Genomic DNA, 243,793 nt, shown 5'->3' with positions numbered 1-243,793 from the left:
CAGCCCAGCTCCGCCCCCAGCCCCAGGTCCAGCCCCGCCCCCAGCCCCAGGTCCAGCCCCGCCCCAGCCCCAGGTCCAGCCCCGTCCCCAGCCCCAGGTCCAGCTCCGCCCCCAGCCCCAGGTCCAGCCCCGCCCCCAGCCCCAGGTCCAGCCCCGCCCCCAGCCCCAGGTCCAGCCCCGCCCCAGCCCCAGGTCCAGCCCGGTCCCCAGCCCCAGGTCCAGCCCCGCCCCCAGCCCCAGGTCCAGCCCCGTCCCCAGCCCCAGGTCCAGCCCTGCCCCCAACCCCAGGTCCACCGCCCTGCCCTCCGGCAGCTCTCAGGCTCCTTTGTGCCCTGTGTTTGGCATCGGTGGGTTTCGCCCCAGTTGGTGTCTGAATGTGGCCCAGCTCAGGTGAACGAACACCCATCCTCCTCCTGCTGCTGCTCTGGGCCTGGCCGGCCAGCGGGAGCCCCCTTGGTGGAAGCCTGTGGTAAAGGGTCATAAAACGGGGCGGTGCTTGGCAGGGACGAAGGTCGCTGAGGCAGGAACTGTACCAGCCTGGACGCCAGACAGCTGGACCCTCCCGCCAGATGACAGCCGCCAAGATGGGGGCTTGGGCCCTGCTGTGGCCTCCCCTGCTGCTGGCACTGCTCACGGTGCTGCCTGGCCAGTCCCCAGGAGCCACAGCCCAGGTCCAGGGTACATGCTGGTTGGTGGGTGTTGGGGGGAGGGCCTGGGGCCCGAGGCACTGACCCGTCCTCTCCAACCTCCCAGTCTGCTCTGTGGACAAGACTTTCCTCCAAGTGGAGGAGAACTCGAATATCACAGAGCCCCTGGTGAACATCTCCATCCCGGAGGGCCAGCAGGTGACCCTCGGACCTTCATCCACACCATCTGCATTTCGGATCCTGGGAAACCAGCTCTTCCTCAACGTGATTCCTGATTATGAGGTGCAGGCAGCAGCCTGGGGTGGGGTGTATTTTCAGGTTCCCCCACACGGGAGCCCACAGCCCTTGCTGGAGATTTGGGGGTGGTCAGGGCTCTGCATCCCCCAGGCATTGACTGACCCTCCAGGCCGATCCTTGGCTGGGCCTTGTCCGTCGGGGTGGGGCTGCCTAGTGCCCCTTCCCCTCAGACTCGGCACCAGTGCCAGGGATCCTGGTGAGTGTGGGCTGCCAGCCTGCACGGGGAGGTGAGCCAGCACCTTGCAGTGTTCACAAGACAGCTGCCTCCACAGGAGGACTCGATGCTGGAGGCTCACCTGGAGTGCAGGAGGGGGGACACGGTGGTGAGTGCGCCGCCCGCTGGCCCCGCTGGCCCCGGGCCCTTTCTGACTTCACTCGGGGTGTTTCCAAGCCAGCCCTCCCGGCTCCACCCTAGCTGCCTCCCTCTCAGACTCTGCCCCGACTCAGACTCACAACCCAGCTGTGGACGCCGTGGACTCCCCTGCCCCTGCCCCAGCACCTGGAGGCACCCTGGCCTGCTGATGGCTCTGTGGGGCTTGGTTCTGGCTGGCCCGCCCTCTGTGGGCACATCTGGCAGCTCTGCCTCAGACCAGTGTCTCCTTTCTGGAAACTTCCTACTGATCCACTTGGTCCTCTTGTCCCTGGCCCATCCACTCCCCTGTACCCGGCCAGCACCTGGGCACTTCAGTGGAAGCTTCTCAGTGTGTGCCTCTAGCAGGCAGGCGCCCTCCATCTTAAACACAGCACAGTGGCAGAGAACTCGCCCCTTGCCTCCTGTGTGAGGGGACCCTGGGTCCTACCCACCTCCTGTGTGAGGGGACCCTGGGTCCTACCCACCTCCTGTGTGAGGGGACCCTGGGTCCTACCCACCTCCTGTGTGAGGGGACCCTGGGTCCTACCCCAGCAGCACAAGGAAAACCACAGCCTCCTGCGCCGTCCACCTGAGAAGGGCGGTTCCTCTGGCCAAGTCTGGAACCCTGCTGTGGCCGCCTCTCTGGGGGCTGTGAGGGTCTGCCTCAGCTTGTTTGAATTGGACTTGAGCAAAGTCCAACTGGGCAGCTGGCCGATCTCCCTGCAGGTCACTGCTTCTTTGTGTCCTCTTGGAGGCTCTGTTGGTGGGCCCGAGGGAGGGGTCCTCAGAGTGCTCGCCACCTCCCACCACACTCGGTAACCTGCCCGCCTGGCCTGTAAGCCCAGGGAGGATGGGAGCCCTGTGGCACAGGCTGGGTCCCTGTGATGGCCCCTGCCCTGCGGGGTCACCATTACTGTCAAGCTGACAGGCAGAAGGGCCTGCGGTTGAATGGATGACCACATGGTGGATGGACAGGAATGAGACTTGGGTGAAGGAAGGCAGGGTGGGGCTCTGGGGCCTAGCCGGGGGCTGTGGGCCAAGGCTGGTGACCCCTGCAGGTGACGCAGCTGAGGGTGTTTGTGGTGGTGCTGGACATCAATGACAATGCCCCAGAGTTCCCCTTCACCACCAAGGAGCAGCAGGTGGAGGAGGTGAGCTGGCGGGAGCCAGAGCTGGTGCCACCAGGCTGGGCGCAGGACGGGTGAGAGGAAGGAGGGTTAGTGGTGTGGTGTTCCTCCATGGGCCACAAAGGCCCTGCATGTGTCCACGTCAGCCTCCTCTCTGCTCCCAGGACACCAGAGTGAACTCTACAGTCATCCCCGAGGCAGAACTACAGGCCACCGACCGTGACAAAGACAGCATCTTATTCTACACGCTGCAGGAAGTGACCCCGGTCAGTGGCACCCCAGCCCTGCCCAACACTGGCCCTTGGCTTCTGAGCCCCTGCCTCTTGACCCCCAGGGGCTCAGCTGTGGCTCCCCTCCCCAGGGTGCTGGCAGCTTCTTCTCCCTATTGGGAGTAAACCGACCTGCCCTGAGGCTGGACCGCGCCCTGGACTTCTACAAGTGGCAGAACATGACCTTCCAGCTGCTGGTGCGGGTGAGTGGTCTGCCCCACTGAGTATTGGACGCTCAGGCCCTGTCCAAGGTCCCCCTACCTGACACACAGGGGCTGTTACAGGACACAAGGGAAGAACATGTGACACCCAGCCACACGGCCACTGCCACCCTGGTCCTGAAGGTGCTGCCGGCTGACCTGCGGCCACCCTGGTTCCTGCCCTGCTCCTACTCAGATGGCTATGTCTGCATCCAGGCCCAGTACCAGGGGGCCATCCCCACAGGACACAGACTGGTAATGGGGGTCCCGGAGGGCAGGGACAAGCTTGAGTGCAGAGTGGGTGTCTGGGACCAGGGCTAGGGCCTGGTTTCTGGGGGGGCAGTGGACCAAGTCCAGCTGTGATTTTGGAAGAGCTGAGAATGTGTGTTTTCTCACAAACCACCCGCCCAGCCCAGCTGACCTAGACACATGCCCACCCCACTGTGCTCCAAGTCTGTTCAGACCCTTGAGGAGCAGGGGAAGGGCCGACGGGGGCATCCGCACCAGCCCCACGATGACCTCCCCCCACAGCCATCCCCCCTCACTCTGCGTCCTGGACCCATCTATGCTGTGGATGGAGACCAAGGCATCAACCAGCGCGTGATCTACAGTATCATAGGGGGTGAGAGAAGACCTCCCTGCCCCGTGGTACCATAGACCCTACCCCATGCCTGCTTCGGACGCAGCCTCAGAACCAGGCTCAGAACCAGCCAGGACCCTGGACCTCACGTGGGGGACCAGGTCTGAACTCTACCACACGTCCTCTCAGGAAACGAGGACAACACGTTCGCCATTGGCCCAGATTCTGGCAACCTCACCATGACCAAGAGCGTCCCCAGCCCCACAACCTTCCTCTTGGTGGTCAAGGTGGGTGCAGCAAGGGGTGGCAGGACATCAGCTGCCGCCCGCTGTGGCCTGTTGACCACCACTGCCTCTCCTTTCCCAGGGTGAACAGGCTGATCTGGCCCGCTACTCAGTGACCCAGGTCACTGTGGATGCCCACCAGGCCACTGGGAGCCAGCTCTACTTCCCCCAGAGCCTGTACCGTGGCACGGTGGCCCCTGGCTCTGGGGCTGGTGTGGCCGTCAAGGACACTGCCTCCCCCTCTCAGCCTCTGAGGATCTGGGCTCAGGACCCTGAGTTCCCGGTATGCAGCCCCCTCCTGGCCTCTGAGGACCCCACAACCTTCCGGTCCCGGGGTCTGCTCAGCCTCTGAGTGGGTGGGCTTGGGATGAAGAGGGGCGGCCATGCCCTGAGTGGGTGGGCTTGGGATGAAGAGGGGCGGCCATGCCCTGAGTGGGTGGGCTTGGGATGAAGAGGGGCGGCCATGCCCTGAGTGGGTGGGCTTGGGATGAAGAGGGGCGGCCATGCCCAGGACTCACTACCACCTCATCCAGAACCTCAACTCGGCCATCACCTATCGAATCACCAACTGCTCGGAGTTCCAGATGTCTGGGGAGACCGTGCTGACCACCACGGCAATACAGCAAGCGGGGGTCTTCTACGCAGAGGTAGGGAGGCGTTCTGAGGGCGGGGGGCTGCCCAGGGGCTCTGGAGGGACAAGCTCCCCTTCCCACCCCAGGTGGAGGCCAAGAACACCGTGACCGCGGGCGTAGCCACCACTGTTGTTGAGATTCGTGTTTCGGGGCAAGAGCCCCCCTCCACAGGTAAGCCTCTGGGGGCCCCATGCAGGATGGCTTCTCCCCTGGGCAGGTATGCTGGGCAGCAGCACCAAGTGCAGCACTGCCCTGACTCCCCGGCTCCCCAGAGCCCCCCACATCCCCAGAGACTGGAAGAACAACTGGGCCCTGGATCAGCACCACGTCGGAAGCCCCCAGCCTCCCTGGGATGTCTCAGGGACCCTCAACAACCAGCTCTGCAGGTGGGAGTGGCCCTCGTCCACCCTCAGGCACGACTCTGAGGCCACCCACCTCATCCACACCCGGGGGGCCCCCCAGTCCGGGAGTGGTCCCCTCCCCCACACCCTGGACGCCCAGTGGGGACTCAGCACAGACCCAGAAGCCAGGGACCTCCCAGCCCACAGCCCCCAGTACCGGAGTGGTCACCTCCCCTGGACCAGCCACGCCCGGTGGGGGCTCAGCACAGACCTCAACACCAGGGACTTCTTCAACGACCACCCCCAGTGTGGGAACAGGCACGTCCAGACCAGCCACGCCCGGTGGGGGCTCAGCACAGACCCAGAGGCCAGGGACCTCCGGGCCCACAGCCCCTGGGCCCAGCAGCAGCCCCCCGCCCTCAGGTAGTCCCCGCTCCACTTGCCCTGCTCAGGACCTGGGGTGGTCTGCGGATGCCTTTAGGACAGGCCCAGGCTGGCCTGGCCTAACCAGGCTGGCTTGAAACCCTGAGCAGGGGTCTGCTCTAGTGAGCACAGGAAGCCCAGGGTTCCATGAAGTAGAACTGAGGAAGGCCTGGGGTGCAGGGCAGAGGCCAGATGGAGAAATTCAGTGAACCTGAGTGGCCAAGGCCATTTGTACTTTAGGATCTTAGGACAGAGAGCACTCCTTCAATGACTAGGAGAGCTCTAGGACTGAAGTCAAGACTGAACAGCTGGGCCATGGCTGAGTACATGGCCCTGGCTATGCTGGACGCTGAGGCAGGATGGCTTGGGCCCCAGATTTTGAGGCCAACTTGGGCAACATAGTGAGACCCTGCCCTTAAACAAAACGAACAACAAATCCACACTGGATTACAGGGCTGGGGTACTGACACGCCTGAGACCTCACAGGACCGTGTGGGGCAGGGACCTGTGTGCTAGCCTCCCTGTTAGGGAGTCTTGGTGGGTTTAGAGCAAGCAGACTCAAGTCCTAGAGGTCTCCAGGGGCCACCGATACTTGTCTGCGCAGTAAGCAGGGTGCAGCCTCAGGGATCCAGTCTCCTCCCGGAGTCCCCAGAGGCAGAGAGAGGCACGAGGTGGATTCCTGGGGGCTGTGGAACTGGAAACCCAGTCAAGGGTGGCTGAACACTGCTTCAGGTCTACGCCCAAAGTATGTTCAAAGTGGATGCAGAGGCTACCCGGGATTGAATTCCCTAAGCCGTCCACCCTGTGTCCTCCAGGCTGCCCTTGGGGTCTTCCTGTTGTTTCACAAGTTGGTTCCTGCCTGGAGCACCCTGTCCTTAGGGGGACCCTGGGTCTTGGTGTCCCCACAACATCTCCCTGGTGGGGGTCAGCAGAGCACCTGCCCCTCAAAACCACAGCTCTGGTGGGGAGCAGTCAAGGTCTGGCTTGTTTTCAGGGTGCTTGGGCCTGGCACAGGCTGGCCAGGCCTGCTAAGAGTAGACATTCACGTCTTCCGCAGGGATACCAGGAAGCAGCACTGCAGATGTCGCAGCAGAGGGTGGCCCTAAGGATGACCAGCGCTTCTCCACAGTGGACATGGCGGTGCTGGGAGGGGTCCTGGGTGCGCTGCTGTTGCTGGCCCTCATGGGCCTGGTTGTCCTCATCCACAAGCACTATGGTCACCGACTGAATTGCTGCTCTGGGAAAGTTTCGGTGAGATCCTTTTGGGAATAGCCCCAAAAGGATGCCCCTCTATCCTTTTGGGGGCCAGGGGCCTAGCAGGGTAGAAAGGAACAGGAGAAAGACAGGGGTAGAGGAGGAGAGGTGGAGAGAGATGGAGAAATGGAGACAGGATCGTAACTTCAAAGGGGGGGTGGCTGGGTATTTGTCTCAGTGAACCCTTGGGTTCAATCCAAGGTACCAAAAGACAACAAGGTGGGGAGGGGAGATAGTGGAAGGACGCAGAGACGGAGATGGGAGGTGGTGGTGAGAGATGCACAGAGGTGGAGGAGACGGGTGTGCAGAGCTGGAAGGGGACTGGCAGGGGCAAGGATCCAGGAGGCAGCAGCAAGTGCGCATGCCAGGGTCACAAAAGTGGGCAAGGGCAGAGAGCCTGCAGAAGCGGAGAGACCAGGGGCCCACTGATGCCCTTGCTGTGCCCGCAGGAGCCCCAGCCCCGTGGCTTTGACAATCGGGCCTTCCTGGGGGATCACGAGGCTAACTGGGCACCAGCCCCAAGCTCTGGGACGGGCTCCAAGTCTGTGGAGGTGCCACCTGAGTCGCCCAGCCCCGTGTCCCCTGGCCCTGAGTCCCCTAGCTCGGAGTCCCCAGGCCCTGCCCCCCTCGCCAGTGCCCACGAGTCCCCTGCGGCCGCCAGGGCTGGGGACAGCCCCTCGGCTGTGAGATCCATCCTGACCAAGGAGCGGCGACCCGAGGGCGGCTACAAGGCCGTGTGGTTCGGCGAGGACATCGGGGCTGAGGCCGACGTGGTGGTCCTTAACGCACCCTCCGTGGACGCGGACGGCGCGGGCGACTCGGGCAGCGAGGGCAGCAGCGACCAGGTCGCTGTCCGGGACTGGGGTCCCCGCAGCGCGCCCGACGACGACGACGATGACTCCACCTACATCTAGCGAGGCCCCTCCGCTCGCCCCCAGCAGGTCTGGACCCGGGGGTCTGCTCTGCCCCCCACGTCTTTCCGCAGAATAAAATTTCATTTTCCAATCCCGAAATCGGAGGCGACAGGCGGGTGCGCGCGAATCGGTGCAGGGAGGGCGGTCGCCCTCCCAAGAGCTTCGTCCCCACTCTGAGGAAGCCGGCGAGGCTTCTCGTAAACCAGCTGCGCCGCGCCCTCGCCGCTGGGCTTTCCGAGGCCTCGGGACAGCTGGTAGTCAAGTTCCTCTCCCGGTCTAACCACGGTGGGTCGAGGAGGGCTGCCGCACCAGAGACGCCCGCCTCGCGCTCACACCCCAGCGCAGCCCCGGGGGAGGCCCGAAGGAGCCAGCGCGAATTCCCGGGAAGACCTCGGTGCAGCCCCTCAGAATCTGAGGCCGGAGGGGATGGGGGCGGACACACTGCGCCGCGCGGAGGGACCGGCCCCGCGCCCGCACCGGCACGTTTGGCGCTGCCGTGGGCACGTCCCGAGGTGACGGTCGCTGGAAGCCGGGGTCTGCGGCCACAGTCCTCTGGGTGGGGAAGCCAGCGTCGAGGGAGGGCAGAGTTGCTTTTCTTTTTAAATCACACACACACATATTTATTTAGTTGTTGATGAACCTTTATCTTATTCATTTATATGCGGTGCTGAGAATCGAACCCAGAGCCTCACACGTGCTAGGCAAGCGCTCCCCTCCCAGCCACAACTCTAGCACCCCCGCTGACTTGGGGTCCACCCCAGGCCGGACTTCTCCCAGACTGCCCGTCAAGCTGACCCTCTGGGTCACTGGCATTTTTCCTTATGAAAAGTCACCGTGAAATCCTTTCCGAAAGGTTTGATTTCAAGAGTATTTGTCGGAATAGCCACTGTCAATCCAAACGGAACCGCAGCCGCTCCCAAGACTCCATTACTTTACGCAAAAACTAAACCACACGAAGCCTCACTTCTGCCAGGGCTGATTTTGTGTCTAGGTTCGGGAATCCTTGGTTTACCCCCTCTACCCGCGCGCTCCGCGCTTCGGGTTGCTTCCCGGAGAATCCGCGGCTGGACGGCGGGCAGAGACGAGCAGACACCCGCGCCACCCTTCGCCACTCCCGCGGGGCGCCCGGAGCGAGATCGGCCTCCCGCACCTGCGCAGGGGCTGGGGAGCAGGCCGCGCGCCCCCCGGAACCTCCCGCGGGAGCGCGTGACGCCCGGGCTGCACCTGCCCGCCCCCGGCCCGCCCCCGGCCCGCCCCCGGCCCGCCCCCGGCCCGCCCCCGGCCCGGACACCATAAAAGCACCACTGCGGCCTCGCTGCGAGAGAAACTTCCCGTCCCGGCGGCTCCGGCATCCAGGTACGCGCGACCCCTGGCCCACGCGGGAGTCCTTGTTCTCAACGAGCAGCGGCCGGGAAGGGGCGGCCCAAAGGGTCGGGGAGTCCGAGGGAGGGTCCGTGAGACCTGGGGGCAGGGCCGGGATGGGCGGGCGGCCGCGGGAGGGCGCCGGCCGGCAACCCCGCCCTTTAGGTTTCGGTTTCCCGCGGCGCGCAGTTTCGCTTTCCTGGACGCTGGTCCTCCCCTTCCACCCGGCCTTTCCCATCGTGTCTCCGCAGGGTCCAGCCTGTGAACGTCTGTCCAGGCCTGGACGCTGGTTTAACATCTGTGACTTCACGTGTGTGCCCTCGCCACATCTGTCGTCACACCTATCACCACCTTGACCCAGAAATCCACACTTAGGCAGCGTAGGTGGTTGGAAGCCCTCAGTCCACATCTGTGACTCTCAACACCTGGGTCACACTTGTGACACGTTGGCCACACTGTGGCCACAACCTGACACCTGAAGGGGCACATAAGGAAAACCTACCTCACCTGTGATAATACCCGCCATTGCCCCTGCCCAGAATCTCCGTGACGGGGCACTGACTCCCAGACTGTCCTTGCGTAAAGAACAATGGCTGTAGCTACTCAGAGGTGAGAACTGCTAGCCTGCCTCCCTCCCCATGTGACCCCTGGACCTTGCATTGGACCCTGACCAAGCCTGCGTCCCACCCACAGGGGGGTCCAGCGTGTTCTGTTTGCAGAGTGGCTTCTGGGAGAGGTCAGCAGCGGCTGCTATGAGGGGCTGCGGTGGCTGGACGCCACCCACACGGTCTTCCGCGTGCCCTGGAAGCACTTCGCTCGCAAGGACCTAGCAGAGGCAGATGCTCGCATCTTCAAGGTGGGACCCCGCCCCACTCCACCAAGGATCTGGCCAGGACCCAGCAGCCCCAGGCTCAGCCTGTGTGCTCCGTCCTTTTTCCCAGGCCTGGGCGGTGGCCCGAGGCAGGTGGCCACCCAACAACAGCGGAGGCAACCAGCCGTCCCCAGAGGCTGAGGCCGCAGAGCGTGCAGGCTGGAAAACCAACTTCCGCTGCGCGCTGCGCAGCACGCGTCTCTTCCTGATGCTGCAGGACAACTCAGGGGACCCTGTGGACCCACACAAGGTGTATGCGCTCAACCCTGAGCTGGGGTGGAGAGGTGAGGACAGCACCAGGGCTGGACAGGGAGGAAGGTGGATGGGTAGAGGCTCTGCCTTGTGCGGCCTCCAGGACAGGTGTTCAGATCCACCTTCAGGCGTTCAGCGTTAGAGCCCTGGCCCTCCTCACCAAGTGCTAGGAGGGCACTTCGGGGAAGAGACCAACAGCAAGGAAGCAGCAGGGTGCCGGGAACTGGGGGCCACTCAAGACATTCACAACCAGGTCTTCTGCCAGCCTCAGGTCCAACTGGCCCCCTTCCCTCAGAAGGTCCAGCTATCTACCAGGGGGAAGAAGAGGCTCTCGAAGGTGCCCTGCCCAGACAGGTACAGGCTCTGCCCGGCTCTGCCCCTGGTTGTTGGGGTAGGGAGCTGCTTATGCTGGATTATCTTTCCTTTGCAGGGTGGGCCCCTAGGACCATTCCTGGCAGGAGACACTAAGCTGCAAGCCCCAAGCCCTCTACCCACCCTGGCAGGTGACACAGGGGACCCCTTGCTCCAGGTTCTTCAGCAGAGCTTCCTGGGGGACCACCTGTTGGAGGATACCTGGCCGGTAGATCCAGCCCCTCTGGAGTCTCCTGGTGAGGGACAGCAGGGTGGTACCAAGGGGAGAGGCAGTCAGGACAGCAGAGTCCCTGGGGAGAGGGAAAGGGGCCCTGTGTCCTGGGATGGGCCCTTGAGGAGGATATGGGGTGCTGGGGCAGTATGAGGGGCAAGTCCAAGAGAAACAGCCACCACAGCTGGGCAACTTGGGCGTTCCATTGTCACTTTCAGGACCAGAGCACGTTTCAGAGGAGCCTTCCTCAGCATGGGCTGTGGAAGCTGTCCCCAGCCCCAGGCCTCAATGTCCAGGCCTTATGACAGGTGAGGGGCTTGAGGACCTGGGGTAGGGTGGGGGAGGGGCCTGGACACAGAAGCCAACTCAGGCCTTCCTTCCCAGATGCAGGCCAGGGTAGGGCCCCGACGCCTCTGCATGAGGAAGAGCCTGGAACAGCACCCTTCCCTAGCACCTGCACCCCAATGGGAGGTGAGTGGACCCCAGTGGTGGGCACCGCCTGCTCCACACACGCCTGCTACTCACAGCTTGGTCTGTGCAGATCCCATCCAAGGTGCCCTGGACGTGACCATCATGTATAAGGGCCGCACAGTGCTGCAGGCGGTGGTGGGGCACCCCAGCTGCGTCTTCCTGTATGGACCCCCTGGCCCAGCCATCAGGGCCTCAGAGCCCCAGCAGGTGGTCTTCCCCAGCCCTGCTGAGCTCCCTGATCAGAAGCAGCTGCACTATACAGAGAAGCTGTTGCAGCACGTGACCCCTGGCCTACAGCTGGAGCTTCGGGGACTGGCACTGTGGGCTCGGCGCATGGGCAAGTGCAAAGTGTACTGGGAGGTGGGCAGTCCCCTGGGCTCGGCCAACCCCTCCAGCCCAGCCCAGCTGCTGGAACGCAACTGCAATACCCCCATCTTCGACTTCAACACCTTCTTCCGAGGTCAGTAGGCACCTGCCTGGGAAGTGGGCTGGGTCTCGGTGGTTCCCTGGGAGCCTTGCCCACGGTGCTTACCAGAGCCACATCTGGCAGAGCTGGGGGAGTTCCGGACACGAAGGCGCCAAGGCTCCCCACATTACACCATCTACCTGGGCTTTGGGCAGGACCTGTCAGCAGGGAGGCCTAAGGAAAAGAGCCTGGTCCTGGTGAAGGTGAGGCCCAGGGCCAGAAGGGTGAGGAGGAACTGCCTGGCCCTTAGGGTAGCCAGGCCCCTGACAGATGCCCCCCTGCAGCTGGAGCCATGGCTGTGCCGGGTGTACCTGGAGGGTGTGCAACGTGAGGGTGTGTCCTCCCTGGACAGCGGCAGTCTCAGCCTGTCCCTGTCGAGCACCAGCAGCCTCTACGATGACATTGAACACTTCCTCATGGAGCTTCAACAGCCAGCCTAGCCCCCACCCCCAGCTGCGCCAAACAAAGTGCCAAGAACCAGTGCTGCCCTGTCCTGGCTGGTAGCACTGAGTGGACATGCTGGGCCTGGGCTGCATGCCACCTCCCTGAAGGATCTGCTGGGGCTGCTGGAAGGGAGATGATGCCCACTAAGCACAGTGCAGTCCTCCCCTGCCTCCCTACTCTCCTGTCTACAGTGCACTCAAGCCATACACTGAAGTGCCAATAAACCACGCGCTGACACAAATGCCCGTAAGATCAGTGTCGGGGAAGTTGTTCCACCAGGAGAGGTGGGGAGGGTGCGTCACGTGCCCAGCGGGGCTTGTCCCAGTCTCGAGGTCCGCGGCGCTGTGCAACCACCACCAACACTTGGTGCTCTGCCTCCTGAGAAGCAGCTTGTTGAAACATTGAAACAATTATCTGAAGGGGAACAAGGAAATTTTAAAACTGAAAATGGGGAAACTGCTAAACCAGAGACACAGGGGCCACCTGGAGAAGGGTCCAGGAGCCCCTCCCTGCCCCAGACTCCTGATCATCAAAGGCTTCCCCTTCCAAGTACTGAGGCCACAAGAAAGTTTCTAAAGATAAGCCATTTTTGATAAATTAGAACACAATGGAAACAGTATATCTATAATATACATATAAAAAAGTCCAGTTTTCAACTGTGAACAAGACAGGTGCAGACAGGTATCATTGAGGGAGCACAAAGGCAGGAGTGCTGGTGGACCCAGGCCTTGGTTACAAAGGCCCACAGCCTCAGGCCTCAGCCCCCTGGGCGGGTGGCTCCTCCCCAGCCTCGGCCTTCCTGTGCTTACGCATGTGCCTGTACTTGTCCACGTAGGCCTTCACCAAATTGGCCACCTTCACGGGGTTGATTTCGCCACTCTTGCTGTGGCAGATCTGGAGAGTGAGATCTGGTTACCCAGCATCCTTCAGGCTAGACGCTGCACCAACAGGGCCTGAGCCCAAACAGCCAGGCCTTAAAGTCCACCCTCCCCCAGAACAGGGCCCAGGGTTCTGCCACCTGCCCACATGTCTGCCACCTCACAGGGCCACTGAGGGTGCCCCCAGGTGTCGAGGGTTTGGAGGTAGATCTCACAGGCGTACTTGTCCTCTCAGGGCCAGTTTTACCACCTGTGAGCTGGGCATGGACTGGGCCATTTTAAGCATCACCTATGATGGTAGCTTTTTCAAACACAACGGAAAGCATGAATGTGCATGGGCGTCCATGAATGTCCATAAGCTGTGCTTATGGGCCCCTGGAAGTCTGCACTGGCAAGAAAAGGCAGTGACTTGGGTCTGGCAGGACCACTGACCGTGCTGTGCAGCAACACGCTGCCCACGACCTCAGGGTTCCCCAGCATGGGCACAGGTGCCCACAGCCCACCTTCTGCACGGCTTTGCGTAGGATGTCCTTGTATTCCTCCTTGGTCACCTCCCTCTTCTGGTAGAAGGGTTTGATGGCCAACTTCACCTCCTCCACAGCTCGCTCCTGCATGTGCAGCTTCTTCATGTACTAGGAGGGAGGACACCTGTGACCCCGCTGGCAGGACAGAGGTGCTGGGAGCTGCTTCAACCCAGGAGCAGAGGCAACACCAGCAGCGCCCACCATCCTGCCCAAGCCCCCCGGGCTGGCTCCTCTCCTAAAACCAGCCCCAAGCCCCCCGTGAAGGGCCAGCGGCACTCACCTCCTCCTTCCTGGTCTTTTCTGCAGCTGGCCTGGGAGTGGCCATCCTCTCCTCCAAGTCAGTGGTACTGGCTTGACCAGCTGGCTCTGAGGCTGTAGCCAGCGCCGAGGACACCGGGGCCACACTCTGGGCCACCCCACAGCCCACGAGGGGAAGGCTCCCTTGCAGGACAAACTGGACTGAGGGCTGGCTGACCAGCGTGCAGGGTGGGATGCTTGAGGGCTGAGCCAGGCTGGGAGGCACGCTGGGGCTGTGAACCTGGACGAGAACCCTCACTGAGTGCAGAGCCCCAACAGCAGGCAGTCCCTTCCTCCGCAGCCCACTCCCAAAACACGGGGCGGGGCAGGAAAGAAACGGCACCATGAGGCCTCGGTCCCACCGGGTGTGACCGAGTGGCCCTCGTCCTCGAGCTGGTCGCCTACCTGAGAGAGGTTCATGTCGGGGAACCCAGGCTCTAGGAGCACGTGGCTGGGAGGTGGCAGCTCAGAGATGGGTGCCTGCGTGTCCCCCACGGGGATCCCGTCCTCAGCGACCCAAGCTTCTTCCCGGGGTTTCTGTGGCCTGTGAAGTGGCGTCCCTGAGGGTCCAACAAACGGGAGGTGAGTGCCCTGGGAGCAGTCTGGACACAGCGTACTGGCTGGAAAGTCCTGGAGGAGCCCCGGCAGTGGGGACCACAGGCCACAGGATCCTACCCTGGCTGAGCTCACCGCAGAGCCAGGGAGGTGGGAGCCCTGGGGCGGCTGCCCTGCCCCACCACAGCCCACCCGGCAGGCAGATGCATACTCACTCGAGCCTCTGTCCAGGGCCAGGGCGCCCCCCTCGGACTCCTCGAGGTTCCAGGTGACTCGCTTCACTAGCGCTCGGGAGCGCAGCAGTGGGGGCTGCGCTGCGGCTTGGTCAGGCCTGGCTACCTGGCACGCTCGCCCACTGCCCGAGGGGCTGTCCTCCACGGGCGCCACACCCAGGGTGCTGGGAGCCATGAGAGCGTTCTCTGCCAAGTCCTGCCTGAGCACCTGCTGCTCTGGGGGTCCCCCTGCCTGGGGCAGGGGGTGCGAAACGTCTTCACTGTGGATCAGGGACACCTCCCTCTGGATGGCAGCCAGGGTGGGGTCTTGTGCCTGGCCGGCTGGGGGCAACACAGGGTTGGGCAGGAAGCCCCGTTCTGGGGAGGAGTCTGTGCTTTCAGGGGAGGGGGGTGAGCTCATGTCATCAAGCTGGATGAAGATGGCTTCACTTGAGAAGTCCTCAAAGACGTGGCCCGCCTCGACAGAGGCCCCATAGTCCAGGTCCTCGGGCGCACACTCTGCTGGCTCCTCCAGGGTGGGGGGTGCCTGGGGGGGAACCTGGCTGGATGTGACCACCTCTGTGGCGAAGCCTGCCTCTGCTGGGACTGGGGTGCCCGGCTGGTTCCCACCCTGCCTCGGCTCCCCCTGAGGAGCGGGCACAGGGGGAGTCTCCCTGGCAGTCCCCTTCCTCTCCTGGGAGCGGGGTCGCTTCTCTCGGGAACGTGGCTGCCAGGGCTCCCGCGCCCTGTGCTCTGAGCTGGGAGAACGGGACCTCCACTTCCTTCTCTCCCGGGGCCGGGCTGTGCTCTCCTTCTTGTCTGGCCGCTCTCGGCTCCTCTCCCGCTGGTGCTTGCGCCTCCGGGCCCTCTCCAGGCTGCTGGGTGGAGAGCAGTCCCTCCCTCGGGACCTGGACCCCGACTGCCGCCTCTTCTTTCTCCTGCTCCCATGGCGCTCACAGGACGAGCTGCCGGGGCTTCCCGAGCGGGACCGGGACCTCCTCCGGCCTCGGCCCCTGGAGTCCCGCCTCCGCTCCTGACCCCTCTCCTGGGCCTTCCTCCTCTTGGCCCTCTCCTGACTGCTGGCGCGGTCACTGGAAGGTCTCTGGTGCTTGGCCTTGGCCTTGGCCTGGCGCCCCCTGGAGTGCTCCTCAACGAGGGGCGAAGCCGAGCGTGAGGTCCTGTCTCTGGAGCCAGAGTGGGTCCTGGAGCGTGTCCTCCGGTGCTCCCTGGCCACCCTTTTCCTCTTGGCTTTCTTCCTGCTGCTGGAGGTGGAGCGGGAGCGGGAGTGGGAGCGGGACGGGGCCCGCAGTTCCACGATCCTGTGGGTGGTTGCCTGCGGTGCGTCTGGGCTGGGTGAGGCCTCGGGCTCCAGGACAGTCACACAGGTTACTGTCCGCTCCTCGGAGCCAAAGAAGGTACCGTGGGTAGCTCCATCTTCCTCATCCCAGGGGTCCTGTGGGGACAGTCTCTGCGCCCGGGCAGCAGGGCCCCGGCTCTCTGCAGGCTCCTCACCCAGCTCTTCCTGCTCCACGTCAGAGGCCCTCGCAGCAGCACCCTCACCCCGGAGTTTGAGCGCACTGGACCCGGTTTCACCAGGGGGCTCGGGCTCGGTCCCAAAGACACTTTCCACAGTGTAGGAGGTGACACAGCGCACAGCCTGAAATGCAGGGGCCTTGGGGCTGTTGATGGAGATGGTTCTCGTAATCTCCGAAGGGAGGAGGCTGGGGCCAAGGCTCTCAGGACTGCTGCTGGGAGGGCTTGAGTCGGAACCCGTGGGGTCAAAGGGGTCATATATCTCACTCTTAAGCTGCTTCGTCTTCTTGATGGAGAAGAGAGGGGAAGGGTTCTCCTTCCTCTGCACCTTGCTGTCCACAGGCCGGAACGTGTTGCAGAAGCCAGGGCTGGACAGCCGGCTGCAATGTGCCGTGTTTCCAGGGATGTTGATCCTGAAGCTCTCAAAGGTGGACCCGAGACCTTTTCCTCTTGAGGGCCCCAGGGAGGTCAGGCTGCCATGGGAGCTGGGAGCCGGGGGCCGGGAGCTGCCTGTCTGTGAGCTGGGGTCCTGGGGGCCCCTGCTGCTGGGCTCATTCTCTGCCCGGCCTTGCGCTGGCTGCCCAGGACCCTCCCTGCCTGTCAGGCGACTGATGCAGGTGCTGGGGATTTCAACACTCTGCCCTTGGGGTGGGACTGAGTCTTGCCTGCTGCCAGTGCTGTCCCTCTGGATCTTTGGAATCCTGGGCAGTTCAGAGATGGCGGCTCTCCGGGGAGGTGGCTTTGGGGTGTGTGCCAGGGCTGCACTTCTTGATGGAGAGTTGGAACAGCTGCTGGAGGTCTTCGATGAGGCAGAACTGAGAGGTAAGGACGGCTTGCTGGTGCCATCAAACCAGGGGCTGTCGCTCTGTCGCAAGCCAGGCCCACTCCCGTTTGACAGGTTCTGGGTCTGGCCTGATCCAGGAGCTGGGGAGGCACCCAGCCTCATGGGCACCCCTGCTGAGTAGGCAGGGGTGTGATGTGGGGCCGACCTGACCTGGCTGTTCAGTCCCGAGCTCTGTGGCCTGTCTCCCACGAGTCTGTTAGACGGGCTCCCTGAGGGTGGTGCTCCAGTCTGCAGGCCGTCCCTGGGCCTGGGCCTTTCTTCACCTCTGGACGCACCCACTGAGTTCCGCTGAAGAGAAACTGGAGCTAAAAACAAGAAGGCCAGTTGCAGTGTGTCTGACCACTACTCTAAGGAGCCTGATGACTGGTTAACTGTCTCAGAGCCGATGCTGGGCCACAGGGAAGGGCAGCCCGAGGGGCAGACCCCCTGAGTCCTGTGCCACCTCCTGCCTCACCGGGCCTGAGGAGCGTCAGGGGCAGGGACTGGTTTCGTAAATGTGAAGCCTGCTGGTGTGTTCTCTCTCTTCTGCTCTGTGGTGACACCACTGTGGGTCAGAAAGTGCCCCATGCAGGCTGATAGGAGACGGGGTGGGTGGGATGCAGGTGCTGCCCGTCCTCGACCACACTGGCCTGTGGGGCAGGAGGGCCTGTGAGCTGCTCTGCAAAGGCCACTGTCCCCTACATAGGAAGGGACAGGACCTTGCACCCTCTACTCACATTTGGGCCTCTGGTACCTCAATGCTCTCCCTCCACCCAGAGCACAGCCTGAGGACGGGGTGACAGGTCAGTGCTGGCAAAGTGGGGCTCCCCTGCCACGGCTGCCGAGGAAGGGGCCTCTCACCTGCCCTCTTGGCGCTGAGGGAGCCGTCCCGGTGGATGACCACGTCTGCGCTGCTCATCATCAGCAGGCTCTGGCCTGACAGGATGCTCCCCAGCAGGTCTGGGACAGGGGCCTCCTCCACGCCCTCCTCCTGGGCAGCAGGGAGCTGCCTCCTGTGGGTAGAGACGAGAGGCAGGCCCTGCCATCTAGTCTGCCTCCTCCCCACCCAGCAGCTCTGACTACTGCAAAAATCTCCTGACACTAGTGCCCTGCCCCACTGCCAGGAAGAAGTGCCTCTGCCTGCTTTGTTGGTTCCGTTGATTCTGTTATTTATGTTTATTTTTGTGTTGGGATAGGACCCAGGGGGGCTCTGTCACCAAGCTACATCCCCAGTCCTTTCTTTTATTTTGAGACAGGGTCTAAGTTGCTAAGTCTGGCCTTAAACTTGGATTCTCCTGTCTCCGCCTCCCAAGTAGTTGGATTACAGGTGTGGCCACTGTGTCCAGTTTTTTTAAAGGAGTCACACAGAATAGATTTGGCCAGGGGGTGATCATGGACCAGGGCTACTGTCTCTGCCTGAGGCTCCTACCTTCTGCCAGGCAAATCACTAGAGGCAAGGCTACAGCCAAGGCCGGGGTCTGTCCCTCCCAGAAGCCCCTGCTGCCACATACCTGGAGAGCCCCACGGAGACGGGCCTGGCCACGGGCTGGTGAGACTGCAGAGCTGAGCGGGACAGGACCCTCCTCTTGGCACTCAGAGGAGAGGCAGGGTCTGCAGACAGCTCCTCACTGCTGGAGGAGGACACACCAAGGGAAGGGGAGCCTGTGTGGGTTCAGCCCAGGTGCACAGACCCCTGAAGTCTGTCACCTTGCTGAACCTGAGAGGGCTGGGGCAGGGGCTGTGACCCTCACTTTATGAATGGGAAACTTGAGGTTTACCCATGCCCAAGGCCCCAGGGGGAAGGGGAGTGGGCACCCAAACTGGTGGCTGCCCTGAGTAGTCACCTGTCGAAGGGGTCCAGTTCGTAGGGGTCCCCAAACAGCGACAAGGAAGCTGCTCCAATATCTGCCCGCATCAGCCCCAGTGAGGGGTCCACCGGCTTGTACACCGATGGCATACAGGTGCCTCGGACAGGCCTACAGAGGCCCAGCGTCCGAGCAATTCGAGAACGAGCTGTGACGTCATTCTGAAGCAAAGTAACAAAAGAGAACAACTGATCACCGACAGTGCAACCTGAAGAACAGAGCAAGACGGAGATGCACCCATCAGCAGGACCCACCCCAGGCCGCGTGGACGCCACCCAGAGCCATGGGCTGTGTCTGCACCCATGACGAGCCTTAGAGGTTGACCTAAGTACACCCAATGTCCACGGTATAGGACAAACTCAGTCAAGTGGGTGGCACTGAAGTGTCACTGTCATCTCTTTCTTTTCTTTATTTTTTTGGGTAGCAGAAATTGAACCCAGGGGCACTTAACCACTGAGCCACAGGGTCTCACTAAGCTGCACAGGGCCTTGCTAGGTTGCTGTGGCTGGCCTTGAACTTGCAATCCTCCTTCCTGCCTCAGCCTCCTGAGCCTTTGGGATTACAGGTGTGCACCACCATGCCCAGCGATTGCTATCCTTTCAACCAAGGACTGACAGCTGCCTGTTGACAACCCTGCGGAGGGAGCAGATGTGCACTCGAAACATTACTTTCACTGTACTTATTCCTAAATTGCTTAAATCAAGAGGGCCACACGCTCCTTCCACTAGATTCTAGGCAGAGGAGACAGAGCAGCCCTGAGGACCGCTGTCATGTGTGCTGCTCAGGTGGCAGCCCCAGAGGACGAAAGGAACTGTAGAAACAGGCAGATGAAGAAGGAAAGTCAGGATGGAGCCCAGGAGCCTCTGGAGCATTCTGGGCTTAGGAGATGGGGGCACCGACATGGTCAGGCCCCAGAGGCTGAGGGCAACATGAGCCTGGGTAACCAGAGCTGGGGACAGGATACACCAGACATCCCTCCCCTCTGTCACAGCATCAGTGGTTCCTAACTCCAGAATTTGGTCTCAGTGAATTACCAGACCAGATGTTCAAACTCCATCTAAAACTAAAATGTGCTTATATAAATGTATACCACAGACTGGTTAGGAAATGGCAGCCATCTTGAGAGTGAGTCCACAGAGGGGCAGCACACACTGGGTCAGGGGCTGCAGCTGAGCTCTTTCTGACATCAAAGTGCTGAACGCCAGCCTCACACTGAGTCTAGGCACCTGAGGGCCCACTGGACACAGGCTGCTCACACTCCAAGGAGGGGCTCCTGAGGTCAGCAAGGGTGAGTATGTCCCTGCCCATTCCACTGGCTCCCGGCTGTCCACCTACTGCCCCGGTCAGCTGGCAATCCCAGACGGTGATCTCTGCCCCGAGGATGGGCTCCAAGGGCTGTCAAATAGCCAGCTGGAGGGCCTGGAACTTCTCTGTATCTTCCACCTGCACCAGAGGCCCTGGCTGTTCTCAGCGGGTTACTGAGGAGCTAAGCACCCTCCTGAGCCCACAGGGCAGCCCCGGCCGGCAGAACAGGACGCCACCTTCACCTGGGCCTTCGCGACTCTCCCTTTTCTCCTCTTCACATGGCGTTGGCGCTTCTTAGATCTTGCACTGGCACCTTTACTTTTTACAGACAACCTGGACTGGGTTTTCCTTCTCCCTGGCACTTTCTTCCGTCTCCCTAGAAAGCAAATGAGGACACCTGAGCCCTGCGCCTTGTGCCAGGCCCTCCCTGCCCGGCAGCACTCTGCATGCTGGCTGGAACGGATGCCCACTCTCTCCTTTTTCTTCACAGTGCCATCAAATGAACTCAGGGCCTCTCACCCGTTAGGCAAATGCTCTACCACTGAGCTACACCCCAGCCCTGGCTTGGACTTTTAAAATGGAGAAATAAGCCATAAACATTTAAAAATAATGTGTCCCTAAGGGGAGCGGGAGTGGGAGGAAGGGAGAAAAACAGGATGGACCTCGACTTCCCTGAGTCATCTCAATCTGACTTTTAGACTCCTTCAATATTTTACATGATTATGAAACAAGAATGGATTAAAAGAAACAAACACTGATAACCAAGAGTCAAAGGCAACAATGACCCCCATGGTCCCTGGTGGCTCGGTGAGAGTGCTCTGGAGACTGGAGAACACTACACCCTCTGCAGAAGTGTACCCTTGACAATAAAACCAACACCAAGGACCCCTCTGTTCCGCCATGGACCCATGCTTCAGGGCTCCACCAGATCAGCAGGGGAGGGGAGCCAGTCAGACAGAGGAGCCCTGCAAGCACGTTTGGCCCCTGAGTCTGCCAAGGCCAGAAACCCTTACTGACCTGGTGAAGGAAGAAGGAAGATTGGTCTCGAGGTTGCCCCGAAGGCTGTGGGTGGTGCAGGAGGGTGTGTCTCCCTCAGGGCCTCTCCATAGTAACCAAGTGAGGAGTGTGGCTGCACCCACCCTTCCACGGCCTCAGTTACATGCAACCAACCATGGTCTGAAGAGATCGCATGGAACATTCCAGAAAAAAGTACCTCTAAGTTTTAAACCGGCATCGTTCTGGGCAGCATGGTGAAATCTCAAGCCCTCCCCTCCACTTGGACACAACCAGGCACCAGGCAGCTGTTCTGGCAATCAGATTCCCGCCTGGGCTGTTACAACCCTTGTGCCCCTTGGGCAGCACAGGGGAGCAGACACAGTGCACGGGCTACATGAGAGCCCACTCACATTACTTCCATCATAGTGTGCTGTTAGACCTGCTGTGTTCTGTTTCGACTTACAGCTGCCATCTCTGACTGTACCTAATCTGTAAGTCAAACTCTACATATGGGCTGGGGTTGTGGTTCAGTGGCAGAGCACTCGCCTAGCACACGTGAGGTCCTGGGTTTGATCCTCAGCACCACATAAAAATAAAATAAAAGTATTGTGTCCACCTACAACTGAAAAATACATATATATAAAAATTTTTAAAAATGATACAAATAATGTTTTTAAAAATTATCATAGGTATGCATGCACAGAAAAAGCATGGTATCTACAGAGTTTGGTGCCATTAATGGGGTGTCTTGGAACATGTTCCCTGGGTAATCCAGAATGGTGTCCCCTTAAAACACCACTAGCCACACACCTGAGCCGTGACACCAGCAGCTGCTGCCCAGCTCATGAGGCAGTGCAGCTTTCTGACAGTGCACCACCCCAGGGCACCCTCACGGACAAGATCTAACTGCCAGAACTCACACCTGGGCAGGCCTCTAAGCTCCACCCACAGAGAGACTTGAGGCAGGAGGGCTCCAGTGATGATGGGCATGTCCCCACAAGACAGAACAGAGGGACAAACACACACAGTCAACAGGCCCAGCATGAATCTGATGCAAATACACACTTGCCTTTTTGAAACAAGGCCATGGCTAAATTGTCCAGGCTGGCCTCAAACTTGAGAGCCTCCTGCTTCAGCCTCAAACAACTGGGAATACAGGCATGTGCTATCATGTCCTAACCCTAATTTATAAAAAAAGTAATCACATTCATGACATGTTAGAACTTTCAACTCTGGTTATCTCCAGGTATCAGAGTTACTGCTCATTTTATCAGAATGAACACTGAACTGTGGTTGTTTTAAAAAGGACCCCCTCTTTTAGGAATATACTCCAAAGTGTTTACAGACAAATGATGAAGGTATGAAGGATATGCTTCACATAAATGGGAAGGCAGGTGTGGATGGAGTGGTGGTGAAGGAACGGGCTGTGAGCCCACGCAGCCCGATGGAGGTGGGGTTGGGGCTCACTGCTGCATCTTCCCACTCATGTGACGGAGGTTCATCAAAGGCATCAAGCACCAGGAGCAAGCAACACAGGCAAAGCAAGACACGGCACATAAAGGTGCCAGACAACTCGCCAGGCTGTCCCACCAGGACCTCGATGTCCTTGGTGGGTGAGTCAGCACAAGAGCAACATGGTCAAACTTGCATTTTTTAAAAATATATATTTTCAGATGTTGATAGACCTTTATTTTATTCACTTATCTATATGTGGTACTGAGAATCAAACCCAGTGTCTCACATGCTAGGTGAGTGCTCTACCACTGAGCCCCAGCCCCAGCCCCCAACCTTGCATTTCTAACTAGAATGCAGGCAGGCCAGTGCCGTCGCCCTGAGCCAGGCCACGTGTAACAGAGAAGACAGGTCGTTACGCGCTGGTGCCCAGACGCAGGCTCTGACACAGAAAGAGGGAACGTGGGTGTGCGACACTATCACTATTCTGCACCACCCTGGAGTGTGGCTGGGTGCACAGTTTAGCTCTGGTCTCCCAGGCACTTCCCACTGCAGGAAGGAGCCTCAGGGGAACCCTGGCCAGAGACACCCTCCAGGCAGAGTGCACCAGGAGATTCCAACCCGCCTGCCCATGGACACGCTGTGGGTGTGAGGACAAGCAGCTCAGGTGAGCATAAAACAAGCTTCTGCAGTTTCAACCTCTCCGCTCTGCACTGCTGAAGGATGGGAAACTTCCGCTCACAGGACCTATGTATGTTTGCCAAGGAAACTTCACTCTTCTTTCCTTCTGGTACTGGGGATTGTCCTGGGCACTCCACCACTGAGTCACAAGCCCAGCACCCCCCTTTGAAAACACTTTTAGTTATAGATGAACAAAATACCCTTATTTTATTTATTTATTTTTATGTGGTGCTGAGGATTGGACCCAGCTTGCTAGGCAAGCACTACACCACTGAGCCACAACCCCAGCCCCATTCCAGTCCTTTTTACTTTTTATTTTGAGACCGGGTCTCACTAAAATTGCCCAGGCTGGCCTTGAACTTGCAAGCCTCCTGCCTCAGCCTCCTGAGGGCTGGGATGACAGGCATGATCACTGCACCCACTTATCTTTGGCTGAGAAATTAAGTTGCAGCAAGAAGAAAGAGATGATCACATCCCTGGGCTCTGCCGGGGCAGGGCTGCTGGTGGGAGGCATGCCCATTCTGCCACTCACCTGTCTTCCTCTTTCGTCTGATGGGGGCTCTAGGGGTCAGGGGGCGCTGGTACACTGCTGTGCTCAGGCCAGTTGCAACAGCCTCGATGGTCTCATCCAGCAGGGCAGACATGAGGTACCTTGGCACGTGCTGCAGCAAGAGACAACATGGTCAGCGGGCACATGCACTGAAGACCACCTTTCCGAGGAAGGGCCATGCCACTGCAGACCCTGCACAGAGCCCTGAACAAAGCCCATTAGAGTCAGAGAAGTCGGACATCCTTAGGCCGCAGCACCTCCCAACACTCCCACAGAGCCCAGGGCCAAAACAGCCATAGGGACAGTGGTTCCTGGCAGGGCTTCTGGGAAGCAAGCTTTGGGCAGGACAGATTGGAAAGACTGGGCAAGTACCAAGGAACAAATGGAATTCCAAACAGGGAGAAGGAAGGGGGTAGTGGGAACACCAAGCAGAGCCACAGGCAAGCACTGGTGGAGCGAGGCATATACAGGGTGCCCCACAGCAAGGAGCTAGTGGGGGCCAGGAGGGGCAGGTGAATGGGAGAGAAGAGGTTCAAGAGGTGAGAGGGACAGCACCCAAGACGCAGTGGACACCAGAAGGAGCAAAGAGACAGAGGGATGGACTTGTGGGCTGCAGATGAGGCACAGGATAGGGACAGATCACAGCTTTTCCAAAACATCTGTAATTCAGGTCATGCAGCTCCAGCCCAGGGCAGAGGCATCTCTAACCAGAGAGTGTCCGATAGAGCACCGGGAGCTGTGTCTGCCAGGAAGCACACTCAGCTCCCCAGCAGGGTCCTGGGGTGTGGGAGGCAGTCTCCTGAGGTCGGTGGACTGCTCAACTGCCTGCCAGGTCCTGGTCCACTTCTGAAACCACAGCACACTGGCCTACTGGGATGACCCAGCCTACAGGCACACGCTCCCTTGCCGGGCTGACTGCCTGCAGGCCTGCAGTATGGGCATCTCTGTCCAGACCAGCGCTGCCAACGTGTTCACTTGCCTTGTAGCCCAGCCCGCAGCACTGGGACCACTCTGGGCAGGACAACCTGGCATTGGTCCACCCACCTGGACCCTCCTGGCTGTGGAGATCCGGTTCCGGTTCACAGTTGCCCTCACTCTCTCACTCTGACGTGTCCTGGCAATGGCCCGGGTCCGGCCTGCACGAGGGCGCAGCCTGCTGGTGGTGGGCACCACATCGGCCAGGAGCTGGGAGACCTCCTCCTCACTCACAGGACCCGCATCTTGGAAGAAGAGGACCCTGGGCTGCTGGGCCAGGTGCACCGCACAACACACCCAGGGAGCTGCCCTGCCGAAGCAGGCCAAGACACAGGACAGGGCTCTTCCCAAGCTGGGTCCTCCCGACCTCCAAATCAACAAGCCCACCACCACCTGCAAACACCATACTCCTCCAGGTCCTACCAAGAGTGTATCAAAAAAGTCATTCTCCTCGACAGAAGCCCTGGGGTCCTTCCCACACCCCAAACCAACCCAACCCTGCGGCTCTTCTCCAGGACTGCAGGCCCCACCGGGAAGTACCCAAGCATTCCATGGGACAGGGACAGCGCGTTACCAGTGGCAGTAGCAGTGGAAGGCACCGCACACTCTGGACAGAACCATTCGTCCACGGGCACCTCCCGAAGAGGGGGCTCCAAACACTCCATGTGATACCTACAGGGTGAGAGGGTACAGGGGCTGTCAGCCTCAGTCCCTGAGCCCCACGGGCAAGTGAGCTGCAAAGACAGCATCCACATGTGCCCAGTTGCAGTGCACTTTGGTAGGGCTGAGCTGTGTCCCTGTGGGACAGGAGGGAACATCTATTTTGGTTGATGCCCACAGTTCCTGGCTCATAAATCCTTTCCCAGGGCAAGTCACAGAATGATGTTCCCTGCTGGTCTCTGACAGCAGATGACCCACTTCAGAGGGGACTTGCCCATGCTGGCAGGGGTCCCTGAGGAATCCCACAGGGACCTTGCTCTCTGTCAGCCCTTCATCCAATGCAGTCAACGCGGGCGTCCACACTTCAACCAAACCTATGCAGTGAAGTCTCCCTGAAGACCCAAAAGGACAGGGTTCAGAGAACTTCTGACAATTCACACAGGGAGGTGCCTGCAGGCAGTACCAGGTGAGGACAAGGAAGCTCCGCATCCTGCCCCATATCTTGCCCCACAGCAAATTGTGTGCATCCTGTCGTGCCAACAGTGAATTGCTCCCCTGAGCTCTGGGAGCTGCTGGAGCTGATCAACCGAACACATCATGTGTTGGTGAGACCTGAGTATAGCTGGTGCATCAAACACATGGGAGACAGCCTGGGTTGGGACTGGCACTTAAAGCAGGGGACAGTCTTGGGTGCCAGGAAGAACCCTGGGTAGATTCCGTCCCAAAATCTTCCCTATGTATTCTCTGGGGAAAAAGTCAAGAACCACCTGTAACTTCTTTCAAAGGACGCCAAGGACCCAGAAATTTCAACTGGTGTTCTCCCAGCTGAGCTCCAGCTGCTGTCAAAGGGCTGATGCTCCATCGCAGCAACCCCAGCAAGTGGAAGTCACTTTTGCAAGCAACAGATGCCCACCAATGGCCAGGTCAAGCCTGCATTTATTGCAACTGACTCTAGATAAAAGGACATGAACTACAGGTTCAAATCTGGACATAGACAAGGAGGAGGCTGCAAGGTCCGTTCAGTCACAGTGTAGGAACCCGTGGCTCAGCCCACACCAGGAGCTCCAGGCTCCCAGGAGCATGATGGGCTGGCAGATTTGGCTGAAAGCAGACAGGATCTTTACGGTGGGCAGGGGAGGGGGCATGATGATAGGTATCCCAGAAAGCCTGTCTCCCTGTGAATAAACTGAGTTGCAATTTTTTTTTTAATTCACAGATGGGGTTGGGGTTGTGGTTCAGTGGTATAGCGCTCGCCTAGCATGTGTAAGGCACTGGGTTCAATCCTCAGAACCACATAAAAATAAATAAAAAGGTATTGAGTCCATCTACAAGTAAGAAAAAAACAACAAAAAAACTTTCACAGATAATCTGCATCTTAATTCATAAAATAAAAGGGACATCTACACGTAGCCTTGACTCCTTTTCAAAATGAATAGCTGAATACCTTCCGAGTTGCAAGTTAAAAGACTTAACTAAAATATAGCTCACTGGAAACGTCAACAGTACATGGATGTGTAACGTACAAGAATCAACGTATCTATTAGTTTTCCTGTTTCAGATTCATCAAGATTTTTATGTACTTGAATCACTTTATCTGCTAAATAATCCAATGACATAAAAACAATACACACTGTATTCACAAATGTAATGTATGTTTACAATAAAAAACTTTAAAAAGTTGCAAAAATCCCCAGGAATCACTGTTAAGGTTACCATAATCAAAACCAACTGCTGATTTAAATGAACAGAACTAAAAACTATAGGCTTTCTGGGCACAGTGGCACACCCGTAGTTCTAGCACTTGGGAGGCTGAGGCAGAAGGATTGCAAGTTAGTTTGAGGCCAGCCTGGCAACAGAGTAAGACCCTGTTTCAAAAACATAAAAAATAAAAAAGGGTTGGGGGTGTGGCTCAGTACTTACCTAGCATGTGCAAGAGCCTGGGTTCCATACCCAGCACCAATTTAAAAGCTTAAGGAAAAATCAGCTTGTGGTCAAACTCCTCAGCACCTCACCAGCAGGCACAGGGACCTCCGCCCTGTAGCTAGGGCCAGGTCTCAGGGGCAGCCAGCTGGCCTAGGCCTGGGCAGGCCCCTCTTCCACGTAATGCAGCAGCAGTGGCAGTGGTGTGTGGAGGTCTGAGTGCTGAGCGATGCTGCAGCCATCTCCACACAGCCCCATTTCTTGAGCTTTCTGCTGATGCTCACAGTGTAAGTCAGTGATCAAGTCACCACAGCGTGTCCAGGGTGGTGCACTAACAGGGTCTTGGGGACATCTGATGTGGCTGCATCCCAAACCCTCCTGACTCACATCAACAGATTCAGCGCATGACAGGGCTGGTGGCAGTGTGACACACACCTGTGGTCCCAACTACACATGAGACTGAAGTGGGAGGATCACTCAAGCCCAGGAGCCCCAGGCCAGTTTAGTTTCAAAACACAAAACCCTTAAAACAAAACCAAAAACAGAATCAGCACATACTACCCTTAACACTACCCTCAGCAGTGAACACCTGCAGAAATCCTGAAAAGCCAATGATCAACAGGGTCAAGGCTTCAGTGAATTGTGGGAAAACGTGGATTCGAGCTGAGGCTCTAAGGAAGGAGGGAGACAACATAGTGCAGGTTTGAGGCTGAGGTGCTGCATAGCACTGAGCTCCCACAGGCCATGGCGAGGATGCAGGTGACCCAGGTGTCTCAGGAAGAGGCACTGGGGCTCATGAACAAATGCAGGTGTGAGTGGAGTTGGGGGTGGGCAGCTGTGTCAGTCAAGTTGAGGTGACCAGGACCATCAGTCACAGGTCAACCTCAAGCCTTAAGTCTGAGACTATTACAGGTCTGCTAGTGCCCGGCTCGTTCCACACCTCTGAGGTACATGCCCAAGAACAGGTTTTCCATAATCCCGTCACCACAATTTTATAGTAGAAAAACTTTATAAATCAATAGGCAAACCCCCGGCAGGAGACACGGGATCTAGACCCAAGAGATTAAACAGTGAGGGACACCAGGGGTTCCTATAGGCAGGGCACATGAGTGCAGAGCAGGAGTCCCCGGCTCTGTTGCAGTGCCAGGGATGGCAACAGGGGAATCAGACGCATGTCTGGGGGCAGGGCAGACAGTGGTCAGAAAGGCAAAGGGATTCAGGTGGCCAGGGGAGTGAGGCCAATCCCACCCTGCTGCAGGCTAGCCACAGCGTCCTTCCCATATCCTTCTTGCCCTCTTTCCTGTCTTGGCATGATATGTGCATCTGAGTGGCCTAGGCATGCTTTTGGGAAAGTGGAGGTGCAGACACCAGGAGAGTCTGCAGCGCCTGCTGTCTGCAGGTGAGCCCCAGTGCCTGAGGTAGGAGCTGTCACGCTCCTCATCCTACAGTCTACAGTCTGCAGCAGGCACATGGATAGGCCCATCACCCTTACCCAGCATCACAGCCATCGCACAGCAAGAGCCGGTCCTCACGGTCACTCCTGCCACACACCTCACAGAAGGTCGGGTCCTCCTCTTCCTCGTGGGCTCTGGTGCTCTCCACTGGAATCTGAAGTGAGAACTGTCAGTCACACTGGTGGGACCCCAGAATCCAGGTCAGCTTGCCAGATGATGTGTAGCTAATCCAGAGTGGCTCTGTGGACCTAAGATCTACCAGGGCCCCACAGGCCTGAAGTCCTGAATTAACTTGTACACAGTGATCTCCACATTCTCTAAAGACCAGTAAATACAAGGAGAAGTGGCTCAACACGTGGGGAGGGGCCAGTGTCCTACAGTCCAGAGTGGCCAGGAAGGACTCTGCTGGAGGGCGCTCACACATGCTTCAGGAGATTCGCAGATGCAAAAGGCAGAAGGCAGTTTTAAAGTAGCGTGCCTCGACAGCGGAACTGGGCTGGAGTGAGGCTCAGTGGCAGAGCACACATGCAAGGCGCTGGTTCCAGCCCAGCACCAAACACACAGCTCAGAAACCACTGACAAATAAGCAGACTCAGAAACATGACTGCCAAAACATGCCGTCTTGATGCACGGCTCCCCGTGGTGGTAGCAGTCACGCACTGAGAGCACATGTCCCTACTCTACCCCCTGAGAACCATGGTCTTCAGACACTCAGGCGTCTGTGAACATGCTTTCTCCAAAGGGATGCCTGTGTCAGGATAAAGGGGTCAAGGACACCCACCAACCCTGCACCTGCGCTGCAGAGCTGGAATCAGTCTCAGACCTCTCTCTAATAGGATGCCCACATGCTACTGGCACCTCCTTCAGGTACAAGAAACAACCTACGTAACACATGTGTAAACTGACATGGCCAGAGACCTCAAGCCACCCTCAAGGAGGGTCATGTGATGGGCTGAGACACTGAGCCAGCAAAACAAAATAGCCACTTGCAGTCCAAATCCAAGAGGCCAGTGCAGGCACAATGCCACCTGTATCAGAAAAATGTGCACACAAGACAGCCAGACTTCTACACCTATGGTTTCTTTGACTTTGTAAATGAAAAGAGTAGGTGTATAGCTACAAAAACATACCAGGGCTTTTCTAGTATTCAGAGGCTCTCTGGGAAATCCCACAGGCCTTTAACACTGCTTATCACCAACAGCATGCTCAGTGGCAGGGCACTTGCCTAGCATGCAGGAGGCCCTGGGTTCCATCCCCAATACCACACACACCACAAAAGAGCAGATAAGCAGAGGCAAGTACAGGACAGCAGAGGCACAGACTGCCTCCCTCCAGTGCCAACAGGAAGTAATTAGTCTGGTACATTCTGAAATCTGGCCCCTCCTGCCCCAGCATCTCCCTCTCCACTGTAGCTGCTGAAGACCTGTGATGAGGAGGTTGCAGAGTAGTGGCCCAGCAGTCCAGCATCCCAGCCACTGCCCCACCCACAGCCTGTGGTTCACAGGCTCCAGCTCTGGGCTTTGTGCTTGGGCCACCAAGGGCACTTCAGTGCATTTCTGAAAAGTATGTAGCCAACACCCCTCACTTCAGGAAAGCAAAGCACCTTTTAAAAGCACGCTCCCTCCCACAAGACAGGGACACAAGTGGGGGACAGGCAGCACCTACACTCACCTTCTTTAAGATTTTGCCACCAAACTGAGCTCGAATACAAATACATTTGAATACTGTTCGATCAACTGGACAGGAGTTGGCATTCTGTAAGGAAGAAAAACTGCATCAGAATCCTGCAGAATCACCATCGCTGTCAATACTATCTTGGAGAGTCACTCTGAAGTCACAGTTCTTTTTACACCAAAATCATTCAACTGAACCGCTCCATGTGCCAGGCCCTGTGCTGAGAGGAGGGACGCTGCACAGGAGACAGATGCCCGCACTGCCACCCAGGAGGGAGAAGAAAGCCTAGCGCATGTGAGATGTCAGACGCAGACGCGCGGAAAGCAGCAGGATGGGCTTTGGGGCTTCCCCGCAGCCTCTGCTCACAGCTGCCAGTGCACAGGCCTACTGCACAGGCTTCCCAGAGCTTCTTCAGCATTTGTTTTCCTAGTGTGGATGCTGCACACGTTTTTTCCTTGCCTTTCCTAAGTGTTTCGAGTGGCCGCTACTGAGGTACACTGTATACAGTAAACCCTGCTCATTTTGGCTGCACATTTCGGGGAGCTCTGACAAATGCATACCTCCCAGAGTCACCACCCCAGGTCTCCCATCTCACCCCCACCCTGCATTCTGTTCCTACAGATAGTGTAGGAATCTTCCCTGAAGTTTCTTACAAATGGAGTCACAATGTGAGCTGCTCCCACAAGGTTCTCCCCCCTTTCAACAGGCAGGAGTGGTCATGGCCACATACTGTATGGTCACTTGCTGAGCCCATCTGTGTGCCAGTCTCTGTGGACCTGGTGTGCACACCAGAGGCTATATATATGACATTCCCCGTGAGTCTATGTAAGCTGGGGCCAGCAGGAGGCAGGGCCAGTGTTGCTGAGCACCCTCCTGCTGGCCTTCATGCCTTACCCTCTGCTGACTGTGACAGAAACCACTGCATTTTCTTCCCAGAAAGCCCCAGAGTTTTGCTTTCAACTCCAGGTTGTGGGTCCACATGGCAGTGTGGGGTGAGCTAGCCCGACACACCAATCACTGTGGACTTTGCTTTCTCTAACCCCAGAGGCTGCCTGGCGCTCCAGTGCTTCTATGTCTCCTCAGAACCCTGCAAGCTCTCTGGGTCTGGTTCACATTCTGACCCAATCTCAGTCAAATTACTAGAGTTTTATATATCCTGACACCCAGGAAGTCATGTCTCCCTTTTCAGAGCTATCTTGGCAGCTCTTGCTTTCTTAGCCTCCTTGAGGAGCTTCACAGTCCACCAAGTGCCATGGGTCTCCCAGCAGGACTCACAGAACCTGCATCACTATGGCCACCTCTGTGAACAGACTTCCCTTCTGGAAAGTGGTCTTTCTTTATTCAGTTGCAATTGTTTTAGAAAAGTTGTTTATGTATCTTATGCATCTGCTTTATTTGTTTTTTTTCCTTTCATTTTTTTTTTTTTGGGGGGGGGGTGGGCAGTACTGGGGATTGAACTCATGATCTTCCTGCCTCAGCTTCCTGAGCTGCTGGGATTACAGGTGTGTGGCACTGTGGCTGCCTATTTCTATGTCCAGCTTATATCTTCATGAACCTTATTTCCAACAATCTGGCTAAACACAACATTTCCACAATTCATTTATAATTTTTACTGATAAGCTTATTACTTGCCCACACCTTCTACTGATACGTGAACCTTTATTTTTTATTATTTTTCAATAAATATCATATAACTGATTATGACATAGCAAACATGTTGCCTCGTTCCCCAATTTAAACAAAGGTTTTGCTTGCCCAAAGGAAAACCTAACCTTGAATCTAAACTGGGCGGCATCCACCCACAGAACAGGAAGTAAGATCAACAGAAGGCTCAACCCCACAGAAACCACCCTGTACACAGGCCACATACATGGTACAATGCTATCTACTTCCTCCCTGGACCAACCACAGATGTTCCTAAGCTGCTGGGGACACAGGACAGCAGAGCAGGGGCACTGGTAAGATCCTGTTGACACTGCAGCTAGTAGCTAGAGTGGGAGCATCCCAAGGGGAAAGTAGCCCCATGAGAGGGTGACTCACCCTGGACCACTCGACAATGCAGTCCAGGCAGAAGTAGTGGGCACAGGTCTCTGGTGTGCCCACAGCCTGGTCTCTGAATGCATTGAGGCAGATTGGGCAGCTCTCCACATCCTCATCAGAACTGAGGGTCCCTCTGGCTTCCAGCTTCCCCTGAGTATCTGCTGCCACCACCGATGTTTCCACTTCATCTTCAGAATCTTCAGAACCTTGAAAAAGTGGAAATGTTCCAACATCAGCAAAAGACAGGAGTGGCTGTGTGAACAGGAACACTGGCCACAAGTGGGCCCAACCTGTACTCAGGACAGGGGCCTCCATTCAGTCTTAGTTCCTGGCAGGTCACACAGCCCTGTCCACCTGTGAGGTCACACTCCTGGGGCACCTATGACCCTGAGGAGCCTGCCCTGCAGCCCTGTCAGCTGTGTATGCCACCACTCCTTTCCTGAAGCGTCTTCAACCACAGCTGCTTCTGAGCCAAGGGTACAGGCAGGCTGGCTAAGCAGCCATACCAGCTCCTTCCACCAGAGCCCCATGGTGCAAGGTGGTCCCCAGGGGCCAGCACAGGACTCAGAGAAGACAGGACTCACTGTGGGCCTCTGAACATGCTGCACCTGCACAGCTGCGTGTGTGTCCCAACAGTTCTTTCTCAAAACACCTTGACAACAGGACAACAGGACGATCTGCCTTCAGATAAAACCTCCTTCCAGGACCCCTTCTTCCTCTTCCTTGTGGGATGCAGAGGGCACAGATTTCTAATTGGGCCACTGGTTACATCAGACATGGACTATTTCTAGAGGTCTGGTGCAAGGGCCTGATCAGCATGTAAGTAAGATGCTTTCAATTAAACCCAGCAGCCAACACACTCAACACGTTTGTCTTCTCTTCCTCTTGCACTCCACCAAAGCAACACCAAACACAAAGGACTAAAGTTCCCATGTACTACAAAGGCAGCTCCCACTGGCTCTAAGACTCTGCCCCTATAGTCAGAGCCAGCAGAGGTGCTGGCATGCCCTCTCCAAGGCCCTTTCCATACCTAGCAAAAGGGGAATCATCCCCAGTTGCCCAACCTCCCCAGGTGAGCTCTTTTTGTTTTTTGCCCTGGGAATGAACCCAGGAACTCTACAACTGAGTTACATCACTAGTCCTTTTGGTTTTTCTTTTGAGACATTCTCGCTAAGTTGTTTAAGGCTGGACTCAAACTTGTGATCCTCCTGCCTCCAAATTATTAGGATTATAGGCAAGAGCCACCACACCCCAGCAGGTGAGCTATTCAAAGCAGAGTGTCTCCAGATCCTCGCACGGACAGCAATCAGAGAAGAATGCTCCTGTTGGGCTAGAAAGACTGAAATAGCCAACACATGTAGCCAGGGCAATGGCTGGCTCCCAGAAGCAGAGCAGGGGCCTACCAACAGCAGTCAGAAGAACAGCACCTCAGTCTTTCAACCCTAGAGATTATGCCAACAGGCAGAGACTAGAAGAGAAACTGAGCCTGAAGGGAAGTGTGGCCCACCAAATGCCTTGAAGTCAGCTGGTGGGACCTAAGCAGAGGACCCTGCCGATGGGCACTCAAGACTCTGACCAGCAGAAGCACCGAGATAATGAATGTACTGCCCTCAGCTGCTCAATCTGTGATACGCTGTCACACAGCACTGAAAAACTAATAAAGGGATATGCACAACATTTTGGAAGATGATAAATGGGCAGCAGGGTGACAAATGCCCTCAGCTTTCCTGCTTGGTTTAGTACCCACGGCAGAAGTAAGCAGACACCAGACGATCCAATTCTTCCTGTGAATCCCAAAGGCAAGGAACTGGCAATCTTAGGGCTGCCTGAGCACCACCACATAGTGCCACAGCCCACAGAGCAGAGCCTTTGGGTGTTGGACAATGACTCCTAGCAGCATGCAGGTGGACAAAGAGGTGCAAATGGGCAAGGTCCTGAGCAGTCCTCCTCGCTGGGGCTGCTGGAGAACACCTTGGACAAACAAAGGACCACAGGGTATAGATGAGCCCAGCTCCAGCAGGACAGCCAGTGGCTGGCCTGAGAACACCAGAACAGGAAGGCAATGTCTTCAGGAAGCAGAACTGTATGGAGACAGATCTGAAAGAAGACGGGGCACATGCCAGGAAGAGGAGGGCTGCCTTGCAGCAAGTGGCTGTGAATGACACTGCATGATCACAGTTATTATAAACAGAGTGATGATTTGTACTGTCTGGAGAGCTGGAAAAACAGACACTGGGAGTGCAGCGGCAGACCAGAATTCAGTTCTCAACTCTCAAGGAAAGATTTGAAGAGATACCATCCCAGGCTGGGAATGCAACAAACAGCAGGAAAAGCAACTGCTCTTCAGGAGTTGCAGGAAAACCAACAGGCAGAGCAGAAGCAGGCTGCTGGTGGGAAGGGGCGCTGGTGTGCAGAAGCCCTTGAGGGACTCCCTCCTCAGCCTCTAGTGCACCTCCTGCCAGCTGACAAGATGCTGGCACAGCAGGAACACAGTGGGGAGCCCTCCCACGCTCATGAGGCTCGGGTCTCTACCTATCATCCCTCAGTAATAAACACTCCATCCCTGGCCCATGTCCATCACTGCCCAGCCAGCTCCTGTCCTGCAGACTGTGTCTCAGCTGTTTCTCCGGAAGTTTTTCCTCTCCTACCAGGCCTGGAGTATTCCCGTCCAAGGCCTACCAGCTCTGGGTCAGCAGGGACCCTGGGTGAACTAACGCCTACCTTCACTCCAGCCCCAGACAAGAACGTCTGGCATCAAAGCCTCCTGGAATGCTCAATAGGGAGTGACCTGATAGCACCCACTGTCTGTGCCCTCAGCTCAGGCAATGCCAACACCCATGCCAAGACCTGCTACAGGTGGGACAAGCTCAACTCTACACAAGGAAATAGGTACAAAAGCCCCATCAGTGACCTTTACACAGGACAGAATCTGCAGTCCTTGCTCAGAATTGGAAGTCCAACCTTGGGAAAGTGGGTGGTGAACACACAAAGCAGCTGACTCGTAATGTGTGAGTCCTATCCCACAAAAAAGAGTCACTTTTCTGGAACATTCTAACACTAACAGCCATCTTGAAGGACTGAAGCACACTTCTGGACCATGACTTTCCACAGCAGAGGAAGGCAGAGCTGAGTCCAACTTCCAAGAGCACTGAGCCCCTCCTCTGGGGAGGGTGGCACCTGTTTGACCTGGCAGGTGAGCACAGGCCAGCGAAACACAAAGAACAGGGAGAAGCCCCCACCACCGTGCCCAGAGTACACATGCCCTGCAAGCATGGTCCTGCAGACCACTGTATGTGGGCCAGAAACCTCAATAAAACCCTGCGATGTGCTTGCCGGCTCCGTCAGACAGAAGAGAACGAGTCACTGGATGGAGTCACTGCTGAACCCGCGTCGAGGTCAGGGGGTCCTGGGCACGCAAGCCCAGGGCATGTTACTATCCTGTACCTGAATGGCAAGGGTGCCTTGCCTTCGCGGGCGGCGGTGGGCGAGGGCTGCCAGGAGTTTCTTGTGGCCCGTGCTCTGGTCTGGTGCTGTGTGCCTGCAGTGTGTGCCCCTTGATGTTCTTAGACATTGCAGTTCCCACCCTAACAGAAGAGAAGCCCGTGGAACCGTGCAACTAAAGTGAGCCCCTGTCCGAGGGCAGACACCAGGAGTGGAGAGCAAAGGCTTGTCCCACACCTCTGTCAGGCCAGCTACCCGTGTTTTGCCAAATGCTGTCCCCACTCAGGCCACACTCAGATGCCAGCAAGCTCACCTGATCTGTCTTCAGGGTCTTCCTCCTCAGAGGCTGCCTCCTCGTCCTCTCTGTCTGTGCAGTCACCATGCTCACTGCCTGTGTCGTCCTCAGAGTCCCCACTGTGACCATCGCTGCTTTCTTCTAGACCTAGGTCACCAGGGGAAAGCACAGACCATGGGGCAGTGTCACAGGGAGGCAGCACACAGCCTGGGATGCTCTGCGCACGCAAAGGAGTGCAGAAGGATACCTGCCAAGGGGCAACTGGAGGGCAGATAGAGATGGATGAAGGGAAGAGGGGACTACCTGGAGTCCTTTTACTCTGCATGTGTTGCCTGCATTAAAACTAAGACAAAAGGCTGGGTGAAGGAGACTAAGGCAGGAGGATGCTCAAGCCCAGGAGTGGTCAGCCTGGGCAACACAGCAAGACCCCATCCCCCAAAACCAAAACCAAAACAAACAAAATGACAAAAACAATAAATGTGCCACACACAATTTAAGCTCAAAGAATAACTTTTTTAAAGGGTTAAAAGCTGAAAACCAACACATACAGACATCCTCCTGGGGCAATGATACCCGGAAAACACTCTAGGCACCAGAATCCATCAGGGACACCCTCCCAGCGGGGGCTCACCAGCACTGCTGGTCAGGTCTGCAGGGCCCACTCGGGGGCCTCCATCCGGACCCGAACTGTGCGCCACAGGCTTGTCCAGGCTGTCGTCATCCATTGTTGCACATTGGAGCTCAGTTCTGGAAGAAACAAGAGCCAGGGGATTCCCCCAAGTGCCAGGGTTGCAGAGACCCAGAAAGAATAAGTCACTCCCTCCCGTCACATTCCTGGTGCTGGAACATTTCTGTGAATGTTGTGGCTGAGGCACGAGACAACACATGTAGCAACTCAACCACATAGACATACACTACAGAGCCAGGTGGTAACACCACCCATCATCCCAGCAACTCTGGAGGCTGAGGCAGGAGGATCGCAAGTTTGAGGCCAACCTCAGCAACTTAGAGATACCCTGTCTCAAAAAAAAGGCTGGGGCTGGGGGTATAGCTCAGTGGTAGAGCGCTCCTGGGTTCAATCCCCAGTACCAAAAAACAAAACAAAACAAAAAGGACAATGGCTCCTACAGAGTCACATGCAAAGTCAGGTCCCAACTCCTGACGGCTTGCCACACATTGGTACAAGCACCCTGAGAAGTCCCAAGGCCAGAAATGAATAAAATGTACCTATCCTGAGCTGAGGCAAGTTGACAAGTAGCACTTGTCAACTGAGGGTTAGTCACCAGGAATCTGTTTGCCCACCACTCCCTGGGCACATCACTCTTGGCCAAGGCTGGGCCACAAGCCTCTACTCCACTGACCACTGTAAGGAGCAGTGGGGCTCAACAAAGGCACATGGAACTTTGACCACAAGTCTGTATGTGGAGTCCTTGTAATACCCAGGCTGGGAGGCAAAACAGACCTGGACCACATCTCCTGACCTGCCAAGAGACACCTGCTAGGCCCAGTCTGCAGGCCACTGTAAGTACAGTGCAGAAATTTGTATAAACAACTTCAAACATCATTCAACATAACCTTCCTTCTACACCAGGGACTCAAACTTGGGTCCCCGAAGCAGCAGCAGTCCACACGAGGGCCCTGCTTCGTCACTGCTGCTCACTTCACTTCCAGGTGGCCTTAAAGGAGACACCTCTCATATGGAGGTCATCCAGAAATCTAGCAGGGCACAGTGAAGTCCACTGCAGCACGATGCCCTTCCCATTAGGCCACATCTCTGAGGCAGGAGAATGGGGATGGGCTTGACTCCATAGGCAGACTTCCTTCCCTCCCTAGGCTGCAGAGAACCCATGTCCACTGCAGTGGCTACCACTCTCGAGTCACCATCTCACCAGGCCCATATTACCTTCCCACATGATGGGCACCACAGAGCTCCAGGTCCCCAGTGTCTGCTCATAAGTGAGAGTGTGCTCCTTTGAGGAAAACATCGATGGACAAGTGTCCCAGAGATGGTGAACCGAGACATGGTTTTGCCAAATTATTAACTTTTCCTCTCCCTGCTGCCCCAAGGTTAAGATAATTAGCCAAATCCTCACTCAGAGAAGGGTCTGCGCCCTGCTGCTGGTGAGTTCAGCAACCTGGCAGGGAGCACTGGCCAGATTCCTGCTGGAAAACTGACCCTGGAGGACTCACAGGCAGGCAGGCAGGCAGGAAGGCAGACAAGACCATACCATGGCCCACCCAGGATGACAACTCTCTGCACTGAGACCCAGCAGTGGCCACAGATATCAAATAAGAGGACCTACAAAACTTTGGTGACCCTTCCCATAAATGAAGCCCAGTCCTCCTGCACCAATGCCTACCCCGCCCTGACTACATGCAGCACAAGGGTAACAGTCCCTGATCTGGATAAACAGTGAGGAAGGGAGAGAGGCACACACACCAATGTACCAGGAACACTTCAAAGAGACCAGGAAATGGGACCCCAATACTACCTAGGTAACAGCAGTTACCTGTCCAACTGATGGACAGCAGATCCCTCACTTCAATGATGTGTTACATACTACATCACACATATGAACACAAAACTCCTGGCTTCTCCCCGACGGACTATGACCAAGAGCCACAGGAAGGGGCAGTGGCAGGACCTGTCAGGAGAGATTAGTGAGGCGGCAGCAGCAGCGGAGCTCAAACACGGGAGTTTGCCAGAAATACCAGCTCAGGAATGAGGCTGAGCTCCAGCAATGCACGCACCTGAGGGCTATGTTCTGAGGGGTCTGCACCCTCCAAACAGCTGAGGCCCACAGCCACAGGCCCCTATGGCCCTCTACTGCAGTCACTGGAAGCTCAGGTTGAGGAAGTTGAGCAACATTCCTCCTGGACTAAAACAAAACCCAAGTGGAAGCAGCAACTGGGGCCTGCACCCAGGACAACAGCAGCCAGGCATCCAGAGCAAGCAGTAGGGGCAGGGGCAAAACCACAATCTGGGGCCACTAGTCTCCCCTTCCCCAACAGAAAACCCAGTAAGAACACTGTGCAGTGAGGACCTCTAGCTTAGCTCCTTCTGGTCCCCCAGCAGCTCCAGCTGGGGCAGACCCACAGTGGTTCATCATCCTCACCTCTAACCACCACAGGCCAGAGTCCAGAGCCACTCCTGCAGAAGAGCCCACAGTCCTTCCTGACTGCCCTTGGGAATGGTGGTAGAACTCCCTCAGAGAGCCGCTGTGACTCTTGCTCAGCCTCCAGGTTTCTGGGAGGTCAAGAGGGAAAAAAGAAAACCAGAAAGGCTATTTCCCTCTTCAAACTCAGAGGAACCAATAAACTTGCAGTTCCAACGGTTATTAAGGAACCAAAAGAGATGCACTGGTGCCAGACCAGAGCCTGGGTGCCCACTCTGGGCACTGTGCAAGCCTGCAGCAAGTCCAGCTTCTCCACTCAGGCTGTGTTCCTCCCCATTCACCTCCTACCGGAGGAGCCCCAATGAGATCTCAGGTTTGTAAACTGTCATGAAACTCAACCACCTGGGGACTACAAAGGACTCCATGGGGTTGAGATGGACTCGTGGTATAGTGTAGAAGGGTGCCACGTGCTTATTTGACTCAATCTTTTTTCCTAAAGAAAAAAAATCAAGAGGTCCATGAGAGAGGGAAGGTATGTCAGATCCTAAGACAAACCCACCTCAGTCTCAAACCCTATCCAGGCCACCACTGGCCAACGCGGCTCCCCAGACAAATTACTATTATTTATTGCAGAAACAAGAAGAGAAAATAAGCTCGAGAGAAGCTTCTGAAAAGAGCAGGGCAGAAGGTGAGAGAAGGGATGAGGAAGCAGCGCCGGTCCTGCCTCTCTGTACCTGTGTGACGCTGGCAAGTTACTCGGCCTCTCTGGGCTCTGAGCTACTCATCTGTAAAGCACGGACGACACCCACTCCCGAGAGGCTACTGCTGAGGACGACCGAGGCTAAGAAACACGCAACTATGCCGTCAACCACAGGCCGGGCCAGTGCGGCCAAGCTGGCCAAGGCCACACCGGCCGCACTGGCCCGGCGCCGCCCCGCCTGGGCGTCCCGCCGCGCGGAGCTCCCGGGCTGGGGCCAGGCCTCCGGGCCCGCCCGCCCGCGCGCAGGCCTCCCCGCCCCGCAGGCCGCAGACAAAGCGCGCGGCGCCCGCGGGCGGCCCGCACAGCCGAGCGCCGCAGGGACGCCGGGCCGGCTCGGCCCCGCACGTACCCGGAAACCTCGCGCCTCCGGGGCGCGCCGGACGCACCCGCCGCCGCCCCGCGAGCGACTCCGCGACTAGGCCGGGTCGCCGCCGCCGCTGCCGCCGCCGCTGCCGCCGCAGCCGCCGCGCGCTCCCCGACCCGGAAGTGCACGGGCCGGTTTCCGGGGCCCTCCGCCCCGCTCATTGGCGGGAACCACTGGGACCAAGACGGGGAAGAACCCGCGGTCGGGACGTGGAGGCGTCGGCCCGGCATTTCCTCCCTAAAAAACACTGGTTAGTGTAGTGGAAGACCGAAGTCCCGAAATTCGTGCTGCCTAGCCCCCACGGGCGCGCGGGTGTGGGCCGCGCCCCCCGCCGCCGCAGGTGGTGCAGTCCGACAGCCCAGAGCGAATGGGCGGGACGCCCGCGGCCCAGAGCCCCGCCCTGGCCCCGCCCCCTGACGGCCTCGCCTGCCGTGCGCCCCTGGGCGGGGCCTTCCGCCGGCCCCTGCGGCGAGCAGCTTTGCTCCATCCCCTGCTGCTAGGAGCTTGCATGGGCTCGGGGTGGGCACTGTGTGCGAGTTCTTGGGCAGCTGGATCGCAGCAGAGAACGAGCCCCCAGCCCCAGTTCCCTCCAGCCCAGCTCAGGGAGACACAGTAAACCATGACCACTGTAGAGAACTCAGCTGTGTGGTATGGGAGGAGATGATTCGTGCTCTGACAAAAAGACTGCGAGCTGGGTGTGGTGGCTCTCCCAGCGGCTCAGAAGGCTGAAGCAGGAGGATTGCAAGTTCAAAGCCAGCCTCAGCAATTTAGCAAGGTCCTAAACAACTTAGTGAGACCCTGTCTCTAAATCAGAAAAAGGCTTGTGGCTCAGTAGTTAAGCACCCCTGAGTTCAATTCCTGGTACAAAAAAAAAAAAAAAAAAAAAAATCCAGATAAGATAGATGGAAAGAAAAGAAAGGAGAAAAGAAAAAGAGTGCGGGGTAGGTCAGGGTCAGGAGGCCTGGGAGGACGGGCCAGCGTTAATGAGGTACTGAGAAGAGCATGGAGGGGTGGAAAGACCTCTTGGCACCACTAAAGGAGGGAAGGGCCCTATGGCTGGATTCCATCTGGCCCTGCGCAGGTGCTGGTCCTGGCTCATGAAGCCCTCAGGACTCTGCATGAGAACAAGGTGCAGATTAGCCAGGGCGACCTAGCCATCTAGGATAGGGCTGTGCGTTTGGAAGGAATGGATCCTGGTAGATTTAGAAGACAGCCAGTTTGCTGAGGTGTTGGCTGTGAATACCATGGAAGGGAAAGGGAAAGGAAGGATGTGAGGGCAGTGTGGTGGGAATCTGTTCAGGGGAGGGAGGAAGCTGGGAGAGCCCTGGGGAACCAGACAGCCCAGACGTGTTGAGAGGGCCAAGGCTGCACTGGAGGTAAAACAGGGTGCTGGGTGACTAGAGCCAGAACCCCAGGCTTCCAGTGTGAAGAGGTCAGAGTCCTCAAGAGATCAGAACATAAATAAATAAATAAATAAATTCAGGGGTGGTGGGAATGGGGGGCTGACAGAAGCAGGAGAGGGCCTGCGACCCCAGGAGGCAGGCACACACATCAAGGAAAGAGACCTTGTTGGAGTGAGCTGGGGGTTGCCGGCCCCCTACCCCAGAATAGCAGCACGCTGGGGGCAGAGGCTGACCAGAGGGTAGAGGGGATGAGACAAAGCATGCTCAGTGAGCAGCAACCAGGTTGCAGCCACTTAGCTGTGAAGGAGGTGAAAGTGGAAGCAGTGCAGCGGGATCAAGTCGAGAGGGTTTTCTTCTGTTTGCAATGAGAGCAACATCAGGCTGAATGGGAAGAACGAGGACTGGTGCCAGCGAAGGGTTCTCAGGAACAGGCTCTCTGCTCTCCATGGGCCAGAGGCCCGGATCTGGATGGGGCGGTTCCTCCAGAGTCACCCGGACCAGGGACCTGCACTCAGGCACTTTGAGTGTCAGTCTGTGGCCTCAGCAAGTCCCTCTCTGCTCTCTTAGTGTCCTTGGCTGTAAAGTGATGTTGATGGTTCTACCCACCCCACGGGTCATTGTGAGGATTCAGTGGGTGAGCACTGGAGAGAGTTTCAGATGAGTCCAGCATGGCAAAGAGGGGATGGCCCTCCAGCCCCCCTTGCGGGAATGTTACCTGATCATCCCTCCTAGTTTGGACTTTAGATGTGCCAGCCCTCCTGTGTGAGTGTGCCTGCCTGCTGAAGTCAGTTAGATTTAGGGGTGCCCTCACACACTGAGGCTCCTGGGAAGGAGGAAGACAGGTCAACCCAAAAGCCCCTTAGACAGGAGCCAACCGCTCCCACCTTCATCCACATCCTGTCCTAGGGGCAGGACACAACTGGAAAAACTGTCATAATAAATACATTCACATATAATGAAATGTGAAGAGCAACTCAGAGAGCATTTTTGGGCAGTTCACAACCTACCCAGCTGTGCCAATCCATGCTCAGTAGTAAAGGTAACCCCAAAGAGCATCCCAGGGCCATACTGGGCCCCAACTAAGCATAGACATATCTGTTGATGCCCTCCCTAAGGTGTAAAATGATACCTTACCTGCTCACACACAAGTAGGTGCCTCACACCCTGGCAAGCACACACACCTCCCATATACAACCCCTCTCACGTTAGTACTGTCACCCCCATGCACACCCTACCTGCCACCTTTCACGTGCTACTGCCCGTGTGCGCACACACACAACCTACCCACACAGACCTGCCCCCGAGGCCCCTGCTGACATGCCGCTTCTGCCTCAGGCAGGCACAGACAGGCACGGATGTGGCATGCATATCTGGGGCACAGGAGGACGGAGCCAGGCTGGGAGCTCCCTCAGTTCTGTCCAGCCAGGTCAGCCTCTCCCAGAGTCCTCTCCAGCCCTTTCCCTCTGCCATTAGGCCTGTGCACACACACTAGGCCCAGGCATCACTTTCTGCCCCACCCCAGAAGAGGGAAGCCCTCCAGAGGCAGTGGATCAGGTGGATATCCAAGAGAGGCGGAAGCAGGGGCAGGTGGAAGAAGGGAGTGGGGGAGAGAACAAGGAGTTGAAACTCCCAGGGCCAGGAAGGAACAGGCAGCACTGTGTGCTTGGACCAGGGAAGGCCAGTATGAGTGCCCTCTGACCATAGCCCAGTGGCTTAAGACAACAGAAATTTATTCTCTCACAGTCCTGGAGGCCAGAGTCCCTCACCACGGCGGTAGGACAGGCTCCCTGCAGAGGTTCCGGAGGAGCTCTCCTGCCTTTCCAGGTGGGGGGTGCAATCCAGGCAAGCTTGGATTGTGGCCACTTTACTTCAGTCTCTGCCCCTGTCTTCTCACAGCCTTCTCTGCGTGTCCTCTCCTCTGCCACTTATAAAGACACTATCGTTGGATTTAGTGCTACACAGGTAATTAAGATCCCATTTCAAGATCCTCACTGAAATCATCTGCAAAGACCCTTTTTCCAAATAAGCACAAATACATAGGCCCTGGATATCAGGATATAGACATAACTCTTGGGAGTGCACCCTCCAGCCCACTATAGAGGGTGAAAGGAGGTGCGTTTCAGATCGGCAGGACTGGGGCAAGGTGAAGGAGCAAGACAGGCACTCAGTTTCTCCCTGTCCTCCAGTTCCTGACTTCTTCCCTCAGCTGTGTTCTGTTCTGGAGGTATGGGTTTCCTGACCTTAGAAGAGGGAAAGGTCTCCTGTGTTCTTGGACAGGCAGAATTAATATTATCAAAATGGCCATACTTCCAAAGGTGCTATACAGATTTAACACAATTCCAATTAGAATTCCAATGACATTTCTCATAGAAATAGAGAAAGCAATCATGAAATTCATCTGGAACAACAGAAAACCCAGAATCGCCAAAGCAATCCTGGGCAGGAAGAGTGATGCAGGAGGTATCACAATACCAGACCTTAAAGTCTACAGTAGATCTATAGTAACAAAAACAGCATGGTATTGGCACCAAAACAGACAGGTAGACCAATGGCACAGGATAGAAGACATGGAGACATACCCACATAAGTACAGTAACCTCATACTAGACAAAGATGCCAAAAACTTACAATGGAGAAAAAATAGCCTCTTCAACAAATGGTGCTCACAAAAGTAGAAATCCATATGCAGTAAAATAAAATTAAACCCCTGTCTTGGTTTCATTTGTTTGTTATTTCCACAATCGCAGAGTGCTGGGGAAAACCCCTGTCTTGGGCTGGGGATATAGCTCAGTTGGTAGTGTTTGCCTTGCAAGCACAAAGTCCTGGGTTCAATCCCCAGCACTGCAAAACAAAAAACAAAAAACAAAAGCCCTATCTCTTACCTTGTATAATACTCAACTCAAAATGCATTAAGGATCAAGGAATTAGTCCTGAGACCTTTCACTAAATAGAAGAAAAAGTAGGCCTGCATCTCCATCACATTGGCTTAGGACCAGACTTCCTTAACAAGACCCCCTATAGTACAAGAAATAAAAGCAAGAATCAATAAATGGGATAGATTCAAACTAAAAAGCTTTTTCTCAGCAAAGGAAACAATCAATAATGTGAAAAGAGAGCCTATAGAGTGGGAGAAAATCTTTTCCACACACACTTCAGACAGAGCACTAATCTCCAAAGTTTATAAAAGAACATTAAAAACTTTATAACAAAAATACAAGGAACCCAATCAATAAATGGGCTAAGGAACTGGGCAGACACTTTACAGAAGATATACAGGTGATCAACAAATACATGAAAAAATGCTCATCTCTAGTAATTAGCTCATCGTCTCTAGTAACTAGAGAAATGGAAATTAAAAACCACCCTAAGATTTAATCTATCTCCAATTAGAATGGCTATTATCAAGAATACAAGCAATAATAAGTGTTGGTGTGGATGTGGGGAAAAAGGCACACTCATACATTGCTGGTGGAGTTGCAAATTGGTGCAGCCACTCTGGAAAGCAGTATGGAGATTCCTCAGAAAACTTGGAATGGAACCACCATTTGACCCAGCTATCCCACTCCTCGGTTTATACCCAAAGGACTTAAAATCAGCATACTACAGTGATGCAATCACATCAATGTTCATAGCTGCTCAATTCACAATAACTAGATTGTGGAACCAACCTAGCTGTCCTTCAATTGATGAATGGATAAAGAAACTGTGGAATATATACACAATGGAATATAGCTCAGCCATAAAGAAGAATAAAATTATGGCATTTGCTGGTAAATGGATGAAGTTGGAAAATATCACGCTAAGTGAAATAGGCCAAGCCCCCAAAACCAAAGGCTGAATGTTTTCTCTGATAAGTGGATAATGATACATAAGGGGGGGGGGGCGGTGACGAGGGTGGGAGAGAAGAATGAAGGAACTTTGGATGGTGTGGAGGAAAATGGGGCAGGAGGGGTGGGGGAAGGAAAGATAAAATGAGACAGACAGTATTACCCTAGGTATATGTAAGATTACATGAATGGTGTGAATCTACATTGTGTACAACCACAGAAATGAAAAGTTGTACCCCATTTGTGTACAATGAATCAAAATGCAGTCTATAAAAATAAAAAAAAATTAAATTAAAAAAAAAAAGATATGGGCTTCCTCAGGGATCCCAGTGGTTACTACAAGTTCATTCAAGACCCATGTAATCCAGGCCTTGTGGACCCCTCAATTTTTTTTGTAACTGCGATTGAACCCAGGGGCATTCAACCACTAAGCCACATCCCTACCCTTTTTCATATTTTATTTAGAGACAGAGTCTCACTTGAGTTGCTTAGGGCCTTACTAAATTGCTGAGGCTGGCTTTGAACTTGCAATCCTTCTGCCTCAGCCTCCCAAGCCACTGGAATTACAGGTGTCCAGTTATGATTTCTCAAATTTTTTTAGGTTAAAAAAAGGGTGTATTTAGAATTAGACAGCTGGACTCTGTTCAGATCATCCCAATTTTGTTGGCAACATCCAGAGCATCACAGTCAGGAGCCAGTCAAGCGTACGCCTTCTTCTCTCCATCAGGCCTGATCAGGGTGTTAGCCTTGGCCACATCAATGTCATCGAGCTTCCTTCCAGTTTGTTTGATCTGGTGTTTGTCGGCCTTGACATCCAAAATGAACACAAGTGTGTGGTTGTCTTTAATCTTCTTCATGGCTGACTCAGTGGTCGGGGGACCTTGATGATGACACAGTGGTCAAGCTTGTTTCTCCTGGGAGCGCTCTTCCCTGGATATTTGGGCTGCCTTTGGAGCCGTTGGAAGGTAGGTGATGTGTGGATCTTCTTTTTATGGTGGTGGACATCCTTCAACACTGTCTTCTTGGTCTTCAGAGCTTTTGCTTTGGCTTCAGCTTTGGGGAGGGACAGGAACTTCCTTCTTAGCTTTTGGTGCCATCTTGGTGAAAAGGCCATCTCTCAATTTTGACCCCAAGTGCAACGCGTTGACTCCTGACTCCTCCCATCCATGAATGATCACACCTCCACCACACTGTGTTTGAATTTGTCCCCACTATCCAGGTTTCCAGGTCTGGGCTGGGTCAGATGACAGGATCCAGCCCAGCCTGTGCAGGATGGAAGGTCAGATGCAGGGAGGCCATGGAGGGAAGGGGAAGAAGAGCAGGGCAGAGAGTTTAGGGGCAGGAGTGCACCAAGAACAGGTGGCTGAGGCAGTGGGAAGGTCTCTGGGCCAAGGACCTGAGTGCTGTGGGTGTAGAGGGGCTTTAGCTGAGCCTGGAGCAGGGACAGCCCAGCCTGAGATATGTGTGGGAGATGCTGTCTGGTTGAGGGAGATGGGAAAACAAAGAGCTTATGAGAACCCCTGCCTCAGGAGCAAAACAGAGCAGGTACCCGCCTACTCCTCCGGGGTTCTGGAGCCAAGATTTCACCTCAGGAACCACCTTGGCCATGGTGGGAAGTGGAGTGAGCAGAGAAGAGCAAAGTTCTCTTGGCCACTACCTTGGCGTTTCGCTGTAGCTGGCCCTGTGTGTCCTTCAGTAGGTGACAGTCTGCTCCTCTAGACCTTTTCAGTGCCCACCAAGTACTCTTGCTGTGTCCCTGCAAAAGACAGGGACAAGTCCGCTGAGAGCCCAACCCCCCAGAGACGTCCCCTCCAGGCTAGGACTCCGAAGGTTTCCTTGGCGTAGATCCCACAGGGGGGACCCGGAGTTCCCAGGGTTGCCTGCAGGGGTCATCTGATAAACCAAACCAGACAGAGCTGGCGCTCCCTTGTCGAAGCCCGACTAACTCGCTTTTCCGTGGGGACCCCCAGGCATCCCAGCAGTTGGTGAAGTGCGGTGCAGGCAGGACGTTGTCCGAGGGCTCAGAGTCAGGGCGCGTCCAGGCGCCTCCTGGGTCACAGCCCAGGGCTACGTGCGCGGTTCTCCGGGAGGGGCGGACTTCGGGCGGGGAAAGCCCAGAGTCCGCCAGGCAGTAATACTGCACTGGGGAGGGGGCGGGGGCAGCTTCTTGCTTGCAGGCGGTCGGGCCACAAGGGGCCCTCCTCGCCCAGCTGTCTGCCGCACGGAACAGGCAGAAGACAGGACGACCAGGCAGCACCCCCCGCCCTGGGCCCAAGCGCCTGGCGAGTCAGGGCCGTACCAACGCGTGCCGAGGGGACCGCCTGGGCCGTACCACCCGCCAGGCCGGAGGGGACTACCTCACATCGAGGACAGCCCGCGACGCCCCGCCCGGCAGGTGGCAGCCCCTCCCCAGGCCGACGTGCAGAAAGGAACGCGCCGGCCTCGCCCGCGGAGGACCGCGCGGCGGTGGGCGGGGCGCGCTGCGCCCCCCTGGCGCCCACTGGCTGTGGCTGGGCAGGGCGGGCCTGGCTCCACCGACCATTGGCTGTGGGACAGTTCATTTACATACGGGGCGGGGCGGCGGGCCGGACCGGGGCCCCGCCGCAGGGCGCGAGGGTGGCCGTGGCTGCTGCCGAAGTTGGTCCGAGAGCCCGCGACAGCCCTGTGCTGGGGTCTCAGGTGACGCACGAGGGGTCCCAGGGTGGCGGGCGGGGTGCACCTCAGAGGCTACTCTCCCCTGGGGAATGCGGGGATCGGGTAAGGCAGGGACGGCGTGGTTTGGATGCCCAAGTTGGAGGGAACCGGGGCGGGGGGCGACCCCTCCACTCGCCCGCCCGCTGGACCGTCCCTCCAGGCGCAGGGCAGCCACTGCCCACCGCACACTGCGCTGCTCCGGACCCACTGTGCGTGTGACAGCGGCTGATCTGTCTCTGGGCAGCGCGAACCCCTGGCCCCTCAGTGACCTGGGTCTAGCGGGCAGGCGGGTGGCCACACGGGTCGGAGGATCCGCACCTACGGCCTGGGAGGAAAGGGCAGCTGACCTCTGGGTGAGGGTCGCTTCTACACGCCTTTCTGTCATAGCCCAGCAAAGACCGGTGGGGGAGGGAAGGGGGACACAGGGGATTCTCTTCCCTCCATGTGTGGGAGACTTGAGATTGGGCCAGATACCCTCTTGGAGGGAACTTTTTTCTCCTTGTATCCCAGGGTACGAGGCTTGCTGAATTCCCAAGAGCCTTCACCAAGGGGTCCAAGCTCAGGACAGCCCTGGGCAGCAGGGGTGTTGTGATCTTCAGCCAACAGGACCCGGGCCTACAGGACCTGCCTCTGGGGACTTCCTATTGGAAGGGAGTGCAGCTTTGATTCTTCTGCAAGTTTTTGCCACTTCATTGAGGGAATCAGGACTGTGGGCCTCTTTGTGGGGCCCAGGGACAGGCCCCTCACTGAGTTCCTCACTGAGGAATCCACCCTGAAAGTCTGGCTGAGGAGTGTCTAGAGCAGCTGGGTCCAGACACCTGCAGCAGGCCCTGTCCTCTCCTCTGGGGGCTGTGAAGGTTGATGGCTGTAGCCGGGTCACCAGAGAGGGAGAGGCAGGCTTGGTCCAGGTCTCGCAAGGACTGTGACTGGCTTTGGAGGGGCCTCTGTGCTGCTCCCAGTGTGGTGCCATGCCTTGAAGCCTCTGGAAGTGAGAGGAGGCGGTGTGGCCTTGAGGCCAGGAACCTGCAGAACTGACTTATTACCAAGCAGCCACTTACCTCTTTACTGAGCCAGGGTCAATACTACTGTGACCCTCAGTAGCCTCTCAGCTGCGGTGAGCAGGAGCTCTGAGGCCAGCAAGGCCTGGCTCTGCCGTTCTGCTGGACTGCCCAGGCAGGAGAGTGGCCTTGACTGTCTATCCTACAGAGACACCTGGTGGGTGCCTCCCTCTGCTGGGTCTGGGTCCTGCCCTGCCAGGAATGGACGTCTGAGGGGAGCTTGACCATTCTTCACTTCAGCACAGCTCACACCACTGTCTTCAAAGAAAAGTTTAAAACGCAAAAGTAAACTTTTCAGCAACACAAAAAGTCTGCTTAGTGATCTGAAGCACTCTGACAACTTTTTTGGAGTGTGGGATTTGATCTACCTGGAACAGCCACCAAGGAAGAGGGCTCTACCCATTTCCCCATCCCAGAGCACAGCACCTGTCTGGTAGAGAAGAGGACTTGGGAGCTTTTTTAGGGCCAGCAGTTGCAGGCCATGGACAGGGCCTGGGAAGTGGCTTCAGAAGAAACAGGTGTCCTTAGAAGGGCACTGGAAACTCATGGAGTGCACCAGCTTTGTGCCACTTCCCCTCAGGGCTAGGGAAAAGGGACTCAAACATGGGCGAACGTGGCCTACCCCTCCCTCCCCCAGCTCCCTGTGTGTAGGGTAGTCTCTGGATGACACCTGGCCTTGTCTCCTGCTGGTCTGTGGGATTAGCTTGGGAGATGGACCATGATGGCTTAGAACTGATGCCCAGAAGTGCATCCAACCCTCCTGAGTGTATGCTGGGGTTTGCACGGGGTTGGGTGGGGGGACAGGTCCCAGGCTGCAGCTAGAGTGTCCTTTGCACTCTGGGTGTCACCCCATGTGATCCTGTGTTTGGCCCCCCCAGGTCAGGCAGCAGCAGACTCAGGTGAGAGAACAAATAGGAGCAGTAGGCTGGGGGTTCTGGCCTGTTGACACCAGGTTGGGAGGCTTTGTCTGCTGCCCAGCCTTCCCAAGTCCTTGCTCCCTGCTTCTGGCAGGAAATGCCCAGTCCCACTTGCAGCTGAGGGTTCTGGGTGGCCCTGACCTCTGTAGGGCCCTGAGTGCCTTCCTTGTCCCTCCAGCTCAGGGCTTCACATCCCCTGCAGTACACCTTAGAGGAAGTGGGGAGCCCTGGACCCAGCTCAGAAGCCACCCCAGGAGAAAGCTGAGTCCACCCCCCAAACATGCCCTTCCATCAGATCCAGCACAGACTCCTGTCATCCAGAGTGTCCCCATCCCACTCCCCAGTACCACCCATGAAACCCCCAAGTTCTGCTTATCACAAATATCTCCAACCCCAAACACAGCTCTTGGAACTGGGAATGTGCAGCCCTCCTGAGGACCAGGACTGTGGGAGAGGCCACAGCCAGCCCAAGGGCCTAGGCAGCAGCTGGGCTATGGAATCTGCCCTGCCTCCAATTTCAAAGCTGCAGATCACAGCAGAATCTTCAAGCCCACCCTTGTCCACTCAATGCCCACACCCTCCCTGGAGCTGGCCAAGCTCCTCTGGGAGGAGCTTCTGGCCAACCCGAGTCCTGGACCTTCCCCTACGGGTTCTCTGGTGGCAGCCAGGTGAAAGAGGGATCCAGACAGAAACCCAGGACAGGGCTGAGCCAGCAAGCTCCACCAGGCATAGAATCACAAAGGAAAGCTCTCAGGGGCAGGCAGTGCAGAGCGGTCAGAATGCAGGGCCCCAGGAGCCCCAGCCTTGAAGCCTACTGAGCTGGGTCCTGAAGCACTTTCTCCAGGTAGTTTGGCATCCTCTGCAGTGGCTCCTGTGTGCACCCCAATTTCTAGACCCCACAGACATGGCCCAACACAGTTACAGGACACAATCAAGCCTCTTTGGACCGTTTATTAAGGTTTAAGTGTCAGGGCAGAGAGGCAGTGCACACACATGAAGGACACAGCCTTTGGCAGCATACATCGACAAGCTAAACACATTATCCACACATCACCATCTGCAACAAGTAGGAATGGCCTCTGGGGCCAGGCACACTTGGCAAAGACTAGGGTGACCCCTTCCCAGCACTCCCATCCCCATAGCAGAAACCCCAGGGCACTGGTGCTTCCCACTCTATGAGTAAAGAATCTTCTGTGACGATAGACTTTCTTGTTGTCCGGTGGCTTGTACTGGCTGACCTGGCTTGTCCTCAGCATTCACCACTCTGGGACAGGAGCTGCTACCTCCAGGAACTCTGCCTCATGGGGGCAACTGTGGGAAGGATAATGGCTGAGGCAGCTAAGACAGGGGAAAGCCCATCCTACAGGAGTGGGGGACAAACATACCCTCAGGACTCAGGCTGGGCACTAGGACAGGGTCCTGGGTTGCTCCCTGGAGGGGCTCTTCTCTGGCTGGGCACAGAAGGTCCTATGGAGAGATCAGGTCAGCTGGGAGGTGGGGTGGGCCCCACTGCCCAGCCTCGTCCTAGAATCACTCTGACCTGTGTGCCAGAGGGGGTTTTGTCTGGTTGTGGGGGTAGTGACAGTGCAGCCCCGGTCTGCTGGATGAACTGCTGCAGGTTGCACTGCCGGAGCTCCCGGTTCAGCTCCTCCAGCTCCTGGGCCTGGGCCTGGGGGGACAAGGATTCTCAGGGGGCATAGCTCTTGTGCCCACGTAGAGTACCCTTCCTGGTCTGACTGTGTGTCAGGCCCCCAAGTCCACTAGGTTGGGGGTGGGGAAGTGACAGGGGCTAGGGACTCCTGGGCTCACCTGCAGGGCATGCTCGGCAGCCTCCAGGGCCCGGCTCACCAAAGCCAGGCTGCCCTGCACCTCCGCACTCTGCCGTTCCTGAATGGCCAAGTCCTGGCGCAGGCGTTCAGTTGCAGATGCTGTGGCCAATGGGGGCCCAGGGGCCTCAGCAGCCAACCGCAGCTGGACCTCGAGGGCACGGGCCTGAGCATCCAGGGCCTGTAGCCGGGCAGCATGCTCAGCAGTGGCTGCACTCAGCGCCTGCAGGCGAGCCTGCCCCTCTCGTTCCCGGGCTTGTTCCCTCCGTAGCTCCTGCTCCCAGAAGGCCTCATGGCCCAGCTCCTCAGCATTCCTCTGCACCCTGAGCTCCAGGCCCTGAAGGTCTGTGAAGCAGCCTGGTGTGGGTGCTACAGGGGCTGCAGGCTCAGGGGATGAAGGGCTGGGGGCCAGCCTGGGACACCCCAGACTGAAGGTTAGTGCTTTGCGGGGTTCACGACCTGGTGCTGTCCGTGGCTTTGGGGGGAGGCTGGCACGAACTGGGCATCGCTCTGGGGGTGGACAGCTGTCTGAGGAGGGCCTCCCAGCCAGGCTGGGCCCTGTCCTCCTCAGAACAAACTGGACATCGCTGGCAAATTGTCCACAGGTGGCCTGGGCACCCACTGGACACTCCTGTGGCAGCAGCTGCCGTTCCTTCTCCCTAAGCCGCTGCACAAGCACAAAGCGGCCTGTCTGGCCTGGGGGGAAAGGGGAAGGTCAGTCTGTCTCCCCAGTCTCTGTCAACCTGGCTTGAGAAATTGGGGAAGGAAAAAAGGGATCAAGAGCCAACCCCACCCATCTTTGAGGGATAATGGGGCTGGACCACCAGGCTCCAGCCCAGTCCCAATTATTGGGTTGTCTGCCCCCAGAAGACTCACCTATTGCTTGGGCTAGGGCGATGACCACTTCCTGGCAAGTGGTCTGCTCTGAGACCCCACAGACCACTCGCTGGATGCCATCCACCCACACCTTCAGTTCCATGGCTGCCAGCCCCAAGAACATCCCTGTCCTGTAGGGAGGACACAGGGTCAGGTCCTGCTGGCCCCCTCTCCTCCTGGCCTGCCATTATAACTGGCTCAGGGCTGTGGCCCCTGGGTGTAGAGCCCTGCCTTCCTGTACCCAGCCGCAACCCAAGCCACGCATTCCTAGGGTGGCCAGAGGAACTAGTTTGCCTCTGGTGAGCACTTTAAGACGTCCCCCACTTCACCAGTCTCCTCGTGCCCCGCCCCCACTCCCGAACGAGGCGAATCATTAACCAGGTCCAGGATTTCCTGTCCCCCGTCACCTGCTTAGAGAGCACTGCCCCTTCCCGCCCGCGGTCGTCCCCAGGTACCCAAGCGGGCCCCCACACGAACGCAACGCCGTCAGCTGCCATGGGAACGCCTCCCCAAGGAAGGGGCCGTCTCGGGCCGCAGAGAGGCTGGGGATCATGACCCAGACTCGACCTTCGTCCCATCGCACCCCAAGACTCCCTCGGCCGCCCCTCCCGCCTAGTCGGTACGCGCTCCCGGAGGCCCCGCCCCTGCCGCAACACCGGCCGCGCTGGACCCCGTCGTCCCCGCTCCGCAGCGGGCTGGTGCAGGTGCGGCGCGGCTCCACAAGCCCTCTCTCCAAGCCCGCGGGAAACTCCTCGGCCAGGGCCGGCGCCCCGGCCGGCTCGGGGCGTGGGGAGGATCGGGAATTCGGCGCGGCTCACCTGGGCGCTCTCCAGCCTCCGGGACCCTGGCCTCCCGGACCCTGGCCTCCCGGACCCTGGCGCTCCGGTGCCGCCGTAACCTGCCGCCCAGCGCCGCGGCGCTCCCCGGCCCCACCGCCTCATTGGCCCGCGGCCCGCACGCCCCGCCCCGCCGCGTCCCCATTAGCTCCGCGGCGCGTGCCTCCCGCCCCGCGCCCATTCCCATTGGCTGTCTCCGCCCGTCCCGCCCCATTGGCTCACCGCCCCCTCCCCGCCCCAGCGGCGCCCAGGTGTGGGCGGGGCGAGGGGCGAGGGGCGAGGGGCGGGGACCCGGGCGTCGCCGCTCCCTGCTGGCGAACCACGCGGAAGCGCGTCTGCAACTGTGGTCCGTGGGCGGCGCGTCGGGGCAGGTGTGAGGCCCAGCTCCCCGACCGACTTCCTCCGCAGCCTCCTAGTGTGGCAGGTCCATTTCCAGGGAGAGGCGCCGGATCACACAGCTCTGGAATGCGCCCCAGGGCAGAAGGGCCGGAGCCGCTCCTTCCTTCCCTGAGCCACCGCAAGGGGTTGGGCTCCTCGGGGCCGGTAGCCCAAGACAGGGAGTTGGGGGAGTGTGAGCCCGCGCAGGAACCGAGGTGGAGCCCTGAGGGCAAGACAGAGCTGGTGGGCGCTTTAGCCCTGGAGGGGGAGGAGGCCCGCCCTGAGGCCGCCTGGGACAAAGGCTCGGGTCTCTTTGTGTGAGGCTCCTTTCCGGCAGGCCTTCCCACAGTTAAGCAGGCTTGAAGCCGCTCCTCATGCCAGCTGGGTGGTCAGGTCCCTTCAACCCCGTGGCCACCCACTCTGTCCAAGACGGTCACAGGGTGGGAACCCTACCTTCCACCTCCTATGCTCAGAAGGGGCGGGAACCAGAGGGAAGGTGGAACATGTGAGTGATAGATGCTCCACCTCTAGGACTAGCTTGTCCTGGGGCAGAAGGATGGACTCCCTGGGAGGTAGCCTCTGTGTGTGTGAGTAGATGCATGTAGATGAGGCTTAGCTTGTGGGTAAGGGAAGTGAGTGTCAGCCACCGAGGTCCGAGGCTGGAGGGAGGGTGTACCACTGCTGGTTAGAGTTCTGCACAGCCCCTCCTCTGCCTTTTCATCCCCCTCTTGACTCCTTCACCCACAAGTCAGCTCAGAGTCCCAGTGTCTTCCACATTCTTAGGACACACCCACACCCAGAATGGTCCAGTTTCCCCTCCCCCCACACCAGAGTCTCCAGTACTCACTAGTCACCGCTGCCAGCTAGGGAGGGACTGCAGAGAGCTATGTGGTTCCCCAGGCCTGCCCAGCTTAGCCTCTCACATTCCCCAGCTGGGTCAGTCCAGAACTCACTGGAGGCCTTGGGTCGGCTTCTCCCTGGAGGTTCCTGGTCATAGCCCCTCCCCTTCTGAGTTCCAGTGTCCATAGCAACAGTAGAGAACCCTCCTCCCCAGGCCTTCTAGGAGCTCAGGCCTCAGGTAAGTGTTGGGGATGAGACCCATGGTGGGGGGACACAACTGAGGGTCACAGGCAAAGAACCAGAACCTTTGACCCTTGCTCTAGGCAAGGGGGACAGGAGGCAGCAGGAAATGTGGAAACATACTGTCTGGGGAATGACCTGCTGCCTTGCCTGAAACACAGGCGAGGACACCCCCGTGACCAGCAGTTCCTCATCACACATAGGCCTCCTCAGAGTGTGAGCCCTGTGAACTAGCAGTGCTCCTTGGGCCAGGAGAGCCCTATAGGGTGCATACCTGGGACAGAGACCACATTCAGCCCTATTGCCTCTCCCAGCTCTTGAGCAACATCAAGCATGGCCCCAGAGTCTGAAGAAAAGCAGGTGCCACAAGCCCCAGCAGGTGGAGAGCCAGTCATCGGTGATTTGGGGCCTCCAACTGGTACACCTACAGACACAGTGGTTCCCTCATGCTCCCAGAACACCAAGACCCACTCACCACGGTTGGCCTCTGGTCACCTGCAGTAAGGAGGGAAGGGAGGGAAGGCCAGCCTCCTGGGCAGGACCAACGAGAGGGCCAGGCCTAATCAACAGGGTACTGGCATTACAGGTTGGCCCCTGAAGCACTGGACCCCCGCACCTTGAGACTGCTGTGGGGGCAGCGAGAACTGGAGATCCGAGCACTTCGGTGGGCCATCCGAAATGGTCCTCATGCCCGGCACTGTCACATCCTGCAGGAGGTGTCAGGGCTTCCATCTGAGAGGTCAGCAGCAAAGTTCCCAGCCCAACCCAGCTCCTGTCCTGACCTAACTCCTGGTTTCTGCCCTACACCAACTCCAACCACTGCTTGGACTCTTACCTGACCTTTGCCTCTGACCCTAGTCCTTACCTAGCTGAGCCTCCACCCAAACCCTGAACATTACTGTGCTAATCCTGAGCACCTACCCTGCTCTGGCTGGTTGCACTGTGTGCCTTTGGTATGATGGCAGTGGGACCCCTCATTTGCTGCTGACCTGACCTCAGAAACCCCAGCTGACCCAGAGGTGGGACTGCTGAGGTTGCCCCTCCTCCTAGGAGCTTCCACAGCCCAGACAAGTTTCTACAGGACGAGGTGGAGAAGCTGACCCTGGAGCTGAAAGCACAGAAGGAACAGGCCCAGCAGGTGAGGGGGTGGGGTCAGGAAGTGGGCAGAGCCCTGCTGGGGGGGAGAGTGGGCTGGGCTTGGCCTGGTGGGCGAGGCTGCAGGAGGCCCCTAACCCGGTCGCTCCTTGAGCAGGAGAAGGAGCACTTAGAGGAGCAGCTGATGCAGACTGTCAGCATGCTGCAGCAACTGGAAGCCCAGCTGCAGGCCTTCCAGAAGTCCTGTCTCCTGCAGTTGGCCTGCTCCTCCTGGGTGGGCCGTGTACTGCGGTCCCAAACTGGCAGTGTGGAGGTGAGCCAGTGCCCAAGGCCCACGAGCCCTCCTGCCTCCCAGGCACCCCTCCAAACCTTCCCTAGAACTTCCTAGGGCGGCCAGTATAGCTACTTCAGACAGGTGCTTCTGCTGGTGCTTCTGGCCTGCCTAGAAAGCCTGCCCCTCTCAGGCTACTTCTGCAGGGAAGAATCTGTGTGGTTTGCAGTTCCTCCTACCAAACCTACCCTGGTGAGGTCAAAGGGGGAGGAGTCTTTCTGGAAGGGTGCTCTCTCTCAGCTTCTCCATGTTGGGCCTTTCATTTGGGGGATGGGTGCTGGAAATTGAACCCAGAGCTTGGTGCATTCTAGGCAAGTGCTCTACCACTGAGCTGATCTCCAGTCTTGGTGGTCTCTTCCTGCAGGTGGTTACTGCAGAGACTTTAATGGATTCCAGTGACTTCTCTGAGAGTGAGCAGGCTCCCGCAGCTGGAGAGGTGAGCAAGGCCTCCCATATGAAGACTCTGCATGCCTGGCATGCTGAGCCTCCAGGATTCTGGAGCTCAGCAGGAGGGGAGAGCCACAAGCTATGTTGCTTTCTGGCCAGGGTATCCGACTGGAGGATGTGGACTGGAACAGCATCGCCCACCGGTACCCCAATCTCTTCACTGATTCCAGCTCAAGGCACAAGTAACTGCACTGGGCCCGACTCCCCAGGGCCAGGGGAAGTGGGGGGTTGCCATGGCAGAAATGGACCAGGTACCTGTTTTATACTTTGGTGTTTCCAGACAAATCATGTAATCCCTCCAAGCCTCAGCTCTGATCTTAGAGTCAATTAGGGACGCAGAGAAGGGGCTCCTGGGCCATCACTGCCCTGTCATGAGCTGGGTCTGGGTCCTGGGCACCCAGAGCACAAGCTGAATGACCTCCTGCTTTGGGAGGCCAAACGAGGGCAGAGCTGGGTCCTGGGAGCCGAGCATGCGCTGACTAGAGCATGGCCTCAGGCAGCCCCAGCAGTCCCCATCACTGGAAAAGGGGGGCTCAGACTCCCCTGTCAAGCACATGGAGAAACAGTCCAGGAGCCTGGAGTGGAGCTCCTTGCCCCGTGTGGGCACCAGCAGCTCCGGAGGTGCTGGCTCTGACTCTAGCAGCTGCCAGCTGGCCCTGCGTTCTGGAGTGCAGAAGGCAGCCGAGCACCCACCCCAGGCAGAAGGCTTGACATCTTCAGAGCAGATCCCCACAAGGGCCTGGAGCTTCAGCAGAGATTCTGAAGGTGGAGTGGGGCGCATCTCTTGGTCATCCTCCTGTACCCTCCAGCTTCCTCCAGAGCCCTAAGCCAGGTCCTTTAGCCCCTAGGGTCCAGCCACCCCTCCTGCCCGAGCTCTGGCTCCTGGCGCTGCTCCCCCCCACTTGGACCCCACCTGCTGCAGGCCGGGTCTGGCCTCACAGGGGACATCCCCATTGGACGATCCGCGTGAGGGCCTCCCTCCCCGAAAGAGCTCCTTTCCCTAGATCTGAAAACCCACTCACAACCGCTCAGCAAGCCCGCCTGGGAGCCCTGCACAGCCCCTGACCACCGGCGTGTCAGTCTCCAGTTGAGGTGAGGGGGCTGCCCGGGCAGGACCCCACAGGCAGCTGTCTGGGTGGGCGGAGCCCGAGTGTCAGGCACAGCACCCCCTCCGCCCCCAGCCCTGCTGGCTGCTGCCTGAAGATCGCGACCGTGAGCCGCCGCGAGAAGTTCATCCGCGTCCTCAACCAGTCGCTGGAGCAGACAGTCGACCTGACCGGGTTCGTGCTGCAGCAGCTGGCGGGCGACTTCCCGGTGTGCCTGTACCGCTTCCCTCCCGGCACCCTGTTGGCGCCGCAGCACCACATCACGGTGCGCCCTGCCCTCCGTGAGCCCATGTGACCAGACCAGTGTCTGCCCAGGCTGCCCCTCACCCAGTGCCCCTTGCCATTCCCAGGTGTGGGGGGAGGGGCCCAGAAGGACCACGAAGCAGCCGCCCTTGTCCTTGGGTCAGGATGCCTTCCAGTTCCACTGCAGCCTGGGCCGCACAACACTCCTCCTGAATCCCGAGGGCCAGGTTAGTGCTGCCCCAGCCCAGGGATGGGGTCAGGTAGGCCTCGCGGGGTGGGGGTGAGCAGAGCTGCCCCTTCTGGCCCTGTAGGTCCTCAGTGAGCACCAGACCCCACACCGTGTGACCTCGGGCTCGAGGATCTTCACCGACAACACTGACTGGTCCATTGACCGCTTCCCACTCTCGAAGTCTCAGCCTAGTGCTGACACAAGCGAATCCCAGCGCCGGCCTCGACCCCCCCGCAAAGGCCGGGTGCGGAACACCAGAGCCCGGCGCCAGAGACCCGGGTGGGCATCACAAATCCCTGTCCTGCCTCAGCAAAACCCATCCTGGATCCCCTTCATGTGACCACCACCACCCGCTGCCTTCTAGGCCCCGCCTCCAGAGAACCACTTCCCTGACACTGCTCTCCAGTGGCACTACCTACCTTGCCGCCCCGCCCAGGAGTTGTCCCGGACCCCTGCAGGCCCCTCCCCCTCCCCAGGCCTGGAACCCCTTCACTGCGTCTCTTCCTGGTGGGCTGTGGCCTCACAGCCCCCTTGCCTCCCAGGATGCGGGATATCTTGCCACTCCTAAGAACCTGCCAGCCTTTCCACCTGCCGGAAGTGCCAGTGAGGCCAGAGAACACCCAAGCTAAGACTCTCGAGCTCCTGCCTGCCATCCCTGGTGAGCAAGCTAGGTCCTAGAGGGAGGAGTGAGTGGGAAGCAAGAGGACTGGGCTGACCTCAGTCACTGCCCCAAACAGAGGCAGGGCTGTGCCCTGAGGATGGCCCCACCAGGAAGGAGCACAAGGTCCAGGTGAGTACATGCACGCCCTGCTCTTCCTGGTTCCCACTGGCAGGCCGGCCATTCCTCCCCACCCACACCCACACCCACACCCACACCCTGCAAGCACAGATCTCAGGCCCGGATGCTCCCCAGGTGTGCCGGAAAAACGTGGACCGAAGCTGTCCCATGGTGACCCTGTCAGTGCAGAGCACAGCTGAGAGTAGATATGGCTTCCGCTTCCTCAGCTGCCCCCCCATCACTGTGGACACAGGCCGGCGGGTGTAAGGCAGCGGGACCAGGCACAATGCCAGCTGCATAATTTATTGAACCAACATTGCCTACAAAGTAAACTGCATTTCTGTACACCTGAAAGTTGAAAATGATTCTCCTGTGTTTTGGGGCATCATGCCCCAAGAGGAGGGACCTGCACCTCCCAGCCTCTCAAGGGGAACCACACAAATCTGCCAGGGATGGGAGGCCTGGCTTTGCCCTGGGCAGCCTAGGGCCAGCAGTTAGGACTCTGGGCTGCATCCATGGAGAGAATGGCTTGGAGCCCTGAGACACCTGGAGAGCCCAACTCCAGGTCCCTCCACCTGTCTAGGCCTGCCCCTGACCCAGGCCTGCCCCTTTGTGCATTTCTCCTGGGAAGGCTAGGCCCTGTGGGAGGGTAGGCAGCTGAGGCGTGAGGGGGAGCTTGGGCTCTCCCTGTCCTGGGACCTAACCTGAGTCTGGCCTCTGCTGCCTGCTGGCTGGTCGCAACCCAGGATTCCCCTTCACCAGGGCCAGACCCACTCTCCACCCCCACACCTGTCGAGATGCTCCAGGGCCTATGAAGACGTAGCCCTCCTGGGGCTCCCATGACCTCACGGCACCCCTGGCCCCAGTGCAGGCAAGCCTGGCAGTGGGTGGGGGCTTACACTAAGGGTGGGAGTGGGTGGGGGCGACAGGGTTCAGGTGGGGCAGGGAGCAGAGGCCTGGATGTCTGGCTGCTGGATCTCACGTTGGCTTTGGGTCTGGGCGCCCCTGGGCTTGAGCACTGGGGCCTGAGGCCACCTCCAGGGCTCCCACCCGGGTTGCCCAGGGCTCTGAGCCTTCGTCCTCTGAGAGGCAGGTCTGCAGATCTCCTGGGGGAGCCACTGCCAGAATCAGGTGGCATTGGGTACTTGGGGGGAGATGGGATCAGGTGAAAGTCCAAGGTCCTGGAAAGCTCTGAAAGGCAGTGAGAGGCAGCAGCACGTCAGAGGCCCTGTAGATAAGCAGCTCACCTGTGGTCCTACAGGACAGAGGTGGGTGGTGGCCTGCAGGGGGAGGTGGCACTACAGGCTGCAGTGCCCACCATGGCCCTCACAGGTGGGAGCACCCTGCCTCCAGGCCACCCTTGCTGCCCCGCTTCCTGTGCTCCCCAGGGAAGCGATGGACCCAGTCCTCCTACCTCCTTATACCAGCCCTCTGGGGCAGGCAGAGAGGCCACGAGGCCTGGACTCTGACTTTGTGTCATCTGGGTCCAATCCCTGAGGCCCAGCTCATAGGCTGGTGACCTCAGGCCAGTTCCTAATCTTCTGTTGTAGTGTGAGGCAGGAGGCCAGGGTCACCCAGTGCCCACCTGGACCTGGCTCTGTCCCATAGTGCCCTTACCTCATCACTCCAGCTACCCCTCCTCCTGGCCACCCTGCTGCCCTCCTTCAACTGGGTTGTTAGCTGTGGTTCCCTCCAGCTGTCTTGGGCACCCTGCCCAGGTACCAGCCAGCCCATGGAGGACAGAGGTTTGATTGCCTTAGCGGCCCCCTACCTGGCCCCAAGAGTCGTTCTGCTGACCTTTAAGCCTCTGCTCCTAAGCCACTGCCTGTCCCTCCCTAGGCTTGTCTGCTGATCTGGGTTTGGGGCCTTTCTGCCTTGAAGCCTGGGTACTCTGAAGCCAACGTCCCTTAGGCAGAGCCCTGCCTGGCTTAATTCTGCACCTTTTCAGCCCAGCATAGGTCCTATCTGGGATGAGGTCCCTGCCATGGACTCCCAGGTACCCTGGTGGCCTCCCACCCACCCCTGGCCTTTTATCCACTCCCCTGAGACCTGGGCACATCCAGTGGGTACATTTGCTTGTAGATGACCCTGGCTCCTCTATGTCCCCCATGCTGGTATGCCTCATTTTTGATGTAGACTTCTCTGGACTTGGTCAACACCCCTTATGGAATGCCTTGCTCTCATCCAGCCCAGGCAGCCTTGAGGTTCAGTGACCTCCCACTCCAGGAGAGACCTTCCTGCACAGCCCCTCCCAGAATCCAAATGAGGAAGGGGGCACACTGGCACAGGCTGTTCTCAGGTTTGGGGCTCCTGTCCCCAAGTGGGCAATACCTGACAAACGGATCACCCACCTACAGGGAAAGTACCTGTGGCCAGGCTCATGGGACTGGGGAAAGTCTTGGGTCCAACCTGGTCCTCTTGCTCTTCAGGGGACCTCTGTGGGTCCTGGGGGGCTGCAGCCGCTTCCTGCTGGGATTCCATCTGCCTGTGGGGATGGGGACTGAGGTAGGGAGAGGGGGAAGCTGCAGTCTTGCCTGTCTTGGACCCAGTTCCAAATGGTGTGAGAGTGAGATGGTTCATCAGCCTCAGGGCTCTGTGACCAGCTTCTCAGATCATCTGGTGTCCAGTGGCTGTTCAGTCAAGGCATCCAGCCCGACCCCAACCCCCACAAGAGAGAGGACGCACAGTGGAAGGACTGGGCAGAGGAGGAACACCCACCACAGGCCATGCTCCCTCCAGGCCTGAAGCCCCACCAAGGGGCTGGTGGCCAGATGTGACTTGTGTGGAGGCAGCTGCTCCACGGGTGCCCAGTCCTGAGGAGGAAAAGGGCTGTTGTGGGAACCATGGCCTTGAACTGGCTGTAGGGAGAGGCATTGCAGCCAGAAGCCCTGGGCTCTGGTGCATGGTGGGGAAGGACTCTGGATGCTGGTACGCGGTGGGCCAGGTCCCCACCCACTCTGGGGTGGAAGGGTATACCTGGTTCTGACGCCTACGTTCCCTCAGGCCTTTGATGGGGTTCCCACAGAGGACTTGACCAGCACCTGGAGAAGGGGTGTGTGATGGGTCTGCTTTGGGGTCAAGGGGCTGCAGAGTCCGCTCCAGGCCGGGGCGGGTCAGTTACCATGGGTGAGGTTGCTGGTGTGGTCTTCTGGGGCCAGGTCCTTTGGAAGCAGGCATTCAGGCAGGGGGCCCCCAGGGACCCAGAGGGACAGGGCCCAGGGCTTGGTCTCAGGTAGGGAGAGTGCTGGATCAAGTTTCCGCATAGTGGCTCCAAAGGGAACATCTGCCCAAATTCAGAACCAGAGGTCACTTGGGCCCATGCCAGCTGGTCAGCCCCAGTCCACAGAACATAGCTCTCACGCCCGAGAATCTGTGAGCCCTAGGCTGGCCTCCCTAATGGCCCTTTTCTTTCCAGAGAGACCTTCCACTCAGCCCTTCTCCCTCTCTGCAGATGAATGGGGAAGCCCACTGGTGTTCATCACAGGGACAGCACCCTGACCTGGAGGCCAATGTGCATGTTCTGGGGCCAGGGGTCAAGGCTGGAGGAGGGTGTGAGACACAGCTATCCACCCTGGAGCAGCCTAGGATCTGGGGGGCCTCCCTGAAATAGGTGTTGCAGCCCAGGCAAGGTTTCCAGGGGTCTGCCTTACCCTGTGGGGGGAGGAGACTGTCGAGCACACGGCCTTCCTTGATGGCCTCCTTCACCATGAGCCAGTCCTGGCTCAGCTCCTGGGTGGCAGGCAGGTCAGTGTGCATGGTGGACACCTCATCCAGCACTTGCAGCTGGGGGATGAGCTTCCTCACCTCCACCCTGTAGTTATAATCCTGGGGTGCCTGCAGGATAGAGGGAGAGGGACAGCAGGCCTGTGTCCATGGGCCATTTAGGCCACTTGTGTTCTAGAGCTCCAGATCCCTGCGGGGCAGGCCAGAGAGGTCAGAGTGACCCTGCTGAACCCAAGGGACAACAGGGACTAGGTTCGTGCCCATCTAGGATGTGTGACTTCACTCTCCGGGCCCATGCCAGAGTCCAGTGGGAGCTGCCCTGGGCTCAGGTTTCTGGCTCAGTTGAGCAACCTCTGTGTACTGACGGGACCCTGGTCCTGCAAGTAGCACCACCAAGTGGCAGGGGTTGGGATGGGCAGGGTGGGGTCAGGACCTTCGGGTCCAGTGCTCGCCAGGCCTGGCGTGGGTGTGGCAGTCCTGTGCCCAGCACGCCCAGGCCTGTTACGTGAGTGTGCCCTCGTGGGGTGCAGTGGGCCGGTGGGGGTAGAGGTGGTCATGTGTGTGCATGTGCTTCTGTGTGGCTCTGTGTGGCCTGTGCGTGGATCCCACAGGGCTGGGCAGCGTGGGATGTGCATGTGTGATCCTGTGGGGTCTGGGGGGCTGGCTCAAGAGGGTGCCCTGGCTGCACTCAGGCCTCCAGTGACAGAGAGGTGGAGCTCACTGCAAAGAAGTCAGGGGCCGCAGTGGACACAGAGGCCCTTGACCTGTGGGCCCCTCCCAGCACGCACACCTTGTTGGAGTGGCCAGGGGCTGGCTGCAGGCACACCAGGTTGCCCTCCAGGGTGAGTGTGGTGAGCCTTGGGCACAGCCGTAGGCAGCCCACCTGCCCCAGGTCCTCCACGCTGTTGCCCTCCAGGTCCAGCACCTCCAGCTGCTCCAGCAGGCACAGTGGGCTCAGGTCCGAGATACTGTTGTAGGAGACGTAGAGTTCCTGGGGCAGCGTGGGGGCTTCAGCTGGGTCTGGCCTGGCTCCACCCCCACCCCAGCAGACACAGACCCACCTTTAGCACCGGGAAGGAGCCAATGCCGTCCAGGTCTGTCAGGCCACAGCGAGCCAGCCACAGCACCTGTAGGTGGCTCAGAGAGGTGCCCAGGTCTCTGCAGAAGGCAGGCAGGATGGTCAGTTTGTCCTGGGTGAAGGGCTCTGCCTTTGGCCAGTGAAGGCCTTGTGCCCCGCCCACCCCCAGTCTGGTTCCCTTTAGGCTCAGGCACAGTTTTGACCTGCACAGGGCAGCCTCCCGCTGAGGAGGGGCTCCAGAGCCCCCCTCCCTATCGGTCCTTCCTGGTCTCTGGCATGGTCAGAATGTCCCCCACCTGCTCTGATGCCTGGAGGGCCTGGACCTGGCCCAAGGGAGTTGCCTCCGCCCTGGACGGCTTAACCCAGCCCTACCTGCTACCCACTGCAGTCCCTTCCTGCCCAGCCTCTGCTGCAGTCCCAGGGCCTGCCTGTGTCCCTGCAACACACCACAGGGGTCCACGTGCCACTGAGAGCCGCTCTTGCCCCTCTCCCTGTGGGACATTCTTCCCTCAGCTCTGCAGTCCTGGTCTGCTCCCTTCCTCCCTGTGCAAAGCCTCAGTCTCAGGTTCTGTGGACAAGTGAAACTCCTCCACAGCTGGGCAGCATCTTTGGCTCTTCCTCCAGTGCCTGGCTCCCCTTCAGTTAAGCCTTACCCACCACGTGGCCTTTCCGGTGGGTCTTTACTTTTCCTGCAGTGTCCCATTCTCCACAACTGCTTTAGTCTCTGTCCTTCATTTACAAATTCACTGTTTATCCTGTCTATTGCTTTAAATGGTTTTCCAAAAACCTCTTCCCTAGCTGGAATTTGTGCCAAGTGCCTCCTTCAGGAAGGCTCAGACTCCATTCAGCTCTAACTGCTGGCAGGTTCCCTCCAGCGCCACGCCCTGCCACTTGCCTGGTGTGAGAGGCGTGGTCCTCCCCTCCTCTCACCCTCTTTGGCTTCAAGGGTGTTCATGGGGGAGTCTGAGGAAAGCCTCACTTATGTCCTTACAGGCAACCTTGACCTCTTTTTATCTTGTCTGCCCCAATTTTTGCCTTTACCTGGAAGTCCAGTGATTTCATTTATGGTGCATCTCAGAGCCAGCACCAGGCTTGGCCCTCCTTTCCATCTGCAGGTGAAAGACTACTTTTACTTCTGACAAGTGTCCTGTACTCCTGACCTGTTTTTCTGGTCTATTGTTTCAGTTCAGTTCTGCAAAGATTGGGTCCATCTCCCTCTCTGCCACCTCCTGAACTCCACTGGTGGACAATGGGTGTGCTCCTCATCCCTGTCTTCCAGGTAGCACTGCTTTTCCTGGGTGTCGCCTTCAGGCAATCAGTCAGGGGATCCCTGGGAGGTCTATTGCTTGGTCCGCCCCTTCAGAGCCTGCACCCTCTTTCCTTAGCAGCCTGTGGTTCAGAGCAGTCATGTGGCTGGGCTAGCTGCAAGGCAGTAGGTGGCTTTGGTTTCTTCTGGTGGCCACATGACTCCTCTTGTCATGGAGCACCAAGGAACAATGGAGCACCAAGGAACAACTTGGATCAAATAGGAAAATTACAAAAACCTCCAAACTAATAGCAAAGCACATGCCATTTGTGGGTCCTGCCCAAGGTAGCAAGTGAAGAGAAATCCAGGTCTTTGAATGGATTTATCAAAAAGCTAGGAGGGTTAGTAAAACTGAGTCAAGCATTCAGCTCAGGGCGCTAGAGAGAGAACTGCGTCAACAAAACCAAGGAGGGTCTGATGGAGTAAGGATAAGCCAGCTACAACCACAGGAACCACGGAGAAGATGGACATCTCCTAACAGACCCCTGCAGACTGACCAAGGATAAGAAAAGAGATGATGCAGATAGATTTATACAATTTAAAAAGGGGTACAATGATAGCCATAGCAGCAATGTAAGGTAGCAAAAGACCACTGTGAATAAAGTGTGCCCCAATAGCTTGGAAAACTAGAAAAGCAGTAATGACAGACACAGAGAAGGAGGTCAGACCAACAGTCATTTAGGAATCTCTGGCTCTGAACACATTTTAAAAGTATATTCTAACCATCCTGGAATAGATAATTTCCATATTTTAAGATAAATTTTCATATAAGAAATTTCAAAAAATAGAGCAATTGGCTGGGTGCAATGGTGCAGCCTGTGATCCCAGGGACTTAGAGGCTGAGGCAGAAGGATCACAAGTTTGAGGCCACCATCAACAACTTAGCAAGACCCTGCCTCAAACTAAAGGGAGACTGAGGGTATAGCTTAGTGTTAGAGCACTTGCCTAGCATGCATAGGCCCTGGGTTTACTCCCCAGTAATAAAAATAAAATAAAATAGAGTAATTTTTAAAAGAACAAAAAAAACAGAAGAGACACTTCATCAGTCAGTTCTTGATTCCAGAGCCAGAAAATTACAATACTAGGAAATAAAAGGACCATGCTTATGGAAATAGAAATGAAACTGCTAAGTCAATGTTATTTTACCATTATAGTGAATTCAAAACAAGTCAAGACAGTCCAGCAGTGTCCATGAGGGTGACAGGATGAATCACCACCACTACCTCTACCAAGGGGACTCCAGTCCCAGCTGCCTGCAGGGCAGCATCGCCTGTGCTCATGTGGACAGGTGTGGACCGCAGGGAGGAGGGGACCTGTGCCCCTGCCACCCTGAGCCAGCCAGGAGGCCCTCAGCCACCACGCTGCTGTCCACACAGTCCTGACGGCCCGGCTGGAGCTGAGAAGCCAGAGCCCCTGGGCTGGAGCAGAGAGCTGGTGCTGTCAGGATTTGCTGCACAGCCACAGTCACACAAGAGCCCCAGGTGAACTAGCCACACGTGGGAACGAGGACAGGAGCTCAGCAAAACCACCAGACACAACCGAGACACACAAACAGGACAACCAATCAACTTCTATTGATTTTTGGGGAGGGATTACAGGAACATGCACTGGGCTTGGGTGTTTCTCTTGATTTCTAAAAGCAATTCTAAGTCAATATGGCATTTCATTATATTTGCAATAAACAACTAAAAACACAACAGAGGGACTGGGGCTGGGGCTCAGTGGTAGAGCACTTGCCTAGCATGTGTGAGGCCCTGGGTTTGATTCTTAGCACCATAAATAAATAAATAAATGTCTATTGAAAATTTAAAAATATTTAAAAGTACAACATAAACAAACCTGTATTCAAGACCCAACGTACTGTGCCCTAGGGATTCATTCAGTCCTGCTTCAGGGAAGATACTGCTTCAGAGGAGCTAGTGCCCCCAAAAGCTGTCCCAATGTTGGGGTTCTGGTTGGTCCGATCACAGCCCTAACCTCTTGCCAGGGGTTGGAGTGGGACACTGTGCTGAGGATGTTCTGCTGCTCCTCCCAGGGGACAGGTGGGGCATGTTCCCTGCTCCCGGTGAATGTCCCCCAAAGTCCTGTGCTGGCAGAGACCAACAGAAGAGAAGACAGATACAAATCCATACAGCTACGATTATCTGATTCTCCACGAAGATGCCAAAAGCATACACTGGTGAAAAGACAGCCTCTTTCATAAAGGATGCAGAGAAGCCTGGTTATCCACATGTAGAAGAATGAGACTAGATCTTCATCTCTCTCCCTGCACAAAAGTCAACCCAAAGTGGATCAAAAGACCTCTGAATATACCAGAAACTATGCAACTCCTAGAAGGAAAGGCAGCTTTCAGACTCAGCAATGACTTTCTCATCAGGACCCCTAAAGCTCAGGAGTTAGTTACTGGGATGGCTGTTTCACAACAAAGGAAACATTAGGACTGTGAAGAGAGAACCTACCAAAGGGCAGAAAATCTTTGCCAGCTACTCTTCTGACAGAGGATTAATATCTGGAATATTAAAAAGAACTCAAGGGGCTGGGTTGTAGCTCAGTGGCAGAGCGCTTGTCTAGCATGTGTGAGGCACTGGGTTTGATTCTCAGCACTGCATATAAATAAATAAAAATAAAGGTCCACTGACAACTAAAAAATAAAAATAAAAAATAAATTTAAAAAAAGCAACAGCAAGGTTGCGTAAGAAATGCCTTTATCATCTCAACTGGAAATAACAGGATATGGCATATGGAGCTGATTCAGATGAGTGGAGAACTTTCCAGAATTTTGACCGAAACTCCCCTGCCTTAAGCTGCTGGGCTGGAGCACACAAGACTGGTAGCATTTTCATAAAACCTCCTTTGCTCAAATCCCCAAACAAAGTCAGATATTTCTTTAGTTTGTTCTTTCAGTTCAATGCGATAAAAACCGAAAGCTTGTCTCTTTTTGAATGCCATCCTTTGAGCTGACTGTTCCAAAGCTCTGATGTGTGCCAGGCCTGCTTCGGAAGAGGCCTGCTCTGTGTGGTCTGTGATCTGGCCCTTGGGGAGGGCGGTGCCCACCTGCTCTCCCTGCCAGGATCACCAGCCACCTGCCCTGCTCTTGGTCTCAGAGTGCAGCTGACACCCAGGGCTGCAGCGAGGCTGTGGGGCCCCAGCTCCCTCGAGGCTCGGTTGGCTTTGGGGTATCTGCTAGAACTCCCTCACCGGTTGATGTCTCTTGGTAGAGGTCAGTGAGGCAGAGGGCCCGTTGTCCTCGCCCAGTGTCCACAGGACCTAGACCTGGTGGCTCTGGGTTTGCTCCTCACTCCCACGTAGCAGCCAACGGGGGTGAGGAGAGTCACATGTGCTAGAGTCTGGCCCCACTGGGTGGATGTATTAGGGCCAGGAGCCAGAGGCCACAGGACCCCAGGGGAGGGCACCTGGGAACCGGGCTGAGGGTACAGGCTTCGTCTTCTCAACAGGGATCCTCAGGAAAGACCCTGCCCCTGGAGAGACACCCCCACCTGGGAGGGAGCCCACACCCAAAAGAATGTTCCCAGTGCCCTTCCTCCCACCGCAGGCATCAGCAGTGTAGAGCCCGTCTCCCTGGCAGCCAGCAACTTGAGACTGAGCTCTGGGCTGCATGTCTTTGTCCCAATCCAGCACCTGCAGACCATTGCCCCAGCCTTTGCTTCACCACCCCAAGCCCCACTGGCTTGGAAGGACCCCCATATAGGCCCTTCGCTCACCTGAGAGAGCCCAGGCGGCTGCCGTTCAACTTCAGCTGGTCCAGGTTGGGCAGGTGAACTCCTGTGGGTAACAGGAGGGAGCTGGGCCCGGCTCTCACCCTGCCAGCTTCACTCACATGTTCTCCCCAGGCACCAGCACCCCTCGGCCCTGCTGCTCCCCAGTGCTGTGGGACCAGCCTCTGGGCACAGCACCTCTCCAAACTGGAGATTGGGCTGTCCACCAGTTGTCCCCCTGCATCACGGCTGGGCAGGCAACACAGGGTGGCTCCTTGGGTCTGGAGGCTCCTCTAGCCATCAGTGGGCCAGAATGAAGCAGGTGCCTGTGGTCAGGGCAATGCAGGCTGTCTCTGCAAGACTGAGAGGCCAGTGGAGTCCGTTCCTGGACTCCATGCTGGTGTGGGTGGGGCTGGCCCGAGCTGCCTCTCCTTGCCTGCCCACAGCCACCCGAGCACCCACCACAGTCCATAAGCACACAGCCCCAGATGCCAACTCTCAGCAGGCACAGGAGAGTCCTGTGAAAGGGTCCATATTCTGATATGTCTCAGGACCAGACACTGGCCCTGCAAGATGGCCTCAGAACCATAGAAAGAAGTGGGGGCTGTGGGTGCAGCCCCTCCTGCTCCCTCAGGCTGCCCAGCAGAGTGCTGTACTGAGCAGACGAGGGTTTGACGGGGCCATCCAGGAAGAGGCACGTTTGACCTCATGTGTAATCAGAAAAATGCAAGCAAACCCACAGTGATCCTGGGCAGCAAGATTCTTTCGTTGGGAGGACTGATGAAATCTGAATAAAGTCTGGGGCTTTGGTAGGAGCGTGTCAGCACGGTTTCCTGACCCCTCACTGGCTGTGTGAGAGGAAGTGCCCCACCTCAGGAAACCCTGACAGACAAGCACCACTCCACCAGCCATGTGGTCCTGCCCAGCGCCGGGGTAGGAGTGATCCGCATGTGGAGCTCCGGTCCCTGGGGGCTTTGTACTGTTCCTGCAATGCTTCTGTAAATCCGGAATTATTATTATTTTGTTACTGTGCATTGAACCCAAGGGTGCTTAACCACTAAGCCACATCGCCAGCCCTTTTTATTTAGAGACAGGGTCTCACTATGTTGCTTAGGGGCTCAGTAAGTTGCTGAGGCTGGTCTTGAACTTGTGATCCTCCTGCCTCAACTCCGAGTCATTGGGATCACAGGTACGCACCACCTGACCCAGCATAAATCTGGAATTATCTCAAAATAAGTTTTGAGAGCACCTGCCACTGAGGTGTGGTTGCTTGTGGGCACTGTTTTGACCTTCACTACTGTGCAATGCTGGCAAGGGTGTTGGAGCATAGTCCTTCTGCAGGGTGGTTTGGAAGTATGAATCAGCCTAACCCTCTGCCCATGCCTGGGCGCCGGGGTCAATTCTGAGGAAGTGTGCAAGCCATCCAAGGTGTCTCCCAACATCGCCTGCACAGCCAGAAAGAGGTCTCATAGAGGGGCTGGCTTCAACCACAGAAGGGCAGGGCAGGGCAGGGCAGAGCAGGGCAGGCCCTGGACAGGCAGTGCTCACCGAAGTTTCCCAGGCTGTTCTCACGGGTGTCCACACACATCTCCAGCACCCGCACCAGCCGGAGGTCGTCCACCTGGGCCAGGACCTGCTGCAGATACCAACAGGGGCGTCACTACCCCTGTGTCCATCACACCTTTGGCTGTGTGCCCTGTGAGGCCAACTGGAGCAGGGGACGTGTACTGCCTGACTCACCACCTTGACTTGGGCCAACCAGCCTGGCTGGTAGAGTGCACATGGAAGTGACCTGAGCAGAGGTTGTGACTGGGCTTGGATGGAGGCCACTGCCACAGAAGGCCTTCCCTTAGGGTGCAAGCTCTAAAGGAGAACAGACCCCGAGTAGTGGGACCTGGGAGCGAGCTCTGCTGGGCAGCCGGCCACAGCCTGTGGCAGGCAAGCCTGAGGCCCAGCTGGACATCCTGCTGTGCTGGGTCTCCTCAGAAAGACTTCTTCCTGTGTTGCCATGCAAGTGTTGTCTCCCAGGATGCTGGGCCCCCACCTGTTGTGGAATTAGTGGGAACCTCTGAGCACTGACTCTTCTGGATGTGGGTCATTTTGAGGGATGGCCTAGATGATGGGTGATGCCTACACCTGATGGGGTCCTCTCCCCAGGACAGTCAGAGGTGGTGAGAGGTCCTGATGGGGTCCTCTCCCCCAGGACGGTCAGTGGTGGTGAGAGGTCCTGATGGGGTCCTCTCCCCAGGATGGTCAGTGGTGGTGAGAGGTCCTGATGGGGTCCTCTCCCCAGGACGGTCAGTGGTGGGTGAGACGTCCTGCATCCTGGGAGCTACAGGGTTTCCCAGGAGGACTCTGCAGACCTTCTGGAGCTCAGGGCTAGGGGTGCGACAGTAAGTCCTCACACCAGTTTTGGGAAAAGCCTTCATCTGATGCCCAGGCACAGTCAGTGCACTGAGCATGGCCCCCATCTCAGCCTAAAGCTCTGATGTTTGGGAGGGGGCATGAGAGCCCTAGCCCAGGAGAGCAGGCCACAGGCCATCTCCAAACTGCCCAGGGGAAGCACTCCAGTGGGGGTCCTCATGTCCAGCCGGTTGCCTACAGGCACAGCCTCCTTTTCTGCCTGATCCTCTGCACCTTGCTCTTCTGATGGCCTGCCTGCCTTGCCACCAGAGCACTCACTTCTTAGTGAGGGCCTCCTCTGATTCTAGGACAGTGGCCTCAGCAAGCACTTACAGAATCCTGGCCTGGGGTTGGGGTTGTGGCTCAGTGGTAGAGTGCTCACCTAGCATGTGTGAGGCACTGGGTTCAATCCTCAGCACCACACATAAATAAATAAATAAAGGTATTATGCCCACCTATTAAAAAAAAAAAAAAATCCTGGCCTGGCTCAGGCCTGGGGACACCTGTCATCCGAGGCTAGTGGTGCTCTGGAGCCTGGGCTGAGGGCAGGCTGGATGTCAGCAGAAGGGGGCCCAGGATGTCACCTCACAGGCCCCTGTGGCTAGAGCCCCTGGCCTCCAACACTTACCAGTCGAGCAGGGGACAGGTGCTCCACCAGTTGCTGCCTGTAGCTGTCTCCATGGCTGCCCAGGGCCTTGCTCTGTGGGCAGGGGTTGTGCAGGCCCTGCCAACTCAGCTCCCGTACATGGACACTGGCTGTATGTGGCCGAGGACCCTGGGATCCATTCCAGGCTGGGTCCATCCACATCCAACCTGCTGGGAGAGGCAGAAGAACCTCCAGCTTTCTGTTCCGTCCCCCATCTGAGGCCCAGCAGAGACCCCTGCATAGCCCTGACAGGGCCTGCACACAACCAGGGTCCTAGCCTGGCCTGGCCTAAGGGGCTTGGCTTAACTTTAGCCCATCTGGTAACCTCAACATCCCTCCCTTAGCTTTGACTGGCCCATTCCCAGGCCAGTGCCCTCAGGGTCCATGAAGGCTGTGAGCCAAGAGGAACTGGACTGGCTGCAGCAGTGACCAGCAGCACACTGTTGCTGACAGGCTCCCAGGCCACCCCAGGCCCGGGGCTGTGGATCCTTCATTTGATGGTTTCTGAGCCTGGGCCAGGACCAGTCTTAGGCATCCCCATTCCCCTGCACTGGCTGAGCCCCCGCCTACAGGTGGCTGCTTTCTGCTTGGGTCAGATAACTGGGTAAGGGGTGGTATATGTCCCAGGCAAAGCTTGTAAGAGAGCCAGGTCAGCCTCTTGTCCAAGTCACTGTGCCCTTCTGGACTGGCCAAAGTCAGAGAACCCAGAAACAAGCAGGGTCAAAGATGATTCAGTAGGGTCTGGCCCTGATGCCCCTGCTGAGGAGGGGTCTGGCCAGCTGACAAGGAGGAAGGAGGTGACCAGGGCCTTTTCTGGATCCCCCAAAGAAAATGAGGACTTGGTCTTCATCTAAATTCTGTTTTCATTCTGAATGGAGGTTCAAGAGGAATAGGTCCAAAAGGGCCACTCTCCAGGAAATGTTTCATAGAGAAACAGGTCCCTCGCCAGGCTCACCATGTGTTCTCCTTAAACTCCAGAAGCTATGCCTGGCCCCAGACCCCAGACTCAGGATCTCTGGGCTAGAGCCAGAACTCCACTCAGAATGTTCAGTGTCCTTCTCCCTAGCCATCTTCCTGTCCTGCCATCCAGGCTTGACTGAACCCTCTCTTGCACTCCCTAGCTGCCCTTCCTAAATTTATTTCTTTGATAAGATAACCCTTTCTGTGACCCTTCTGGTTTAATATTTATTCAGGTGAGTGCATGCCTCACCCACAAGATGTAGGCCCCATGTGGGCTAGACATTCTCTTGCTATGTCCACAGGGCACAGAAGAGGGCACTAAAATTTCTGTGGAAGGAATCAAACAAGGCTTAAAATCTTCTGGCCACAGCTTTTATCTATTAACTTTCTGTGGGCATTCAAGATTCATGCTCTCCTTTGTGTCTGCAAGTAGACCCTGAGCCAGGGGAGTAGTGGTCAGCTGGGTTTCAACAGCAGTAGTGGAAAGCAGTGTTGGCCACTGGGACAAGCTGCCCAGGCTTTGTGGGCAGCCCAGTCTGCAGAGACCATATACTCACAAAAGTGTCTCATGGCCTTTGCAGCCAGAGTCTCCCCTGTTGCCTCTCTCTAGCTTGAGCAAACCCCAGTCTGCAAGAAGAGCCCCTGTGACCCCTAGAAGGTGTTGTGGCCTCCATCCTGGGCTGCCAACTGTAGGCCTTGGAGGTAAGCACTGGCTGCCTCTAAGCCTCAGAGCATTTGGCCCAGGGTCCTGCCCAAAGCCAGGTCTGGAGGGCGGAGTGCAAGCACCTTGGAGTCCAAGGCCCTGCGTTGAAGGTTGTGATGCCAAAGCCTCCATTAGACTCCCAGTTCAGGCACTGTCCCCAAACTCAATGCACTGTCCTGAATCTGCCGCACTGAGCCTGCCTGGTGCCCAGTCTGCCCTGAACTCCATGCCCTGCAAGTTGGAAACCTGGGCTTCTCAGTCTTCACATCCCAGCCCAGTGCCAGATCCTGGCTCATCAGCAATGAGGTCTCTTCACCCCTCCATCTCTTACCCTGGGGGGTTCTGAAGGCAGAGCAGAGTAGGAGAGTAGGTCCCTGCCCCTGCAAAATTTCTGCCCAGGGGCAGCGATTATGGCCCCTCCTGTCCCTGACGAGGGGTCCTCTGTCCACGACTTGGGGTCGGTCCTAACAGGGCCAGGGGTGGTGGGCAGCATGGTCAGGAGGCCATATTTGATATTGGGGGCAGTGGCTGAGTCTCCCACTGGCTCAGCTACTTGGTCATTTTCCACCACCTGGCCCAGGTTCCCCGTGGCATGAGGAACATGGCGAGGCTGCGCCCAGCTCTCACCTTAAGGGTGGGCAGGGTGCCCGGCCCTGCGGGCGCGGCCCTGGGCCCCTCTGCCGCGGGCGCTCTCTTGACTTGGAGCTGTTCTTTTCGCCGCGTGGTTGCGAGCTCTGGAGTCATGGCAACGGGGCGGGGCCTCATTTGAATACCCAAATATTCACGAGCCAGGGCGTCTCGGTTCCGCGGCTGAGCCCCGCCCCCAAGCAACCGTTGCCAGGGTGGCCCACTTGGGCCTGCGTAGGGATCCGCGCGCCTGCCAGGTGGGACGCCTTGAGGCCGCCGGTGCTGATCTGGGGAAGTGCGGCCGGTCCGCGGCGGAGGGAGGGTGTCAGCGAGCCCGCCGGCGAGGGACGCCCGGCCCGCTGTCAGCCGCCTCCTAGCCGCATCTGCGTGAGCGGAGTTCGGACCTCCGACGGCAGCTGGGCGCAGAGGGGCCGCAGCAGCCAGAGGCACGGGGCAGCGCGGCGCTGCCGGACTGGCGCCGGCCTCCGAGTCACACCCTGTCGGTTTTCCGATGGGGAGCATGTGCTTATACACGTTTTGGAAATTTCAAAAAATATAAAAACGTCTTTTGCGTCTCGAGGAGACAAGTGCACCTCTGTGTGTGCGTTTTGGGGGTACGCCTCACTTCGCCTCCCCACGGTAACTTCAGGGCTGGGCTGCCAGGTCCGTTCGTCAAATGGGTCACACTGAGTTGCTGCACCGCGGAACCTGGAGCTCGGGGTGCTCTGCCTCCGCTTAACCTGCCGAGAGGGGTATAGCATGGCAGACCCGCGGCCACCGGGGGGCGCCTGGCAAACCCAGCCTTCCTCGAATTCAAGCCCCGAGCACCAGCGGTGCTGGTCCTTCCTGAGGCTCACCATCACCTCTCCCCAACTCGCGGACTATCCCTTCCGCCGTCGGGCCCTGGGGCCTCCGGGTCGCGAGCACGCCTGTGAGTGGAGGCTCCCGGGAGAGGTCTCCCCAACAAGTCCCTCCCGTTCCCGGAGGAGCCTCGCGCCGCACCGGCTCCCGGTTCTCTGCTCCCGGAACTCGCCTCCAGGAGCGCAGCCCCAGGGCCACTGCGAGACTCCTCCCTCCCCGACTCTCCCGGAAGCGCCGCAGGCCTCGGCTACTGACAGACGCGCGGCTCAGCCAACCGCAGCAGGGAGGGGCTGGGCGGCCCTGGGGCGGGGCGCGGCCAAGAGTGACCAATGGTCAGCCGCGTTAGGCTGACGGACGGGCGCGGGCGCTGGGGAGGGCGGGGCGAGCGCGGGCCCGTCTGAGTCCCGCGGCCCGCGCCCGGCGCCCGCAGCCCGAGCCGCACCCGCCGCGGACGGAGCCCATGCGCGGGCCCAGCAGGCGCCCGCCCGCGCCCCCGCCCCACCCCGGCCCCAGCCCCGGCCCCCGGGGCAGTCGCGCCAGTGAGCGGTGAGTGCGGGCGGCGACGCGGGTTCAGGTGGGCGCGGGTGGCGGGTGCGGACAGTGGGCGCCTAGGGTCCGCGGCCCTTTCTCGGCCCAGGCCGCCCTGGGGCCGCGCGCTGGGCCAGGCGCCGCCCCGGCCCGCGGGAACGCGGCGCCTGTAGCCATCTCGAGCCGGCCCCACGGCCGAAAGGACATCCCCGGGGCCTCGGCCCCAGGCCCTCCGTCCCGCTGTCCTGGTGCCTCCCCTGGCGCCTCCTCTGTTCCCGCAATCGCTTGCCTCCCAAAACCCCTGCCCTTTCTCTTGGGATCCTCCTGGCGGAAGGACCCCTGCTCTTGTCGTAGGACTGCGCCCAGTCCTGGTCGGCCCTTCCCCCGCCGCTGGGCAGCACCTGGCATGCAATAGGCGCTCAGTAAATACTTGTCGGATGCACCAACATGCCGGCGGGGAGCCCCTTGTCGACTGGCACTGGCCTGCCTGGGCACGCTGCGGCCAGCCGTGGCAGGACCTGTTCTGGTGGGTGGCCTCAGCCCTCAGGCGCCTCCAGTTTTGCTTTCTGCCTACCCAGCAAGTTCTAATTTGGGTGCGTGGTTGGGAGAATCTCTCAGCTGTCAGCCCTGCCTTGGGGACCTGCTCCCGTCTTCCTCACTCAGCCATTTAGGACCTTGGGGGAGAGGCAGGGGCTCTTTCATTCTGTAGGTGTTCTGTTGGAGGTGCCACACGTGAGGGGCTGGGCCACTGACCTGGCTGCCCCTGCCTGCTGGATACTGGGGGTTGTTTCCTTCAGATGCCCCTCCCAACAGCTTCAGGTAGCCTGGGCCTGGCTGAGCGTGGTCCTCCTTGGCAGGTGGGGCAGGAGCTCCTGCGGTGCCTGGAGTGGCAGCCCCTGAGGAGCAATGACGGAGTATAAGCTTGTGGTGGTGGGCGCTGGAGGCGTGGGGAAAAGCGCGCTGACCATCCAGCTGATCCAGAACCACTTTGTGGACGAGTACGACCCCACCATAGAGGTGAGCCCGGATCATTTGGCCTGGGCCTGGTGGCAGCCATGGGCAAACCCGGGACAGGCCCTGGGCAGCTGAGTTTGGACACAGCCAGGACTGGGCCAGCTCTAGGCCCCAGCCCTGCAGGTGGCATGGTCCTGTCTCCCAGCTGCTCCAGTCTTGGCACCAGGGGCACGAGAGGTGCAAAGGAGGGGCTGACCCTGCAAACTCCAGCCAGGAGGAGTGCGGGTCCCTGAGCCACATCCTCCCGCAGGACTCCTACCGGAAGCAGGTGGTCATTGATGGGGAGACATGCCTGTTGGACATCCTGGACACAGCGGGCCAGGAAGAGTACAGTGCCATGCGGGACCAGTACATGCGCACCGGGGAGGGCTTCCTCTGCGTGTTTGCCATCAACAACACCAAGTCCTTTGAGGACATCCATCAATATAGGTGAGCCAGCCCAGGAGCCCTGGCATGGGCAGGCAGGGAGGCTCTCTGCATCCAGACAGGGGTCTCTGCTCTCTGTCTGCATGTCCTGGGTGCAGCCACATTTGTAGTCCACCAGCTGGCTCACACCTAACCCCTCGCAGGGAGCAGATTAAGCGGGTGAAGGACTCCGATGATGTGCCCATGGTGCTGGTGGGGAACAAGTGTGACCTGGCTGCGCGCACTGTGGAGTCTCGGCAGGCCCAGGACCTTGCCCGCAGCTACGGCATCCCCTACATTGAGACGTCGGCCAAGACCCGGCAGGTGAGCAGCTTCCCCTTTCACAGCTAGCCAGGGACTTGCCCCACTCGGCCCCAGCCAGGGAACAGTGCTTACTGCCCCTCTCCCTCAACACAGGGCAGCCGCTCTGGCTCTGGCTCCAGCTCCGGGACCCTCTGGGACCCCTGTGACCCAGCGGCCCCCACGCTGTAAGTCTCCCCAGATGGCAGGGCAGTGAGGGAGGAGAGGGCCAGGGTCTGGGACTCATGCCCTGCAGTCCTGGGCTGACACAGCTTCAGGGGAGGTCCATGGAGAGAGCTGCCCTGAGCCAGGCCGGAGCGGTGACCCTGGGGCCCAGCCTCTTCTGTCCCAGGAGCACCCCATGGTCACCTGTTAGTCCTGAGCCCTTAGTGGGGCTACTGGGGACATCGGCCATAGCTCAGATAAGAATTGGGTTAGGGAATTCAAGCCTTCACCCACATGGGGATGTAGGAGGATCCTGGGCCGGTCTGACCTTTGGGGACTATTCAGAAGTGAAGCCCTATGGCTTCCAGATGAACAAGGCCTAACTGTGTGGCTTGGAGGCCTGAGGAAGTGGCTAGTGAGTCTTGGACTGGGAAGTCCCTCACCTAGGCAGGGATCTCCAGGTCTCCTCCCTGCCAGGGCCCCAGGCAGAGCCCCCACACAGCCCCTCTGTTTCCCAGGGTCTCGGGTCTTTTCCCGGCCAGATCCTCTTGACCCCTGATGCAGTCCCTCTGTTCCAGGGAGGTGGGTCACAGGTCTCTTCTGAGCCAGGCCCCTAGGCAGAGCCCCCACCCAGTCCCTCTGTTCCTGGGGTCTCAGGCTTCTCCCTGCCAGGCCCCCTGCCCCTGATGCAGTCCCTCTGTTCCTGGGGTCTCAGGCTTCTCCCTGCCAGGCCCCCCTGGCCCCTGATGCAGTCCCTCTGTTCCTGGGGTCTCAGGCTTCTCCCTGCCAGGCCCCCTGGCCCCTGATCCAGTCCCTCTGTTCCCAGGGCGTGGAGGATGCCTTCTACACACTGGTGCGAGAGATTCGGCAGCATAAACTGCGGAAGCTCAATCCACCCGATGAGAGCGGCCCAGGCTGCATGAGCTGCAAGTGTGTGCTGTCCTGAGGCCAGGTGAGGCAGGGCCCGGCAGCTCTCAGGGCACGGCATCATCCACTGTGACAGCCCTGGGCTCCCGATCCTGCCAGTCCCCCGCCTAGGGCGTCCTTTGTGCCCTGCCCGGCACAGGCTCAGGATGAGGAGGTGCCGGATGTGGGCAGGAGGTGCAGACGGAAGGAAGGAGGAAGGAAGGAAGGAAGGAAGGAAGGAAGGAAGGAAATGCTGCTGGCACCTAACCAGCCCAGGGACAGTGGACAGAGGTGACCGAAGACCCTCCCATGGACGTTTTGCAGACTGTCATGGACTGTCCTGAACGCCACTGGTACCCCAGTGTCCAACTCCCCTCTCAGTCTCCCTGGGCCCCCGCTGGGCACAGGTTGAATCACAGTAAATTATTTGGTGGTCTTGGCTCTGGTGTCTGGCTGAGGGCAGGAGGCTGCTGCGCTGTGACCTCACGTCAGGATGTGGGCACCTGGCTGTGTCCAGGTCAGCCTTGCTGAGGTCTTTGTGAGGGAGGCTGGTAGAGGCCACCAGCGGCCTGGGTTGGACTTCCTTTCCTCTGCCTGCCCACCATGTCTGCCTCCTGCAGAGAACTCTGGGTACCGTGCGGACTGGGAGGTCTTAACTATAGGCCCTCTATGGTCTTTTAACTAACCAAGGGTCCTTGAGCCAAGGGGGTGTCCCAATCCCTAGAACAAAGGCCTTTGTAGGGGATGCAGAGTCAGGTCTGGGGAACTTGCTCCAAGTGGAGCAAGTTTTTGGGTCCTTGAAACGTAGCTGCTGAGGACAGCGGCAGATGAAGGGACACCTGGCCTCCGCAGCCCACACCTGCCCAGTGTCCTACAGTCCTGTGACTTGGGGCAGTGGTTCTCAGATTCTGGAAACAGGGTCCCAGTACTGTCTGCCCAACCTCAGGCCTCTGCCTTCTTGTCTGAGGGTGGGAACTGCCCCATCTGTTCCTGCCCTCACTCTGGAGTGGACAGTTCTTCTCAAGCCACTTAGGGTCACATTGTGACCGTGAGGAACACCTGAAGACCCAGGTAGCCACAAGCTCTCCCGGCAGACTTGCTCTTCCTTGGACCATGTCCCAGCAATGGTCATAGTCACAGGGACTCTGTCCTCTGTCCCCATTCTGGCTGCTGGGGGCCCACAGTGGTCCTGGTGTCCCTCCCCTTCCAGGGCCTGGGTTGAGGCTGGTTGGGCCATTGTGGGTCTGAGGCTTGGGTGGTGGGAGGGTTTCTACCCAGGGGAGTGGGATGCAAAGCTTGCAGCTGGGCAGATGGGCGGTGGGACCCTACACTCATTGTCCCCACTGTCCAGCTTCCCTGTCCACATGGAGTGAGGCCTGAGCTGCTCTCTGGGCTGCAGGGCAGCTTGCCAGGTGCTGCCCTGGTTCCTTCACTGCCCTGGGGCAGATACAGGGACCCCTGTTGGGGGAGGTCTTTGCCCCCCTCTCTGGGTCCTCAGTGGGCAGGGCCTGCTTACAGGGCCCCGGTGGGGTTGTAGGGCCTATGTCGTGGTTCGGGTGGTGGACAGGGCAGATGTTAGAAGTAAGTAGTATGGGAAACATGAGCCCGAGATCAAGGTCTTTGGGGAAATTCTGGAGTAGCTGTCAGATGGCCCATTGCCTGTCCTGCCTGGGGTACCTGATGCTGAGCCCTGGGGCCCTCCAAGAGCCTCTGTGGAAGGCCCCTCATGCTGCTGGCCTCAGTTCAGGGACAGCTGTGCCAGGGGAGTCTGACGGAGGACCAGGGGCATGGGGACTGCCCATGGTTTTCTGTCACTGAGCTGGTGAGTGGGGAGGGTCTTAATGCTAGGGGACGACAGACCCCTTGGGCCTCCTGGGGTAGGGCCTCTAGCCTGGAGTCTCCCTGCTTGTCCTTACCCAGTTGCTGAAGCACTGAAGGACCCCCTTGACAGTGGGCGTCCCTCATTGTCCTGACAATTCCCCTGGGTTGACCTGAAAACCTCTACCTTTGGGTCATGGCCCTGGTCTCCACACCTCTGTCCCTCCAGGTACAGGAGAGGGAAACCAAGCTCCTGTGTCCCCACAGACTGATGCCCCAGGAGAGACCCTGGCTGGGACTGGCCCCTCACCAGACCCAGGGAGGCTGGCCTCCCCTCTCCCCCACCCCACAGGGCCCAGGGCCCTGGAGAGGAGGTGAGGGGTCTGTTCACTCACCATGTGCTGCTTCATCTTTGGGAGCCCCTTCCTTACATGTGCTGATGATGGGCTTGTGGCCTCAGCAGGGTTGGAAACCCTGAAGGTAGAATCCTGAAGCCCCCCTGCCCCCCGACCAGCAGCCTGCTCCCAGGGCTGGCACTGAGCTGCTGGAGGATTGTAGGGCAGGTGCGCCCAGGAGCCCAGGGCTTCCCCTGCTCCCACCTGGTGACCCACTGTGCACCCTTAGCCTCTGGGGAGATGAGGGGTGCTCACCGAGCCCTGGCTGGACTCACTGCCCAGCTACGTCCTGGGCCAGGTTCCAGAAGGGCAGGGCTACCTTCTAGGCAAGGACCATGAGAAAGGACCATGGTGCATGGGAGGACTTTGAGGAGATAATTTGGGGCCCATGTGGCTAGTGAGGGGTCAGTATGGTGATGGGGTGCACAATGGCTTCCTGGGCTCAGGGTCAGATACAGGGGTATGCATGGGGCCATTGTCACCTGGGCTGACTGTAGGTGGGAAGGGCAGCTGAGCAGAAGGACCAGCAGGAGGTGAGAACTGCCTCTGAGGATGAGCCCCAAGGGCCCTTCCTGATGTGGACATAAGGTGTCTGACTGAGGCATGGGGGAGTCCTTGGCCAACCCTGGCATCCTGTGGAACCCTCTGCAGGGGACAGTCCTGAGGTGCAGAGTGAGTCAAGAGAGAAGGGGCTGTGGCTTCACCAGCCATTGTGACCGTCACTGGCCTGGCCGTGCGAGGTCTTGTGGGCAGCTGTCCACTCACCATGCAAGGCATGCTATTTGTTGATCCACAACTGGCCCAGTGCCCAGAAGGCATCTTCCTCACTGAGGACCAGCCGTGGGCAGTGGTGACCTGGCCTATGCTGGGCAGTGATTCCCACTTGCAGCAGCCAGTCACCATGGAAGGAGGTTACTGAGGGGGCTGAGGTCCCCAGGAGTCTTGCCAGAGGCCCCAGGGGACTGCAGCACAGCCTCTGCTCCCTTCTCCGACACCTCCATGACTGTGTGGGCCAGTGGGCATCTGAGTTTTAAAGAGCTCCTGGAAAGATGGCTGCAGTGTCCATGCTTCTGAGACCGGCAGGGGTCTGGAAGGCGAGGAGTCTGGGGTGCCAGACTCAGGGTAGCACAGGGTCTGGGACTGGCTGCCTGGCTGAGACCCTGCTGGAGGGATGCTCTGAACAGGCACAGGGAGCAGCCAGCCTGGGAGTGGCCCCCAGGCTCCTGATCTCTGGGCACTTGGGTCCCTGCTGAGCTTCTGAGAGATAAGCACCTCCGGGGCCCAGACTTGCCTCAGTGCTGGCCACGTCGGTTAGGCACCTCAGCAGCCTGGCCACACCTCTGGAAGGCAAGTGCCCTGCAGCTCGATCCAGGGTGTGGGGTTCTGGGGCAGCCCCAGGAGGAAGCTGTCCGGGCCAGGGACGGAGACCCCTGCCCTTTTCTGCCCCTGTCCTAGATCGAAGCTGGTTCCTTGCTGGACTTCTGTGGCAGCAGAGAGCCTTGTCATAACTGGGTGTCCTGGTTGGTCATGAATGCTGACCTTTAAAGAAGCAGTGGCACTCAGCTGGACACCAGCACCCACGATCATGCAGTGAGGCCCCCGTAGTGGGGGCAGTGCTGCGGATGCCCAGGTGTGGCAAGAAGGTGCTGTGTGAACCCAGATGGCCTTTGACAGACTCTGATGGTGAAACGCAGGCTGGGCTAGGTGGTGAGAGTGAGCACCGAGTTCGGGAGGCACATGGGTTTCTTCCACATTTGGGGCATAATGCAGCCTTCCAGGTGTGCAGGTGGATGGGCTTTGATCTTCATTCTGGCTGAGTTGCTCTGGTTCGACACATGAAGTGCCAGCCTTTAGGACGCATGTCCATGGACTTAACCAACGTACAGTCCTTTCCATCACGTGGTAGGCGTATATATGTCTGGTATTGCCAGAAATCCCAAACAGCCTTCGAGGCGTCTGTGTGGCGATGGCCCGCCTTCCAGCTTAGATGGACTGAGCTCTGGCAGGCTGTCCCTCGGGTCCCACCCACTGAAGACCCACTTCCCAGGGGTCTGTTAAAGGCACAGGCATATGGGGTTCCTGATCAACCTGTCCTGTCCAGGCTGACGCCAAGGAGGGTGCAGGGCGGTGTGTGGCATTTCCCCTGGTTCTCAGCCTTTACCTTCGAGGTGTCCAGTCAGAGGGACCACAGCTGTGCACCCCTGGGGTGGGTTCCTTTGTAGACTGATGGAGATATCTATAGAGAGAATGACAATCTCTTGAGACAGGCCCAGGGTGACCCTGAGGAGGATGGGAACATGAGAACTTGGAAGATTCCAGCATTCGGATCCTCAGGAGGGGTTGGGTCCACCCAGAACTGGGCCTTGTCTCCCATAAGCACAGTGGACAAAGTCTCAGGGTCCTAAACAATGACTCCTTCCTTCAGGCAGCCAGGAGGCGTCCCCACCTCTGACCCGAGGTGGCCCAAGCTAACAGCTCCTTTCCCAGTAAGGAATGGCAGGCCTGTGTCCTGCAGGGTGGAGAGTGTGCTGCAGTCCTCTCAGGGAGTCAGTGCCCGGCACAGGACTGTGATCTGTGGTCGCCTCAGCTGCACCTCACCACCTCACAACCTGCCTTCACTCCACTCTTACCTTTTTTTTGAGATAGAGTCATTTCTATAAGTCTCCCTCAGAACCGTGATTCTCCTGATGCCTCAGCCTCCTGATTGGTGGGTATCAGAGGTATGGGCCACTGCATCTGGCTTGGTGGGTATCAGAGGTATGGGCCACTGCATCTGGCTTGGTGGGTATCAGAGGTATGGGCCACTGCATCTGGCTGCATTTAGGGAGATTCATGTTATTTTTCTGCAAGTGATTTCTGGCTTAATACTGTTATGTCATATGATATACTTAATATTTCTATTCTGTTGTATCTGTCAAGGTTAGACTTACGACCTAGATGTGGTCTATCCTGGTGAATGCTGCAGGTACTAAATGAAGGTGTATTCCACTGTGCCGGGTGAAGGGCTGACAAATGCCACTTAGCAGCTAGGTGAGGTGGCACATACCTGTACTTCTAGTGACTCAGGAGGCCATGGCAAGAGGATTGAAAGTTAGAGACCCACCTGGGTAACTGAGCAAGATCCTGTCTTAAAATAAAAAATAAAAAAGGCCAGGTGTGGTGGCACATGCCTGTAATTTCAGTGGCTCAGGAGGCTGAGGCAGAAGGATCTTCAGTTCAAAGCCAGCCTCAGCAACTTAGCAAGGTCCTAAGCAACTCAGTGGAGACCCTATTGCAAATAAAATACAAAAAGGGTCTGGGGATGTGGCTCAGTGGTTAAGTGCCCCTGGGTTCAATCCCTGGTACCCAAAATAAAATAGAATAAAATAAAAGGGCTTGGGGGTGGCCCAGTGGTACAGCACCCCTGGGTTCAATCTCAGTAGTGCAATAACAACAAAACAAAAACCCTCAAATCTATGTGAGTTAAAATCTTGACTACAAATCACATTTTAAAAACCAGTAGAGAAGAATTTCCTAAAGAAGCCAATGAAAATGAGCAAAGAATATGAACAGGCACCTCAAAAAAATAATGAATGGTTAACACACATGTGAAAATAGACTGCTCACTAGTACTGGGCAGAATGCCAGCTCGCACCATCATGAGACACCACTCTGTATTCCTAAGATTGAGCCAAGAGCTGCTGCTATGGAGAATCTCATGACTGCCGTTGGGAGGGCAGATCCTCATGCCGCTAGGAAGTAACTGGATGAAATTGTTCATGCCAGGACCCAACAAGGTCTTTCCCTGGTGTCCAGGTAGAAAGAGAAATGTGCATCTGCAGAAGTGCTATTTGCAGTTAAGTATCAAAAAAAAATCAGATTCATGGAGAGCATAAATCAGTGTTGGCACATTCACACAATGGAGTCTCTATATCAGTTAAAATGAACAAGTAACATTCTATCCATATGGACAAATCTGGCTCCGAATTTTGTTGACCAGAAGAAGCAACCAGCAGAACACACACAGTTCACCACTTATAAATCGTTTGAGCCAGGCCTATGATCCCAGAGGCTGAAGCAGGAGGATCCCAAGTTCCAGTCAGTCCAGCAAATTAATGAGACCTGTCTCAAAAAATAAAAAGGTCAGTAGTAGAGGGGCCTTGGGTTCATTCCAGTATCAAAACAAAAACAAAACTCCAAAACAACAAAACACAAAAAGAGTGTGCACTGTGCAACTTGCCTGTCTTGTTTGGGAATGCACACATACATAGTAGGATCTGAAGGGAAATACAGCAGTGGGCACGATTAAGATAGGTCAGCGCCCACCTCCAGGAGAGGACTTGGGGGAGAGGGCCTGCCTGAGGGCTCTGGACATGCTTTTAAGGTAGTGGGTCAGTCATGGCGCCGTTTTTTTTTTTTTTTTTTTTTAATTGTATGTTCGAATATTCAATAATAAAGCTCATTGTTCATGTGCCAACACCTGAAAATCTCAGGAACGTGTACTGTGATTACGGCTGAATCTTACTTTCTTGTACTAGGATTTTCTGGAATTTCTTCTAGACTGTGTATCATTCTTCAATGGCAAGATGCTATAAAAGGAGTTTCAATGGGAGGGATGTTTTATCTGTGCTGGAGACGTGCAAGGAGGACCGCCCCTCCGCGCCCAGGGCAGCTCTGAAAGCATTCCTCCCGCTGCGCTCGGCTGCCCCGCGGGTCCAGGAGGACGTCCTCCTCGAGCGCGGCCCGTGTCCAGCAGAGGGCGCCGGCGAGGCCTGCTCCACTGCCCGCCGGCCCCGTGGGCTCAGGCTCTCTCATCACTGCAGAGGAGCCTGTTCAATTTCGCCTCTGAATTCTACCTTCATCTCTGCTCACGAATGCCTGTTTTCCCCCAATTATGAGAATAGATTCACTAAATTAAAATAATAATTTCCAACGTGTACACACTCGCCAGGAAAAGTCCACAGCTGTGCGATCCCCACAAGGCTGCCGTCTGGCTTTGAGCTCTGGAAACAACTGGTCTGAACACCATCAACACCATCGGAGGCCTTAGAATAAAAACAGGCATGTGAAATGTCTTGTTAATAGTTTGAGAAACACTGATTACCTGTATTTTGGACATATTTGGCTTAAATATACACCATTGAGATTAACTTGTTTCTTTTAAAAACATTTCATCGTACATTTTTCCTATTGGAGACTATTACACCACATCCGTGGCCCACACTGCATTTCTACTGGGGAGCCCTGGTCTGGAAAGAGTGTTAGTAACTGCAAAATGCCTGCGAGGTTTCCCCATAAGGTGCAGAATCACAGCTTGTTTGGATATTAGTTTTACTTATCTGTATTTTCAATTGTTCTATTATAAATTTGTAATACTTGTAAAAGAGAATAATGAAAATGTTAAAGGAAACCACTTCCAGCCTTCTTGAAAGTGGGCTATTCGACTGTCACTGGTCTGGGTTCTGCTGCACTGGGACAGGTGCAAGGAGGTTCAGGGGTAGGTACCATGTCACAGGGGAGTGGGGAACTAAAGCTCCAAACCCCAGGTCTTCTGTTCCCATGAAAGAAAATTTAAAGTCAGGAGAAGCCACGCAAGAGAACTTCACATAAGTGAAGGCAAAGTAAGGCTCAAGCAGAACGTACTCTTAGGGGGAGAGTGGGCCACCTCTGAGCAGAGGACAACAAAGGAAAGTGCCACCTCCATATTTATTGCTCTTTGGTATCTGCCAGAACTGGGTCGTCTTTGCCAATCAGACACTTATATGCTCCTTTGGGTGGGGAGTTTTTGACCTTATTTTCTCTGGAACTATCATGGCGGCCATACTATTCAGGAAGCTTCATCTACTAGTCCATCTTGCATTAATATGTGCGCTGGGGTCGATGACTGGGCACACTTCATCTTGGTGCACCTGCACTACTAAAGACATTTCTGAAATACATTGAGAAACCCATGGCTGCTGGATGTGGTGGTGCACACCTGTGATTCCAGAGATGCGGAAGGCTGAGGCAGGAAGATCACAATTTGAGGCCAGCCTCAGCAATTTAGTGAGGTCCCAGGGAACTTAGCGAGATCCTCTCAAAACAAAAAGGACTGGAACTGGCTCAGTAGTTAGGGGCCCCTTGGTTTAATCCCTGGTACCAAACCAGACCAAGCCAACCAACCAACCTATGGCCATTAAGTCCTAACTGTACAATGACCTCAGTAGACCCTGCCAGAAGTTAGCTCCACTGATCCTTTTTTCTTGACGTATTTCTTAATTGACTCCCTTTATTTTCACATGCTTCTTTTCAGCGTTAGTATATCTGTTATTCTACAAGTTATCTGATCACTCATTTGCCTTAGAGCTGATCTAAACAATCCCATGACTGCAACATTACTGAATCGCATTCCACTGCCCATTACTCACTCCACCTCACCATGGAAACTCCAGGGCCTCTCCTCACTTTCCTCTGGCTTGGCTGATGTCATAAAATAAAAGGAAACAAAACCCTGAGAGTGTGGCGAGTTTCTCCTAGCTCCGTAAGCAGCTGCAATGGAGGTGAACCTCCAGGGCTGCGGGCCGTTTCAGTCTGTCAAAGTTCCTTTCTCTCCTGGAGCATTTCAGGTCTCCTTGCCCAGCCCAGCAGGTCACTGGGAGCCGTAGCTCCACTCCCACCTGCAAAACCCCCAGCCTCTGCAATCAGCTACGTGCTTCGATTAACAGATGTTTTTAAAGACATAATGACAAAAGTAGGACTAGAGAAGGACTCCTACCTTCGGCAGCCTCTGGCCCACTCTGACTGGAGCCTCACCTCCTCCGGTGTCTCGTGAATACTTACGGGGGTTTCTGCCCTTAGCTCTAACTCTATTCCCTGTTCCTGAGAGCTCCCCATGGCAGATGCCTAATGATATGGTCTTGGAGATCAGGAACAGGTCCTTGTTCTTGGTGTGGAAGATTAAACACCTGAGAAACACCAAGGTACGCTAGCAAGCAAGTTTTATTTAAGAAAGTGATAGTGACAGGCTTATCTGAAGAGAAGGGTCCCAGAACTGGGTGTCCGCAGGAGGGGATGGGTCTTGCTCTTTTATAGACCCCAGGACCCCTTTTAGTCATTATTACCTTCTCTTTCTTCTCCGAGTCTGTGCCTGGGAGCAGGGAGGATAGAGTTAATTGTCAGGAGCACAATCGCAGAGGTTAACAACCCAGTGTCCTCTCTGTTGATGACCAGTTCCATCCTCTCTGGAATCCTCCGTCCCCATCAACTCATCACTTACATTGACTGCCTGACTTTTGCTTCTCCCTCAGTTTGCTGAGGAATGTGACATATCCTGTTCACTCAGGCCAGGTGGGGCTGCAGGAGGACTGCTTTTTGTCAAAGAAAGCACGTGGGGGTCAGCATAGTGGACTCGTTTTACAGAATCATTCTCGTAGTCTCATGTTCCTACTGTCCTCATCTATCTGTCTCCTTAGAACAAGGGGAAGTGATGCCAAAGCAAAACAACCCAAAGCTCCCTATTTCAGGGAACGTGAAGCTTGAGGGGCTGGAGCACGGGGGAGGGGGAGGCGGAAGAATTACAATCTCTCAGCGGTCTGAGGCTGGAGCAGGAAGACTGAGCATGCGTGACTCGGTCAGGACTCACCAGAGGGGCCAGAGTGGTCCCCTCTGGGGAAATGAAAAAACGCGAGGTGGAACTGCTTCCGGGTATTCCAAATCCCACATGGGTGAGCCGGGTCAGCTAAACTTAGAGAACACACTTGCAGGGAACCCCTTGTGGTCCCTGTAGCTTGGGGTCCTGTGGCTTTAGACGCACCCTCCAGTTGGACTTCTCAGCAGGTCCTTCCCGTCCCCAGGGGTGTCGCCAAAAGAAGACAGACAGCTTCTGGCCGCTATTTTACATGGCTTTTTCACCTTATGAGAATCGCAACAAACAAATCTGAGACTCTGCGACATAAAACCAGGGCTGAGTTTGCTTACTTTAGGTGCTGGGGCTTGAAGCCAGGGGTGCGCTCCTGCAGAGCGTCATCCCCAGTCCTAACTTTTCTGAGACAGGGTCTAGCTACATTGCTGAGGCCGGTCCTCCCCAGTCGCTGGAATTACAGGCATGGGTGCCGGGGAAACTAGGACGTTTCTGCAGCTTTCCGGAAAACACCTTATGTGGAGGGCGAGTCCAGCGATCCCGCCTGCGGCATGCGTCCTGAGTCCACAGTGAATGCGGAACACCGCCCGCCACGTCTCCCTCAGGTTCAGTCTCCCACCCGGGCCTCCTCCGCGCTTCCCTCGGTGCATGAGCGCAGCACCAGAACCCCACAGCGCGCCGCCGTCACGCGGAGCGCGGGTATCGCCATCCGACGAGAGGCCGGGAGGCCCAGAGGGTAGCTAGGCGGGCCTCAGGGCCTCGCCCCCAAAGCGAGACCCCGCCCCGCGCCGTGGCCCGCCCCCGGAAAGCTTGGTCCCACTTTCACAGCGAGACCGACCGCAGACCTAAGCTGCTCAGCTCCGCCTCCTCGCCGTGGTCCCGCCCCCGGGGCTTGGCTCCACCCCTACAGCGAGGCCAGTCGCAGGCCTAAGCTGCTCAGCCCCGCCCCCGGAAGCCTAGCCCCGCCCCCGGAAGCCTGGCCCCGCCCCCGGAGGCTCGGCTCCGCCCCGTCAGCGAGGCTGCGGCTGCTGCCTCTGGAGACTTCGCCCCGATCGGCCGTCCAGCCCTTTCCAGCCAAAATCGGCAGTGTCGCTTCCAGCCCGTAGCAGCCCGCCGGTCGTCTCGAGGTCAGTCCCCACGCGCTACGTCACCTCATGGCCAGTTCGAGGCCCGGCTGGCTCGGGCAGCCCTTACCCGCGCCGGCCTCAGGCGGGCGTCCTGTGGATGCGTGCCGGGCGCCACTGCGGCCCTAGCGACCGGGCAAGACACGCACTCCCGGGGCGAGACACGCACTCCCCGGGCGGGGCCGGGTGGGGAGGCGGGGCCGGGCGAGGCAGTGTCAGGCGGATATCGGCGCGCCCCGAGGACGTCATCGCGCCGGGTGCGCCTCGCGGGACACGCTGGGGGTCACGGGCGGGGCTGGCAAGCGCGCATGCGTAGTCCGCCTCTTCGCGGCCAGGGACCCTGGTGACGGTTGGCGTCCAGCAAGCTACGCAAGCAGGGTTGGCTCAGCCTGGCTTTCTTCCTTAAATTAAGCAACCCTTGGTTTTATACCCCATAAGAATCGGCATTTCCGGTTTCTCGGCTCTCGGAGAATTGCAGGAATGTGACAGGGCTTGGGGTGGCGCCGCCTCGCACGGTGGGGAGGCCCCTCCGGGACCTGGCGGGCAGTTCGGGGGGGTGAGGAGAGGCAGGTGAATGAGACCTCACCTCGTGGCGCCGCGGGGCAGTGATGTTGCCTAAAGTTGTTGTGGCTCCAGGCACTTTGCACCAGCCAGGGTGTCCGCATACGTACCGGGACAGCTGGAAGGTTTCTGCAGCATTTCAGGAGGACCTTAGAACTGTGCAGGCCCCTTTCTAGAGTAGTAGAAAGCTTGAAAATCAGAAAATAGCCTGTCCACCTGTAGAATTTGGTTGAATCAATTGAATGCAAGCAGACTAATTGCACATAATGTGACCATTGTAAGTAGCATTGTATACACTTTAGTTTTTGGTGCTGTGGATTTAACCCAGGAGAGCTTACATCTGAGCTGCATCCCCAACCCTTTTCATTTTTTATTTTGCTACAGGCTGGCCTCAAACTTGTAGTCCTGCCTCAGCCACCCAAGTTGCTGGGATTATAGACCTGTGCCACCATGCTGAGCAATATATACACTTTTTTTTTTTTTTTTTTTGTACCTAGGATTAAGCCCAGGGGTTCTTACCCACTGAGCCACACTCAATCCTTTTTTTGTATTTTATGTAGAGACAGGTTCTTGCTGAGTTGCTGAGGCTGGCTTTGAATTGACCATTCTCCTGCCTCAGCTTCCCAGCCCCTGGGATTACAGGCCTGCTGCCACCACATTTAAATAGATTATTGTAGCAGTTGCAACAAGTGTTAGTTTTCTAGCTGCTATAATAAAGTTGCCATACATTTGTTATTTTATAGTTCTGGAGATCCGAAGTTCAAAATGTCCTAGGGGCTTAAAATCGAGGTGTGTGTGTGGGAGGGCAGTTCTGATTCCTTGTGTAAGCTTCAAATAAGAATCAGTTTGTTGACTTTAATCAATGTCTTAAGCATCTGCCTTCCTTCATTTTCGAAGCTCCAGTTTATAGTGCCCTTATGATCACTCTGGACCCACCCAGATAAACTAGGGCAATCTCCCCCTCTCAACATCAACCTTAAAATTGGTGCACCCCTCTCATCCCAGCATCTGTAGATGCTGCTGCAGAAGGATCACAAGTTCAAGGCCAGCGTGGTCAATTTAGCAAGAGCCTCTCTCAGAACAAGAAATAAAAAGGACTTCATGTGCTAAGTGGTTCAATTCCCATTCCTCTCCCCCACACACAAAAAATAGTTGGTTGAACACAGTACACCTAGAGGCCCCTCTGCATCCTTCGCTCACCCTTTTTTCCTCTGTTCTCACCCGCAGGCTGCAGTCGCCTCTGCTGGAAACAAGCTGTTCCTTGTTTTCCTGCATCAAGGGGGAGAGGTGCTCTCTGTCCCACTGCTTGCCCTGAGTGCATGGCAGGGTGCTGGATATACCCTGTACCTTTTCTCTGGGGGGATCCTGGAGGGGTTGTCTGTGTCTCTCTCTGCCCAGCTTCCTGGTTTGCCTGGAACCCAGTTGGTGATCTTTGTCTGTGGATACCCAGAACACTATGACTACAAGCAGTAACCTAGCCAAAAAATTTTTCCCCAAATTGAGTAACTTTTCACCTTATAACCTAAAAGAACTGGCCCCATAGTCTTCTGGTTAGTTCTTAGCTCCTGATTCCTGGGGCTCCGTGCTGCCCTAGAAACCATGAAGTCAGGTCAGGTCTGCCTTGAGCAGGGGGCTCATTGACTGGGAAACAGAACTCCAGTCCCCTCTTCTCCATCAGCTCCCTTGCCAGCTCCCTCCTGCTTTCAGATCTGCCTGTCCTAGGACCTGGGCTGGCCTTCTGGGGTTCCTCCCTGACCTTGCTATACCAGCATGTCTTATTAAACTTGAGGACTGAGAGACCTAGAACAGTGCCTGCCACACAGTAGGTGTTCAGTGAAGGGTTGGATGGATAAATTTCTCTGCTTTCTAAAGTGTGCAGCCATCTGTGCAGGAGAGTGGGCCATCCGAGCTGACCTGCTTTCCTAGCAGTAACGTAAAAGCTGTCCGTGCCTGCCTGAGTTTTTTCAAACATCACACTTGTTTGCGTGTTTGAAAAACTGGATGTGGTGTTACATGTCTGTGATCCCAGCAACTCACGAGGCCGAGATCCTCAGCAATTTAGCAAGACCCTCTCTCAAAATAACTAAAAAGGGATGGGAATGTACGTTTGTGGTAAAGGGCACTTGGGATCCATCCCCAGTACCCCCCAAAAGCAAAAACCAAGCCAGTGTACCCCTGTGGAGCTTCCCAGGCCAGTCAAAGTTGTTGTAACTGGTGAGAGTTAACTATTTTTCTCTGAGAGTCATTTAGATTGTCTGGGTTTGACTCCAATCCCCGCCCTTCCCCATGCTGAGGATGGAACCCAGGGTCTTTGAATGCTAGTGCTCTACCATTAAGCCCCACCCTTAGCATCAGTTCCTAAAAAATAGGTGTGTGTTTGGTACTAGGGATTGAATCCAGGGGCACTTTCCCGCTGTTTTATGTCCCAGGCCTTTTTATTTGTGGTTTTGAGACAAGTCTTGCCAGATTGCTCAGGACCTCACTGAATTTCTGAGGTTTGCCTTAAACTTGCAATCCTCCTGCCTCAGCTTCTGCAGTTGCTGAGATTTGCCACTGTGCCTGGCTTAAAACAGTTTGAGCATGGTTCTAAATCCAGACAGAAATGGAGGGTGTGTGTTGCTTCACATGCTTCCAAATTGTTTTCCAAAAAGCTGCCTCAAGGTGACTTCCCTCCACCAGAGCAAATGCTTGTCAATCATCTCCAACTTGCGGTCTAGCAAAAGGGCTGTGCAGGTCTTTCCTTACTGTGTTCTGGAAAGTACCTGGAGTCCTGCCACCTGTGCAGGGCTGAGGTCTGCAGCAGGCTGCTGTTCCAGCTGCCTTGGGCAGAAGAAGCTGTGGCTTGGGCCTCCTTTGGTGGCAGTGCCAGGTGAGCGTGGGTCTAGGACTGCTATCTGCCACCCAGGGCCAGCCCTGCAAGTTTTTTTCAGTCCCCTCCCAGGCTTTTAATAGTTGACAGAGCCTTCAGACCAGCAGGTTGGATTCCAGAAGGTGCTTGGGCAGTGGGAGGGCCTGCCCGAGGACCTCCAGCCCCAGGTATGTCCTGGCTCGGCCAGTTCCGAGCCTTCTCCATGACTTGTGACCTCCCTGGGTGCCTAGGTTTGTGCTCCACGTGGCTGGCGGTGGTCTCCCTATCCACGGAGCCAAGATCTGAAACCTGCTCCTGGTGGGGTTCAGACCCCCACCCTTAAGGTCTCCTGGGACCTCTTTTCACCTTTCAGAGGCCTGACAGGCCCCTTTTTAAGACCCCTAATTGACCAGACAGGGCTACAGGGAGCAGATGGCTGGCAGGATCCTCATTCCCAGCCAAGAACGGGGTTTGAAATGGACTTCTAAGGAGGGCTTGAGCCTCCTGGAATCCTAGAGAAGGTTGGTGACATGTATCTTGGGACCTGTTACAGGTTTTCAAAGGGTCAGTGACCTGTGGAGGTTAAGGAGCATCCTCCTGTCCCCAAGGCCCAGCCAAGCAGATACAGTGGAGCCTTCCCTGGAGGTGGGATCTCAGTTCTCCACTGTCCTTAACATCAATTTGTGGCAGGAGAGCTGGCAACTGTGAGCCCAGCCCCCTTGTTCTGTTCCAGGAGGAAGATACCATGGGGTCCCCTCATTTGAGGTGCAGAGGAGTATACAGCTGTCACCCTGCATAGGGAGAGTACATGGCTGGGGCTGGAGGTCCTCAGGCAGCCCCTCCCACCCCATGACTCAGGCCTTGACTGGCGGGTTTGGGTGACATACCCTGGGCTCCTTAGGAGGCACAGGCAGGGCTGGTTTTGCTCACAGGCTCTGAGGCAGGGTTCAGTCAGGCTTCCTCCCTGTGATAGCTGTGTGACCGAGGTATTCCCGTGCCCTAACCTCAGTTTCCCCTGTTCAAGCCTGTGTGTCCATAAGGGCACCCCCCCGCCATGGTGCCTCCTCCTTGCTCTGGCCTGATCTGGCCCTAGGGAGGGCTGAAGACAGGGCCAGCTGTGCCAGACCCTGGGCAGCAGATGGGAGGCCGGGAGGCTTCCACCAGGAACCTCACACCGGGCGCATCATCCGGTGTCACAGTCTTCGGGAAGGGTGCTGGGCTCTGCTGCTTCAGAGAGAGCCTCTGAATAGAGCCAGTTCTCTGCCCCACCCTTCCCCTCGCTGAAAGCACAGCATGAGTCACTTCTTCTGGGAGCCCTCTGGGTGTCCCTGCTGCTCCAGCTGGGCCTGCTTGGCAGATGTTTAGGGGACGTGTGGGATAGGGGCGACTGGTCCACTAGGTGACGTCCCTCTTCCCCCTTTCCCCTAGGCCTCAGGAGTACCCTTCAGTCGGTGACAGCCTTGTTTATTCAGGCCGGGTTTCAGGGTCTGTGACCTGCCTCTGTCCCAGTCTGGCTGACAACCTCACTTCTCCCTGGGCAGGGCCTGGGAGGGGCAGAGGAAGTGCCTTGGCCTGTTCTGGAGTCTCCAGCCCCAGGAGGGGGTCATGGGAGCTGTTGTCCTAGGACTGCCCATGGAGGCTTCACCACCCTGAGTACAGGCCCCACCCACTGCTGTGTGCAGGCAGCTTCCTTCCTGGATTCTGGCACCCTGCTGGTCTCTGGCACTGTGGCACTGCCTGCTAACCCTGCCTGTTCTGAGAGGTCAGGAAGCCAGCTGAGCCCCCTGCTGGGGTTCCAGAATCTCCCTCTCCCACCATCTTGCTCAGGTAAATAAGAGGCAGGGGCTCCCAGCCCATACTTGCTATCCTGCCTCTCTTGCACAGGAGGTGCCCGCTGTGGCGGTGGGCTGGGAAGTGAGACTGGGACTGGTGTCCCACAGCCACGTCCCCAAGCTCTGCTGCCTGTGGGGCCTTTGCCAGTGGACACACTCCTGGAGACGGAGCAGGTAGAAATTTTGAGGGAAGAAGGCAGAGAAAGCACTTGCCAGAGAGAGGCTGGGGCCCTTCCGGAAACGTCTGCCTTTCAGGTTCTGTGTGGCCTCTTCCTGTGAGCAGAACCTCTGGTCTACCAGCCTTGAGAATTTGCGAAGGGTTCTCTCTCCTCTGTCTTCTGTCCAGACAACACTGCGGCCCACCATGAGTCTTGACATCCACTGTGAGCAGCTGAGTGACGCCAGGTGGACGGAGCTCCTCCCCCTGATCCAGCAGTACCAAGTGGTCAGGTACGGCTTCTGTGATGGTGATGCACACGGCTTGCTGTGCTTGGGAGGCTGTCATTCGTGGCTGCGAAGGTGCTGGACGGTTCTACGTGGTGTGAGATGCTGTGCTGTGGGCTTTCCATCCACTGGGGTTGCAGCTCAGTGGTGCAGCATTTATCTACATGTGGCTTCTAGCCTGGCACCACACAAAAAAGGAAGAAGTCCCTACATGAGCCCTTGCAGGCTTAGGCGGGTGGCAGGTTTGGTGTGGAAGTTGAGGGTAGTGGCTGATGCACAGGCAGCCCGGCCCTGGTCTCTAGGCTCCTCCTTCCTCAGGATGGGGCAGAGGGAGACTGTTGGGTTGGTGGCTGGCTGCCCCTGCCTGCCCCTGCCACGCTCTGTCCTCCAGGCTTCCACTCACCCAGGTGCCTCAGGCTCACAGGTGCCTGCTGGGTCCTTGTCCTGTCCCTTTGTAGCTGCTATCTGAGATGGTTTTGAATGGCCCTCTTACTGCTTCCCCTGATGACCCTGTCTCGTGGAGACTCTCATGCTGCCCTGCCTGGCCCACCACAGACGATCCCAGGCGCCAGCTTTGCTCCTGCATGCTTTTCCTTTCTGGTTGCCCAGGACCCGGCTGGCCTTTGTCTCCTGAGGCCCTCCCTTGAAGCCCCTCTGTCCCCTTGTGCTAGCAACCTGACGGTGAGCCCCAGAGTCCTGCAGGCACCTTCTGGCTTGTCTGTGGGCTTCTCGTGGTGTTCACATATTTTTGGCAAGACACAGAAGCTGTGGGTCCTGCTGCATGTTGTCCTCGGTGTGCGGTGTACTATGTGGCCACTTGTTCCTGGCTGCTGTCCTCTGGTTGCCTGGAGCAGAGGTGTACCCGGACCTGCTTCTCTTGGGTCCTCAGGTGGCCCTGTTGGGTTGCTATAGCCCTTCACATCTGCCATCTGTTGTTCTCAGGGTGGACTTGGCACTGTCCCCAGTTGGCCACGCTGTCCCTCTGGCCTCTCACGTTAGCTCTGCACAGGTTGGATATTTTCCGAAGGTCTTGCCAAGCTGCTGAGGCTGGTCTCCAATTTGCATCTGCCAGCTTGGCCTTCTGAGTGGCCTGATGACCAGTGTGTGCCACCATGCCAGGGTGTTTCATGTTCAAACATCCTGGTCGTGACTCACTTGGTGTGAGATGGTCTTTGGGCCTGAGGCTGGCTCTGCCCCTATCGTGACCCAGGGGTCCCACCTGCAGGTTGGATGACTGCGGCCTCACTGAGGTGCGGTGCCAGGACATCAGCTCTGCGCTCCAGGTCAACCGTGCCCTGACAGAGCTCAGCCTGCGCACCAATGAGCTGGGTGATGCTGGGGTGCACCTGGTGCTTCAAGGCCTGCAGAGCCCTACCTGCAAGATCCAGAAGCTGAGGTGAGGCCAGGGCTCAGCCTAGCCTGCTCAGGGTGGAACTGGGGTGGCATGCAGGTACTGGGGCTCCCAGGCAGCAGCAGCAAGCACTCGCAGCTCTAGCCAGAGGCACACGAGAGGTGGCCGCCTGGTCCCGGGACAGGTCGCCCTGGGCTCATCCTGAGTGAGGTCCTGAGTGCAGTCTGGCACACCTGCATCAAAGCCCCCACAGGGTGGTGGCCCAGGGCTCATGGGCTCTGATGGTGGTGTGTCCAGCCTCCAGAACTGCTGTCTGACGGAGGCTGGCTGCGGGGTCCTGCCTGGGGTGCTGCGCTCAGTGCCCACCCTGCGCGAACTGCATCTCAGCGACAACCCTCTGGGGGATGCAGGCCTGCGGCTGCTCTGCGAAGGACTCCTGGACCCCCAGTGCCGCCTCGAGACGCTGCAGTGAGTGTGTGCCCTGCCAGGTCCCTGCACTCCCAGCCAGGCCTGTCCCCTGCCCCCCGCAGCCACCTGCATGGTGGCCTCAGGAGGCTTCAGGGCAGGACTGGAATTCCAGGGGCTCACAGTGCCCCTCCTCTGGGATGTCGGGGCTCTTCTCTGCAAGGGCTGGCAGATTCCTGCCTGCTAAATCTGGGGGGAATCTCCCAGTGTGACCGTGGCCAAGCACATGACCCTGTTGTTGGGGATGGCTGCTGCCTGAGTCTGAGCCTCTGAGCTTGCAGTGGGGCTCTTGGTCATGAGGATTTTTCTGAAGGAGTGCAGTGTGTGCACAGGTTGGAGGCCCTTGGCACCCACTGTCCCCGAACAGTAGCTAGGGACAAGTCCTCAGCACCCCAGCCCGATGCCAAGGTGGAGGGCTAAGCAAGGGACAGGAGACAAGACACCAGCACCCTTGTGCCTCCCCCACACGTCGCCCTTGGTTGTCTGTGGCCCTGTGGAGGGGGGACTGAGCCCTGCCTGTACCCAGGCTGGAGTACTGCAACCTGACGGCTGCCAGCTGCGAGCCCCTGGCCATGGTGCTCAGGGCCAAGCCTGACTTCAAGGAACTAGCGGTGAGCAACAATGACCTGCAGGAGGCTGGCGTCCAGACGCTGTGCCAGGGCCTGAAGGACTCTGCCTGCCAGCTGGAGACGCTCAAGTACGCAAGGCACTGGGCAGGGGCCAGGCTGATGGGGCAGGACTCCAGGGCTCCCCTCAGGCACATCCCCTGTCTCCAGGTTGGAGAACTGCGGCGTCACAGCGGCCAACTGCAAGGATCTCTGTGCCCTTGTGACCTCCAAGGCCTCACTGCAGGAGCTGGACCTGGGCTGCAACAAGCTGGGTGACGGGGGCATCGCAGATCTGTGCCCAGCGCTGCTGCGTGCCAGCAGCAGGCTTCGGACCCTGTGGTGAGCGGGCTGCCCCAGGCTCCTGAGGGGTGGTCTGGGTGCTCACTGGGGCCCCAAGCCATGTGGTGGTGGGTGAGGAACGTCCTCCACGGCATGGCTGCCCCCGCAGGCTCTGGGAGTGTGACATCACCGCAGAGGGCTGCAGGGACCTCTGCCGCGTCCTCAAGGCCAAGCAGAGCCTCAAGGAGCTCAGCCTGGCCGAGAACCGGCTGGGGGACGAGGGTGCCCGGCTGCTGTGCGAGAGCCTGCTGGAGCCTGGCTGCCAGTTGGAGTCGCTGTGGTGAGTGCCCGCCCGTGCAGGACACAGGACCGGAGGACCAGGGGCTCCTGAGCAGGCATGGGGAGAGGCCTGCAGCCCCATGGAGCAGGGCTGGCTGGGCCGGGGTGGGTGCACAGTGGGAGCACCAGGCAAGAGGGTGGGGGTGAGCCTCCCAGGACATGGGTGGTGGTTTGGGGACATTTCTACTGGAGTGCACATGGGTGGGACTTCCAGGGGGCTGGATGATAGTTTGTTTTTTTTTTTTAGGGGTGCTGGGGATCGAACCCAGGGCCTTGTGCTTACAAGGCAAGCACTCTAGTGACTGAGCTATCTCCCTAGCCCCGGGACTTCCAGGGGAAGGGGCCCTGGGCCAACCCAGGCCAGCCAGGCCCTGTCCCCCTCCATCTCCACAGGGTCAAGACCTGCAACCTCACGGCTGCCTGCTGCCCCTACTTCTGCTCAGTGCTGGCCCAAAACAAGTTTCTCCTGGAGCTGCAGATCAGCAGCAACCAGCTGGGCGACGCGGGTGTGCAGGAGCTCTGCCAGGGCCTGAGCCAGCCGGGCTCCGTGCTGCGGGTGCTCTGGTGAGTGTGTGCGTGTGCAGGGGCAGTGGGCACAGCTCCCTGCTGGCTTCTCTCATTCTGACCCTGACCCATCAGAGTCAGTGAAGCCCGTGGCGAGGCTCTGGCCACTCAGCTGGGATCAGGGGTCCAGGCCACTCTCTGGCTTCCAGGGGGTGCTGCTTGCTTCCACTTCCTGCAGATCTGCCTTTTCTTCATGGCAGCTCCTAGAGATCAGGGTGCTGGAGTGGACTGTCGGTGCCTGTGGGTCTGGTCCTGAGGGGCACTGTGTGTCTGCGACCTCTCCTCTCCATTCCTCCCTCTGGAGTGTCTGGCAGTCATCCCTTTGTCTCAGAGGCCGATGTTCCCATATCCTATTCTCACCATTTTCTTTTAGGTTTCTTATTTTTGGAGTTTTTTCTTTTTCCAGCTGGGGAGTCAAACCTAGTGCTTTACCACTAAGCTACACCCTTTGTATTGTATATTTTTGGGGTGGGGTACCAGGGATTGAACTCAGGGGTACTTGACCACTGAGCCACATCCCCAGCCTTATTTTGAATTTTATTTGGAGACAGGTCTCACTGAGTTGTTTAGCCCTCACTTTTGCTGAGGCTGGCTTTGAACTCATGATCCTCCTGCCTCAGTCTCCCGAGCCACTGGGATTACAGGCGTGTCCACCACGCCTGGCTGTATTATATTTTTAAGACAGGGCCTTGCTAAGTCATTGAGTCTGGTCTTGGACATGCCATCTTTCTGCCTCAGCCTCCAGAGTGGCTGGGATTGTGGGCATGTGCCATTGCACGTGGCTCTACTAAGACTTTGTTTTCTGCTCTTAGGTCTCTGTTCGTTGCTGATTTTCTGTTTGTGCTTCCTGTGGGCAGCTCTCCTTGGGTGCTGGTCATCCTGAACCAGTTACCAGCTGGAGGGTGGGTTGGGCAGCCTGGGCAGCAGCCCGGCAGTCTCCTGCCCAGGAGAGCCAGGTGGGAGAGGAGCTCAGGTCTTGTGCTGGGAGACGTGGACCTGCCTCATCCGTTGGCGGCAGGGTGGGGCGCTGCCGCTTTCCCACCCACCGCCTGGGGAGCAGGCCTAGCTGGTCCTTCGGTCTGACGGATCTGCTGGGTAGGACTGTGCCTTCACCTGCCTGCCCCAGGCGCCTGAGGTGGTGCTGGGCCTAGCCCACTGTGCCTCCTTTCTTGGCCCAGAAGCTTCTGTCCATCCCTTGCTGTGTCCTTGGCTCTCCTGTGCAGCCGCTGGCCTGGCGCTGAGGGCGTGAGGTCGGCACACCTGTGGTGGACTGCTTCTCCGGGTGCCTTCCTCTTGGTGTGCTGCCCTGCCCCTCCAGCTTGCTGGTCCCCTGCCTCTGCCAGCAGGAAGCTGAGGGAAGCTGTGCGCATCTCCTGGTTCTTGGTGGGGCACCCGCCAGGGACCAGCCTGTCTGGGCCGCGAGGCTGGTCGGGGTGTTGCGCACGCTCTCTCAGCTCCTGGCACGCCTGACCTGAACTCCGCCCGTGCCCTGCTCAGGCTCGGCGAGTGCAACCTGAGTGACAGTGGCTGTGGCGCCCTCGCCACGGCCCTGCTGGCCAACCGCAGCCTGCGGGAGCTGGACCTGAGCAACAATGGCGTGGGGGACCCGGGCCTCCAGCGGCTGGTGGAGAGTCTCCGGCAGCCTGGCTGTGTCCTGGAGCAGCTGGTGTAAGTGGCCAAGGCCAGGGCCGCCTGGCGGGGGGCAGAGTTGGTGGGTGCCCTGGTCCATGCCTCCATCCTGCCCATGTGCAGCCTCTACGACATCTACTGGACCGAGGAGATGGAGGACCAGCTGAGGACCCTGGAGGAGCACAAGCCGTCCCTGAGGGTCATCTCCTGAGGCCCCTGCTTGCAGTTTGAGAACTGCTCTCCCTGGACACGGCACCCCCAGTCCCTCCCGGGTGTCCGGGCTCCAACGGGAAAGAAACGCCCTAACCAACTTGAGCGAGAAGCTCGAGACGCTGCGTAGTTATTAAAGCACTTTGTTGGCAGGAGGGTCTTTGTCCTTCTTTGTGTCTGCTGGGCAGCCCACCTCTGAGAATGCCCCGTTCACCTTGGTGCCCTGTCCAGGGCTCAGGCTGCCAGAGTCGGGCCTGCGTGTCTGACTCACCTCTGCCGTGTTCATCGACAAGAAGCCCAAGTCCTGCCCGCACCGAGGGGCTCCAGCATGAGCCCTGCCCCGGCAGTGCCCAGTGTGACCCGGGAGGGCTGGGTGTGCTCGGCGGCAGAACAGGTGCCTGCCTAGGGTCAGCTCAGGGTCAGTCCTAGTACTGCAGAAGAGGAGAGAAAATAAGTCCAAGAGACCAAAGCCCCCGAAGTCACAGGCAGAGTGGCACAGGCCTCGAGGCTGCCTCCGCAACGTGGAGACCGTCTCGACGTGACGGCCTGGGGTGGGGCTCAGTGGCAGAGCAGCCCTGGCACCAGTGGCTAGAACGTCCCATCCTTCTAGCTGGTGAACTCCCAGGCTTCCGAGGCGTCAGTGCCGCGTTGTCTGAAGAGGCTGGTCAGACACAGGCACGTGCAGGGAGGGTGGTGGCACCAGCCCGTCGCTCTGCCGGGTCTGCGGCCGCGGGTGCTTCGGCGCCAGGCCAGTGTCCATCGGGTCGTGTGGCTTCACAAGAGCAGCACCCCACAGGAACAGGCGTGGCTGTCTCCACGGAGCCCGACGGGCAAGGCCGCCCCCCGGAGGGGGGCTTCACGTGCCTGACGCCCATGGCCACCCTGTGATGCACTTTTTCAATGTGCTGGTTTCTTTAGTTTTCCCCGCTATTTTAAACCCTCAGCATGGTCCACAACTTGGTGTGGTGGTTCACCCTCACGTCACTTCGACATACAGGCACAAGCAGTGCACCTGGTTAGGGGTTTCTGCACTTCCCCAGTTCAACTCCATGAAAATGCATTTCCACAATGTAACTTCGTAAGCATTGTGTTGCCACAATAAAAGTGAAGACATGTCCTTTCTGTACATCTGCATTTGTGAAAGATCAACTTCTAGGCTCTTTGGGCGACTGCATGTACAGTGGATTTCCACTATGGTTTGCGAATTATCAGGTCAACAGGAGGCTAAAGCAGGAGGATGGCAAATTTGAGGCCAAGCCTCAGCAATTTAGCAAGAACCTGCATCTAATTTTCGAAACATGAAATTTTCAAAAGCTGCAGTGTACCTCAGTGGTAGAGCATTCACATGTGTGCAAGACCCTGGGTTTAAGCTCCAGTACCAAAAAGAGGAAAAAAAAAAAAATCCCCTTTAAAATGTAAACAAAGACTAGGTGTGGTGGTGCATGCCTGTAATCCCAGCAACCGTAACTCAGAGGCAGGAGAATCTCAATTTGGAGGCCAGCCTCAGCAATTTAGTGAGACCCTGTCTTAAAATGAGAATATAAAGGGCTGGGAATGTAGCTTAGTGGTAGACTGTACTTGGGTTAAATCCCTAGTACTAGGGGGAAAAAGTATTTTACAGAATTTTTTTAAGATGATTTTTCTGGAATAATATTTTCAGGATTTTGATCTTTTGGGATCTCAACATTTGGGACTGTGCTCTTCAGGATTATGGTCCAAGTCTGCCCTCAGATGCTGGGGGTCCACTTGGCTGTTGCCTGACAAGCCCTGTGTGGGCTGGGAGTCCTTGCAGGATGCCTACAGGGAGCTGCCCCTGGGCGTGGCCAGTCCTGCAGCTGTAGGCCTCGGCACTGCTGCCCTGATGCTCCCTCCAAGTCTGACCCTGCTTGACCTGGTGCCCAGGATGTCAGTTCTTGCTGCTGCCTCCCAGGTAGGACAGTGGAGGCCACCCAATTCCAGCTAGCCTGGTCTTGCAGCTGGCCAAGGTGGCTGACCACAAGGGACCTGCCCTGACCCTGTGCTCAGGTGGTCTGTGGGGCACTTGACTGGGAAGCGATTTGGGATCATTGCTCTAAAACCGTGTAAGGTGCCCCAGGATCTGTGCGACTCCCCACTCAGGCCTCGGGGCTCCTGGGGAAATGTGACCCGAGCAGCCAGCAGTGCCATCGGTAAAGAGCTGCAGAGCCATGGGCGTGTCCAGGGCAGCCGCCAACACTGGGCAGGGGGCATGGAGTGGAGGCTGAGCACAGGTCCCCAGTGGGGGTCCTTGCAGGGGAGGGGGAGAGGTGACAGCCCTTAGGGGTCCTCAAACGACCCGCTCAAGCAGAAGGTGGCATGGTGGTGTCCCTAGGATGTGGCTGGGCATGCCTGAGGACACACAAGGGCCAGGGTGCTGCCCAGAGGGCCCGTCCCGTAGTGTCCAGGGTGGGGCCTGTGTGCACACCATTCTGCCCTCACAGCTTCTGGAGGGTTGAAATTTTTCCCAAAACAATGAGAAAAAGACTCAAAAGGCCTCAGAAGCCAGGCCCCTGGGTGGCGTGTGCACAGCTGGCGCCTGGTGCAGGCAGCGAGGTTCTGGGTCCCCGCCTGCTTCCGGCCCCAGCACAGCCTGGGATGCCCGCCCCACCTCCGGCAGCCACGCTCCAGCGGGCACCAGCCCTGGCCCCACCACGTGCATGTGACCACTGGACTCTGGAGCCCCAGGAGGGCTGTGCCCGTGCCCGCTGACCCTGTCCCCTCAGGTGGGCACGGAGGAGGCAGGGGCTGTCACCTCCATGTCACTTTATTTGTTCTGGCTGCTCGAGGAGACAACACCCCGTAGGCGCCTGGGGCCGTGGAGCCCCTGACTGGCGCGTGACACCCGAGGGGCCAGTCCCACGACCCCTGACCCTGTCCCACGACCCCTGACCCTGTCACATCCAGCTGAGAGTCGGGAAGCGCTTGGTGCTGCTGCCCCTCTGTCACTCAGTTGTCTGGTGTAGGTGGACCCTCTATCCCCTGGGCTGCCAGGAGTCCTGCCCATATTCAGTGAATGGACACAGGTCCCCAAGTGGCCTGTCCTTGGTTATGCAGCCGGGCACAAATGCACCTGGGCCCAGAGCACTTGCTGACAGGCAGAGAGGAAGGGCGGGGCTCTGCCCAGAGCAAACCTTGGGGACCCTGGGAACGCCTGGGCCCTTCACCCCGCCTTCCCGGGGGCACGGCCTGTGGGCAGGCGGGGGGCTCAGGAGGTGGCTGAGGCACCCCCCTTCCCAGCCAGCAGCCCCTGCTCGGCGGCCCCCTCCTTGGCAGATCCTGATCCAGGCAGGTCCTCGTCGGTCCCTGGGTGCCCGTCCCCGTTGCCAACAGCCCTGCCTTGGTCGTTCTGCTGCTTCTGTCGCCGGGTCTCCTTGTACCTCAAGGTGATGTCTCTAAGGGACAGCAGAGGCCAGGTCACCACCTGCTCACACACCAGCACCCAGCGCAGGCCCACAGAGTCCTGGGCAGCCTCGGGAGCAGTGATGGATCAGTGGGGGGCGAGGAGCCAGCTGGCTGCAGGAATGGGCAGGCACAGACCCTGGCCACCCTCCACAAACCAGGTGGTGGACACCACCCAGAGCCAACCCTGTGACCGTGGAGCGCGGCAGACAGCCCCCGCCTCCGCTCACCGCAGGAAGAAGCGCCAGACAGTCCAGGTGAGCACCAGCACGGAGCCGAGCGTCCAGCACTGGGAGATGTAGAAGGGCAGGGACAGGGTGAGGGTGTGCGGGTCGTACTTCACCACGATGAGCAGCTCGGTGGCCGTGATGGCCGCTGCCAACCAGGCCTGCTGGCCCAGCTTCTTATGGGGCTTCCTGTGGAGGAGGAGGCAGCTGGCCAGGCCTGCCCTCGCCTCGGGCCTCCCCCACCCGGCGCCCAGGGTCCTGCCCGGCAGGCAGGTGCCTCACAGGTCATCCATGAAGTCGTAGATCTCACGCATGGCCACGCCACCCACATTCACGAAGAAGACCAGCCGCAGCAGGACCAGGTAGTGCTCAGGGGGCAGCCACAGCACGAACTTCAAGTAGAAGGTGTTCAGCTCTGCCAGCAGGAACTGGGGGACAGAGAGGGTCAGCCTGTGCAGGACGACCGCGCGCGCCCCGCAGGCAGTCCGGCCTTACCACCAGGATGATGCCGCACACGGCCAGCCAGCGGCGCAGGCTGGACGCAGGCTTCCACTCGAAGCGGACCCAGCTGTAGGGTGTGAACTGGAAGGCAATCCTCTTCATTTTGCCCCTGGGGACCAGAGTGGCCCGCCTGAGGACGCGGTCCAGGCCACTGCCACCCCAGGCAGCTGCACGCCCTCTCTGCCCAACCCTGCTCCCAGAGGGGCTGTCCACCACGCCAGGCTCGCGGGCTGCAGGGCAGCCTCCACACCCTGCTGCCCCCAGGACGCTGTTTCCTTTCTGTTTCTGGAGTCAGGGTCTGGTTGTGTTGCCCAGGCTGGTGACTGGGCTCCAGTGGTCCTCCCCTCAGCTGCCGGGTGCTGGGGCTTTAGGTTCACCCCACACCTGCTCTGTTTCTTTTTGTAAACCTCAAAGTAAAAATGACAGAGCACAGCAACTGCCTCCTAGGACAGCAGCAGGCCGCTGCACAGGGAGAGTGGCTGACCTTCTAGCCAGAGGTGCAGCCCAGCCCCTTGGCACCCAGGAGGCGGACACCACCTCCCCACTCCTGAGATGCATGCAGACAGGCCTGGTACTCAGGCCCACTGACCCCCAGCCCCTCTGTGGTTCCCGAGATGTACTTATAGGTTGGAATGTTCCAGAGGCCCTGCCACTTGTATGTCTTCAGGGACAGCCACTCAAGGGTCTTCATACCGCAGTAGATGCCCAGCCCGTTACAGACAAGCACATCCATGATCCACTGCGCAGGAACCAGGAGAGAGGGGGTCCAGACTCGTCCAGATGAGCCGAAGCAACCTGGCCCCACCCCAGGACAGGCCCCACCTGGCCCCCACCTGTGGTCCACCCGCCCACCCCGGGGCAGACCCCACCTGGCCCCCCACCTGTGGTCCACCCGCCCACCCCGGGGCAGACCCCACCTGGCCCCCCACCTGTGGTCCACCCGCCCACCCCAGGACAGGCCCCACCTGGCCCCCCCACCTGTGGTCCACCCGCCCACCCCGGGGCAGACCCCACCTAGCCCCCACCTGTGGTCCACCCGCCCACCCCGGGGCAGACCCCACCTAGCCCCCACCTGTGGTCCACCCGCCCACCCCAGGACAGGCCCCACCTGGCCCCCCACCTGTGGTCCACCCGCCCACCCCGGGGCAGGCCCCACCTGGCCCCCCACCTGTGGTCCACCCGCCCACCCCGGGGCAGACCCCACCTGGCCCCCCACCTGTGGTCCACCCGCCCACCCCGGGGCAGACCCCACCTGGCCCCCCACCTGTGGTCCACCCACCCACCCCAGGACAGGCCCCACTTGGCCCCCACCTGTGGTCCACCTGCCCCCCAGGCCCCGCACCTACGTGGTCCCACCAGCACTCGCTGAAGTTGGGCAGCTGGTGCTCCAGGCTGTACTCCAGGAACTCGAACATCACGCTGATGATCATGCACATCCACCAGTCGCGGATCATGAGGGTCTGGGGAGGGGGCCTGCGCTGGTCAGCATGGTGACCGCCCACAGCCCGCTCCAGGCCCGGTGGGCGTGGCTGCTGGGCGGCTCCCTCAGCAGCCTCGGCCTGAAGAGTTCTAGCCCCCAGGGAGGCTCCCAGCCCCCAGGGAAGGCTGGCCCCCGGCAGGCGCAGCTGGCAGTCTCCAGGCTGCAGGCAGAGCAGGCCGTGCCTTGGAGCCAGCCTAGGGGGGTTTCCGGCTTTTGCTGTCTCTCTCTTCCCAGCTGGCCCCACATTGCTGGCCACAGAGTGGACCCAGGCACAGGCCAGGGCTCCCAGGTGTTTTGCAGACCCCTCTGATACTCTGTGGCCAGGGCTCGCCCACCTGCCACACCCCAGTGGTCCACCTGTGGCGAGAGGCTGCCCAAGCACAGTGCAGGCCTGGAAGCCAGAGTATGGGGTCTGACAGGAGGTCACCCACCTTCAGGTACCAGCCAATAAAGTGGGCAGGAACGAAGCCGTCCAGCTTGTCCTGTGGGCGACATGGGCAGTTGTCAGCACAGACCCCAAGAGCGGCAGGCTGTGGCCTGGGGCCAGCCCCTACCCGGCCCCGGGGCACAAGACCAGGCCTGCACATGACACAGCCCCGGCTGGTGGAGCCCAGACCCGGAGGGGACGCCCTACCCAGACGTTGTGGAAGGGGTCGGTCTTGTTGTCGGGGTCATAGATGAGGCAGTTCCCCCCGTAGTCCCTCTCTGGCAAGGGCACTCCCAGCCTGGGGTCAACATACTTCAGAAATTGCCGGCCATCCTGGACTGTCTGCAAGGTCAATGGGGAATTCATGGCATGCGACCCACGACTCGGTCAGCTTGCTGGGAGAGCAGTGTCTGTCCCGGCGGCCCTCCGGCACCAGCGTGGCTGCCTGTCTGGGGGCTCCCTCTCTGCACCTCACTCCCAGGCCCGGCGTGACAGGTGACACTGCCTGCAGCTCCCCCACTGTCCAGGGCCACACCCCTGCAGAAGCCACCCTGGCTGGGGACATTCTCTCCTCATGCAGCCTTGGGACAACAGCCTTCCCAGACACAGATGCCATGTTAGCCGGATACCACTGGCCTTGAAACAAAGCGCGCTCTGGGGACCAGACCCCAACAGAGCAGGCCCTGGCGCAGGCCGCCAGCCAAGGACAAAGAGGCGGTGAAGGTCTGAGACCTAAGGCCAACACGAAGCCCGAGGGAGGGTGGAGAGGTGGGGACACCGGTGCACAGTGACAGGCCTGGGCTGTGCCCGGGACAGGAGATGCACCGGAGGCGGCTGTCTGGCCGCGAGCTCGTGTGGCAGGCAACAGCGCTGTGGCAGCCTGCTGTGACAGAGGCCAACGGTGCTGGCACAGCTCTGCTGGCCTCTTCCTGCAGTGGGGTCCCCTGCCCCTGCTCAGGGCCATGTGTCCCTGTGCTGTCTCAGGAGACACTGTGCACAGCCATGGTCACATGCCCTGGGACCAGCAGGATCTGACGTGCTGAGGTGGGGATTCCTGAGACCAGAGGCCTGGCTTGAGGAAGACAGCTCCACGCCTGCTCAGTCTGGACTGACGGGTGCCTGCTCTGAGAGGCTGAAGGCAGATCACGGGCACTGTGCTCCTGCAGAGGCCAGAGACCCCTGACTCCATGGCCCTCCCTGGGAGGGCAGGGGTGGCAGGCAGGGCGGCTGGCGGTACTCACAGGTGTGTGTGCAGGCACAGCTGTACATGCGTGTCCTCTGCAGCAGAGGGCCTGGGCCATGACTGGCACACTAGAGCCCTGACCCATCTCCAGGAAAGGGACCGGACCCTGGGGATGGCAGCTCCAGGGCACTGAGGGTGCACCCAGGTGCACCAGGAGTTCACCCAGAGCCCCTGCAGTGACGGGAAAGTGCTCCAAAAAGCAAAGCCAAAACCCATGAACCCTTAAAGATGGGTGTCGAGCAACAGAGAAATCAAGTCTGGAGTGTGCACGACAAAACAAAGTAGTGTTGAACGAAACCCTGAGTCCACAGCAAGCTCCTTCAGCTCACGCTGACATAAGTGACTGAAGAGTCAACACAGGTGGAGAAGGGACAAGCCTCCCCACGCAGGGCTCCTCTGACTGAGAGGAGCCAGGTCCCCACTTCCCTCCAGATGGGGCAGTATGGCCAGGGGAGGGAGAAGAGCCACCGCCCAGGGGGAAGCCTGCAGTGCTGCCTCCTAGTGGTCAGGCAGCCTGTCCTGAGGGAATGATCAGATGCCCAGGAGCCCAGATGTAAGGTCAGAAGGTGCTCCAGGAAAGTGCAGCCCAGCTCCTCCTGCAAATGTGGGAGCAAAACCTTGATCCAACAGGGGGAGACCGAGTCCAGGCACAGAGACAGGGTCACACACCTCAGCCAGGTGGGTCAGAAATAAGACGGCATGATATGCTTGCGTCAGTAATGGGAACGCCGCACACCACGAGCTCGCTTGATGGAGAACACCTGACACGCTCTCCAGCGTTCATGGAGCTGCCTGTCGGGCAGCCAGGAGGAGCGGGAGCACAGGCCACACCACCAGAGGGCCGGGCTCCGGGGCCAGGAACAAGGCAAAGGTCCACCTGCCGCAGGGGGTTCTAGCCAGGGCAGTTGGCAAGGAACAGGAGTCTAAAGCACCGACCGGAAGAAAAAGGAGGCCATCTGTGTTTGGAAGACAGAGAATCCGAGGGACTGCTGGAGCTGACAGACAGCCCCGGCAGGTCGACACGCGTCCTGAGCAGTCCAATGTGAAACCGAGAAGTGAGTCTGCTTAATGTGGCATCGAAATGAACAAAATACCTGGGAATACATTTTTTTAAAAATTTCTATTTTAAAAAATGTATTATTATTATTTTCAATGCTGGGGATTGAACCAGGGACTCTATCGTAAGCACTCTGTCATTAAGCTACAACTCGAACCCTGCAATTTTTTCCCCCAATGGCACTAGGGATCGAACCTAGTGGCACTTAACCATTTAGCCACATTCCAAGAACATTTTTTATTTCTTATTTAGAGACAGGGTCTCGCTAAGTTGCTTAGGGCCTTGTTAAATTGCTGAGGCTGGCTGTGAACTTGCAACCCTCCTGCGCTGCTGGGGTTACAGCACTGCACTTGACCTGGGAATGTATTTAACAAAGACCACAAATTTACATTATGAAAATGACAAACATGGTTGAAAGACATTAAATGACTCAAATAAATGGAAAGATAGCCCATGTTTGTGGATGGAACGATCAACAATGCTAAGCTGATAATCTGCAACAGTGTGGCTCCAACGCACTCCCTGGCCGCGCCCCACCTGCCAGGGCAGGGGTGTGGCTCAGCGCTGCCTGGCATGGCTGAGACCCTGGACTGCATCTCGTCTGCGCTACAGAACTAGGGAGGTGGTCCTGGCCCTGGGAGGGAGGGGTGGCGCCCGTCCCCAGGCCCCTGCTGAGCACCGGCTGATGCTCGGCCCCCTTCTCAGAGCCACCAGGTCCTGAGGAGCGGGAACGTCTGAGAGGATGGGGTTGCCACCTGTGTGCCACGGTGTCCCGACTGGGGCCTGGAGCAGACGTTAGAAGACAACACGGGAGCCTGGACGAGGTGGCCCAGAGTCGCATCCAGTGAGGTACCACCGCACGCCGGCTAGTGGCTGCACAACCCTGCAGCTCCACTCTGCCCGCAGGATGTGACACTGGCAGCATGGCACTGTGCGCTGGAGGGCAGCTGGCACGCCCCAAAATGCCAAACCATGGGCCAGCCTGCGACCAGCAAATGCCCTGCTGTGTGTCTCTGGAGACGGGAACCTGCATCCCCACGAAGCCTGGACACCTGAGGAGCAGCCCGGGCCTGAGCCCCTTCGTGTGCACCGGTGGACAGGCTGCGCCCACTTGTGTGGAGGCACACCTCGGCCATGGACGGGCAGTGCTGCCGACACCCGGTGGACCTCATAGGCGTGGACGGGGGCAGTGGGGAGACTGTCACAGGGGCCTAAAGGGGACTTGGGGGACACAGGACTGCCTCCTGTCCCGAGGTGCACAACCTGACAGCTAAAACTCACAGTGCCACAGGCCTGCTCCAGGACACCCTGACCACATGTGGGTGGAGTCCTGACCCTGCCGGCAGGAAGTGCTCTGCAGAGGGAAGACTGCCACCAAACATGAGCTTGTCCCATGACGCTGAGCAGAGGCCTCGAGCACAGGCGTGGCCAACCACCTGCCACCACCCAGCCTCGGAATCAGAGGTGCTGTCCTCCCCTCGAGTCCAAGGCTGTGCCACACTGTGTCCCTCTGGATGTCCCCTGAAGCCTGTGCCCATTCTGTTGAGTCACCTACCTGCTTGCCAGTGCTCTGGGGGGCAGAGCCTCCTCTGTCATCTGTCCCCATAGCTTAGTCGACAAGAAAAGCCACTTACCTGGAAGAGGATGAAGATGAGAAACAGCTCATAGACCACACTAACGCAGAGCCAGAACCGCCAGTAGGCTGTGGAGACAAGACGGCAGGCCTGTCAGGGCCCGGCCCACAGGGTCTGTGAGCAGGGTCCTTCCCTGAAGGGCTTCATGAAGCAGGGTCCAGCCCCGGCCAAGCACACCATTTCTCTGCAGTGTGGCACTTCCTTCCCTCACTGTCTGCCTCCCCTGGTCTCAGCAGATGTCACAGCAGGCCCGCCTGCAGCTGCTTGTGCTGCATCTGCTCGGGACACTTCTGCCTGCATACTCAGTCTGCAGCAGGTTCCGGGGCACACCTAGCATCCCACTAAAAACATCTTTTAATTCCAACAGGCTGTTTGCTTGTGAATGTAAACTTTTATTTTGCATTTAAGGGGGCTCGTCCGTTCAACATGTTCTGGTGTCCAATCTGCCACCGTGCTGGGCAGCTCAGTGAGGCACACCCAAGGTTGTAGGCTGGCCTACAACTGCCCTGCTGCGGGACATGCGCCACAGCCTACGGGGCCAAACAGATGGCCCTGCATGGAAGAAGCACCAGGTGGATGCAGGCCAGCGGAGGGCCGAGGAGGACGAGCTCCTGGGAATAGATGGGCTGGGAGGTCTCGGGCCTGGCGGGTGGAGGGGCGCTGGGCTGCGGAGCTGCTGTGGGGACTGGGGTGCCAGCACTCAGCCCCGAAGGCCCAGGAGGACCACACCCTCAGAGCTGGTGCCAGGGGCTCACCCGAGAGGCCTGACCCTCAAGGCCACACACCAGGAGGTGCCTTATGTCACCAGGCAACCTCCTCTGCCACTGCGTCTCCGATTATCCATTTCTCCCTTCTCAGGAAGGTCCAAGTCAGAAGTCCAACTGTCCCTGACACCTGTAAGTCCACCTTTAAATCTGCACTAAACACTCAGCAGCCTTCCCGCACCCACTCCTCTCTCCCAGAACGACTCCTGGTGTCGGTGGGTCCCTGTCCCCGCCCACTAAGGAAGAGCAGGGGCCTGGAGGCATCTGAGCACCCCAGCTTCAGGAGGAGCCACGGGGGAATGCAGCAGGCAGGAGGGGCTGCACGCAGCTTGGGCAGAGATGCTCAGCACGCACGAGGCCCAGGTCCTACTCTAGCACCACAGAAACCACCACCCAAGAAGTGGGGTGGCTTCTCCAATGGGCCACGGCCTTGCCTCAAAGGGCCTCACTTGGAACTGCAGTCAATTAAAGTTTCCAAATAAAGCAGCTCCCCAGATGGGTGAGTTGGAACCTCGTTCTGCTGCTCTAATAAGGCCTGGTTGCTAAGGGACACAGAGACAGAGGCCTGACCAGGTGTCCCTGCACCAAGCCTGGTGGAGGACAGGCAGAGCACCACAGGGAGCATCTCCTGGCAGCTGGAAGACTTCCCGCGGGTCCTCCCACGCGGCTCCCAGGGACTCTCATCCGCTTTACAAGCGCTGTGACAGGCAGGCGGGGTCCCCATCCACCATCAGTAAGACCTGGGGAGGACCGTGGTTCCAGGGCAGGCCTCCCGTGTGAACAAAGCAAAGACCAACAAAGGAACATGGCGTTTAGAAGGGGTAACATGGCTCAGAATAAGGACTCAACCAAGCGCGGCCCCTGTGAGAGCGCGAAGGCAAACACCCCAGTGTGGGGCGGGCCCACTCGCTGCCCGAGGGAACTTCAGAACCTGCAGACAGGTGACCTGCACCTGGTGGGTGGCAGAAGCTGATGCCCTGGCTGAGCTGCTCCGGGTGCCAGGGCCACATGCGGGCAGGGTGCTGCCTCGCTGCCAGGTGCTGCGGCCTGCCTGCGGAGGGCGAGCACGCAGGCCTCTCGCAGCTTTGCATGCTGACCGGCAGGCCCTTGGCCACCCTGTTTCTCACCGCCACCCAGTAGCTGTGGGGCCATTACCTGGCGCTCGGTGGCTCTGGGCAGAAGTGCCCTCTGAGGAAGACTGGGCAGGTCAGACAGCTGCGCCGGTGGAGCCAGCAGACCTGGGGCAGCCTTCCCAGCCTCCCCCGGCCTGGTGGCACCCTCAGGACTCGCTGACCCTTTTGGAGGACACGCGTCCATCCGCTAGCCCTGCAGCTCCACCCCCAGGATGTCTATCGAGGAACAGTCCGGTAGGCACACACGGCACACGCAAAATCCACCACTAAGCTAGAAACCAGCCGGGCATGGAGGCGCAGCTACAGTCCCATCCACTCGAGAGGCTGAGGCAGGAGGATCTCTTGAGCCTGGGGTTTGAGAATAGTCTGGGCAACACAGGGAGACCCCATCTCGAAGACAGAACTGATCATCAAAACAAAACAGAAACTCCACATATAGTATGGTTCCTAAGTCTGAGGCTACTACATACACAAACATGTCAAAGTTTAATTGTGGCTATTTTTAGGAACACTTAAAAATATTTTTGTATTTTCCACAACTCACACCCCTGTTGAGGCAGAATCATGTGTCCAATTACTAAGCTGTGAGCCTTGAGGGAATGTGCCACCCCTGAGCGCTGAGCTGGCCTCCCCAGGCAGCGGGGCAGAGTCATGACTGCCCTCTAGCTCTCATCTGGGGCTGGGGGCACATGGTCCAGGAACCTGTTAGAACTCAGGGTGGAGGATGAGGGAGGCAGCGAGCCCCCAGCAACCACGCCAGGTCCCTTGCCTGAGTCACAGGCCTTCCCTGCAACCCTGGGCGCACCACCATCTGTAGGAAGGGGGTGGGAGAGCTGAGCAGAGTGAGAGGCCAGGAAGGTCTGGAGGCTGAAGAGGAGGAAGGAGGTGGACTCTGAGCCCCAGGCCTCTCCTGGCAGAGAGAGCAGTGGCTACAGGGTGGAACCAGGCAGAGGAGAGGACAGGACATTCACACCCAGCAGCACAGACACAGGCTGCTCAGGACAGGAGTGCCATGTGCACACACGGAGAAAGAAATGGCAGTTACCTGGATGAGGTCTGGAAAATGGCCCGTCTTTGGCTTGTGTGACTCCAAAACATAAGAAAACCAAAATACTGGCCACAATACCTCTGCAAACAAAGAACAAACAGCCCCTCAGTGTGTGCAGACTTCTCCCAGTGCAGGTGGAAGGTGGCTGGGACCCAGGGACACCCACGGGGCTGGGCTGGGCTGGGGCTGCACTATGTCCCCATCCAGCCGCTGCCTCTGCAGCCCTCTCTGGGACACCGTGCCTCAGGTGCTGTGCCACCACCGTGCACACTGCACAAGGAGTCCCAACTCCACACACCAGGATCAGGGCTCACTGGTGCTCCTAGGAGAGACCAGGAGGCAGAGGCTGGGGCTGCTGGCCAGAGGCCCAGCTCTTGCCCATTGGGGATGCTTCCTTCAACACCACAGGACTCACCAGCTGCCCATGGAAGTGCCACACCTGTGACTGCATCCAACTCTAAGCACAGGTGCATGGTGGTGGCACAGCCCACGGAGGAGCCAGGGGCCTCAGGACGGGTGCCCACCTCAGCAAGGCTCTCTGGGACAGGTCCCAGCTGAGGCCCACTGCCCCTTCCTGCCAACTGGCCCAGGTCAGAGGATGTGCAGACGGCCCATCTGCTCCCCACCAGGCCTGCCCTGACCAAGTGTCCCTCCCACTCCATCTCACCTGACATGGGGTCATGAGATCAAGCCCTGTCTGAGTGGCCAGTACAGGTCTGGAAAGACTGAGGCTTGCACACAGGTTACCTGCTGCCTGCTTGACAGACAGGACCCCTCCTGGCTGCTCAGGGACAGAAGTGGCTTTCGACTGAGGTTTGAGGGTCCTGGCCTTGGCAGGCCATCGGAGGCCCCCAGGGCACATATGAATTCCTGGACATCCTCACCCCAACCCTGCTCCCACACCACTGCTGCCAGGACAGGAGTCTTAGGCAGGGTGGGGACGTGCAGAGACCTTGCAGGGACACCTGAAAGGGTCAACCCCAGCAGGTACGGCTGCCCTGCCCTGCTGGGGAGAGGAACACTGACCAAGGGAGGTTGCTGAAGGGCACCCCAGACAAGCCCGTGGCATCTACCCAGAGCCAGGGGGTACCATACAGGGAGGCTCTATGTGGAAACTCCACTCAGGCCACATGTGTGAGGAGGACTTTGCAAGGTTCTTCTGTGGGAGTACTTAAGTGCTCTGGGAGTTCGTCAGTGGGCAAAGGAAGTAATTTAAAAGGAAAATAAATATTCTACATTTTTCAAATAATTCTTTTTTTTTTTTTTTTGGTACAAGGGGTTGAACCCAGGGGTGCTTAACCACCAAACCACATCTTCAGCCCCTCATATTTTATTAGAGACCGGGTCTCGCTAAATTGTTTAGGGCCTTGCTAAGTTGCTGAGGTTGGCCTTGAACTGAAATCCTCCAGCCTCAGCCTCCTGAGTTGCTGGGATTACAGGTGTGTGCCACTGTCAAATAAATTTTTAACCAAATAAAGTGCATACTCTGATTATGTTTCCTCAGTTTCCCCACTGTCCTTTCCTGCCTAGATTCCCATCCAGGTCCCCAGTGATGCCTAGACTCACATCTCTGCAGGCACCTTCCCCTCATTTATGATGATCCACATCTTTGAGGACCAGGCAGGTGTTTGCAGATCTGTCTGCTGTTTCCTCACAGGAGACGGGGGCTGCAAGGCATGGGGAGACCCCCGTGGGGAGGGCCCCACCGTCAGCATGGGTGTGGCTGGCGTCGGCCCTGTGCGCTGGCTGAGCTCCCTGTGCAGCACCTCCTTCCCTACCGACTGCTCTCAGGAGGAGGCCAGATACTACTCACCGGGGACCCCGCTGTGGGACATTTGTCCCCCTCCACCAATCATTCATTCAGGTCTCAGGACCCAGGGGTGCTCCACCACTGAGCAATATCCCCGGTCCTTTTCACTTTCTACTTTGAGACAGGATCTTGCTATATTGCCTAGGCTGGCCTTGAACTTGCCATCCTCCTGTCTCAGCCTCCTGGGTGGCTGGGATGACAGACGTGGCCACTGCACCTGGGGGCTTATTGATTTATTTAATCACACATCAGCATGGACCATAGACATTTATTTCATGTGTTAGATTACTTTCCAACATTGCTGAGTTTTTGCTCAAATTGTTCCTGTTTTGCACATGGGTCCTTTTCGCCAGGTTCCTGTGTGACTTCCACAGGACCCTCCACTGGGGTTTCACTTTCTTCTGTGCTTCTGCTTCCTGGCACTATGCGAAGTTCTGGGAGCATCTTGGGCACTCTCCGGAGCCTGGTCCTTTACTGGAGGGTGCCAGAAGGCGAGAGGCACAGTGCACTTGCTCTGCCAGGGGAGGCTGGCTCCAGGCCTCAGCTCACAGCCACACACCCGCCAGGATGCACCTGTGTCTGTACAAACAGTCATCCTGGTTGGGGGCAGTGTCAGGATCCCCAAGAGATACCAGAATCCATGGACACTGAAGTCCCTCATGTAAAAGGGCACAGTGTTGGCAGAGAACCCAGACATCCTCTGGTGCATGTGGAATCATCTGAGTGGGCCTACAGAGAGCTGTGTAAACAGTTGCTACACTGTATCATTCAGAGGTAAGAAAAGTCTGCACGTTCAGAACAGATGACAGCTTCCCCGAGCACTTTCAGTCAAGGGCTGGTTGAAACCTGATAAGGAACCCATGGAAACGTTTGGCCAAAATATCATTCCTATTTCTAAGTGTAACTATTGTCCCTGTTTCAAGTTAACCCTGAGCTCCTCCTACTGCACGATCACGCTGACCCCTGCCAGGGAAGCTGCCCTGGCTTCAGCACCCTGGGCACATTCCCCCCTGGGTGGTGGGGTCCCACTGACTGCTTCATGGCCATGCACCCATCCCACGCAGGTGTCTGCCTCTGCCTCAGCTCTCTGCGTCTGGGCCTCTCAGCACCTGCTCAGTCCTCCAGGAAAGTCTCCATGCCTCTGTGAGACTAAGATTCTCTTGCCACAGTCTGCCTGCCTTCCAGCGTCCCTGGCGGCTTAAGTTAATGTTTAGTTCGCACAATTAGAGTTCACCCTTTGTTCTACGGGTCTGACAGACACGTCACGTCACAGCACACGTCCACCAGGACAAACCAGAGGGAGCAGTCTCGCTGACATAGCAGTGCCCTATGGGTGTGGCCTAGTGCTTGCCTAGCATCTCCTGAACCTTGGGTTCATCCCCAGCACTGAAAAAGGTGACAATAAAGTCGCACGTGATTTCAATGTGGCTGACAAGGCTTAGCTAGGTTAGCCCAAGGTTCCTCTAAAAAGGAAAATGCCCCGTGCTCGGCCAGTCCTGAGAAGCACCGCTCCTTCACGCCTCCTGCAGGCTTCTCGCTCAGGGAGGGCTGAAACCTGCCTTCCCAGCCGATCGATAGCTGCCTCCTGGCTGCAGAGAGCAGGGTGCTATCCAGTGCTCATGCTTACTCCTCCATTCACTATTGAAGGGCATTGTGGTCACTTCCAGTTTTTGGAAATATAAATAACAATGCCATAAATATTCGCATGCAGGTTTCTGTGTGGATGTGAGTTTTCGGATGAATTGGACAAACAGGAGGGTGACTGTTGGCTGAGTTCTTTGGAGACTGCCCAGCTGTTGGCTGCCCTGCTGGGCAGAGGCTCGCAATGCCCAGGCCTCGCCAGCACGTGCTGTGGTCAGGTACGTCCAGCCCTTCTGATGGTGCAGTGCTGGGCTGTCTCATCATCGACGACTTGATGCCCTGTGGCGGACGTCGCAGGCCATTGTGCACATGTAGGTGCCTCACGTGTTACTGCCTCGGTGAGGCCTCTGTTCGGTATTTTGCCCGGCTTTTATATTTTATTTTGAAATAGGGGTTTCACGATGTTGCCCAGGCTGGCTGCAAAATCATGGGCTCAAACAATCCTGCCACAGCCTCCAGAGCAGCGAGGACTACAGGTGTGGGCACACGCCTGGCTGGCCCCATGTCTAACTATACTGCTTCTGTTCTTACTAGTCTGCTTTAGGAGTTTCCTGCCTGCTTTGAATACAAGCCTCTGTCAGGAGTATGCTTTGACAACTTTATGACAGTCTGCCTCCCCGCTCACTTAACAGTGTCTTGGCAAACGCTGATTTTTCACTTTAATGGAGTCCAACCTATCACCACATCTTTCACCAACAGTCCACTGATGGCTACTGATATCCACCATGGCCACTGATGTCCACTGGTGTCTACCGGGGTCCACCAACATCCATTGGTAATCATGATGCTTACTGATGTCCAAGGCCACTGTGTGGCCTACCTATACAGGCATCTCCAGACCTAAGGGCAAGCCTCCCTAAGGTGTCCTATGGACCAAGAGAGTCAGGGTGCTGTCTCCCTAGGACATCCCGTGGACCCAGGGGTCACTGTCTCCCTAGGATGTCCCATGGACCCAAGAGTCGCTGTTTCCCTAGGATGTCCCATGGACCTGGGGGTGCTGTCTCCATAGGATGTCCTTGGACCCAGAGGCCCTGTGTCTCCTTACAATGTCTCATATCTGTGCATCTTACACTGGGCTGACCTGTAACCCAAACTGAAAATGTCTGTAAAGAGTGCTGGTCAGCATCTATGCTGTCCTCTGCAGTGGACGTCAGCTGTGCAGCACCACTGTGTGAGACCATCCTCTGTGTGCACTGCCTCTGTGTGGGTCTGCTGCTGAGTCCTCTGCTGTAGGGACCTGTGTCCACTCTGCCAGCTCTGCCCTGTCTTGATCTGCCCTGGCTGAGCCATGTCAGTGCCTGGCTCTGCTGCCCTCAGGGCTGTGAGGTGCTGTGTTTATGTGCTGCACACGTGAAAAACAACGTACACTTCCAATGTGCTTATTTATGTACCTGCTGTTTATATGCACTTTGAACAGTTAAAATGTATAAAGAAGTTTAACTTACTGAATCTGTAGAAAATTAATTAAATGTGAGGGTGAGAAAACTTGGAATCTGCCCGTAGTCCCCAGGTAAGTGGGCCAAAGCCCATGAATGACTGAGCCACAGACACGACCTCACACTGTCACATGCCATCGTCCTCGGGAAGAAGACACAGGAGTACACGAAGCAACTCCATTTTTACCAAACCAGAACACAGTGAGAGACCAGGCCTCCTGTGCCGAGTGCAGTGCCCTGCTGTAGGATCAGAGGCCACTGAGCGGAGGAAGAGTTCCACGTCTCGAGTGGCAGAGGGCACGCAGTGAAGTGCCCAGAACCAAACTCATTGGCTGTCATTCAATTACACGTCAGTAAAGTCAATCTAAGAAGACTGACAGCTGTGTTCAACTGTACTACCAGCTGCTCAGGAGATATGGGAGGAGGACGGAGTCCAGGAGCTGGAGACCAGCCTAGAGAGCACAGTGAGACACCACCCCAAAAACAAAAAACACCAAAACCCAACCACCAACAGAAAAATGTGAGCCAGGTCCAGTGGTAGGAGGATCACAGGTTCAAGCCCAGCCTGGGCAACTTAGTGCACCCCTGTCTCAAAATCAAATCTAAAAAGGGGTGGGGAGCCAGAGGCAGGATCCCATTGGCTCAGGGAGCTGAGGCTGGAGGATCAGGAGTTCAAGGCCAGCCACAGCAACTCAGTGAGGCCCTAAGCAACTCAGTGAGACCCTGTCTCAAAATAAAAAATAAAAAAGGTTGGGGATGTGGCTCAGTGGTTAAGGCCTCTGGGTTCAATCCCTAGTACAAAAAAAAAACAAAACAAAACCAAAAAACAAAAAACGGCTGTGGGTGTGGCTCAGTGGTGGAGCACCTGGCCAGCAAGTGTGAGGTCCTGGGTTCAATTCCTAGGTATCACAAGCGAAAATGATAACAAAAACAAAACTCCAAGCTGGGCACAGTGGCCAGCTACTCAGGAGGTGAGGCAGGAGTACCCCAAGCTTGAGGCCAGCCTTGGCAATTTAGCAAGACCATGTCTCAAATCAAAATGTAAGAAAAGGGCTGGGGATGTGGTTCAGTGGTAAAATGTCCCTGGGTCCAATCCCCAGTACAACCAGAAACAAGAGGGGCTGGGGAGATAACTCAGTCGGTAGAGTGCTTGTCTTGTAAGCACAAGGCCCTGGGTTCGATCCCCTGCACCCAAAAAAAGAAAAAAAAAAAAAAAAAAGAAACAAGAGCAACAAAGAGTTTGCGTCCTGGGTTCCATCCCCAGTAGAGTACACATGAAGCTGTATTTGAAGACATCAAAAAATGCACAAGTGCCATGTGTGATGACACATGACTGTAATCCCAGCGACTGAGTTGGGATTCAGAGAGACACTGTCTCAAAATAAAAATAAAAAGGACTAAGGATGTGGCTCAGTGGTATAGTGCTCCTGAGTTTAATCCTGGGTCCCAAAAAAACAAAAACAAGAAACAACTCCCATATAATTAAAACAAGTGATTCCTAGCAGCCTCTAGGAGGCCCTGAAGGGCCTGGGCAGCAAGGCTGCACCAGTCCGGAGGACAAGGGGCTCCTGGTGTGAAGCATGGGGGTCCAGAGAGGGTGGTACGAGTGGACCAGGACAGCAGCCTCGCTGGAGGAGGCCACAGAGCCACAGACAACAAAGGCAACTGGGGAGCCTGGCGCGTCCCAGGCAGGAGCCAAGAGCAGGTCCAGGCAACACCTGCCAAATTATGGGCCAGGAGGGGCAGTCCCTTGGTGCCTGAGAGGGAGAAGGGGACAGAGTGTGACAGCTGTCCAGTGTTCCCCAACACAGACCTTCAGAGAAAAGCACCCAGGAGTCCCTGGAATGCACATGGTCTGCCCTCTCTCTCCGTAAACTACACAGGGCTCTACCGGGGAAGGGACAAGCACTGGGTGAAGAAGTCCCTGGAGTTTGCAGGTCTGAGCCTGGGTTGCCCGGTGTTCACAGCAGGAACCAGGCACTGCCAAGGCAGAGCCTGGGGGCAGTGCAGCTCTGTGACTCACCTGGCAGGTGTCTGGTGACACAGGTCTACGCTTCTCGGGAAGGGGAGCACACCTCCCTGTGACGATTCTTGCCCAGTGCCATCAGGACTGCTCATCTCTGGTTAATTTTACTTTATATATAGAGAAACCCCTTCTGTTTTCTTGGTGCTGGAGAATGAACCGGGTCTCTGAGCTCTTTGCCCCTGGGGAACACCTCTTGAGGTGTAGTCAAGTCCTGCTTCCTGAGGCTCCCTTCCCACTATGTCCAGCAGACAGCACAGACCCACCATGCCCAGGCACTGACAGATGAACCCACAGAAAAGACCCAGTTCCACCTGAAAATTCCCTCTGGGCAGCTGCAGGCTCCTGCTGACAGCCTCACAGACACAGGCCCAGCACCCACAGGCAACACCTCCCCAGGCACCAAAGCAGAGCCAGGCCCAGCCCAGAGACTCCTGGGCTCTCTACCTGCTGCTGCCTCAAACTTCCCAGGGCATACAAGCCTGCAGGCTCTGCCTACAAATGGGGCAGGGGTTCTGCTTGAGAAAGCAGAGGTCCAGGTGGGCCTGCAGATGAGGAAAGAGAGGCTCCAGCAAGGCAGACAGAGGGGCCAGAGGGGCCAGAGAGGCTGGTGAGCCTGGGAGGAAGCTGGCACTTAAGGTTTGGAGAACAGAGGCAGAGCCAGCCAAGCTGACTGGAAGGAAAACCCAGGGCGCGGGGCAGGAGTAGGCAGGACTCCAGGCAGGAGAGGCCAGGTGTGGGCTCTCCCAGGTCTAGCAGCCTGAAAGCAACTTCTTGCCAGAACGCCTGGCTGCATCCAAGGACATCCGCCCCATTATAGGTCCACTGTGGTTAGCTCCAGTGTCCTGGAGAGATAGGCCAAGTGCCCAGGTATTCTTAGAGCCTCCCACACTCATGGTGAGCAGCTTAGTGTGGACATGGTCGTCCTAGTGGGCTGGCAGTACTGGGGCTTACCATACCACCCCTCACCCTTTCTCACGGCAGACTCTAACACCCTCATTTCTCAAAAACAACAAAGCACTGGCCAAGAACTGTGACCATGAGACCCCACAAGCCCAGGGCCCACCAACCGGGGTAACTCATGGCTCTGGCTCAACCAGCCACAAGCACCTCCCTCTGCCTCTGTCCCCATCAGACCCATCTGGCTTCCTCTGGTTGTCATACTGCAGAAGTGGGGCCTGGGCCTTGAAGAGAGCGGCATCTGCACTCGGCCTGAGGCTTCCAGGAGCAAGAGAGAGGAGTACACCCAGTGCAAAGAGTGGACACCAGTGAATGCTCTCTGAGGCCAGCTCATCCCCATGCGCTGAGACTAAGGCAGTCTCAGAGTGCATGCACTGGAGGCAAAGACAGCCTTGTGACTAGTCTGCCTTGGAGAGTCCTCAGGAGTGAGGTCACGGGTGGCCACTGGGTACCTACCTGGTGTATCAAAGTCATTTAAACATTTAAAAAGTGTTAGTACCAACACTACTGGAGAACTGGGCCAGCCAGAGGGACCACCAGCCAGGGGGACCGCCAGCCAGGGGGACTGCCAGCCAGGCAGCCTACCCTGGAGGTTGTTGTAGTATAAGCTGCAGGTAACTTAAGATATGATACGTACCTGGGATCCTGGGGCCAGTCTCTAGGCAAGAAACGCCATAGAGCTCAAAGAGCGGCAGGCTGATACAGACATGCCTGAGGGGAGGTTGGGAGCCCCAGTCCCAGAATGGCAAGGACACCATGCCCTCCGTGCACACCCCTACCTCTTGGTGTTGTAGGCTGTGTCCTGAGGCGTTTCCTCCAGAAGAGTCACATAGCCCAGTGCACAGGTGAGGATGAACAGCACAGTCAAGGTGTGGGCTCGCCTGAAACCCAAACACAGGCAGTGTCAGAGCAAGGCCTGCACCAAGCGTCTTGCAGGGAGACCAGCTGGCGGCACCAGAGCACTCTGCCATGCTGGCCCCACACCTGCGGAGTGCTGAAGTGCACAGACACGTGGTCACGTTACTAACTCAAATTAAGATTAAAACCTGGAAGCTGTTTCCCCATGTCTTAAAGGGACGTCAGCCTCTGGCTTTTTTACCACGACTTTCCACTAACCCAACGATCTTCCTGTGGTCTTTAAGGGGATGTCAGCCCAAGGCAACCTGTTTATCAGGCTCCACAGGGAGCACTATCTTCCCATTCTCCTGAAGACACAAAGGTCACCTGAAAAATGTGACCCTTTGCCCCTTGAGGTAGGTGGCCACATTATCTTTCAAGCACCTCCCCCCTTGGCCTTGGGGGAAAAGGAGCAGGAATAAGGAGGACCCATCTCTGTCCTGTCCAAGGTAGGAAGGAAGGTCAGGGACCCGGAGGAAGGGCATCAGCCACAGGCGTGACTGAAGAGACTTCAGAACTGCTGAAGCCAAGGCTGCTGGAGAGTGAGACCCTGCTCTTCTCCCTCTGCCACCATGTTTTTAACTGGTGCACTACTTTTGTACACAATAAGGGACTTGTTGTTACATATTCCAACATGAACACAATGTAACAATATAAATTTGGTAACATCACTCCCCAGCACTTTCCCCCTCCCTCCGTCCCTTCCAGTCCCTTTCTTTTACCCATTTCTCTTTGATTTTCATGAGATCTGCCCCACCCTTCTTTTTTCCCTCTCTAACTTCTGCATATGAGAGAAAACACTGAACCCTAGACATGAGTTTCTCCTAACACAGTGTTCTCAAGTTTCATCCATTTTCCCAAAAATGCCATAATTTCATTCTTCTTTATGGCTGAATAAAACTTCATTGTATATATACACCTCACGGTCTTTATCCATTCATCTGTTGATAGACACTTAGGCTGGTTCCATACTTTGGTTGTCGTGAATTATGCTTCTATAAGCATGAGTACTCATATATCACTGGAGTATGCTGACTTTAACTCTTCAGGATAAACATAAGACCCATCTTTTTGTTGCCCGTCTTGCACACAGAATGTGTGCGTCCACAAACACATGGAGGTAACAGACTCCAGAGGCAGGCCTCCTTGCCCTCCCAGGACACCAGGTCTGCACAGTGGTGCCTCCCACCACCTTCCCTGTGTGGTGCCAGGGCAAACAGGGGAAGCTCTGGGTCCTGTGGTCCAGGCACAAGACAAGAGCTGCCATAAATCCTAGGATTTCTGTCACCGCCCCCCCCCCCCAAGGGGGAGGGCATGGGGACAGCTGACTCCCTGCCATGAGTAGAAAATGCCCAGCTGCCATTCAGCATGCTTGTTATGTGAATGGCTAGGAAGGCAGGCTTGCCAAGACCAATCAGGAGAACACGAGGTATCACCAAGAAAGGGCTGGGGCCACCGTGGCCTCTACAAGGCTCCCAGGCTATGACACTGCCCTCCTGGCCAGCAGGACCAAAGAGGCATCAACTGGCCAGTCACGCTTCCCAGACGTGGGCGACGCCAGGAAAGCCCTATCCAGCATGACTGAGAGGCATCTAAGATCAGCCACATGCTCTAGAAGTTGAAGGTTTGAAGGCTGCTTAAGATGTGTGGATCTGAGTCACAGAGGAGGTTTACTAGAGGCCCTGAGTTGTGAGATACATGCATGTAATAAAAATTTTCAAAAAGTCGCAGACCTCCTCCCTGGTGGGAGCTGGTCAGGAGGGGCAGAACTCCAGTGGGGTTTCACCATCAGTGTAAGGTGGCAAAGCTCACAGGAGCTGTTTCAGATGGTGGTCTGCAAGCCTTCCAATTCTCAGACACAAGCTGACCCACCTTCACACAGTGAGTCTGCAGTGCGGCCCTCAATGTTCCCCTAGAAGTTCTCTTTTGGAGGGAACCATGCATGGCAGAGGAGGCAGTGCCCTTGATACCTTGGACCCAAACTGCAGGCTCTGTGGTTCCCAAGTAGTCACCAAGACCCAAACCTTTGCACATGGCAGCCATTGCTGGCCCCAGAGAAGTACAAATGTCTTTGAAAATGAAAACCCTGAAAATAAGAAGTTCTTTTTGGTAATTTTGGAACCTAAACTCATTCTACAAATATATGCTTTTTAGATTAAACTTTATCTATGTCAACTTTTTGTGGCATTCATTATTAAAATTCTCTAAAACACGGGCTAGGGATATAGCACTTGCCTGGCATGGAGAGGCCTTGGGTTCAATCCCAGCAATGCAAAAAGAAATGAATATTCTCTAAAGGGTAAAGTCAGCCAGGTGCAGGGGCCCACACCTGTTATCCCAGAGACCTGGGAGGCTATGGCAGGAGGATATCAAGTTCAATGCCAGCCTGGGCAACTTAGAAAGATCCTCAGCAACTTAGTGAGAACTTGTCTCAAAATAAAAACTAAAAAGGACTGAAGATGTAGCTCAGTGGTAAAGCACCTTGGACTCAATCCCCACTATAAAACATTACAACAATGCACGCTGAGTTTTTAAAACCCTAGCACACCATCAGTGAGGAAGACTTAGAGGGCTTATGGCATGACCCTGCAGGCAACATCAATAATCCTCACCTTCATGAGGAAACAAGAAGTCCCTCCCCACCATGGTTTAGCAAGAACTTGCCCCCACTCCTCTGAGTGCACACAGGGTTGGGGGGCAAGAGAACACTGTCCAGGACACTGATGCATGTGGTATCTGAAGCCAGCCAGCCAGCCAGCCCTGCATCGCCTTTGTTTTTTTTTTTTTTTTTGTGGTGCTGGGGATTGAACCCAGGGACTTGTGCTTGCAACGCAAGCACTCTACCGACTGAGCTATCTCCCCAGGCCCTCTGCATCACCTTTGTAAAGCCTTCTGATCCCCAGTCTCCTCACAGGTGAGCTCTGCTTCCACTAGGTACTTACTTGCATCCCAAACACCCCTGCAGCCAAAGTCCCAAGTGCCTCTGTTTGTGCTTCCGAAGAGGCCAGCATCTGCCTTTCTGGGAGCTGCTACAGTTGCCGTGGCATTGGGAGAAGAGTATGCTCAGGATTCTGCTGATCCTGCACATTCAGTATTCCTCTGGCCAGTACCTCTGTGCCTTCTCAAGTTCCAGGACTGTGCCAGAAGCTAAGCTCACGTGTAGTTCTCTGCTGTATTCCCTACAACAGTAACGGCACCAGCAGGGATCCCCAAAATATGTGCTGGACGAACAGTCAAATGAACATGAGTGTAGAACAAGGAGAGCACACCCCCATCTCTTCCAGGACTCCATGGTCAGAGCCATTGCCAGCAGTGTGGTGGGCGGATAGTGCCTCCCTCCTGGCCAGGAGCACAAAGGAACCAATATAAAGGCCTGATGTCTAAAGGGCTTGGAGGTTGAAGCAGTCCATGTGGCACTAGCTTTAGGGCCACACCCCTAAGGACTTAAGGCAACCCCACACTTCTCTTCCCCCAGATGGGTCATGGTCACCAGACCATACCATTCTCAAAAGCAAGGTTGGTGGGCCAATCCCCTTGCAGAAGCTATCCATGCCCAGGAAAGATACTAACATAAGATCCAGATGCAAGGCCACTCCCCTACCCCAACCCTTCTTCCCGCCAATTTTGAAGGTTATCTCTCAGCTACCATGCCCACGTGCACGCTAGAGATAGAAGGCAGCACAGCACAGGGCCCTCGGAGGTCCCACCTGGTAGTGGCGCCAACCGTGAAAGGTCCAGGCACTCCCCGCCAGGCTCCTTTGACTCCCTGGCCAGATGTGCTCTCCAGCAAGGCCCAGCTCAGTTCTCCTGGAGCCGCCTATATACAGTGCCCTTTCCAAAGGGCCATGCATCTGTCTCTCTGTGGGCTTGTCCAGGGCCCACCCCAGACTCCCTCTTCTACTGCAGCAGAGAAGCCACACACTTGCTCTCATAAACATACACTCTGGTCTATGAATCTGTATTTCTCACAAATGAGGAAAGAAGGGTTAGCCCAAGGTCATGGAATCATGCCTGGTACCTGTCAGTCAGGGCTGCATTCTCAGCCCTGCCACAGAGCATGGGTAGCTCCAACTATACCTGGTCCCCCACCACAGTAAAGACCTAGGGCACAGCCTACCCCCAAGTCTTGGCTTGGCCCTTGCTTTACCAGCAGGAGCACTGAAGCGAGCACCACAGCCTTTGCTCCACATAGTTGAGCAAACCGTGGCACACAGAGACATGCCATGCCCCTTAAGCCAGTACACACTGCTGCCACAGGGAGAAGCAGGGTCACTCTTGCCACTGACTAGGACCTCCAAGCCTGCCCAGCAGAGTGGAAATGACAGAGGTGTGTATGTGTGAACTGAATTCAAGGCCAGGGAAAAGTCTCTGAGCTGGCTTGGAGCAGGCAGGGAACTCTGGGAAGCCTTTGCCAGTTCTGACAGTTTCAGACCCGATCTCACCTTATCTGTATCCACCGGGTGGGGTCCTCTCACCTATGACCTGCCCAGGCAAGAGTGCCTCCATCCTGGCCCGTGGTCCCACAACCTCAACCCCAACCTCGCCCGTGTCTCAAGTCTCGACCCACAAGGAGTGCACTCACCCCACCAATCCGGCCACCAATCTCAAACCCAGCTGGAGTGCACCCTCTCCGCTGACCCCGACCCTGTCTAACCAAGGAAAGGATGCACCCTCTCCTCCAACCCGGCACCGACCCCGACCCCGGCCGACCCGGGCAGGGTGCACCCTCCCCTCCAACCCGGCACCGACCCCGACCCCGGCCGACCCGGGCAGGGTGCACCCTCCCCTCCAACCCGGCACCGACCCGACCCCGGCCGACCGCGGCAGGGTGCACCCTCCCCGCCGCCCCAGCCCCGGCCCCGCCGCCCCGACCCTCACCAGAAGAAGGTGTTGGTGCCGTCGTCGTAGACCTCGGACTCGGTGCTACGGCGGCCCTCGGGCAGCGGGGAGCCGGGCCGCGAGCCCCCGGCGCCCCTGCGCTCCGCCCTCCGCATGGCGGAGCAGTCCAGGCCGCGGGCGCCGGGTAGGGGTCGCGGCTCCGCCCGGCGGGGTCTCCGCGGAGCGGGGCGGGACCGCGGAGCATTGTGGGACGCGTAGTGCGCGCGGGGCCGCGGGGCCTGCTGGGCGCCGGGCGCAGGGCCTGCTGGGAGGACGCCGCGGGTTGCTAGGCGACGGAGCCGGCCGCGCGCGCGGGGCTGGGTGCGGCGGGGTCCCCGCGGCGCCGACGCGCGGGCTTTGGCCCACGGCGCTGTTCACGCGGACGCGGGAACGGCCGGAGCCCGCCCGGAGGAGGTGCGCCCGCGACGGCGCGCGCGAGCCCGCGAGCCGGCCCGAGATGGCCGGTCGGAGGTGTGCCCTCCGCGCGGGTCGCCGGGCGCGGCCGCCGGGCTCGGTTCTGCCAGGGCGGTGGACGCGCTCCAGGGTCACTGCGGCCGTGGCTGGACGCCTCGACTTTGTATTACTAATTGTTATTATTATCGTCATTATTCTGAGGATGGACCCTGGGCGGCCTTGCCGCTGAGCCAAGCCCCAGCCCTTTTTATTTTTTAAGGCGGGGTCTCGCTAAGGTGCCACCTGGCGAGCCTCCTTCCCAGCCTCCCGAGTCTCTGGGATTACAGGTGTGCCCTCTGCGCCCGCTCTGGACAGGTCAACTTGAAAGTGAAACGCAAATCCATTTTGAAGAGAGTGGGATCGGGCTCGTCTGATCCTGGGCTCTCAGCCGAGGAGGGTTCTGTGGGGTGCGTGGGCGCAGGGCTGCTGGTAATTGGGCATCCTAATCCGACAATGCTGATGAAGACTATGGAAGCGATTGGGCCCTCCTGCTAAGAATTTCGTTGCTTTTATTTATTTTTCTAGGCTGGGAGTGGAACCCCGGCCTTCCTGCATGCTAAGCAAAGGCACTGGGCCACATCCCCAGTCCTCCTAAGAAAATTGGATCCTTTCTCCAGGAGTTAAAAATAAGAGGTGATCTGGCAGGAATTCCCAGGAAGATAGGATTCAGAGAGAAAAGATGTAAAGTCCAAGGAGGGCAATTCTGAGGGCAGTGAAGATGAAAAGAAGGTGATAAAAATGTGCATCAGCAAGGGCAGGCAGCTTCTAACAGATGCTCACGGAGCAAGTGGTCGGTGAGGCAGAGCCGAAAATGACAGCAGCCAGGAAAACACTTCCGGATGGAAGATGACCAGGAAAGCGACTTCCTTTCCAAAAAGGAAAACAAAGAGATGGTTAAGAAGTTCAGGTCAGAGAGAAGAGGAACTGGCTAAGCCCAGTAAGGGGAAGGAGAGTGGTGAGGGAGACTCAAAGGAAAGGACGCCATGTCCCAAAGAAGATATCTGCCAGCGCCCCACCACCACACAAAAATACCTGAGGAGGGTTAAAAGTAATGATGAATTTGTTAGCATTGAGTCAGACTGAGAAAGCAGGATGCAGGCTTCTTCCTTCCAGCAGCCAGGGGAAGGCAGGATGCAGACTGTCTCCCATTCTGTACCCTGAGCCCTAAAATAAGATTGTCAGAAATACGTTCCACAAATTAACTTTCACCATCCAATGCTGGTGAAATTTACTTCATTTTAATATCAAATTTGCACCCAGAGACAAACTGAAGCCTCATTTCCATGGGAAAAACACAGGAGCATGCTGTTAGACTGTCCAGGATCATTCCCAACTGAGCCTGTGAGAAGGCCTTTCCCCTCCTGGGTCTGCACTCCCTTCCCAAATGACCTGCAGCCAGCCCTGGCATCAGAGAGTCACAGCTTTGGGAGTGATTCTCCCACACCTTATGTGCAGCAAATAAATTTCACTGTGTGACAGTTATTCCCACTGCTCTGTTCTGATTCAGTTCCCACCTAGAGGAAACCCATTAAATCCAATGACAGTTTGGAAAGATTTTATTAAGAAAAAAGTGAAATAAAAAACCTTAATAACATGGTTTTGAGCCAGGCCTGGTAGCATATGCCTGTAATACCAGTGGCTCAGGAGGCTGAGACAGGAGGATGACAAGTTCAAAGCCAGCCTCAGAAACTTAGAGAAACTGTGAGCAACTTAGTGAGACTCTGTCTCAAAAAAAAAAAAAAAAAAAAGGGTTGGAATGTGACTCATGGTTGAGCACACTTGGGTTCAATTGCTGGTGCCAAAAACAAGAACAAAACATGGTTTTGGCTATGACTTGATTCAGGGATTTTAAGTGTTTTTTTTCTTGATTATTGAAGACAAAGTTCTCTCTCTGGAAAACATATATTCAAGGTTTAAAAAAATGTGGGTATATTGGTCTTTGCTACCCTCCCTGCCCATCATGAAAGCCATATCAGCTCAGTCACTGGATTTCCTGCCTCAATATTTTCTTTGGAAGGTATACCACAGTTGCAAAGCAATAAGATTTGAGATAAATACTTTGCTTTTTCCTACACGATAGCAAGTTGAACAATTAAAAAACAAAACAAAACAAAAGCAAACAAAAAAATCAGAACCATTTTCATTAAAAATCGAAGCCAGACATGGCAGTGCATGTCTTAGTCCCAGTTACTCAGGAAGCTGAGGCAGGAGGATCACTTGAATCCATGAGTTTGAGGCTGGGGTATAGCTAGGTGGTAGAGCACTTGCCTAGTATGCAAGAGGCCCTGTGTTTGATCACCAACATCAACCATACAAAAACACAAACCGTCATCTGAGTTTGTATGTCTGTATACACAAGTATTAATGTTTAAAAAGTTGCTACCTTAAACTTCTGGCAAGGCAAGTAGGAGAAACAGTTAATTCTGAATTGTTAAAAGTGTTAATGAAAGCTTGGTCCTTGTCCCTGATGTCAATCCAATAACTAGACAATTTTGAGAAAAAGGAAAAAGAAGTTTTATTACTTGGCTAGCAAAGGAGAATCTCAGAATCGAATCGGTGATTCTGCCCACCAGGGGGAAGGAGAGGTGTTAAAGAGGCGACTCAAAGGCTACTTTCCACATGTTCTCTGTTGGAGTTGTAATTCACTTGTTAATTTGGGAGATGGTCATTCCTGAGATGTTCTGATGCCATCCCCAAAGTCTGGATGACTTCCTTCCTGTGGTCCTGCTGAAGAACAGATATCTCTGCCTAGGATGAGCAAGAAAGGTAATCCAGTTTCCCCTGAGAGAATAGGGAGGAGGAGAGAAGAAAGAGAAAGAAACATGTCCTTTTAAAAATAAGTGGCAGTGGCAGAGCAGCCAGAGCTGCATTCAAAGCATAAAGGGGACCGTTCCTACAAAAGTACTCATTTTTGCTTTGGGGGATAGTGGGCAATGGGTTAGCTGACCTGGCTTGAGGGTGTGGATTTTCTTTTTCTATTTTATCACTTATAATCTCAAATAGACTGAGAGCCAGCTATCCCTTTATTCTGCTACAGTCTTTACGGAGTTGAGAAAGAAAAAAAAAAAAAATAGGAGCCATCAAAACTGAAACCAATGGTTCATGTTTTTAAAATGTATATGTGTTAGGGTAAACTGGCGCAAATATCCATGAGAGACAGCTCTGAGTTCATGCAAAGGTTTATTGACAGAGTCTGCCAGGCTGCCCCTCTGCAAGGAGCAGCAGCCTGCAGGAAAAACTTCTAAACTGTATAGTCATGTACAATGGAGTAGTTATAAAATAACCCATCTGGCCCTGTGACTGCTACTTGATGTCTTTGCTGTGGTTTTGTTAATTAGGGACTCTTTCAGGGTAGGCCTACCGGGACAGTTATGCTGGATGGTCAGGTGCTGTTTTTCAAAATGGAGTTCCTTTGGCCTAAAGACCTTACAATATGCATCCTGTTTTTTGGATAAAATGTTACCAAAACAAAACAAAAACCATATACCATCCTACAACTGACAACAAGACATTCATCTCAGACTAATTAGGATTGCAATCATGGCAAACACATTCTGGCAGTCTTGAAAATGCGCTCCTGCTACTGTAGGCATCTGTAGTCCAGAGACTGCCTGCCCTAAAGGCGCCCTGCTGGGCCTTCCCAGGCCACGCAGCTACCCTCAGCCAGCTCCCTGCCTCAGGCCCAGGCATCAAGCAGGGGCCTGGGTGGTCAGGGCAGCCAGTTGCACTGGGGTGGGAGTGCACGTGGGTGGAGACATGCCCTCCAGTGCAGGTGGGGAATGGGTTCTTGTTCCCTGTTGTTGAAGATGAAACACCAAGAGATGCTGAGGCACGTAATTTAAGAAAGTGACAGAGGATTCTCCAAAGAGAAGGGGACTCTAAGCTGAAGGCCAGTGGGAGAGGGTGCGACTAGCTTTCTATATAGGCCCCAGAAACCTTCTCTTTAATTACTGTCTTCTTTTTCTTCCCCATATAGGTGATCAAAGGCAGGAGCACCTCGGAAGCTAATTATTTGCAACCCAGAGTGCCCAGAGCAACCCAGAGTGCCCAGGGGCACAATTTCCGAGGAGGTTGCGGTAGTAAACTCCATCATCAAACTGACTGCCTGACCTTTGCCCCTGCCTCAGTTTGTTGGGCAATGCGACATATCCTGTCCACCCAGGCGAGGCAGGACTGCGAGCTTATTGCTTTTTGACAAAGGAAGCAATAGGGGGTCAGCACAGTGGGCCCATTTTATAGAATTATTCTCTTAACCTTGTGTTCCCACCGTTCGCACCTGTCTGTCCCCTAACAGAGATAGGACTGAAGCGGAGGACCAGGCTGGGCCTCGGTCTCCATCCTGCAGGAGCGCTGAAGCCAGAGGGCGCGCTGGGGCGGGCAGCATCCCCGCTGCTTTGTGCGGACAGGCGCCTGCAGTGCCCCAGCGCTGGTCTGCGCGAGCTGACGCTTGCGGGCACCTGACGCTGGACTGCGGGAGGAAGAACCCAGTAGGCCAGCTCCCGCCCACCCCAACCTGTGGCAACGTCCCACAGGTGGGGTTCCCCGCTCGCCACCCTGCAGGCGCGCTCACATCCCGAGCGCACCGTCGGTGGGGTGCGGACCGTCCACGGTATGGACGACTCTCCCGCTATCCTGATACTCTGGTTTTCTTCAGATCCTATAAATCTTTAGCCTTTTACCAAAATGCGCCTGAGCACTCCTCCCGAGGCAGACCGGGCCCCCACCATCCTTCCGAGAGCAGAGGGCGGGCGCGAAGGCACCTGCACTTGCGGTCCGCAGGGCGCCTGGGTCCAAGCGCAAGGCGCCGCGGGCGGGCGGGGCGGTGGGCCGGGCGAGCGACCGCGCTGCGGCCTGAGTGGGCGGGGCGCCGGGCGGGGCGGGGCCAGGCCTGGGGGGGCGGGAGGCCCAGCCTGCGCAGCCCGCTGCGAGCTGCCCACCTGTTAGTGAACGCTCGCTACGAGTCCAGGCCGCCTGCTAATAAAAATTCCGGTTGCTCTACGAAGTGGTATTCGCTTCTCCTTGAGTTATAGTTTTGTACCTCCGTAACCGAGGCACAGGAAGGTGGGTGATCGCGGAGCCCAACTCCTTCCCTCGCTGGAGTCCGGAGTCTTTCCTTTGCACCCTCCCTCTGCAGGAGCCCTCCGCATGGCTTTGCCCCTGCAGCCCGACCTCTGCGACATCTGTGTCTCGCCTCCACCCTGATCCTGTGACTTGCTGCTTCTCCCCTGGGCGTGTGGGGTCATTGGTTTGTGACTCAACTCTGTGGCAAGTAAGCAGAGGCTGCAGGCCCCGGGGGGCCATCTGGGGAAGGGGACACCAGGACAGCACCTTTCCTCAGATGCGTGACCGCCCACCAGAGCCCATGGTGCTAGAACAAGGCTGGGTTTAAAGGAAATGGCCAATTCCGGCTTCACCCGAGGACAGTTCAGGCCAAAGCTCACTGTGGGCGCGGCCTGGCCTCGGAGCCAGGTTCCCTTGAGCAGAGGACACTCACATCTCAGTGGTAAACAGTGGGAACCTTGAGGAAATGCTTTCTAAAAATACCCTTGCACAGAAAGCAGAGAAAGCCAGTGAATTTGTAAAAGAAGAAAGACTTGTTTTCACTTCTGTAGTAAATCTGTAAAGGTGACTGAATCCTGAAAACTCACTTGCCTAGGCATCCCTGCTGCCTGGATATTTTCTCAGGGAGCCTGCACAGCAGGGCTGTGAGCTCAGCAAGGAGTTCTGCTTCCTAGGACAGGAAGGGGGAACAAGACCAGACCCAGACCCACCCGAGGGGCAGAGGGCCTGGAGAGAACCAGCCTAGAGAGAAGACAGGAAGCAGGTTCTCCAGAGGCACTGACTCAACCTGCTCCTAGGAGCTGCCTCTGAGGAGAAAGGGCAAGGCCTCAGTGTCTTCAGCCAGAGCCAGGCCTTCTGGGTTGGTGAGGCAGACTCCTGGGGCTCGGAGGATTGGGCCAGAGGTAAGGTGACAGGGGCTCCCTCCTCTTTGCAGACCGAGCCTGGGCACCCTAGCTCTCCTTGACCTCACAGTGGCCCCGGGGCTGCCAACTAGATGGACAGCAGGAATGGGAGCTGCCTCTAGCTGCACTTTGGCCCTTGTGGGGAAGAAGACAAGTGGGCAAGGCTCTCTGTCTGGACTCAGGATGGTGGCAGGGTCCAGGGTCCACAGAGTCCATGTGACCTGGACCAAAGTTCTTTGCCAAGAAGGCAGGGCAGGTGGCCACAGTGCTGTCCCCTTTGCCCCAGGGGCAGTCCAGACACAGGCCCAGTTTGGGGGAAATAAGGTTTATAATGACAGACTGTAATATGATAATAAAGTAATTTTAAAATGAATTTTATAACAGTGATAAACATGTTAGCAGTAGAAATTTGAAAGGAGCAGACATGGGGAAGAAAACCGTCATAGTTCATATGGGTTAGCAAGTATATCAAACAGGAACCTGCTGTCCAGGACTTTAATGCATTTTAACTTAGTTGAAATGAAAAAAAAAAAATCACATGTTTGTAACCTATAGTATATTGTAAACATCTTTCTGTGCTTACAAAAACATAAACTCTTTGTTTTGTAATTTTTCTTTTTTTTTTTTTTTTTGCAGTGCTGGGAATTGAACCCAGGGGTGCTCTACCACTGTGCTACATCCCCAGCCTTTTTGTTTTGAGATAGAGTCTTGCTGAGTTGCCCAGTCTGGCCCTAAATTTATGATCCTTCTGCCTTATCTTCTTGTCTTCCCAAGTCTACCCTTGCCTTTTTTTTTTTTTTTTTTTTTTTGGTACTGGGGAATGAACCCAGAGGCACTTTACTATTGAGCTACATCCCAAGTTTTTTTTTTCAAAATATTGAAACATCTTGCTAAGTTGCTGAGGCTGGTCTCAAACTTTTAATCCTCCTGCTTCAGCCTCCCAAGTAGCTGGGATTAAAGGTTGTACCTCGGCACCAGACCTGAAATGTAACTTTTATTTTATTATTTTTTTCTTTTTTGTGGGTACTGGAGATTGAACTTAGGGACACTTACCCACTGAGCCACATCCCCAGCCCTATTTTATATTTTATTTAGAGACAGTTTCTCAATGAGTTCCTTAGCACCTCAGTTTTTTTTTTCTTTTTTGCCTTCCTCCAGGGACAAACAAACTGGTTTATTCATACAGTGGAATACTGTACAATAATTATAATAAATGGCTTGGAACCAAGCACCTCAGTTTTGCTGAGGTTGGCTTTGAATTTGGGATCCTCCTGCCTCAGCCTCCCGAGTTGCTGGGATTACAGGTGAGTGCCACTGTGCTCGGCTGAAATATAACTTTTTAAAAGATTTTTTTAGGGCTGGGGTTGCAGCTCAGTGGTAGAGCGCTTGCCTGGCATGTGTGAGACACTGGGTTCGATTCTCAGCACCACATATAAATAAATGAATAGGATAAATGTCCATTGACATCTAAAAAATATTAAAAAAAAGATTTTTTTAGTTGTAGATGGACACACACCTTTATTTAGTTTATTTATTTATTTTTATATGGTGCTGAGGATCGAACCCAGTGCTTCACATGTGCTAGGCAAGTGCTCTACCCCTGAGCCACAACCCCAGCCCTATAACTTTTTTTAATATATATTTTTTTAATTGTAGATGGACACAATACCTTTATTTTACGTATTTTTATATGAAGCTGAGACTTGAACCTAGTGCCTCACACATGCTAGGCAAGTACTCTACCATTGAGCCACAACCCCAGCCTGAAATTTAACTTTTTTTTTTTTTTTTTTTTTTTTTTTGGGTGCTGGGGATTGAACCCAGGACCTTGTGCTTACAAGGCAAGCACTCTACCAACTGAGCTATCTCCCCAGCCCCTGAAATTTAACTTTTAATGACTGGAATATAGACATTTTCCTATTGTTGAACATCTAGGTGGTTTACAATTTTGGATGCAAAGAACATTACTTTTACATATCTTCATCATTTTGAGTTTTTTCCCTTAGGACAATTTACAGAAGGTGAGGTTAATGGAATAAAAGGTCCATGATGTTGGCTTTGGCTGCTCCTTGCTGAATCGCATTGAAAGGGCTGTGCTGGTTTCTCTCCAGGGGAGATTTGCTCTGACCCCAGGAGTGTGGGGCGGCCTCCACCCTGCCGAGGCCTGCATCTGAACTCCCGGATTGCACGTCCCCGGGACTGAAAACACAGACTTGGCTCCCAGCAAGGGCTCTGGAGGTGACTTTCCTTCCCTCTGGTGATACCCTTGGCAAGTGGGAAGGGGAACCAGCAGGGTTTCTGCAGCAATAAAACTGGGAATGCCCAGTGAAGCCACCAGAAGACACATGAACTGACCCGGAAGGGTACATACCCCTCACGTTCTGTCCTGCTTCTTGCTACTCTCGACCCTGACATGGGGTGCCCACAATACCAGCGGGGGGATCTGGCACTGTAACAGTGGTCCACTTAATGCTTTGAATAGCCCTTGCTGCTCTGCCCCTGCAACTTAATTATATTTTATTTTTAAAAAAATATTTTTAGTTGTAGATGGACACAATACCTTTATTTTATTTATGTGGTGCTGAGAATTGAACCTGGTGCCTCACATGTGCCAGGCAAGTGCTCCACCACTGAGCCACAACCCCAGCCCTGCAACTTAATTTTAAAAGGACACACTTCTCTTCCTCTCCCCTGCTCCTCCCTAATCTCTCCCCTCCCTAGTCTCGGGGGAAACAGGATTGCTTTCCTCCCCATCCTAGGCAGAGCCATCTCTCCTGAGCACTCACCCCCGACAGGAAAGAAGTATCCAGACTTGGGGATGGCACCAGAAGTTCTGGGCAGTCACCATCTCCCAGATGAACAAGTGCATCGCAACTCCAGCAGAGAACACGAGGAATGTGGCCTTTGAGTCTCCCCTTTAAAAGGTCCCTGTTCCTGCTAATGGGCAGAATCACAGCCTCTGGGACGGGAGTCCTGTGCTTCTCCTTTGCTAGCAATAAGACTTCTTTCTCCTTTTTCTCAAAACCGTGCCCTTGTTTTTGGCTTGGCATTGGGTACAAGGATGGAACTTTCAGTAACAGTACTCCTCTGGGAAATCCAGACACACAACCCAAGGCCTGAACCAAAGGAGAGGGTTGTGAGGCCTCATGGTGCTGACCCATGACACTGTGGGCCGTCCCCACCAGGTGCCCCCCCAGTGTCCCTGCTGCTGGCTGCTTCCTGTGACCCGCTCCCACTCTCAGGCCTGTGTGCTCAGCCTCACTGCTGCTTTCAGAGAGGGCCTTGAAATGGAGAAGAACCAAAGTAACACCATTTTGTTCGCATGCCTGCGTGTGTTGTCTTTTCAGCCTCCTGGGAGCTGTATCTGTGTTGACAGTACAGTGGACCTTCCCGCAGCCCTGACTGTGGCCCTGATGCATAAATAACAAAATGACTCTGAAATGTGTAATCAAAACCATTCTCTGATGTCATCAAAGTATCTGTCTCAACAGGGTCTTTGTGACCTATGCGTGCCTCAACTGCTCTTTTGGTTTTCATGGTTTTTGCCTTTATAAACTCTGAACTTCCAAAATTCAGTGCTGGGAGTTCTTTGAGGGGCTAGCCTGCTCCCAGCGCTTGCCTGAGACGCGTGTGGAAGGACCTCTTTTCCCTCGCACTTCGCCTCAGTGTGCCTGGTGCTCTGTGATGCCGCACACCCGTAGCAGCCTCCTGGCGGCTGTGGTAGTGCTCATCCTCCGCAGCACCGGCCTCCGCAGCACGGCCTCGTGTGGCAGTGCACTCTCTCCCCACCTCTGTGAACCCCGGCCACTGCCCCAGGCTGGTCAGTCAGGCCACCGAGAACCTCTCCAGCGTCTGCTCTCAGCCAAGCTGTACAAAACAAGCTCATGAGCTCAGGGTGTGGCAAAGGCAGATCCTTCCCTCTTTGCCACCCCCAAGACCCCAAGCATCCGCCCCTAACCTTGGGGTCCAGAGCAGAGGCTCTGGTGGGAGAGGCTGTTTGCTTTGGGGGTATCTCCCTCTTGCCCAGTTTCCCTTCTAGGGGAACAAAGCCCAGATTTGGGGGGTCCAGCGTTGGACTGTGGAGGGAGCATGGGGACAATGTGTCCTGGGGTCTGGTTAGTGAACTGGTGCTCAAGGCTGGAAGGACCTCTGTGCCCACCCTGCTTCCCCCAGAAGGGGGTGGCGGGTGGTCCCATCTTAAGCCTTCTGCAGGGGAGGGCCATCAGGGGTCCAGAGGAGAGTTCTGACCTGAGGTTCCCCTCCTGCTTCTCCCACCCCATCCCCACCCATCCCAGGAAGATGTCCAAGGCTCCTGCGGGCTGGGAGGAGCTTTCCTGGAGGAGGCCACTGGCTCCTCCCCAGCGCACCTGGGCGCAGCAGCAGAGGAGAGAGGGAGGGTGCATCCCACACGGAAGTTGGGGAGGCCCGCCTGCCGCCTGGCAGCCACTCTCCTGCTCACACTGTGACCAGCAGCCCCAACGGGCCAGGACAGGGTGCACAGCCAGCATGCAGGTGAGCCCGGTGCTCTGCAGGTCTGCAGCCGCGGCCCTGTGGTCGCCCCCACCCTCCCCAGGAAGGTGACTGTAGAGGGGCCCGGCAGTCTGCCAGGCAGGGTGTGGGTGACCGGGGCCAGGCAGTCAGCTGCAGGACCCCTGGGACGGGTTGGGGTGGGGCGGGGCTCACGCGGGCAACTTCCCTTCCCCAGCCTGGGCTCTTGGCGCACGTGGCACCCCGACCTCGCTGCCAGGGTCCTCCGGGGCCTGGGGTGCTGGTGTGCACTCCAGATCTGCAGCTTTGCCCGGAGGTGGCACCTGGGGGAGGGGCTCGAGCTGGGTGGCCCTGGTGGGGAGGCCCAGGGGCTGGGAGCATGTGGCTGTGCTCCGGGAGGGTCCTGGCAAGGCAGAAGCCCACTGCGGCCGTCAGACCCTGATTCTGGGGCAAAGCAGAGTGGGATACAGACCTCCAGGAGACATCCTTTCTCCCTGCCGGCCCGTGTCACCTGGGCTGGAGCCAGCCTCTGGGCGGCCCCACGGCCGAGGTCTGAGAGGAGGCGGAGAGCGAAACCAGCCTCCCACTCCGGCCCCAGGCCTCCAGGTGTGGGTAGATCGGCAGCCGCTCCCACCCCCTCTACCCAGGGCTCTCACTGGCCCTTCCCTTCATCGGCTGCCCAGGCAAGAATGTGGATGCCCCTTGGCCTGGTCCCAGGCTCCCCCTGCCTGCCCTTCCTCCCATGTCAGCCCCAAGTTGGGGGTGGTGTGACTGGGCTGGGTAGGGATGGGTGGGGGAGCAGCCCCTGTTGGCTGAGGTGAGTGAATCAGTCCTTAGAAACTCAGAGGACTTGGTGGACCCAGCCAAGGTCTGAGCACACCCTCCCCTGCTCAGATTCCTTCCACGGCTTCATGCTGCTGCTGAAGTCCCAGCTCCCAGCTGCCTGAGCAGCTTTCCCTGATCTGGCTTGTGCCATCCTCAAGCCCCAGGGAGGGCTTACCTCCTGGTAGCTCCCTTCTTGCCCTTTATGCTTCTGCAAAGCTGAAGTACTAAGGACTGATTCACCAGGAGTAGTAACTACAAAGTCCCCAGAGGTGCTGAGGACTGAGTCCTTGGGTTTAGTAACTACCAATTCTTTAGTGAATTGCCAGGAGTACTAATTACCTTGTCCTCAGAGGTGCTAAGAACTGAGTCTCTTTGAGTATTAATTACCAAGTCTGTAGAGGTGCTGAGGATGGAGTCCCAGACACCAATTGCACCCTACCCCTCTGGGGTGGCCCATGCACATTTCTCTCTCTCAGGAATGCTGCCCCAATTTTTTGCCTCCCAACAACCTCTTGCCTTTTGAGGCCAGACTCTGGGCCACCTCCCTTCCAAGTGGACCCCTGCCCCTCCAGCCCCAGCGTCCACTCACACCATGCACTGCCCTCAAGGGCAGCACGCAGAGCCAGCTGCCACATCAGTATTTTGGAGATGGGTGGGTGGGCAGATGCAGGAAGGGATGGGGGTGCAGACAAATGACTTCAGTGGCTCAGAGGAGGCAGAGCCAGGCAGGTTCTCTAGGGAGGGAGGTCCGAAGGCATTGGCTGGCGCAGGTGGAGCCCTGGGCAGCGAGGGTGGATCCCTCAGGGGATGGTGCAGCTGCAACGTGATCAGGGGCCTCCGGTAACCCTCAGCCAGGTGGGTCTCGGGGAGGGAGGCCAGGCCCACGGCCCTCCCTGTGCAGCAAGGGTGGCGTCACATGTGTGCACACCTGGCCCGCCAGGCAGGCCTGTCTGGAGCTGGGCAGTGGTAATATCTGCACAGCTGCCTCCTCTGGTCACCCTGGCCTGTAGGCTGAACGGAGGCCACAGCTGGGAGAGGCTCCCCTGTGAGGCGCTTCCTTCCAGGCCCTGGGGATGGAGGCTGTCAGGTTTCCTCATGGGAACCAGTGGGCCGTCGTCCACAGGGGTCCCAAGGAGCTTTGAGGACAGCCCCATCCCTGCCCTGGGACCTGGAGCCCGGGCCTCTTGATCTTCTGGAGGGAGTCCAGCTGAGGGGGACACAGGTCCTGGGCATCTCAGTGTACGTCCTGAGCAGTCTGCAGCCTCAGGCAGGCCTGGCTCCCACTCATGAAGGCCCAGTGGTCACGCTGAGAAGCCATGGGTGTCTGACCTGCACCCTGGAGCACAGAAGGACAGAGGGGGTGCCTGATCCTGGAGGCCAGTGCTGTGGCCCTGGGCTGGAGCTGTGAGCCCAGTGCACAGGCAGCAGGGTATTGGACCTGGCGCCTCAGTGTGGGGTGGGGGGTGCTGGGCCAGGCCTGGTGGGTTGTCTGACCTGGCTGATGGAGTGGCTGCTGTCCAAAGCCGAGGTGGTGGCCGAGGGCAGCCAGGGCTGGTTGTGCCGCACCCTTGGGGCCCCCGGGTGCAGGGACCGCCTGGTGCGGTGGGCGCTCGGGCAGCCCTCTCCCCTGCGCAGTCTTTGGTGGGGGAGGGGTGCTGTGCCTGTTTCTGGGGTAAGGACAGCCTCTCACCCTGACCTTTGAGGGTGCCCTGTGGTGGGCCCTCTTCCCAGGCTCCTCCTGGTCTGGAGTACCAAGCTTGCCTTGCTTGTCTCAGTTTTTTTTTTTTTTTTTTTTTTTTTTTGGTACTGGGTTTGAACCCAGAGGTGTTTAACCACTGAACCTTTTAATATTTTTTACTTAGCGACAGGGTCTTGCTGAGTTGCTTAGGGCCTTGCTAAGTTGATGAGGCTGACTTTGAACTCTTGATCCTCCTGCCTCAGCCTGCCGAGTGGCTGGGATTATAGGCATGTGCCACTGCCCCCCGCTGCTTGTCTCACTTGTTCTGCAGCTTTGGGCCCATGCTGGTGTCAGGGGTCTTGGACACACTGGGACAGGGCAGGGACCTCCTCAGGGCCTGAGGTCAAGTGCATGAGGATTCATTTCACTTTCGTCCCACATGGTACCGTAGAGCTAGATGCCAGTGACCAGTGTCCCCTGGCAACCTGTCCCCTGGGGTTGAGGCCACACCCTCTTCCCTGGGCCGAGGTGCAGGTGCCTGCCCCGCCCTGCAGTTCTTCTGGGAATGCAGGTTCCTCCTGTGACCCAGGATGGGGAGACGTCCAGTCACCACTCGCCACACCTGGGCACGGTTGTCGTGGGCTGTTGGCAGAGGGCAGGGTGTGTCCAGGAGGCTGGAGCGGGGCACTGGGGTGCGGAGGTGGTGGTGGGGCCTGAGAGGATGTCTGCCTCAGCCCTGACCCCTGAGGACTGCAGTTGGGTTGGAGGCATTTCCTGTCTTTTTTGCGGGGGCAGCGGGGAGAGAGCCAGGAAGATTCAGCCCTGTCCTGCCCACGCTCCTGGTGTGTGCAGGGTGTGGGGTTGGGGTGGGGTTACAGATGCAGCCAGACCAAATCAAAAGCCGACACCGTGTTACACCGAATTTCAGAGAAGAATCTTTTTTCTAGTGTAAGTACCTCCCAGGCGATCACTGGGTATACTGATACTAAAAAGCATCTGCTGTTTATCTGAGCTTTGAATGAGACTGGTGGCCTGTTTGTTCCCTGGCAGCCTGTGAGGGCCGCCCGGCTGGAGCAGTCAGATGGGGATTTCTGGAGGAGGTGACGAGAATGTGGGCGGGGAAGGGGAGGGTGTGCAGGTAGGGTCGGCAGGTGCAAGGGCCAGCAGCAAGTGACCTTGGAGGGCCCCGTGCGGCTCGGGCAGAGGGGCGGGCAGGGGCCCGTGAGTCAGGCTTGGTGGGAGGCAGCTTCGCCTTAAGCCACACTGTCACCGCGCGAGAAGGTGTGTGGTGCTTGGAAGGACACCCTCAGGGCCCCTGCCCCTCGGACAGCGATGCTGCAGGGCCCATGCCTGCCCAGAAGCTGCCCGCTGGGACGTGAGCTGACCCCTCTCACCCACGCGTGGACTTAGTTTGAATCGTGTGTCACATAGAGCTCTGGTGTCGCTGGGCCCTGTCTCCTAAGCCAGCACCTCTGCCCAGGACCACCCTCTTGGCCCACCAGTAAGTCTGGCAGGCTGGACCTGCTCTGACCACCCTGGTTGCTCCTCCTCCCCACTGGCCCCAACTCTCCCCCACCACCCCACAAGGACCCCTGCAGCATTCAGCTTCAGTCTCAGGTGCCGTCTTGCTAGTTGGGAGTGAATGAGTCCCAGGAGCCCAGCACCCAGCACCCAGACGCCAGCCTCACTTGGACTCAGCGCAGCACCCTGCCTGCTCTCCACCTGCCGCATTGTGGCACAGCGTCTTGCCATCTGGAAGTGTCCCAGAAGCAGGGCCGTATTCGTTAGCTGCTTTCCACTGGGACAGGAGGGTCCCGTGCTGCAAGTCGGCGCCCAGGGCTTTCTTTGGTGTGCATGTGGTGCCGGGAACAAACGCGGCCTCGCACACGTGAGGCCTTTTTTTTAGCGTATCTGAGATGGTTTCAGATCTGCAGCGGGTGTGGGCCTCCCCCAGCACGCCCACTTCCTGCCTCCCCTGAGGACCCCGTCTCACCCGTGGAGGATCCCGGGTGCCCGCGTCGCCCTTCTCCTCTCTGGGTCCCCAGGGTGCTGCAGGCCTTTGTCTCCTGAGCCCCCGCCCCCGGGCCTCTCTGTCCCCTTGGGCTGGCGACCTGATGGTGAGCCCCGGAGTCCTGCGGGCACCCCGGCTTGTCTGTGGACTTCTCACTGTGAGATGAGTTGTCTCTGGGGGGACCCGGTCCTTGTCCACCGCTGGGCAGCCTGGGCCTTCCTCGCCTGGCCAGCCATCTGCCAAGTGTCCCTCTGTGTGGCCACCTCCCCGTTGCTCCCTCTTCTGCCATCACACACAGGAGGGAGAACCGGCTGGGCTGCCGGAGAGGCAGGAGGAGGGTGGGTGTCACTGCTGTGGCAGCAGCAGCCACTGCCGTCGGTGCTCGCACAGATCCAGCGCCTCTGTCCTTCAGAAGTGCTGGACCAAAGCCGCCCTACCGCCACCATGCCACCCCTGTCTGTCTTGAGGGCAGATGGCCAGGCTGGGGGGCCCAGGGGTGCTCAAGTCAGAGTGCAAAATGCCCCCCAATTTCCTGCACCAATACAAGCACCCAGAAGCACTCAGATGGGTCTGTGGCGGACCCTGGATGCCACACCTGCCTCCCCGGCCGACCTGCGTTTTCCCCCTGTCCTGAGGCTTCCATCCCTTCTCTGTCCCTGGCCCTTCGGGCTCCTGGTGTGCACCGCCTCGCCTTACGGCCCCGCGGCCGCTTCTGCTTCTCCACGGGGACCTGGCTGGTTACCTGGCTGCAGCCCTCACCTCTCACCAGACGCTGCTGGCTGCATCCTCAGCCTCACCTCCACTGGAAATCACCCGTTTCTGGCCTCTTGTCCCCGGTTTTGGGTGTGTGGGGTTTTGCCTCCAAGGTGCTGGGGCTCAGAGACCGTAGGAAGGAGCCAGCACGCGCCCGGCTATCTCCTGCTGGCATCTGCCCATCCCTCTGCTCGCCCCCAGGAGGAAGAGAGCCTCCGGATCCTGGTGGGGACAGAAGGGGGCAGCTTCCCTTTGGAGGAGAGGGGCACTTGTGAGGTGAGTCTGCTTGGGTCTGCCAGGCTGCCCCTCATCCTCTCCCCTGGCCCTTCGCTCTGCTGCCATGCCTTCTTCTCCAGGCCTCTGAGCAGTGGGACTTTGTGCTTGTGGCTGCTCACCACACCCAAAAGAACAAGGAGCAGAGGCAGCGGTTCCTGGAGGAGCTCAGGAGAAAGGGCTTCGAGTGGAAGGTGGGCTGGCGTCTGGCGAGGGCAGAGGTCTCGGGCCAGGAGAGTCCTGGGGACGGAACCAAGGCCTGTGCCCAGGTGCAGGGGACAGGTTTGTGGCTGTGGCGAAGGGAGGGCTCCAGGTGGAAGGGTCTGTGTGGCTGTTCCCCCAGGAGAGCAAGGGCCAGAAACAGGTGTTCTTTGGGATCCGAGCCGAAGACAAGATCTTTGAGCTATACCGCACCCTCCTCATGGAGCCGAAAGGCCCTGCCCCTGGAGTTGAGTCGGCCACGCCAGCCTCTGTCCCAGACACCACGAGGTGAGAGGCCGTGCACAGCACCAGACCAGAGGACCCCTTGTCTACCCCAGTGCCTGGTCCAGGCAGAACAGAGAGGCCCTCAAGGCTCTGGCCAGCCACATGAGGCAGGGCAACCTGGAACCACATGGTCTCAGCACAGGGCACAGGGGGTCAGACCCCATAGCTGTGCCTCAGTTCCATGCATGTGCCAAGGGGAGGTGACAGTTCCCACTCCTTGGAGCATGTGAGTAGCTCATGTGACTAGGCACATGTGACTAGCTCCTGGGGATGCAGAGTCAGAGCTGGCTGTGAAGGGTGGAGAGGCCCAGAGCCCCCCAGCTGCCCCTCATGGTGAGGGCATCATCTTTCCAGGCTCTTCTGTCCAGCCTGGACTCGCTGGACATGTAGACCCAAAGACCCAGCAGGAAGCCCCTCCCCTGTCCCCAGGAGCCTGCTTCTCCAAGTACATTGCTCACCCTCCCTCTCCCTCACCCACACCCCTCAGCCCTGACCAGGCCACCAGAGCTTGGTTGGCCTGTTCAGCTGATACCTGTTCAGTTGACACCGGCAAAGGAGTCTCTTGGAATTTGGTTACGAGGCAATGGAGGGGCATCTGTGAACACAGAGCTGGCCAGTCTCCGGGAGAAGTGAGGGGAAGTTGGAGGACTAGCAGCAACTCGGTGGGCTGAGAGGAGCTGAACTGGGGGCATGCATTCATGGGAGGGGTCATGTCTCAGGGAGGGGCTATGCCCGACTTTGCCTCTGCAGTCAAATGCCTAGCTGTGTGATCTCAGGCAAGTTACACAGCCTCTCTGAGCCTCTGTTTCTGTATAGGCAAAATGGATCCTAGGGATGTAAAGAGGGTTTCTGCACGTAAAGGCAGGGGACACCTGCAGCTCATGGGAAGTACTGTGCTAGGCTGAGCACAGGGGTGTGTGGAGGAGAGGGACCCCAGCAGATCCATCCTGGAGGACTTTTAGGAAGGTGGGATGGATCCCAAATCATCTCTGGAGGGCTGGGTCCACTGAGGTCTCCTGGGGCTGTCCTGACCCCGCTCTTGGGTTTCAGAATCAGAATCGTGAACTTTGTCCTGAACCAAACGAAGGTAGCTGGAGGTGAGGCGGCTTGGGCAGGTGGTGGGAGGACCCTGGGTGGGAGGGCCTTCCTAGTCCCGCCCTGATTGAGGCTCCCCATGACCCCAGACACCTTTGAGGATTTGAAGAAGGACCGGGTCTTTGAGGCCACATTCCCACTGCACAAGGTGAGGGGTGGTCTGCCCAGGGCTCCCAGGGCAGGACCCCGGCCAGAGGCACTCATGCCTGTCTCGCGGCAGGGGGAGGAGGAACTGGAGAAGACATGGGCCCGGTGGAGAAACCTGGTGCGCAGGCAGCCGATTGACGACATCAGGTAGCACTGCCCAGGGACGGTTCCGGGAGACGCTGGTGCCCAGCAGGCCTGCTGCCCGCCGGGCACCGCGCCTGACTCGACTTGCCTGCAGGAACTACTTCGGGGAGAAGGTGGCTCTGTACTTCGCCTGGCTGGGCTGGTACACCTACATGCTGGTGCCCGCCGCGCTGGTGGGCCTCCTTGTCTTTCTGAGCGGGTTTGCCCTGTTCGATGCCAGCCAGATCAGGTAGGCCGAGGAGGGGCTGGGCCTGGCGTGGCTGGGACTGGGCGTGGTGAGGCGTGGCCGGGTGGGGCGGGGCCTGACGGGGTGGGGCTGGGGCGTGGCCGGGCGGGCGGGGCTGGGGTGGGAGCAGGTGCCAGCCCTGTCCCTGCACCCAGCAAGGAGATCTGTGAGGCCCGGGACGTCCTCCTGTGTCCTCTGGGCCACCAAAGTCGCAGCTTCCAGCCGCTCTCCAGCACCTGCACATTCGCCAAGGTTTGCCACTGTGGGCACCAGGGCTGCTGGACTGTCCACCCAGGGCGGGAGCAGAGCGTGGGGCCCTGGGGCGCAGGCTCTCCCTTCCCTGGGACGCTGATGGGGGCCAGCCAAGCCCACCGGCCCCTCTCCTCAGCTCACCCACCTCTTCGACAACGAGGGTACCGTGCTGTTTGCCATCTTCATGGCTTTGTGGGGTGAGTGGCTGCAGGGTGGACCAGGGGCCTGGGGATGGCCCCCCTGTGCTGCCCCGAGGGTGACCATACTGCCCTCCGCAACCTACCGCAGCCACGGTGTTCCTGGAGCTCTGGAAGCGGAAGCGAGCCGAGGTGGTCCTACACTGGGATCTGTATGGGTGGGACGAGGACCAGGTGAGGCAGCCGGTGGCCAGGGCCCGTGTCGCCCATGCCTGTGTCTGTGCTGTGTTCATGTCTGAGGCACAGCCCCCTTGTGAGGCTTGGGACCCCAAGTCTGAATCACGACACGTATCTGAGGAGTGTCCCGTGTCTGCAGCGTGTCCTGTGTCTGAGCTGTGTCCCCTGTGGGGGCGTGTCCCATGTCTGAGCTGGTCCCTGTGGGGGCGTGTCCCGTGTCTGAGCTGGTCCCTGTGGGGGCGTGTCCCGTGTCTGAGCTGGTCCCTGTGGGGGCGTGTCCCGTGTCTGAGCTGGTCCCTGTGGGGGCGTGTCCCGTGTCTGAGCTGGTCCCTGTGGGGGCGTGTCCCGTGTCTGAGCTGGTCCCTGTGGGGGCGTGTCCCGTGTCTGAGCTGGTCCCTGTGGGGGCGTGTCCCGTGTCTGAGCTGGTCCCTGTGGGGGCGTGTCCCGTGTCTGAGCTGGTCCCCTGTGGGGGCGTGTCCCGTGTCTGAGCTGGTCCCCTGTGGGGACGTGTCCCGTGTCTGAGCTGGTCCCTGTGGGGGCGTGTCCCGTGTCTGAGCTGGTCCCTGTGGGGACGTGTCCCGTGTCTGAGCTGGTCCCTGTGGGGGCGTGTCCCGTGTCTGAGCTGGTCCCTGTGGGGGCGTGTCCCGTGTCTGAGCTGGTCCCTGTGGGGGCGTGTCCCGTGTCTGAGCTGGTCCCTGTGGGGGCGTGTCCCGTGTCTGAGCTGGTCCCTGTGGGGGCGTGTCCCGTGTCTGAGCTGGTCCCTGTGGGGGCGTGTCCCGTGTCTGAGCTGGTCCCTGTGGGGGCGTGTCCCGTGTCTGAGCTGGTCCCTGTGGGGGCGTGTCCCGTGTCTGAGCTGGTCCCTGTGGGGGCGTGTCCCGTGTCTGAGCTGGTCCCTGTGGGGGCGTGTCCCGTGTCTGAGCTGGTCCCTGTGGGGGCGTGTCCCGTGTCTGAGCTGGTCCCTGTGGGGGCGTGTCCCGTGTCTGAGCTGGTCCCTGTGGGGGCGTGTCCCGTGTCTGAGCTGGTCCCTGTGGGGGCGTGTCCCGTGTCTGAGCTGGTCCCTGTGGGGGCGTGTCCCGTGTCTGAGCTGGTCCCTGTGGGGACGTGTCCCGTGTCTGAGCTGGTACCTGTGGGGACGTGTCCCGCGTCTGAGCTGGTCCCCTGTGGGGGCGTGTCCCATGTCTGAGCTGGTCCCTGTGGGGGTGTGTCCCGTGTCTGAGCTGGTCCCTGTGGGGGCGTGTCCCGCGTCTGAGGCGTGTATCTGGCTCCTCCCCAGGAGGAGATGGCGCTGCAGCTCATCAACTGCCCTGACTACCAGCTCCAGCCTCACCAGCACTCCTACCTGCGCAGCACCATCATCCTGGTCCTGTCTGTGTTCATGGTACTCCTGGGAGTCCTGTGGGTGGAGACCCTGGCCCCTCCGAGCACCTGCCCACCGCCCCTGCGCCTCTGCAGATCTGCTTCATGATCGGCATGGCCCACTTACTGGTGGTCTACCGTGTGCTGGCCGCTGCCCTCTTGGGCACGTTGCCCTTCCTGGAGAAGCAGGTGACCACAGCTGTGGTGGTGACAGGGGCCCTGGTGCACTACGTGATCATCGTCATCATGACCAAGGTGGGGGACGGTGGGGAGGCAGGGGTTGGATGGCAGGGTGTGAGGTCACAGCGAGGTGTGGGGTGGGCTCAGGGAGGCCACAGGGGGACCTCAGGCACCCTCCTCCTCTAGGTCAACAAGTACGTGGCTCTGAAGCTGTGTGACTTTGGTGAGTGGAGGCCCTGCCCTCTCTGGGCCTGGGGGAGGATTCAGGGCGGGACTCGGGTGATGGAAGCCCAGCGGGAGCAGGGCCAGGAGCAGGGCCCCGAGCGGGCTGGGAGCAGGGCTGGGAGCAGGGCTGGGAGCAGGGCAGGGAGCAGGAAGCCGTTTCGTTGCAGAGAAGCCCAGGACCTTTTTGGAGCGGGAGAGGAAGTTCACTATCAGGTTGTTCACCCTGCAGTTCTTCGCCCACTTCTCCTCCCTGGTGTACATCGCCTTCATCCTGGGCAGGTGGGTGCCCACTGCTGGTACAGACTCAGGGAGCTCCCTGCTCCCCTCTGAGGCTCTCAGTTGGAGGCATCCAGGGCCTCAGTGGAGGCTGAGCTTCATACCAGCTGCCTGGGCAGCTCTTCTCCTTGGCTTCCTGGTTTTCAAACGAGCCCTCTCAGTTCAGTCGATTCCCTCCTGTCTGCTTCCTCTGAAGGAACTAGCTCTGCCCTGTGTCGTGTTTGCTTAGATCTTGCGAGGTATGTGCTCACTGCCAATTCCTCGCACATTTGCGGGGACCCCATGGACAGGGACCTCCACCTCGCCTGTCCTCCCGGGGAGACTTACTCCCTCTGTCTTTTGCCCCTCAGTTTTTTTTTTTTTTTAACTTTAACAAGTGGAGGCTTAGTTTCCACGAGGTCTTTGTTTTCTCTCTCCTTTGTGCTGCACCTCAGCCCTAGGCAGTGTATTTTCCCAAAGGTATCAACTGGTTCCTTTCCCCCTTAAATTCTCATCAACTCCTAGTAATCTCTGGCTTTCTAACGATCCATTTCCCATCCCTCACCCTCTCCGCCTTACCTGGTCTCCCTCTGGGCCGGAACATCCCAGGCTCTGCACTTCTGTGGAGGAACACAGATTTTCCTGGTTTTCCTGGCAGGTGGGTGGGGCCCCTCACCACGGCTGGTACTTGCACATCTGAGTTAGTGCTTTACAGGTGGCTTGTTGGTGCCCAGGGCAGCCCTGGGACCTGGTCTTTTGGTGAGATGACTGTCAGTCCCCCCTCCTCAGAGGCCCATGGTCACAGCCAGCTTGCCCGGGAGAATCTCCTGCAAGGCCATCTGCCAGGACAGGTTGGGCAGCACAGCCACAGGCTGTCTTTGGAGACCATTATCCTGCACGCCCAAACGCAGACCTCAGCCTCCTGTTGAAGAACGAGGCTCCTCTGCTTTCCTTCGTGCTCTCCAGGGGTCTCCATCCTCTTCATGGAGGTCCCTCAGATTTCTGTGAACTTCACAGTTCTTGCTGGTGTGTGACTGAGTTTTTCTCCAGCCCTTTCCCAGGCTTGTGCTGCACACAGGAAGGCCAAGGCAGCGTGACCCCATGTGCATCCTTTCTGGGTGCCCATCAGTTGATTTGCCACTCAGTCTTTCAGTGGTTTGTTTTGATGTTCCGGGCATATGATCACATTTCCTTGCAGATTCATACTAGTTACACTTCCTGCTTTCTTGCCCATTTGCAAGAGACTCCAGCGGGAGGTCTAGTGATCGCTCCGTGGACTAAAATGGGATCCTTCCCAAGTGCAACATGGGCCCTGAGCCCCTTTGGTTTAAGATAGCTTAACATGGTGTGCAGTTTGCGTGGGGGAGAAACTGAGGCCAGGCCCAGCAGACCTTGCCCGGAATGAGCATCTGGGTTGGTGGGGGCCACCACAGGCCTGTGCACCTGGGTGTGTGTCCCTGCCCCGCCCACTTCTCTCCTGTCCCCCTCCCCCATGGTGACTGCAGCCCACCCCATCAGAGGCAGGGCACTGTCCCCACACCCACAGGATCACTCTGCTCCCTAGGATCAATGGTCACCCCGGGAAGTCCACGCGCCTGGCTGGTCTGTGGAAGCTGGAGGAGGTCTGTTTGCCCTGAGCCCTGGCGCTCTGACCCTGTGCTCTTCCTCCCCTGAACCTGGCCCTCCCTGACCTGCTGCCTGACCCCACAGTGCCATCTCAGCGGCTGCATGATGGACCTGTTTGTGCAGATGGCCATCATCATGGGTCTGAAGCAAACACTGAGCAACTGCATAGAGTACCTGTGCCCGTGAGGACTGGCCCGCCCGCCTCCCTAGCACCTGTCCCCGTGCCCTCAGCCCCCAGGGCCACCTGTCCATCCCACACCCTCTCTCTGCCCACAGGTGGCTGACCCACAAGTTCCGCTTGATGACAGCCTGCACAGGCGGCCGCTGGCCCTGCGACCCCCAGCTCCAGGAATGGCAGCGCAACTACCTCTTGAACCCCGTCACCACCTTCAGCCTGTTCGACGAGTTCATGGAGATGAGTACGTGGGGGCAGGGCGGGGGGGGGTGCGCCCGGCCACCAGTGACGCCTCCTCCCCGCAGTGATCCAGTATGGCTTCACCACCGTCTTCGTGGCTGCCTTCCCCCTGGCCCCTCTGCTGGCACTTTTCAGCAACCTCGTGGAGATCCGCCTGGATGCCATCAAGATGGTCCGGCTGCAGAGGCGCCTGGTGCCACGCAAAGCCAAGGACATCGGTCAGGGCTGGTGGAGTGGGCAGCTGAAGGGGTGGCCGGGGTGGGGGGGGCAGCTTCGTGGACCATCCGTTGACCCACACCAGGCCACCTTGAAACAATCTCACCCAGCCCCCAGCCCTTCTTAGGGGTCTGCCAAGGATGGGTTGAGCCTGGTGGGCTCAGGAAAAGGCAGGGAGGGTGCACCTTGCAGGTGCCTCCCTGGATCCCCGCATCTGACTGAAGGACTCACAGGATGCTGGGGGGCCCAGGACGGTGAGATGGATGGTGTTGGAGGGGCTGGGGGACTGGAAGTGGGGAGAGGAAGAGAGAGGTGTTGGGGAGAACCCCAGCCTTGGGCTCAGGTGTGGAGGTCCTGCCTGGGTGGGGATGGACCCAGGGTTGGAGCAGCCTGGGGGTGCCTGAGGGACTCAGCAGGAAGATGGAGGGGGACAGTGGAGGCCTCCCGTCAGTGGGGTGCAGGAGAGTCAGGCTGCATTCTTGGCTGGGGTTTCCTGAGTGAACACCTTGGCCCCTGTGACTGCAGGGGGCTCCCTGGGCAGAGCCATGACAAGCCCCCATGGCACTCAGGCCCCCGCCGCTGGTGGAGGTGCCAGCAGCACAGAGCTTGGGAACCAGGCCACCTCACCCCCTTGCTCTGGCTCAGGAACCTGGCTGCACGTGCTGGAGACCATTGGTGTTCTGGCGGTCATTGCCAATGGGATGGTCATTGCCTTCACCTCTGAGTTCATCCCCCGAGTGGTCTACAAGTACCGCTATGGCCCGTGTCGACAGGGGAACCAGCCTGCGGAAGAGTAAGGCTGCAGATCATCTAGACATCCCCGAGAAAATGGCCCTATCACTGCTAAGCCCCAGGGGAGCCCAGGCCCTCTCTCCTGGGAATGGTTGGACGCTGTCAATGCCACCTAGGGCTTTGGTGAGGCTGAGCCCTGCCTTCACAGCCTGCATACCCTGCTGGAGCCCAGGAATAATTGACTAGGCCCTACTAGGGGTTGTTCTGATCCAGATGTTTTCTGAGCAGGCACTATCAGAATGGCCCCCTCCCAAAGTTAGGTCCCCCATGTCCTGCTTCCAGCATAGGAAGGCAGAACCGGGCCACATCCAGTTCCTCTGGCCCTCAAGAGGCCCTTGTACCAGCAGACTGGGCCTCCTGGGGCAGCCTCGGGCAGAGAAGGCAACTGATGGCATTTCTGAGTCCCCTCCACCTCCCCTGGACTCCTAGGCATGGACAGTGGGCCTCCTCCCACACAGGGAAGCAGAAGAGGCTGTGGTGGTGTACCCCCACCCCACGCCCCCCCACCAGACACAGGGCAGCCCCTGGGAAGCGCCCTTGGGGTGTGAGAGGCTACTTGGCTCCACCCTGGCCCCATGTCCCTCTCCTCTCCTCCCCAGCTGCCTCAAGGGCTATGTCAACCACAGCCTGTCCGTCTTCTACACCAAGGACTTCCAGGACCCTGTTGAGGGCTTTGAAAATGTGACCGAGTGCAGGTTTGGAGCTCCCCACCACCCACGGATGCCCTCTGAACTCCTGATCCCTGACCTTGGGGACTTCCCTACCCCAGGTACCGGGACTACCGCAACGCACATGACTACAACCTCTCAGAGCAGTTCTGGTTCCTCCTGGCCATCCGCCTGGCTTTCGTTATCCTCTTTGAGGTACGGAGCACGGGAGGGCCCTCCTCCCTGACCGCAACCCTCAAGGCCCTGTGTAGCCCCTGACCCTGCTGGGTCCCTGTGCTCCCATCCCTGCCCCCAGCACGTAGCCTTGTGCATCAAGCTCATTGCCGCGTGGTTCGTGCCTGACGTCCCCCAGTCGGTGAAGAACAAGGTTCTGGAGGAGAAGTACCGGATATTGTGTGATAAGATGCGGTAGGGCGGCAGAAGCTGGCTGGTGGGGGCAGGCCGAGGCCTGCAGGGCACCTGGCCTCTGGTCCCCACTGACCCCACCCTGCCTCCAGCTCCAGCTCCAAGAGCACAGATGTGTAGGCGACCTGGAGCGGGCGGAGAGGTGCTGGCGCCAGAGGCCCCGTCTTGCAGCTGTCTCCATCTCCACGTCCTGGCCCTGCCCATGGCTGTGTGTGTGTGTGTGTGTGTGTGTGTGTAGGTGCTCTAAGAAGGCCTTGTCTGTGTGGAGTCCTGGGAGATCTGTAATATGTGGGTGTCCTCGGGGTCCATGTTCATGATGTACATGTGGCTGCACGTGGGATATCTGAGGAAGCTGTATATCATGTACGGTCTTGGTAGGCCCTTGGGTAGGTGGGGGTCATCTCTGAACAGTACAGGTGTGCCTGTGGGGCCTGCGCCATCTCTGTTAGGGCTCAACTTGGCACAGCCCTGACCTGAATCCTGGGTGATCCTGGCATCCACAGAATTGGGAGGACTTCTCATGCAGCCCCAATGCATGAAAGTTGGCCCAAGTTTCCTGGGCCTCCCTCTGACATCTGGGCCCCAGATCCTGCTCTACCCCATCTGGAGGATGGGAAGCCCCATCACTGTTCTGGCTCCTCCCTGGATGGAACTGGTTCCCCTCAGCCAGTGGAACTTTTTATAATAAAATTTAACATGCAGTGTTGATTTCTGAGTTGTGTAGTGATCAGGTCTCTGGTGGATTATGACTGCCCTGGGCAGCCCAGAGTGTGGAAGGTCAGGTATGCAGTGGTCTCAGGCCCCCTGGCCTTCCTCTGGTTTGGGGTCCTCCCCTCCCAGCATTTGGGGTCTTGGGGCGGCAAGAAAGACATCAGGGTCAGTTGCAGGTGTGATGGGGGTTAAGACAGTCTTCCTGGAGGAAAGGTAAATGCAGGAGTGGTGAAAAGACCACAAAGAATCTCCAAGGATTCCCCGGGGCTCTGAGCCTCTCCGCGGGTTGGTTGGGCCGGTTTGACCCCGTTCCTATACCTGGGCTGCCGGCCCCAGGGCTGAGCCCAGGACAGTCTCCAGAGCCTGCCTCAGGTGTAAAGCGGGATACTTAGGTCCGCCCTCGCCCTGGCCGCGAGGTGGGGCTGCACCTGCCGCCGCCGCCAGGGCTGTCGCTGCTGCGCACCTGGGACAGGTGAGCTGCCCCGCCCCCGCGCAAGCCCCAGTTCGGGCAGCAGGTGAGTGGCACAACTCAGACCCGCGGAGGTGAGTGTAGGTCGCCGTCCTCCGGGGTTGTTCCAGGCCTATAGTTGAGGGTCCAGGGCATTCCTGGCTCAGAAGAGTCTCGGGGCCAGGGCGGGCGCGGCGCCGCAGGAAGTGGCTCTGAGCCAGGCCGGCTTCCCGCGTCGCCCGGAAGCCAGAGCGCGCCCGCGTCCCGGCCCCTTCGAGGCCTTGCAGGTGGGGGGCTGCTTTTTCCGCTCTGCCTGGCGTGGTCAGTGGCTTCCTCATTACCCTCAGTGCAAGAGAGCCGAGTGGGGCCAGGAGCCGAGGACCCCGCACCTGTCCCAAGCCTGGATCCCAAACCTGAGACTTCCTAAGGGCCCGGGGGCGGACTGGTAAACTGGCTGGGGCCTGGGGCTCGCGGGGTCCCTGGCAGAGCTTCCGCCACCTGCGCGCTGCGGACCTGGGTGCGCGCCCAGACGCGCCCCCGCTTTCGGTGCGCGTCCCCGATGGCCCTGCGCACCGCACCTTGGAGGGTGGCGGGTTCAAAGGCCTCTCCGGAAGGCCAAGCGCGCTGAGGCGTGGTGGCGGAGAGCTGAGTATCCTGGGCCCCGGGAGGGGCCTTTTACATGCCTTCCTTTCTTCAGGAAAGACTTCTGGGGTCTCTACGCTGTAGGAGCAGAGCGGCGCCTCGGAGATGAGCAGGAGCCGCTCCTAGACGCGGGTGCTGAGCAGCAAGCCAGACGGGGCGGGTGGGGCAGCCGTCCCTGACCAGTGGGGGCAGGCCGCCTCAGGCTGGGAGCTTCAGCCCCAGGGCGCGCAGCGCGCGCGCCAAGAAGCAGGGCGGGCAGGGCTCGGGGATCCGGTATGAGCACGAGAGGAGCCAGCGCTTTCCACGCGCTGCAGTGTGAGGGGCCAGGCTCGGACTTAGATTCTGGTGCCCTGGGGCACCTCAGAAAGGCTGTAGGGGTGAGCATGTGAGATGGCTTTTATGCTCACCCAGCAGGGTTGATTTGGAGGTGTGTGGTGGGGGTGGGGTGGAGGCGGACCTTAGCCGAGGAAGGGAAGTAGAGCGGTGTCCCTCACGGACATAGCAGGTGGCTTTGAAGAGATGGGGACAGAGACAAGGTGCAGAGCCTCAAAGTCTGGCAGGTGCTTCCAGATGTGGTGAGGCTGGCTGGGGCATGGGCTTCAGTGCTGGAGGGCCCCCCTCTTTGCTTCTGACCAGAGTGCTCCTCAGTGTCCTTGTGCCTTGGTTTCCTGACTTGCAGTGTGGGGAGCACAGCACCACCTCCACGAGGGGGCAACCAGTTACCGTGTATTTGATGCTTACAAGGGCCCGTTAGGCACCTGCAAATACCAGCTCAGGAGCACTGAGGAGCTGGGTGTGGTGGTGCAGCTCTCCGGTGATCCCAGTGCCTGGGGAGGCTGAGGCAGGAGGATTGCAAGTTCAAAGCCAGCCTCAGAAACTTAGTGAGGCCCTAAGCAACTTAGTGAGACCCTGCCTCAAAATAAAAAATAAAAAGGGTTGAGGATGTGGCTCAGTGGTTAAGCCCCTGGGTTTTATCCCTGGCACCTGAAACAAAACAAAACAAAACAAAACACTGAGGAAACCAAGACTGGAAGGGCATCTGTTCCCTCTAGCTCTTTCAGCCCAGAGCCCAGGATGCACCTGAGTCACCTGAGGGTCTTATGTCCCACGCCACCTGGGTTTGGGCAGGGCTGGGTACTGCCCTGTACTGAGGAGCTGCCCTAGTGGGCACAGCTGGGGACAGACAGTGCCCTCCAGGGTGCTCCTCTGCAGGTAAGGGCAGGGCCAGGCGGTGGAGGAGACCCCTTCCAAGTCCTTGGCAATGCCGCCACCTGTCACTGGCCCCAAGCCCAGGCCAGTCTGGGAGAGTCAGTGGTCCAGCAGGAGATAGCAGTTGCCCCCGCATATGCTCACAGCCAAGAGCCTGTGGCCTCCTGTTTTTGCCTCCTTACTTGGAAAACTGGGGGTGCTCCCTGACCCGCCTGAAGCTAAGGTCCTGGAGATGCCACGACCCTTTGCGGTGCTGGGAGGTGGTCAGGGAGAGGACCGAGAGCCTCTTCTAGGCCCGTTATTGGTTCAGAGTTTCTGAAGGACCCCTCACCCAGGAACATCACCCTGAGATGCCTGGGTGTGCAAGAGACAACCCTCTGCTCCTGAATGTGGTATCACAGGGTGGTCAGGAGACAGGCCGTCCTGCCGCACTGGCCCTCCTGTGTGTGCGCCATGGTTCTGGATGGGCGTCTCCTTGTCAGAACCCCAAGCCCCTGCTCTCTGAGAACCCCACATACACTCTGCACAGGCCCTCTGTGCAGTGCCTGGGGGACTGGGGCAGGCCCCAAAGGAAGGGGCTGTCTGACTCAGAGTTACAGGAAGAGCCAGGCAGGCGGGGCAGGAGCCACCAATTGCCCGCCCCGGGGAAGGGGTGGGTGCCTGGGTGGGGTTTAGGGTTAGGAGAGGATGTGACTGCAAGGCCAGGAAACTACGGGGAAAGTTCTGATTAAAATACACATCAACAAAAGCCGGGTCCTCACCAAGCTCGGTGATGCATCCTGGGCAGTTGCAGTACTGTGGACGTTTCCCGGGACCCAGCTGAGGGACAGTGTGCTCCCAGAGCACATCAATGACCTCAATGACTGACTCCCCCTGGGAGGAAAGAGCCAGAACCAGGTGACTGCCCTCCCTACTGCTTTAAGTGAGCCTGTGGCTTCGGGGCCTGTTCTTGGAGCTGGGCCTGGCTGAAGGAGGCCCACAGTGCTGGGGGTGCATGTGTGTGTGGGGGGGGATGCGCAGCAGGAGGTGCTATGTGTGCTGTGGGGTGCCCCTGGTCCTGAGTTCGTGGGAGTGTGGCAGGTGTGTGCCCCAGAGGTGTGGGAGGTGCATGTGGGAGCCCTGTGCAATAGTGGGAGGTGTGTGTGGTAGGAAGCATGCTGTGTGGAGGATGCATGTGTGCATGCCAGCCAAGGTGAGCAGTGGAGGTGTGGGGGGGGAGCAGGGTAAGAGGTGTGGGGGGTGCTGCCTGCTGCCTTGCTGTGTCATATGCTGGTGGTTTGGCCTTGACTTCTAGGAGGGTCTGAGACTGCCTTTGCAGGGGTTCAAGGTCTTTTGAACTTGAGGGGGTCAAGAGGCCATGAAAGGAGGTGCCCTGGGACCTGCTGGGCTGAGGGCACAATCTCTGACCTCAGGGTACAACCCGTTGCATGAGAGGGTATGTCTTCTGCAGACCCGCAGTGGGCAGTTCTTTGGTTTCAAGGGCTTTCCTAGGACTGACTTCCATTCCCAAGTGCCTATGGAAAGACCCTTGTCAGGTTGACAGGCATGTGCTCATGCTGCACCACTTCCCCAGGGAAACTGCCGCCCAGAGCAGCCTGGGGGTTCAGGCTGTGCATCATCCCACGCAGAAGGAATGGACAGGCTAAGAGGCTTGTCCTTACCAAAGCCTCCAGGGCCTTACAGGTAGAGGAGATATCCTGAGGCATCCGGGTGCAGGTCTTGGTCTTGACCCCATACCCCTGCTGCCACTCAGCTGGGAAGAAGTAGGTGCTCAATAAATGTCTTTTGGACAAATAGGGTGAAACTGGGGCACCCAGGGAGAAGGGATCCCTAGGCCCTGGGATGCTGAGGACGGTTTTGGGTCCCACCCAGAGCCTTTTGAGTCATGAGTTGTGTGGGCTGCTGTGGGCTGAGAAGAGTCCAGGACTCTGCATGGGAGAGCATGCTGGGGGCCAGGAGGCCTCTCAGTGTCTCCATCCCAGTCTGACCCTGCTGAGCCTCCACAGGTGTGAGGCTGACCATGGTGGCAGGCAGCTGCCTGGTACAGGGCCAGTGAGCCTGTGGCTGACAGTTACTGGTTAACTCATCTCATTCCTGTTTAACTTGTTCCCTGGGATGGCAGCAGCCTCTGACCTGTCCAGGAACTCTGTCCGACTGGTCACAAGGACAGAGAGGGGTCCTGCTTAGCCCTCAGTGGACCTGTTTTCTTGGTTAAGAAGTCCTGTGGAGCCAGCCTAACCTGAAGAGACCCAGGCCAGAACTATGGCAGGTAGGTGGGTCAGAGAGGGACAGGCATTGGGTCTTTATGCCCACCTCCTGCCCTCAGGCTGGCTCCAGGCCATGCCCTTTTCTCTCTACTGGGCTGCACACCAGGGGTACAAAGGCCTCTGCTCTCCCCTCCCTGCACCCCGGCCCCTGACAGGACAGGTAGTGAGGTTGAGCCTGAAGCCCTCTTCTGATCAAGGCCACAGGCCAGGTGCATAGGGGCAGGTGCATGGAGGACAGTAAAGTCCAGGAATATCCAACGTGGCGTGGTGCATGAGGGCTGGTGGGAGACCACACTACTGAGCTGATGGAGCCTGCTCTTCTGACCTCCTGCCAGAGCTCATTATCCTGATTCAAAGACCCTGAGAGGGTCCAGGCCTTAGGGAGGCAGGCAGGTCCCCAGTGCCCCTCCCCACTGGTACACACTCCCTGCCTCCTCCGGCAGGGCAGGCCAGGTGAGAGGGAGTGTCTGGGCCCTCCTCTAGGGTGGGCAATGGGGTTGGATTCATGTCTGTGTGAACAAGCAGCCAGATGGGTCCTGTGTTACTGCCCTCCCTTCTAGCATCCCCTCCAAGCAGAGGGTGGTCACATCCAGGGTAGGCAGACACAGGCCACTGTTGGGGGAAGAGTGGCACGTGCTAGGCCCTGTCCCCATGAGACTCATGGATGGACGTGATAGGAGCATGGAATATACCCCTCATCTGCCACCTTGTCTTCCTAGACCACAGCCTTCCTGTGGATGGACTGACCCACTGTGTCCTCTCTCTACAGGAGTCTGTGACAAGGCCCCTGACTTCCTCTCCCCATCTGAAGACCAGCTTCTAGGGCCTGTCCTGGGCAGTACAGTCACTCTGAACTGCACAGCTTGGGTGGTCTCTAGGCCTTCTTGCCCACAGCCTTCAGTTCAGTGGCTAAAAGATGGGCTTCCATTGGGCAATGGAAGTGACTACAGTCTCCAGCAGGACTTCTGGTAAGAGACTGGGGTGTCCAGGGTCAAAGCAACCACACCCTGGTCTGTAACCACCTGGATATGTGCTGGGTACTGGCTGGCCAGTCTGACATGGGCAGAGTGCCCCTGTGGATCCAGATGGAGGTCGGTGACTACAGGGACAGATCCTGGCATATTCATGACCCTGTAACATTCAGCTTGTAGACTGCCCAGGGCTGTGGAGACCAGCAGAGCCCTAGGGCTTGAGTGAGGCATTGATCATCCAATCAAACCTGAGATCAGAGGACCCTCCCAGGACCCAGACCCAGTTTTAGGATGACTGTCCTCGAATAGACACTTCCAGGTTCTGGCCACTTCTCTTAGCTTATGGCCCAAGAACTGCTCAGGAGGCCCAAATCTGCAGCCTTCCTGGATGAGTCCCAGGGAGAAGGGTCCCTGGGGCATCCAGCGATGGTCTCAGGCCCCAAGGGTTGAGCTTGGTTTCTCCAGGGTCAAGGCGAACTTCTCAAAGATGCTTGTGTCCAGTGTCCTGGGGGTCAACTTGACCAGTGCTGTGGACTATGGGGCCTTCACCTGCTCTGTCCGGAATGTCAGCTCCTTCTCCTTCACTCTCCGGAGAGTTGGTGAGGAGGGTACATGGGGGTGGGCGATAGAGGGTACCTAGGGACCTTGAGTTTTGGAGGGGCAGCTATTCAGGCCCACACTGTCTGCAGGCCCGGCAGGCCACGTGGCTGCAGTACTGGCCTCCCTCCTAGTCCTGCTGGCTCTGCTGTTGGCCGTGCTGCTCTATATTAAATGTCGCCTTAATGTGCTGCTTTGGTACCAAGACAATTACGGGGAGGTGGAGGTGAACGGTGAGTACAGGGAGGTGGAGGTGAATGGTGCCCAGGGGCCGTGTGTGCGCTGGGTTCCACGTGGACCTGGAAGCAGGGTCCGCGGGCTCAGCACTGGGTGGAGGAAGTTCTTGCAGGTAGGGGCAGGGAGGCGGTAGTCCTGGAGGGCCTGGGGTGCGCAAGCCCGGAAGGGGCGTGTGACTCTGTGTGGCCCTGGAGAGCAGACACAGCGCTTGGGTAGAAAGAAGGGGGAAAAGTCTAGGACCTGGTGTGTGTGTGGGCAGAGGCGCCTCGCCAGGGGGACCCTGGGGGGTGGGGAGGGGGAAACCCTAGGTCTTGGAAGTGGCCGCGGCTGACTGGCCGCCGTCCGCAGACGGGAAGCTCTACGACGCCTACGTCTCCTACAGCGACTGCCCTGAGGATCGCAAGTTCGTGAACTTCATCCTGAAGCCACAGCTGGAACGGCGTGGCGGCTACAAGCTCTTCCTGGATGACCGCGACCTCCTGCCGCACGCGGGTAGCGCCCCGGCCCCGCCCCGCGCCCCGCGCCCCGCCCACCTCTGGCCCCGCCCCAAGTCCGGAGGGCCCCGCCCCTCACTCCCCGCCCCCCCCCCCCGCCCCCGTCCCCTGCCGGGTTCGCAGAGCCCTCCGCAGACCTCCTGGTGAACCTGAGCCGCTGCCGCCGCCTCATCGTGGTGCTTTCAGACGCCTTCCTGGGCCGGGCCTGGTGCAGCCACAGCTTCCGGTGCGTCCCGCGGGGGATGGGGGGGCCCGCGCCGCGCCTCGCTTGATGGTCCCGCTCCCGCTCCCCCAGGGAGGGCCTGTGCCGACTGCTGGAGCTCACGCGCAGACCCATCTTCATCACCTTTGAGGGCCAGAGGCGCGACCCCGCGCACCCCGCGCTACATCTGCTGCGGCAGCACCGCCACCTGGTGACCCTGCTGCTCTGGAGGCCTGGCTCTGTGGTGCGCGCTGGTGGGCAGGAGGTGTGGGAAGCGTCGGGTGGGGTCTTGAATGGGACGTCTGGGGTCAGCGCTGGCATTGCTCTTTGGAACCAGGGTGGCCAGGGCTTCTGGTTTGCATGCATGTATGCACGCTGACACCTCCACCTGGCCCCCAGACACCTTCCTCTGATTTTTGGAAAGAGCTACAGCTTGCGCTGCCGCGGAAGGTGCGGTACAGGCCCGTGGAGGGAGACCCTCAGACCCAGCTGCAGGAGGATAAGGACCCCATGCTGATTGTGCGAGGCCCTGTGGAGGGCCGGACCCTGGAGCCTGAGCTGGACCCTGACCCTGAGGGAGACCTGGGTATGCTCATCCATCCCAACTCCTGACCTGAGGCACTCAGCTTGGGGTGAAGGGGCAGAGGCCTGGAAAAGACCCAGGGGTGGAGGGCTTCTGCATATGGAAGGCTCCTGCAACCCATGGAGGTTTGATCCCTCCACCCCAACCCCAGAAGTTTCTCACTGCCTCTCCTGGAAGTTACTCTAGCCCAAGGCCTCCCTGGGTGTCTGGTGCCACCATGCCTGGGGGTCCTGGTGGAAAGCAGGTTGTAGATAGCCCAACCTCATGCCTTGTGGTGCCCGGCAGGTGTACAAGGACCTGTCTTTGGGGAGCCACCAGCTCCAATGCGTGCAGGTGGCATCTCACTGGGAGAGGGCCACGGCAATGAGGTGGATGTCTCGGACCTCGGCTCCCGAAACTATAGTGCCCGCACAGACTTCTACTGCCTGGTGTCTGAGGACGATGTGTAGCACTTGCCCCAGCCTGGAGCACAGCTGGGGTGGGGGCAGGCAGGTTTCTGCTAGGCAGGACCACTACCTCAGCCTATATATAGCCCTGGGCCTCTCAATAAAGTCCTTTGGCTTTTGGCTGGGCCCTGTTCACCTCTTGTGGCTGGTGTTTTCTTACTTCCATTGCAGGCTCTCCAAGCTCTCCACCCCTCCCTTTGATCCTCCCCAACACCCTGTCTGCAATCTGGCCATCCATTCTCTCCAGCTTCCCCATCCTGGGTCAGCTCAGTAACCGCAGTCTCCCTGCCTGATCGCTGGCCGGAGGTGCAACTGCCCCAGACCTCCTGATTTGGACAGATTCTGGAAGGGACAGTCCCCTTAGAGTCCTTCGTTCTGGGCTTTGGGGGTGCTTTTCATTGTGCAATTATTGACAGTGCCTTCGGGACCAGGCGGGCTCTGGGTCAGATGGGTGGGAGTCCTTCGTCTCCTGGACTCCAGCCTTGACCGGCCAGTATGAGAACCCCTGGTTGGGGTATCCCCAGGCCTGCGGGCAGGGCTTAGCCACCCACCCGCCGCCAGCCTGGGCTGGGTGGAGGGTGATGGATGTTTGCTGTGGGAGTACTGCCTCCCACTCTGGTCCCTCCTTTGCTCCTGCTGCATGTGTACCTCAGGTGGCACAGAGTCCACTCCTCTGTTGCCTCTGACCTTGGAAGATCTGTGTGTGTGAGCCCAGGGGTTAGAGTCCTCAGGGGCAGGTGGGTGTGTTTGGGAACACTACCGGTCCTGGGTTGGCGGCCACCCATGGAAACTCATGGGCTCTGGCTGTGTTCATGGCCACCTTTATTCCCAGTGCTGCCAGGTGCTGCCAGGCCATGGCCAGCCCCATCTCTGCCATTGTGACCAGGTCACCACCCACATACCAGAGCAACCTCAACCCCTGCCCGATCCCCTGCCCTGCAGAAGCCAAATCCCATCAGCAAGCCCTTCCCCTCCTGGTGGTCCAGGTGCCTTGAAGGTGCATGTGGGGTTCTGTGGAGACGCCCCTGAGCCAGCAGCCTCCTCCTCCAGGCTGGATGGCAAGCGGCTAGAGCTGAGCCTGTTCTTTGGAGGCTGGGCCTCACCACCGTCTCCTCCAGGAGGCCTCGCCTATGGACCCAGGAAGTCCTCCTTCCGATAGCCCTTCTGCAGTGGAAAGGGGGTCTGGGTCAGGGCACACATCTGCTTGCCCTGCTGTCCCCAAGACCGCTGCCTCCCCACAGTGTTCTGGGCGTGGTCTGGACCCCTGATCCTGGGTCCCAGGTCTCCTACTCCATGTGGGCTCCTGTGTTTCTCCCCGCAACATCCCATACCCTGCACTTGGACTGTGCCCTGTGACCCTGCTGCCACACTTGGCAGAACATACCGCCCGGAAGTCACGGTGGAGCTTGCTGTACTGCCATAGGTTGGCCAGGAGGCTGGAGGCTGCCCGGGAGGACTTCTCACTGTCAGGGCTGGGGTATCAGAGGGTCAGAGTCAGGAGGCAGGGTGACTGGGTGTCCCGGCCAGGCTGCTCAGGGTCAGAGTGGTCTCACCTGTCTCGCTTCTTCTTGATGAAGACCAGCTTCCGGAGCCCATCAAAGTAGAGCAGGTCTCGGGCAGCGATGGGACTGGCCACCACCAGGTTATTGAGCACAGCTATGATGTTGACCAGCACCTCAGCTGGGGGGGACTTCTCGCCCACACTGCCAGGGAGCTTCTCAATCAGATGGCTTACCACCTTGGTGGCTGTGGGAGGCCACAGACTGGTTGGTGTCCTGCCCCAGCTGCCCACACCCTGGCTGCCTGCCCCCCAGGGAGCAGACCTGCCAGTTAGAAGCCACCAGAGAGGCTATGATGCAGGCTGGGCAGGGTGTGGGCAGAACCTAGGCTGGGGTGTCCCACTCACACATCTCGTCCTTGTTCCTGGCATTCCGAGACAGGTTTCGAATGAGGCCGGTCAGTGAGCGCAGCTGGTGGTGGTCAGCAGTCCGCACACGGTCTAGAAGCGGGTTCAGGATGCGCTCCTGCTCCAGGGCCAGGCGGCTCAGCACCCCTGCCCACTGCAGGGAAGGACAGGATGGGGAAGGCCGTGAGGGCGGCACAAGCCGGCCCTGTCCAGGGGAAGACGGCTGCTTCTATACCTCCTGCCGCCCTCCCCACCTGCCCTGCCTTCACCCCAGCCAGGGCCTGGCCAGGCGTCCCCTCTGCTCAGGCCTCCCAGAGCCTTGTCCCTCTGTGAGCCTGGCCATGGCTGCCGCTGTGTCCCTCCCCCAGCAGGGCTTGGATTCCTGAGGAGTAGCTCCTGTCCTGAGCCCAGCGTGCTGCGGGCAGACGGTCTTGGGGACGCAGGCCCACTGACCCTGCGGTCCCCGGCGGTGATGTTCTGCAGAGCCCCGGCAGCTGCCTCCGTCGTGTGCCGGTTCAGCTCGCAGCGCTGCAGCAGCCGGTTGTAGAGGCCCACGATCTGGGGGCTCCACAGCCACTCGAGGCCCTTGGGGTCCTTGGACACCTCTGCGAACGTGAGCGCGTCGGCCGCGAGAGGCAGCTGGGTGAGAGGGTGCGGTCAGGCGGGGCTGGAGCGTCAGGCTGGACTCCCTGCCCCCGAGCACCCAGGCTGTGCCCACCTCACGCAGCCGCCGGCTCTGTGGAGTGAAGCAGCCCACCACCTCGCCTGGTGGGGCCCCGCCCGGGTCCCTGCGTCCCCGGCCCTCCAGCCGCTGCAGGGCTGAGGGTGGCATCTCGTCGTACAGGCGGTAGGACAAGTTCCTCAGCACACACACGGCGTTCTCCACGCTCTGCAGAGGGCAGAAGGGCGTCAGAGCGGGCTGCGGCCTTGGCCCCCCCGGCCCAGCCGTCCCTCACCTTGTCCTCGCACTTTCCCACGTCCAGGGCGTGGTTGATGTAGGTCACCAGCGCGTCCACCAGCCCGTGGCACTCCCGCATCTTCTGGCGTGTGGCCTGTGAGGCTGAGCTGAGGTTCCTGGGGAGGGAGACATCAGAGCCCCCTGCTGAGGGTCCCAACCAAGCCACTGCCCTCCGAGTGGAATCCTGAGGCACTAATACCTTCCTATCCAGAGCTGGGCTGGCTTGTGGGACCTCCTAGTCCTAGTCCCCAGGGACACTGCTGGCCCTGTCCCTCCTCATGCCAGGCCCAGCCCCTCCTTGCAGTTTGGGAAGAAGAGGAATGTGGATCAGGAACCTAACTTAATGAAACCTGAGTCTGCAGCCAGGGCTGCTGACACCCACGCCTAGTGGCCACACCTGACCTGAGCCTTACCCAGATGTCCACTCTCTCCCAGCCCCTGGCCAGCTCCAGCTTGTCATTCGGGCCTCAGATGACAAGGCTGCCCCAGACGCGCTGCACCCCTCCACAGCACCTGGCCTGCCACGCCTCTCCCAGTCACCTGCCCACACACCTGAGGAAGCCCGTGGCATTGTAGAAGATCTCGGCCTCAGAGGCGTTTTGCTGGGTGAGGGGCGGGCCCCCTGCCCCCGATAGGGGGCTCAGCACCAGGTCTGTGAGCTGCTCCAGAGTGTCCCGGGCCAGGCGGTCCTTCAGGTGGTCGCTGGACGACAGGTTCCACAGGATGCCTGGGGAGGTGGTCAGAGGCCGTGGTCAGGATCGGTGGCCTGCTCCCCATCTGGCACTTCTGAGGATGGGCAGAGGACACTCCCTACTTCTAGGGTGTTTTGTGCCTAACGCAGAGTCCCGCTGGGGAGGCCCTCATGTGACTGTAGGAGTGACGGGGCTGGGGCTGAGCAGGAGAGGACGCGGGAAGGAGAGGGACGCGGGGGCAGGGGAGGGGAGAGTGTGGGGGACAGGTGCCTCGGGACACCATGGGGGCAGGTGTCACAGGGACTGTGCTGGGAGGCGACCGTGCAGAAGGCAGGTGGGACGAGGGACACCTGTGACGTTCTTGCGCAGCTCATCATCCTGCTCTCGCAGAGTTCGCAGCAGCTCGAAGATGCCATTCTCCTCCACCAGGGCCAGCTTGTTGTCTGCATTGTCATAGATGAGGTTGCGCATGGCGCCCGTGGCGTGGCGCTGCACCTCCTGGTTGGCGTGGTTGAAGAGCTTCACCAGCCTAGGCACGGCCTGAAGGCTGCGGGCCTGTGACACATGTATGTAGATGTGTGTGGATGTGTGCACTGTGCAGCTACATGCAGACACATCCAGGTGCGTGGGAATGAGTGTAGGTGTATGCAGGAGATCCAGGTATATGCAGGAGAAAGTGTGTGCAGGTATATGCAGATGATGCAGTGTATGTAAGTGACACAGGCATATGCAGGTGACAAGTTTGTGCAGATGCAGGAATGTGCAGGCGTATGCAGGTGACAGGTTTGTGCAGATGATGCAGGTATGTACAGGTGACAGGTTTGTGCAGATGCAGGTATGTGCAGGTGTATGCAGGTGACAGGTTTGTGCAGATGATGCAGGTATGTACAGGTGACAGGTTTGTGCAGATGCAGATATGTGCAGGTGTATGCAGGTGACAGGTTTGTGTAGATGATGCAGGTATGTGCAGGTGTATGCAGGTGACAGGTTTGTGTAGATGATGCAAGTATGTGCAGGTGTATGCAGGTGACAGGTTCATGCAGATGCAGGTATGTGCAGGTGTATGCAAGTGACAGGTTTGTGCAGATGCAGGTATGTGCAGGTATATGCAGGTGATAGGTTTGTGCAGATGATGCAGGTATGTACGGGTGACAGGTTTGTGCAGATGCAGGTATGTGCAGGTGTATGCAGGTGACAGGTTTGTGTAGATGATGCAGGTATGTGCAGGAGTATGCAGGTGACAGGTTTGTGCAGATGCAGGTGTATGCAGACATACACAAATGGCACATCCCTGCCGCCCCTGCTGAGAAGGTTCTAAGTAGGTTGGGGTCTGCCCAGTCAGGTTGGAGAGCAGTGAGGGGTGGTCAGAGACTAGAGCTCAGGAAGAGGTGGGAGCTAATGAGGGTGGTCACCAGGGGCACCCAGGGCAAGAAATACAATCACCAAAGGGCAGTAAGGGGTGGCCAGTGGGGTGGTCACCTGCTTCTTGGCTGCAGCGTCGCTGTAGCACCTGTGCTGGATGTAGGCTGCTCCTAGCACCTGCAGGTTGGGGTCTGAGGCCATGAGGTACTTGACCGCTGAGGGCAGGTCAATGTCATCAAAGCTGCAGAGCCAGGGACAGGGTCAGGTTGACCTTGGGCTTGGACCAGGCTGTGTGGAGAAGTCCCCTCCCTTCCCAGGTCCACTGGCTCACCCACTGCTGAGCCTTTGCAGGGTACGGTGGCCAACATAGCTGTCCAGCCCACGCATGTCGGGCAGGTGGCCTGAGTCCACCAGGCTGAGGCTGAGGCTGCGCACCGATGGAGCTCGGGCGACGGGCTCCAGGCCAGCCCCTGGCCCTGCCCCAGTGCCCCCACGACTTCGGTGGCTGCTCTGGAATCTCTGCAGGGTCCGCATGGCAGGGGCACGAATGGTTCTGCTGGGGGGCCCCTCGCTGGCCTCTGGCCAGTCCAGCCCTCCTGCCCGGCTGGAGCTGGAGCTGGCCTGGCGCTCATAGGCAAAGGCCCTGTAGGCGGGGGTGGCTGCAGGCTCCAGCTGTTCAGACATCACGCTGTAGCGGTCATCCAGGCCCCCAGACCCCAGCCGTAGTGAGCGCAGGGACAGTGTGTCATAGTCTGCCCGGCTGACCACTCCACCCCGCTCATGGAAGGACACGGGTCGGGCGGGCATGGGTGGGGTGGGCTGGGCATACCCCACCCCAAAAGTGCTGCCCCCGTTGTGGGCAGAGCTCAACCTCCGACTGCAGCTCAGGTCCACGGCGGAGCGGGAAGACCAGGAGGCTGGGCTGTAGGCTGGCTGGGCCATGGGCCGGAAGGTCTGTGGGTGGGAGAGGTGGTGCGGGGTGTTGGATCACCTGGCGCCCATCCCTCTCACCCAGAGCCTCCTGCTCAGTCGACTGCCCCAGCTTGGGCAGAGCCCCACTCACCGAGGTCTTGTCCCCACTCAGGCCCTGGGAGCAGGAGCTGAAGCCAGCCTGCAGTGTGTGGCGCTGACCCCTGGAGGTGCCTGTGATGAGGACAGTCGGACCCTGACCTGGCAGACCGAGTGCTGGCTCCTTCCTCCCGGCTGCCAGACAGCTTTGTGACCCTGGAGGGGTCCGTGGCCCAAGGCGGGGAGGCCAGAGCCTTGGCCCCTCCTCTCATCTGTCCCCCTCCCACAGTACCCTGTGGTACCTCCTCTGTCTGAGGGAGGACAGGCCACTTGCCCCACAGACCTCCCTGCTGCCTAGGAAGTGTGCCAGGGTCTTCTTCATCCCCTGCCTGAGCCCCCTCAGGGCACAGTGCCAGGCCCCCTCCTCCAGAAAGCCAGCCCAGCCTGCGCTGGCCCACAATGACCCCTCTGACCTTCTCCTATGCCCAAACCCCATCTGTGCTGTGTTCACAGGGGAGTGATGGTCCTCTAGCCAAGGATGCAGTCTTCCTGGACCAGTCCACCCTAATGGGCAGAGCTCTTCCACCGGGTAGAGTGAGGCAGGGACCGCACCCACCCCATTCAGCCACACATAAGCCAAGGGCAGCAGTGTCAGCCCTGCTCCGAGGTGAGTGGACAGAGAGCTGGGTGGGTGGGGATGGAGGGATGGTTGGACCCTTAGAAGGATAGGTGGACACTGAATGCTGTGGTGCATGCCTGTCATCCTGGCAGCTCTGGAGGCTGAGGCAGGAGGATCATGAGTTCAAAGCCAGCCTCAGCAACTTAGCAAGGCCCTGAGCAACTCAGCGAGACCCTGCCTCAAAATAAAATATAAAAAAGAGCTGCGGATGTTAAGGTGGTTAAGGGCCCAATTTAAAGAGAAAAAAGGAAAAAAGGATAGGTGGATTGAGCAGGAGGGAGCGCAGAGAAGGAGGGTCTCGCTGGGGGGCATGAATGGGCCTCCAGGAGGGCATGTGGTGGCACAGGGGAGGAGTGCAACCAGACCATCCCTACAAGCAAGGGTGGTGCAGTGGGGGCCGGGGGGCGCAAGGGGGCGCGGGCAGGAGCTTGTGGAAGGGCTCCCTGTGCAGAGCAACTGGCCGAGGGGGCAGGGTGGGTGCGGGAGGGCCTTGGCCCTCCCCTAGCTCTGCCCCAGACGGATGGTGTGGGGGGACCCCCACCCGTACACTCCCCAGACCCACCCTGGTTAATGGGGCTTCTGAGCAGGCCTATTAACCCTTTGAGGCTAGGGAGGCCCAGCCTCAGGGGGCACACCCCCAGCCTGGGGACCTTACGCCCACCCCCAAATTATAATCCTCCTCTCTCTAATTGGCAGCGTAACCAGGGTGGTAATTAACCCCTCCCTGCACCCCCACCCATGACCCCTGGGGCCCAGAGAGGGCACAGGCAGCACCCCAGCTGGTCCAGCCAGCCCCTTGCTGACTGACCCTCTTTCCCTTGTCTCTCTCTGGAGGCCAATTCTGAGGACCCTCTAAATGGCACATGTACCCTGTAACCTGGGTCTTAGCCTCTATCTAGAGGTTCATCTTATTGTCTAACTTTTGTCTTTGTTGCTGTAGCCCAGAAAGGGAAAAATGACATTTCTAGAACAAGTGCCCTGAACTTACCACGTCTGTGCGACCCCCGCACACACACACACACACACACACACACACACACACACACACACACCCTGGTGGGCTGGATGTGCTGAAGGCACCCCCGCCTGCCTCCTCTCATGGAGTATGGGGGTCACTCCTGCCGGGCCTGTCCCTGCAATTCCTCAGGGAGCTGCTGGTCCACACGGGTCCTGGCTCTGGTCCAGCGTCTCCCAGACCCCCTCCCCACGTTCCTGTGGGTCTCACTGCCCTGGGTGTGGAGGACTGGCCTCTGGGAGCTCGCTGCCTGCGCCCGGGGCCAGGTGTGTGTGTTCCGGGTTTGCCACACTTGGCCTGCCCTGCCGCCTGCGCCTGCCCAGACAGGGAGGGCTCCAGGCCCGGAGGCGGGTGGGCCCTGCCAGGCTGCATCCTCGAGGCCCGGGCCCCTGCTGGAAGCCCCCTGCGGCTGCCCCTCGCCCGTTGGGGCGGGGCCGTGACTCAGAGCAGGCCTGGGTGAGTCAGGACCCAGCCCCAGCGGCGGCCCAGGCCTCTGCCCTCTCACTGCCACACCCACCGAGGCCACCTCGCCATCGCCCACCTTGCCCTCCATGGCCTACCTCTGGCTGCCTCGGTGACCCCCTCGGTCTCGACTGCCCCATTGTGTCTGGGCTGCTGGCCCATCTGCAGGAGTCGGGCCCGGACCTGCTCCTGGACGCGGGCTGCTCGCAGCCGCTCGGCCTCCGGCCCCTCAGCACCTCGGCGGTCCAGCTGCAGGTCTGAGGGAAGTGCCAGCGAGCACACGCCGGCCTCGGGCTGCAGGGCCGACAGCAGGAAGTTGCTGTCCTGCATGGCGGCCAGGGTGCCTGGCCGGCCGGCCCGGCCCAGGCCTCTTCACGGTCTTGTCCCTCTAGGCCCTGTCCCCAGAGTCCCTTCCACTGGCGCGCCTACAGCCAGCCTAGAGACAGACGCCGGCCCGCCCTGCCCCAGTGCGGCTCGGGGCGGGGACACCTGGGCCAGGTGGGTGGGAGGGGCTGCGCCTGCTTAAGGTGGAATTTGGGCGGAAGCGCAGGCCCTGTGCTACCCAAGCCCTGGCCTGGCCTTGCTTCCTTTTCTCCCATCCCAAGACCGGGCCGGGGTTTGAGCCCCACTTGCTCTCAGCCTACCAAGGCCAGAGCTGGCCTCGGGGTGCCAGTGTCCTGAGTGTTGGAGAGCCATCTGGGGAGCCCATCGCTGCTGCCCCCGGCCTGACAGGAAGCGGTGTCCCAGGCTGGGGATCTGGAGCCTTCAAGACAGCCCACCCACAACTGGGGAGGCCAGGCAGGGGCGGGCAGTAGATTCTGTTAGGACCAGGTCAGTGCTGAGGGTCGAGGGCTGGAGCTTCAGGGCTGAAAATGGCCCTGAGGGGGACCTTGTCCTCATCCTTGGAACCCGCTGAGACCTCTGGAGGTCTGTGGATGGACAGGCCCTCCCCGAGGTCAGCAGCCTTGGGAACTGCGCCCACCAACCTGACAGAGGCCTCAGAAGGGCTGCTGGGCCTGCTCTGGCATCTCTTCTGGCTCCTGCCCCCCAGGCCTGGGGTGGGAGGCCCGTTCCCAACACATGAGTCAGGGTGCAGCAGGCGGGGCTGCCCCAGGGGGTGACTCAGAGGGGCCTAGGCTCATGTCAGCGCCTGCCAGGCTTGGGGCTGGAACTGGGGGCAGGGACTTGGACAGAGGGAGAAGGCTGGTGTTGGGTGGGCTGCAGAGCTGGTGCCCAGAAGGGTTCCCCAGCGCACCAGCCAGCCGGGCCAGCAGGCTCTGTGGCATGCTCGGGCAGACGGCAATTAGGACAGGCCCTTGTTGACGTGGGTGGGGGTGTGGGAGAGTGGGCCTCAGCCGCCTTCTCCCTCCAGGGCTTCCTGAGATGCCCCTCGGTTGCCATTCTGGTGGCCTCTGCCTCCCCTAAGATCTGACTCTGGGCTCCGTCTGAGCTGTCCCCATGAGGGTCAGCGTCCTGGTTCCCTAAAGCCATTTGCCTTGCTGGGGGCAGCTGCCGGGGGCAGAGGCCCGTGGTGAGGAGAGAGCCAGAGTCCTGGGCAGCATTGGGGCGAGTTCAGTGCTGAGGAGGCTGGAGTGTGGGGGCTAGAAAGGTGACGTGCCCCCAGGGCCGGGTCTGGGACGGGGCTCCTGGGTGGGTTGGGGAGCCTACCCTGCTGGACGCCTGGGTCGCGCTGGCCCCAAGGCTCATCCTGGAGGACGCTGCTGCCCGCTGAGGTGTCCCGGGCTCCATCCGGGGCCTGCTGCTGTGGGCAGCCTGTTGGAGATGGCACCGTGGGGGCAAGGAGGGAGGGGCGACCAGTGCACGCCCAGCTCATCAGACCGGTTGCTTCCCTGGGAGACGTGTTTCGTGTGGAAAAATCCCGGGAGACAAGTTTGTACGGCGCTGAGTGGCCTGGAGGCAGAGGCCTGGCGGCAGCCAGGGGCCCGCCCTTCACTCAGGCCCACTGTGGATGGCTGAGAGGCACAGGGTGGAGGGCCAGAACCACACCTGGGTGCAAGGGGCTTTGGCGAGGTTGAGGTCTCAGCAGGAGGAGGAAAGCAGGCATGGAGAGGCAGCCTGGCGAGGGCCCGGACAGGAGGCCAGAGGCCGCCCGCAAGTCCCCAGGCCAGTTCCGCGGCTTTCCCTCCCCTGGCAGAAGGGGCTGTGGGTGCAGAGCCCCTTGTAGGATGTACTCCCGCCAGGCCCCAGACCACCCTGAGCTGGAGCTTGGGGTCCCAGGGAAGCCTGGAATCTGGGTACTTCCTGTCATGGCTGCAGGGACAGCATAGGGGGGCAAGGCTTCCCGGAGCAGGTGGGTCTGAAGTATGGAGGGAGCTTTGCAGGGGGCTTAGAGAACAGGCTGCCCTCCCCAGGAGCTAACTCAGTGCAGCCAGGCTAAGGACCTGGAGCCGGGACCTGCACAGGTGAGAGTGGTGCTTGCCCTGGACCCTCAGGTGGCTGTCACCTTGCAGAGAGCAGTGGCGGGCAGAGAGCTTAGAGCAGGGGAGGAGCGGGAGGCTTCCCAGGCCCAGATCTAGTGGGGCTCCCACAGTAAGCAGCAGGGCGGAGCCACAGGCCTGTGCTGTGGAGTCTGGAGGGACAGAGGGCAAGCCTGCATGGCTTGGGAGCCCGCAGGGTGAGCAGGTGAGGGGCGGCCCCGCTCGGGAGCAGAAGCAGGAGGCTCACAGAGAGGCTAAGGAGGTGGCAAGGGTCACTCCGTCTGCCGGGGTGGGAGGAAGTGTCGGTGCAACCCTGGTGTCCAGCTGGTGGGATGGGGCACAGCTGCCAGGCTCCGGGCGCTGCAGGCACTTCTGGTCCACAAACCCATGGGTGGTGTTGCCCACGCTCGAAGGCCTAGCGACGTCCCATGGTCTGGGCTCTGCAGAGTCCAGTTCAGGCTTCCTCATCCAAAGAACCTAGCAGGACTTGCTCTGTGGGCAGTGTGGCCCCTGGCCCTGGATCCTGGGACTGCTAGTGGGCCAGCGGGCCTCTACCAGCGTCCAGGCTGATGGTGTGGCGGCAGTGGAGGAGACCGGGTCCCAGCTGGCTCCAGGGCTGCACTTCGTGGGCACGCACTGACCCACTTCTGCCTGTCCAGTCAGTGCATCGTTGTTCAGGTGTTTCCTGGTCCCTTCTGAGCTCTTCTGTGCTCCAGGCTACCCTGGCTGCACCTCTGGGGTCTGCAGGTCTGGTGGGCACAGACGTGAACCAACACAGCGGCCCACAGCAACGCTGCCTGTCAGGGATCCGAAGCGTGCAGTGCGGCTGAGCCAGCGGAGGAGCCGGTGGGGGCAGGAGGCCCCGGGAGCCCCGGGAACCTCCAGATGCTTTTTTTGAGAGGGGGTCCCAGCCTCTGCGAGGAGCAGGAATGTCAGGGCGAGGGAGGGAGGACTGTGGCTGGAGTGGCCCTGCAGTGGCCCCCGGGGGGTAGGGCTGGAAAGAGGCTCCACCTAGCAGTCCTAGACAGTGAGGCTGTCACAGGAGAGCCGCGGACGGGCTCTGGGAGAAACAGGAGTTGCTGGCAGGGTGCTCAGTCCTGCTTTTGCATTCTGTCCTCACCCTGGGCACTGGGAGGTGGGGCTCTGCCTCCCTGCACCTTACCAGCCTAGAAACTGAGGTTTTGCAAGGCCAGCGAGTTTCCAGAAGTTGCAAGCAAGCCAGGCGTCTGGAGAAATTTCTGACACTGAGTGGCAGCAGAGTAGCCGTGATCTGGGGACCCGTGCTGACTGGTGGAATTGGGGGTCTCTGCAGAGCCCCATGCCAGGTCTGGGCCACTTCCCAGCGCCCTTGCTGCCATGGCTGTGTGCCGTCTCTTGGCGGTTAGCTTCGGTCTGGCTGGAGGAAGGTGCACAGCTCCTGGGCCTCCTTGCCTAGCTCCTCTGCCCCTTTGGAGTCCTTTGTCTTCTTTGTTCTCCGTCCCTTGGTTGGCTCGGAGTGAGTGCTGGGTCCCACTCAGAGCCTGCTCTTCCCCTCAGATGTTGCAGGGTTCCACAGCTGGCGGAATCCCTCCCCCAACCCGGTGGCAGGACCACCCACCATCCTATCTTAGGCCACAGGGTCTTCTCTCATCTGCATATGCATGGGTTCACTCTTTGGCATGGTGTTTTTTTCTTTGTGGTGCTGGGGACCAAACCCAGGGCCTTTTGTACATGCCAGGCAGAAGCTCTGCGCTGAGCCACACCCCAGCCCTTTTTTATTGTGAGATAGGGTCTTGCACAGTTGCTCAGACTGGACTCAAACTTGCCATCCTCCTGCCTCAGCTTCTCATGCAGCTGGTGGCACATGATTCCGGAAGCTCTGGCCCCCGTGGACCTCGGACGTTTCCTTTCCCCTGTCCTCTTGGCACCTCCGTGGGTGGTTTACTCTCCCTCTTCCCCTGGCCTCTTTCATCTGCTTTATTTCAGTTCCTTCTGTGTGCTTTTTCTTGGAGTTTTCTCCTGGGTTCCTCGCCAGGTTCCCAACAACAGCTGTTCTTAGAATTTGCTAGAGTGGCTTTTATTTCTGTGCAAGTTTTATTTTTCTCTCCTTCCCAGGTGTTGAGACAGCTCTCATTTCTATTGTTTCAGTCACTGACTTCAAGTTGCCTCCCGCGGGCTGTGCCCCCCGCCCTCCTGGCTGGGTTCCTGCACACTTGCTTGGCTTGCTCTTCCTGGCCATCCTATTAGAGATGCGGCCCCAGCCAGTCCCCTACTCCAGCGTTCATGCTCCCCTTTGGCTGTTCCTCTGCAGCACTTGCCACCGGCCCAGCCAGACACCATGCTGGGTGTCTGAAGCACCCCACGACCTGTGCTAGGGTGGCTGTCCTTCAGGGACAGGGTCTAACACACAGTGGGTGCTCAGCAGTCAAATGGATTAACAAATCATGGTGCCTGCAGAGTTCACATCATGTGCAGTTTTGCCTGGACATCTCTTCTGCCTCCAAGATGGTTCTTCCGTGTGCCTCGCCTGCCTGCCTACCTTTCTTTGCTTTCCTCGTCCCACCCATGCTTGGTAACTTGTGTTCTTAAATTCAGATATGAAATATCTTCCAGAGGGGACTTTTCTGAACTACATATTTGGGAGGAGAGGGCAGTACAGGCCTCTGGAGTTCCAGCTGAGTCTGTGGCTGGCCAGTCTCTGCCTTGTGAACAGCAAGTCACAGGAAACTTGGTGTCTGCCAGCATCTGCAGGCTGGGCAGTGGCCAGCTGCCCCTGAGGGCTTCCAGCAGTGCTACCTCTGGGACCTCAGGCTGAGCGGGTGCCTCTGTCCTTCCGGCTTCATCTTTCTGGCTGCCCTGCGTACTGAGACCTGATCTGCGGCTCAACCTGGGTGGATCCCGAGGGATGGCTAGATGCGGGGCAACCTGCTGCCTACCCCCCAGGGTGAGTGAGGAGGCAGACAGAACAATGGCCCCGGAAGGACCCTCATCCCTAACTTCATGGCCAAAGGAACTTTGCAGATGTGCCTGCATGAAGGATGTCGAGGGGGAGGGGACCTGAGTTGCCTGGGTGGCCCCCAGGTAATCATGGGGTTCTTGCAGGTGGGGCAAGGGGCCTGGGGGAGCACGTGAACCCGAGCAGGCCCCCAGCTGCTGGCTTTGAAGATGAAAGTGCAGGACCCAGAAATCCAACTGGAGAAGATGAGGAAAGACCAGCCTGGTCTCCAGAGGAAGCAGCCCTGTTGAGCCGTGACTTTGGGACCTCCGGTCTCCTGAACCGTGGGATGAATTAGTGTCCTTCTGAGCCACCACCTTTGTGCTGACTTGCTACACAGCTGTAGGGAACGCAGTCTCCCAGCTGTGGGTAGGGCACCTGCCTGCTGGAGCTGGCTGAGACACTGAGGGCAGACAGCAGAGAGGAAAGAGTGGCCCTCAGGGGCACTGTCCAGCCTCTGGCCAGTGTCCCCTTGGTGTTCTCCCAGCGGCAGCAGTCGTCAAACAACACCCCACGGCCACTACGGCTTAAGCGGTTTGAGTTCTTTTTCTGGTGCTGGGATTGAAGCTGGGGCTTCATGCGTGTGTTCTCTACCATGGAGCTGGCAACCCAGAGTCCTCACTGACCCAGGCCTCCCCGGGGAGGATGAGGAAGCACCCACCCACATCCTGCTTGCACAGGGAAGGGGGAGAGCAGGGGCACAGACTACTCTTTGCCACACACTGTCTGTTCTCGTGGCCAAAGACTGCAGGGTGGGTGTCAGAAGAAATCGGAACGCCCAGGGCCTGCATGAAGGGCAAGGGGCAGGGCAGGCAGGGTCAGTGAGGGGCACAGAGGGCAGGCAGTGACTCCCTAGAGCACAAGCCACAGAGGACGAGTCGGAACTAAAAAAAATATTTCATTTCTTTCTGAATAAAAACTGGGACAGACAGAACTCTTGGAAATCTTGAAAACAATGTCGTTGCTACAGAGAATTTCACAGAAATCATCGTGGACCGTGGGGACTGTGCGGCTCGGCCCGACCAGCTGTGAAGGCTACCTCTCAGGAGAGGGCCTCGGGAGCCGGGGGGCAGAGGGGCGGCGGGGTGGTGGCTGTGCCTGCAGCGGGGCTCAGGGTACGGCCCTCACTGCCGCCCCGGGACGCCGGGCTGCCCCGCCCTCCAGCCCGCTCTGTGTGGGGCCCTTCCGGCTGCGTGTGCCCCACATGCCCCGCTTAGAGTGGTAGTGGTGGTAGAAGTTACGTAGTCGAAGCCGCTCCACCTCCAGCCCTGCCTGCAGGACCCTGGGGTGGGAGGAGCAGCGTCAGCAGCGGCCCTGAAGCTGGGTGTCAGGGGGCCCCGTGTGCAGGACCCTGGGGTGGGAGGGGCCCCAGGGCCTGGGGTGGGAGGAGCAGCGTCAGCAGCGGCCCTGAAGCTGGGTGTCAGGGGGCCCCATGTGCAGGACCCTGAGGGTGGGAGGGACCCCAGGGCCTGGGGTGGGTTCCCAGGTCCAGAACTTCCTGGAGATGGGGAGGGCAGGGTCTTGTTGGCACCTGGGGCTCTGTAATTCCACCCTCCCATACTAGGATGGGGACTCTCCTCAGTCTTGGGGGGCAGTCACCTGTCCAGGAGCTCCCAGTCCTCGCCCCCCCACTGGTCCCGGAACTCCTCGGTGTTCATTCCTCCCACGCGGTCGAAGTCAGATTTGTAGATCCCAAAGAGGCCAAAGCCATTCACCTCCCAGTAACCTGAGGGGAGGCCCTTCATAAGGCTGGTCCCTCCCAGAGGGTCCCATCACTCTGGGGCTCTCAGGGGCCACCCACCTGGTGTCAGGCCATCACCAGAAGCACAGTGCATGCCTGGGGCACGGGGGAGGTTCCTATGGATCTGCCACAAGACTGGGGGCTCTGGAGTCCTGGGCACTACAAGGGGCACTGGTGGGATTCCAGGCCTGTGGTGGTTGGGAGAGGCCCCTGGGCTCCTGGACTTCACTTTGGCATTACTGGTTGTTCAGGGCATTACCATGTGGGTTGCGAGGGGAGCTCCCGCAGCCCAGGCGCATGACCACAGGTGCGAATGCCAGTGAGCCCTCCACGCAGTGCTTGCGGATGCCATCCAGGATGTTGGGCGGGAAATGGATGTGCAGGTCACAGAGGAAAACGATGCTGCTCGGGTCCTGGAGGTCAGGAGTTCTGAGCTCCACCCTCTCCTCCCACAGCCAAACTCCTCCCTGGGCAGCCCTGTCTTGTCACCCCATCCTGTCTGACCCATTCACCTCCACGGCATCCACTCCAGCCTGCAGCCCCGCAGAGCGCTCGAAGTTTCCTGTGCGCCTCAGGTACTGGTACCTGTGGGAGGGGAAGTCACAGGCACTGATCCTAGAGGTGGCCAAGGCAGGAAAACACACCTCCCACGGAGGAAAGGTGGCCACCCCCCAGGTGGTGGTGAGGAGAATGCCATACCGGGGCAGCTGTGCCACACGCAGGGCACGCTCCACGTCCATGTCATCGCTCTCAAAGTCCACCAGGACGACGCTGAAGTGCGAGTCACCAGTGCGCGCATGCAGAGCGGTCATGTCTGCTAAAAACTGCGCCACCCAGCGCGCCTGGTTCTTCACTGTCGGAGGGGGCGCCACTGAGCCAACGGCCCCGGACCCCCGCTGGACCCTGGCTGGGAGAACCCCCTCCCAGCCACCCCACACCCGTCCGCAGTATCAGGAAGGTGTCCCCATTCTTTCCCAGGGCCTTGGCGGCCCCACCGCACCAGTACCTGGCACGATGAAGTGCACCATGACGTCCTGGCGCCAGGCCAGGCGCAGCGGTCGGCAGAGCTCCGGGCGGCCGTCGGGTCGAGGAGAGGCAGCGGGAGGGGGCTCTGGACTCTCTCCGTCTGCGTCCCCCACGCGGGCCCCGGGCAGTCGCAGGAAGACATACTCCGACAGGCGCAGGCGGCCGCCCCCGCGCTCCTGCAGCTCCAGCTCCAGCAGGAAGCGGCTTCCCCGCGCCGAGTCGCGGCGCTTCTCCACGTTCACTATGCGCAGGAGTGCGAAGCGCCTGCGAGGCGGGGCGGGTTACCGGGGCTGCACCTCCACCGGACTCCTCCAGGGGCGGGGCCTCCGAGCCACCACATCACACCCCAGCCCCGCCGGGATTCCCAGAAAGGAGGTAGGCCGGCTTGTGGCTTCCGTCCCAGGCAGAGCAGAAAGTACGGAGCCCGCAGTGGGAAGCTTCACAGACCAGGGCGCCCTCTCCTCGGGGGTTCTCCACTGCCTGTGGTATATCCTGTCTGGATGCTTGCTGCTCTCAGGTAGGGCCTCCCACCCTCCCTTGGAGGTCAGTACTCCTTGCCTCGGGAGCCCACCAGTAAGACCTCTGGAGGTCGAGCTTTCCCCCTTCAATTCCTGCCCCCTCTACAACTCTCCCCAAGTCAGGAATCTTCTGACCTCTCTGTGGAAACTTGCACCTTCACACCCAAGTGGGCAAAGGTGGGTTTACAGCCATGATCTGACGGCACAGTTCCCTCATATTCACGGGACTGTGAATATGCTCCAGGAAGCCTAGAGCACGGGCAGGCTTGGCCTCTGAGCCACCTGGACTTAACTGCCTCCTGCAGCCACAGTCATGGGAGGGGTCCATCACTGCCCTAGACCTGGCCTGTCAGGCTCCCTGCCCATCCCCAAGGCAACAGCACACCTGAATACAACCCTGGACCCAACAGGCCTGCACGGCTGTTCAGTGCAGATGCTACCTCTCCTTGGTGGCGGGCACAGCATGGCCTTCTGAAAACTCCCCAGAGGAAAAACAGGGCCCCATGTAGGGGAAGATAAGTTGGGTGCTGGGGCTGTGGCAGGCAGTAGGGCAGGAATCCTGCACGTTCCCTTGGAGTAAAGACTGTACCCCTGGTAAAGACCCTGTAGCATTGTGCAGGGAGAGGAAGGGAGTAGGGTTCTTGAGCTTGACCCTTGGTGTCTGTGGCTGTTTGTCCGGCATCTGGCTGAGACTGACCACTAACCCCTGCAACTTGGATCCATCCTTGGGTTCAGGTACACAGTGACAGATGTGGGGTTTGGAGGTAAAGGTATATGGAGCCAGCTCTGGGTGGGGCTCCAGGGAGGCCCTGAACCTGGACAAGGGCCCCAAGTGGTAAGGAGCCAAGGGAGAGGAGCCCTGGGGGCTTCCCTAGGGTAGAGTGCAGCTGGGCTGGGTGGCATATGCCTGTAATGCCAGCAACTCAGGAGGCTGAGGCAGGAGGACCACAAGTTCAAAGCCAGCCTCAGAAACTTCAGTGAGGTCCTAAGCAACTTAGCAAGACACTGTCTCAAAATAAAAACCAAAAAGGGCTGGGAATGTGGCTCAGTAGTTAAGTATCCCTGGTTCAATCCCTAGTACCAAAAAAAAAAAAAAAAAAAAAAGGAAGGAAGGAAATAAAAGCCCAGGGTGGAGTGTGCCTTCCCAGACCAGCACACTGCAGAGCTCCCGGCTTGTCCAAGACCAGCACTCCCTGTCCCAGGCGCCTCATACCCACTGTGGCGTGCGTTGAGCCGCTCCATGTACTGGGCCACCACGTCCACAGCCTCAGCCTCGGGCAGCTGCAGGTTCCCTGACACGTTGCAGCGAAGGTCATTCCAGTCTGAGCGCAGCAGCTCGAAATCTATGGCACCCACGCTGAACGTGCGCTGCCAGTCGATGGCGTCCTCACGCCAGCGGCCCAGAGCCCGAGTGGCCTCCTCCTCGCTGTCCTCTGAGGCCTCGTCTCCTGGGGTCCCATCATCCTCCCCTTCCTCCTCCTCCTCGCCCTCCCCAGGCAGCTGCGGCCTGGATACCTGGGACAAGCTCAGGAAGGAGGTCACCCTTTGCGCTTCAGCTGATGAGTTCGAGTCTGCGGACAGCGCTGCCAGTCCGGGCGCAAGTGCCTGGCCCTCCTGATCCCCCTGGGTGGCCTGCGCCCGGGTTGGGGGCCTCAGCTCTCTGGTCTGGGGGCCTCCGGTCCTCCGGCCCCACCGTGGTGGGTGTGGGGGCGCCCGCAGCTGCACTCTGGGCAGGGGCCTGGGGCGCAGGAAGACACCAGGGAAGGGAGGCCAAAGTGGGCTGCGAGGCGCCCTTGGGGAGGCCCGCTGTCTTGGTCGAACCCTGGTCACGTACACCTTAGAGGGCGGCTTCTCAGCAGCACGCGGAGGTGGAGCTCGACCCAAGAAGAGGGGCAGGGGGCGGGCGGCCTGGGCAGCCCAGCTCAGGGCCCGGGAGTGTCTGGGGATGTGCTGGTCCAGGGGGCTGGGTGGTGTTGCGGGATCAGGGGTGACTGCAGTCTCCGTGGGGGCCGCTGGGGCTGGAGACCTGCGGCTGCCCTGTGTCAGGGACATCTCAGTGGGCTCCAGACTGTCCAGCAGCTCCCCCTCGTCCTCCTCCGCCAGGAAGTCTGCAGGCAAGCGGGTCGGCAGGCCACGCCCAAGCAGGCGGGCTGGGGGTGCTGGGGCCGGCACAGTACTCACCCTCAGGGCTGAGGAAGAGGAAGGCGCGGCGCTGCACCTCCTCTTCATCTTCCTCCGCCTCTTCCTTGTCCATCTTCATGTACTTGTAGAACCCAAACCTGGAGTGGGGCGGGGCGGGGCGTCAGATAGCCACCCCGCCAAGGCTGAGCCTCACTTCCAGAAGGACCACCCACCCACCTTTCCAGGTACAGTGGCGACTCCCGGTAGAAGCACTTGTTGTCAGTCTCCATGTGAGTGAGGCGCGTGTAGTCGTTGGGGTAGACAAAGGAGAGGTACACCTGGGAGCGGGGCCGAGGTCAGGGTGGGGTCTCTGGGAAGGCTGGCGGCCAGTCTCCCGAAGCCTCGCCAGGTGCACTTACGAACTGCAGTCCCTGGTATCTGGCGATTGGAAAGTCCTTGAGGACGTAGGTAGGGGCGTAGGCGCAGGGCTCCAGCACATTCTCCAGGCTAGAAGGTTCCATCCGAGGGGCTGTGGGAGGCGCGGTCAAACCGTGGCCTGGCCCGGCCCAGCCCCTGCCCTCGCCCCTTGTGGGCCCCCGTCTCACTGAGGAAGAAGGTGTCCCTGGGGTCTGGCCGCAGCATGTCGGCGCTGGGCTCCTCCTGCGGCAGGCGTCCACCTATGTGGCTGGCTGGAGACTGGGGGACGTGGGCCACGTGGTCCATCTTCAGCGTTGATTCATCTGCTGGCAGAAGGAGGTGGAGGGGCTCCTCCTCACCCCTCCCCACCCACACCCAGAGCCCGCCCACCAGAGGCTGTGACGCGGTACCCAGCCCGTACCTGTGTATAGGGAAATGTGAGCAGAGCCGATGACCTCGAACTTCAGGCCAGGCAGGAAAGCTCGCCACTGGGGCAGAGACAGGGAAGACTGGGTTCAGGGAGAAGAGGAGGGGTCTTTCCTGGCTTGGGGCTGGTGGATACTGGGAGCAATCCCTCAAAGGATATAGCAAGCTCTTGGGAGTGAGGATGGGAGGGATAGCCTACCTTTTGGAGCATGGCCAACTGGCAGAAGTCCAAAAGGCTGAGGGGTCCAAGGGACAGACCCAGACCCACCCTAGATCTTCCTGGCCTGCTGGTTATGGCTTCAAATCCCAAGTGCTGCCTGGTTTTGTACTATTGCCCTCTGCAGGTCACTGCCAGCTGTCCAAGGGCCAGGACCATCTCCTACCAGACTGCCCTCCCAGCGCCCATCCCAAGGCTGCCCTTTCTGCTCTCCTGCAGAGGTGATCCCTGTCTTGCCCTTCCAAGTTGGGGCTCCTGAGGGCTGATCCTGGGCCCTCTCACAGACTCCCTCGGCCTCCCCAGAGTCACTCCAAACTTTGTCTCCTGCCTGCCGGGGACACTCACACACATGCCGGCCACATGTGAAGTACTGGGGCTGGGGCTGAGAACCTCTACCCACCTGGTCGCAGTCCCCCCACCCCAGCAGGGAGGGCTTTCTGTGTCTTACTGTGAAACCCCTTCCACCCGCCTTCCCTCCCCAGGATCTTCCTGGTTTATCTCCCAGCCCCCCAGATCTCCGGTCAGTGGTTCTTCCTGAATGCAAATTCACTCTGAGGATAGGCTGAGCTGTCCAGCATAACATGGCAGCCCCACCCAACCTCTGACCTGGCCACCAGAGCCACTGGGGTCTCTGAAGAGGCAGGGTCCATTCTCTAGTATGGAATCCACACACTGCACTTCCTACCCCACATGCTGTCCCCCCCATTGCCTCCCTGGCTTCAGCGAAGCCCCCTGTTCCCCAGCAGCTGTCTCAGACCCTCCTGACCTCCTGGAAACCCCTTCTGCATAGGGACACATTGCAGTCACACAGGAGGGAGAGGAGGGGGGACGGGCAGCTGGAGGCTCTGAGGGGCCTCGGCAACTCACTCCCACTTCCACATGGTCAGATCCCCGGTCGTCCTGCTTGTGAAGCAGTTCAAAGTAGTACCTCCGGGAGGCCATGAGCCTGTGGACAGGAGAGGTCAGGGCTGGTTCTCCATGCCCGGGACCCTGTCAGATGGAGAGCTCCCATGCCCCTCTGGGCTGGTCCTCAGGACAGTGGTTTGGTGCTGGTTCCAGCGTGCAGGGTGCACAGGCAGTGAGCACCAGCTTCCCTCACACCCAACACAGTGCAGGCACACCCACCACTCACCGCCTGGGCTTGGACACCTGGGAGCTGAACTTGGTGAATTCTCCAGGCGCTGTCCACTCGGAGCCAGTCTGGGGGTGACACAGCAGGGTTGTGGGGTTCACGTTCTCCAAAAAGGCTGTTGGAGGCCCAGTGGAGACAAACGGGGTGTGGATGCAGGGGAACCTTGGGAGGGAAGAGACCTGGGGAAGGGGCAGGGGTACCTTGCCCACGAAGGCCACAAGCTGGGCGGCTGCTGGGGTCTCATCCACGCTTAGCCAGAGCTCGGAGTTGTCGTCAGAAGCCACAGAAAACTGGACGTCTCCTAGTCCACAGGACAGGGGCTCAGGGGAGGCCCTCGTGACACCCCTCCCCCAGCACACCCCCCTGCGCACCATCTCTGGCTGGGTGGATGAAGCCGAAAATCCGGAGCCCATAGTTCTTCCACTTGGGGGACACGGCCAACTTCTTCACAGTGGTGCGAGTCTGAGGGGGCAGTGACCACTGATGTGGCAGGCCACACCAGCTGGGCTCTGCAGGCCCACCTGGCCTCCCTCTCCAGGGCACTCACGTGAGGGAAGAGGGGGAAGTGTAGGTTCCTCCTCAGGTGACCCACGGCGCCACCACACCAGTCCTCGAACACGTGCAGGTTCACCTGCCCCTTGTACTGGGGAGAAGACGGGGTGAGCAACGCCCCCTCCCCAAGCCTCCCAGACCATCAAGGGGCAGAGCTCACCTCCTCCCGCCAGGGGGGCGCCTGACGGGTGAGGTTCAGAGGAGGTGGCCTCCCAGGCTCTCCGGGGAGCAGTGTGTTTGGGTCCCGGCCGTCAGACTGTGCGAGAGGAAGGGTGACAGGTCAGAGGTCAAAGGGTGGGGAGGGATCACAGGACCACACAGCTGGACAGCTTCACTGAGTACCCACTCACACAGCTGTGTACACTCCAGCCCCAGTGGGGCCTGGACACTCGATACACGCACACCACCACGTCCACCCAGACATGGGCCTGCAGCTCAGGGCACTGTAGCACGGAGACAGACTGTCCACGCCCACCAGTCCTCACGGGTGGCCTCCCACACCACGGGTTCCTCCACGGTCCCCACTCACTGCCTGCTCTTCCTCATGACTCTCGCTGGAGTCCTCTGCCCTCTGTGTAGATGGCACAGCCCGGACACCACGGCCATCTGTCACACTGGTCAGCTTCTCGCCATCTGTGGGTGGTAGGCGAAGCTCATCCAGGGCCCAGGCTCTCCTAAGGCCAGAGACCACATGGCCAGAGCAGATGGGGTCAGCTGGGGGCACGGACCCGTCCTACGTGGCCCGAGCAGGACAGGGAGGCTGCGGTGTGGGTTCCTGGGAAGATGCTCCCGAGCCTGCTCACTCAGCAGACGCCCCACCTCTTACCTGAGCCCTGAGGCCTTTCTACATCTACATCCAGCTAGGTGGGCAGAAGCACGGCACCTGGCTGGGTGAGAGAACACAGACGAGGCTGTGTCTGCTTGTGCTTGCACGCCCACGCCCACCTGGCTGCGCTCACCCAGTAGTCCTGCCCTGGAAGGAGCTCAGGGTGGCCTGGCACCCTTGGCACTGTCCCTGCGCTGGAGTGCTTAGTCTCCCTCCCTTCAGAACCGAGAGCTTAGGGTCACTGTGGGGCCTGTGGTCAGGAAAGCCTGCACAAGCCTTTCCTGGGCCAAGCCACATCTGCCCATGGTACATGTGCCGTCCCCGCTGTCTTCGAGCATAGGAGCCCTGGGACTGGCCTGGGCAGGGGAGAGATGGATACAGCTGTCCTGTCTGCCAGAGGAGCTGGTGCCAAGATGGTCCTGGAGGATACCCTTTGCAGTCTGCCCTTCCCCAGGCCTGGGGCAGACCACCTCTCCCCTGACTCTGCTTCTCTTGCTGGGACATCCTTCCTTAAGCTGTGGACCTCAACATCCCACTGTGTCCTGGGCGAGGGTCCCATGCTGCAGGACCTGAGCCTCTGAGGGGGAAGCTTCACTCGACCCTGTTTCTGTCCCTCCTGGTGTGCCCGCTGAGGGACAGCCAATGAAGCCAGGCGATCCCTCTGCTTCAGAGCCAAGCCTGGGTTTCAGTGTCTATGCCTGACACCTCCATCCAGCACTCAGGAGCTAGAGTTCCCTATGGGCACAACCAAGACCAAACTGGTCTGGGCTACTTCACTGGGGGAGAGGGGTTCCATGGTTTCCCGCCTGTTGAGACCGCTGCAGTGCCTACCCACCTGCTCCTCATGCCAGGTCCTTCCCTGGCTCATCACTCCCTGATCAGCTGGGAGATGAGCAACTAAGAAGCTCCTAGACAAATCACCATGGCCTGGCCCTGGCGCCCACAGTCTGCCAGGCTAAGTCCAGGCACCTGTGGGCATTGGGAACCTTCTATGTGAGGTCCCAGCCCAGGCTGCCACCACTGTCCTGCAGAGGCTGAGCCCTGGCACAGCAAGCGTCCACTGCCAGGCACCACCTGAATGCTGCTTCACTGACAGACAGGAAACCTCAGTCTTGTCTGCTGGTCAGCATTTCACAAGCCCTGGCTTGGTGGAGCCCAGGTGGCTGGACAGGAGATGGGCCTCAGCCCAGGGCTGAGTGTGCAGGGTTGGTGCCTGCTGGTGCAGACCAGGTTGCTCATGGCAGTGCCACTGGAAGCTTTGGTCTTCCAGGACCAACCGAGGAGCAGACAGGGTCATCTGACCAGCTTCCCAGCAGGTCCAAGTGAGAACAGAGGGTCTGATCTTCAGAAGTGGGGTTCCTATGCCTCCACCCCCTCCTGGTTGAGTTCAGACTCCTGGGTTGCTCAGGAAATCAGACTGGGGGTCTGTGGCTGCTGAAAAACCACAGAGGCAGCGGACAGGGGCTGGTTTTGTGTGTTGCTGGGTCAGCTCTGGTTCCTGCAATGTCTGCTGACTGCTGGGCGTCTCTGGAGGTGTCAGCTGTGAGGTGCATGGGTTGGGTCGACCCACAGACCCTCCCGGGGTGAGACCAGCCCCAGTCCTGGGTCTGTGGAGCCAGTGCCACTGCTGTAGCCTCTGGTAGGAGAGAAACTTGCTTCCGTGCCCCACATCCTTGACAAGGGTTGAGGTCAGCCGGGTGGGGGTCTGTCCTGCCCTGGTGGGGCTTCTGCTCCTGCCTCTTCACCCTCCCCCCTGGGGGGCACTCTCCTCCAGCCTCTTTCCCCGGGTGTATGTCAAAGGTCATCATCTTCAGAGGCCCTTCCCTGACCAGGACCTGAACTGCTTTCTGGGTTCTCACTCCGCCCCACTTGGTGTGTGAGCACCAGGATATGGGGGTTTACACCAGGCAGCACAAACCCCAGCCCCAGATATACTCAGGGTGCCCCTCCAGAAACACTCCAAACACAGGGGTCGCTCCTGCGGCTCCACCCTCGGGTCGGGATCTCTGGGTGTCCCCCTAGCAGATGGAGAAACTGAGATCCTGCTAAGTAGGCAGGTGGTGGAGGTCAGGCCTGACAGGCCCCTTGGGCTGAGGCGGAGAACTTGCCAAAAAAAAAAAAAAAAAAAAAAAAAAATCCCACCATTAACCCCATCGCTACCGGATCCAGGCCGGATCCTAGGTTCCGCCCAGGTCTCGGGCGCACCCCAAGAGGGTCGACGCGTCATGGCTGACATCAGCCGGCGTCCCGCTAGGCCAAACTGGGCCCCCTCCTCCAAGATCTCCAAGCTGGGAGAAGCGGGCGAGCAGGGTCTCCGGGCGCTTTGGCCCAGCCAGACCCGCCGCCCGCTGGAGGCCCGGACTCACGCCTCTGGGCCCTGGACGCCCCCCGTCCCCACGCGCCCCCCGTACCTCGCCCGTAGCCCAGCCGCTGGCGCAGCGCGCGGCCCTGGCGCGCAAGGCTCAGGTGCACGTACGTGAGCCACGCGGCGCAGGTGAGCAGCAGCAGGAGCAGCAGCAGCTTCATCTGCTTGCGGATCTTCTTCACCGGGAACCACGGCATCGCGGCCGCCGCGCTCAGGGGCGTCGCTGTGGCCCCCCGGTCCCACCCGCTCCGCGCCGCATCCCCCGGCCCACCCGGCCGCGCTCAGCGTCCGCGGCCCCGCATGGCCCTTTGTCCGCCGCCCGCGGCCCCCGGGTGCGGCTGCGACCCCCAGGCTGCCCCGGCCGCGGGCCCGGGTGGGCGGCGGGAGCGGCTCCTCGCGGCGCTCCCGCCGGCCCCGCCCGGCCGCTCCCGCTCCACGCTCCTCCGGGGCGGCGGCGGGACCGAGCAGCATCCACGCTGCGGTGCTACCCACCGTGAAACGGGCCCGGCGGCCGTGCGGCCCGAGCCAATCGGCCCTGGCCAGCCCGCGGGGAGCCAATCCGCAGCTCGCGGAGGCGGGGCGGCGCGCTAGGGTGTGCCGCCGTCTCCATCCACGCGACGCGCGCATCCACCTGGGCTTCGCGCACCGGCGCGCGCGGGGACGCGGGGAGGGGGCCTGGACTTGCGGGTGTCGAGGGATGCAGGGGTGGGTTGGGGCGATGAGGGCAGCAGAGGGCTGGGGGACTCTAGGAACCTGGGCAAGATGCCGGGAGGCCGGAGATGCAGGAGATGTGTGCCGCCTGGTCTGGGAGTTTGGGGAAACCTGGACTCAATGTGACCCGAAAGAATGGATCTCAGACAAAATGGGGAAGAGAGAAGGGAGTGTGAAACTGGAGGACACGTCGGGGTGGAGGGAGGACTGAAGGTGTCTGCGGTACTTGGTGCAGGCCAGGCCGGGAAGGGCCCCAAAGCACATGGCTTCACCCTCAGGGTGTGAGGAGTCTCCGAGGTGTCTTACCCTGGAGGGCAAGGGTCCACCTGCCTGGCAGCTGGTGGCAGGGGCGGCAGAGGGAGGTCGTTAGAGGCCTCCAGCCACAGGCGACGGGTCAAGGGGTGACGGCTCTTGAGGATGGGTTGAGGATGCAGAGGTTTTGCCTGCAGGAGGGTCGCTCAGCTCAGCCCTCATTCTGACTTGGGGACCGTGTGGGGAGGACGCAGTGGTGCACGGCTCTATGCCCTGCCCAGCTGGAGATATTCCCCACCCGGGGCTGGGGAAATTGTTCAAGAGCTTACCCTCTTGTAACACTACCCCACCAGCCTTCAAAACCCAGCTGGCCACATTCTGCTGTTTGTGTGATTCTGTCCTCGGTCCTGAAAGTAGGTATCTTTTCAAAACTTTCCTTCCTGTCAATTGTTCTCATCACCTTTCTGCTTTAGTCTACTTTCCATGTTCATGTTGTATGCATATTAAAAAATTATATGTACCTGTCATCCCAGCAACTCGGGAGGCTGAGGCAGGAGGATTGAGAGCTCAGAGCCAGCCTCAGCAACTCAGTGAGACTCTGTCTCTAAATAAAATATAAAAAAGGTAGGTAATATAAAATATAAACAAGTAACCTCTGGGTTCAATTCCTGGTACCAACAAAATTATTGTTAAAAATTATATATCAAATTGTATTTTAAACGTTATTTTAATTATAGTGTTCTATATATCACGCTTTTCACATAGCATGCTTCTCACATTTCACACACTATGGTGGATACACCTAATACTTTCCCTGTCCTCACATTCAGCCAAGAGATGTTAGTTACCTTGTATCCTTAGCAGCCAGACAAGCAAGGGCATGGTAGTGAACACGCAGGCAGAGGAGTTTCCTTCTTCCTTACATTCTTCCTCCTCCTCCTTTTTCTTCATAGTGGGTATTGAACCTGGAGATGCTCTACCACTGAGTCACATCCCCAGCCTTTTTTATTTTTTATTTTGAGACAGAATCTTGCTAAGCTGGTGAGTGTCCTGCCAAATTACCGAGGCTGGTCTTGACCTTACCATCCTCCTGCCTCAGCCTCCTGAGTCACTGGGACTACAGGTGTGCCACTCTTTCTGGCAGGGTTCCTCCTTTATGGAGTCTAAATTTTTCTAGGCAGAAGCAGACAGATGGCACAGAGTGGAGGGGGCTTACTTCAGCTAGCACGGGCACTCTTTGGGGGCCACTGTCTGACTTGACAGCAATTAGAATCTTTAGAAAGCCAGTGTTGGAAGGTGGATGCTGACAGAATGTGGGAAATTTGTATCTGGAGACCAGCAGGGGGAAGAAGGGCCAGAGGCAGAACACTGGAGGACAAGCGGGGACTGCGGGCCAGCACACCTGTTCCACCTGCCACCGTCTAGCTGGGACAGCCTTTCAGAGACTGACAGTCAGCCTATCTGTCCAGCCCCGATCACAGAGGGAAAGGTTCTAGCCTAACCAGGTTTTCAAAAGAACCACCTGCAGCAACCACTTCTGACAAATAGGCATGAATGCACACTTCTTTTAAAAACCACATTTAACTTCCAAATAATAACAGCAGCACACTCAGTGCCTTTGCTTAATACAACAGGCTGCCTCTCCACAGGGGGCGGGGCCCAGGTTTCTGTTTACCTTTGATACTCAGGCGAGTGGCACTCCTTAAGAGTGTTTGAGAGTCAAACAGCACAAGCACAGAGAAGCAATGTTAGCCAGTGTTAACATTTTCCGTTAGATGACAGGGGAGTGGAGAGGGGAAGAAGAAGAAAAAGAACTGGTCAGGACAAGTGACACAGCTCAGGGGCCAGGGGCTGTGCTCCCGTGTGCAGCCACGGCCACTGTGGGCACCCTGCTGGCCTGGCTCTTCGCTTGGTGGTGGCCCAGGCCGTCACTGCTGCAGGGCCTTTGCTGTTGGCAGTGTTGCCTGTGGCGTCCTGTGGGAGGCAGGCAGGCCTCGATTGTCCCCGAGGAGCTCCTGCCGGCCGTGGGTCTCTTTGTCCCACTCTGGGGTAAAGCCCTGGGTTCCCCTTGACAGCACCAAGCACCCTGGCCTGCACAGGGACCCTCTGACAATCCCCAGGTGTGACAGCCAGGTGGCCAGGTCTGAGTCCATGTGATATGTCCAGGGTTTGCCCAGGACTGCAGGGATTTCCAGGTCTGGAACTTTCACTTAAACCCAGAAAAGACCTGGGAAGACCAGGATGAGTTGGTCCCTTGGACACCTAAGTCCTCTAGACCAGCGGAGTCCAAACGTTTCAGGGACAGGAAGCAAAAATGTCAGCAGAAGGTCATGAGGGATAATGACAGTTGAGAAAACATGGCCATTTCTGCCCCACGACCTCTGGACCTGGACTCAAGAATCCTGCCTGGGGAAGCCCAGACCGGACACTGCCTGGGGAAGCCCAGACCGGACACTGCCTGGGAGCACCTGGCATGCCTGGAGGGCGTCCCCGGGCTGTCCAGCCACAGCTGGTGTCTGCAGCAAGCCTGCAGCAGCGTTCCTCCACTCTGTGGGAGCCTGAAGGGCCGTGAGCCTGGAGAGACTGCTGTGTGCCATGCCACCAGTGGGCGAGCACTCTGATGTCTGCGCCGCAGAAGTAGGCAGGCAGGGAAGGTGCATCCACAACCAGAGTGCCTGCTTGCGCCTTCCAGGGTGCAGGAGGGGCCTGGGCGTCTCTGCCATCAGCCCAGGTGCTCAGCAAGTGCAGGTTGAGAGGCCATGCCTGGCCTCCATTCCTGCTGCTCAGCCCTGACCAAGGAAGAGGCCCTGGGAAGGAGGCTGGAGGCTGTCCACAAGTGGGCCATCCTGCCCCCACCCCCCAACTGTCAAGATCTGCTGAAGTGGCTCTTCAGCCAGTAACGGCCCTGGGATGCAGATTCTTTGCACTCTGCACACGCAGGGAAGTTTGTGTATGTACAAGACCAGGGGCCCCAGGCCTTGTCACTGATTCTGACAGCTCCTTCCAGCCTCCTGGCCCTCCAGCCAAGGTCAGTCCTGTCCACCAAACAGCATAGACCTAGGCCTCTCACCATCACCCCTTCAGACAGAAGGCCCAGCCAGGTGCACTGCACACTGTCCTGCCCCCTCCAGAGACCTGGGCTCTGCCTGCCCCTGCCCCCCACGATGGTGTGCGCTGCAGCCACCCACTTTTGGGTGGATGCCATGCAGACTGTCTGTGCTCAGGACTAAGTTTTCTTTGGCTCCTCAAGAAGCCGCTGGTGTGCTCGACTTCAGAGGGCCGTGGCAGAGTGACAGACATGCTTGTTCATAACCCATGTCCTCAAGTCACTAACCTGGGGCTCCAGGACCCACCTGAGCGGATCACATGCATCTCACTCCACTGTGGGGTGCTGCTGCTCACACCAGGCTGTGGCTCGGTGGCCAGGCTGTTATGAAGGTGGCCCAGGACCAGGGCCCGGCAGAGTCATCCCCTTCCAACTGGGCAGTGCTTGCTGAGCCTGCACGGTGCAGGCCGAGGCTCCTCGGATGAGGGTCAGCTTGTGTAGTGCCTGGTCCTGTCCAGAGCCTTCTCTTGCTTTGGGTTACTCAGTTATGGGGTTGCAGCAGCATGTCCGAGTGAGGCAGGTAAAAGTCCCTCCTAGACAAGGGGCCGTTGGGCTCCTGCAGGTCTTCGCACCCAGGGGCCTGGGTGCAGCCACCTGTTTCTATTTGGGAAGGACTGTGGAGATACGCTGCCTGCTGGGCCCGGATCCTGGAGGTGGCGGCCCCGGCTTTTGAGGAATTTACCTTCCACTCTTCAACACACATACGTTCCACCAGTGTCAAGGCTGGTTGCTGCTCTCCACCCATCAAGTCCAATCAACGTCATGTCACCACCGTAGGAGATGATCTGAGCTGTGGAAGGGACGGTGACGGGTCCCTGGGAGCAGATGAAATGCTGGGTGGGTGTGCTTGGGAGTCAGGCAGCAGGTGCAGGTAGTGTTCGCCTTGGCGTTCCTCTTGGGCTGGAGAAAAGAGCCTTCACCTCTCAGGGGCAGCTGGTCAGGCACCAGGGGGCGTAGGTTTGCTGCAGCACTGAAACCACAGCAGGCGTGGCAACCTCAGTACCCGGTCAGCGTAGGAGGAGGAGCTTTCCACTTGTTTCCTGCACAGGCTCAGCAGGTGAGGGGAGTGGGGTGGTGGGGAACAGCACCTGCGTCCTTGAGCCCTGAGGGCGCTGACCTCTGACTTCTGCGGGGATGTATGTTGCTTCTTTGTCACCATTGCCCAGGCGGGGCAGCTCTGGTGCTCAGAGTGGCCGTTCCCACCCCGCAGCTGGCACTCCATGGGTCAGAGGGCCTCAGCAGTGAGCAGGAACCACATCCCGGTGGCACTGAGCGTGTCTTCAGCTATCCTAGTAGGTGCGGACTGGTCTCTCGTTTTCACCAACGCCTTGATGACTAGGACGAGCATCTTCTCATGCACTTCTTTGCAACTTATATGCCTCCTCTGGTGTGCTGTCTTTCCAGCTTTTTGGTCCTTTTTTAAACCGGGCCGTTGCTGAGTCTTGAGAGTTCCTTGTGCCCATGGTCCACCCCTCCCAGCCTGTGCCCCATCCTTTCGTCAGAGTTTTGATTTTCATAAAGTCCAACTTACCAATTTTTGTTTTCATGGGAGGAAACACATGGATTGTGTTTAAATATAGTATCTAAACAAATTATCATTGGGTCCAGGCATGTAGCTCAGAGGTAGAGCATGTGCTGGGCATCTGCAAGTCCCTGATTCAGTCCCCAGGACCACATCCATCAACCCATCAATCACCACCAAAGCCAAGCTCAATCAGATTGTCTCCTCTATTTTTTAACTTTTCTGTTTTTTTTTTTTTTTTTTCCCCAGTACCAGGGATTGAACCCAGAGGCACTTACCCACTGAGCCATATCTCTAGCCCTTTTTTATTTTTTATTTTGAGACGGGGTCCCACTGAGTTGCTTAGGGCCTAAGTTGCTGAAGCTGGCTTTGAACTTGCCATTCTCCTGCCTCAGCCTCCAGAGTCTCTGAGACTACAGTGTGTGCCACTGCATCCAGCTCTATTAGCTTCTAAGTTTTAGTTTTGCACTTCACGTTTAGGTCTATGATCAAATTTGTCTTTTTTTTTTTGTGGAGGGTACCAGGGCCATGTTCAGACTCATGTTTTATAGAGGGGTATCTGATTGTTACACCAACATTCACCACAGGCATAGACCTTCATTAACCCAACTTGGCTCTTCTGTCAAGATCTGCAGGTCTGCTGTGGGCTCTCGACGACCCACAGGGTCTATTTTGTGAACCTGGGTTTCTGGTGCAATGTTGAGTAAGTGGTCGAGGGAGATGCCCTTGCCTGTCCAGACCCTCGGGGGAGGCCCCTGGTCTCTCCCCTCTTGAGTCTGATGTTAGTGAACATTTTGGGATGTTCCTTATCCAGTTGATGAAATTCCCCTTTATTCCTAGTCTTTTTGTTTCAATCATGAGTGTGCGTTGGATTTCGTCAAGTGTTCTCTGGCTCCTGTTTCTCTTCCTTGGCTGCGGAAGGGATGGTGTCTACCTTAACAGCTTTCAAAGGCTGAACAGCCTTGCACCTGGAATGAGTCCTGCCTGGTTGTGGTGTCAAATTTGTTTATATACCCTTCAGTTAGATGTGCTTTGATGACATTTTGCTGAGGATTCTGCATCTGTGCTCAGGAGGGATGTTGGCCTGTGGCTTTCCTTTCTTCTTGTGCCTTTGTCTGGTCTTGGTTTTAGTGGGGCAACTCCACTATTTTGTGCCCCCTCCACTATTTTCTGGAAGAAATTAATGATAACTGCTAAACTTTCTGAAATGTTTGGTAGTGAAGGGCTGGGTTCCATTTCAACACTAAATACAAAAGGAAAAGAAAATCACCAGTGGAACAATTTGGCCTGCCTGTTTTCGAGTTTGGAAGATTATTAATTATTGTTTCAATGTATTTAATAGATAAAGGTCTATTTAGTGTACGTATTTCTGTGAATGAGTTTGATAGCTGTGTAAGTTATCACATTGGCAGGCATGGAAGGGTGCCCAGTACTCGGCTGTTACCCTCCCCAGTCTTTGGAATGAGCACTGATGACCTTTTACTGCTCATTGTAGTGATTTTCATTTTCTCTTCTTATTTGTGGGAAGCCTGGCGAGAGGTTCCTCAAATTTTTGAATATTTCTTCAAAGAACAAGCTTTTGGTTCATTATTTTCTCTTAATTTCCTATTCTCAATTTTTTCCAAATTCAGCTCTATCCTGTGTTCTTTCTTTTCTTCCGCTTACTTTAGGTGTATATTGTGCAACTCTTGGTCACAGGTGGAGATCTAGCTGCCCTGGAGTCCTGGAGGGAGGTTCAGCTACTCTGGGGTTTGGGTTGGAGGTCCAGCTGCTGGGGGGGGCGGGTCGTAGGTAAAAGTCTAGCTGCCCTGGGGTCCTGGGTGGAAGTTCAGCTGCCCTGGGGTCCTGGGTGGAGGCCCAGCTGCCCTGGGGTCCTGGGGGGAGGTCCGGCCTCCTGGGGTCCTGGGGGGAGGTCCAGGTGATGGATTTTAGGTCTTGCTCTTTGGCACCAGTGCTTCCAGTGCTGTAAATCTTCCTCTCTGCTCCGGTTTCACTCTACCCCATGAATCTTGGCAAGTAGGGTTTTCATTTTCATTGAGTTCAAAGTGTTTTCCACTTTCTTGGGATGTATTTTTTGTGGGATGCCCAAGAGCCCTTGGGCTAAACTGCTTGTGTGGTCCTGGCTGCGAAGGCTAATGGAGGGGCTGGGAAAGCTGAAGGCCACACCTCTGCAGCTGAGCTCCCTCCTGTGCTTGCTTGTGGGGCAGCTGGGCTTCCTACTGCTCTCAGTGGGGTTAGGGGCTGTATGCTGGTCACATCACCTGTGATTACTGATGTCTGCTGTTGGGTCCCAGGACAATGGGGTTGTCCCAGGGGGCAGGCTCCTGGCTCCAGGCTCTCTAGCAGGACTTGGGTCAGGACCCCATTCATCAGTTTGGTGGGACAGCACAACTCCAGGCTGGCAGTGTGCCAGGTGCTGGGCATCAAGATGGACAGCAGACATTCTGGGCCTCCCCTGGCAGAGCCAGGGTACCTCCTGCCATGTTTGAGTTAATGCCATCCAGGCCCTTCAGAAAGGAAGCCAAGAGTCATCTGCAGTGCCATCCCCATCATTGATGCACTGTGTGCATGACTGCTATCTGGGCCCTTTGTGTCTACTCTGGGACTCGGGCAGGGTCCTGGTGCTGTGGTCTGAGTCTGGCCCTCTCCTGTAGGGTAGTGGAAGTACATGCCAGGTGCTCTCTAGTGAAAGGTACACATCAGGCACCCTCTAGGAAGTTGCAGGTATTTCTAGACGGGTGGCCCTCTGCAGGGGAAGGCAAGTACATTCATCTACTGCCAGGCCAGCATATTCTGGCCACGCCACGTAATCACCATGGGACCAGCACCCTTAGTCACCATGGCCCCTGTCCAGTTGTTCTCTTCAACCGCTTCCCTGTGGTGGCCCCTCCACTAGAGGACCCCCAGACCCTCCCTGTCCCAGGGACTTTGCACTGCTGTCTCCTCTAGCCCGAATGCTCTCCTGGGTCTCCCCTTGGGGTCTCCTTTGTGGCTCTCACCCAACACCTCCTTGAAGGTTAGCAGGCTCCTCTTCCCTCCCCTCCCACGCAGCACAGGCTTCCTTTGTCCTGGTCCTTACAATTGGGAAACCACCCCGGCCACTCATTAGTTTAGGGTTGGTTTCCCCCGCTGCACTATCCTTCCACCAGGGTGGGGCTTGCCTTTCTTCTCCCCTCGTATCCTTAACTCTTGGGTGGGTGGACTCAGGGACAGCTGTCCAAACTGCCGTGTGACCCCCAGCTTTCTGCACCCCGCTGCGAGACGCTGGCCAGCGGGGTAGACCCCTCCTCCGTCTCGGCGTTGGGTGAACAATGGCAGCTTGACACAGGCCCAGCTCTTCCAGCTAAAACGCGTCTGCACGCGGGCTTCGGCCCGACCACAGATGCACAGAAATCCCAGAGCACATAGTGGTGAGGTGGGTGCCTGGCCCCGGGGTCCTGCGCGGCCTACCACGGCAGCGCTGGCGGCGGGACCTCTTCCGCCCCGTGGTCGCATTTTGCCCGAGGGTCGCTAGGTGGCGCCGCGGGCCCGCGCAGGGCGGCCCGGAATCAGGGCCCGCGCTGCCGGGCGACCTCGGGGGCCGCGCAGTATTTGGAGGGTCCCGGGGAGCCCTGAGTGCCGGGGGTCCCCAGCCCAAGGAAGGGGCGGCGGGGATCCGACCGCGCACGGGGGACAGCAGGGCGGGGGCTCCGCAGGCGCGCGGGCAGGAGGGGCTGAGTGGGGGGCGGGCCGGCGGGGCGGGCGGGTGGCAGCGGCCCGGCGGGGCTGGGCGGTGCCGCGGGGGCGGGCACCCTGGCCGCCTTTCTCTCCCACGCCTCCACCCTCCCGGGACCCGCTTCCCCGAAGTGACGCCTGTGGAGGCGGGTGGGGGAGGCCGGGGGAGGCCGGGGGAGGCGGGTTCGCAGCGGGCCGAGGGGCGGGAGCCGCGGGTGGGCGGAGCGGGGGAGGGCCGGCCGGCCCCTTTGTGGGTGGGGACCGACCCCGGGTCGCTTCTGAGCTGGGGTAGACGCCCCTAGATGAAAGTGCCCGCGGAGAGAAGCGTAGTCAGCCATCCAGAGCGTGGCGGGTCTGTGTCCTGAGCAGAGCGTGACCCTTGCGTGAGACTGAGCAGCGAGGCGCTCCGCAAGGGGAGGGGAAACTTCGGTGGTGCCCTCGCTCGACCCTGCTCCGGCTTGCGGTCCCAGTCCGGTTCAGTGTGGCCTTGCACGAGCGAGTCGTTTCCTGCAGACGCTTCTCAGCTTAGCAGTTCCCGGCATTTTAGGGAGAGACTTGTGGATTCCTTCAGGGCAATGGCCATGCGGGCAGAAGTCTCTGAGGCATCTGCAGGGCAGAGCCTTGCAGGAACTGGGGCTCAGGAGGCAGCACTCTGGGCTACTACTGTTCCTTGCCTCTGACCCAGGGGACTGGCAGGATCACTTCTTAGCTTGTGAGTAGCAGGGTCTGTCACCCTTGAAAGAGTTAGGGAGGCACGGGCTCAAGCAAGATTTTAGGAGATAGCCCCCTGGTGACACCAGCCTGTAGTCCCAGCCACCAGGGAGGCTGAAGTGGGAGGTTTGCACATTCGAGGCCAGCCTCAGCAACTTAGGCCCTCAGCAATTTAGTGATACACTGTCTCAACATAAAAAGGGCTGGGATGTGACTCAGTGGTGAGTGCCCTTGGGTTAAATGCCCAGTACAAACAAAATGGAAGTGGTTTGTTGGTTATTTGGGCAGAAGTCTTCTGAGGACTCTAACTTTAGAAAGGGTCATTTCCCTACTGGCAGCATGCCATAAACATTCTCTTGAGAAGGGCGAGTGGGCTGCAGAGGACTGGAGTGAAACTCGGGAGTACTCGAATCTTTTGCTAGCTTCTGCATCCCACATTTGGCACGTGGCAGCATCCCTAGAATTTACCAGCCAAGCCTTTCCTTTACATACTTCTTGTTTTCTGTCTAAAGTGTCCAAGCCTTGTGCTTGGGTCATCTCTTCAAAGTTCCCTCTCCCGTGAAAGCCCCACGTACCTGCACATTTAATACAACTTTTGCACTTCTCTTGTTAAACAAGACCAAAGTTAATTGGGTTCCACACCCAACAAAGAGCCACTGAGGACCAAGGGTGTGGAGAGGTCTGCCTCCTCACACTGCCACGCAGAGCCCCCAGACTTCCGCAGGAGAGCATGCTGCTCCCCTCTCCAGGCCCAGCCTCTTGTTCTCTTAGCAGTTAGGCCTGGTGCTAAGCAGAGGCCTACAGGCCAGCTCACGTGGGGCCCTCAGAGTGGACATTCTTCCACAAGCTTTCTCCCACACAAACTGCCGCCCCAAGTCTGCTGGTGTGTGGGGTAGCACAAAAGGGCCCATTCATTAAATTGACTCTGCATGGTACGCTCTGGTAGCAGCAATTCAGAACGCCTGAATTTCAACATAAGCCCCCTCCCAATACTCAGTATGCCCGGAAGAAGTTTCAGTGTAAGAAGCCTTTCCCTCAGTGCCGAACCTGAAGAAGCAGAGCACAGTCATAAGTCAGTTCCGAGGAGGACTGGGAGGGGAAGCATTCCAAACATGGAAAAGCAAGGCATCCTCGCTGCTTCTTGCTTCTCGTGACAGCACCCAGCAAGCTGTGACTCACGACTTCCTGGATTCTCCAGGGCTGGCTCTGCAGCCATGATCAGACTTAATCCCCAGACCTGTTTTTCCTCCAGGCTGGTTACTCCCAAATTTCTGAGAAATCTAAAATCTCAAAGTCACAGTAAACTCACTCTGTTCGACCCCAGGCTGCAAGCGCTGGAGCGCACTGCTTACTGATTCCAAAGACAGTGCGGCAGGACAGGGCAGCGGTCTTGCACATGCTGCCACTCAGACTCCTCCTGGGCGCCCATGGGGTAGGGTGCCCGCCCCTGCATGGGGTTTTCTTCCACTGGTTCCAGAGCACATTCTTCTGCCTCACAGCCAAGGTCAGGCTGCTTTGATCCTCACCACGAGGCTGGAGGCGGAGGTGGCCAGCCGCCTCCGCGCCTTCCCAGGCACGTTCTGTGGAGGCCTTCCCGTGGAGCTGACTGGGTTTACCCACATACTCTTCATGGAAATTGCCTGCATGACGTATTTTAAGATTAGATTTCTGAGAAATCTACGAATCTTAGAGTCACTGTAAATCTGCTCATTTATGAAAATGTCCTCCTTTTGATTAAAACTTACAGAGAACTCTTCGCCTACACGATGTATTTTTGGATTAGATAAAACAAAGGGTTTTAAGACACCCATAATGTGCCTGTAGTCTCAGCGATTTGGGAGGCTGAGGCAGGAGGATTGCAAGTTCAAGGTCTGCCTCAGCAACTTAGCATGCTCCTGTCTCAAAATAAAAAATAAAAAGGGATGGTCGGAGCTGCTGGAGTAGGTGTTTCTGTCATTCATAACTCTTAGTTGGTGGTCTTCCATGTCTGGTATTGTGTGCTGTCAGACCAAAACGGGTGCTGCTGGGATGGAGCTCATGACAGTTTTGATGAAATTGAGTCACAAAACTGTAACCATTGAATTGAAGATCGGAAGCTAGGCCCACAGAACAATTACAGGTGTAGATGTCAGCATGAATACACGCCTTAAAGAACAGAGATGTTGAATATGTGGGGAACTAACGTTCATACTTCATTCGATCAGACCGCTTACCTCTGGACACACCACTTGTGATGTTGAACCTAAGGTGGGATCTAAAGAAAGAGAAGAGGCTGGGGCCAAGGAAGAGGACGAGGGGCCTAGGTGACAAGAGGACGAGGGACCAAGGAAGAGGACGAGGGGCCAAGGTCACAATGAGTCTCATGATTGCTCATGACTTGGGATATTTTTTGTACAGGTTTTTTTGTTTGTTTGTTAGTGTTTAATAAACATAAATGTGGGAAAATAAAAATAAAAAGGGCTGGGGATGTAGTTCAATGGTTAAGCACCCCAAGTCCAATCCCTGGTACCCCCTCCCCCCCCAAAAAAAAAAACAAGAAAGAAAAAAGAAAAACAAGAAACCCATAATGTAAGTGTATAACAGTGGTCCACTTTACGCTTGGAATATGACCCTTGAGGCTCGGCCACTGCCACTATTTTAAAATGGATCTGTGTTTTCCTTTTCACACTCTCCCATCCTATTGGTCTGGAGATTTTAATTCAGCGAATCTCCGGCTCGCATCACTTGCTGGTCCACGCTGCAGACTGTACCCCAGGGATCTGCCCTGGGTTCCACTCCTGTGGTGGGGATCCAATTCTTGGTCCCTTACATCACTGGCAGACCCCATATTTCCTGGTCTTGGGTTCAGTCTCCAATCTTTCCCATTCCTGCCCTTCTGAGTTCCTGACCGGATTTGTCTCTCCACACTGGTCCTAAAAGTGGTTGTACTGGAGGGGGCCATGCAGGGCCAGGCGAGTTTCTGTGACCACTTGGCCCCTGTGTAAACCTCTCCCCACGTTTGATTTTCCCCCGGTCACTTAAGCGCTCTCTCTGTCGTAAAGTTTGTGTTTATCGAGACCATATTTCGGGCCAAACGCAGGTTTGCCAGGAACCGGCTTCCTCTGTTGCTGGCCCCTATTCCGCAGCCGCAAAATGGTTCCTCTTTTTCTTTCACACGCCACCTGGAGAGATGCCGGCTTCCTTCCCCACACACAGATCACGTGCGGCATGTCCCTCAGGTTTGTTGGGTGATGTCCTTGGCCTCTAAACGCTGCGCACCCAGACATGCCTTGGGCCTCCCCAAAACGTGGGTTCCTTTAATTCCCTTAACCTTCCACGGGCTCCGGGAGCGACCCCCTGGCTGGAGCTTCCGGCCCAGCTGTGGCAGCCCCTGCCGGCTGGGGATTTTTCCTTACTTATTATTTCCAACCTCCTGTGTCCCTGGTCTGCTTTGAATGTCCAGTTTTGGTTCCCGTGAAGTCCCAGCCCCCTTTTTCTGTCCACCCCCCGTGGAGGAGCTGCCTGTCTGCCTCTTGTTTCCCTCCACGGAGCAGCAGGAGCAAGGCCCTCCTCCTGCCGCCTTGGACCACCTCTCTTACCAGTTTAGATCGACCCTTTTTGTTGACGTTTTATTTAAGTCACATGAACTGAAAGGCATTGGGATCTATTAAATTTGTGAGTGCTCATTTATCTAAAGCCCGTGCGATACCACGTGCAGGGTGTAGACAGCATGTACACAGACTGGACGTACAGCGCACAGTTGTGCAGAAGTGCACATAAAACTGATGGAGCAGGCTGTGGTGGTGCACACCTGTCTTCCCAGTGCCTCGGGAGCCTGAGGCAGGAGGATCGCAAGTGTGAAGCCAGATGCAGCAACTCAGCAAGGCCCTACCAACTTAGTGAGACCCTGTCTCAAAATAGTTAAAAAAAAAAAAAAAAAAAAAGGGCTGGGGATGTGGCTCAGCACCCCTGGGTTTGGTACAAAAAAACAAAACAAAACAAAAAACCTGACTGCCTGACTGACAGGAAACAAAGATCTGGTAGCTCTTTACCAGATATTAAATCCCTGCAAGTTTCTGGGTAAAGGCTTTGATCAGAGTCCATGCTGAACAAGTATTTGAAAAGCACTGGGGCAAGTGGTTGGAATCCGTGTTGAGCGGGCAGGGAGGGTGCCCATGCTTTCCTCGTTGACTGTGCCCTTCTAGTCCAGGTCTGAGTTGTTCTGTGACTTCCACTGGGTCTACCCCACTTCCATTTCCCTGCCTCTCTGGGACAAAGGAGTTGACTGGGATGGCTAAGGTTGGCAGCGGCCTTTACATTTGGAAAAAACCTGAATTGGGGCCCATTACTACCCTAGACATTAAGGTAGAACCTGATGGGTTTTCCCAGTATGACCCAGGCGTGAAAAGTGCCGTTGAGCTGGGAGCATTAGGGCAGACTCCACAGCCACGGAGGGCACTGGAATCAAGGGGTTGGGGGCCTCTCGTCCCCCATGGGGGTGGGTTTACTCCCTCACCACTGACTGTTTCCCTGGTTGGGACTCTTGAAGGGGAAGGAAGTCTTGTCCACTGGGTGTCTTTCCATCGCTGTTCCCTGTCCCTAGGCCTAGGGTTCTTATTCCCTTTTTTAGGTCCTGTGATTATACCTCCTGCGTACTCGACCCCACCTTGCTGGAGCTTTCCTGTAGCCCTGGGCCCCCATCCTGCTTTCCTGGGTGTGGTCTTGTGTTTCTGAAGAGAGTCTCAGTCACACTCAGGGAACTTCCAGGATGTCCTGACCACCGAGGAAGAACTGCTCTCTCGAGCTCAGGAATAGGTCTCCCTACTTGGTCAGTGCACGGAGCGATCTCTGTCATGGTGCTTGCTTGAGTCCTTCCTTGCATTGCTGGTCTGCTGTTGGCCCCAGGGATCTCAGTCCCCCAACCCACATACACTCCAAGGCCATTGCAACAAGGCAGCGGGATGCTTCTCCTCCAAGGAAGGAGTCTCCAGGATCCCTAGGCAACGTTTGGAACCCCATATCAGGCACAAAAAGTGTTAGAAATACCCAGGTGCACAGAAATCCAACATGTGCTCGGAAGCAGGTGAACTTCACTTCTGCCAGGAAGCCTGGCAAGCAAGTGCACCTGGGCGGCACCACCTGCTTTTATCTCTAATGCAGTCCTCCCTCTCACCCTGACCAGAGGAGCGTGGTTGCAGTCTACAGGATTAGATAATTTTTGGGGGGATCAGGTACCAGGGATAGAACTCAGGGGTACTCAGCCACCAAGCCACATCCCCAGCCCTCTTTGGTGATTTATGTAGAGACAGGGTCTCACTGAGTTGCTTAGCGCCTCACTTTTGCTGAGGCTGGCTTTGAACTTGAGATCTTCCTGCTTTAGCCTCCTGAGTTGCTGGGATTACAGGCCTTTCCCACTGTACCCAGCATGATCAGTTAATTTTAAAATTGGGATGGGCAAAGGGAAGGGCTGTAGTTAAAAATGGCTACAATTGGAACTTACATCTCAATTAAGGCTAAATACTGTATTCTGAAAATGGACCATTGGACTTTCTCTAACTCACAGTGCTGGAGATTGAACCCAGGACCTTGTACATGCTAGGAACATGCTCTACCACTGAGCGACACCCCCAGTCCACCACTTTGGTTTCAATTATTACAAATTATCAAATCTTAAAAACCAAGGGACAAAGGGCCAGAAGTTGCATAGAAAAAAATGAAGAAAATATGAACAGGCATGAGAACACATCCTCGGGGCACCTCCAGGCCAGCGGAGAGCCAGGGCCTCAGAGTCCCTGTCACAAGAGGAGAGCGGTGCCAACCATCCTGTGTGTTGGAAAAGCCCTACTCTCCTCTAATTGCCATTGACAGTCTGCAAAATGGAGATGCTCTCGGATGTGTGGAGAGCGTCCAGGTCACTGTCACCACAGAAATGCAGACCCAAGTGACACCAGGAGTCTGCTCCTCAAGATCAAACTGTGCCAAGAGCCCGAGGCAGGAAGGTCCTATCACCACCCGCGGGATGGCTACTCGGTCTCCCAGAACCAGGGTGGTGAGTCCGATCAGAAATATTAAAGGTAAGGGAAATTTAAGAAATAAAGACAAAGGCATGGAAAACAGTGAAGAGCAGGGCCTGCTGGGATGCCCGGCTCCGAGGGAGACCGTCTCACAGAGGGATGAAGCCACACGGTCATTTCCTAGGTGTGGGCACTAAAGGGTTTTGGTGTGAAAAGTTCCTTGAGGCGAATATGATGAGGCTGAGAAACCGTGGTGGGGGCTGAGCAGTCATGCCTGTCTCTTCCAGCGACAGGCAGCGGGGATTTGCCATCAGGGCTTTTGAACTAGTGAATTCCAGGACCAGCCGGAACCTTCCGCCACCAGGAGTCGTGCTGCACACAGGTGGTGCTCCCCTGGCCCCTCGCCCTGAGCGATGCCGGAAGCGGGTCTCACTGTCCAGGGTTCACAGGGTTCAAAGCAACAGTCTATGAACTGCTCACCACAGGGTTCCAAGGTGGAGGCCGGCCCGGCCGGTCAGTGAGACCTTGTCTAAAAAAAAAAAGACAACAGCCCCAACGGGTCCATTGTGGGATATGAAAAATGAAAACCCAAAATAGTGAGGCCTGGGGACAGCGAGTGTAAAGAAAGCCACAGGTGGGTAGCATCGATCTTTCCCAGCACCATCCTTCCCAGCGCCCAGACAGACCCCGGGAGAAGGCGACCTTCGAACCTAGGATGATGGTCTCTGGGGAGAGACTTGAGCATTGATCTCTCCCAAGGTAAATCCTCCCCAGATGCGGGCCCCAGACCCCAGACCCTCCACCCTGCCCAGTTAAAAACCAAAAGCCCAAACGGACGCGGTCACTGATGAGGTCAGCTCTCAGTATGGCCGACCTAAGCCCAGACTCCTTTGTCCAGTGCCTCGTTTTCCTCCAGGAGAGTGGGTCCTGGAGCACAGCGCCCGTCCCTTCACCAGTTCATTAATGAAAGCTGAGTGGACCTTGAAGTTTGCGTCCAGCCGGGTCTTTTTGTGCCGACACTGGGGGTGCAGTTCAGTGGAGCACCCAGGGCCCCAACGGCAAAAGAAGAGTAGCACAGAGGTGAGAGCACGCTCTGGTGGCGCCGTGGCACGGGGTGGCCCAGCACGGCAGCTGGGACCCTTCCTGGACCTCTCCTCACGCCTGTGGGGCTGCCTTCCCACCCAGCGCTCCCGTCTCAGGGAGCGACTGAGAGCACTTAGGTGCACGGCCATTCAGCAGGACTCTGTGATGGCAGACCCCTAGAGCCACCTGAGTGTCCACACGTGGGGGGCTGTGACTTCACAACGCCGCACCCCACACTGGAACCCTTGGCAGGGAAGAAAGGGGAGAAAGAGCTTCCCAAACCCGGCTTCAGAGACTGTCTGGTGTGCTTCCTTTCACGGAAGGGGAGCTGTGAGGAGACTCACCGCATCTGCTCATTTGTGCAAGACGAATGTGGGGAGAATGGTCCCGAGATTGTAAAGATGGGTTGCCCTGTGGTGGACCAGGAGGGAGGGAGAGGGAGCATGCGGCGCAGCGGGGTGGACCTCTCTAGAAGAATGTTCTAGAAGAACGCAGTGTTGGATCCAGGTCATGCTTCCTGTGCTGAAAACACAGGCCAACTGAACCTGCCAGGATGGAGGGCACCCAAATGGAGTAGCACCTGTGGATGAGTCCAACTGCCCTGCAGGTGAGTGAGGACGGTGGAGGGGCAGGGAGAGAAGAGCTCACCACACCGTGGGCAGTGGCAAGCTCTGCGGGGGCTGGGGACATGCCATTGGGATAGCCAGGGAGCCCCGAAACTGTCCTATCTGTATGCGAGAACTGACAGGCAAGAGAATCTCCTGGGACAACAGGAGTTGGGTCCCTCCCTCTTAGAGGACACAGTGGCAGTTAGGAGAGGGGACAGTCACTGAAAGCCACAGAGTGGAGAGCCAAGGCGTGACTGTGAGCTCAGGGTTTCCTCAAGGCGTGTTTGCCTGGTTGGTGTGCACAGAGCGTTTCCCAGCTCTGTGGACAAGGCCAGGAGGCTGTGGGACCCCAGCCCCAAGGGGTTCCTGCATGCCCAGGGCCTCCGGGCTCTGTGGGGAAATTGCTGGTACTGGGACCAAGGCAGAAAATGCCCGAGATGAGCCTGGAGCTTCCTGAGGTGGCAGGAAGAGGAGCTGCTGGAAAGCAGAGGTCGCTGGGGACCCGGGCAGCAGAGGTGCCATTCCCATCTCCAGCCCAGGTGGTGTGTGGAGGTGAGGCCTCTGCCGGCGGCCCGACCTGGTTGTTGCACAAGGCACACAGGTGTTGAGACATCACACCCTGCCCAGGCTGGCAAGTCGTGACGTGTCGGTTACGGTAAGGGGCCGGGCGCTGGGGCATGCACAGGGGCTGGGCTGCAGTCACCACAATAAAATAAAATTTAAGAAGCAAACTCTACATGAAGATGGAGTTTGAAAGAAAACAGGAGCCAACCTAAGGAGCCAGAGCTGTGACTTCACCAGCAGCAGAGGACGCCGCAGGTTAGGAGCCAGGCGAAGAATCCCTGAGCCACACTGATACTCGGCTGAACGTAACTGGAGGAGAAGGGAGGACTGCCTTAACCGAATTCTGGTTCCTGTAGGGTAGGGGAGGAAGAGCAGGGGGACCGTCTGGGAGTGACCCACCGAAGGAGCTCGCTGTGGAACAGCTGGCTGGCTTGATTTTCTGGCTTTGGTAACTGTGCTGCAGGTGTGCTGTCAATCAGGGAAAGCGCAGGAGGAGGAACAGAGACTTTCCCTACGTTCCTGAGACCAGTCTACAGGTTTCCAATTGTTTCAAAATAAAAGGTTAGGGGAGAGGTCAACGTTAGGTTCATTGAAAGAAAGGACACACAGGTGGAGTAAGCAGGGCAGTGGGGGGGCTCAGAGTGTGAACCCTGGTCAGCAGATCTGGTCCAGACCCAGCTCTGCTGCCCTTTAGCTGTATAATGCTGGGCAACTTAAGTGACCTCTCTGTGTCTCCTTTCCTCTTCTGTAAAGTGGGGAGGATAGCCAATCCTGAGGGTTGTTCCAAGGGCTAAATATGGTAATACGGGAAAGCACTTAGAGCAGGGCCAGGCGAGAACTAAGTGCCCAGAAGATGCTGCCGGCCATCGGCTGGGGGGACCAGCACCATCCAGGGGCAGTGGACCCAGGGGAAGTTGCTGCATCGCTGACCACTCAAGACCTGCCCTGAGAGGGACGAGGAGGAAGAGGAGGAACAAAGAGGACAAGTGGACAAGAGCTGAGACAGGCAGAGGCAGCCCAGGACCTGGACGCCAGGACTCCAGTGCCAGGGAGTCACGAGATGTGAGGAAGACTGCCCAGCAGGATCCCAACCCAGAGGGTCCCAAGAGCAAGACACGAGGCTGCAAAGAGAAGAAAGAGAAAGGAAATAAAAAGGTCGACCAAACAAAAGAAATGACTAACACTTAAACAGAAGTCAGAGAGAAACTGAAGTGTCAGAGAAAGAGTTCCAGAGAAAGCAGAGGTCCCACAAAAGGAGCAGGAATTGAAGTGAGACTAGATTCCTCAGGACTCCTGTTGAAGGGATTAATGAGGAGAGGTTGAGTCCTGCTCTAGTGACTCCATGGTGCAGAACAACAGCTCTCAGGCTGCGCCTGTCCTAGTGACTCCATGGTGTGTAGAACAGCAGCTCTCAGGCTGTGCCTGCCCTAGTGACTCCATGGTGCAGAACAACAGCTCTCAGGCTGTGCCTGCCCTGGTGACTCCATGGTGTGTAGAACAGCAGCTCTCAGGCTGTGCCTGCTCTAGTGACTCCATGGTGCAGAACAACAGCTCTCAGGCTGTGCCTGTCCTAGTGACTCCATGGTGTGTAGAACAGCAGCTCTCAGGCTGTGCCTGCCCTACTGACTCCATGGTGTGTAGAACAGCAGCTGTCAGGCTGTGCCTGCCCTAGTGACTCCATGGTGTGTAGAACAGCAGCTCTCAGGCTGTGCCTGCCCTAGTGACTGCATGGTGTAGAACAGCAGCTCTCAGGCTGTGCCTGCCCTAGTGACTCCATGGTGTGTAGAACAGCAGCTCTCAGGCTGTGCCTGCCCTAGTGACTCCATGGTGTGTAGAACAGCAGCTCTCAGGCTGTGCCTGCTCTAGTGACTCCATGGTGCAGAACAACAGCTCTCAGGCTGCGCCTGTCCTAGTGACTCCATGGTGTGTAGAACAGCAGCTCTCAGGCTGTGCCTGCCCTAGTGACTCCATGGTGCAGAACAACAGCTCTCAGGCTGTGCCTGCCCTGGTGACTCCATGGTGTGTAGAACAGCAGCTCTCAGGCTGTGCCTGCCCTAGTGACTCCATGGTGTGTAGAACAGCAGCTCTCAGGCTGTGCCTGCCCTAGTGACTGCATGGTGTAGAACAGCAGCTCTCAGGCTGTGCCTGCCCTAGTGACTCCATGGTGTGTAGAACAGCAGCTCTCAGGCTGTGCCTGCCCTAGTGACTCCATGGTGTGTAGAACAGCAGCTCTCAGGCTGTGCCTGCTCTAGTGACTCCATGGTGCAGAACAACAGCTCTCAGGCTGTGCCTGTCCTAGTGACTCCATGGTGTGTAGAACAGCAGCTCTCAGGCTGTGCCTGCCCTAGTGACTGCATGGTGTAGAACAGCAGCTCTCAGGCTGTGCCTGCCCTAGTGACTCCATGGTGTGTAGAACAGCAGCTCTCAGGCTGTGCCTGCCCTAGTGACTCCATGGTGTGTAGAACAGCAGCTCTCAGGCTGTGCCTGCTCTAGTGACTCCATGGTGCAGAACAACAGCTCTCAGGCTGTGCCTGTCCTAGTGACTCCATGGTGTGTAGAACAGCAGCTCTCAGGCTGTGCCTGCCCTACTGACTCCATGGTGTGTAGAACAGCAGCTGTCAGGCTGTGCCTGCCCTAGTGACTCCATGGTGTAGAACAGCAGCTCTCAGGCTGTGCCTGCCCTGTGACTCCATGATGTAGAACAGCAGCTCTCAGGCTGTGCCTGCCCTACTGACTCCATGGTGTGTAGAACAGCAGCTGTCAGGCTGTGCCTGCCCTAGTGACTCCATGGTGTATAGAACAGCAGTTCTCAGGCTGTGTACTCTGAATTACCCCATTTTTTCAGCTATAATTTTCCATGAGCTGCTTTGTTTGAGTACAAATGCCAAGGTAGAGTGACTACATTTCCTGTTTTCACAAACAGGATATCACCATGTGCCCAGCACAATCACACAGCACCAATTAAAATGTAATTTATACATTCCAACCCATGAGACCAGATTAAGGAATATTTGGACATGTGGGCCTCCTGAATCATATTAGGAAAACCAGACAAAGGAGCTTAGGAAGTTCACCAGACCCAACACCTGCAATCTGTAAAAGAGAAGCCCCTGAGACTGGACATGGTAGTCCCTGACTGTGTCCCTGGTCACTCATCATAAGTCTCACTTAGGAAAATTGCCACAGTGACAAAACCTGGATCCTGTCCCTATTTCCACACGAGGTCCATTCCAAGCTGACCTCTCAAGCTGAGACTGTGACACTGATGCTGCCCTCAGCTGGGTCATCTGCTTTGACAAGTCTGGCAGTGTGTAGTTAAAATTCCTACCTGATCACTGTAGTGACCGTGCTCATGTTCATCTCTGCCTGTGCTTGTGGCTCAGCGTCCTGTGACTGTCTTAGTCTTCTGTGACTTACTTATATGTCACTGTGTGAATTTGACATGTGACATGAGCATTACAAATTTTAGACATCAAGACTGGAATAAAAGAAGCTGTGATTGCCTGCGCTTACCAGGTGAGCCAGGAGTGTTCAGCGAGCTGCCTGCCACCCCAGAAAGTGGTGTGACCTGTGACTTGATCGTCACTTAATAAATCCTGGCATTGTGGAAGACACAAGCCTGTTTGGTCTATGTGGATGCCAGAGCTTGCTTTTAATGAAAAATGACTGCCCCTTGCACCCCGCAGGGAGCTCACACCTCTCGAGGTGCAGCACCCACAGCTGAGCTGCTGTCTGTTCAAGTGAACAGTCGACATGCTCTTGTGCCCCAATTCTAACAGCACAGGTGCCAGGGACGGGATCTGAAGAAGGCCCGGGGTGGCCCGAGAGCAGCAGGGCAGGCGGGCTCCTGTGGCCTCCTCTCGGTGCTACCTTCTCGCTGCCAGCCTGGACATCCTGGCCGCCAGGTCCCTCTTGGCCCAGGAGCCGCGACTTCTCCAACTGCATCTGAGCATTTTCATCCAGACCAGGTCTAGTGTCAGATGGTGTCTGTCAGAAACCGCCTGGGTCCCTCGGAGGACCTCTGGAGGCAAAGGATTGGAAGGAGAGGGGTAGACAGAATCACCAGAGTCCGGGAGCCTGGGATCCCTCCAGCCCACTCACCTGAGAGGACACAGAGCTTCATGGCTGCAGCACCATGTTCCCCTGGGAGCTGTTGTCTGCAGGGTGCACGGAGGCGAAGAGGCCCCAAACACCTCAGGAGCAACCGGGTTTCTTGTGTGGTGTGGGGTCGAGCCTGGGGCCCTGCCGGGCTGAGCAGCCTCTACTCACTGAGTCACACCCAACCCAGCAGGGACAGGCGTCTGAGACCAGGTCACATCTCGGAGAGCCTCCCTGAGCCTCCCAGGCATGGAGGTAAGACGCAGCGACCCACAGATGATCCGAGGCGGTGCGTCCACTGATTCGACTCCAGCTGGTCCCTCTCCTCTCATCCTCCCTTGCAAGTTGCCCTGAATGTACACTCTTTCACTCAGTGAACTTCCCACTCCAGAAAAGAAGAGAGAGCTGGCCAAAGGATCATGAATGCAGGCCTTCAGATCAACTGGTATGACTGCTTCACCCAGGCTGAGCCACGTGTGCCTGGTGCTTTTCCTCCTCTGGATGGTGCTTCCAAACTGACTTGCAGCTGGGCATGGTGGTGCATACCTATAATCCCAGCTGCTCAGGAGGCTGAGGCAGGAGGATTGAGAGTTCAAAGGCAGCCTCAGCAACTCAGCAAGGACCTAAGCAACTCAGCAAGACTCTGTCTCTACATAAAATACAAAAATGGGCTGGGGGGTTGTGGCTTAGTGGTTAAGCGTCCCTGGGTCAATCCCCGGTACCAAAAAAAAAATCTCAAAAAAACCCAAAACAAACAAAAACAACAACAAAAACCCCAAAACAACAAAAAACCAAACCAAACAACAAAAAAACTGACTTGCAACAAAACTCTATTTAGTTGACTGAAGGAAAAATATGCACTCAGATGTGAGTCTTCCCCAAAGCAGGACTGGGTCAGAACCCGAGGTCGCCTGGTGGGTGCCAGCAGGAGCCTGCCGGCTAAGGTGGCTGAGGAGGCTGAGGTGTTGGCCTGAAGCAGGACTGAAACCCAGGTTTCAGTCCCCAGAGTCACTATGTAGGTGGGCTCAGTGCAGCTGTGGGCAAGTGGCTGTGAGAGGGGCCCGCTGGAGAGGTTCCTAAGCCTTTTCGGTGACTTAGCCACTAGATGTGCCAACTTAAATGAAATGATGTCTGTTTGTTGAATATTTAGATCATTTTCAAATCAGATAAAATCCATGAACATTAACTACCAGCATAAACATCTCCAGCTTCTTATTGTGCAAGAACTAAAGGTGTCTGGTCTGTTGGCCAACACTTCCTGTGCTGTGCTGACGCCCTGCCGTGAGCAAGCCAGGTTTCCAGAGGTCACCTCGGTGGGGACAGATTGGCCAGTGGAGGATGTTGGCTTGTGGTGACCAGCTGGCCATCACCCTTTCCTGGTTCTCACCAGGAATGAAAGCTGAGAAGGGTTCCGAATTCTAAGGTGTTCGGCAAATAAATGAGGGAAACTGAAGGGGTGTCAAGGGCACGTCCAGGGAAGGAGGAGCAACTTTGTTAAGACATGCTGTGACCCTGAGGCCTGGGGAGAGTGTTTCAGAAGGAGTGAAGGGAGACGGGGACACAGGGGGCCCAGGGAGCTGGAGAGGAGGCTTCTGCAGCCCCAGAGCTGAATCCAGCCTAGGGGTTCTCAGTGTGTGTCCTGATGTCAAAAGTAAGCTGATGGGATTTGGTTTTTTCTTTGTTTAAATGAAATAATTCTCTTAATATTGTTCTGGCCTTCATAAGAAATTTAAAAAGTCTTTCTTTACTCGCAGGTAACTGGCCAAGGAAACAGGTTTTCTGTTCTACGGAGGTGACCTCACACCGTGTCTGTTGGGTCTCTGCTTACACAAGAGAGCTGAGCCTCTTTGTTTGAGTGCAGAGACTCATTCTACACGAGTCCTTTATGAAGTCCAGAGTCCTTTATGAAGGCTCTGGTTGCTTCTTAGTGATGTGATTGTATTCAATCACCTGTTTAAACTATTTGATTTTTTTTACAAACTTCTCGAAATCAAATTCTAAATTTTCTTGACCTTGAATTACTTTAGGGATTTTTCAGATGAGTCCCAGGATTATCTCAAAAAAAATTGTTTTTGCTGCTTTTAGAGAGATGATAAACTATTAGGTTTATTCAATATGTTAAATTGCCGATGAAGATGTAGCAAGTAAGGTGATGTTTGGCTGAATAATGTATCTATATGGGTCTATGTTATTACGATGTGTTGTGTTAGGCAGCTTTGTGTTACTACAGTGAAATTCCAGAGACAGCAAACTTTAAAAAGAGAAAAGTTCTATTCAGTTCACAGCTCCAGAGGCTTAAAACCAAGCTGCAGCTTTGGCTTGGCAGCCGGCAGCATCACCTCGCAGTGAGGGTGGTCATGGTGGCTGCCAGTGGAAACCAGCAGCCAAGCTTGCACCGGGGCAGAGCAGGGTCCAGGCAGACTTGGGCTTTCCAGCCGTCCCCTTGCAGGAGCTGCCTTGTGGGGCAGTGCCCAAGGACCTGGGGATTTCCTCTTGACCTCGCTTCCCAAAGGGTTTGGCTCTCCCAGTAGTGGGGCCCTGGAGATCAGGCCTTCAATCACAAGGACCTTGGGGGGCGCGGCAAGCGGACGAGCGGAATCCTGAGAAAGCCAGAGCCCCCGTGTGCTGCCTTGCAGTCGAGGAGCCAGGACAGCATCAGGAAAGTCAGTGCCCCTGCCCTGTGCGCGTGGTCCCCCACCATGCCCATTTTGGGGGCTTGCCACCCGTAGACTGCTGATTGTTTCCTGAAAGTTTTTGCAAGGCCTGATCCTACCGTGCTGTGTCTTCAGGAGGCCCCGGGAGAGGCCTCCAAGGGGCTGCTGGCTGCTGCGCCTCAGATCACACCACCGGACTGCCCAAGGCCGTCCAGTGCCCTGAGGTGACACCGAGCTGGGGACGTGTGGAGCTGGAGCCAGGGCCAAGCAGGGCGGAATCAATCACCTGGGGCTGCACTGGCCCCAGCGTCTGAAGCTGTGGCTTTTGACTCTCTTACATTGCTGCCTCTGTGAAGTTTTCTTTTCCAGAGTCAAATCTTTTCTTTCTTCCTAAGCTCTCCTTAGCTGAGTGCAATCTGCTCGAGTACAGCTTTGTGGGCGAAGATGAGACAGTGCTTTTCCTGCCTGCCGACCCCTCCAGAATGCAGAAGCTAGCAGTCAGTAATCTTACTTTTCTGTGGTTGTGGGGACCAGGTCTTGCTACTGAGCCAGGGCTCCAGCCCTGAGCCAGCCTGTCAGTGGAATTTGCCTAGATTCATAGGTGCTGCCGGTCAGGTGTGCGGTGCAGTCCCTGGTGAGAGGTGCAGGGGTGCCCTGATGTTCCTTTTTAGAGGTTTCAACAAGGACCTTTTTTTTTTTGTGGTCAGTGCTGAAGTGCTGGGCATCAGGTGCAGGGCAGAGTGCACAAGGGGCAAGTGCCCGGTGGCAGGGAGTGCTTGGAGGTGGATACGGGGCATTTGCCACTGAGCCACACCCAACCCTTTTATTTTCTGATTTGAGACAGGGTCTCGCTAAGTTACTCAGGGCTTCACTGAGTTTGAGTCTGGCTTTGAACTTGCCGTCTCCTGACCTAGGCTCACACGTCTCTGGGCTTACGGGCCTGCGCCACTGTGCCCAACCCACAGAAAACACTCTTGAAGAAGAAACTAAACAAGAAGGAAAACAAGTCCATGAAATGCTGCAGGACATGGAGGTGAGGGGCAGAGTGTCAGGGAAAAGCCTGGGCGTGAACCTCCCCCAACTCACAAAGGGCCAGGAAGAAGCCAGGGAGGCACAGTCTCACACCAGAGCAGAAGCCGACCCGCCCAGACCAAGGGACAGAGTGTGCCAAAGACCAAGTGGTGCTGGAGAGGTGCAGACGGGCCCAGGAGGAGCCAGCTAAGGAGCACCACTGGGTCATCCAGACCATCTCCCTGGAGTTTGCATTTCATGGAAAGTCAACGGGAAGGACCTCACAGTTCATGCTGGTCAGAGTTGTGGTCATGGGAGTGAGTTGGGAGCCTCTGCTGTGCCCTGGATAGTGAGGGATGAGTGGCTCCAACAGGATCCAGCACCAGGGCCACACTGCGTGTCCTCCGCCACAGCAGCCCTGAGGCTCCGCAGCGATGTCACAGGACAGACACGTCTTCCCAGAGGCTCCGAGGAGGTCCCAGACGGATGGGACCCGGGTTCCCACACGCATAACGGAAAAGAACTCCAGCTGCTGCCAGCCAGCGCCCAGCTGGGTTCCTTCAGGAAAGTCCGGAGACGCTCAGGGAGGATGGGGCGTGTCCAGAGGGGAGGTGGGTAGGTGCCAACCCTGAGCGAGGGCCAGCGCCCAGCTGGGTTCCTTCAGGAAAGTCCGGAGACCCTCAGGGAGGATGGGGCGTGTCCAGAGGGGAGGTGGGTAGGTGCCAACCCTGAGCGAGGGCCAGCGCCCAGCTGGGTTCCTTCAGGAAAGTCCGGAGACCCTCAGGGAGGATGGGGCATGTCCAGAGGGGAGGTGGGTAGGTGCCAACCCTGAGCGAGGGCCAGCGCCCAGCTGGGCTGGAGGCGCCCCCAGGTGAGCAACAGGGCTGGGCACCTGTCTCCCGTGCTGCCTCACTGCCCGAGCGTTACCAGGACGTGGTCCGGGACATGCTGCTCTGGAGTGCAGCTGCCTCAGTGGCTCATGGGCCCTCTTCTGAGACTCAGCATCGATGGCTTCAGCACTGAATTCCTACCCCGGGGTCACCGCCCTCACCCACCCCAAGGGTCAGAGCCAGCTCCCTTAGCACATGTCAACCAGAGCAAAGAACAGCACATGCCTTTAATCAGAGTTTTGCCTGACCCAGGGGTCCGCCCAGGGCCGAGGAGGCCCAGCATACTGCTTTCCAGCGCCGAGGAAGGGAGTGCAGAGGTTTTGGCCATTCCTTACTCACTGGTGGGGCAGGCTAGCCTGCAGGCTGGGGCCATGCAGGCCGGGAGTGCTCTCCTGCACTGCAAGCCAGGGGTGCTCTGCAGACCCTCCCCACAGGACTGAGAGGAGGGAGCGGCCAGCTGCCTCACATGCCCTCAGGGACCTGGGTGTACAGGGGCTGTGGACTCCTGCTGCCGTTGGCCTGGACTGTGGACACTCCCAGGTCTGGGAGAAGCGGGCGGGTCCCCCACAGCCCTAACACGGAGGGGTCAGCAGAGGCAGGTCCTGATTTGGGTTCCTGGACAGGAAGCACCCTGGCCTGGGCCTCTCCTGACACCCTGCCCTGGTGAAACCCCCACTTCCTAATTTCTTTCCCCATCTTCTTTCCTCAGACAATTGACAAACACAAGGAAGCAGAAACCTCTGAGGAAGCAGAACTGAAGGGTACATGGGAGGAGGCTGCTGAGGAGGGGCCAGACCCGAGTAGGACCACCCCCAGCGTCTGGGCCTCAGCCACCAAAGGGCTTCGGTGGCAGCGAGAACCACACTCCTGAGCTCCCTCCTCCGCAGTATCAGCCTTCTCTGAATGAAGAACCAGACGCGTCAGGAGCCTGGCTCGGCTCCCCCATGCCCACTGGGGTCAGTGTCAGCAGGCAGCACATCCCACCTGACTCTCACCTGGTCCCTGCTCAACACCATCTTCCTGGACTTCTGCTGCCTGCTTCATAGCCTTCGCTTCCTCCATAAAGGTGTGTGTGCTGAGGGGCGCTGGGGCGGTGGGAGGGGCCGGGTCGGACGTGCTGGGAGGTGAAGCTGCACCTCACCTGGGGTGAGCAGCCAGCGTGGGGGCGTCCTGCACAGTCTGAGCGTGTGACAGGGGAGGGCAGCGAGGACCCTGGGGGACTGGGCAGCGGCACCTGGCTCTCCCCTGACCGCTCAGGGCCCTCTCCATCTGGTCTCCCAGTCTAGGGACAGGAAGATGGTGGGTGACTTCACCGGGTCCCAGACTTACGCCTCCACTGTGAAGAAACTGAACCTCAGGCCACGGTCATCAGCGTCATTGGGACCATCCTCGTGCTGATGTTCGTTAGACCAGAATACAGGTGTGCAGGTGTGGCTCAATGACGGGTGCCAGGCTACGCGTGCACTCGGGGTTCCATCCTCAGCACCAAAGTAAACGAGGGACACTTGAAATGCTTTTCATATTTGAGGCAAGGTCACGTTTCCATGCTGGCCATGTCCCCCACCCTCCCGAGCTGGCCCTGCGCCTGGCCTGAGGCCTGCCCCCTGCACCCGCACCATCTGAAGCTTTCACACTCGCACGTCTGTCCACAGTGGGAGTCAGTGCAGTGCGTTGTTCCCGAGTGTGCTGTGATCCCGCCTGGGGAGGGGCTGGGGCAGTCCCAGCCTGTGCAGAATCTGAACCCCACTCCCTCTGCGGTAGCATCATGTCCCCAGGTTCTGCAGGCTTCTGGCCTCCTGCTGTGGGTGCTCAGTGCTAGGTGGCACGGGGCTTTCCCCATATTTGATGTCTCAACTGGATGGGCAGAGCCTGAACTTCCCATGGCCCAGCCCCCAGGAAGGCTGCAGGGGACAGAAGTCAGGAGTCCATAGCCCAGAGGTGGGGGGCAGCAGCCCAGGGTCCTTGGCCTTCAGGGAAGAACAAAGTTCTGACCAGCCACACCCACGACGGGGTTTGTGTCTGGGCCTGGAGTGGTGGCCTTAGGGGCGCCCCTGGGCTAACCTGGCCCTCCACCCCCTGCTGCAGTGAACCCTGAAGCGCCTGCCACCTCTTCTCCTGCACAGCCTGACCAAGCTGGGCCTCAACCTCCCGTCCCAGGAGCGCTCGGATTCCGGGGACACGTGGCAGGCCACAAGACTGGACCTGAGGAACCAGGGTGCAGCAGGGCCACATTCTCAGCCCCCGTACCCCTTCTTCCCCACAGTGTGGGACACATCTCCCAGGCTGCTGCCTCACTGGGGCGACCCGCACTTGCCAGCCTCCTGGGGCCTGTGGAGGGGATTTGCCTTTGCCCATGGTGGGGTCCGTCCTGAGCCCCAGGAAAGGTACACAGGATGGGAAAGCCACAATTGATCTGCTGCTGTGGGAAGGCCAGGGACACCCCGTTCACCAAGACCAGGGAAGGGAGGGCCCTGAGGGTCTCTGCCAGCCGCCTGCAGCTGGGGCGTGCACTCGGGAGGGGGGCAGGAGACCCAGGGGGACGGCAGTCATCTCACTCTGCATCTCGGCAGGCAGAGAGCTCTTGGGCGTTCACAAAGACTGCGTCCCTGGGGGAAACAGGCCCGGGCAGGAGGACACTGCCCAGTCCCCACCAGCTCAGGAGCAGTGGCGGGAGGCAGGGCCCAGGGCGATGCTCCCTGCAGCAGACCTGGGCCTTCACTCAGCTTCAGACGCTGCCCCGTGACAGGGCAGGACAAGGGACGCTGCCACGCCATGGCCATGGGCACACTCTCACGCCTGAGTCCTTCCCCACAGACCATGTGGACATCACTTGGGCACTGGACCCAAGAACAGGGGACTTCAGGGGCACCAGGCACCAGTGGACACAGGAGCGGGTCAGGATCTCGACACCCAGAGCATTGTCATGGCTCCTTGTCCATGGGGGTGTGGGGGCACCAAGGGCTCAGCAGTGTCTAGATCCAAAGTCCACTCACCGTGGGCCCCAGGCCACGGGCCCTCCCAGCAGGCACTCTCCATTCCCCAAATGTGTGACTGGAACAGAAACAACGGGGGTTGACAGAAGCCGTGCTGGGTCAGTGGCTGGCTGGGCAAGAGCCATTGTAGTGTGGTCAGCCAGGTGAAAGGGCCTGGGTTGCTCCCTGCTGGCTATGCAACCATGAAGAGTGGAGCCAGGCACAGAGCCTCCTGGGTCCGGGCGCTGGCCCCATCCGTCCTCCGATCCCTCTCGGGTCTGGTCCTGCAGGAGGGAAGGCTCTGGCAGAGGGGAGTGGGTGGCTGCAGACCCACTTCTGGGACTCCAGGTGTAGCTGAGTGCCAGGTGGGGCGTCTCGGGTCTGGGTTGGGAGCTACACTGGGCATTATAGACTTTTCTCTTCAGTCTCTAAAGATGGAATTGGTCACTAGAAAATGTAGCAGAACTGCCCACCAGGAGCAGGACTGTGCCAGAACCTGCCGGCGGCAGCACCCATGGGACAGCAACCCTGCAGGTGGGGACAGAAGCAGCGCATCCTGGAAGGAGCAGAAGGCTGGTCCTGACCCCTGTGTCCTGCGCTGCTTCCCAGCGCCTGTCCCTCTGCTGACCCTTGGGGCTGCAGAGGATGCATTTGGGACAGACGATGGAGAAGGCAGAGCTCAGTGAGGGGCAGGTGAACAGGGGAGAAGCCTCTCTCCAGCCCAGTCAGGGCAGCTTGAGGACACTGGCAGGGGCAACCTCCCAGTGGACAGAGCTGGATGCAGGCCCCGGCAGCCTCTGTGTGGGGGGAGACGTGGCCCAGGATTCAAGGTACTTGGAGGCCTGGACATGGCAAAGTCCTAGCAGTAGGTGAAGGAGGCAGAGCGGGGTCCCAGGTCCTGAGGAGGGCTGGTGGAAGTGGCCACTAAGTGTGGGATTAAGGGAAAAGTCTTGCTCTCAGAAATAAGGTACCTGTGCAGGGCTGGGCAAGCCCCCGGAGCATGAGGTGGACCTCAGGAACGTGGTGAGCCAGGGTGCCCAGAGCCACTGTGGGATGGATCTGGTGAGCTGTCAGTCAAGTCAGGGCCTGGTGTCGCAGGCCTCCAACACTCTGGGCTGTGCCTCGGGTCATTCTGCACTTCACCTCCTGCCCGAGGACATCTCTTCCCACTGCAGCCCCAGGGATGGCCCAGGGGCAGCCTGGAGAGGGCCTGGCTGTCAGGCTCTCCCCTCAGAGGGGCGGAGGCTGTCAGGGTTCAAGCGGCACACGGGGGCCCGGTCAGGACCCTGCCCCTCGGCACCCCCGCCCCCAGCCTGCTCTGTCCACTCAGTGCCCCGTCTCCCTGTGTACAGCTGCAGCTACCAGAGGGAGGCCCCATGTCATGCAGTCCAGGTGGCCTCACAGAGGCACACCATGGTTCCAGCAGGCAGGGCACTTGAGGTGACCCAAGTGACTTGCAGGCACACCTGTTTATGGGGTAACCGGCAGCCTGCACCCCTGGGATGGCCCAAGGGAGAAAATGCCTGATCAGAACTGGACACCCGGGGGAGGCCCAGGGCCTGAGACCCAGAGCCCTGGTGCAGTGGATGCAGCAGGGTCACTGCAGCTCGGGTGCCAGAGCCGGGACCCCACGCAGCCTCCAGGACCGTAGCTCCCAGCAAGAGTCCAGGACGTGCCCTCCTGTAATCAGGGAAGGACACCTGACCCTTCAGGCTGACCTGGAACGGCAGTCCTGGCCACAGGGGCACCTCACCATCCCTGAGCAGGGGCACCAGGCTCGTCCTGTAAGACCAAGGTCATCCAGTGGCCGGATTCACACCTGAGATGACCAGGTGACGGGGATCAGAGGATGCATACAAGGCTGTGTGGCTCTGCCGGGAGGTGGCTGGCAAGTGCACTGACCCCACCCCCCGCCAGCCCAGGAAAGCCCCACTTCAGCCACTAGCTCCAGAGTTCCGTCCCTGGCCCGGAAGGCACCCCAGGGCCAGCAACATGCGCCACTGCGTGTCTGGCCTGCAGTCAGGAGGTGCAGCGGGGTCAGGTCTCCCCAAACTCCACCTTCATGAGAGGCTTCAGCAGTGGAGGCCCAGGACAGTGGGATGGGGTCCTTGTTCCCCAGTCGAAGATGGAACACCAGACAACTGCCGAGGCAAGCACGGCAAGCACGGCAAGCACGGCAAGCACGGCAAGCACGGCAAGCACGTTTTATTTAAGAAAGCGACAGAGAAGGACTTCTCCTAATGAAGCAGGATCACAGGAGGGCAGTTAGCGTAGACGCAGGGTCGGGTAGGGGGGATTGAAGCACTTCCCCGGCCCCTTCATCGCCTGATTCTGCTTCATCACCATCTTCCCTCTCGTCTCCACCTCCATCTTCCTCTCCTTTTGTGGCGCCATCTTCGGCAGCCTCTTTTAGCCCACCAGCCACCAGTTCCCGCACCCACAACCAAATTACCCAGCTCCATACAATGGCACCCTTACGAGAGGTTGCTGGACCCAAAGGTGTTATTCGGGTCCATGATCCCTTTTCTATGACTGACCTCACTCAATTGGAAAAACGGCTAGGTTCCCTCACTACTGAGCCTACTACTTACATCCGTGAATTCCAATGGGTCCTACAGGCCTTAGTCTTACTCACCATGACATTTACATGCTCTTAGCTAACACTTTACTTCCTGGGGAACGCAGACAGGTCTGGGAACTAGCCCAAGTCACGCAGATGACACTCACCGAATCAACCCCAACCACCCTACCGGCCCCCATGCAGTCCCCGAACAAGATCCAAACTGGGACTATAATACCGCAGCCGGGGTACAATTAAGAAATCAGTTTGCTGTCTGTATATCGCTGGTCTAAAAAAGGCCACTCGCAAGGCAGTAAATTTCCAAAAAATCCAGGAGATAATCCAAAAAAAGCATGAAACCCCCTCTGAATTTCTAGATCGCCTCACTAAAGTGGTCCAATAATACACCAGCTTAGATCCGATGGCAGGCATGTCCTTAGGACATATTTCCTATCCCAGAGCTTCCCTGACATAAATGCTAAATTAAAAAACTTTTGAGCAGGGGCCTGTAATACCTCAGACCGAAATTCTGGCTATGGCTTTTAAGGTTTTCCATAACCGGGATGAGGAAGCTGAACGCCATGAGTACCATAGGTATGAAAAGGCAGAAAACAGCAAATTTCAGATGCTTACCCAGGTCCTACAGAGGGCCCCTCAGGGCCGACGCCAAAGCCTACACGAAACACCAATCCCCTGGGAGCCCGTTTTAAATGTGGCAAAGAGGGTCACTGGGCTAAAGCATGCCCTACTCCTAGGACCCCCAACATGCCTTGCCCTAAATGTCAGCAAGTGGGCCACTGGGATTCAGACTGTCCCACTTCCTGAAGGGGAGTTGTGGCCACAAACCCCAGTAGTGACCTGTTGGGCCTTGCGCTCAATGACTGACGGGGCCTTGGGTCCTCCTCCCCGGCGTTACTATCAACAGGCAGGAACCCAGGGTGCAACTCCAAGTAGATGGGCGCAGCATCAACTTCCTCCTCGATACAGGGGCCACCATTTCGGTCTTGAGGGAGTTTTGGGACCCACGCTGCCTTCATCCTCTCCTATTGTCGGGGTAGGAGGGAAAACCATACTCCCATTAAAAACACCTCCTCTCACCTGCTCTATAGACGGTTTCCCTTTTTCCCATTCTTTCCTTGTAATGCCCCAGTGTCCAGTACCACTTCTCAGTAGGGATATCCTCTCACTCCTCAAGGCTACTGTAATGTATAAAGCTGCTCCCCGCCCATCAGGTGCAGTCATTGTCCCCGCCTCCCAACCACTCGTCAATCTGTGAACATCCTGGCTAGCTATTGGTTCATCAGTCAGCTTGCAAGTATCCTTCTCCGATATTGGTCCCCTGTTAGCCCTGCGGAACTCAACTGTTTACTGTAGCTTCCCCGCCATCTTTTCCATTCTTCTGTCTGTCCTACTCACTTTTCTCTATCCTCCTAGCTTTCCACTCTCTCTCTAGCTCGCGCCCTTTCTTTTCCTTTCTCTTTTCCTCTCTTTTTCTCTCTTACCCTGCAGGGAGACACTCTGTTTGCTTAATAAACTCCCTGATGTGATTTCCCATGTCCGGCATGGCTTCGTGGAAATTCCCTTACAGCTACAATTTCTATACAGCCTCCATCATCCCCGGCACCACATTTTTTAATGGCTCTCTCTTAGCTGATGATTTTACAATCCCTTTCTGCTCTGATTGCGCAGGTCTACCCTAAACACAAGCACTTCCCCATCCCCCTTTCCCTCGTAAACCCCATTATCTGGGATATCTGTAACCCTTCCACAGTTGCCTGCCTCCCTACCGAAATCCAACTCAAAGACCCCACCCATTTTTCTAATCAGTCCCAATACCCATTACCCACCACCTTGCTAACTGGCCTCCCGCCCATCACATGGGACCTCCTAAAGAAAGAATACTTACGACCCACTCACTCCCCTTTCAATACCCCTATCTTAGCAGTCAAAAACCTAATGGTTCTTACCGTTTAGTGCAAGACCTTCGCCCCATCAACTCTTCCGTTATCCCCATCCACCCCCTAATCCCTAACCCCTACACTCTTCTCTCCCAAATCCCTGCTACATCCACTCATTTCTCTGTAATAGATCTTAAGGATGCTTTCTTTTCCATTCCCCTTGCACCTGAATCCCAAGACATTTTTGCTTTCACCTGGACTGACCCAAAAACCAGACACTCTCAACAGCTTACATGGACAGTCCTTCCCCAGGGCTTCAGAGATAGTTCCCATCTCTTTGGACAAGTCCTGGCAACGGACCTAAAGGACTTCCACTCAACTTGCCCTGACTCCACTCTCCTTCAATATGTAGATGACCTCCTCCTCTGCAGCCCCTCCATGGAAATCTCAAAGCATGACACCATATCCCTACTCAACTTTCTGGCCTGTAAAGGTTAGAGCCCCCCCTCAAAAGGCCCAACTGTCCTGTCCCACGGTCACTTATCTCGGGTTCTCCATCTCCCACGGAAGGAAGGCCAATACTACCAACAGGAAACATCTCATTAGCTCCCTTCCCATTCCCAAAACTAAAGCCGAAATCTTATCCTTTCTGGTCTTAGCAGGATATTTTAGGGCGTGGATCCCCAATTACTCCCTCCTAGCAAGGCCTTTATACGAGATGGCAAAGGGCGCTCAAAATGAGCCGTTACCCTCCGCTCCCGACTGGCCTTTCCACATATTAAAAAGGGCACTCCTCCAGGCCCCAGCCCTCCACCTGCCGGACCTAAAAAAACCTTTTCTTCTATGTTCATGAAAAGGGAGGCCAAAGTTTAGGAGTCCTTGGACAAAACTATGGGCCAACTTTTGTCCCAGTAGCCTATCTCTCCAGGCAGTTGGACCCTACCGTTAGAGATGGGCACCCTGCCTGCACGCCTTGGCAGCCAGCCATGATCTTCAAAAGGAAGCTCATAAACTCACTTCTGGGTCTCCCCTCACAATTCTTTCACCACATCACCTGAAGGACCTCTTAACCTACAAAGGGTTACAATCTCTCCCCCCTTCCAGGATTCTCTCCTTACTGGTATTGTTGTGCCCAGTGGCTCGAGACCCCACAAAGACCACAAGAGACCACGATCAATGCAAGCAACAAAGAGTCATTTATTAGCAAGCTCGAGCCTGGTCCTCCACGCACTCGGTAAACGGTGACGCTAAGAGGCCCCGAGCCCTTGTTTAGCAGGGTTTATATAATGAAAGGCAAGCAGTTTTACAGTGTTCTTTTAATTGGTTAACATATAAAATTGTATACAAAGCATGTTAGTTTAAGTTCTGGGTCTCCCTGACCTCCGAGAGAAGGGTTGTCATTATCTTTAAGTTTGCTCTTTGGGTCAGCCACTTGGCCTTTACAGATAAGATAAGAGACGAGACGTAAATTCTTTGCAGTTTTTATGAGGGGTTGAGGGCAGTTTGGGAAGAGCCTCATATATACACAGGTGCAAGCTTTTTCTATATTATCAGTATCATTTTTACAGAACCCCACTATATCTTTCAAACCCTGTCCCCCGTTGAATCCTGCCTCCCTGCTCCCTATCACAACTAACTTGCCAGAGCCCCCAGTCCCTAACTGTACTGAAGCTCTGGAGGCTTTTCTGCCCTGCCCCACAACAATCTCTGAGGGGCCTTTATCTTGTCCCGACTTCACATGGTTTTCTGATGGCAGTTCCTTCATACAGGATGGGGTCAGAGTGGCAGGATATGCTGTTGTCTCCCTCTCCTCTATAATCGAAGCAAAACCCCTCCCACCAAACACCACTAACCACCAGGGCTTGTGAGCTAACAGCAGGAAAAGCTCCATCCCTTTACACTGATTCCAAATATGTTTTCCATATTCTCTTGTCTCATGCTGCAATATGGAAAGAAAGGGGACTCCTAACAACCAAGGGCACCCCTGTCACTAATTCAACACTCACTTCTAGCCTCTTAGAAGCTTCAAAGCTACCATCTAAACTTGGCATCACACACTGTAAAACTCACCAAACTGACTCCTCCCCTTTCACAGCGGGCAATTCCAAAGCTGATCAGGCCCCACGAGGGGCCGCCCTCCACACTTCCAATCCCTCTCCAGTGCTCACACTCACTTCTCTGGAGAATATACATGAACCAGATCATCAACATCTTTTCCATTTTCTCCATTCCCTGTTTCACTCTAGCCCCCAAAGTCTTGAAACCTTTCTTCAATCCTTTTTCACCCTCTCTGGGGATGATAAAGCCCTCTTACAGCGCATCTCCTCAACATGCCACATTTGTCAACGAACCGATCCTAACACACCCCTACGGCCTACACCCTTCCCTTCCCACCAGGCTGGAGGGCACATCCCCACAGCTGACTGGCAAATGGACTTCGCCAATATGCCCAGGGTTAAACACATGAAGTGCCTACTAGTACTGGTGGATACCTCTCCAGATGGGTCGAGGCTTTTCCTACGTCCAACAAAAGGTCCTCTACTGTCGCTACATACTAATGACTCAAATCATCCCTCGATTTGGGATGCCCACATCCATACAATCTGACAACGGCCCTGAATTTATTTCACAAGTCACTCAGGCCCTCACCCAAGCCCTATCATCCCTTGGTATTTTCACTGCCCCTATCGCCTGGGGGATAAAACCCATTACAACCAAAATGGGAAGGGCCACCTAAGGTCATCCTGTGCACCCCAAAGCTGCCATGTGGCTCTCACAATCGGCTCTCCCTGGATTCACATCTCTAGGCTCAAACCCGCCTCCTGCCCTGCCGATCCAAAGGAAGTTCATCAGGAGACTCCTCACGAAGCCGATCCCAAATTCTCCTGTTCCCCCTCCCCTCAAAACCCTCTGAAACTACACTTTTCTCACATCTCACTCCTCGAACCCATACCCAAAAACACTCAAACTATACCCAAAAATGCTCAACTCTAAACTGTTCCTCTTCCCACTCCTCCTAACCCTCCCAAGTCTCCCCTTGCATGCCACAACTTTTGTCTGGACATTCAAAGTCACGGAAACCTACACTGAACATAACACCAAAACTACTCATCTACTTCCCACCTCTGCCTCCTGTCCACCTACGGGACATTCAGCTCCAATGACCCTTATGTTCCCACCAACAACCCAGGTCTTCTTTAGTCAGTCCCTTCTCTCTCCCTACCTCTGCTTCATATATGACCAAAGCAAAGATTACTGCCATTGGTGGCCTGATGTTTATGGGGGCTGTCCACATTGGTCATGCAATATTCACTACCTGGGAGACTCCACCCATGGGCATTCCCCGTACTCTGCCTCCAACAATCTCCAGAAAGAGAAGAATGGCTCAATTTCACTCACCATCAAAGACCCCTGGGACCCATGCTGGGCAACTGGAGAAAAGGCCTTTATCTACTACGGAACCTGGTCTAAACCTCATGGAATCCTTCACATCTCTCGCGAACTCACTCCTGTAGGGCCACAAATCTCTCAGGTTGCTTCAGATATACAACACTCAGAAAAGGTTCTTATCCAAACCTTACAAAACACATCCTCACCTTCTGGTCATACCTATTCTTGGCTACATCTTATCCAAGAAACAGCTAAATTTCTGAATCTCACCTCTGTTGATCCTAAAAATTGCTTCTTATGTGCCTCCTTGCAACGACCCCTCCTGGCCGCAGTCCCTCTGAACTCCTCTAACTACTCATTCCCAACCTCTGCAAAACCAATGACACCCATCCATGCTGTCCCCTTATGGGAACCTGAACCAGATCACTTCATTCATTGCCTTCTCACATCCTCATCCTCAATATATCCTTCAACTATAACCTGCCACACTAATACCACTATTACAAACACCATATATACCCACCCTGGGCATTTCTTCTGGTGCAACGCCACCGTTGGTAACCAGCTCCACATCGATTCCACTTCTCCCTGTGTCCTTATCACACTGGTGCCTCAATTGACCCTCTATAGTTCCTCTGAACTTCAATCTGTTTTCCTTCCCTCCCCGCGGCAGAAACGAGCTGCCTTCCTACCCATATTCATGGGAATATCACTAACCTCTTCTATCGCCGGAGCTGCTCTTTCAGGCGGAGCCCTCAGGCACTCTCTGTGGGCCACGGAAGATCTGAACACCAAACTTGAAGGCGCCTTTGCTTCAACAGCCGAATCCCTACCTTCCTTACGGAAACAGGTGACCTCTTTGACCCAGGTAACACTACAAAACTGCAGGGCCATAGATCTTCTTACAGCCGAAGAAGGAGGCACTTGTTTATTCCTCAGAGAAGAATGTTGTTATTACATAAATGAATCCGGGTGGTTGCACAGAACATTATAGAACTACAGGATTTGGCTGCGAGGCTTCAAGGACATACTCCTGATTCTCCTCTTTGATTCTGGCTCAGTCCTCCTTCCTTGCGTGGGTACTCCCAATCCTGGGCCCAATACTCCTCATTTTTCTCACTTTTCTCTTTTTACCCTGCTTGTTAAAGTTCCTTCAACGTCAACTTCAGGCTATTTCTAACCAAACTTTCAACCAGCTTCTGCTCAGGTACTATCAACCACTGGCTAAGATGATGTCCCCACATCCCCCAGGGGACATCTTACCACCACCTGTTAAGGAAAAACTACTCAGCTCATGGGACTCTTTCCTCACATCCCTTCACCAGGACGCTTGGCTCATTCCACCCGTTTACCACCTGAGGGAATGGAATGAGACAATCAGGACCTGTGGCTACAGGGGACGTTCACCAACCCCACCCCCCAAGAAACCTTCCCTTTTTCGGCCTTGTTAGGGGGTCTCCTGACCATATTTCTCCCGAAACCCTCTACCCCTTCCTAGACTCCATCCCATCCAGCAGGAAGTAGCCAGATTGAGCGACACCCCATTCCAAAAAAAAAAAAAAAAAAAAAGATAAATATAAGGTCGCTGCTCTTACTCTTCCCAACATGGCGCTGGTCAGCCTTCTCTTCCGGACTCTCCCTCCCATCGCTGTTCCCGCCGCGCCACGCCACACCCAATCAGTATCCAACACCTCCACCTGAACCCGGGGCAACAGGACTCGTCCTATCAACTCTCACCCCGATTCATGCCCCAACCAACCAGCCCACACCCGGCTCTACATAAACACACTCCTTTCTGAATAAAGCGGAACTACTCTGGCTTAGCTTTAACCCGTGTCTCCGTGTGAAATTCTTTCAGTGAGTCCATGGGTTTGGACTCCAGGTGAACACCGGAGTGAATCTTCAATTTATTTGTGACTTGCTATCATTAGGAAGGTTAGGTTGAATGTACATTGCGTGAAAAAAACCCACTTGTTCGAACCAAACTTGATTCCTCTCTTACTCACCTGGAAATGGTTTGCGCCTGCTCCGGGTACAAACGCTGGATGCCCTTCTCCCTCGGGAGAAGTCTGTCTATTCTATCCTTTAACAAAACTTGCTTTCTAAGTTGCCTCCGAGTTTCTTAGCTGTTTGATCTTCACATGGGGGAAATCGGACTGGGCCCTGGTTCTCATCACGGTACCACAAAGAGAAGGCTCCCCAGAGCTGGGTCTCCCTGGGAGTGGGTGGACTTGCCTTTCTCACGTCCTCATGAAACTGGAGTTTTGAGATGAGCCTGGATTCCCGGCTTTGCCGATTTCCTCTGGGTTCTTGTCTTAGAATTTTGATGAATAAGATCCACAGACAATCATGGAAGGGAAAGTTAAACACAGCAGGACTTATTTAAACAAAAGAGAGAACTCCCGCCATGCCAGAGGGGGCCTGATATTAGAAAAATCCCACGTTGTTACGCCAGCTCAGGAGCTTATACATGTTCTGGGCAGAGCAAGGACGAAGTCTGTTAAATGGGCATCGCAAGTAGCCAGGCACACAGCTCCTGTCAGCCGGGCTGCACCTCCACTCTTCCACCTCTGACTGGTGGTGCTCCACAGGTGAGCCCCGGGTCTTTTACATCTGAAATGGGCCTCGAGGATGCGCATTAGCAAGGCTACTGATTAGCTCCAGGGTCAGTTCCTGGGTTTGAATCAGACTGACCAAGGATGTCCTTATCCACTGAGAACGCCCCTCTCTGTTGATCCTGGTCACCTTAGGTGCCTGGGAGAGCAGGCCTGGATGTCACTGTTAGCAGCCTTAGTTCTCCCTAGGGACTAGTCCCCACCCTCTCAATCTGCACTGTCATCACCTACACTGGCTGCCTGACCTTCACAGCAGTATCAACAGTGGGGTGCGGGCTTCGGATACCCTCAGGGACCGGGGGTGAGGGGCTGTGGGGGGCTGAATGGGCCCAGAACGTGCACAAGGAGCTCCTCCTGCTGTTGGCAGGGCTGGGAGACTCCCAGGCTGGGAAAAGCCCCCAGGAGGGGTCAGCTGAGAGGTCCTGGTCTGGGTTTCTGGACAGGAAGCCCCGCCCACCCGGTCCTCCCTCCCACTCTTCCCTAGAGTAATTTGATCCTAGTTTTAGTTCCACCCCTCAATACTTGGCAAATTCCCAGCTCGCAACAGCCAGGAAAAGGAAACTTCTGAGAAACCGAAAGTACTGGAGAAGGGGCGGGCAGGCCAGCCACCCTCCAGCCACCCCACCGCTGGGCTCCCGTGAGCAGCATGAACCAGTCTTCCCACTCCATCCTGATGTACCCCAGTGCCGGGCGCCCCGCACACTATGAGAAGCTCCAGGAGGAGCATGAGGTGGCCGTGCTGGGGGTCCCGCACGGCCCGGCTCCTGTGACAACCACCGTGATCAACATGCCCAGCCAGATCTCGGTGCCCGACCATGTGGTCTGGTCCCTGTTCAACACGCTCTTCATGAACTTCTGCTGCCTGGGCTTCATAGCCTTCGCCTACTCCATAAAGGTGTGTGTGCTGAGGGGCGCTGGGGCGGTGGGAGGGGCCGGGTCGGGAGGTGCTGGGAGGTGAAGCTGCCTCACCTGGGGGTGCGCGTGTGGGGGGTGCTGCGCATCGCCCCCTGTGGCTGGCGAGCGTCGCCCCGTGTGTGCCCTCCTCTTTGTGGGTAAGTGGGGGCCGCTGGGGGATCTCCCAGGGCAGGCACAGGAGGGAGCAGCCTGGGGACCCTGGGGTCACTCGTCCCCGTCCCCAACCCAGAGGACTTCTCCCTACTGCCCGATGGCAGCAATACCCCTGCACACTGCAGAGTGTGGCGCCCCACGCTGTCTCAGGCAGAGCACAGGGGACCCAGGGTAACACTGCCCAAGCTGGGGTGAGCAGCCAGCGCGGGGGCGTCCTGCACGGTCTGAGCGTGTGACAGGGGAGGGCAGCGAGGACCCTGGGGGACTGGACAGCGGCACCTGGCTCTCCCCTGACCGCTCAGGGCCCTCTCCATCTCGTCTCCCCAGTCTAGGGACAGGAAGATGGTGGGTGACATCACTGGGGCCCAGGCCTTCGCCTCCACCGCCAAGTGCCTGAACATCTGGGCCCTGATCTTCAACATCCTTCTGACCATCGGCTCCATCGTTGTTTTCATCATTTTCTCGGCGGTGATCTTTCAGGCCGTTTCACAGAAGATGAAGAATCTTGAGGGCTTCTAGTCTGGCCATGTCCCCGACCCTCCCTAGCTGGCCCTGCGCCTGGCCTGAGGCCTGCCCCCTGCACCCACTCCACCTGAAGCTTTCACACTCGCACATCTGTCCACAGTGGGAGTCAATAAAGTGCGTTGTTCCCGAGTGTGCTGTGATCTCGCCTGGGGAGGGGCTGGGGCAGTCCCAGCCTGTGCAGAATCTGAACCCCACTCCCTCTGTGGTAGCATCATGTCCCCAGTTCTGCAGGCTTCTGGCCTCCTGCTGTGAGCAGCAGCTGACCAGGATCCCGGGTGTGGCTCTCCCCAACCTCTGAGTCTTGACCCAAGGATGCCGTGTATCCTGAATCCCCTGGTGTTTTTCCACCCTTTTGGTTCTGGGTGAATATGTGTAGCCCTGGCCTTGTGGGATGGACTGGGGAGCTCCTGTGTTTGTAGGTGTTACCGGAAGCTGGGTTCTTTTCCCTAACACCAATTCATGTCAGTTTAAATAATAAGGACCCGGTTTTGAGAAACAGGAAAACCGTTAATTGCTTTGCTAGCAAAGGAGAAACACAGAGCACTCTAGTTCTGGAGACTGGTTGTACCCACCAGGGCTTTTAAACAAGCTCTTCAAATACCACATTCCAGGTTTGCCTGAAAGGGGGTCCCAGCTGTGTCCTGATGGCGTGTTGAAAATCCACTTGTTAATTTGGGAGATAGTGACGTCTTAGTGCTTCAGACGACATCTTCCCGTGGTGGGTCTTCCCTCAAGTACTCAGGGTAATCTTGTTCCCCACCCCCAGGCTTGGGACAGGGAGAGGGAGAAGAGGAAAAGAAAAACAAGTCTTAAAAAACAGGCAGCAACAGCTGTATTGGAAAGGTAAAGTGGACACTGTTGCATAAGGAAGGCAGATAGAGCAAGACCCTGGCAGTCCCAGCCTGTGCAGAATCTGAACCCCACTCCCTCTGCAGTAACATCACATCCCCAGGTTCTGCAGGTTTTTGGCCTCCTGCTGTGGGCAGCAGCTGCCCAGGATCCAGGGTGTGGCTCTCTACAACCTCTGAGTCCTGACCCAAGGATGCACTCTGTCCCGAATCCTCTGGCCCTCTGAACCCCACTCCCTCTGTGGTAGTGATAGCATGTTTACCGGTGAGGAGTCCTGCTTCCCCAGGTGTTGAAGTATAACGCCAGAGAAGCACGCCAGGGCAAGCGTAGAGTAGAAAGTAAGAAGCTTTATTAAAGAAAAGTAAAGCAGACTTCTCCCGGGTGGAAGAAGGGGACCCAAAGGCGGAATCCATGGGATGAGCAAATCTTGTCCTTTTTATAGGTTTTATTCTCCTGTTCCTTCCCCCTTATCTCTTTCCTTCCTGCCTATGTGACTAGGCCCGGTTTTGCATAAAGTGAGAAGCGGATGGGCAGGGGGAGGGCCAGAGTGATTCAGTCAGTTAAGAGCCCAGGGGGCATCAATTAGCAGCTGCCAGCCTGTAGTCCTTGACTAGTGCAGGTAAATTTGGTAATCAATGAGCTCCGGAGGTCTTTGATATTCCATTCTCCCAGGGCAGTCTCCTACTTCCAGATGCAGGTGGCTTTCATGGCCTCTGCTTCCTCCATTTGACCTGATTCCCCATTTCTACACTAACTACCTGTCTCCAATTCTGGCTTCAGTAGCAGACATTCCCCAGGTTCTACAGGCTTCTGGCCTCTTGCTGTGGGTGCTCAGTGCTAGGTGGCAACGGGTCTTTCCCCATATTTGATGTCTCAACTGGATGGGCAGAGCCTGAACTTCCCATGGCCCCAGAGCCTGAACTTTCTATGCCCTCAGGCCGCCAGTAAGGTTGCAGGGGACAGAAATCAGAGAGTGCACAGACCAAAGGTGGGGGGCAGTAGCCCAGGGTCCCTGGCCTTCGGGGAAGAACAAATGGACGTTACACTGCTACCCGGGTTTGTGTCCAGCCCTCCAGTGGTAGCCTTAGGGGCGCCCCGGGCTAACCTTGCTCTGGACTCCCTGCTGCGATGAGTTGGATTGCCTGCCGCCCCTTTCCCTGTACAGCCTGACCAACCTGGGTCTCACCCCTCCCGTCCCGCAGCAGCGCTCCGATTCCAGGCGGCCCAGGGATGCAAACCAAGGGGACTCTGGTGCCCAGGACCCCAGATGCTAACCCAATCGCTCGTCCAGCCCCGCCCCCTGCCGACCACCGACCTCAGCCGGGAGGTCACGTGACTGGAGACTGGTGGGGCGGTGGTCCTTCCGCAAACCCATTGCTGGTAGTGGCCAGTCAGCGACGCTTCTCAGTCCCTCTGCCTTGCAGATGCTAGACACTCTCGTCGCTCCTAATGCGTGTGGTCGAAGCCTCCGAATCTCCGCCTCTGCTCTGGCGACCACCGCTTGCAAGTCTCCGGCAGCCCCGCCGTGGGCGGTGACGCCTCCTCCGCGGGTGCGCCCAGGGCATCACTCCCAAGTCCCAGGAGTGCGTTTCCAGGTTAGCCTTTACCCGAGTCACCCTAAGCCCGTCCCTCAAATCCACGCGGTGTCTGGGACTGAGCCACGTCCTGCAGCTTTTTGCTGCCTAAACCGCCCTGGTGGGTTTGCAATGTACCCAAAGCCCTTGGGGGCGGCAGGTTGGGTCCTGGGGGTCCCAGTGTGCTCGCGGGGGAGACCAGGGCTGTCTCTGACTAGGAAGGGGCGGACCTGGCACTTCTGCAGCCTCCGCTTGGTATGGGGTCAGGGTGGCAGCCCCTCTGTCCATGTGTCAGGACCCGGTCTTTTCCTCCAGCCTGGACTCTGGCAAGCAGGGCTGCCTAGGTTGGGACTTGAACCGTCAAGACGTCGCAAAGATCCCCTTCTACCGGAGACCCAGCTTGCCACCGAGCATAGTCTACCTGTACCTCCCTGTGAGGTCAGACCATACCCCATTTTATTTTCAGGATTTTGTTTGAGGTGTGCACAAGCGTGGACAAATCCTGTGGGTACAGCTCCCAGCATGGGTGTCCCATAACCCTTACTGTGTGTGACCACGGATTCTGCAGCTGCCAGTGAGTCCTAGGCTGTTTCCCTGCTCCATGGCCCCTCTGTCTGTCCTGCCCATGTCCTGCCACAGAGGGAGTGGGGTTCAGATTCTGACAGGCTGGGACTGCCCCAGCCCCCTCCCCAGGCGAGATCACAGCACACTCGGGAACAACGCACTTTATTGACTCCCACTGTGGACAGATGTGCGAGTATAAATGCTTCAGGTGGTGTGGGTGCAGGGGGCAGGCCTCAGGCCAGGTGCAGGGCCAGCTCGGGAGGGTCAGGGACATGGCCAGACTAGAAGCCCTCATGATTCTTCATCTGTGAAATGGCCTGAAAGATCACCGCCGAGAAAATGATGAAAACAACGATGGAGCCGATGGTCAGAAGGATGTTGAAGATCAGGGCCCAGATGTTCAGGCACTTGGCGGTGGAGGCGAAGGCCTGGGCCCCAGTGATGTCACCCACCATCTTCCTGTCCCTAGACTGGGGAGACGAGATGGAGAGGGCCCTGAGCGGTCAGGGGAGAGCCAGGTGCCGCTGTCCAGTCCCCCAGGGTCCTCGCTGCCCTCCCCTGTCACACGCTCAGACCGTGCAGGACGCCCCCGCGCTGGCTGCTCACCCCAGCTTGGGCAGTGTTACCCTGGGTCCCCTGTGCTCTGCCTGAGACAGCGTGGGGCGCCACACTCTGCAGTGTGCAGGGGTATTGCTGCCATCGGGCAGTAGGGAGAAGTCCTCTGGGTTGGGGACGGGGACGAGTGACCCCAGGGTCCCCAGGCTGCTCCCTCCTGTGCCTGCCCTGGGAGATCCCCCAGCGGCCCCCACTTACCCACAAAGAGGAGGGCACACACGGGGCGACGCTCGCCAGCCACAGGGGGCGATGCGCAGCACCCCCCACACGCGCACCCCCAGGTGAGGCAGCTTCACCTCCCAGCACCTCCCGACCCGGCCCCTCCCACCGCCCCAGCGCCCCTCAGCACACACACCTTTATGGAGTAGGCGAAGGCTATGAAGCCCAGGCAGCAGAAGTTCATGAAGAGCGTGTTGAACAGGGACCAGACCACATGGTCGGGCACCGAGATCTCGCTGGGCATGTTGATCACGGTTCTTGTCTGGGGGCCCGAGCTGTGGGGGCCCCCCATCACGGACACTTCGTACTCCTCCTTGTGCATCTCCTGGCTGGGGCAACGCAAGCGTGAGAGAGCAGGCTTGTCTGGCGTGTGGCGGTGGGAAGAGCAGGGCCGCTCTAGGGTTGGAAGGGGTGTGGGCTGCCCCTGCCTAGCAGTTTCTCTTTCTCGGAAGTTTCTGTTTCCTGGTGGTTGTTTGGTGACTTTCCACCCGGGTGGGGGGGGGGGGATACCCGAGTTTCAAGTTACAACCGGGACTGGCTGCAGAGGGGCTCCTCCCTGCACAGCCTCTGGCCTGCCCCAGGCCCTCCCCCTGGGGTGGAGAGTGAAGAGGTTTCCTGCACAGCCTGGTGGCCTCAGGCCCTGGCAGATAAAGTGTATGTGGAAAATCACAATGCCCACGTCACGGCTGTGTGTTGAGGGACGATTATGTTGAAGCCAGAATTGGGGACAGGCAGTTAGTGTAGAAATAGGGGATCGGGTCAGATCAAGAAGATGGGGCATGAAAGCCATCTGCCTCTGGAGGTTGGAGACCACCCTGGGAGAATGGAATGTAAGGACCTCTGGAGCCCATTGATAACCAAATGACCTCAAGCAAGGAGCTGCTAATTAATTCCCCTGGGCCCTTACCTGGCTGAATCACTTTGGCCCTCCCCCTGCCCCATCCGCTTCTCACTTTTTACATCTCACCTGCAAAACTGGGCCTAGTTCTGTAGGCAGGAAGGAAAGAGATGAGGGGAAAGAACGGGAGAATAAAACCTATAAAAAGGACAAGATTTGCTCATCCCATGGATTCCGCCTTTGGGTCCCCTTCTTCCACCCGGGAGAAGTCTGCTTTACTTTTCTTTAATAAAGCTTCTTACTTTCTACTCTACGCTTGCCCTGGCGTGCTTCTCTGGCATTATACTTCAACACCTGAGGAAGCAGGACTCCTCACCAGTAAACGGAGGTATCAATGTTTTCATTTTTATATGATTTATGTAATTCAGTTTATATGGATTAATTTTTTGGAGTCATTAGTACTTAATTTTAGTTAAAATTAAGAGTGCAGATGAAGAACAGGACGATAATAGTGTTTAACATCAACTTCTGGGAAGTCATGCTTGTATCAAAGGAGACAGGCCAGCCCTGCTCACGTTCTGCATGTGGTCGAAAGCTGTCAGGGTGAAGCCAGAATTAAGGACAGGTAGTTAGTGTAGAAATAGGGAATCGGGTCAATTCGAGGAAATGGAGGCCATAAAGTCATCTGCCTCTGGAAGTTGGTGACTGCCCCTGGAAGAATGGAATGTCAAGGATCTCCGGAGCCCATTGAATAGCAAAATAACCTGCCTTTATCAAGGACTGCAAACAAGGGGCTGCTAATTAATGCCCCCTGGGCCCTTGCCTGCCTGAATCACCTGGGCCCTCCCCCTGCCCATGACTTCTCACTTAATGCAAAACCAGGCCTAGTCATATAGGCAGGAAGGAGAGATAAGGGGGGAAAAGAACTGGAGAACAAAAGAGACCTTAACCTATAAAAGATGGAGGGTGCACTCACTTCTTGGGACTTTAGAACATCAGCCATGGCCCCCGTCTTCCTGCCGGGAGAAGTCTGTATTATTACCTTTAAATAAAACCTGCTTAATATGCTTGCCTTGGCGTGCTTCTCTAGTGTTCAATCTTCAACATTAGAAGGAGCAGAACTCGTCACCGGTAAACGGCGGTATCAAGGTAGTGTGGCATGCAGGCCAGGTCAGAAGGAGGACGTGGTGACACAGGACCAGCCTCCAAGCAGTGCTCACTCTGGACTGTGAACTCTCTGGGACCCTCAAGAATACTTAGCATATTGGATACATTCCACATGCTCTCTCCAAAAACACGTGTTAGTTACACACTTACTCCCTCTATAGCTGCGCAGGTGTGGTGGGCTCTCAGCAGCCCACAGTAGCTGCACCTTCCCGGCCCCAATCAGAGGAGTGGTTTCTGCCTTGCAGGTGTGTTAGGGAATATCGCTGTGGCTCCTGTTGACCCCGTGAGCACACTTGATATTGCTCATTTACCTGAGAACATGACAACAGGAGGCAGTGAGTGTGCATGAGGTCACACTGATGCCTGGTTGCTGGCAGAAAACAGCAGAGCCTCTAGGAAGTTCCCTGTCATGTTTGCAAAGGTGTGTTACCGAAAGCTTGGTTCTTGTCCTGATGCCAATTTAATAATGAGGACATGGTTTTGAGAAAAAAGAGAAAGAAATTTTATTGCTTTGCTAGCAAAGGAGAAGCACAGGGACTCCTGTCCCAGAGGCTGTGGTTCTGCCTGTCAAGGGAAAACGGGGCTTTTACAGAAGCTCTTCGAGGGTTGCCTTCAGGTGTGTGCTGGTAGTGAAGCCAGAACCAGGGACAGGCAGTCAGAGACCACCCTGGGAGAATGGAATATCAAGGACCTCGGAGCCCAGCGATTACCAAATTTACCTGCCCTTGTCAAGGACGAGGGGCAGAAAGTTGCTAATTGATGCCCCCTGGGCCCTTACCTGGCTGAATCACTCTGGCCCTCCCCCTGCCCATCCGCTTCTCACTTTATGCAAAACCGGGCCTAGTCACATAGGCAGGAAGGAAAGAGATAAGGGGGAAGGAACAGGAGAATAAAACCTATAAAAAGGACAAGATTTGCTCATCCCATGGATTCCGCCTTTGGGTCCCCTTCTTCCACCCGGGAGAAGTCTGCTTTACTTTTCTTTAATAAAGCTTCTTACTTTCTACTCCACGCTTACTTCTCTGATCTTATACTTCAACACCTGAGGAAGCAGGACTCTCACAGGTAATGCGGTATCATCGGGGTCCTAGGGTGCCCCGATGGTGTTAATTGGGAGATATCCACTTCTTAGGTCCTCTGGCAGACATCTCCTTCCTGTGGTGGTGTGTTCAAGGACGATTAACTGGGGGAAGAAATGGTAACACCGTGTACCTAATCCTGTTAGGGAGGGAGAGAAGGGGGAAGAGAGAAAGAACACGTCCTTTTGAAAATAAGCCTCAGAGCAAGGAGGGCTGTGTTGAAAAGGCGGACCACTGTCATAGTGGCAATAACCGCATGGATAAGGACGGCTGAGGCTGGGTCGCTCAGTGGTGGGTGCGCCTGCCGGGCACGTTCAGATCCTGGGTTCCATCTCCAGCACTGCAGAAAAGAAGACTGAAAACAGAAAAGACCGACTCTGGCTTCTGACAAATTAAAACATCTATTTTGTCTCTACCTGAGTGTTACACACAGAAGATGTGAATCAGCAGACCCCACCTGGTGTGCAGTCCACCTCTACCCTTCCAGACCAGGAACGTCAAGGTCAGCGCTTCCCTGATCCCCACAGGCCATGGCCTCCCCACCCATATGGGCAAGCCAGGGGTATTTTTGCAAATAGTAGCTTCTAGGTGAAGAATATGGAAACGACGCCCCTCCAGGACAGTGTGTGGCCCAGGAGGAGGGAAGAGGAGAGAAGCCAAAACTTTGATCCTTCCAGTAAATGTTTCCCAGTAACAAAACAAATCCTGGAAAGGAGATAACCATCAATCTGAGATAGCTGGTCCCTGGGAAGAGGGATCCTTTCCCAAGGAAATTCTCTCCCAGTGACAGTGAAACCACACATCAGTCTTGTCCCCGTGACAATACCCTGGAGGACAAGATAGCACTGGACCTGAACTCTGAACCCTCCAACCCTGCCCTGGAAAAACACTGCCTAACAGAAGCTGTGCCCAGTAAAAACAAGTTCCAGATGTTTGCAGCCTTCTGCCCACATCCTGTTAAAGTTTTCAAGGACTGAGTCACCCACCAACAACCTATAGAAACCCTCACCTCCCCTGTAATCAGGGCCATTTTCTACCCAGAAAGTGAGCCCATCCAGTGCCTGACTCCACTGCTGAGTAAAGGCTTTGTTGAGTTAGTGAGGTCTGCACTGGGCAGTCATTTTATGCCTCACTGGAAGGCAGTTCCTGCAGGTATTTTGCATGGTGCCTTTGGTGATATCCGCGAGCTTCAGCTGGACCTTTGGTGATATCCGCGAGCTTCAGCTGGACCTTTGGTGATATCCGCGAGCTTCAGCTGGACCTTTGGTGATATCCACGAGCTTCAGCTGGATGCGTGGGCAGTGCTTCTCCTGCAGCACCCCAGGACTGGTCAGTGGTGGTCACAATTCTCTACGCCTGAGTGTATTAGTCGGGCTTCCCCAGAGGAACAGAATCAACAGGAAGTGTGATTATAAAAAGGGGATTTATTAGATTGGCTTACACAACCAGAAGCTGGATAGTCCACAATGATCGTCAGCAGCTGGAGAGCTGGAAGAACCAGCAGCTGCACAGTCCAAGATGAAGAAACCCCAGAATAAGAAGGATCAAGAGTGCTACCCTAGTCCAAGAAGGAAGGCTTCTGGAAACTCCCTGGAGAATCACTGGGAGCATCCACTTTGGAAGAGTGAAGAAGTGAGAGACCAATATCCTCAGATGGTAAGCACTCGAAAACCCATTCAAGAAGAGTCGAGCTTGCATCTGCATCTGCTTCCTTGTTCTTCCAGCTTTATTCCATCCAAGTCACCATCCTATTGGGCAGTGCTGCCCACACTTAGGGAGGGACACTGCTTCAGTTCACTATCCCACATTCCAGTCACTCCCAGACAGGCCCTCATGACACACCTTCTTAATCATCAGCATCTCTTAATCCAATCAAGCTGACAATTCAAATTAACCACTACACTGAGTCACAGCAAAGCAGATCCAGTCCCCGTCAGGAGAAAGCAGATTCTCCTTCGCCCGTTCATCTCCTGCATCTCTACCACAGATCTACTTCAGGGGATCATTTGCCGGTCAGCAGCTGTGCCCAGCCTGCAGACTCCGCAGCTCTCTCCTGCAGGGGAAGGGATGCTATGCAGTATTATTTTGTGTGGATTCCTCGGGATTCTCCATGCAAATGGCCATGACCCTTACACACAGAGAGTGTCTCCTCTTTGTTTGAAGTCTGGAGTGGCTTTTCTTTCCTTGTTTCTTCCCTCAGTGCCTTGATGAGGCTTCACTGAATCGCAGGGTGGGATCTGACCTGTCTGTCTCCTTCTTGGGGAGCAAGGATCAGCTTCTACCCATTAAACTTGGGGAGAAACTGCTGTGGATTTTTGTAGTTTCCTTTCGCCACCTAGAAGTCCCCTGCTGTTCCTAGTGGGTTGAGTGTTTTTATCATGAAAAGCTAGAAGGTTTCATCAAATTATTCTATCAAGTCTTGACTTTTCTTCTTTATTCTGCTGACATAATTTATTATTACTAGTTTGGATGTTGAATCAAACTTGTATTCCTGGGATAAATCCCAGATGGTGGTGTGTGGTCTTTTCTGCTGGTGGCTTCTGTTTGGTCTGTTTTGATGTGATGGCACCACAGAACGTCCTCGGCAGGCTGGTTTAGTGTTCTCCCCAAGTGATGTTTTACCTGGTGCAGTGCCAACGTGATGCTGGCCTCTGACGCGGGTTGGGAGGTGCCCCCTCTTCTGCTTCTTGGGAAGGTCTGCTTTCAAGTAGCTGGTGAATTCAGTGCCGAGGTCCTCTGCCCCGGGCTTCTCTCTGTGGTTGGGTTTCCAGTTACTAATGTGATCTCTTCCCTTGCTGGAGTCTTTTCAGGTTTTGTCGGGGTTTCCGGGACCCCCAGCCTTTGGACATGGTCAAGATGGCGCCTGACGCTGAGCCAAAAGTGGCCAGCTATACAGTAAACAACCAGCGAATTCCAATGATTGGCTAGTTAACGATGTGATTAGAGCATGCCCCCCTCGTGTACCTATCCTAGGCTTGCAGCTGTCCGCGTTTATCTCGTGTACTCTCCCCTGATTGGTTGAAGTGTATATAAGCCTGGTGGGTGGGAGAGTAGGGGGCTGAAGAAGAGGCAGAAGCGGAAGAAGCGGCGGAGGTGGAGGCTGAAGCTGAGCTGGAAGCCGGGAGTGCTCGGAAGCTGGAAGAAGCTGGGAGAAGGGAAGCTGGGAGTGCGCGGAAGTTAGGAGTAAGAGAAGTGTAGGAGAGGGACTGTGCACAATAAACTTCCAAAGCTTCAGACGTTTGTCGTGTCTCTCTCTGCGGGCAGAGGGAACGCGATAACTGATGCCGAAACCCGGGACATGAAGGAAAGATGAAGGCCTTATAAAAGAAAACGAGGTAAGATATTTGAAAAAAATTTTTTTTGTATACAAGTTAAACCGGTTATAAAAAAGTTAAAGGGTGTCAGGATGCGCCATTGGCGGTCCTGGGGACATGCGGAATGCGGTCTGGTTGAAAGGTATCGGGATCCTGATGCGTAGAACTCGGGTATCGGGACGCGCCATCAGCGGTCCTGACGCGTAGAACACGGGTTAAAAGGTATCGGGATACACCGTCGGCGGTCCTGACGCGTGGAACGCGGTCTAATTAAAGTGAAAGTAGAAACACGTTTGAAGCGGTCCAATTAGGTAGTACGTGAAAAGCCGCTATAAAAATTCTAATGCGCACTTGATAGTTTTCCTTTCAGTAATCTCGTTGCTCCTGGCAGCTAGGCCACTGTTTGTTATTGTAATTGCCATAACTAAAGCCATTCAAATTAGTAACAATGGGGTCTGAAACGTCTAAATTCAGAATGCAGCAACCCCTTAGGGAGTTATTAAAAAACTATGAAACGCCATTATTCAGAATGCAGCAACCCCTCAGGGAGAAACACTGGGGAAGGACTAGAAAATAAGGAAACCACTGTATGATCATATGTTCAAACCCTAGTAGAAATAAGCCCAGGGTTTATAGAAGAAAAGCTGCTCAGTGTGCCACAAGGGGGATCTTCATGAACAGGATTTAATAGTAACAGAAAAGAACGCTTAAAAAGAATAAAGTGAGGAAAAATTGAGTGGTGGTGACCTAGAAAATAATTGCTCAAAAAATCTAAGAACAAGGGAAAAAAAGGAACTAAGTCTAACATAAAGAACCCCCAAAAGGAATAACCAAGTGGTAGTGAAAACTTAAGAACAAGGGGAAAAGGTAGGAGAAACCTAAGCCTAATAAAAAGAGCTTCAAAATTTGTAGAACCTGCCCGTATTTGAGGAGCAAATGGAGATACCATCAACCATTAGAAAAACTTTAAAGAGGCAGTTAAGACTATTTGGAAACAGGTATGCAGAGCAGTGTTATCTGGAGGACAATGTCTAATTGGAGAAGCTCAGTGACAAGAAATAGCTGTTGAAACTGCTTGCAGAAACACAGTGGCAAGGTTTCCCGATAGAAATATTAATAGGAGAAGGTCAATACACTTCAATAGATGCACAAAATCAGCAGCAAGGAGATAATGCCCTAACAAAAGATAAGAGATAACTATAGTAAAATCTGTTACACCTTATGCCCCAGGGCTATGTCCAAGATGCAGAAGAGGAAGTCATTGGAATAGTGCTTGTCAGACTATTAGAGATAGGGAGGATAATTTCCTAGGGTTGAATCCTAAACTTCAAAAAAAAAAAAAAAAAAACGGGAGACAGGGCCCTCCCCGGGGCCCGCAACAAATATACGGGGTAATTCAACAAGTTCCCCGACGGTGGTATCCTCCCACAGAGAAGGGGAGCGCAGAGCCACCTCAGGAAGTGCCGGATTGGACATCTGTGCCATCTCCAGACTCATACTAACCCCAGATATGGGGGTGTAGATGATTGATACTGATTGGCATGAAAAAATCCCACAGAACAGTGTAGGACTATTACTAGGTAGAGGTTCCTCAACACTAAAAGGACTTATAGTACACCCAGGGGTTATTGATCCTGATTTCACTGGACAAATAAAAGCCTTGGTCTCTTCACCAAAAGGAATTACGGTCATCTCTCCAGGGGATCGCATTGCACAAATGCTTATATTGCCCAGTCGACATTCTTTGTGGCCCAGTGAAAATACAAATAAAAGACAAGGAGGTTTTGGATCAACAGGAACCACTTTAATAAACCTTACTATGGATATGGGACAGAGGCCCCTCCTACAATTAAAAGTGGGAAATATGGAATTTACAGGTTTATTAGATACGGGAGCAGACAAAAGTATTATCAGCGCAATGGTCTGGCCAAAGCACTGGCCATTGATCACAGCAGCTCAGAGCTTGAGAGGCTTAGGAGTAGCAGAAAGCCCCACTCAAAGTGCTTCCTCATTATCGTGGAAAGATACAGAGGGACACACAGGAATATTTCAGCCACATGTCTGTAATGTTCCTATTAGCCTATGGGGACGAGACGTCCTGCAGCAAATGGATATGAAACTCACCACTGATCAGATTTACCAAGGGACTCCTGTAAGAAATATGTTACAAAATATGAACTATGATGATAAAAAAGGATTAGGAAGACATAGTCAAGGATCTACCCAACCACTGCCTTTACTTCCACCAAAAACTGATTCTCATGGATTGGGTTTTTCCTAGGGGCCACTGATAAACCATCAATCCCTATAATATGGAAAGATGATAAGCCTCGCTGGATTCCACAGTGGCCTCTAACAAAAGAGAAGCTAGAGGCAGCTCATAAGTTAGTACAAGAGCAGGTACAAGCAGGTTACTTACAACATTCTACCTCTCCTTGGAATACTCCAATATTCTTAACAAAGAAAAAATCAGGAAAATGGAGGTTATTACATGATTTAAGAGCCATAAACGAACAAATGTACCCTATGGGACCCATCCAATGTGGACTCCCTCTTGTCACTGCACTACCAAAAAATTGGCCTACTATTATTCTGGATTTAAAAGATTGCTTTTTCTCTATACCCTTACACAAAAATGATTGTTGGAGATTTGCTTTTACTTTGCCCTCTCTTAATCACACTCAGCCTGACCAGAGATTCGAATGGACCGTGTTGCCTCAAGGTATGGCTAACAGTCCTACTATATGTCAAATATACGTAGATAAAGCGTTAACAACTACTAGACAAAAGTTTAAGAGATTGTTGATTTATCATTATATGGACGACATACTTATTTGCCATCCAGAAAAAGAAGTTTTGTTAGAAGCATTACAATTTATAACTCAAGCATTAGAAAAGAGAGGACTAACGATAGCCCCTGAAAAATTACAATTAGAGGAGATCCAAGAATATCTGGGTACAAGGCTCACTGCTACTACAGTCAGACCAACAAGGTTGACCATCAGGACAGATCAATTGAATACCTTGAACGATTTTCAGAAACTCTTAGGTGACATTAACTGGATCAGATCCTATTTAAAATTATCCACAGGGGAATTAAAACCTTTATTCGATATATTAAAAGGTAATCCTGACTTGAATTCCCCTAGGAAACTTACTCCCAAAGCACGGATATCCTTACAGCTAGTAGAGAATAGACTTCAGCAGTGTTACGTTGATCGTTGTGATCCTACTCAACCATTAAGTTTAATCATAATCTCAGAGAAGCATACCCCTTTTGGCATAGTTTGGCAAGGAGGACCTCTGCAAAGTATAAATCTCCCTAGCTCTCCGGCTAAAACATTGCAATCATATCCCCAAGCTGTTGCTCAGGTAATATTCAAGGGAATAGAATCTTGCATTACTGTTTTTGGAATCCATCCGTCTATTATTATAACTCCTTATTCCACTCAGCAAATTAAATGGTTAATTAATAATGATGATGATTGGTCAGTATTATATTGTTCCACTTCAGCTCAGTTCGATAACCATTATCCCCAACATTCCTGGATTCAATTCTGTAAAAATACTCCCATAGTTTTTCCAAAAGTAACTAGTGTCCAACCTCTTAAAGACTGTGTAACCATTTTTACTGATGGCTCCAAAAATGGAGTAGGTGCAGTACTTATCAGTAAACAACTTCACACCATAATAGTTCCACCCAACTCCGCACAGGTTACTGAACTTGCAGCTGTAATATTAGCCTTTAAATTAGCAGATAATCAGCCATTCAATCTTCTATCTGATAGCTTATATATCGTTAACGCTTTACAGGTTCTTGAAACGGTACCTCATATTTCTTCCATGTCCACGGTAGCTTCTTATTTTACTACGCTACAAAACCTTATCCTACAGTGTAAACATCTATTCTATGTAGGACATATTAGAGCTCATTCTAATTTACCAGGACCTTTGGCCAATGCTAATGACTTGGTAGATATGGCCACCAAATCGATTTTTGTTTTTTCCATAGAGGAACAAGCAAAACTCTTTCATGAAAAATTTCATGTAAATTCCACTACTTTGAGCAGAAAATTTCCTATATCTAAATGTATGGCTCGACAAATAGTAAAAAATTGTCAACATTGTGCTCCTTTAATCCCAGTACAATCCTTTGGAGTTAACCCCAGGGGACTGCTGCCTGGTCATATTTGGCAGATGGATGTAACCCATATTCCTGAATTTGGTACTGTTAAGTATGTACATGTGTCAGTAGACACTGCTTCAGGGGTCATTATGGCTTCCGCTCATTCTGGAGAAAAGGTAAAAGATGTCATTCAACACTGCCTACAAGCATTTGCTGGCTGGGGCATACCTAAAGTTATTAAAACAGATAATGGTCCTGCTTATACTTCTAAAAGCTTCCGGTTGTTTTTACAAACATTTAACATCCAATCAGTCACTGGCATCCCCTATAATCCTCAGGGACAGGGCATTGTGGAAAGAGCACATCTTACTTTAAAAAATTGTCTAAATAAACAAAAAGGGGGAATAGGAGCCTCCTACAAGTCTCCTAAAGATAAACTTAATTTAGTTCTTTTCATTCTAAATTTCTTAACTCTGGATAGGGACGGCCATTCTGCAGCTGATCAACATTATAATCCCCATAATACTTCTCAAGTATGGGCAAAATGGAAAGATATCCTGACAGGTTGTTGGAAAGGACCGGATCCAGTCCTTCGTTGGGTCCGAGGGTCTGTTTGTATTTTCCCACAGGATCAACAGACTCCAGTCTGGATTCCAGAAAGGCTAATCAGAGTTTTACAGCATGCAAGTGATGCTGCTCCTCCTCACAATGGCGAGTCTGAGCCTTCCTCCAATAACAAAAACTCAGACGGAAAGGCAAACCCAGAACCTATGGGCCATTGTTAGCCTGGCCATATTTTTCACTTCTAACTAACACATTTTTTATTCTTCCTTTTCTTGATTTTCACCAATTCCTCTACAAGCCTGTCAATTCTACTGATGATTTTTCAGGTCGTGCTGCTTTTGGTGACAGGGATATTTCTAGCCTTTCTTTGCTTTAACAGGAGGAATTTCTGCACTTTGCCGTTGGAATCATACTACAAATCAGATCCAGAGTAGAGCAACTCGTTCTGCTGACCCTAGCTGTAATATTGCTTTTCCTCCCACGTCAGCTTGTGTATTTCCTCCCTTTTTATGTTTCTACCAACTAACATTTCTAATAATACCTCTTAACTGTTCACTAATCGTGTGCTATCTTTCACAATACTGGAATGGTTCTTTTGCCACCTGTGCAATTTGCACATTTCTATCTTCCTACCAGTCCTAGTTTCTGTTGCAGATATAGAATTGCCAGTGCTATTATCAAGAAACAGAAGAGGCTTTGACATTGCAACAGCCATGATCACTGCCATCACAGTCCTTGCAGTAGCAG

General features: G+C 57.0%; 15 protein-coding genes, 1 long non-coding RNA gene and 1 pseudogene across 47 annotated transcripts; 9 read left to right on the top strand and 8 right to left on the bottom strand.

Moving 5' to 3' along the window:
- The first annotated feature begins 551 nt into the window (after nucleotides 1-551).
- Cdhr5 (cadherin related family member 5) lies at nucleotides 552-7,410 on the top strand. The gene is made up of 15 exons (XM_047517366.1): nucleotides 552-678; nucleotides 754-929; nucleotides 1,217-1,267; nucleotides 2,355-2,447; nucleotides 2,588-2,689; nucleotides 2,785-2,895; nucleotides 2,977-3,147; nucleotides 3,424-3,514; nucleotides 3,662-3,759; nucleotides 3,839-4,039; nucleotides 4,290-4,403; nucleotides 4,475-4,559; nucleotides 4,661-5,152; nucleotides 6,210-6,403; nucleotides 6,856-7,410. Exons 1-15 carry the CDS (start codon nucleotides 570-572, stop codon nucleotides 7,318-7,320), a joined length of 2,553 nt encoding a protein of 850 aa, XP_047373322.1. The 5' UTR covers nucleotides 552-569; the 3' UTR covers nucleotides 7,321-7,410.
- Nucleotides 7,411-8,604: 1,194 nt separating this feature from the next.
- On the top strand, nucleotides 8,605-12,011 carry Irf7 (interferon regulatory factor 7). Of its 2 annotated transcripts, none has more exons than XM_047517088.1 (11): nucleotides 8,605-8,676; nucleotides 8,934-9,291; nucleotides 9,376-9,538; nucleotides 9,624-9,837; nucleotides 10,077-10,159; nucleotides 10,236-10,413; nucleotides 10,607-10,696; nucleotides 10,773-10,859; nucleotides 10,930-11,319; nucleotides 11,410-11,528; nucleotides 11,610-12,011. In XM_047517088.1, the coding sequence occupies exons 2-11, from the start codon at nucleotides 9,272-9,274 to the stop codon at nucleotides 11,763-11,765; spliced, it is 1,500 nt and encodes a 499-aa protein (XP_047373044.1). In that variant the 5' UTR covers nucleotides 8,605-8,676; nucleotides 8,934-9,271; the 3' UTR covers nucleotides 11,766-12,011. The 2 variants fall into 2 exon arrangements, with proteins under 2 accessions (XP_047373044.1, XP_047373043.1); XM_047517087.1 differs by having other exon boundaries at nucleotides 10,071-10,159.
- Nucleotides 12,012-12,338: 327 nt separating this feature from the next.
- Phrf1 (PHD and ring finger domains 1) lies at nucleotides 12,339-40,247 on the bottom strand. Of its 4 annotated transcripts, none has more exons than XM_047516816.1 (19): nucleotides 40,125-40,227; nucleotides 39,016-39,146; nucleotides 36,531-36,646; nucleotides 35,918-36,046; nucleotides 32,164-32,369; nucleotides 30,121-30,204; nucleotides 28,488-28,603; nucleotides 24,990-25,087; nucleotides 24,485-24,660; nucleotides 23,423-23,552; nucleotides 20,004-20,137; nucleotides 18,436-18,617; nucleotides 18,103-18,219; nucleotides 17,453-17,604; nucleotides 14,239-16,917; nucleotides 13,874-14,028; nucleotides 13,452-13,709; nucleotides 13,151-13,279; nucleotides 12,339-12,663 (listed from the first exon to the last, which is right to left on the bottom strand). In XM_047516816.1, exons 3-19 carry the CDS (start codon nucleotides 36,622-36,624, stop codon nucleotides 12,520-12,522), a joined length of 4,983 nt encoding a protein of 1,660 aa, XP_047372772.1. In that variant the 5' UTR covers nucleotides 36,625-36,646; nucleotides 39,016-39,146; nucleotides 40,125-40,227; the 3' UTR covers nucleotides 12,339-12,519. The 4 variants fall into 4 exon arrangements, with proteins under 4 accessions (XP_047372772.1, XP_047372770.1, XP_047372771.1 ...); XM_047516814.1 differs by having other exon boundaries at nucleotides 18,103-18,222; nucleotides 40,125-40,226; XM_047516815.1 differs by lacking the exon at nucleotides 39,016-39,146 and having other exon boundaries at nucleotides 18,103-18,222; nucleotides 40,125-40,247.
- Nucleotides 40,248-45,687: 5,440 nt separating this feature from the next.
- LOC124958600 (60S ribosomal protein L23a-like) lies at nucleotides 45,688-47,129 on the bottom strand (annotated as a pseudogene).
- A 3,832-nt stretch (nucleotides 47,130-50,961) lies between these two features.
- Nucleotides 50,962-54,182, bottom strand: Rassf7 (Ras association domain family member 7). Of its 3 annotated transcripts, XM_047516828.1 has the most exons (6): nucleotides 53,559-53,710; nucleotides 52,741-52,871; nucleotides 51,848-52,560; nucleotides 51,579-51,707; nucleotides 51,424-51,505; nucleotides 50,962-51,349 (listed from the first exon to the last, which is right to left on the bottom strand). In XM_047516828.1, exons 2-6 carry the CDS (start codon nucleotides 52,862-52,864, stop codon nucleotides 51,318-51,320), a joined length of 1,080 nt encoding a protein of 359 aa, XP_047372784.1. In that variant the 5' UTR covers nucleotides 52,865-52,871; nucleotides 53,559-53,710; the 3' UTR covers nucleotides 50,962-51,317. The 3 variants fall into 3 exon arrangements, with proteins under 3 accessions (XP_047372784.1, XP_047372783.1, XP_047372781.1); XM_047516827.1 differs by lacking the exon at nucleotides 53,559-53,710 and adding an exon at nucleotides 53,799-54,182 and having other exon boundaries at nucleotides 50,962-51,505; XM_047516825.1 differs by having other exon boundaries at nucleotides 50,962-51,505.
- On the top strand, nucleotides 53,136-67,876 carry Lmntd2 (lamin tail domain containing 2). 6 transcript variants are annotated; one of them, XR_007103915.1, is made up of 17 exons: nucleotides 53,136-53,444; nucleotides 55,349-55,534; nucleotides 55,621-55,773; nucleotides 56,085-56,172; nucleotides 56,287-56,442; nucleotides 56,825-56,896; nucleotides 57,007-57,089; nucleotides 57,404-57,672; nucleotides 57,912-57,999; nucleotides 58,089-58,278; nucleotides 58,364-58,483; nucleotides 58,568-58,764; nucleotides 59,028-59,143; nucleotides 59,223-59,275; nucleotides 60,026-60,134; nucleotides 65,250-65,343; nucleotides 66,525-67,876. XR_007103915.1 is itself a non-coding variant. In XM_047516823.1 (16 exons), exons 2-15 carry the CDS (start codon nucleotides 55,368-55,370, stop codon nucleotides 65,295-65,297), a joined length of 1,800 nt encoding a protein of 599 aa, XP_047372779.1. In that variant the 5' UTR covers nucleotides 53,136-53,444; nucleotides 55,349-55,367; the 3' UTR covers nucleotides 65,298-65,343; nucleotides 66,525-67,876. The 6 variants fall into 6 exon arrangements, 5 of the variants coding, with proteins under 5 accessions (XP_047372779.1, XP_047372778.1, XP_047372776.1 ...); XM_047516823.1 differs by lacking the exon at nucleotides 60,026-60,134; XM_047516822.1 differs by lacking the exons at nucleotides 60,026-60,134; nucleotides 65,250-65,343; nucleotides 66,525-67,876 and adding an exon at nucleotides 59,399-59,633 and having other exon boundaries at nucleotides 53,137-53,444; nucleotides 55,349-55,513.
- Lrrc56 (leucine rich repeat containing 56) lies at nucleotides 59,551-75,482 on the bottom strand. Its single transcript, XM_047516824.1, is given in 13 exon segments — nucleotides 59,551-60,311; nucleotides 60,313-60,454; nucleotides 61,630-61,763; nucleotides 61,982-62,076; nucleotides 62,240-62,304; nucleotides 62,385-62,546; nucleotides 62,914-63,097; nucleotides 63,777-63,977; nucleotides 64,048-64,144; nucleotides 69,093-69,153; nucleotides 70,635-70,722; nucleotides 72,118-72,302; nucleotides 74,426-75,482. Coding segments are annotated over 12 exon segments (1,479 nt in total). The 5' UTR covers nucleotides 72,298-72,302; nucleotides 74,426-75,482; the 3' UTR covers nucleotides 59,551-60,241.
- Nucleotides 75,483-75,677: 195 nt separating this feature from the next.
- Hras (HRas proto-oncogene, GTPase) lies at nucleotides 75,678-79,045 on the top strand. 2 transcript variants are annotated; one of them, XM_047516829.1, is made up of 6 exons: nucleotides 75,678-75,832; nucleotides 76,672-76,831; nucleotides 77,079-77,257; nucleotides 77,398-77,557; nucleotides 77,651-77,721; nucleotides 78,525-79,045. In XM_047516829.1, the coding sequence occupies exons 2-6, from the start codon at nucleotides 76,721-76,723 to the stop codon at nucleotides 78,619-78,621; spliced, it is 618 nt and encodes a 205-aa protein (XP_047372785.1). In that variant the 5' UTR covers nucleotides 75,678-75,832; nucleotides 76,672-76,720; the 3' UTR covers nucleotides 78,622-79,045. The 2 variants fall into 2 exon arrangements, with proteins under 2 accessions (XP_047372785.1, XP_047372786.1); XM_047516830.1 differs by lacking the exon at nucleotides 77,651-77,721.
- Nucleotides 79,046-89,383: 10,338 nt separating this feature from the next.
- On the top strand, nucleotides 89,384-100,823 carry Rnh1 (ribonuclease/angiogenin inhibitor 1). Of its 5 annotated transcripts, XM_047518144.1 has the most exons (11): nucleotides 92,710-92,968; nucleotides 93,068-93,135; nucleotides 95,126-95,229; nucleotides 96,449-96,619; nucleotides 96,872-97,042; nucleotides 97,566-97,736; nucleotides 97,816-97,986; nucleotides 98,096-98,266; nucleotides 98,659-98,829; nucleotides 100,327-100,497; nucleotides 100,582-100,823. In XM_047518144.1, the coding sequence occupies exons 1-11, from the start codon at nucleotides 92,725-92,727 to the stop codon at nucleotides 100,667-100,669; spliced, it is 1,701 nt and encodes a 566-aa protein (XP_047374100.1). In that variant the 5' UTR covers nucleotides 92,710-92,724; the 3' UTR covers nucleotides 100,670-100,823. The 5 variants fall into 5 exon arrangements, with proteins under 5 accessions (XP_047374102.1, XP_047374100.1, XP_047374105.1 ...); XM_047518146.1 differs by lacking the exons at nucleotides 92,710-92,968; nucleotides 93,068-93,135 and adding an exon at nucleotides 89,384-89,541; XM_047518148.1 differs by lacking the exon at nucleotides 93,068-93,135 and having other exon boundaries at nucleotides 92,948-92,968.
- A 2,580-nt stretch (nucleotides 100,824-103,403) lies between these two features.
- Nucleotides 103,404-127,484, bottom strand: Ptdss2 (phosphatidylserine synthase 2). 2 transcript variants are annotated; one of them, XM_047519141.1, is made up of 12 exons: nucleotides 127,245-127,484; nucleotides 122,249-122,350; nucleotides 113,597-113,679; nucleotides 110,655-110,722; nucleotides 106,928-107,062; nucleotides 106,725-106,775; nucleotides 106,160-106,273; nucleotides 105,434-105,552; nucleotides 104,808-104,922; nucleotides 104,595-104,740; nucleotides 104,316-104,501; nucleotides 103,404-104,078 (listed from the first exon to the last, which is right to left on the bottom strand). In XM_047519141.1, the coding sequence occupies exons 1-12, from the start codon at nucleotides 127,358-127,360 to the stop codon at nucleotides 103,892-103,894; spliced, it is 1,422 nt and encodes a 473-aa protein (XP_047375097.1). In that variant the 5' UTR covers nucleotides 127,361-127,484; the 3' UTR covers nucleotides 103,404-103,891. The 2 variants fall into 2 exon arrangements, with proteins under 2 accessions (XP_047375097.1, XP_047375098.1); XM_047519142.1 differs by lacking the exon at nucleotides 113,597-113,679 and having other exon boundaries at nucleotides 103,405-104,078; nucleotides 127,245-127,265.
- A 10,573-nt stretch (nucleotides 127,485-138,057) lies between these two features.
- On the top strand, nucleotides 138,058-153,256 carry Ano9 (anoctamin 9). Its single transcript, XM_047519487.1, has 24 exons — nucleotides 138,058-138,172; nucleotides 143,617-143,691; nucleotides 143,772-143,882; nucleotides 144,032-144,177; nucleotides 145,225-145,271; nucleotides 145,359-145,417; nucleotides 145,490-145,563; nucleotides 145,655-145,789; nucleotides 145,942-146,038; nucleotides 146,175-146,235; nucleotides 146,327-146,409; nucleotides 147,686-147,790; nucleotides 147,865-148,023; nucleotides 148,135-148,171; nucleotides 148,341-148,452; nucleotides 149,993-150,050; nucleotides 150,139-150,236; nucleotides 150,331-150,473; nucleotides 150,535-150,687; nucleotides 151,331-151,478; nucleotides 152,077-152,172; nucleotides 152,247-152,340; nucleotides 152,441-152,553; nucleotides 152,643-153,256. The coding sequence occupies exons 1-24, from the start codon at nucleotides 138,167-138,169 to the stop codon at nucleotides 152,668-152,670; spliced, it is 2,238 nt and encodes a 745-aa protein (XP_047375443.1). The 5' UTR covers nucleotides 138,058-138,166; the 3' UTR covers nucleotides 152,671-153,256.
- A 503-nt stretch (nucleotides 153,257-153,759) lies between these two features.
- On the top strand, nucleotides 153,760-175,793 carry Sigirr (single Ig and TIR domain containing). Of its 12 annotated transcripts, XR_007103876.1 has the most exons (11): nucleotides 155,252-156,457; nucleotides 157,683-157,829; nucleotides 158,597-158,795; nucleotides 159,264-159,397; nucleotides 159,488-159,628; nucleotides 159,981-160,124; nucleotides 160,250-160,352; nucleotides 160,422-160,572; nucleotides 167,797-167,950; nucleotides 174,599-174,800; nucleotides 174,959-175,086. XR_007103876.1 is itself a non-coding variant. In XM_047516313.1 (10 exons), exons 2-10 carry the CDS (start codon nucleotides 157,823-157,825, stop codon nucleotides 161,358-161,360), a joined length of 1,230 nt encoding a protein of 409 aa, XP_047372269.1. In that variant the 5' UTR covers nucleotides 153,760-153,776; nucleotides 157,683-157,822; the 3' UTR covers nucleotides 161,361-161,492. The 12 variants fall into 12 exon arrangements, 11 of the variants coding, with proteins under 11 accessions (XP_047372269.1, XP_047372266.1, XP_047372267.1 ...); XM_047516313.1 differs by lacking the exons at nucleotides 155,252-156,457; nucleotides 167,797-167,950; nucleotides 174,599-174,800; nucleotides 174,959-175,086 and adding exons at nucleotides 153,760-153,776; nucleotides 160,728-160,914; nucleotides 161,197-161,492; XM_047516310.1 differs by lacking the exons at nucleotides 155,252-156,457; nucleotides 167,797-167,950; nucleotides 174,599-174,800; nucleotides 174,959-175,086 and adding exons at nucleotides 153,774-153,804; nucleotides 160,728-160,914; nucleotides 161,197-161,492.
- On the bottom strand, nucleotides 162,190-171,266 carry Pkp3 (plakophilin 3). The gene is made up of 14 exons (XM_047516306.1): nucleotides 171,108-171,266; nucleotides 169,538-169,733; nucleotides 167,339-167,418; nucleotides 166,607-167,229; nucleotides 166,393-166,516; nucleotides 165,264-165,468; nucleotides 164,774-164,948; nucleotides 164,220-164,337; nucleotides 163,982-164,152; nucleotides 163,717-163,902; nucleotides 163,264-163,417; nucleotides 162,911-163,103; nucleotides 162,742-162,829; nucleotides 162,190-162,521 (listed from the first exon to the last, which is right to left on the bottom strand). Exons 1-14 carry the CDS (start codon nucleotides 171,186-171,188, stop codon nucleotides 162,486-162,488), a joined length of 2,430 nt encoding a protein of 809 aa, XP_047372262.1. The 5' UTR covers nucleotides 171,189-171,266; the 3' UTR covers nucleotides 162,190-162,485.
- B4galnt4 (beta-1,4-N-acetyl-galactosaminyltransferase 4) lies at nucleotides 171,386-186,682 on the bottom strand. 3 transcript variants are annotated; one of them, XM_047516305.1, is made up of 20 exons: nucleotides 186,239-186,682; nucleotides 183,531-183,634; nucleotides 183,162-183,257; nucleotides 182,997-183,092; nucleotides 182,821-182,911; nucleotides 182,650-182,750; nucleotides 182,450-182,517; nucleotides 182,185-182,263; nucleotides 181,096-181,162; nucleotides 180,863-181,000; nucleotides 180,677-180,786; nucleotides 180,495-180,595; nucleotides 180,318-180,415; nucleotides 179,350-180,244; nucleotides 177,599-177,882; nucleotides 177,292-177,445; nucleotides 177,105-177,177; nucleotides 176,852-177,005; nucleotides 176,451-176,577; nucleotides 171,386-175,254 (listed from the first exon to the last, which is right to left on the bottom strand). In XM_047516305.1, the coding sequence occupies exons 1-20, from the start codon at nucleotides 186,387-186,389 to the stop codon at nucleotides 175,146-175,148; spliced, it is 3,096 nt and encodes a 1,031-aa protein (XP_047372261.1). In that variant the 5' UTR covers nucleotides 186,390-186,682; the 3' UTR covers nucleotides 171,386-175,145. The 3 variants fall into 3 exon arrangements, with proteins under 3 accessions (XP_047372261.1, XP_047372259.1, XP_047372260.1); XM_047516303.1 differs by lacking the exon at nucleotides 171,386-175,254 and adding an exon at nucleotides 175,730-176,133; XM_047516304.1 differs by lacking the exon at nucleotides 171,386-175,254 and adding an exon at nucleotides 175,730-176,133 and having other exon boundaries at nucleotides 180,863-180,997.
- Nucleotides 186,683-212,516: 25,834 nt separating this feature from the next.
- LOC124958172 (uncharacterized) lies at nucleotides 212,517-218,035 on the top strand. Of its 2 annotated transcripts, none has more exons than XR_007103838.1 (3): nucleotides 212,517-214,175; nucleotides 214,391-214,529; nucleotides 215,233-218,035. It is a non-coding gene; the product is annotated as an uncharacterized LOC124958172 (long non-coding RNA). The 2 variants fall into 2 exon arrangements; XR_007103837.1 differs by lacking the exon at nucleotides 215,233-218,035 and having other exon boundaries at nucleotides 212,517-213,649; nucleotides 213,819-214,175; nucleotides 214,391-215,171.
- A 9,071-nt stretch (nucleotides 218,036-227,106) lies between these two features.
- Nucleotides 227,107-228,266, top strand: LOC124960459 (interferon-induced transmembrane protein 1-like). The gene is made up of 2 exons (XM_047519226.1): nucleotides 227,107-227,439; nucleotides 227,940-228,266. The coding sequence occupies exons 1-2, from the start codon at nucleotides 227,191-227,193 to the stop codon at nucleotides 228,129-228,131; spliced, it is 441 nt and encodes a 146-aa protein (XP_047375182.1). The 5' UTR covers nucleotides 227,107-227,190; the 3' UTR covers nucleotides 228,132-228,266.
- A 3,004-nt stretch (nucleotides 228,267-231,270) lies between these two features.
- LOC124960461 (interferon-induced transmembrane protein 1-like) lies at nucleotides 231,271-232,422 on the bottom strand. Its single transcript, XM_047519227.1, has 2 exons — nucleotides 232,095-232,422; nucleotides 231,271-231,594 (listed from the first exon to the last, which is right to left on the bottom strand). The coding sequence occupies exons 1-2, from the start codon at nucleotides 232,278-232,280 to the stop codon at nucleotides 231,406-231,408; spliced, it is 375 nt and encodes a 124-aa protein (XP_047375183.1). The 5' UTR covers nucleotides 232,281-232,422; the 3' UTR covers nucleotides 231,271-231,405.
- Between the last annotated feature and the right edge of the window lie 11,371 nt (nucleotides 232,423-243,793).

This window comes from Sciurus carolinensis, chromosome 11 (genome assembly GCF_902686445.1).
Source record: "Sciurus carolinensis chromosome 11, mSciCar1.2, whole genome shotgun sequence".
Classification (NCBI taxonomy): domain Eukaryota; kingdom Metazoa; phylum Chordata; class Mammalia; order Rodentia; family Sciuridae; genus Sciurus; species Sciurus carolinensis.
The sequence above is the reverse complement of the archived record's forward strand: the minus strand, read 5'-3'. Positions and strand labels throughout refer to the sequence as shown.

What these genes read in the sequence shown, in the direction of transcription:
- Irf7 (XM_047517087.1), top strand. Translation starts at nt 9,272, where the DNA reads ATGGCTGTAGCTACTCAGAG. An exon ending in CAGATGCTCGCATCTTCAAG is followed by an intron (nt 9,539 to 9,623) that starts GTGGGACCCCGC and finishes CCTTTTTCCCAG; the next exon opens with GCCTGGGCGGTGGCCCGAGG. An exon ending in AGAGCCTGGTCCTGGTGAAG is followed by an intron (nt 11,529 to 11,609) that starts GTGAGGCCCAGG and finishes GCCCCCCTGCAG; the next exon opens with CTGGAGCCATGGCTGTGCCG.
- Phrf1 (XM_047516815.1), bottom strand. Translation starts at nt 36,624, where the DNA reads ATGGATGACGACAGCCTGGACAAGCCTGTGGCGCACAGTTCGGGTCCG. An exon ending in TTCCACTGCTACTGCCACTG is followed by an intron (nt 24,661 to 24,989) that starts GTAACGCGCTGT and finishes TCTTCTTCCAAG; the next exon opens with ATGCGGGTCCTGTGAGTGAG. An exon ending in GTCTCCGTGGGGCTCTCCAG is followed by an intron (nt 17,605 to 18,102) that starts GTATGTGGCAGC and finishes CTCTACCCACAG; the next exon opens with GAGGCAGCTCCCTGCTGCCC.
- Hras (XM_047516829.1), top strand. Translation starts at nt 76,721, where the DNA reads ATGACGGAGTATAAGCTTGTGGTGGTGGGCGCTGGAGGCGTGGGGAAA. An exon ending in AGTACGACCCCACCATAGAG is followed by an intron (nt 76,832 to 77,078) that starts GTGAGCCCGGAT and finishes ATCCTCCCGCAG; the next exon opens with GACTCCTACCGGAAGCAGGT. An exon ending in GACCCAGCGGCCCCCACGCT is followed by an intron (nt 77,722 to 78,524) that starts GTAAGTCTCCCC and finishes CTCTGTTCCCAG; the next exon opens with GGCGTGGAGGATGCCTTCTA.
- LOC124960459 (XM_047519226.1), top strand. Translation starts at nt 227,191, where the DNA reads ATGAACCAGTCTTCCCACTCCATCCTGATGTACCCCAGTGCCGGGCGC. An exon ending in CCTTCGCCTACTCCATAAAG is followed by an intron (nt 227,440 to 227,939) that starts GTGTGTGTGCTG and finishes TCGTCTCCCCAG; the next exon opens with TCTAGGGACAGGAAGATGGT.
- Ano9 (XM_047519487.1), top strand. An exon ending in GAAAGGGCTTCGAGTGGAAG is followed by an intron (nt 143,883 to 144,031) that starts GTGGGCTGGCGT and finishes CTGTTCCCCCAG; the next exon opens with GAGAGCAAGGGCCAGAAACA. An exon ending in TTCGATGCCAGCCAGATCAG is followed by an intron (nt 145,790 to 145,941) that starts GTAGGCCGAGGA and finishes CCCTGCACCCAG; the next exon opens with CAAGGAGATCTGTGAGGCCC.
- Ptdss2 (XM_047519141.1), bottom strand. Translation starts at nt 127,360, where the DNA reads ATGCGGAGGGCGGAGCGCAGGGGCGCCGGGGGCTCGCGGCCCGGCTCC. An exon ending in GGCACCAACACCTTCTTCTG is followed by an intron (nt 122,351 to 127,244) that starts GTGAGGGTCGGG and finishes TTTGGGTTTCAG; the next exon opens with GCGAGCCCACACCTTGACTG. An exon ending in ACCCCTTCCACAACGTCTGG is followed by an intron (nt 106,776 to 106,927) that starts GTAGGGCGTCCC and finishes TGTCGCCCACAG; the next exon opens with GACAAGCTGGACGGCTTCGT.
- Lmntd2 (XM_047516820.1), top strand. Translation starts at nt 55,368, where the DNA reads ATGGCCCCAGAGTCTGAAGAAAAGCAGGTGCCACAAGCCCCAGCAGGT. An exon ending in TCAGGGCTTCCATCTGAGAG is followed by an intron (nt 55,774 to 56,084) that starts GTCAGCAGCAAA and finishes CCCTCCTCCTAG; the next exon opens with GAGCTTCCACAGCCCAGACA. An exon ending in CTTCAGCAGAGATTCTGAAG is followed by an intron (nt 57,673 to 57,911) that starts GTGGAGTGGGGC and finishes TCCTTTCCCTAG; the next exon opens with ATCTGAAAACCCACTCACAA.
- Pkp3 (XM_047516306.1), bottom strand. Translation starts at nt 171,188, where the DNA reads ATGGAGCCCGGGACACCTCAGCGGGCAGCAGCGTCCTCCAGGATGAGC. An exon ending in GCTGCGCAAGAACGTCACAG is followed by an intron (nt 164,949 to 165,263) that starts GTGTCCCTCGTC and finishes CCACCTCCCCAG; the next exon opens with GCATCCTGTGGAACCTGTCG. An exon ending in AGAGCCGGCGGCTGCGTGAG is followed by an intron (nt 163,903 to 163,981) that starts GTGGGCACAGCC and finishes CCTCTCACCCAG; the next exon opens with CTGCCTCTCGCGGCCGACGC.
- Cdhr5 (XM_047517366.1), top strand. Translation starts at nt 570, where the DNA reads ATGACAGCCGCCAAGATGGGGGCTTGGGCCCTGCTGTGGCCTCCCCTG. An exon ending in CGGGGGTCTTCTACGCAGAG is followed by an intron (nt 4,404 to 4,474) that starts GTAGGGAGGCGT and finishes TTCCCACCCCAG; the next exon opens with GTGGAGGCCAAGAACACCGT. An exon ending in GCAAGAGCCCCCCTCCACAG is followed by an intron (nt 4,560 to 4,660) that starts GTAAGCCTCTGG and finishes CCGGCTCCCCAG; the next exon opens with AGCCCCCCACATCCCCAGAG.
- Sigirr (XM_047516313.1), top strand. An exon ending in CTTCACTCTCCGGAGAGTTG is followed by an intron (nt 159,398 to 159,487) that starts GTGAGGAGGGTA and finishes CACTGTCTGCAG; the next exon opens with GCCCGGCAGGCCACGTGGCT. An exon ending in TCTGGAGGCCTGGCTCTGTG is followed by an intron (nt 160,573 to 160,727) that starts GTGCGCGCTGGT and finishes CCTGGCCCCCAG; the next exon opens with ACACCTTCCTCTGATTTTTG.
- Rassf7 (XM_047516827.1), bottom strand. Translation starts at nt 52,864, where the DNA reads ATGTTCTTGGGGCTGGCAGCCATGGAACTGAAGGTGTGGGTGGATGGC. An exon ending in CGCCCTAGCCCAAGCAATAG is followed by an intron (nt 52,561 to 52,740) that starts GTGAGTCTTCTG and finishes CTTTCCCCCCAG; the next exon opens with GCCAGACAGGCCGCTTTGTG. An exon ending in AAACCCCCTCTGGCACACAG is followed by an intron (nt 51,506 to 51,578) that starts GTCAGAGTGATT and finishes ATCTCTCCATAG; the next exon opens with GACCTTCTGTGCCCAGCCAG.
- LOC124960461 (XM_047519227.1), bottom strand. Translation starts at nt 232,280, where the DNA reads ATGCACAAGGAGGAGTACGAAGTGTCCGTGATGGGGGGCCCCCACAGC. An exon ending in CCTTCGCCTACTCCATAAAG is followed by an intron (nt 231,595 to 232,094) that starts GTGTGTGTGCTG and finishes TCGTCTCCCCAG; the next exon opens with TCTAGGGACAGGAAGATGGT.
- Rnh1 (XM_047518144.1), top strand. Translation starts at nt 92,725, where the DNA reads ATGCTTCCAAATTGTTTTCCAAAAAGCTGCCTCAAGGTGACTTCCCTC. An exon ending in CAGCAGTACCAAGTGGTCAG is followed by an intron (nt 95,230 to 96,448) that starts GTACGGCTTCTG and finishes TCCCACCTGCAG; the next exon opens with GTTGGATGACTGCGGCCTCA. An exon ending in TGCCAGTTGGAGTCGCTGTG is followed by an intron (nt 98,267 to 98,658) that starts GTGAGTGCCCGC and finishes CCATCTCCACAG; the next exon opens with GGTCAAGACCTGCAACCTCA.
- B4galnt4 (XM_047516303.1), bottom strand. Translation starts at nt 186,389, where the DNA reads ATGCCGTGGTTCCCGGTGAAGAAGATCCGCAAGCAGATGAAGCTGCTG. An exon ending in CCTCTTCCTCAGCCCTGAGG is followed by an intron (nt 180,245 to 180,317) that starts GTGAGTACTGTG and finishes GCTTGCCTGCAG; the next exon opens with ACTTCCTGGCGGAGGAGGAC. An exon ending in GGTGCACTTCATCGTGCCAG is followed by an intron (nt 177,446 to 177,598) that starts GTACTGGTGCGG and finishes CCCCTCCGACAG; the next exon opens with TGAAGAACCAGGCGCGCTGG.